The sequence below is a fragment of the Euleptes europaea genome, chromosome 1, assembly GCF_029931775.1.
Source record: "Euleptes europaea isolate rEulEur1 chromosome 1, rEulEur1.hap1, whole genome shotgun sequence".
Taxonomy (NCBI): domain Eukaryota; kingdom Metazoa; phylum Chordata; class Lepidosauria; order Squamata; family Sphaerodactylidae; genus Euleptes; species Euleptes europaea.
In genome coordinates, this window is record NC_079312.1 from 134019250 (window position 1) to 134285843 (window position 266594).

The window sequence follows — 266594 nt, forward strand, 5'->3', positions numbered from 1 at the left end:
CAGCCTGTCTGGGGAGAAGTGGCGGCTGCCCACTGCGCATCCTGGCCCTCTAATGAGAGTGCCGCCTGCATTAGGACTGCCAGAGGCTCTCTGATGTAGCAACCGCGGGGAACAAGGAGGCTGGCACGGAGGAAATTCAAACAGACACATTTTCTAATTTCCATGACAACTGTAATAGGGTATTTGCTGGGCTCAAGAGTGTGCGTGTGCACTCACGCACTTGTGCTCACGCGCACATGTGTGTAGGAATGTGATCATTTAGTGCAGAGTGAGCCTGCCGTCATTTGCAAACTCAGGCCAAGCTTCGGGCATATTATTCAAGGGAAGGAAATGGTGTGGGTATGTGTGCAAATACTTTTGGCTAGACCAGTGGTTCCCATACTTTTCGGGCCATCGCCCCCTTGGTTCCACAAACTCATCCCCAGTGCCCCCTACCCTATCTGATAAAAAGCATTATTCAAAATAGGGGTTTGCATGACTAACTAAAGAAGATAATAACAATAAAATTTCAAAACAGTAACAGTTAATTGCACATCTATTCAAAATCAAATTAAAACGTTCTAGTTGAAATTTATTCAACAAAACTTATGAACTTGATCCAGGGGTACCAGCTCTTTGAAGTTGGGGGGAAATTCTGATAGTTTCCACCAAATTTGCCAGCATGGTGCCATAGCTTGATCTATTGTAAATTAGTGAACAACACAGTTGAAGGGGCCCACCTCTAGTGCACCCTGCTGCCCCCTTGCCTCTTAGGGTCCCCTATGTAATCCCACCACCCCCAGGGGTGGTACTGCCCACATTGGGAACCACTGGAAGAGAGTATCAACCCATGTTCATGTAATTCTCTACTCCTGTGCAGAAATGGCTTGCAAATGGCTTGTTTCCCCTCTCTATTCTATAGTGCATGCACATACATGTTTACCCTCCTGAGAATATATGGCATTTTGTTGCATTGCAGACAGGAGGAAGAGGTTAGAAGGTCTTCCCTGCAAACACTACATTGAAATATAAGCTAGGGCATGATAATGTAGCAGATGTTAAATAGGATCAGCGGTGGATTCGGGATGGCAATGTTGGGTAACATGGACCAAATAGCCCACAAAATAACTGGTAAATAATCACATATGCAAAAAAAGGGAGGCTTAACATGAGTGATACAATATCATGCATTCTGTAGGCTCAATTAGAGCTGATGGGGAAATCCATCTACCTTGCCACTCATTGCTATTAAGTACATGTAAGCAACATTCAGTGATTGTCTTGAACACACATGAAGCTGCCTTACACTAAAGCAGACCCTTGGTCCATCACAGTCAGTATTGTCTACTCAGACTGGCAGCAGCTCTCCAGGGTCTCAGGCAGTGGTCTTTCACATCAACTACTTGTCTAATCTCTTCAACTGGAGATGCCAGGGATTGAACCTGGGGCCTTCTGCATGCCAAGCAGATGCTCTACCACTGAGCCACAGCCCCTACCACGCTAGACTCCGGGACATCTCCATCAAAACAGAACTGATGAGATTTTAAAAACCCACATATTCCAGCTCCCTGTACAAAGGCAGGACTATCCAGTCACCAGGACTACAGAAATCAACATAGACAAGATCCAGCCTACACTGTGTCACAAGCACAGAGCAGGTCTACCAGATGAAGGTGCTTGCAGGCTTAATGGCCTGTATCCAGCCACTCTGCTCAGCAAAATTTGACAGTTTCCTCCAGCCTCAGGAACATTCCTCCAGCTTGGAAGAGCTACTTAAAGAAATACTCCTTAGGCTGGAGGAAGCCATCAAACTTTACTGAGCAGAGTGGTTGGAAACCGGCCTTTCGTTCTAGATCACTCAAGCAGTCAAGCCATGGGACATGGAACAACAGAAAGCTGTTCTGAAACCCATGAAAGGCACGAATCAGCTTGCAGAAAATACAGTGATAACTCCTGTGAAGTTCAGGGGCCTACATGCCCCTGCCCTCAGTAGCTCCCTTATCAGTCATGCCCTTATTTGCCCTGCTTGGGCTTACAGAGCCTCAGAACTGGAGAGAAGAAGAGGAGTTGGTTTTTATACCCCGTTTTTCTCTACCAAAAGGAGACTTACAATCCCCTTCCCTTCCTCTCCCCACAACAGACACCTTGTGAGGTAGATGGGGCTGAGAGAGTTCTGAGAGAACTGTGACTAGCCCAAGGTCACCCGGCAGGCTTCGTGTGGAGAAGTGGGGAATCGAACCTGGTTCTCCAGATTATACTCTGCCACTCATGTGGAGGAGCAGGATATCAAACCCGGTTCTCCAGATTAGAGTCTATTGCTCTTAACCACTATACCACGCTAGCTCTCGGGGTAGGGGGTTTGCAGCACCTGGCTCTGGCCCCAGCTCCTTCAGTTTCTTTTACACAGCCTGGAGACAGAGCCCAGCCACTCTCCTCACTGGCCTACTTCTAAGCCCTTTATTGTCTTTTCTGCATAGGAATTTTACCTTGGGTTCAACACTCTCTTGACACACACTTTTCTGATCTGAATTCTCAAAATCCTATGCATGGTGGTTGTTTGCCCCAAAGAAAGTCCTGGAGACATTTTTGTACTACATAATCACCAGCAAAAATCCGGAGCATCTGTGTCCCTGCCCCTTGAAAATACTGCTTTGTAATGGGCTGTGGTGTTTATTGTTAGGAAAATGTCACCACCACCCCCAGCTCCCAGCGAGTGGGGTTTCACATGCGCGCGACAGACAGTCACATTAATTTCTCATCCGGCCCAGTGTCATGCGCGCACATGTGTGTTTCGGCACACTCACCCCCCTCTCCCCCGGCCTTAAATGGGTAATAGCTGTGGATGGGGAGAGAGAGAAGGAAGGTGAGGCAGCACTTCTGCCACTGCCTCATGAGCATGCTTCTTCTCACATGGCGCTTGCTCCCTTCAGCCATTGCAGGTGTGCTCTGGGTGGCCTTTCCCTCATTCCTTCACCCTCTTTAAATGGGCGACAGCTGCAGATAGAGGGAGTGCATGCAGACATGTGTCAACGGCCTCCCCCCTCCATACCCCTCACATTCCCACCAAAAGCTTCTCTTCCTCCCCATACAAAGTTAAGTCCTTTTAAATGCCTCCACAAAAGGGGGCAGCCCGCGCTGCAGCCCATGGCTCAGCTGCCCATCCCCTGTGTTTTCCTGGGAGTAAGCCCCATTACTAACAAGTAGACCAAGACGCTATGAGGAGGGGGTGGAGGAATCAGGCGGTTACGTTGGTTCCTGAGTATGCGAACACTCGTTTCCTCCCTGCCCCTTTCCTCCTTGCCCCATGGCTCCCAAGCACTGCGCTGTCTGGAGGAAGAGGGAAGACCTGGAATGCTTTATGCACACAAATGGCTATAATTTGAACCAAGTTGATCTCAGAGCAGACTTTAAATCCATGGCAAAACAGCATTGGGAAAAACCAAGAAAAGTGTGGGATGAGAGCAAAGTGAACTCTGAGGGATGAAAAAATCATGCATAACTCCAAGGAAGAACTGAGTCAGTCCAGGAGTGAACATAGAGTCAAAGTACCCGTACATAAATGACCTATGAAGCTATTGTGGTAGGCTGCGCATGATCAGTCAATTCCTGTGAAGTGTCACAAGAACTAGCAGTTTCATGAGATCTCAGTGGAATCTTGGGCTGCCCCTGCAGGCTTTTTCCTGCATCCATCACCCTACCTGAACTGCCAGCAGTTGTTGGCAGTGACTGAAGTAGGGCCTTTAAGGCCCATATTGCACTACTGCTGTTGCAGCATTCCTCCTTGCTGCTGTTGTCCTGGCTGGCTTGGCAGCTGGTGGGTGTGTTTCAGGTTTATTGAACCCATTTGGTGGGGGGACTGAAATAAGCCAAATACCATACCAGTAAATGGGTATTTTAGCTTTATGTCAGGGTTTCCCAAAAAAATTCTGGTTCATTGTAGTATCTATGGAATTTTTTTGAGGAGTTCTGGGGGGGGGGTTCAAGGTAGAGTCACCAAATTTTCAGAGTAGCTGCAAGAGACTCTCCTTGCATGAACCCCAAAGTTTGGTAAAGTTTGGGACAGGCATCCAATGTTATGATCCCCTGAAGTGGTTGCCACCCTGCTTTTCTAAGGAGGAGTTGAGTGACCCCTTTGGGGGGGCCTATAAAATTGTACTCCCGTCCCAAACTTTACCAAACTTTGGGGTTCTTGCAAGGAGTATCCCTTGCAGCTATGCTGCAAATTTGGTGACTCTACCTCGAAAAATGCCCTCCCCCCCAGAACTCATCAAAAGAATTCCCATAAGGAAAAGCCTGGGGGAAGTCAAAGCCCCAAAAAAGCTGAATACCTATTTGGCTTTTTCGGTAATTGGCTATTCGGCTTAGGCTTGATTCCCAGTTTTTTTTTTTTAATAAAATGTTTATTTTATTTTTCCAAATAATCATTATACATTCCATTGCGCATTTTAAAAAGTATAATTCTTTGACTTCCCCTCCCCCCTCCTCTGATCTTTTAGTTAACATTTTTCCCTCTTTGTATTGTTTTTCTAATTCAATTATAACAAAGCCATCCATGCCCAATACATCCTTTCTGAATTAGATCAAAATACATTTGTTAATATCACATTTAAGTTCATCTCTACAATAATTAATCCATGCCTCCCAATCTTTTGCAAATTCATTATCATCTTGATTCCCAGTTTTAATATTCGGCTGAAATTAAACCCAAAAGAAGACGAAAAGGTTCGGTAAACCCGATATGCACACCCCTAGTTAGTGTAATGGGCTGTTGCTTATTGGCAGGATATAAATTTAATCAGGAGTCCCCAATATTTTTTTTCCTTTTCTGGCACCCATCAAGTGCTTCTAAAAAGTGGTTGGGGCCAAGTGGGACTTCTGCCCAGCAGGGCTTCTGATGAGCCAGTGGAGAGCTGATTGGCTGTGCACATAAACATGTCCTCACTCCCTGACATTCTATGGTTGGCTCTGCCTCTTGTGGCAACCATTTTGTGTTTGGTTCTACTTATTTTTATTTTTTTATTTTTAGGAGTATACACAAAACAGAATAGAAAAACAAAGATTAATACAAAACAAGAGAAAAATTATATCATGATTTCATTTACAGTTGAGATAATTAAGACAGTTATACCAAAGCAAAAAAAATATACCAATGATAGTATAATGAACAAAATGTAATAAAAGTATAATGGTGGTTATAAGCAACATGTAATAAGATAATAGACACCATTAAGTAATAATTATCCTAATATATTTTATCATAAATCATAAAATTCTTTGTTTGATACTTAATAGCCAATATATTTGTATTCACCAGTATATTAAGATGAGTTATAAAATAATATTGATAAAATACATAATATTAATTATTGTATTATATTTTAATAACATTTAATTATTGTTTTATATTTCTAAAATTCTTCCCAAGCATTGAAAATTGAATTTTCCCACTATATTTGATATATATTCAATACAATATTTCAAGAAGATTTTTCAAAAATTTCATATCAACCAGCTCCTTTTCTGTTCCCCATTTTTAGGGATAAAATAGAAAATATGCTTTCTGTTTGTCTTGGAACTCTTTGATTGGTCTTTTATTCACATAATTTGTTAGTTTTGCTATTACTGCATATTCAGCTGGTTTGCTCATCCAGTCCTCTCTGCATGGGCACTCTTCTGCTTTCCTTTTTGCTGCAAGTATAACTCTGGCTGCTGTAATCATAGATCTGAACAATTCTTTTGAAGTTTTTGGAATATTTTTTGGCAAGATGCCCAATAGCATATTCTTTGCTTCCACTGAAAATTTTATTTTCAAAATCTTTTGAATTTCAGTGTGTATCTCTTTCCAGTTTTTCTTTGTCTTATTACCATCCACCATATAAGAGAAAAAGTGCTGTCCACCTCTTTACATTTCCAACATTTTGGTTCCACTTACTGTCACAGCCATTTTGTAGTTGCTCCCACCACCTTATGTCAGAATTCCAAAGTTGCCTGCAGGCTCAAAGTTTGGGGAACCCTGAATTAAATAAATATGTGCACAATAAATAAACTAGTCAGTTTGAAGTGGGATGGGGAAGTGGGAAATCCATTCTTGACTTTACCTGGGACAGCAAGGGGAATCTCCCCGTGAAACCTGTGATCTAAAACCATTTGCTCTCAGCCCAATCTTGTTGACTCCAGGCACCCTCATCTTTGGTTGAGACATATTCTGGTAGAAGAGGAATAAGAACCGAGCAAAAGCCCTACTGAATCAGACCAAAGGCCATCTAGTCTGAGTTGAGAGGCCCAGGTTCAATTCCCCATTCTACCATAAAGCTTTCTGGGTAATCTTGGGACGATCACACTTTCTCAACATAACCTACCCCACAGGGTTCTTGTGAGGATAAAATGGAGATGACAGAATGTTGCTCTGCCCTCCTTGGAGGAATGTGTGTGTGTAAAGTGCTGTCAAGTCGCAGCCGACTTATGGCGACCCCTTTTTGGGGTTTTCATGGCAAGAGACTAACAGAGGTGGTTTGCCAGTGCCTTCCTCTGCATAGCAACCCTGGTATTCCATCCTTGGTGGTCTCCCATCCAAATACTAACCAGGACTGACCCTGCTTAGCTTCCAAGATCTGACGAGATCGGGCTGTACCATGCTGCCTTCCCTCCTCCTTGGAGGAATAGTAGGCTAGAAAAGCATTTCTCAGCTGAGTCTGAGAAGCCCACATACAGGACCTGAAGTCAGCAGCCTTACCAGGCAGGTGCTTTCCCTCCCAGCAATTGCCACTTCAAGTCACATTGCCTTTGGTTGTGAAGCTTTCATTTAGCCATCATTAACAGCTGTTGAAAGACTAGCCCTCCATAAATGGGCCTAGTCCTCTTTTAAACGTATTTGTGTCAATAGCCTACATCTTGTGGCAATGAATTCCACCTAAGAAATCAAATAGGCCAGAAATAGTCCTTCAAATGAGAGAATCTGGACTCTCTCATGCAGTGTGGCTGTTTGTGGGTGATTTGTGAAACAAGACACTCACATGCCCTTATAAAAACACAGGATGTTCCTTTTACAGTCCAAGCCTATGAGACACTGTGCTGAACATGATTTCAACTTGCAACATGGTATTGGTGTTTCGAGCTTCTGCAAAATATTGTGTAATATCAGTGCAGGAAGCCGTGACCTGGATAGCCCCAGGCTAGCCTGATCTTGTCAGATCTCAGAGGCTAAGGAGGGTTAACCCTGGCAAGTGTTTGGATAGGCAACCTCCAAGGAACATCAGAAGCAGGCAATGGCAAGCCACATCTCTTGCCTTCAAAACTCTATGGGGTTGCCATGAGTCAGCGGTGACTTGATGGCACAAATAAAATTCAGTGTAGGAGACATGGCAGTCCAACAACCAATGGATATAGTTGAATCCATCATCATGTGTCCAGACACAATTGTACTAATAGGCAGGTCAAAAAGAGCATGGAAGATGCTCACATACTTTTTCTGACCTAGCAGACTGTAGCCTTCTTGAGAGTCCTCTGCAATGGTACAAAAGTTTTAGGGGCAGGCATCAATTTCCCTGCTGTTTGTACTGGGCCCAGAAAATTCCACTGGCATCCTTCTGGGTCAAAGATCATTATGCTGATATCAGCTGCCATTGCTCTGTTCATGCTGCACACTGGCAAAGAAAAGAAATTAATGGTAGGGGTATGCAGAACAGGATACAGTATAACAGTAGGCGGCAGCAGGAGGGAAGTGGTAAAGTGCCACTCTGCAAAGTCTGCAGATGGTTGGATACAAACCAATATCCTCTGGACTTTTTTTTTTTTTTTTTGCTGTCAAGTCACAGCTGACCTATGGTAACCCCAAAGGGTTTTCAAAGCAAGAGAAGTTCAGAGGTGGTTTGCCTGCCTCTGTGTAGCAACCCTGGGTTTCCTTGGTGGTCTCCCATCCAAATACTGACCAGGGCCAACCCTGCTAAGATTGCAAGATCTAACGAGATCAGGTTAGCCTGGGCTATCCTGGTTAGGGCATCCTCTGGCCCACACTAGTTTTTTTTTCTAAGTTATCTTTCATCTCCAAGTGTAACCTCAACTCTGCATGTATAAATTAAATCCTGTTTCTTCTTCTCTGTTCTTATGTCAGGGATCATTTAAAACAAATGATTCATAGAAAGGGGGGGAAAGTTACACAGAAGCTAAACCCCAGCCCATCCCCACCTGAACTCCTTGTCATCAAGAAAAATGATGCTGGCAAGAGAGAAATCCACTGGGGTTGCTTGGCTGGCAATTCACCAGACTCTGGTGGCCAACGAGCATTTATCAATAATTTCGAGATCTGCCAGTCACAGACACTGTCCCTGATTCTTTTCTCAAGCATAGAAAATTCTGGGTAGAATTAGCCCTGCCTGCTATCTGCTGCACCACACAAGGGAGCAATTGGAAGCTCAGGAGAAAGAAATAGCTTTGTGACTCTTGGAGGAAGAGAATTGTTCTCTTCATTGCACTGAGCAAAGGGTTGGACTAGATGGCCTATATGTCCCCTTCCAACTCTATGATTCTATAAGTGAAATTTTCTCAACACCTGATTAGAAAATAGCATGCATGGTGGTGATCAAGGAAGCTAGCTCATTGTTGTTCCCGTGGCCACCAGGTCCCTAAGCTACAGCAACACATCCCAAGCATTCTGGGCTCATGAAGTACTCATGGCGTGTTGCTGGGAAACCAATATGCTTCTGGTGATAGCTCAGCAGGAACTGCTTGCTGCATTGAGTGGCTGGGGGTTACAGTGGTGAAGCCCACACGTAAATGCAAGTGGTGCCACTGCCAATACAGCCTGGCAGAGGAACTTCATCCCCAATCCACCTAGGAAGGGAACAAGAAACACGGGAATACTAAGGGAAGCAATGGTCATCTGCAGGTCTGTTGGACTGGCTCTTTTTATACTGTCCCCAGCAACTGCGGATATGTATCAAAAAACTACTTTGCTCATAGTTGTGTCTATAATGAAAAATTTCAAAGGGGTGCAAACATAGGTATTCTACACTGTTACAACAAATTTGTCTGTAGGTTTTGTGTATAACACCCCAGCTATGCCTGAACCTATGTGAGAAGTTCTTACTAGTAAATTCTGGATACCAATGAAGGGGTTCAGGTTGTCCATTAAAGCAACTTCAGCTTCCAGGATGATTGGCTTGAGGAACGCTGTGTGGGAGGATTTGATGGTGGCCATTTAGTTGCTTTAAAAGGGGATTAAGCGAATTCATGGAGGACAGACCCATCAGTGACTGCTAGCCACAATGAGAATGTCGAATTTCTATGTTCAGAGGCAGTAAACATCCTGGGGAGAGGGTAGCAGTCAGGGGATACCTTGGCTTCTGTGCCTGGCTTGTAGGCCTTTCAGGAGCACCTGGTTGGTCACTGTATGAAACAGGATGCTGGACTAGATGGCCTATTGTTCTGAAGCAGAATAGTTGCTCATGTGCTTTATATGTTTGGATAATAGTTTAAACTGGGACTTTTAGGCAAAGCATCCCAGAAATTCTGGACTGAACCATCCAAGCTACATCCAGACATTACCTTATTTGATTAAATTCTGGTTTTTTGTGACATTTAAATGTCCCCCAGTCCAGTAACTCGAGTTAATGTGAGGGTCACAAACTGTCTGGGATTCTTCACCAGAGATATATCCCAGCCTGTGACTCCTGATTTGTAGTCACACTGGTTAGTCATTATGTCTGAATGCATGAATCCCAGCTTACTTTCAGCTTGTCCAATAGCACAGTCTCCTGGGCACATAGTCAGTTATGGAGAGGAAAATAAACCTTGCCAATCCTGCTGCAGTCAGCTCTTACTGGCAGGGAACCTGGGGTTTCCAAGCTGAGGCTGGTTATTTTCTGTTTTCTGATGCACTAACCTGCAGTTTAAATTACCTGTGCTTTATCATGATGTCTGAATGCAGTCCCAGAGATGTAATATGTCAAAGGGGTCCTTAATATTCAGACCTAAAGGTACCTGGAAAAGGTACTCGGACCCAAACATGAGCACATTCTACCTACTCAGACAAGCACATGGGAGGGTGCTGTGGCTCAGTGGTAGAGCATCTGCTTGGCATGCAGAAGGTCCCAGGTTCAATCCATGGCGTCTCCAGTTAAAGACTAGGCAAGCAGATGGTGTGAAAGACCTCTGCCTGAGATCCTGGAGAGCTGCTGCCAGTTTGAGTATACAATACTGACTTTGATAGACCTGATTCAGTATCAGGCAGCTTCATGTGTTCATGTGTCCACATACACAAAATGCTCAGGAACAGAGCGCAGATGTTAACTGAGATATTTTCTCCTTTGAATCTCTAGCTTTCTTTTTGCATTCTCCACTAGAGGATCCCTACTAGTAAAGTTTAACCAAGGGTAAGTGAGCCCTGCTGCCCTCCTTCCGCAGAGGGGGCTGAGGATTAGCAGAAGATTACGGCGACTGTGCATATATCGATAGAGAAGGTGAGATCGATGGGGAAGGACAGTGCAAGCCATTAAAGCACATTTAGCCTTCCCTGAAGGGTGCGGAGGAGCCAGAAGGGGCGGCGCAAGGCCAAGGAGCTGCCAGCCCGGATTGGAAAGGTCAGCTCTGCCGGCGTCTGCAGGACCTGGCTGTGGGGTTCAGCCTCAAATCGGGTGAAGCCTGCAGCTGTTTCATGCGAGCCTGAAGGCGGCTTGGCAGAGGCGGGATTGGCTCGGGGCGTTTCAGCACCGCGGACAGAGGGAAGCGGCTCGGAGTCTTCTTCGACTACACTGCAGACGCTGGGCGGGGGACAGTGGATCACTGATGCCTGCGATCAGTGCTGCGCGTTACCATTGCTGCGGAAACACAACGCCAAGGCTCCTGGACACTGCCCCACGGGCGTGCAGCTTTTGCTCTTCCGTTTCAGCTAGTTTGCTGCAGGTTTCCAACAGCAGGCTTCACGTATAATGCTGCCCTCAGGTATAAGGGCTAAACAGATGTATGGACATGCCCCCCAAAAAATTGGACTGGCGATGGTGCCAATACATGCAGGCAATGGTGAACACAAATGCACTCAGCAACTATCAGCAGGTACACACCGAATATATATGCATGTATTATGCCACTCATATGTGCAGGCATATGGCCCAGGCTAGCCTGATCTCGTCAGATCTCAGAAGCTAAGCAGGGTCAGCCCTGGTTAGTATTTGGATGGGAGACCACCAAGGAATACCAGGGTTGCTGTGCAGAGGAAGGCACTGGCAAACCACCTCTGTTAGTCTCTTGCCATGAAAACCCCAAAAAGGGGTCGCCATAAGTCGGCTGCAACTTGACGGCACTTTACACACACACACATGTGCAGGCATGTGGATTTTCTTCATGCCAGAGAGCCCCCCTCCATGAAAGTTACTGTGGGGGGAAACACATATATTGCCAATGGTGAAGTGCAGCGAAAGTGTTTGTTTTGCAATGAATGCATGGAGTAGGGACTCCAAAAGCACAGCAGTTTCCTATTCTGTGTGTGTTTTAATTAAAGCAGCCTACAGAATATAATCTATGTGTGCACATCCCAGAAAGAAATGTCTGTGAATGAGGTCAAGCATGAACATGGCTGGCATTGGGGAGGGGACACTGTGAATCTGTTTCTCCTCCTCCTTTCTTTCTCACAGATACACACCATGTATTTTACACACATTGCCTCATTCTTTGAAGCTTCCATCCTTCTGGACTGAATGGGTTTTTTTAAAAATGGAGTTAACATCAGCCTCAAAAAGCTTTACACCAATAGCACCTGAAACGCACCTGAAATGCAGGTCTTGTCTCCTCAAGTCGATCTAGAATCTTCCACAAGGCTGGGGATGCAGTGGCAGCCTGGAGCGGAACAAACAAAGTGGCCTGTTAGGAGCCTTCATAGTATGAGGCTTTCTTCCATCTGAGCCCTCCCCTGTTTCCTTGTCACCAGTAAGCCAAAGGTATCCTCAAAGGCAGAAAATGGGAATACCTCCTGCTGTCCCTCTTAGTTGACCTCTATGTGTTGTTTGCCACAATGAAGAAGTAGTAAAGAGCGACTTATTGGGGTGGGCCTATTGCTCAGGGAAAGCAACTGCTTTGTATGCGAAAGGTCCTAGGTTCAATCCCTGGAATCTCTGGTTAAATAAAACACTCAGGTCATAAGTGATGGGAAAGATCTCTGCCTGAGACCTTGGAGAGCCACTGCGAAGAAGAAGAAGAAGAAGAAGAAGAAGAAGAAGAAGAAGAAGAAGAAGAAGAAGAAGAAGAAGAAGAAGAGTTGGTTTTTATATGCTGACTTTCTCTCTCACTTAAGGAATAATCAAACCGGTTTACAATCACTTTCCCTTCCCTTCCCCACAACAGACACCCTGTGAGGTAGGTGGGGCTGAGAGAGCTCTGAGAGAACTGTGACTAGCCCAAGGTCGCCCAGCAGGCTTCATGTGGAGGAGTGGGGAAACCAACCCAGTTCACCAGATTAGTGTCCGCCGCTCTTGTGGAGGAGTGGGGAATCAAACCCGGTTCTCCAGATTAGAGTCCACCACTCTTGACTACTTCACCATGCTGGCTTTCTGAAGAAACTGCCTTCGGGACTGAAGAATGTCCAGTCCCCCACTCTAGCCTGTCTCTTGTATGCTTTAAACCCAAACAGCCCACAATCAAATACAAAGAGGGACACAAGCTTTGATTAAAGGATTGGTAGCATGTAAGCTATATGCTCTCTAAAGGTCTCTCATTTGGAAACCTTCTACAGCAACGCTATAATTATTTGTGAGGTAAATAGAAATTATTTTTTCCTAGAGATTGGACTAGATATACAAGACACAGATGGAAGTGAGCAACAGAAAATAAAAGTATTTAATAGGGCAAATGCTTTGTGTGGATGGCTTCAATATATAAAGTAAAACTGGCTTCCAGCTTCACCCCCCCTCCAAAGGTTTCGGACTTTCCCCCAATGAGAGTAACTACTTTGTAGCTGAGCCTGAAGTAAAGTAAATAAATCCCGAAGAGAGATATGATTCCGCTTTCTCCAGACAGGTTACCTCAGTAGGTTCAAGGCCGCTCTTTTACCACACAGAGCTCCTGTCCTCAGAACCTGTACACATAAATTAGGATGACAGGGCCCTTAACAGCATGCTTTCTTACCTAAGCTGACCCCAAACCCTAACTAAATGCCAAATAAATGCCTGGCTAAACTGACACTCTTATCCAGAGCCATGAAGTCCATACATCCCACTTCAGTTGAGGCCGGCTCACCCCTCCCCTTCAGTGGAGATCCATGGGCTCTGATTGGCTGACAATCCCTTGGATTTGAACGAGGCCTAAATCACAAGGAATGGTTCAAAGCCCTGGAGGACATGTAAGACTTTGGGGGATGATTGCCACAGCATTTTATCTCCCCAACAGCCCTTTCAGTTAAGGATGCCATGAAGGACCACTCCAAGCAATTCCTTCTCTGCCTACAGAGAAATGTAACCAAAATCTGGATTTACTGGAATACAATGCACGCTGCTGTGGACCCAGGAGATATCTCTGATGATGCATAAAATCTTAGACCCTAAGGAACTCTTGGTAACATGCCAGATTTCAGAAAAGTTTGCTAGTGAAACTAGGGAATGAGGGAAATCTAGAAAGGATTCCAGAAAGGGAAGGAACCTTTCACATATATTTGGATGGAAGTTCTGGGTCTGTTGAACAAGGGACAAAAGCAGGCAATTTCACATTGCCCTACCAGTTTGAAGATTGTTTTGCAAGAGGCAAGTACACCAAAAATAAACTTTGAAAATTAGGGGAATTGTTTTAAAATCCCTATAAGAATATAAAAATTGCCTTGCTGGAACAAACCAAGGGCCATCTCCTCCAGCATCCTGTTTCCAACAGTGGCTGGACATAAGCCTCTGGGCACTCACAGGGCATGACAAACCATGGCCTTTCTCTGTCATTTGTTCCCAGCATCTGATGTCAAAAGATGCACTGCCTTTGCACATGGAGGTTCATGTACAAATAAACCCAATGACTATATAGCAGTCACTTTTTCCAGGCTGAGCAGATTTCTATAAAGGTACAGAATCAAACACACAGCAGTGTTATTTCAGTACCAAGCTCTCTTAAATCCAGTTAGCCTGCAGCATAACACAATCTAGAGAGTTCCCCCCCCCCCCCGCCGCCAAGTTTTTAGCACTCTTAGGCCAAACTGACTTTTAACCCTGTTCCTTGGCAGGACTGCTGGTAACATAAGATGAAATGAAGTGAGGCAGCCAGCTTGGGTAGGAGATTTACAGTGCAATCCTAAACAGAGTGACACCTTCTAAACCCTCTGACACCAATTAGCTTAGAATGCTGTCACTCTGTTTAGGATTGCCCTATTGATGTTCTGTTGAAAGTCAGCTAACGGTTGATGGTTTTCTTTTTTTAAGGCTAAGAATAGGAGGTGAAGCCCCCTAGATAGGCTGATTTTGAGTGGTGTTCATGAAGAGGGAGGGCAAAGTCAACCACTTTAGTAAAGCTGTTTGTCACAATACTGCTCGGATTTGTACGCACCATCAGTTTCCAGAAAGATCAAGGGTATGTCCTTTAGGGAAGAGGGCCCTGTGTGGTTTTCTGGCTCAAAGGACTCTTTACACATTATGAAGTCCTCATGTTTGTTAAGCTGTGGAATGAGGTCTTTGAAGCATTCAATGAAATTTTGGGGGTTTCCCAGACTCACATGTGCCCTTTTCTCATAATGACCAGGGCTTCAGCCCTCTACACTTTTTTTTGTCCTTAAACCTTCCCCTGGTGCTGCCATTGGCTCTGTTTGCAAAATCATGCGACTTACATAGCTGCATGTATGTTTAGCAACACAGAAGTCCCATTGAATGTCTGCTTCAGGGTCCTCATGTCATGACTCAATAAATAGGAATACTTGGTAACATGCAGAGTGATAAGCTGCAGTACTGCAGTCAAAGCTCTACTCACGACCTGAGTTCGATCCCGACGGAAGTCCATTTCAGGTAGCTGGCTCAAGGTTTACTCAGCCTTCCATCCTTCCGAGGTCGGTAAAATGAGTACCCAGCTTGCTGGGGGTAAAGTGTAGATGACTGGGGACGGCAATGGCAAACCACCTCATAAACACAGTCTGCCTAGTAAATGTCGGGATGTGATGTCACCCCATGGGTCAGTAATGACCCGGTGCTTGCACAGGGGACTTTCTTTACTTTTTTTTTTTTAAGAGACCAGACTTCGTGCAAATGGTTTTCGCTTACCCTGGCCCTTGGAGATAGGTGTGCCTCTCCATGTGTCTCCTACAGAGGCTTAAAACAAAAATCAGCCAACCTGCTCATTAACTGAGCTTCGTATCTCCACCACCACCTGCTCGGCTAGATACCAAAACATAAAAAGAGGACCATCTCCCCACTGCGCGTTGACACAACAGCTCAGCTATAGCAGCAGGATATCTGTTCTCTTTACTGTAACGGAGAAAAGACACCCATTTGCTCACATTTTTCTAAGCCTGCAAGGGCAAGGAGATTTGGGGGGGGGGGGGTACTGAACACTGTTTAAAAATAGATCTGTTTTAGAATGTTTCTTATTTGGGGGGGGGGGTCATGCAGTATGGCACAGAAGGTGTGAAATTCCGGCACAAGTGAGACTTCATCTACAACATGCAAATGCTCAGATGGAGCTGATGACTTCACAGTATGGGCCTGCTTGAAACAGAGATGGGGAGCCAAAGTGGCAGAATTGGTCTGCCTGACATAGCAAGAGAATCAAGAACAAATGAATGTGCCTAAGAGTATTGGAGGGGTGGGGAGGTTTGCTGGGAGAAATAGCTATTCAGAGTACTGGAAGAAACAGCAGAGAAGGGAAGGGAGGGGAGGGGGCCAGGAAAAGATAAAAGGCCAGTGAAGGATCCAGTGGTGCATTTTGAGTGGGAGAGGATATTTGTAAGGTAGACCGCTGCTACTGTTAGGAGGCCATGTGCTCATTGCTGTCACTGTACCATGTGGGTGGAGGACAAGGAAGAACTCGGCTGTGCAGGCTGTTAAACTAACCCCTTGGCACCATGATTTTGTGCTAGCTTGCTGCTGCTCAGAAATGGGAAGGGCTCTGTTGCCTCAGGATGCCCATTCTGTTCTTTACCTTGACGATCACTGGGGGCATTAATCATTCCATGATTCCAGCCACCCAATGCTGCTGGGTGATATTCTGGGGCCACAGTGATGGGCTTGGAAGTGAGAAATCTAGAGTTATTATGTCTCCCCAGCTAGGATCGTTCATGGAGAGGCTTCTGTGCCTATCAGACTAAGCTGAGGCTGGCCAGGGAGGCTCACTACAACAAGAAAAGCTTCTTCAGATATGTGAAGAGCAAACACAAGGTAAAAGAGGCAATAGGCCCACTGTTGGGTGAAAATGGAGAAACTTTGACAGAGGACAGAGAGAAAACAGAAAGGCTGAATGTCTATTTTGCCTCAGGTTTTTTTTCCCCTGAAGAAGAGAACAGGCTTATCTAGAGATGGCAGTAGGCAAGGCACGGCATCTGGCCCGCTGGTTGACATGGACAGAGAAGTTGTTGAGAAGCACCTGCCTGCATTGGATGAGTACAAATCCCCTACGCCAGACGGTGTGCACCTGAGAGTGCACAAAGAACTCTCTGTAGAGCTTACAGAGCCTTTGTCCATCATCTTCCAGACCTCTTGGAGGATGGGGGATGTGCCACAAGATTGGAGAAGGGTGAATGTTATTCCCAATCTTCAAAAAAGGAAGGCGTGATGACCCAGGAAACTACAGGCCAATCAGTCTGACCTCTGCCTCAGGGAAGATACTGGAGGAGATTTTAAAGGGGTCAGCCCACAAGTATCTGAAGGACAACTTGGTGATTTGGGGAAGCCAGCACAGATTTGTCCCCAACATGTCCTGCCAGAACAACCTCATTTCCTTCTTTGATCGAATGATGAGTTTACAGGATTGTGGGATTGCTGTCAATGTTGTTTACCTGGATTTCAGTAAAACGTTTGACAGGGTTCCCCATGATGTTTTGATGGGTAAACTGGAGGACTGCAGACTGGACTCTAGGATAGTCAGAACCCAAAGAGCAGTTGTCAATAGCATTTTATCTGATAGGAGGGAGGTGTCCAGTGGGGGGCCACAGAGCTCTTTTCTGGGCCCAGTACTTTTCAATATTTTTGTAAATGATCCAGATGAGGGGTGGAGGGACTAGTCATTAATTTGCAGATGACACCAAATTGAGAGGAGTAGCAAACACACCGAGAGAAAGAGAGAATTCAACGAGATCTGAACATACTGGGAAAGTGGGTGGATGTGAACAAGATGCAATTCAACAAAGATAAATGAAGAGTTCTACATCTTGGTAACAAAAATGAGAAGCAGGCATACTGGGTGGGGACACACTTCTGGGTAGCAGTGTGCGTGAACAAGATCTTGGGGTACAGGTGGACTGTAAGCTGAATATGAGCAGTCAGTGTGTGATGCAGTGGCAAAAAAGGGCTAATGCAATCTTGGGGTGTATCAGCAGGGGCATAACATCCATATCGCAAGATGTCATAGTCCCACTGTACACTGTATTGGTCAGGCCACACCTGGAGTACCGTGTGTAGTTCTGGAGATTTCACTTCAAAAAGGATGGGGACAGAATGGAGCAGGTGCAGAGGAAAGCAACGAGGATGATCAGGGGCCTGGAGACCAAGCCCTATGAGGAAAGGCTGAGGGACTTGGGAATGTCTAGTCTCGAGAAGAAGGGGTTAAGGCTGTCACTTAGAGGAGGGCAGAGATCTGTTCCTGTTGGCAGCAGAGGATAGGACTTGCAATAATGGGTTTAAATTACAGTCAGAAAGGTACCAGCTGGATATTGGGGAGGGGAGAGTTTTCAGTGAGAGTAGTTCAGTAGTGGAATCAGCTCCCCCTCACTGGCAGTCTTCAAGCAGCAGCTGGATGATCACTTGTCAGGGATGCTCTAGGCTGATCCTGCATTGAGCAGGGGGGTGGACTAGATGGCCTGTACGGCCCCTTCCAACTCTGTGAATCTATGATCCTATCTCTTCACCTAGGCTGCCTCACAGGCCCGGGCATGATGCAAGAACACCACTCTTATCTCCTTCAAGGAAGGGCAGGATGTAAGTATCATAAATATTATAAATAGGAGAAAGGATGTCAAAAATATCTTTCTGAGTTACAAGGAAGCTGGTGGGGAGCAGAAGCAGAACTGTTGCTGAGTCAGGCCTTCCTGCTTGCTGGGGCTTAACCTTGAGCAAGAGACGCCCCTTGGCTGGCTGAGCACAGGGCCCAAGTGGTGCCAGCATTTGAGCTGAAAGATTCAATAACTGGCTGAAAACCTTACAAAGAGGAATTAAGCAAGGCTGGTGCTTAGTGAGGATATATGAAGCCAGTGAGGACTCCTTCTAAGGTTCATCTTGTCTCCAGCATGGTGGTGTGAACTGCACATACCTGCCTCCAGGTGAATGGTATCACCCATGAGCCAGGCATTCACACATCTGCTTCCCATTATCCCTTCTCCTTTCCAGAGAGGTGAAAGAACCACCGATATGTTATGTGCCACTGCCCAAGTTTGCCGTGTCCTTAGTGGTAATTCCTGAGGCTCATATCCCTGTTCCACCATATGTTGTCTCCAGGCTAGCTGCCTCAGTAAGGCCTCATACAGACTTTCTCATAGAATTCTACTTTTCTACTAATGCACCCATCAATCCTGACCCACATGCCCCTTTAGATCTCAGTTGTGGTTCAAAGTGTCCCTTCTGAAGTACCTTGAGTCATGGTGGTGATGGTGGTTGAATAGATGCCCGAGTTGCCCATTTGCAACGTGATTGCAATGCAAGGCCCCTCGGCCTGTTGTGCAGCAACCCATGGTCCAATATGTTACATCGACATTATTTTTCAATTGAAATAAATATCACTAGTCTTTCAGATGCCACTAGATTTTTGTTTTCTTCTACTATGACAGGCTAATACGGCTACCCCTTTGCAATCAAATCTTCACAGACATTGGATTCTGGGAATGGTTTTGGAAGCAAACAACTAATTCTGTGATGGTTTCAACAAAATGTTTATTGTGGGGTTCAGGGAATACAAACAAAGTGTAGGATGAGCACTTCACATCCGATACAAATGGGCAACACGAGGTATGCCGAGGGAGACTTCTTCTGCACCATGACCAGGTTGGTTCGAAGTGTCCCTTCTGAGTCGTGATGGTGATGGTGATTGAATAGATGCCCAAGTCACAATTGCAATGTGATTTTAAGAACAAACCTGCCAAGTGAGCCATGAGAATGTTCCAATGGCCCCAAGCAGTCTTTATGCCCACAGGGCCTGCATGTCCCTTGGGAAATCAAAGGAACATGGATTGGGTTCAAGCCCGACAATGGCTAAGTGTGACTGGTCCTTCTTGGCTCTACCCAGTCCCAGTCCACAGGCCCATTTAGCACCCAGCTTCATTACAGCTCTTCCAAGTTTTAATCCCGTCCTATTTTCTCCCTCCTGTTCCAGTTTGGCAGAGTCAAACAGCTCTTCTGAAGTCTGTCATTTGTTCCATGGCACCCCAGCCCAAAATCTCACTCCCAATAAGTCTTATCGTGTTTCTGAACCACATTTCTCAGATTCTGCTGTATCCTTAATGTGGAAACAAACAAAAACCACTGATTTCACAGTGCTGCTGCTGCTGGTGGCATTTTTAATGTTGATGCTGATACTTATACATCGTGTTGAGTACAAAATGCTTTGAGATGCAGGCAGGCATCTTACCATTTGCAAACAGAGTTTAATCTTCTGTTACATCCCATCCTTCAACCTTGGCTTCAGTGTGTGTGTGTGTGTGTGTGTGTGTGTGTGTAAACATATATTCACACATATTATATAGATATATAGCTATACACTACCACCTTGTGGTCAGGCTTTAGCATAGCAATTGCTAGAAAGATCGCAGATCATCACAGAAAACTTCCAAAACCAACAGTTGCATAAAAACTTTTTACTAAAACCAAAATTTCACAAAACAATGAGCAAGCTTTCACATTCCCATGAATTCATCAGGTTGGATGCTCTGTACTAAAAAGTTAGGATATTTTGGTTGATCCTAATAGTTATTGCTTTTGGAATTTCCTATGGACCAACACAACTTCCCCCAGTCTCTGTATTTTGGGGGAAATATGGGATTCAGTCTTCAAAGAGAGGGATCCTCAACTGGAGAAACATGATCTTCAAATGGTGCTTTGCTTATTAGAGTTTCTTGTCCCAGAAGTGCAAAAAATACTGCTGCATTCGGCTTCTGTTATCTCTTTAGATAGTTCATCACCTAAAATTAACCTCCATCTTTGTTCCTATGGCTACCATATTTTTCTTCTGTTTTGGAAGAAATTCTTCTAATTTCCAACAATTTATACTCATGAGGCAAAAGGCTTCTATAAGTAAAGCCTACAGGAAGGGCTTCTGCCCGTATCTATTCATGATATAGAAAACAGCATACAGGAGCACCCTCCAGAATGTAAATGGTAAAACTGGGCATTTATCCTTTTATGATAGGCAGAACAGTATCTTCATGGGCCAGGCCATCTACTCATTTTAACATATTATGCAATGCAATCATGTTTCTAGATCAGGAGCAGACAGCAACAGCCAATGATCACAAAGCTTCAGCATCTGGAACTAGGATTTGTCCCCTGCTAGAATAGCAGGCATTTGGAGCAAATTCAGACAAGTAGCCATATGGTTTGACCATAACAGTTGGGAAGCTATTTACACCTGCCTGCTTTGTTACAGACACTACATAGCAAGCTTTTAAGTAGCCATTGCATGGCTCCTAATTATTTCACTCCAGCCTTGCAGCCAGACCTTAACAAACAAGAGTATTATGGCACCAGAGCAAGTTATTATGCCAACAAATTCTAGTAGCCCAGTTCATCAGAGGGATATGGAAGAAATCCCAGATTCTTATTCAGGCCTTGGAAAATGTAGTCAAATTTCTTGATGAATTCCAGTTTAGCCATGTCAGACTGGACTCTCTCGCTGATATTCTTTTGCTAGGCATTTTGACTTTTTAGATCAGCAGCAGTGCATTCCTGGGAGACTGGAATGTTCTCCCACTGCTTCTTAATATTGCTATTTTCAATATTAGATGTGTCCATTTATTATTTTTGTGTAAAGACTGATGTGTTTACCTTCTCTAGAAAGCATAAGGGCATGGCATCCCCCACTCCCAACCCTGCCAGCCTCTCTAGAAGGATACTAAGGTAGAAGGCACTGAAAGTCACCAAAAGGTCCAGGAGAATCAACAGCGATGCGCCGTCCCTTTCACTGTTCAGTCCGAGTGACCAAACTGAAATGGGTCCAGATAATCTGTTTCCTCCAAGACCACCCAAAGTTGCATAGCCCCTACCTGCTCAAGCATCTGGCCCAAAAAAGGAATGTTGGCTACCAGGTTGCTGGTTTTTAAGTCATCAGGGTCTGATTCTGTCGAAATCCCTTTTAAAGCCATCCATGCTCATGGCCATCACTACACCCACTGGAGAGAATTCTAAGGAGTATTTCCTTTTGTCTTTCCTGAATCTATTGCCCATCAACTTCACTGGGTGCCCCCAAGTGCTAATATTGTGAGACAGGGAGAACAAGCTTTCTCTCACCACTTTCTCTACCATATGCATATTTTTATAAATCTCGATCATGCCCCCCTTAGCCATCTTTGTTTTTCTTAACTAAAAAATCCAAGACACTCCAGCCTTTCCTGATAGGAAAGGCACTCCAACCTCTTCTGTATTTTTTCCCAGCTCTACACTATCCCTTTTGAGATACGGTGACCAGAACTGCACACAGGGTTCCAAATCAGGGCACACCATAGTTCTATACATGGGCATTACAATACTAGCAATTTTAATTTCAATCCCTTTCCTAATAGGCATGGAGTTTGCCTTTTTCACCGCTGCCTCACATTGACACGACAATCCTAAACAGAGTTACTCCAGTCTAAACCCATTGATTTCAGTAGGTTTATACTGGAGTACATCTGTTTAGGATTGCACCGTAAGTCGATATTTTTATTGAGCTGTCCATTATAACCCCAAGATCTCTTTCCCTCTCCCAGTCTCAGCCAGCTTAAAACCCATAAAGATATATTTAAAGTTAGTTTCAGAAGATAGCAGTGTTGGTCTGCAGTAGAATAGCTAGATACAAGTCCAGTAGTACCTTAGGTCTCTAACAGTGCATTCCTGAAGGGGGGATGAATGGTCATAGGAGGCGGCATGACCCCTATGCCAGTGTCTGTACCACTTGTGTCATGCAAATTGGCACGGATGCTGGTATACGGGCACTTAAGATGGCCCCCCTGTACCGTGATGGCAGCACGGCCCTTGGACGCCAGCGCGGTCTCCTGCTGGCATCCTCCCAGCACAAGTCCACAAGCGGGCATCCTGGGAGGCGTTCCAGGGGCATTCCAGAGGGCGGAGCTGCCATTAGGCAGATTCCTAACCCTTTTTAGCTCGGGAAGCTCCCTTAAATAACAGTGTTGCTGTGCCACTGTTTTGTGGGTGCTGTTTTTTTTTTTTTTTTAACTTTTTTACCCCCTAGCAGCCATGAAACCTCTTTGGAGGCACCACAGTGGTGCCATGGCCACACTGTCCCCGGCAGCCGGCTGCTGCAACTTTGAGGAATGGGCTGTTAGATTTATTTCTAGCAATTTAAAGTTAGGATTTTTTTGTTCTAGTTTGCATCACCTTACATTTGCCTACACTGAACTTCATTTGCCACATTGTTAATCACTCACCCAATTTAGAGAGATTCTCCTGTAGCTCTTCACATCCCCCTTGGTTTTCACTATCCTGAATATTTTGGTATCATCCACAAACTTGGCCATTACTCTGCTCATCTCGAGTTCTAAGCAGCTTGTTCATTCAGTAGGCCTCACCAACTGAAGGTCAGCCATATACCTAGGGCTATACCGTGCTCCAGTGGAATCCTCAAACTGAACTAGGGCTGTTTCTGACATCACGTTTTCCTAAGATTCAGCCTTCACAAGGGTTCTTCAGCTTGAGGTAAGCCTTTTCTGATTATTATAAACGTAACATAAATTTACTTGGATTAGCAAACATAACAACAAAGCCTGTCCTTCACCCACAGATCTTTGAATTCTTGCCTGGGTAAGGTGGTCAAAGGTAGCATCTATTATCCAAGCACAAAGATCTTTCATGATAGTTTATCTCTGAATAAGCATTTTAAAAAATCTGATATCAGATGTTTTTTATCTCTAAGGCTTCCCTGCTGGAGGCCATCACCATGCAATATTATCAGGACTTCATCCCTCTGGTATCAACTAGCTCCAGGCCCCAGGCATCCCGTTGGGTTGACAGGTCAATAGCAGTGGGTGGCTGATAAGGACGATTGTGTTATTTCACGCAAACCTTGTTGAAATGTGGTTCTTTTACCTAACAGTTTATGATAACTGGAGCACTTTAAATGGAGGCCAGTGAAATACTGAGTTTAAGCAGGTTTAACAAAACTTGTTTTATTGGTGCAGTGATCCAAGTTCTAGAACAGAAGGGGGTCCCTCTTCCATTCCAGCTTGATTCTGCACTTCAGGTACTTTGGCCCAATGAGCAACATGCTGTAGCAGGCCAACCACAAGCCTGCTTTTGGGAACCTGTTCGGGGCCATGCCAGTAAACTCACCTTAGTTCCTCAACTATCTTATTATTATTGTGAGATTCTATGGCACTTTGCTATTTGTTCTTTGGGGCTAGGTATTCCTTACTCCATATATTCTTTCCCCTACTGCTGTCAAATAAGTGAGTTCTAGATCAAGTAAAGCCTGAATTCTCCCTAGAAGCTAAAATGACTAAACTGAGACTATCATACATTGGTCACATTATTAGAAGATAAGACTCACTGGAAAATCGAATAATGCTAGGAAACGTTGAAGACAGTAGGAAAAGGGGAAATGTGGCATAGTGGTTATGAGCAGTGGACTCTAATCTGGAGAATCGGGTTTGATTCCACACTCCTCCACATGAGCGTCGGACTCTAATCTGGTGAACCGGGTTTGTTTCCCCACTCCTTCACATGAAGCTTGCTGGGTGACCTTGGGTTAGTCACAGTTCTCTCAGAACTCTCTCAGCCTCACCTACCTCACGAGGTGTCTATTGTGAGGAGGGGAAGGGAAGGTGATTGTAAGCCGCTTTGAGACTCCTTAAATGTAGTGAAAAGTGGGGTATAAAAAAACCTCTTCTTTTTCATCTTCAATAAAGGAAGCCATGGCCTTCAGTTTGCAAGACCTGAGCAAGGCTGTTGATGATGGGACATTTTGGAGATCATTAATTCATTGGGTTTCTATAACTCAGAAGTGCTTTGACAACACATAACACACATTGCTGTCAGTCTGCTGAGAAACTGTTGAAGAAATCCAAATATGAGGCTGATTTTGCTCATTTCAAATTCATTCTTTATTTCTAGCATCTACCTGGCCAAGCAGAGGGAAGGTTTCCTTCAAGTTCAAAAATGAAGACTCCTTTGATCTATTTTCCTTCATTAACAACCAGCAGGTCTCGTTTCCTAGCTTTCCCCCCAACTTTCTGGAGGGGGCTATACGGTCCTGTTGCTCTGACTTCCTCTCTTTCAACTTCAGTCTTGATCCCCTCCTATCTGGCTTCAGCTCTCTGTGCTCCACTGAAATTGCCCTTACTAAAATCAGAGGCTATCATCTCCATTTCTTATCTAAAGGTCTCTGCTCTGCCTTGTTGACCTTTCTGCTGCTTTTTATCAGCTGACCATCCTTTCCTGTTTTACTCTAACCATGCCTTAGGTTCCTGTGATCCTCTTCTTAGTTAACTCAGCAAGGATCATGATGCTTTTGTAAGTGATGAGGCTGCAGACTCAGCATGCTAGAGATGCACAGTGTGTTGATCCCCACTCTAGTATACCAGTGGGATTATCAAGTTAAGGGACAGAGGAGGAGGAGAGGCAGAAGGAGCAATTGCACTTCTAAACAAGGAAAACTACTGTTGGACAAAGTGAGAAAGCAGCAGCTTAGAGTGGGAAACAAACATATTCAACCAATTGGTCACAATCCACTGGGAAGTTCCTCAACTCAGTGCCCAACTACACGATATTCATGTCCACCACCACCCCAATGTCTAACATGGGACCTGTCAACCAGTTCTGTACCAAATTTGCATGCATGTAGAGTCTAATTCTGTTCAGGATCACTGTGTATGGGGAGAGGGAGCTTAAGTCTTTCCTCTCCCAGATCATTTTCCTGACCTGAAACAGCCCTGGGGAGCCACTATTTGCTTTGCTCAGGAAATGTGCATGCAGTCCTTGAGTGCACATGTAAACTTGAACATGCAGGTTTATCCAGTAGGGCAAACACTACAGTAGCCTCCTGGGACAGTTTCAGGTCAGGAAAATGGCCTAGGAGAGGAAGGCTTAAGCCCCTCTCCCTGTATGTTGCATGTCTGGCTGGACATGACAGGGGGTGGGGTGAACACATGAGAACTATGTATGTGTAGTTAAGCACTTGAGCCCATTGAAATGAATGGATGTCCAATTCTCATTCATTTTAGAGGGGCTTGTGCAGAACAATTCCCAGCCATTTGTGACCCATATTAAATATTGTGAGTGTAGTCATTTGGATTTTCTACCTCACTCACCAAAAATGCCTTGGGCCAGCCCTATTACAGAACTTAATGGTTAATTTAGAAAATGTGCATGTAGCATCTTCATACCTGCTATAAGTTACTCAAAGGATGGAAGAAGGAGGAGGAGGAGGAGGTTTTTATATGCCGATGTTCTCTTACCACTTAAGGAAAAATCAAACTGGCTTACAATCACCTTCCCTTCCCCTTCCCATAACAGACACCCTGGGGATGAGAGAGCTCTAAGAGAGCTGTGACTGTCCCAAGGTCACCCAGCTGGCTTCATGTGCAGGAGTGGGGAAACCAATCCGGTCCACCAGATTAGCATCTGCCACTCAGGTGGAGGAGTGGGGAATCAAACCCAGTTCTCTAGATTAGAGACCACCGCTCCAAACCACTGCTCTTAACCACTATACCATGCTGGCTCTCTGCCTTTCTGTGAGGACCATGCTGGTTTGCTGTTGTCGTCACTACTGAAGCCAAAATATGGAAGCAAGAGATGCAAAATGCAGGAAGATGCCAACTTTAGAGTCACAAGATCTTTCAGCAGGCAGATTCTACAAAAGCTTACACATACTTAGACCAACAGATTTAGTGCACTGTAAGAGATCACTCTACCTGTTGTAGATATTAACAGCCAAGATACTTTTGTCTGTATGTTATGAATCCAGGAACTTTTTGTGCTAATAAGGAATGATCTAGGTAGGAGATAGGAAGAATTGCTTGATTCTTTTATTACCTTGTTTTGTCCTATGTTTACTTAAGTAAATGCTTGTTTTGTTTAAGAAATGTAGACTGTGGCCTACCTGATGCATTCAGGTGTACAGGCAGTAAAGCATAATTTCAATGCTAAATTCATTGATTAATTGGAATAAATTAAACTCATTCTCTCTCTGAGAGTCTTGAAGCTGACCTACAAAGCAAAGATATTAAAATCTGAACCATTATAGAGGTGAGATGAAGGAATGGCATTTGGTGGAGAGGGGAATTTTTAAACACAATGGTATGTATTCAGCCTTAGGCTGGAGGAAGTTGGTGCAGCCTAAAAAGTCATCTTCCAGATTAAGGGGAGGTTCAGTGAGAGAAAGAGTTAGTTAAATTGAAGGAGGTCTCCTTAGTAGGGTTGTCAGGTCCCCCTTCACCACTGGCGGGAGGTTTTTGGGGCACAGCCTGAGGAGGGGGGGTTGGGGAGGGGGAAACTTCAATTCCATAGAGTCCAATTGCCAAAGCGGCCATTTTCTCCAGGTGAACTGATCTCTATTGGCTGGAGATCAGTTGTAATAGCAGGAGATCTCCAACTAGTACCTGGAGATTGGCAACCCTACTCCTTATACTGGGGACAAGCTTCATACTTTGCTCAGTGAGGTTTTAAGATACAGGCCAACAAGTACCTGAAGGGCCATCCTAGCAAAATGCTAGCAGAAGCAGAGACCTGACCCGTCTGTGGCACAGGAACAAAAGCTTGAATTTGCAGACCTGAACCAGATGTGGAGAAGATCCAGGAAAGCGGATATCGTGCACTTTCCTCCCCTCAACTGGATTGGCAAAGCAGGCAAGGAGCAGAGCAGCAGAAGAAGGAACTTGAAACCCAACGAGCAAGTAGAGAGGGACATTGAGAAAGGCACGAAGGTCGATAAAACTGAGCCTCTGGGGAGCCACATGACATAATTCCCTTAAAATATTAATCCCCATTTTCACTGTGAGGTGAGTCAGCAGCAGTGATAAAATCCCAGAGAAGTCATAAAAAGCAAGAGCAATTGATAAAGCAGAGAGTCGACATAATAAAACTCTGCCACTCTGAAGGTCAGGTCGGGCCTGTCTCCGTCAGGGCTATGAGCAGGCAGATGGATGGCTAGATTGCTTCACAGCCCTCAGGGCCATGGAGGAGAGGCATCCGAGAGGGCTGTGCTGCTCAGCAAAAGCCACAAGGACAGGGATGTTCAGCCTGCAAAACACCATGCGACACACCCAAATAGTACACTTCACTATTCCAAAGTTTGCTCAGAATTATTTCTCATTTTATTCCTGGAAACACTTGGGGAAAATTGATACAAGTGGAGCTACAGCATTCTTCCTGTATAGGCTGAAAAATTCAGCCTATGTGTGACAGCAAGTCCTGGCAGGATTGGGGAGGAGGGTATGACACCTTGTCGGACTCCACCTGCAGTGGTTCAGAGCCTGGAGTTGGTTTACCCTTCAGCATCTTTTCAGGCCAAGTCATGGGCAAGCCTCAGACATATGAGAGGAGGGGTATTTGAACCTGCCCCCCCTCTCTCTAGCCTCACTCCCCTCTTCCAGTGCCACAGGAGACCTCTGGCTCTTCGTCCGTGGCACCCCTGCTTCCTTCCTTTAAAAGGATCTCCTGTGGGTGGGGCAGCCCCAGGCTCATTTAAAACCCCATGAAAGGGGGTATGGTCCTGCTGGATGTAACAGAGGAGGCTGGGTTCCTGGCCGAGGCCTTACCTTCCTGAACCTCTTCTTCCCCTGCTGTATTTGAGGGCCTCTTCTCTGGCCAATGCCCGCCTAAGAGGGGTAGGGATGCTGCCAGCCTCATCCATGGGAGTGCCTGCGGGTGCAGCGGCAGAGCCCTGCCTGCCTCCTCTCTGCGCTGCACGTCAGGTGTGGCTGACCTAGGGGGGGGGGGCTCCCATCCACATCTCCCTGTGTTACAGCTTAACCTGCCCTTCCTCGCCTGCTCTCGGGTGGGGCTTCCACAAGGGACTTGCCACAGTTGCTCCAACCATCAGCAGGGCTTGGGCCGCCTGCCCAGGAACCTCCACCAATCTAGACCAGTGGGTGTGGGACCTCGCACCTCTGGACACATTTAAGACTGCTTCACGTTCACATTTTTTCTCACTGATGCATGGGTAGTTTCCACTGGATATGCTGCTCTCTCAATGCACAGTATTTGAACTCGAATTCTCAAATCACTATGCGCAGGGGTTTTCCCCCAAAGAAATTCCTGGAATACTTGGTGTTAAATTTATGCATCACCAGGAAAAACACAGAACTAGTCACACACACAAAAAAACCCCTGTTTGATCAGGCTGAGGTCTGAAACTCACCAAATCAGCAGCCACATAGTATTCAAGCTTCGAGGGGAGGGGTTGGATGAGGGGAAAGATGTGGGGTAGAGAAGCAAGAATGGATGTGGGGAGAAAACCCCTAATTTACAAGTATGCACAGGATCAGCTTTCGATTTGGGATCGAGGCAAACATTAAACTCAGGGTAAAACATTATCCACAGAATGCGGGGAAAACACGAGGAGAGAGCGAGGTGACTTCTAAAGGTCAGAAAATACATGCATAATGAAAACAAAGCCCCAAATTACTCAGGGCTTGTCAGCAATAGAAACAACCTGTGCATAAAAGGCCTGAGAAGGCAGATTACACAGAGTGGGTCAATGGGACATTTGATAAACAGTGCAATAGGATTAGGGTTTTAGAACCAACCAGAAATCTAAAAACAGAACTGAAGCAAAACCTAAATATTAACATGACACATTAAATGATGCAAAATTACATAGTATGAGTCTACTTACAGCAAGCTATATACAGTAGTATAGACCACTTATCTAATCATGTTGTACAGTACAACCCTATTGCCTGGGTAGAAATGCCCTCTTGAATAATTGTTTTGCAGAGTTTGCAGGAAGGCAGGTGAATGGAAGCCTTCCTGGCCTCCGCGGGCGGGCCATTCCATAAGGTGATGGCCACAATAGGGAAAGCATGTGTCTGGGCAGCTGCTGATTTTGACCATTTGCAGGTTGGCAACCGCAGAAGCCCCGGCTGACTTGAGTGAAGCTGTCATGGCAGAGCACAGGGGGAGAGGCAGATATGAGAGTCCAAGCCCATGAAGGGCTTTGTATGTGATAGCCAATGCCTTTTTTTTCCTTTTTGGTATTTTAAGGCCACTTTTCCTGACTAGGCCAGGCTCAGAGCAGCTTACAACCATTTAAACAGTTTAAAATAATTGCAATGTTACAATAAAATTATCAGTAATAATCTGATAAAACTGGCACCATTTATCTTGACTCAATCCAAAGTTGGAATGGTCAAACTCCCACCTACCCTGGGGTCCGTCTATCCATAAAAGAAGGGCCCCCCAGGCCCAGCAAATTGTTCCTTTGGCCCAGATAGCTGCTGGTCAGAATTCTGGTTTCCTTCTGAGAGCCCCTGCTGCCCTCTGCAGACCTTTTCTTTTCGCTTTGCTGGCTCCTCACTCCTTGGATCTCCTCTGCATCCACACACACCCCAGACCTCACACACTGGATTTAAGGTTGTATGTCCCTTCCCTAAAACTTCCCAATTTCTTCCCTTCTCCCTTTTATAAATTGCACCCTCTTGTTGGTGTGTGTGCATGCATGTGAGATTGCCAGACAGACTGTGCTATTGAAGTGGTGGGGAATGAAAAACTGCCCAAAAGTAAGATTTACCCCATGAGCGCTACCAAACGTACCGTGTTACGTGAATTCTTGGACAAGAATTTAGCGAGGGTTTTCATTCAGCCGTCTACCGCCCCTTCTTCGGCCCCTGCCTTCTTTGTGTGCAAAAAGACGGGTGACTTGCGCTTATGCATCGACTTTCGAAAACTCAATGCAGTCATCCAATCCAATGCCTATCCCATCCCTCTGATCTCGGATCTCTTGGGACAATTAAAGGAAGGGCGCATTTTTACAAAACTTGACTTGGTAGAAGCCTACTACAGGATCAGGATTCGAGAGAGCGACGTGGCTCTCACTGCCTTTTCCAGTTGCTTTGGCATGTATGAATTCTTAGTGATGCCTTTTGGATTAAAAGGGGCCCCGGGGATCTTCATGCAATTCATTAATGAGATCCTACAAGACTTGTTATATAGGGGCATGGTGGTTTATTTGGATGATATTCTTATTTACTCTAAAACTATGGACGAACACGTTGCCTTGGTGAGAGAAGTATTGCAAAGCCTCGGAGACAATCAGCTCTAAACAAGTTCGCTGGGCGGGCTTCTTTGCTCAGTTCCGTTTCGTATTGAAACATGTCCCGGGGAAACAAAATGTCCTGGCTGATTCTCTATCCAGACTTCCCCAATATCCAACCAAGGTTGACCGCCCCACGGAATCCCTGTTCACTCCTGCTCAAAGGGGTTTGCTGCCCACTCTAGCAGTCCAAACCCGAGCGCAAACCCGGCTCCCACCACAACCCCCACAAAGGGGGGACACTTCAAGCCCAACCACACTGGTCAGTCTGACCGTGCCACCCCCTCGCCTCCTTCGCCAGCTCCATCAGCGCCCAGTCACTCAGCCGTCCAACCCCCCTCAGGGACGTCCCCTCCTTCCACCACAGAGCCTACACCGCCAGATGGGTTGGATCTCACAGACTCTTTTTTAACCTCACCGTTCCGCGTACCAAGCCGAACTCTCTAAGCAAACCTTCCCCTCCGCTCTAACTGAACGTAGAGGCTTATGGTACAAAGACTCTAAGCTGTACGTGCCTAAAGAGCTCCGAAAAGAAGTCCTACAGCTGGTCCATGGAGCCAAGACCGCAGGACACTTTGGGTTTCTAAAAACATTGCACTTGTTACGGAGGCAGTTTTGATGGGCGGGCATGCGAACTGACGTGGATTCCTTCATTCGCAGTTGCCCAGTCTGCGCTATGCTAAAAAGGGCCCAAGGGAAGCCTCCTGGATTGTTGCAGCCGCTGGAGACTCCCACTAGACCTTGGGAGGTTATTGCTATGGATTGTATGACTGACCTCCCCCTTAGCGAGGGGAAAACTGTAGTTTGGGTAATCACGGATCTGTTCTCTAAACAGGTGCATCTGGTCCCTTGCGCAGGTATCCCACCCGCCCCAAAACTGGCCCGCCTCTTTGTGTCACATGTCTTCCGTCTACATTCCTTTCCGTGCAAAGTGATCAGCGACCGCGGAAGTAGCTATGTGGCTAAATTCTGGAAAGCTTTCTTAAAATTAGTGGGGGTAGAACAAGGACTCTCAAGTGCTTTCCACCCCCAAACCGATGGCCAAACCGAACGAGTGAATGCTGTGTTGGAATGCTACTTGCGCTGTTATGTTAACTAACATCAGGATGATTGGGTTGAAATGTTACCCTTTGCTGAATATGCGTATAATAATGCTGTGCATCAGTCAACTGGATTTAGCCCCTTTCGGGCCGTTTATGGGCAAGACTTTGGTCCCATAAGCCATAACGATGTCTCCGGGGTGGAGGGGGGATGAAGTGTTGCTGACTGGGTGCACACGATTCAAACAACCTGGCCTTGGCTGGTACGTAATCTAGAGCGAGCTAAACGTAGATACAAAAGTCAAGCTGATAAGCATCGCTCACAGGGCAAGGACTACTCAGTGGGATACATGGTTTATTTGTCCACCAAAAATCTACGGTCCAATCGCACATGTAATAAACTCAGTGCCAAGTATGTGGGTCCCTTCCCCATTACTTGTATCATCAACCCAGTCACTGTGGAACTTTCACTCCCAAAGACACTCAGGAGAATCCATCCTGTCTTTCATATCAGTTTGCTAAAGCCACACGTACCTTCCTGAACCACTCCCTGATGTACCAATGATGGTTGGGGGGGAGGAACATTTTGAGGTTGCAAAAATCTTGGACTCTCACGTCCGTCATGGATCTCTCCACTACCTGGTCCATTGGAAACATTTTGGTCCCGCCCACGATGAATGGGTACGTGCACATGACGTGTCTGCATCCCGTTTGGTTCGCCAATTCCATACTGCCTACCCTGACAAGCTGTCAGATAGGGCTTCTGACAACTCCATCCTCAAACAAGATGGTTCCCCCAAAAACAAAATGGAGTTCTCCGTGCACTCCTTCCCCCCCGGTTTTGCACACAAGCTCTAGCCAGAGATTTACAATTGTATTGGGACCCGCCCGTGTAAATCTTCGATCTGATATCAGGTCCCACGCACAAAGCCGAGAGCTCGGCCATCTCCTCCACTGATTGCTCATGATTGTTTCTGTTTCAGTTTTACTTAAGTCGTTACCGGCAGGAAACGACTACATTGTCTCTTTGTTTCTGTAACCCTATTGTATCAGCCCTATAAATGTATCCCCACTCCCCCTGTCATGTATTCCAACCTCGCGTGTCTCTTACTGAAATAACTGACTTCTGAAATAAATCTTTGAATCGCTGCTCTGCCTGGATTGAAGGTCTATTGCTGAAATGCTGTGAATTTGCTGGAGCCAGACATTAGGTTGGAATCATCTTTTTTATTTTCTACTAGTTAGTTTGTGAGAAAGATGTTCCCCAGTTCAACCCGATCTGCCGAACTGATCCGGCAGTACGAACGCCTCTGCCTGTCGGAACAGCAGGGAGAGGCCCTGCCCCGGGAGGAGGCAGCCCCGAGAGGAACAGATCCAAGCCGGGAGGAAGTAACCCCGGGAAGGAGCCCCGCAGAACTTGCAGAGGGGGCACCGCGGATTGCTGGACAGTACGTCCACCAATCAACCATGGAGCCAAACTTCGATCTCCTATATCAAGGCCCGCTGGAGGACCTATACTCCAGGGAGGAGGAACCGCTCCAAGGCCGTGCTGCAGTCACCTCAACCCCGTGCCCCCGAGAAGAGGAACGCCGTCTTCTGCAGGAGCAGAACCACGACCTGACTCGACAGAACCGGGAGCTTCAGGACCAGCTGGAGATCCTAAGGAGGGAGATGACGGTGTTAGCAGGGATGGTGCGAGGACTCGGATCAGTCCATTGGCACTGCTACTACCCTCCCCGTTCATTCTCCACGCACAGTCGCCCGGGACCTGCAGATTTCCTTTGATGGGACCTGCGCCCAGTTACCCCACTTTCTACTGCAACTTTCTGGCTTCATGAACGATCAGGGTGAGACTTTTCCTTCCGAAGAAGCGGTACGGTACGCCATCGAGCTTCTAAAGAAGAAGGCAGTAGAGTGGGCAGTGGCAGCGACAGAAGTTAACCCTGGACTTTTGCGCTCCCTCAATGATTTCCTGGAAGCCCTGCACCTCCGGTTTGAGGACCCTCACCGGGCAGAGAGGGCCAAGATTGCTATGCGCAGATTGAGGCAGGCGTCCCGGTCTGTGCTAGAATATGCCCAGGAGTTCCAGTCCCTGGCGTGCAAGGTGCGAGAGTGGAGCGAAGCCACCAAGGTCCAACACTTCCGCGAGGGACTGCGCTGGGAAGGGTTGGATGGCTGCCTGACTCTGAGAGACCCTGACACCGTGGAGGGCTGGATCCAGCTGGCAGGGCAAGTAGAATACTGCAAGCTGACCCTGCAGTTCGCCAAGGATCGCCCGGGGAGGGAACCCCCCTCCAGAGGCCCGACCAAGGGGAACACTGCAACAGAGGTACACCGAGGCAAAGGGAATCGAGGCCGTTTTCCGGATGAGAGAGTGTGCCGTTTCAGAGAGGGTTCCTGTCTACGTTGCGGAAGAATGGGACACTTCGCCGCCAAGTGCACCAGCGGATCGCCCAGGCAAGCGGCAGACAAGAAAGCTCTGACCGGCTACCAAGTTCCGGACCTGAAGAGGACCGAGGGAACACCCACCCGGCATGGAACGGCGGCATTAAGCGCGGACCTGGAGCCTGTCCCGTGTGAACATCGCTGCTGTTCCAGAGATGTCTCACCGCCAAAAACCGAAGAAAGCTTCCTGTGAGTGAACCGGCATAGGAGGCTACTTTGCAAGAGAACGAGCTGGTTCCGACCTGGGTGAGTGACCAGGGAGAGACTCTACTGGTACCTGTGGTGTTAAAAAATCCCCAGGGAGGGGATCCAATTGCAGTAGTGGGCATTTGGGACTCTGGCTGTTCCAGGACTTTAATAGACCAGGGGGTGTTTGACCGATTGCAGTTGGGGGCGGTGGAATTGGATCAACCCTTGCGCTTCTGCCAGATGGATGGAAGCGACCTCCAGGGGGCCCCCGTTCATTTGCGCTCTGACCCAGTGTTGTTGGGGGTGGGAGATCACTGGGAGCAGATCAGCCTTACCATTGCTCCTGGGATCGCTTACCCAGTGGTTCTGGGAAGTAACTGGCTGGCGGGCCACAACCCCAGCATTCACTGGGCACAGCGTCAAGTGGTTTTTGAGTCTCCACAATGCCGGTGGCATTGCCGGGAGGACATGCCCGATGGGGGGAGGGTGACGGCCGCGACAGCAACCCCCATGATACTGCCCCCAGAATATCAGGACTTTGCGGATGTCTTTGAGGGGAAGGACTGTGACTTGCTACCCCCTCACTGCACTATGGACTGTGCCATTGAGCTCACTGCGGACATGAAGCCCTCCAAAGCCCGGGTTTACCCCATGAGCCCCCTGGAAAAGACTATGTTGCGGGAGTTTCTGGACAAGAATCTGGCTAGCGGGTTCATCCGCCCATCCAAGGCCGCATTCTCCTCACCCTGCTTCTTTGTAAAGAAGAAGGGGACTTTGGACCTCTGTTTGTGTGTGGACTATAGGGGTCTCAATGCAGTGACTGAAAAGAATGCATATCCCATCCCCCTTATCCCTGACCTTCTCAGTCAGTTGCAGGAAGGCAGGATATTTTCAAAACTGGACATGGCAGAAGCCTATTACCGGGTCCGGATTAAGGAGGGGGACGAGGCGAAGACAGCCTTCTCATGTTGCTTTGGTCTTTTTGAGTTTAGAGTGATGCCGTTCGGGTTGTCTGGAGCTCCGTCCTGCTTCATGCAACTCATCAATGAAATTTTACATGATTTACTGTTTTGGGGGGTTATTGTGTACCTAGATGACATTTTAATCTATTCTCGGGATCCGGAGGAACACCAGAAGTTGGTGCGGGAGGTACTGCGCTGACTGAGGGAGCACCACCTATACGCCAAACTGTCCAAGTGTGCCTTTAATCAGGACAAGCTTGCTTTCCTTGGGTTTGTAGTAGTATCTCCCAACGGGTTAATTATGGACCCTGAGAAGGTCCAAACGGTTTGAGACTGGGAACCACCCCCCCGAACCCGTAAGCAGGTTCAGCAATTTCTGGGTTTTGCAAATTTCTATCGGGGATTCATCCCGGATTTTGCTGAGATAGCCCTCCCGATCACGGACCTCCTTAAGACCAAGGGGAGGGGTCAGGCGGCCACGGCCGCTAACTATCAGGTGGCTTGGGACGACTGCTTCCAGGCAGCATTTGACTTACTAAAGAGCCGGTTCACGTCTAAGCCCGTTTTAGCTCACCCCGACTGTTCTCGGCCTTTCGTCCTGCAAGTAGACACTTCTGACAAAGCAATGGGAGGAGCGCTTCTGTAGAAGGACACTCAGGAGAAGCTCAGACCTTGCGCCTACTTTTCCAAAAAGTTCTTGGGGGCCGAGCTCAACTGGCCGATTGGGGAAAAGGAGGCCATGGCTATCAAACATGCCCTCACGGTTTGGCACCAGTTCTTAGAAGGGGCGACGGTGCCGTTTGAGGTTTGGACAGACCACCGAAACCTCAAGGCCATCTTGGGGCAGAGGAGGCTCTCAGCCAAACAGCTGAGGTGGGCAGACTTTTTCTCTAGATTCCGCTTCACCATTAAGCATGTTCCCAGGAGGGAGAATTGCCTGGCGGATGGTCTCTCCCGCATGCCGCAGTACGACTGCAGAGTTGAGCGGCCGACTGCAGAGTTGAGCGGAGGGAGCAAGCGCGGGAGTTCTGACCCAGGCCCAAACCTGAGCGGCGCCCCCCCCCCCTGCCCCGGTACTTCCGCAAGGCGGCACGAGTGATGCCACTCGACCCCCAGGGGTCCAGACCCGGGCCCAGACCCGGACGGCGGTTACCACGCCTGTACCGGACCTCCAGCAAGAGGGAGCACCCGATGCCCCCCCCCCGGGGAGTCTGGACCCGGGCCCAAGCCTGGGCGGCGCATTCTCCGCCTCCCCCGGCCCTCCTGCAGAGGGAGGCTCACAATTCCCCCCACTCCCAGGAGGTTCCTGGAGATCTGCCCTCTGCCGCAAAGACCAGGTGGGAGAAGGCTCTTCGCGAGGAACAAGGGGAGGGTCCCCTTGGGGTGGAGGAAACTGGGACCCCGGAAGGAAGGACTTATGTTCCCCAGAAGCTGCGCCGGGAAGCGCTAGAATGGAGCCACAGCTCCAAGACGGGGGGTCACTTTGGTTTCGTTAAGACCCTACACCTGGTACGGCGGCGCTTTTGGTGGCCAGGGATGCGCCAGGACATAGATGGTTTTGTAAGGTCCTGCCCAACGTGTGCTACCAATAAACGTCTCATGGGAAAGCCCCCTGGACTGCTGAAACCCCTGGAGACCCCGGAGGCTCCCTGGCAGGTGATTGGTATGGACTTTGTAACCAATCTCCCTCCTGGCCAGGGGAAAACCATGCTTTGGGTCATCATGGATCTGTTTTCTAAGCAGATTCCATGCGAGGGGTTGCCCTCAGCCCACAAGTTGGCCCGCCTGTTTGTTCAACAGATCTTCCGCCTGCATGGTTTTCCTCGGAAGATCGTGAGCGACAGAGGCTCGGTGTTCCTGTCTAAATTCTGGCAGGCATTTTTGGGAATTGTGGGGGTACAACAGGGTTTGTCATCAGCCTATCACCCCCAGACAGATGGGCAGACGGAGAGGGTGAATGCTGTTGTTGAATGCTACTTGCGCTGCTTCACCAACTATCACCAGGATAATTGGGTCGATCTGTTACCCCTGGCGGAGTACGCCTATAACAACTCTGTGCACTCTGCTACTGGACAGAGTCCCTTTAAGATTGTCTATGGGATAGAATTCGACCCTTTGAGGGCAGTTCCCCTCCTGCCGGGAGGCGATCCTCTGGAGGTATCTGCTTGGTCTAATACCGTCAGAAATACTTGGCCGGGACTTGTTAAACAGTTGGACCAGGCTAAGGAACGGTACAAGGCGCAGGCTGACAAACACAGAGCGCCTCAGTGGGATCTGGTAGTTGGGGAAAAGCTGTACCTTTCCACCAAGAACTTAAAGTCCCTGCGTCCTTGTAGAAAACTTTGCCAAAAGTACGTGGGTCCGTTCACTATATCCCGAGTAATCAACGAGGTCACTGCTGAACTGGATCTCCCCAAGACTTTACAGAGAGTACACCCCGTGTTTCATGTTAGCCTACTGAAACCCTTTTCTCCCGCCCCTGATTGGCACCCCGAACCACCAGAGGCAACACCTATCATGGTGCAGGGGGAACAGCATTTTGAAATTTCTAGGGTCCTGGACTCCAGGCTGCGGAGGGGTCTTCTGGAGTATCTGGTACACTGGAAACATTTAAACTTGAGTCACAATGAGTGGGTTGCGGCAGAACACGTGAACGCTCCCTCTCTGATCACCGTGTTCCATCGGAGTTGTCCCAACAAGCCTGGGAACCCGGGGAGGGGGCCTTTGGAGAGGCGGAATGTCAGATAGGGCTTCTGACAGCTCCGTCCTCAAACAAGATGGTTCCCCCGCAAACAAAATGGAGTTCTCCATGCACTCCTTCCTCCCCCGGTTTTGCACACGAGCTCCGGCCAGAGATTTACAATTGTATTGGGACCCGCCCGTGTAAATCTTCGATCTGATATCGGGTCCCGCACACAAAGCCGAGAGCTCAGCCATCTCCTTCACTGATTGCTCATGATTGTTTCTGTTTCAGTTTTACTTAAGTCGTTACTGGCAGGAAACGACTACATTGTCTCTTTGTTTCTGTAACCCTATTGTATCAGCCCTATAAATGTATCCCCACTCCCCCGTCATGTATTCCAACCTCGCGTGTCTCTTACTGAAATCACTGACTTCTGAAATAAATCTTTGAATCGCTGCTCTGCCTGGATTGAAGGTCTATTGCTGAAATGCTGTGAATTTGCTGGAGCCAGACACAAGCCTGGACAGGTGGCGGACGGTGAGGGGGGGGCTAAAGGAGGGCAGAATGTTAGGCCTGCTTTCCACAGCTCAGAGCAGCCTGTCAGACTCTGACCGTTTTAGTTTCGATTCTACCAGGTGTCTCCCAAGGCCAAACTACTAACTGCTGAATTCCTGTTCCAGTGCTATCTCCCGTGGGAACGACACCTCAGTAGAAGGGGGGGGGGGCGCCTTGACCTGTTGTGACTAATACTTTCCCTTATAGGTCTACCCCGTGCTCCCAATTGCCATTCGTGCCAATGTACCTGTAAACTCTGCATACCTGTGTGTTTTCCATTAAATCAGCTCTCTTTTGGACTCTTTGTCTCTGGATGCTGTTTGTGGGACTACCACGGGACAAGTGCTCACATTAGGGGATCAGTTCCCAGTGTAGGTTCTTTACATTTGTATTCTTATTTTATTTTGTATACAATAAAGTTTTTTGTGTTTACAATTATTCTCTCACACTTTTTCTTCATAATTGTACCCCTACTGAGATCCACCCTGGTATACAGAGGCTACAAAGTCTTGCGTTATTCCTTTTTGGAACCCTTTTAAAGCTAATTTCCCCTTTTCTGGGTCCAGTTCAAGTAGGTAGACAAAAAGAATGCCTCATCTGTCCTTAGTCCCTAATGTAAGGAGCATACAGTCAATGCCAGTGATAGTTTTGCACTGAAAGCCTGTGGAAATTGAAGGACTCACAGAGGATAATAGCCATACTTCCCCTTGGCCGGTTGTGCAGGGTTGGCAGAGGACCACACAACCAGGCTTGTTAATTGAGACAGACACTCCACATCATTTTCTGGCAGCCATGTTTCTGTTAAGCAAGGCAGGTCAATTTCTTTTTCCAGCAGTGTCTTATAGAGTTGTGTAGTTTTGCGCTTCACTAATCTGGTATTTCACAGTGTAAATGTGAGGAAATAGGGGCTTCCACAACAGCCAAGCCTAATTGACAGCTTAAAGATGCCCTTATCTTGCTGATGTAGCAGAGTCACCTGTTGCTAATTGGGCTGATCTGACATTCCAAGTCAGGTGGTGTAATTCCGTCTTGTTCTGCCTCATTACTGCTGTCAGGAAGGGCTCTACGCTGGGCTTGCAATCTCACACTCCAGAGTCTCTGTTGCATTTCCTGTCAAACCCATCTCCTCCTCTGATCCAGTTTGGCAAGCCCTCTGGGGACACTGCTTGTTGCGAGGTGTCAGGCCCAGCTAGAGTCCTTGAGCTGGAAGGCTACAGATATGGTGAGCCACCTTCTGGCTGTGGCTGTTCTGACTTCTGGCTGCAGCTGTTCCTCTGTTCTCAAACTGACTCCTATTTCCTCTTCGTCTGAGGTCTCAGCAGGCTGACTCATGACATAGGCCCAATATCAGCAATACTGCAGAATAATTGTGCAACACATAAGAACAACAAGAAGAAGCCTGCCTGGCTGAATTAGGGTGGAAAGAGTGCCCAAATGAAGGCGGATGGTGGGTACAGCCAATTCCACAACCTTGGGAATGTGATGCAAGAGGCCATCAGCACCTCTCACCCCACCCCACTCTGTGCTGCTTTGGAGTAGTACTGGAGCAGTGTGGATGGCATCAGGTCCCAGCATTGCACAAAAGAGTGGAGCTTGTCTTAGGTGAAAAAGCTAGTGGGGGGGGGGAATCATATTTATTTATGTTATATATAGTTTCACTGAGACTCAAGGTGGATTACACAGAGTAAGTCAATGCAGTCAATAGAATGGGATATCTAATAAGCAACGTAATAGGATTAGGAAAGCAGAAATTAAAACCAAGTGAAAATCTGGAACAAACTGAAACAATGCATAAGTACTAACATGTAATATTAAACAATGCAAAAATTACATAATAGGATAATACATACAGCAACAGCTCATACTATATACAGCAATATAAGCCATGGTCTCTTTCCCTTTATTAAAGCATTCTTCCTGAAACAGTCTGTTATAATAAAACCCTATTACCTTTGTAAAAATGCCCTCCTGAGTAATTCAGTTTGCATAGTTTGCGAAAAGTCAGGAGAGTGTAGAGTTGCCAGCTCTGAGTTGGGAAATACCTGGAGAATGTGGGGATGGAGCCTGAGGAGGGTGGGGTTTGGGGAGGGGGCTTACATGGAGTATAATGCCATAGAGTCTATCTTCAAAAGAGGCCATTTTCTCCAGGTGAACTGAACTCTGTTGCCTGGAGATCAGTTGTAATAGGGAGAGATTTCCAGCCATCACCTGGAGACCACATCAGAGAAAGCACGCGTATGGGTGGTTGTTGATATTTCTCATTTGCAGGGTGTCACCTGCAGAAGGCCCTGCTCAGTGAGGAAAGTAGTTGTAGCAGTGTATTGGGGGGACAGGCATTTCCACAGATATGAGGGTCCAAGGCCATAAAGAGCTTTGTACGTGATAGCCGCTACCTTGAGTTGAATCCAGTAACTGATGGAGTGACTGCAGAATGGATGTATTATGCATGCTCTGCCTAGCTCAAGTTGCGGTATTCTGTACCAACTGGAGTAGGGTTGCGCATATCGATATATCCAAACCGAAAATAAAATCGAAATTAGCCGTTTTGGCAATATTCGGGTTTTGGGTAGACCGAATACCAAAACCTGGGAATCTGCCCAAAGCTGAATAGGCTAATTATTCAGCTTTTTCAGGTTCGGATATTCACCTTTGCTCAGATGCATGGCTCTGTGCTTTCTCCCACCTTTCTGTCTTTTGACTGGTTTTGTTAGGGCCCCATAGTTGGCACCCTTTTGAGGTAGGGGGCGTGTAATCGGAGCCAACTTGGTCTGACCAACCATCACCATTCAGTGGGTTGATCTGGATCAAGCATAAGGGTTATTTAAAAGACAGGGCTCACCCAGTCCCGTCCGGAGGGATATACCCTCCAACTAAAAAGAATTGGCTTCAACAGCTGCTCACACCACAAGGCTTCCAAAGGAGGCTTCCTCACCCATGCGGATGAGCAATCTCCTTCAGAACAACCCCCATGGTTGAGACTTTCGTTGGCTCTGATACCACAAACCGCCCCCCCCCCTCCAATGACTAGCCTGCTTCCTAGCTTATCCCCAAGTAGTGGCTTCATTTCCCCGCACTGTGACCATCTCTTGAAATCAGATTTTTGATGACTATAATAAAGGACTGCTCACAGGATGACATTTGCCACCAAATTAATGTTTTCCATGCCTTATTTTTCTTGCATTTAAGCCCTTTTCCTCAGTTTGGAAGCTAATTTGCAGGGCATCATGCTATGCACCCCAGATATGAAGGAAGCCCAAGACTTTGAGGCACCAGCCTGAGAATTGGTTCTTTCTACCAGCCCTCGGCAACACTGAACTTCTGAACCTGAAAACTGATGGACAGCTCAGCTCACAAATGCCTGGAGATGGGGGGGGACCCCTTTCCTGGCCCATAAAATTGGATCCCATGTCCCACTGTTCACCAAACTTCAGTGACCATCTAAGGAGAGTCCCTTGCAGCCACACTGCAAATTTGGTGACTCTAAAATGCCCCCACAGGAGCTTCGAAACAATCCCCATAAACTATAACGGACCTGAATTTTTTTTTTTTTGTCAACCTGGAACTAAAGCTGAAATACCCCTTTACCAGTGTGGGTATTCGGCTTATTCTGGGTTTACCAAAAATCAGGCCCAATAAACCCAAACCTGAATTTACCAATTATATTTTTTTTGCACGACCCGAAACTGAAGTCTCTAAGTTGACTTCAGTGGCACACCCATGTGGGGCACATGGATCCAGGTGGTCAGAGCCAAGCTAGATGGATGTCTTGTCAGCTAAATTAAGCTTAAAGAAAACATTTTCTCCCCAGCTGCATTAACTTGCTTCTCCAGCAACAATGTCTCCAGCAGTTGGATATGATATAACCCTTAAGCTCTTGACTGAGTCAGTGAGCGTCAGCTGAATGCCATGGAAGGTGGGAAGCACAATGTCTTTCAAGAGCTCTGCCTTCCCAATCAGCATCAGTTCTGCCTTGTCAGGATTTAGTTTAGTTTCAATTTGTTCACTCTTAGCTATTCAGCTACAGCAGAGAGGCTGTAGCTAAGTAGACCTCTTCCTGAAAAGCTCCAAAGTAAAGAACACTAAGGGCGAAAACGCATGGTCGCTTTAGCCTCCTTTATTCCCTGTTTCAGCCAGGATTCAGCCAGGATCGAACGCATGCGTTTTGCCAAAACAGGGAATAAAGGAGGCTAAAGCAACCGTGTGTTTTCGCCCTAAAAGATAACAAGGAGACTTCTCCAAGGAATCTGGGATGGCCTTAATGGCTGAACAATCTTGCTTCAAATAGAGCTTTTTGAACTTTTGAACCAGGGCCACTCTAACTGACCCTTTAATAGCAGTTTGATCTGTGGCAATTAGCGGGTGATAACGTTTAGCTTTGTGCCATAAAAGGCTTTGCCTGCTGATTCCTACATAGCAAATCTCTGTGAAAGGGTAAGCTAGGAAGCAGGCTAGTCAGCGGCAGGGAGCGCCTGCTAGTTTGCAAAACATTTCATAGAACTGCCGCAGTTTCATGGAATTATATGATTCATTTATTATATTTATGCTTTATGCTTCTCCCAAAAAGCTCAGCAAGTCTCCTTTCTAAACATAGCTCAAGGCAAGATTCCCTCCCTCAGCAGCTGAACTCCATATGAGTCTGTTATACCATTTTGGCTTGGGGCCTCTAATCAATAGGCACAGCAAACTCAAGCCATGTGCAGGGGATTCAGGTGGCAGAGACCTGAGGTGGGCAAATGGACAACAAGCAGCCCACCAAGCAAATGGGGGGGGGATAATAACCTTGGTATAGTCTTGCCTTGAAAACCTACGGGGGTTGTAATAAGTTGGCTGTGACTTGACGGCACTTTACACACACACACACACACACACACACGATAACCTTGGTGGTGGTGGAGAGTGCCATCAAGTTGCAGCCGACTTCCGGTGACCCCGCAGGGGGGTTTCAAAGCAAGAGATGAAAAGAGGCGGTTTGTCATTGCCTGCCTCTGTTAAGCAACCCTGGACTATTTTTCTACTCTCGTGCCTCTAACCTCATAATGCCCTCTTGCTTTACTACCATGTGCCTCAAGGAACCCGCTCCTTCATTTCTAATGTGGGATATGGGGAAGGTTATACTGCTGTGTTTCAGACTTTTGTGCTCCTCAGGAAAGCCAAAGTTCCACCCACAGCTGATCCTCATGCAACATCCACTTCCCATTCAGCCACACCAGTGCTTAACTCTTTCAGGGTTGACAATGAAACAGTTGTGCACCATGCCATGAAGTAAATAGTGCTGGACTTTTTTAAGAGGGAGGAGATAGAAGAAAAAAATCCCTCCCCGCCCGGCAACCTGATTTGCAGGAAGACGTCCTTATTACGACAAGTGAACTTGAGACTCTGCCATATGTATTTTATCTTTGCCTCTGGGCCGATTACTCCTTTCTCTTCCCTGCCAGCATTAGAAATGTTTGCTTTCCTGGGGTTGATGGTTTCCCTGTTGACCCTTGGAGCTTGTGCCCCGTTGCAAGGACCAAGCTCCCGCAAGAAGCTCCTACTGGTTTCCTTTGATGGTTTCCGCTGGAACTACGACCAGGATGTGGACGTCCCCAACCTGGATGCCATGGCAAAAGACGGGGTGAAAGCACGTTACATGACTCCTCCCTTTGTTACCCAGACAAGCCCGTGTCACTTCACCCTTCTTACAGGTGAGTCCATGGCCTTCTAGAAAGAGAGGTGACGGGGGATGGCCGTGAGCTTCAGAAAAGATACCCTGGCTTATCATTCACTTCAGTGGTGCAAGATGTGGGGTGAGGGGAGATTCACCCCCTCTTCATCCTGATTCAAGTACTAGCCAGGTGTCCTGCAGCGCTCCATCCATCCATCAACAGCAGACTTTCCCCATTTCTAACTTAAGATGACATACAAAGATTTTAAGATGAGAGTGGTAATTTGCTAGAGCATATGTAGTAAGCAAGCTGGGGAAACATCTTGACCTAGAACAGGGCTCACCAACCTTTCCCTTTTCTGGAGAAGTTGATTTCTAAGCAATTAAAAATGTCTTGAACTCCTCCACCCAATATATTACTGTGCTCTGTCCTAAAAGCAGAACATGGACTGGGAAGAGCACCAGGAATGAAGCTATCAGTGAAACAACACAGAAAAAATCCTATGAAATAAAAGCTTTTTTTAAAAAATCTAGAGCAGATCTTTTCACTAGCTTTGCTTGGGCCTTCTAGGGAATGCACAAACTACTCTGCAGCAGCTGGCAAGGTACCATGTGGCTTATGAGTTACCTGTTGGAGAGCCCTGATCTAGAACATGAATAACCATGTGGGAGGCTAGAACTGATCCACGAAAGCCACTCTATCCAGCCTCCTGTGTCCTTAAACTGTAATCAAGAGATGCTGAATGTTTGGCTCCTGTTTTGTCAGAATCTGTGTGCTTTGTATAATTGTGTTGATATTTCATGCTCCTTCATGGAGGGCAAAAGAACAAGGCTGTGCTAGTGATCAGTCCTTGCTACATGGGACTGCTCCATATCCAAACAAGGCTTCAAGAAAAGCAAGGGAAAGTCGGTGATTTCTTCACATCTGGAAGAAGTTTCTGTAACTCCATCACTAAGTCCAACAATCTGTGTGTATTCTAGTATTCTAGTATTCATGAACTAGTATTCTAGTATTCATGAACTGTTAGCAGTTGAATAAGAACAGGGTATATTTGAAGGATCCAGAAGATTTGTAATTACTCATAAGGATCATCTAGGTTCCTTAAGTTATCCCATACCACTTTTAACATTTTCGTCAGTGATAGCAACTTTGAAAAATCCACCCTCTGCCAGGGACATTTTTGGGTTTGCAGAGTGGGCTTTCAAGAGTGGGAAGCAAGTGACACATGGGGATGAACTCTCCATATTCCACAGGTAAGATAAAGGAATGAGCATCCCCCATTCCCACTATCAAACAATTAATTCCAAGCTTATCTCTTGCAGGAAAGTACATTGAGAACCATGGGGTGATTCATAACATGTGGTTCAACACCAGCACTGGGCAGAAGCTTCCTTATTACAACACACAGGGGGTGTCTTCCTGGTGGGACAACGGAAGCCTCCCTATTTGGATCACAGCACAAAGGCAGGTAAGCGAGATAGAGGAGCTTCCCAGAACTCCGCAATCTTAAAAATGAGATGAACTTGCACTTTCCATTCAAAAAGACATTCATGCGCTCCTGGATGTAATGCTGCATCCTGCTCTATAATATTCCCTTTATACTGGAGGGGACAGAGTTACTAAGAAAGGGAAACATGGATACCACCAGGAACACAACCAGTTCCAAGCAGCCTGGCTTACAGTTAGTGCTAAGCGCCATCAACACACAGGAGATTACCAAACTTTTAAAAAAATACATAAAATAAAGTATGCAGAGAAGTGGCAGACACACTGATTAAAGATAAAGGTAAATGTTTATTAGAGAACTGCATTATAAATAGGAAAGCTAAGAGACAGAGATAGCCCCTAGCTACCTTGCTGGCTAAAGGAGAGAGCTTCCAAGAAGAAGCAGGAAATTAGACCTGAGATTATCAGTCTAAAGACAGACAAGAGGTGCCGTAAAAGGGTGGGTGGTCCCTAACCTTACGTTCCTATCTAGCTGACCACTTTCCTGCCCGCAGGGTCTTCTTCTCATTCCCCCCCCACCAGCTAGACATTGCTTATTCCAATGCCTCCAAGGGACTTGGGCTGGCATGCATCATGTAGCTCTAATAATCTCATCTTTTAAAAAAGTCACAGAATGTGGTTTCCTTAATGCAAAATGTCATTTATAGTAAGCACGAAGGACACACAGCCCTGGATGTGATAAAGAAAGCTATGGGATGCACTGAAGCCTTGCCCAGCTCAGCCCTTGTAGAGGTTTTTGGAGCTTTACCCACGATGTTTTCTCCAGTGACTTTTCTGCAATTATAAGACCTAGAAATCTGCACCTTTGTGTCCAAACCTGTGTTTGAACCACATACCCACAGATATGCAGTTGTATTTATAATGATAAGTCCCAAAACTATGATTTTGTCACCCTAGGGTTTGAAGACAGCCTCCCTTTTTTTTCCTGGGGGGAACGCCTCCTACCAAGGAGAACAGGTGAATGTCAAGAGAGTGGAAGGTCTCTTTTTCAAGTACAACAATGAGACTGAGTGGAGGCAGAACATCGATCTTGTCATGAAGTGGTTCACCAAAGACAATCTTGACTTCATTGCCCTTTATTTCGGAGAGCCCGACTCCACAGGACACAAATATGGCCCAGAGTCTCAGCAGAGGAAAGACATGGTTGCTCAAGTGGACCGGACAGTTGGTTACTTAAGACAGAGCATCAAGGAGCATGGCATGAACACAGAACTGAACTTGATCATCACATCTGACCATGGCATGGAAACAGTAATAAAAAAGGATGAAATTCACCTCCAAAAAGTGGCAAACTTCTCTTTTCGAGACATCCAGTTTGAGCTGGTAGATTATGGACCACAGGGGCTACTGCTGCCAAAACCAGGAAAACTAGAGCAAGTTTATGAGGCCCTGAAGTACGCTCACCCCAAACTCCATGTCTATAAGAAAGAAGAATTTCCAAAGAGATTCCATTATGCCAACAACACCCGGATCACACCTCTTGTGTTGTACAGTGACCCTGGCTATGTCATCCATGGGGTATGATGTGTTCTGTTACCTATATCAGCACTTCTGACTCCTCTCCTCTTGTTATGGCTTTGGTCATGTGTTGTATGCACCATCTCCCTTTGTTCATTCAGGTATAGCAACTGCATGTTCCTAACAACTTCTCCTGACTCTTTACCTCTCCTTGAATAGGCTCCTATTATGTGTGGCAGTGAAATGATCAGAACTGAGCAAATTCAAGCTAGGGGACTATGAGGAATCATGGGAGGGGAAAACAGTTTCAGAATCCAGTCTCTAAACTCCAAAATTCCATAATCTCTCTCAGGGGCTTGAGAAGGTTAATTTCACCTTTCCCTACACTTGGTCGCTTTGACATTCAACTGCCCTCAAAACCCCATACCTCCAGGAGCATCCCTGGGCCACTTTTAAAATTGGAGTTAATTTATAGATCTAGATTTTTCAGCATGCTTGAAGAGTCCCTTGAATGCATAGAAAACACTGCCCTGTCTATAGGTGGCCTGGATGTACTGATTTTGTGATCATAAAGTTGGGGGGGGGGCAGCCACTTTACTATAAATGCATGATCTTCCTTAAAACCCTGAATCTCTTACTGCCTTTGTATCTCAAAAACACACCAAGGGGTGGGACTGCATTTCCTTACCCATCACCAAATTCAGAATTCCCTAAACTGCCTTTGACTGCAACTCACCAATTGTAATCATACATTTCCACTTCTTGGTACAGACATCCCAAGTCCATTCTGTTGACTGAAAGATCTAAAGAGGAGGTAGTTTGGAAACCCTGGATCAGTAGAGTTGCCAACCTCCAGGTAGTAGCTGGAGATCTCCTGCTATTACAACTGATCTCCAGTTGATAGAGATCAGTTCACCTGGAGAAAATGGCCGCTTTGGCAATTGGACTCTATGGCATTGAAGTCCCTCCCCTCTCAAAACCCTGCTCTCCTCAGACTCCACTCCAAAAACCTCCCACCAGTGGCAAAGAGGGACCTGGCAACCCTATGGATCAGGCAGGATGTTCTCTCATGTTACTTTCATCCACACTGGCAATCCGAACTTGCAACAGGAGAGCATTTACATCAAATTTCTTACAGCCATGATTCTTGGATTCTGGAAAAGGTACCAGCACTTAATGGCCACTTAATGGTGATATACAATTAATATTTATCTCCATTAATTTTGCATGTAGTAGGAATAGGTAGATCTAAACAGGCAACCTGCCACTCACTGCACATATATACCATATGTCAGATCATTTTATCTTTAAGCAAAAATCGTATTTAAACGGAATTTGAAAATTTTAAATCAGATTTTTTAAAGAAAAAAAGCTTTAGTTATAAAGTCTCCTAACAAATTTGTATTAAATTCAGAATTCATTTTAAAGTAGGTTATTTATAAAGAGGTACCTATCTTTTAAACCTAAATCATTAGAGTTAATAGCTGCTTTTAACATAAAAACAGATAACGCCCAATTTCTGAGCTTCGGCATTATAAATGACATAATACTCAGCAATGTGTTATATTTATCATTGGGGCTCACCAAGTTATCACAAATGCTATCCTTTGCCTCATCAGGAAGACGATGAGTAACTTCTTTCCTTCCCTAGAGGTTTTTAAGCAGAGGTTAGATGGCCATCTGTCAGCAATGCCGATTCTATGACCTTAGGCAGATGAGAGGGAGGGCAACTTGGCCATCTTCTGGGCATGGAGTAGGGGTCACTGGGGGTGTGGGAGGGTGGCAGTTGTGAATTTCCTGCATTGTGCAGGGGGTTGGACTAGATGACCTTGGTGGTCCCTTCCAACTCTATGATTCTATGATCCTTCTCCGCATTTTATCCTCACAACCACCCTGTGAGGTAGGCTTGGCTGAGTGTGGATGACTGGTTCAAGGTCATCCAATGAGCTTCAGAGAGAGTAGGGATATGTTCCCAAGTCTCCCCAGGCTACTGAGATTTGGGGCTGATGGGTGGAAAGTATCTTTGCTTCATTGCCTGCTAGAGGGAAGAAACCACGTCCCAGAGTGCAGCGAGTCATGCCTTCTCCTGCCTTTTCAGAGAATCAAAGTGCAATTCAACAATGGGGAACACGGCTTTGACAATGAAGTGATGAATATGAAAACCATATTCCGGGCTGAAGGACCAGCCTTCAAGAAGGGCCTGGAGGTGGAGCCTTTTGACAGCGTGAATGTTTATGCCCTCCTTTGCGAACTCCTGGAGATCACAGCCGAGCCCAACGATGGATCCTTGAATGCCACATGGAACATGCTCCTCAAGTCTGAAGGTCTGGTTTTACTGTTTAGTACCCCCTTCACAGTGCTTTACACTAACTGGTCAGGCTGCATTAAGATGCTGGTGATCAGTTCACCTAGGTGAAGGATGAACTAATGGGAACCCTTGGGTGCCCTTTAAAGAGAAGCCACTGGAAACGTGGCTGACATTGATAAAAAAAATCCCCCCTGCCCTTCAGCTATAGATTGCTTCCAACATTATGGCAAATTTAACAGGATACCAAAATGATTTAAACTCATTGCTCCAATTAGTGAGCCAAATGTTTAGCTGTTGTTGCCATTCATTCTTCAAATCCAGTTCTGAAATTTAACAGCTGGTACTGAGATGCAAATTTTAAACAATCACAGTGCCTGCCAAGAGCCAGGGAAATACAATCAAGATTTGTAAAATTAAAAGCAGCAGGGAGAAGTCAGCCCAACAGCTGAACAGAAGAATGAACCTGGGCTTCCCTCTTCAAAATCCAACAGTTTCACCATTATACAATAATGTTCCAAATTTCTGAAGATATCCATATATTGGATACAATGAGGGTTGAGAATGTGGAAAGCCCATCTCTTCTGCCCTTTTAGAAGGTGGAAGAGTTCTCTTCCATGTCGTGGCATGTTTGATCTTCCTGACTGGCAGAGGCATTCCCTGTCAAAAGCTTGCCTTATAAAGAATAGGCACAAAGGGAGGCATGCCAGTGGGGAAAATTTGCAGCCCTGTTAACCATCTGTGTTGTGATCTTGCTAGCCTCCCCGCTGCCCAACTATCTCAAGTGCAAGTATCCCCAGACTCAACAGCCCTCTACTCCCCAGAGCAGGATGCTCTTGTCGTGGCCAGCTGGGGGATGCCTCCAACATCAGCTGCAGATCTTGCCCAGAGTGGAGCAGCATCAGCCCCATGATCCACACTCATTTCCTTGGCCCTACCACTACAGCACACACTTACCACTATGGTTGCTCATATATCCACCCATTCAGCTCATATCCTGTTCGCCAGTCACAATCAGTTAGCCAGTTTTTTAATGGTCTGCTTGTTCATTGACCCATTCATGGCTGTTTGGCAGGTTGATTCCACATATTCCTTTCTAAGCATAGAGAGCAATTGATTTTCCATGTATGCACAGTCTCACACAGCCCGATGGAGTTCTACCCCATGCCGGCATACCATTGCGGCACTCGGCAGGCAACTGTTTAAATATACAGTTAAATCTGTCATAAACTAATGCAGTGTTTTTTAAAAAGAAACCACCCTAACATTCAATGTTCAATTGTTTTACCAAGTCCTAGGTAATAAGAATATTCCCAACCCCTTGCCTCTATAAAGAGATCATGAAGAGTTCTGTGTACCCTTGCTTCAGTCTGCTCTAATGCATTGCAAAACTGCCAACGTGCATGCGCACATGCCTTGAGCATGAGAAGCCCTCCCAGACGCCTGTCCCTGGGCTACCATCAGCATTGCATATGACTCTTGCACACTGCCCTTTGAGTCCAAGGACTACTAGAAATATTAGGGATTTACTGGCTCCACAGAACTAAGGCACTAATAGGCAATTAGTTTTCGACCAACCAACATCCCACAAAACAAGAAGTACTTAGAAGTTAAATTATAGTTTTTAAGAATGAGGCTTATATTTACCTACTTGAAGTATTGAGGCTGGTATAAAATGGATGAGAGAAGGTACTACACATTGCATTTCTATTTCACCTATATTCAAACTATATTCATATCACCTTCTAGGACTAATATCTTACCCCACCCCCACCCCCCAAAAAAGTTTAGAGTTCACATAGTCAGCTACTCCTAGCAGAGTCCACCTTCAATTAACCTCGATTTCTGGCAGCTGGTATAAGCTAACATCTTCCTCCCCCATCTGGATAAAGTCAAACACTTTGATCAGTCTTGTGGAAAAACACCAAATTCCGGGCACAGCCTCTCTGTCTCGCACTTTTCAGCAGACATCACAGGGCATCTCTCTCTGTATAAACTCACAGCTGTTGTAACCTGGAGGCAGTAGAACAGACAAATCACATGCCTTGTCTGAGGCTCAGTACAATGGTGGGATGGACAGACTTACTATAGAAAGGATTGCACACACTGGCAGATTAGGTTGTCAATAGCCATTAGATATAGCGGGGTTGGTGCTCAGTGCGATCCTTCTCACTAATGCTGACAAACAAGGAACAAAGGGCACGGAATAGACCTCTCCCTTCTTGCCTTGTGCTCTTGTGTACTCTGCAGCACCTGACACCAAGCACTGTTTTAATTTCCTTGAAAAAGGAACACAAAACGATTGTGTGTTTTCACACTTCTTGGACTGATAGACTAAGGGCAAAATACATGTCATGGGTGCCCGACCTGACTCTGGTGAGGACTAATCTTTAAAAACATCTCCATGTGGCTCCAAACATGTGAGGAAGAAAGAAGGCCTCAGGCTTCCCTCCCATGTCATTTTAGTCATGGAAACAGCCAGCTGTGGAGCCTGAGGAAGGGGCAAGTAGGCTCCCTGAAGCCATCTGCACTGGATAAAATGTCACAGAAGGGAAGTCTGAAGACCCTTATTCTCTCTTGCAGTGCTTGAAGCTGTACAGGGTGATGGAGAGTGAACATGTGAGAGAGTCAGGTCAGGTACCCATGACCTGATGTGTCACATGTATTTTGGCCCTGAATCGAACTGAACCGCATCCTAGGAAACCACTCCTATGCTGCTCAGGTGATTAGATTCACAGCAAAAAGCCTCATGTACCTAGTATGGTTGCACGCTAGAGAGAGAGAAATTCCCCAGAGAATTTCATGACAGGACTTTCTGTCAATAGGTCAAAAGGCCTGGAGTACAAGCCAAGGCTTTGCCAATGGGCAGGGGGGGGGGGCAAAATCTCAGTTGACTGTTATATATGAAGCAGAGCTTGGAAGGCCAATCTAAGGAAACTGAGTGCACCAGATGTTAAGGGAGGGGGATGAGCTTGCCAGTGACAATCACAAAGGAGTCCCAGATAATTCTAATGAAGCAGCTCTGTCTTGCCTGCTTCTCCCTCACTCCTAAATTAGCTACTTGTTTCCACACACCTGACACCTGCTTTCACTGGACAGGTGATGCTTCCTCTAGAAGAAGTAGAGTTGGTTTTTATATGCCGACTTTCTCTACAACTTAAGGAAGAATCAAATCGGCTTACAATCACCTTCCCTTCCCCTCCCCACAACAGACACCCTGGGGCTGAGAGAGATCTAAGAGAGCTGTGACTCGCCCAAGGTCACCCAGCTGGCTTCATGTGTAGGAGTGGGGAAATCAACCCGGTTCGGCAGATTAGAGTCCACTGCTTCAAATCACCACTCTTAACCACTACACCATGCTGGCTCTAAGCTCTGATAGATATCTAATTCAAGAGTAGTGAATTATCTGGAGACCATCTTCCTACAGTTAACTCACTTCAAGAGCCGTCCACAGTTACTACAGGAAATTCATATTATTTTGTCAAAGGGCCCCTGACTCCTATTGGGCTTACTTTAGGACAATCATAATATATTGCTGTCAACTATACAGAGAACTGGAGAATTATCTTGTGAAACTTGATCCCAACTCTGTAATTCTGCCAGATGTCAGATTTCCTATCAATCTCAGGTGTGGCTCCTTCCATTAACCCCAGACTGTGTGGCATGAGAAGCAAAACCTCCAATGGGTAGAACTTAAATTGATAGCCCTCAGTGCAGGCTGCAGCATAACTGTGTGTGATCTGCGCTGGGCTGGTCTAGATGCTCAAATTTCATCTCATGTGGTACATTTATGATACCCAGGGATCTATTCACATGGAAAGCTTAACACATGGCTCAGTCCTTCCTCTGCATGCAGCTTTGGTCTTCCATAAGCAGTTTCACAGCAACCGAGAAATGCACCGCTTGATCACAGAATCTGGGCCCACAAGACCCTAGGGGAAAGACCACGTCTTACATTAAAGTTCTGTGTGAATACATCTCCAGGGACTGACAGCATGCCAGCTGCACAGTACCAGTGACAGTTGTAGGAACTCTAGTTATACAGGGCTATTAGTGTACATAGTGCCTTACAGAGAAGTTGTGTATAACTGCAAGATATGAAATAAAAAAATATCCACTGTGGGAGAATTCTGAACACTTCTCAAGGGCAGCCCCACAGAGAGCACATTGCAGTAATCTAAGCTAGATGTAACCAGGGCATGCACCGCAACAGCCAGATCCTTTCTGCCCAGGAAAGGTCTCAGCTAGATAACCAGTTGAAAATGGCAAAAGCCACTCCTGCTACAGCTGTCACCTGTTTGTCCAGCAGTAGACCTGGGTCCAACAGCACCCCCAGACCATGGATCTGTTGCTTCAAGGGGAGTGCAACCCCATCCAGAACAGGCATCACCTTAAATCCTGGGTCAGACCTTCTGCCCACCAGGAGCACTTCTATCTCATTGGGATTAAGCTTCAGTTTATTATCCTGTATCCAAAACTGCTTCTAGGCAGTTTCTAGTTCAGGGTTTCTACAGCCTCCCTGGGATCAGCTGGATGTGCGAGACAGAGCTGAATGTCATCCGCTTATTGGTGACAATCCAGCCCAAATCTCTGGATGACCTCATGCAACTGTTTCATATAGATGTTAAAGAGAGACAAGATGGAACCTTGTGGGCCCCCATAGACCAAGGGCCGAACAACAGCTCCCTGGCATATGGGGTTGCCAGGTTCCTCCTGGCCACCAGCAGGGGATGGGGAGGGAGGGTTTTAAGATCCAGGTTGGGAAACTCCTGTAAATTTGGGGAGGGAGCATGGGGCAGGGACCTCAGTGGGGTACAGTGCATCAGAGTTCACCCTACAAAGCATCCATTGTCTCCAGGGGTACTGATCCCTGTAGTCTGGAGATGAGCTGTAATTCCAGGGGATCCCCAGGTCCCACAAGGAAGGTGGCATCCCTACCCCAGCACCACTTTCTAAAACCTAGCCTCCCAGTAGAACCAGAACCACCGCAGAATGGTGCCTCCCAATCCCAGCTCAGATCGGTGATCCAGAAGAACACCTTGATTGATGGTGTCAAAAGCCACTGAGAAGTCCAAGAGAACCAGCAGAGTCATGCTCCCTCTGTCCATCTCCCAGCACAGGTGATCCACAACGGTGACCAAAGCTGATTTAGTCCCATAACCAGGCCTAAACCCAGATGAGAAGGGATCCAACCACAATACTGTACTCATTGATACAGCAAAAAGTTGATTTGAACAAGGGGGTACACAGTGATCCAGCGACCACTTTTATGGTCAAAGGCTACAGTTTTCCCAGGAGCCACACAGAGACTGTATACTACATCAGGCAGTGCAATTCAGCAGTATAAAGTGGCTCTTGGTTTTAAAGTAGCATGTGTGCAGTGGGGCAAGGAACTGCATGTAAACATCCCATATACAGGTCATTGTAGCATAATTCGTATACCGGTATGCAATACACTTGAATCCCTGACCATTCCAACCTTGTTAGCTGCATAGATCCACATACAGCATGAACGGGCCCAAAGACACCAACTATAAGACACTCTTGTTTAAATTCCGACATCTAGTGGCCACACCTATGTATCACTGCCTTGTTCAGCTTCCATTAGTGTAAATCCCTTGGATAAAAGGTTTGAGTTCACGAAATTGAAGTATTTCTCCACATTTTTTTCTTCCCACAATGTTAGCTTTTCCTCTGAGCAGGAAGGAGACAGGAGAAATTCAAGAACCAGCTGCTGGATCCCCAATTGCCTAATGCAGGAATGACTTGGGACGAGAGCAGATCGCTGTCTCACTTTGCTGCCTTTCCATTACAGGGTCCAGTACAGAGATTTCTTCTCATTCAACTTGGGAACTGGCATTGGTGCTGAGTTTAGTTGCATTCGTGGGATGTGCGGTGGGGATTGCTTGCTATGTGCTCCTGTAAGGGTGTCCTCCAATTTCCCAGGAAAAACATCAGCCAGGTATGAAGAACTAGATCTTGCCTTACTTGTTCTAATACACAGCCAGGCCCAGAAGCCTTTAATTACAACACAAGGCAGCCATCTTTAAAATAGATCCAGCTAACTCTAATTCCCATACACCACTAGGAAGCAAACAGCTCAGTCACACACAGAGGACCAGTTTTTTTGCATGTGCTTTACTGTAGAATTCTAGCCCTAACACAGCATGTATGAAGCAGCCAGTGGATTCCTTTTTAATATTATTATTTTAATGTTTAAAAAGCTAAAATCCTATCCATTTTTTTTGTCAGGGAAGGCAACTGAATCTAGCCCCCCCCCCCTTCCACCTTCCTTGGCAAGATTTCACCTTTTAAAAGAGAGCTATTTATACACAACCTCAGATCAGAGCCACCTTCTGAAAGGGCAAGATGTGAGGATGATCTGACTGCGACATCTGTCATCCCATTGATCGCCAGGATTGATTTGGCTGATCTGGCTGGCTAGGCGGGTGTCCCCTACCTCCCTCACCACTCCATGTGTATCCCTCCCAAAGCTGCATGCTCGGTGGAAAAGGACAACCATCCCAGATAGGAGTATACCGTTCTTCGGTCAGGGTATACGATAGCTGAGCTCCCTTGCTAGAACCTCCAAACAAGCACTAAGTGGTCATGCAGCTCCTCATCCATTCCACTTCCACATGCCTCTACCTGGATCAGAGTAGGTGATTCAAACACAGGTTTTCTTGCAGTATACACATGTACTTGGAAATGCATTTAAGCTATTTATATCCCACCTTTTCTTCTTAGAGTCCAGTAAGCATCCCACCAGCAAGCATCCACGCAACAAGAAGTATGCATGCATGTCCATCATGCATAGTGATCCGTTCCCACTTCTGGGCTGTCCCCTGTAGGGTTGCTAACCTGCAGGTCCTAGCTGGAGATTTCCTGCTATTACAACTGATCTCCAGCTGATAGAGATCAGTTCACCTGGAGAAAATGGCCGCTTTGGCAATTGGACTCTATGGCATTGAAGCCCCTCTCCTCCCCAAACCCCGCCCTCCTCAGGCTCTGCCCCAAAAACCTCCTGCCAGTGGCAAAGAGGGACCTGGCAACCCTCGTCCCCTGCCATGTAGAAACGTATGAAGCAGGCCTGAGATTGTCTTTGTGTTAGTGATACAAGCTGGAGTCAGAATTGTGGCTATTGGTGGAAGCCCTTTGAGGGCTTCCATACAGGCACCCCTCAAGGCACTTCCACTGTAGCTGAGCAATAGGGAAGATACCAAAAAAGCCTGCCACTTATGGGGAGAACCTCCTCTTCTTCTAACTATCATGGTTGTTGGGATATAATATGTGACAAATTCACTAAAACTATTGTACAGCATACAATCAAAATGTTGGGGAAGGCAGTTTCCCACCCTACACCTCCAGGTTGAAGCAGATGGAATGACTGTAATTAATGAAGGGGTTTCAAGGTGGGGAAGAAGCTGTATACTTGCAGCTCTATTCTTTATATTCTTGATTCTTGTATTCACTTGAATGCAAAGGAGAAACAGTTGGGAATGATCCAGAGGCTAAAAACATTGTTTTGTGAATATTAAAAAAAAAAAGCATACATGAATATGGTCACATGAACACATGAAGCTGCCTTATACTGAATCAGACCCTTGGTCCATCAAAGTCAGTATTGTCTGCTCAGACCAGCAGCGGCTCTCCAGGGTCTCAGGCAGAGAGGTCTTTCACATCACCAACTTGCCTAGTCCCTTTAACTGGAGATGCTGGGGATTGGTCCTGGGACCTTCTGTATGCCAAGCAGATGCTCTACCACCGAGCCACAGCCCCTCCAATCTAGTTTTGGACATCTCCAATACTAGTGAACTCCTTGTACAACTCCTTGCTGAGGCAGTCTTTAAGTGCCAGGGAAGAAGATAACATTTCTCAGCTGTGTTTTTATGCTTCACAGTGGAAAGCAGTGTTCCACCTAGTCCATAGAAGACGGTAACTCCACTGAATGATAGAAGCCGACAGCACTTCAAGAAGCACTCGTCAGGTTCTCAAGAAGCCTGCAATTGATTACTCTTCCACACAAGATAAATGCACCTGTATGCATGAACAGAAGGTGCTCCGAGGAGTGGTCCTGTGGGTGGGAAAACTATGGAAAGACTCTCAATCATTTCAAGTATTGACATGCTGTTGGTCAGAGTGTTTTACATGTGACAGAACTAAGAGGAAACGCCATCCTTGCTCTTTCTAACATATTACTAACAGAACCGTATCTGACAGAAATAAGAGTTTTATCTGCCTCAGTTCCCCCCTCACCCAAAACAGTGATGCTTGATTAACTTTTGGTGGATGACTGAAAGTCTCTTTTGTGAAGAAGAGTTGATATCACCAATATAGTTTTAGGCTAAAACAAAGTTTTCTTATATGGCTCACAAACCATTTAAGAGCACCCAACTGATTTTCCAACCCCTCTTACAGTCAGGGGTGAACCTGTTTGTTGTAGGAGTGTGATAAATGGCCTTGAGCCCCAAAAGCTAATCAGTCTGGAACAGTAACATCAGGCAAGTCTGGTTTGGCCTTTTTGCAGCCTAACAAATCTTGGAAGACACTTCCAGTTTCCCTCTGTAATTATGTAATTAAAGGATAACCTCTTCGTTTTGTCTTCTTTCTTGAAGTTTTTTTTTTTTACATATGAAAATTATATTCTCAACACGCAATCTATATACACATTTACTCTGAAATCATTCCCTTTGGGCTCCAAGGGGCTTATTCTTTGGTAAGTGTGCATAGGTAGGGTTGCCAACCTCCAGGTACTAACTGGAGATCTCCTGCTATTACAACTTATCTCCAGCCGATAGAGATCAGATCACCTGGAGAAAATGGCCCCTTGGGCAATTGGACTCTATGGCATTGAAGTCTCTTTCCTCCCCAAACACCCCCCTCTCAGGCTGCACCCCCAAAAACCTCCCACGGTTGGCAGAGAAGGACATGGCAACCCTAGGGCATAGGACTGTAGCCTTGTTTTCTAGTTTGGAAGCATTTATGATCAATCATATTTGAACATCATTTTCCAAGCTGCTGTCTGCTGCTTTCCGTGGGAATCTGGTGTATAAGACTGTAGGAGCTGAAGCTTGGGGGTGCGGGGTCCCCTGCTACTCTGCCGCCTCCCCCTGGCGAGCCAATGGAGCTTCATCGGCCTCAGACCATGCGGAGGGAGAATCTGAGTCACTTTCTCCCTCCGATACAGCCAGCGTCTCTCCACTGTCAGCCGCCAGTAAAGGAGACACCTGACTTTCCTCCTCCCCGGCCTCCGCTCTTCTGGCCTTTATAAAGGCCTGGCTGTGCTCCACCCCCCCAGGCTCCGCCCCCCGAGACCTTATTAGGGTTGAGGGGCCCTCCTCCGGAAGCAGGTCGCCATCCTGGCCCTGCTTCCGTGCCTGCCTCCCGGCCGGTGTCTTTCTTCCCCTCCCCCCCCCCCGTGAGGGCTGAGGGGAATCCGCCGGCGCGGGGTGCCACGGGACTGCCGCGGCCACGCCTGGGCCGCGCCCGCCCGCCCGTCAGCTGCTCTGCGGGAAGGTCCTCCCGGCGGCCTGCGGGGGCGGCAAGACCCCCGTGCACCCCGTGGCTGCCCGAGGTTCCAGCGCCGTCCTCCGTCTGTTGGCCCCACCCTCCCTCTCTAGGGTGTCGGCCGCCTCTTCCCTCCCGGCCCGCCCCCCGGGCCAGGTCTTCCTCACAGGTTGCTCCGTCTCCGGCCGTGGCGCCTGCAGGGATAAACATACGGACAGGTAAGGTGTCGACTCCCTGAGTGTCCCCCACCCCCTCCCGAGTCCTCCCCTCCTGCGGTGCCCTAGAGGCCCCGGTGCTCCGTAGTCCCGGACGGACCGGGCGGGGGTCCGTCCTGGGACAAAGACTTCCTGTAGAGCGTTTGGTCCGAGCGCCGTTGTTTCTTGGGGGCTCCCAGGAGACACCAAGAGTCGTTTAGATTTGGAGTGCAGAAAGCACCCCAACTCGGTCCTAAACAGTGGATCGAGAAGCAGGAAATTCCCCTGCAGCCTTCAAGAGCGGTTGGACTCCCATATTCTCTGAGAGAGCCTTTATTAAGCCTCTCGAAGTTTTAGAAGTTGTCCCCACCGGCACATAGGGGCTACCATTGCCACGGACGACTCTTTGGATTTAGGCTTTGACTTCCTCTATACATTAACATCAAAGAATAAATGAAAAGAACAAGAAGCCTCACCTTTGGAAGTCAGTGTGAAAAAGATACTTTTTGCCTTTATCTTGCTTGAGAAGACCTGAATGACGATAAAAACACCTACGAAAACCGGCGACTCCCTGCCCAGCGTAACGAGACTTTTTAAATAAACAAATGCCATTAAGTGAACCAACTAAGACCTTATCAACTTGATCAGTGAGTAGACGCAATAAAAGGGACTTTTGAATGACTTTACAACTACCAATTAAATGTTTTGAGGGGAGGGGGGGAGACGAAAACCTTCCCCCCCCCCACTTCCTGTTCTCTTTGATTCAATAATCCAGCCACGTCGCCTCTTAAGACCGGAAGATAACAAGAAGGGCTTTATTACCATCGAAAAGACAGGGCAGATTGGAAGACTTGAAGTGAATCTCCCCGGTGTAACCATCAGATCGTTCCTACCACTTAACCACCGAGAGGAGACGACGCAGGGTCTATGATACTGCAGTTTCCTGTCTACTTCCTTTTCTTTATCTGTGCCGCTTTGAAGCGTAATTGAGGATATCTTGAAAATTACAAAGCCTGCTTCTATATAAGAATACAAGCAGATATGTCAAACAAGAGGATGGAAGAGATGTTACTCAAACAAATGGACATGTTTGCAGTGCAACAAGATTTAGTCTTTGAAAAACAACAAGCGCTCTCACATCAAGTATTTCAACTAGCTGAGATGATGAATGTTCTATTTAAATCAATTAATGGAATTAATGGAAAACTGGATACAATTATTGAGGAGATCCACGATATGAAGACCCAAGATACGACAACAATTATGTCAATGGAAATAGAAGGTTCTACTAAGGTGATGACTATTAAATGCTATGTGGAAATGGTGATAAAATCTGGAAATAATGACAATGAATTAGAACAATTTATTCTTAAAGAGGTAGCTGCAAATGACCAGCTGGCAATGAGAGAGAGCAACATGAGAGAATTCAATACCTCTACAATCTACTTGTCTGAGTTACTGCTGACAGGAGGAACATTATTATCCCAAGAAAACACTTCCTGGCAGCCAACGATGGAGGGAGACATGATCTTACCAAGAAGCTGCTGGAAATTTTAACAAGAAGCCAATGGATACAATTACTGGGATCTTCTTTTACATTTTCAGAGGCCAGAATTGCAGCTACTATACTGAAAAATGGGGGTTGGAGATTGGGAAATAAAGAAGGACTGGTAGATCCCCTCCCAAAACAAGATAATGGCTAAGATGATGCTTATTTTTGGGGTGTAAGGGAGGCACGGTGGATTTACTTTGATGAATTTTTAAATGGAAAAATTTGTTTATGTATTGATCTAATCCCTTCATTATAGAATAATAGAATGTTATATAGAGACAATGATGATAATATTATAACTATGTAGGACTTGAAATTGCTTATAGAAGTAGTATAGATAGCTTAAAGCAAGTCTGTATGAGAGAAAATAAGGATTAGAAATCAATTTGAAATGCAAAAGTGTTAACCAGTAGAATTAGTGACTGAAGAAGATGCGGGGAAGTCATATATAGTAGATAGCACTGAATACTATAGATAACATATTCTCAGTAATAGCAATGAGCTTTTTTTGTTACAAGTAGTTACAACTGAATATATTGTTGAGATATGTTTATTTTTGTTGAATTGTAGAAAATAATAAAAATAATTTTAAAAAAAAGGAATCTGGTGTATAATACCCTCCCATTCTACAGGAACATCCAACATATCTAACAGCCAGCAGGCCTCTGTGTACAGTGCTGCTGTCATTCTCTGTCCTTTCCAGACCCCTTTTCCATAGTGAAAACAGCCCACCAAAAAACTGGACAAGAAGACAGCATTTCCTACTTTTCGTTTAGCCTGTTTTATGTATTGAATTGCTGGTAGGGATATTTGTTTTAATAAGGATTTTGTTGATTTACATGATTTTGATTTTGATTTGTTAGCCATGGGGAGGGTGTGTGTGAAATGGCCAAAAGGAAGCATATGAGCATCTTAAATAAATTAAAACAATCCTTGCCTCTTCCTCACCCTGATTTATATATTCACAAAACCTGCAGTGCTGGCTTTCTATAGGTTTATGGGGCTGCAGTTAGGGAAACAAGCTGGGAACAAAATTCCACAACAATGGAGTCATTATTACTTACCCCACTAGTACTTACCCCACAGTTTTGGCTCCTTCTTCTATAAAATGTAAATCACATTGACTTCTTTGGGATCTAGTGAAGGGGGCGTTCTTATGGACACAGCAAAGGTGAGGGCAAAAGGTGCTCTACACAATATGACAGCAGCGTCACAATTCTAGAGGTAAATTTAGTTAATAGTGAAACAGTAAATTTGAGGGCTTCTCCCCTCCTTACTTCAACCATGAACAACATCCCATTTCCTTTACCGTACATGCATCCCATTGATTCCCAGACTGATATCCTGAGAGTAGTCCTACATATATTATTATATGCACCCTCTCTTTGGGAAGCCTTTTTTTGTTTTTTTTTTGCGGAGTCAGTCCTGCAACTAATCCTGTTGTTAGGGTGCATTGCCTGTGGAATTGTTGCAAGCTGATGCATGTCTTGTCCATATATTCTACGCCTTCTGATAGCATACGTGAACTTCAAAGAGCTTTCAGAAGTTGAAAAGTCCCGGGAGGGAGAGATTATTTCCTAAAATATGAACGGTCTGCAAGGAAAGAGAAAAACTGCACCACTGCAGAGGACTGTAACATGCCAGTAAAGAAAAGAAGGTAGCTTCCTGTCCCCCATTATCCGGTCACAAAGTGAGTGTATTAACACACACTAGAAACCGGCTGGGTTCTCAACTCTCCATGGAACATTGCTATAATTTCATGACTATTCACGCCATTGACCTAAAGTGGGGAATGATGGGGGAGGTGTTGTTTTTTCGGAACAGAGATGTTGTTCTCTTGCATGACAGATGGAAATATGCATTGAACACATGAAGCTGCCACACTGAGCTATCAATTTCAGTATTGTCCACTCATACTGGCAGTGATTTCCAGGGTCTCAGCTCAAAGTCTTTCACATCACCTACTAGTACTACTTGACCCTTTCAAATGGAGATCCCAGGGATTGAACCTGCACCTTTCTCTATGCAACACAGGTGCTCCATCACTGAGCCATGGCCCCTCCCCATTGTTCTGTTTCACTACTTGGAAGGAATTTACCTGTTGAATCTCTGTTTCACAACAGCATATGACTTTTGTTTTTAAGAGGGTCAAAAACCCTACCTTACTTTTTGTGTATTCACATATACTGAAGTTCAAATCAAGGGTTTCCCTAACAATCTGGATAAGTAACAAGGAAGCCTGTGACATTTAACATTATGAAGGCCTTTCTGCATGCACATATCTGTTTGCTTTGTCCTATTCATTCTGCTTGCCTTGCAGAAAAGCTATGGGCTGTCCCCCAGCAACTATCCCTGCCTCACCCTGAGCTCTCCTCTCCCTTTGAATATTTCACCAGACATTGCCCACCCTTTCCAGTTCAGATCGTAACACTTCCAAGCTTACCTTCACAACCATAAAGACTAGAAACATGTTTTGTTTTTAGAAAGGAAAGTTATGAATTATAGATCCGAATCCAGAGCCTCTCAAATTGTGACTTTTTTCTGTGCTTGCATGGAAACACACAGTGCACCCGATCCCCTTCTGTTCGGACCATATGCCATTACACCGCATCTGACAGTTAAAGCATAGGTAGCCTAATCGATGATCCAGACCTGCTTAAACAATGCAGGAAGCCATATGCCCAAGCTATTCACTGAAGGTGAAAGGGGGCCTTTCCCTGGTCAGAGGGCAGGGAGCCAAGACTGACAAATCCCTTACCCCGACTCCCCTGTAGTGGCACAGGGTGACTCCGTAGGCAGCACAGCCCCCCCCCAACCTGCCCGCCCCCCTCATGCTTGAAAGTGCCTCTGCCCAGCCAAGTACCTCATATCTCAGGAGCTCAATAAACATGTGTTTCCATAGCAACCAGTTCCGGGCTGCGCTCACCGGTGGTGGACTTCTCCCACTAATGAGATGAAACAAGAGACGTTCTCTCCACTCCGCAAAGCAGGAAGGAAATGTTTGGCTTGGAAACCTGTTGAGGGGGGCGGGGAGACTGAGAAGAGAAACTGCCAGTTCTGCAACAGAGCATAGAATATCCCACTGTTTCCAAAAAGTCAGAGCAAAAATAAATAAATGGACTACAGCACAGTCAATACCATCGTGTGGTTCACTTTTGCAGGATCATAATGGACTGGCTGTTTATGCTGGACGGGAATTATCCCATCAGTGGCAAATGGTTATAAAGTTGAAGTCACAGGGCAGTCGCGTCGTCAACGCCTGAAAAGATTCTGGCCTTCCGGATTCCCAGTTTCGCATTCAGCATCCTGCTCTCGCCGGTCGTTGAACAATCATCGGGATGGATCCACATCTTGGGTGGGTGCTAATTTGGTCGATGGCTTGGGAAGGTAGAAGTACTTGCTCCAGGGGCTCCAAACAAATTATGGAAAGAAAATATATGATGGTGGGTTTTAAAAAGGTATAACCTTTAACATTATAAGGATCAATGACTTTCCAGAGCTGTGAGAAGATTTTTTTCATAATTGAAATTATATGTTGGTGCAGAATTCAAGTAGAAAATATTTATGAGCAAGGCCTCTAGGCATCTATCAACCCATGTGTGCGCAACACCCCTTGTTTATACAGACCACATTTTATTTACTTATTTATAGTGCACATATTGCAGCAGATGAAAGAAACTGGCAAGGCCAGTTCACTTACAGGAGTGCTCTATAAATGCAGTAAATCGCAGAAAATCACCAAGTGTCGCTTTGGTAATCCTTTGTCACTGGGGAAGCTCATTGACACAAACTCCATATCCATACCATTGGCTGAAACAGTCTTTTCCTTCAACATCCTATGCCCATTTCCCACCCAGCACCAACATCTGAACCAGAAATCCTGATTTTCAACCATTGTAAGTTTCACAGCTGTCTTTAGCTTTGCTGGCTTACATTTCTAAAACACAGAACAAGTGCCCACAGTACATTGTCCCAAACCAACAAGCAAGGCAACCTCATGCTTATTTATTTATTTCATTTGTATCAACATTTCTCTTTAACTGGGGACCAAAGAGGCATACAGTATTCTCCATCATTTCTCACTCCTCCTGAGGATTACTCTGAACAGTAACTAACATTACTTGAGAGATGCTCCTGAATGTGTCCTTTGGTGAATATGTGTGTGTGTAAAATGCCATCAAGTTGCACTCGAATTATGGCGACCCCTTTTTGCGGTTTTCATGGCAAGAGACTAACAGAGGTGGTTTGCCAGTGCCTTCCTCTGCACTGCACAGCAACCCTGGTATTCCTTTATGGTCTCCCATCCAAATACTAACCAGGGCTGACCCTGCTTAGCTTCTGAGATCTGATGAGATCAGGCTAGCCTGGGCCATCCAGGTAGGGCCCTTTGGTGAATATTCTAGGGTAAATTCATACCTTTTTCAAATAGTGGTCTCAACTGTTTACTGCCAGATGGTGGTATTTCAATATTTTTACAACAATACGTTGAGAATGTTAGCTGCTTAAATAATATCTAGTTTCATACAGTGGCTTTAACAAAATATAGAGGGTAAAGCAGAAGACAGCCTACATGTAAAGAAACAGACATTTATTTACATTTGAAAGTCCAGAATGAAATAAAAGTGTAGATCTGCAATTTAAGGATCCAGTTAGATTTAACATGATGTTTAAATCCAGTCCCTCTTACCTTACAGTTCAAACTACTGAAACCTTGGCGTGAATCCTACAGGATCACATACCCAAACAGCTGAAAGCATTAATCAATGCAATTAGTTGCCTTATCACAGATCAAAGCTGCCACTTACTAATCAGAACTATTCCCTATGGAAGGATTTTAGTGCTGATGACATCGTTGTAAACCATCTACAATAATCCCTTGATCAGAGAAATATATTTAAGCTGATCTTTCAAAATAAGGAGCTGTGCACTTCTACAGATCCCCCTGATTTCAGAGGGGCTTGTTTTAGAGAAGTTTCCCAGCAGACTGAGCCCTAAGGCATAACCTTGGCAATAAGGACAGCTTTTGTAGAGACTTTAGGAACTAGAAGCGGAAGAATCCAGGAATGTTAATTTAGATACCAACGTAGCTATTTATATTGTTAGTGGAAAGGAAACATTGTGCTATTTTTAAAATTCACACAGTTTCCTGCAAGCTGAGCCTCACAATGTTGCCTAGGCGGGAGAGTGACCTCTCTGATTGCCTTTAGACCGTGTCCCTCATGGGCTCACAGCCCTCCCGGCATTCTGCAATACCATCCGCAAGCAGGCGGTGGCTCCCAAGCTGTGCTGCTATTGAAATAGCCATGACGGTATCTCAACCCCCCTGGGTAAGCCTTTTGCAGCTGCGGGGTCAGAGCAGGCTAGGGAAAGGTTTACAATTTACAGTCTAATGAGCTCCCCCAGCAGATTGTTGAAATATTCATCACCTCATAGCTGGCACGGTTGCCATGGAAGTCCAAAAGTTATAGGGTTTGGATCCATTCCTTCTAGCTGGTAACCTTCTCCCCAAAAGTTAGCTGATCAATGTAATGAAAAATGAAATACTGTAATAACCCTTTGGTAAGTATTGAAAGGATGCCTCCCTCTTGTTCTCAATACTAGATGGTCTCTGCAAATCTCAATAATGCTCAGTTAAAAAGTTTTCTCAATGGAAAACTAAGATTGCTCCAGAACTAATGCAACAGCACATATGTGTGCCGCCCACGTCACTTGGCCTCTTTCCAAAACAACTCCCATCCATATGCATACACAGGGCCAGTTACTGATACTTATTACTGAGCAACATATATTGTTAAGTCACTTTGCAGCAGCATCGTAGCCAATCTGACTCTATAATAGCAAGTTTCTCAGCATTGTAAGAATTCCAGATAAATGAAATTGTCTCTCTGGAAAAAAAACAGATAAATATGTTTTGACCACCACAGCAGAAAACAGCTTACCTTGAAAACTGGATTCCTGTGTACATTATAAGCTCACTGCCAATCAAATTGGCCATCTAGATTAGCATCCTATATCAAGTGCTACAGAGGAAGCTACTACCAGGCAGTAAAGGATCAGTCACTCCCAAGTTCTGGCAAGCAGATATTTAGAATCCTCTGCTTGCATATATATTTTTAGCTAATATCAGAGGTGGGGAGAGAAGTCAGATTTGAACACCACTACTAGGAAAGAAGCTTTAGCCGGATTCCTTTGCACCATTGTTTGATGCAAAAAAAATAATAATCAGCATTTACCCCACCACCACCACAAGCTATTTGCCCTGCAAGGAAAGCAGACAGATCATTAGATGGGCAAACAATTCCAGTCACAGATCTACCACCACTTTGTTACACTCCAAGAGATGAGCCTGCATCAGCGGACCAGCCCTTTGTTCAGCATCAATAAAAAAAATAGTCCTCCATCAATACGTTTCTCATGCAGAGATCCTGTTGCAGTTTATAATACTGTGTGGCAGTGACCTCTAGTCTGTGAGGTTTGCATCTCGTACTGGGCCCAAAGAACCTAACAACTGGTGTTGTTTTGCAGACTCTTGCACAACTGGAAACGCATCCTTGGATTTAATTTCACTCTTCTCACACAACAAGAGGAGAACAGATACATTATCTTCAGATCACAGATAACAGGATTCTTGAACCTTAATATCTTTTCCTTGAGTGTTAGCCATTCATCTAGAGGTCTATGTTTGTACCCAGAAACTCTTAAACGTCATCTGGATTTCATTTCAAATCAATCTCAGTCAACTGGGAAGGTATGATCAGGGGAGGGAACAGGCCTGCATATCTTGACCAGTAAATCTCCCCTCCTTCTCCCAAATGGAATTCCTTCTGCCAGATTTCAGCAGGAAGTATGTTGGAAGCTTAGATGGGCTCACTCACGTTTAGGCTTTATACACAGAACCCTAGAAGTGATAGGCATTCTGTCACTTTAAAGTCCAGTTGTGTTCTAGTTCCCAGCTATATTGTTTATATAAATCGTGCACAAATCAATGGTGCATGATCATGTAAACACTTTCCAAATGCTGTTTAGGAGATGGAAAGGGATCTCATTGTCTTGGTGAGCAAAACAGATGTGAAGGAGGGGGGTATATATTTTCTGCTCCCCCCCCCCTTTGATCAGGCAAAGGGTATTGAGGCACCCGGGCTGTCTAGAGCAACTGGCAGTAATTGTCCAGAAAATTTGAACCCATGATATCTTCTCTCACCGGCAGTAGCTGATTATCTTCCCCTGGTTCCTCCTCCGACTCTTTGTCAGAAACAACTGAACCGTCTGCAGACTGTACATCAAGGTCCTCAGCGTCGTTGGCCTCTGTAGACATCCAAACCGCTCACAGCAGCAACTCACGGCAGTAGCTCACCAACTCCAATAGAACCTCCAGCTCTCAGCGCAGTCTATCTGGGCCCATAACCCTGTCGCGCACAGCTTGTCTGGACTTCAGGAGTTTACCTGGTAGCAACTTCACACCACGCAGTTCTGCTATGTACAGTTTATTTACAATATCTACACAGAGTCCTTTGGCTGTTAACATTCACAGCTCTGAGCATCAAAGTGCTTCGCCAGCATATATATTTCAGGCAATAGGTAACTCACATTCACTATACAGACTTATATACACATTCATGACCAATCACAGTTCACCTGAGATGAGTCATTCTGGAAATCCCCATTCCTGGCTGTACAAACTGGATCAGACCAGCATCATCACATGACTTAGCTGTCACTCTGATCAGTATGATCTGTTTAGCAAACTGCAGACTAGGCATAACTTTGACATATGTTGACACCCTCCATACACACACACTGATCAGTCAGGTATTGTGTTGCCATAAAACCTATTCAATGCCAGACTTACCCTGCCAAGTCAAAGATGCTCTTCCATCTTTTAGTCCACAGAAGGAGTATATGTGGGGGGGGGGGCAAGAACACCCTGAACACACAGCAAAAGTCCACTTTTAAGATTTCATTCAGCAATGCAGTTTTTAAAACAGTTGTCTTCTCCCAACAAAACTGTGCAGAACATGCCAGAGTTTGCAGAGAAATATAGAAACTATCATCAATATTACAAAACAAACATTAGCATGAATGTTTAGAATATGTTTTATCTTAAGAAAACATATTAGCCATGGGGAAATCCAAGATGGTGACTTCCCCCACAAGATAGCAGAAATTTTAACCAAAAGATGCTATAAATGACCACTCTGGTAGGTCTACTGATCACAACTTATGAAGTAGGGCTGTCGAAGGTTTAAAAAATAATTTAAACATTATTAAACTTGTTCATCTCAAATAGTGAAACAGTTTCTAATCCAGACACACTTTTTTGCTTTCAAGTCACAGCTGATTTATGACTACCCCAGTGGGGTTTTCAGGGCAAGAGATGTTCAGAGGTGGTTTGCCATTGCCAGCTCTTGCATCATGACCCTGGTATTCCTTGGTGGTCCCCCATCCAGCTACTGACCAAGGCTGACCCTCCATAGTTTCTGAGATCTGGCAAGACTGGGCTATCCAGACTGGGCTATGCAGGTCAGGGATCCAGATACATACACCTTCATAATGCCATGCGGGCAAGACCATTGTGGAAGCCCCTGCCTCTCCCCATGAAGTTGGCCTTGCAATCCATTCTGTAAATTTCTGCAGAAATTGTTTCTCCACATTTCATTTTGCTTTCTTCATTTCCATTCAGCTGAATTCGCTGTAGGTGCCTGGCGCACTGCTGACCAACCCTGTATTAAATTGCTTGGTACAAAGTGTACTTTGAGTATTGTAATGGAACATCCCATACCAATGGAGTGTGTGTGTGTGTGTGTGTGTGTGTGTGTGTGTGTGTGTGTGTGTGTGTGTGTGTGTGTGTGAAGTGCCGTCAAGTCACAGCCGACTTATGGCAACCCCTTTTGGGGTTTTCATGGCACGAGACTAACAGAGGTGGTTTGCCAGTGCCTTCCTCTGCACAGCAACCCTGGACTTCCTTGGTGGTCTCCCATCCAAATACTAACCAGGGTTGACCCTGCTTAGCTTCTGAGATCTGACGAGATCAGGCTAGCCTGGGCCATCTGACAATTTCTGCTTACATTCAAGCCACTCTAACCTCCCACTGTTAACCTGTATAGGACTCATCATAAGTCATTACTACAACTGCTCTGCAAAATGCCGAGGTCTTCATTTTTGTGGCTGTTTTCTGATTAAGTTTGCAAACTCGTTTGAAACTTCACCACTTATTTGGGATGAGTTTGCCACACTTTTTCTCTTTGCCATTAAATGAGGAGGCAATATTGCAATGATTGACAGCATGGAAGAAAGTAAGCCCTCTTCCTTTCTCATTTCCTACTATGGCCATGTTGTCATGCACTGGAATCCTTCTACATCTTTATTGAAGAAAACCCACATATCATGACGTCTATGGGTTGGATCCAAACAGTTTTTCTGCAAGCAAAAGAGGGAGAAATATGTCCCCTTCAACTAACAAAAAGGCTAGGCTGGGGATCATGGTCCTGCATAAACAAGAGCCATGCCATTTGGCAGCTGTAGTAAGGAGGGGAATCGGGTATGATTGAGTGAAAAAGCTGGCTAGATCCAACTCCACAGGCTTTCAAGAACATGATGGGTATAAAATGGAGAACTCTGTACATCACCCTAAGCTCCTTGCTGGAAGAATGGGCTAAAAGTTACACAGAGATAACAATGTATGTGTGGCAATGTGACTGACACTCCGCTTGCACTTTCCCCCCCACACTTTCCCCTGGGCTTTGCCTGAATGTTCAATGGCTTTCAGATGGACTTGCTGTCTTTTGTACAAGGTTGCCAAGCCAGCGGAATAGTCCTTCTCACTCTGTGCCACAACGTCTATGCAGAGGTTTTGATGGGAAGCTCCATCGCTATGAGCACACAGCTTTAACGTACCATTCAGTTTCACTTGCCTCAAAGCAGATGGGTGATCCTCTCTCACCCATGAAAAGAAAATATGGGTTTGGCTTTGGCTATTGACTACCACTTCTCATGGGAGATATTCATCCTGATATAACTAGTTCTGTTGCAAGATTTCTGGTGGAGGTGATGTCGCTTAAACGTCAAAATAAAATAAGCACGTAGGCTGCAAGATGAATGTTGGATTAAATTCTATGATTTGAATGATCCCAGTTCAATGAGGCTGGTTCAGGGGGAATACTATGATTGTTATCATATTAGTGATGCTATATTTAGTAATTACATTTCTACTGTGTTTTAACTTTAAGTATATGTTGGGTATTGTAAATTGATTATTTGGTGTGTGTTTTTATTTTATGTATTATGTATTATTGTTATGGTTAAGCTCAAGACCTTTGGCCAAAGGAGCTAGTAAATAAAAGGAAATGGATTACCACTTCTCTTATTCTTCCTTAGGTCCTTCTCTCCTGTGACTTTATAGCCTTGTTCACTTGGTATTGTTCAACAGGAGTCTATAGCTTTGACAATATTTTGCATTGTTTCTTCTCAATGTCACTCCTATGGTCAATACCTTCATCTGGCCTTCTTGGATCATCTTATGGGCAGTACATTGAAATAGGGTATGTGAAATAGGGTGATGCTTGCTGAAACTGGCTACAGCCATCTGCTTGTAAATTGTAGGATACTTGTGTGTCAAGAATTAATTTCTCTAATTGCCATATTAACATCGACAACATGTTCTTGTCAGTATGTCGTGTGAAGCTTCCAGGAGTGGACATTTTATACAGACTGGTTTACCTGATCAGTTGTTTAAGCCACAATGAAAAAAATACACAATGCATAAATACACTGCACAATCAACCAAGGCTGTTTTCATTGTTAGTGGCCAGGACATTTCTGTATATATAAAGTAAGACCTTTACCGGCATAATTATATATAAAGAATTAAAAAAAAAACACTATAAAATTATTATGATGGTTGCTGCGACTGGAAAATTAGGTATGGTAGTAAGGAGTTAAGATATAGACAGCACCTTGAATATTTTTAAGAGACTAACTTTATTTTTTTAAACACCCAATGATAATATCCAAGCCAAGTGTAACACCTTGTATCAGAATCCAAATGGTTCTCACAAGTTCTAGTATTTCTCTGCCCAACTCCCCATGTTATAAATGCCCTAAACCCTCAGGAGTGTTTAACTGGTGCTTCTTTCCAGAAGAAATGTTTGGCAAGACAATTATTGTCTTTCCTTTCCCAGAATGATTGGTTCCCCATCTGCCTGTCCTGCCTCCCAGGCTAAGAGGAATCACGCAGCACAGCAGGGAGAGGCCTGTGTTATACTGCATCCCAATTTGCTACGCATTTCCACACCATTTGCTTCCCTTTCTCTCCCCTATGCAGAAAAGACATTTGCTGCCCAGGGGGTCTTCACTGACCAAGAAGCTGGATGCTAAGTCCAGAAAAGCTGCCTGTCAGGGGACCAGCTTGAGGGTTTCTCCAGGTGTTCCTATGGTTACCCAAAGGCCACAGGAACGAAAGGAGACTCCAGCCATCTGATTCATGGATATTCCAAAGCCATACATCCATAGTTTTCTTACTGCATTGTGCATTCTGATAGGCTATTGTACCAGGGACTGAAGCTAGCATTTGCCATCAACAGGGACATGGCAGCCCTCTTTTCATACTTTGTGGCAACAGAGAAGATTACAAACACACATTAGGAATTATGCTACTCTCGGTTAAAATATTTACTTATTATCATTGGTTAATAAATCTTTGCAGTTTTTTATTATCAGCTTTCTCCTCTCTTCTGCAAGATATTGTCACTTTGCCTGTGCCCTAGAAACAAGCCTTTTTTGCTTCTACATTTCCTACTGTGCATTTCATCACCTGCACAGGCTAGGTAGGTTGAAAAGAAAAACTGAACCTTTCCTCTTATCCAGCATACCAACTAGCCCACTGTGTGTGTGTGTGTGTGTATGTATGTGTAAAGTGCCATCAAGTCACAACCACATTATAAGCAGAGGTGGTTTGCCATTGCCTTCCTCTGCAAAGTCTTCCTTGGTGATCATCCAGGTACCGACCCAGCTTAGCTTCCAAGATCAGGCTATACTAGACCATTCTACATCCCTGCTAGCCCATTATCCAGCCAAAACCTTGAAGAAAACAGAAAGGGCAATGGGGGAGTTGTCCCTACTTTCCTATTGCCCACTGTTTTCAGCAGCTGGGTAGGGGAGTATGAAGTACTCAGCTTCAGAGTCACCAAAAATTCTTCCTTTCCATCATTCACTGCTTTCTTCCAACCTACAAAGCCAATATAATCCACAAGCAAGACTGAGATCAATTGCCCACCCCCTAAAAGTACAGGAGTCTTAACAGCCAGAACATTGTAATGAACAGTTGAACTTGTACACAGTTCAAATTTCTACTCATCCAGAAAGCTTGCTAGGTGACCCTGAGCAATTCACAACCTTGGTTTAACTTATTTCATATGATTGTTGCAAGGATAAAAGGAGATAACCACGTGTATATCACCCTGAATTCCTTGAAGGAAGAACAATATAGATATATGATCATGATTGCCTTGTATTGCAATAGTTCCACTTAAGGGCCTACTCTGACGTCACCTTTAGGTGAACAGGAGCTGCTGAAATGTGATTCCTTCCAGTATCGCTTAATAATATAGGAAGACCTAAACCCAGTGGGACAAGCCTAGACTGCAGCTCTTCCCATTAATCTAACATTAATCTAGATCAGGGGTGTCGAACTCATTTGTTAGGAGGGCCGGATATAACATAAATGTCACTTGGTCGGGCTATGTGTACCAAATAAATAAATACTATAAAATGTAATGCCAGGTAATAGAGACACAAACTTTATAGAAGACACAGGCAAAGTCAATTAATGATATTATTTTAAGTAAAAAATACAGTTAAAAATAGCATTAATTGGCTTTGCATGGGTCTTCTATAAAGTTAGTATCTCTAGTCCCCCCCACAATACATTTTAAACTGGGGGAAAGGGGTTGCTGCCTTGGCTGGTGAGCTCGCAACGGGCTCACCAGCCCAGATCTGTACAGGGGGTGGGCTGACTTGTGTGGCGAACCTGTAGTCCTCCCCTGGTCCAGAAAGACGGAGAAAGAAAGACAGAAAGAACGAAACAGATAAGAGAGAAAGACAGAGAAAGAGAAAGAAACAGGGATAAAGAGAAGGAGAGAAAGACAAAAAAGGACAGGGAGGGTAGATGGCTGCACTTGCGGGGTGCTGTGGCCCAGCTCAGCCTGCATTGGGGCAGGGGGGGGGGAATGGGGAAGGAGAGTATGGCAGGAGTGGCCCGCTCAGCCTGCTATGGGGATAGAGGGGGGGAAATGGGAAGGCGAACGAGGCCAGAGCAGCCAGCTCAGCCTACTATGGGGGGGGGGGAATCGAGAAGGCGAGCGAGGTAACAGCCCCGCTTAGCCTAGAATGGGAACAGGGGTGCTGTGAAGGTGAGCGAGGTTGGAGTGGCCCCGCTCAGCCTAGGGGGGAGAGGGGCTGGCTGCATCGGCTCGCGGGCCGGAGAAAAGCCCTCCGGGGGCCGCATCTGGCCCGCGGGCCACATGTTTGACACCCCTGATCTAGATCTTGCTGGGAGCAGCAACTGACCATGGTGTTAACTACAGCAATACCTCCTTAAACACTGTGGTCATGTTCCTGAAAACAAAGCACTGAGTTACTGAGAGGCAGCATGGTGTAGTAGTTAAGAGTGGTGGAGTCTGATCTGGAGAAGCGGGTTTGATTCCCTACTCCTCCACATGAGTGGCGGACGCTAACCTGGTGAACTGGATTTGTTTACCCACTCCTACACATGAAACCAGCTGGGTGACCTTGGGCTAGTCACATTCTGTCTGCCCCACCAACCTCACAGGGTGTTTGTCGTGGGGAGGGGAAGAGAAGGTAATTGTAAGTTGGTTTGATTCTTCCTTAAGTGGTAAGAGAAAGTTGGCATATAAAAACCAATTCTCCTTCTTCGAGATATTGATAACACTGGTCCTAGGGATGCGCTCACAGTATTAACACTTCTTACATTATGAGTGCTATATGAGGTGGAGATGGCAACTACCAGCTGACTGCCTCTGTCAGACCCCTGTGCTGGAATGTCCAGGGAAACCTTTCTGAGTCACCTTCTGCGTTGTGGCTTTCTCCCAAGAGAATGGCAGCCAGCTTCTCCATCAGCCTTGATGTTTTTTATACATCTCCATCATAGTTGGGAGGTGGTCATTCTGCATACAGCGGTGCCACATTTCCTTCAGCACAGTCATATTTACTTCCAGCTAAGCCGATCATGCCACAGAGTCACTGCCCCCCTTTATTATTTTATTTTTAATTATATCCAGGGCAAACAGTGCTGGTGTGAAAAAGGAGGCATCACTTTATCTGCCTTGACATCAGATGTTACCATGCAGCAAAGGAGGAATCACACTGCAACAACTCCCTCCCCCTGCTGCCAATTTTGAAGCCTCTCCCTCTGCTCCACCCCCAAAAGGACAAGCTTGTGCATAGGAAGCAGATAGGCTTCCTTTGTATGAACTGTTACAGTTCTTCCATATTCCTCTTTGGAAAACATGGTAGAACAAGCATTGATTGAGAGCTGGCTGAAAAATAGGAAGCAGAGAGTAGGAATCAATGGTCAGTTCTCCCAATGGAGGGATGTGAGCAGTGGGGTGCCTCAGGGATCTGTGTTGGGACCGGTGCTTTTCAACATGTTCATCAATGACTTGGAGTTGGGGTTACACAGTGAAGTAGCCAAGTTTGCAGATGACACCAAATTATTTAGGGAGGTAAAAAACAAAAACGGACTGTGAAGAGCTCCAAAAGGGTCTCTCCAAACTGGAGGAATGGGCATTAACCTAGCAAATGAGAATCAATGTGAGCAAGTGTAAAGTAATCTATATTGGGGCAAAAAATCCTAACTTCACATATACACTGATGGGATCTGTGCTGGCAGTGACAGACCAAGAAAGGGATCTTGGGGTGCTAGTGGATAGCTCGTTGAAGATGTCAACCCAGTGTGCTGCTGCAGTGATTAAGGCAAATTCCATGCTGGCCATAATTAGACAAGGAATAGAGGATAAAACTGCTGCTATCATACTGCCCTTGTACAAAGCTATGGTGAGACCACACTTGGAATACTGTGTAGAGTTCTGGTCCCCACACCTAAAAAAGGTGCAGAAAAGAGCAACCAAAATTATCAGGGGACTAGAGCAACAGTCCTATGCGGAGCGATTGAAACGCTTACAGCTGTTTAGCTTAGAAAGAAGGCAGTTAAGGGGAGACATGATAGAGGTCTATAAAATTATGCATGGTATGGAGGAGTGGACAGGGAGAAGCTTTTCTCCCTCTCCCATAATACTAGACTGCGGGGTCATCTGCTGAAGCCAGACGGTGAGAGATTCAAAACAGATAAAAGGGAGTATTTCTTTACACAGCAACATAGTTAAATTGTGGAACTGCCTGCCCCAGGATGTGGTGATGGCTGCTAACTTGGAAGGCTTTAAGAGGGGAGTGGATATGTTCATGGAGGATAGGGCTATCTATGGCTACTAGTCAAAATGAATACTAGTCATGATGCATACTTATTCTCTCCAGGATCAGAGGAGCATGCTCATTAGATTAGGTGATTTGGAACACAGTCAGGAAAACGTTACTGCAGTTGTCTTGTTTGTGGGCTTCCTAGAGGCACTTGGTTGGCCACTGTGTGAACAGACTGCTGGACTTGATAGGCCTTGGTATGATCCAGCATGGCTTTTCTTATGCTTTTTATGATTAGAGATATATTCTCCAGAACCCCAAGCTGAAATTGTGTGGGAAAGAGAATCTCCACTCACTTCCTGGTCTTGCTTTGCCAGGAATGACAGATTTGCTGATCCTCGTCTTCTTAACTTCTGACAGCCTGCAAAAAATTTGTCGGGCTATAGGTAATACAACACAGCCTGTGTGGTGTAGTAGGTTAGAGTGTTGGATCAGCATCTGGGAGACTTGGGTTCAAATCCCTACTCTGTTGGGGAGCACCCTGGGTGACCTTGAGCCACTGTCTCAAAGAAGCAGACAGACCTACCTCACAGGGCTCTTGTGAGAAAGAAGGGGATTAAAATGTACTCAAAAGACTGAACTGAGGCAGCACACCCAGCATCTTCCCAGCCCCTTCCCTGTGAATTCAGTGGGATCCAGTGGGAAAAGCAAGGCCCTGGCAGAGTAACCAGAGAAGTGCTTGGCTCTGGTGGTCAACAGGCATAAAATGGCTTATACTCCTGTTGAAAAGCACAACTAATTCTCGGAAGTTTGAGACCTACCACCTGTCTAGAGGACCCTTGCCCATCCTGGCTTCTTAAATCTGCTGGGGGGGGGGGAGGCTGGCAGACTGGGTGTGAGAGATAGTAAATGTCTCCCTGAGAGACTGGTTGGTCACTCCCGCCTTGAAGCAGGCAGTGGTGTGCGCACACCCAAAAAAACCTGCTCTGGATCCAGAAGAGCTGAATAACTACCGTCCAGATTTAAATGTACCATTCTTGAACAAGGTGACTGAACGAGTGGTGGCTGGCCAACTTCAGAGATTCCTGAATGAAGCGGATTGTTTAGATCCATTCCAATGTGTTTTCAGGCCTGGTTTTGGGACTGAAATGGCCTTTGTCACCCTGGGTGGATAAAATGCACCAGGAGGTGGACAGAGGGAGCACGGCCCTGTTAATTCTCCTTGACCTCTTGGTGGCTTTTGATACCATCAATCATGATGTCCTTCTGGATAGCCTTTTGGGACTGGGAGGCAGTGGTCCTGTTGTGGTTCCGGTCCTACCTGGAGGGTAGGTTTCAGAGTGTGGTGCTGGGGGATTGCTGCTCTGCCCCTTGGCCTTTGGCCGACAAGGTTCCATCTTGTCCCCTATGCTCTTCAACATCTATGTAAAGCCACTGGGTGATTTGGGCTGAGTTGCCACCAATATGCAGATGACGCTCAGCTCTATCTCACTCTACAAGCAGATCCCAAGGAGGCTGTGTAGCTGTGAACAGGTGCCTGGAGGCAGTTTTGGAATGGATGAGGGCTAACAAGCTGAAACGTTTTGTTTCATCTGGCATGCACCCAGTCTTGGCCCTCCTTCTGGTGTTTATGTGTTTTTAATTTAATTTTATCATTTTAACTGAATGTTAATTGTTTTAATGTTTGCCACCATGTGGACTCTGATTGGGTAGAAAGGGGCATAAAAATCTTTTAAATAAATCATCTCATAACACATGCTCAAGTAACTCTCCATCCCACACAAAACACTCAGTGCCTGGCTACTGAAAAATATCATGTGCACCATGTTGTTTCTGTGACACACAACAAAACATCTCAAGGCTTTCGAGAATACCTGGGTAGGGAGTAAAAAATTATGCACCTCCAGATGAGTCAGGATCTCGTTTTTTAAAATGCCAAGGCTCTTTTGATGGTTGCCAAGCAAGAAAGTCAACCAGAATTCTCTCTGCAGTGCCCAGAGATTCCAAAAGAGTGCTCTCATTCTTCCCCAGCAGTGAAGGCCCAGTCATCAGAGGGCAATCTAGAAGTTCAAGTCCAAGCATCCGACTGCCTCTGCAAAAACCTCTGGCCAGCTCAGCAAAGCACAGCTGGCCAACTGCTGTTCACATGTAAAGGAAGAAGGTTGAATAAGGCCAACATGGTCAGGAGCAGCATCAGTCAACAGAGCACCTCATTGTCCTAGTCACAAGTCAGGAAGTTAGCACAAATTTGCATGCAGAGGCACTAACTCTGCCTAGACATAGGAGTTTTATGCATCTTTGAATCTGCTCATTATGTAGACCCTTCCACAACAATCTGCAGCAGCCTTTGCCATGCACCTGCTCTGTTTTTCAGCAATACCCAATACCTGACCACCTGTTTTGACTGATAGGCTAGCTGTAGTGTCTAAGCCTCTTTAAACACCCTTATTACCCAATTTACTATCCTTGGGCTTCATCCTTGCTATCCTAGAATCATAGAGTTGGAAGGGGGCCATACAGGCTATCTAGTCCAACCCACTGCTTAATGCAGGATCAGCCTAGAGCATCCTTGACAAGTGTTTGTCTAGCCCTGTTTAAAGACTGCCAGTAAGGGGGAGTTCACCCCCTCCCTAGGAAGCTATTTCCACTGCTGAACAATTATTTCTATAAAAATAATTCCTAATATCTAGCCAGTGCCTTTCTGCCCTTAATTTAAACCCATTATTGTGAGTTCTGTCCTCTGCTGCCAACAGGAGCAGCTTCCTGCCCTTCTCAAAGAGATAGCCCTTCAAATACTTAAAGAGAGCAATCATGTCCCCCTCAACCACCTCTTGTCCAGACCAAACATTCCCAAGTCCTTCAGCCTTTCATCATAGGGCTTGGTCTCCTTCAACATCCTGAGAGCTTGTGGCACCCGAACTCATCAGAATTCTCACTTATTGCAAACCTTGGTTCAAATTTGATAGTAATTTAAAGCCATTAGGCAGTACTTTTCATTTTCCTAGAAACATCACAGTCCATTGCAAATGTAACAGGTGGCATTTACGTTAATAAGAAACAATTCAAAATAATAGTTTGCAGGGAGAGGGGGTGTTTGAAAAAAATAGCAACATGGCTTAGACTTTTAACACCACAAGGAAAATTATAGTTGGAAGCTGTGACAAAGGTTGGCAACTTTCAAACACAATTTACCAAATGAATGTTTATTTGGAAATAAGCTTACACTGGCAGGGTCGATTAAAGGCCTCCAGAAATGCCCCACACATGCTACATTGCTGCTTGCAACGAACTTTTCAGCAGGAATTAGCAACCTGAAATGGAGCTTTAATTGTGCAGTCCTATGACTTCAGTGGGATTTACATCTGAGTAGGACTGCCTAGGATTAGGGCTGCAGGGACAATAACTAATTTATTTATGGATAAATCCTAACACTGTCAACTGCCTTAAGTAACACCCTTATCAACTGTGTGTGTAAAGTGCCGTCAAGTGGCAGCCGACTTATGGCGATCCCTTTTGGGGTTTTCATGGCAAGAGACTAACAGAGGTGATTTGCCAGTGCCTTCCTCTGCACAGCAACCCTGGTATTCCTTGGGGTCTCCCATCCAAATACTAACCAGGGCTGACCCTGCTTAGCTTCTGAGATCTGACGAGATCAGGCTAGCCTTGGTCATCCAGGTCAGGGCCCCTTATCAACTACTTACACATACAACCCAACTTTACACACACACCTTCCCTTCCTCACCTTTGGTACATAATGCCATGATCATGCCCTTCCCCAAACCCATGCCCTTCCCTGTATCACTGTGTTTTCAGACATAAAAACAATTCTTAGTACTTTTCTGGTTTGTTTAAGATATTCTTTTTTGCTTTAGGAACATTTAGGACTACTCTATTTAGATCATTATCTATTAAGATCATTTAGTACTACTCTATTTAGATTAGATCATTATTCATTGGGAGAACAAAAACCACATTTAAAAGCACCTGATGAGTAAGGAAGTGATGCTCAGAGACTTCATGTTATGGGTTCAGCAGACATCCATCCCTACTTTCCAAGGATATCTGGAATTCAATATTTGATAAGATGGTGTCAGAAAATCTGAACAAGGTTCCATTGTGCAAGCAAGTCTACTTATTTCTGTCCAACAATTCCAGATGGATAGCTGTGTTAGTCTGTAGCAGCAAAAAAAAAAAAACCACCAGGACTCCAGCATTAGGCTTAACCAGGTGGTGGGCTGCCAACATTTGAACTGGTCCTTCAGTTGTCCCTATAATATCAATTTAATCTGCACCAATTATCATCCAATTATATTTAGTTCCATGACATGAAAAGTTCCAGCTGGCCATTTCTGCATATTAAAACTTTATTAAAGGAACAGGACATGTGTTTCCTGGCCAGTTGGCCATGCTAGGCAGATGTGCTGACTCATGAAAACTGACTCAGACTCATAAAAATTTATGCTGGAATAAAGTCTTTCAGTCTTTAAGGTGCCGCAGGACTTCCACCTTATTTCTGTTTGAACATATCTCACGCCATCCCAGAATCAGGTCTGACTGAGAAGTGTGTTGACACAATTACATTGGCCTGAGTTTGTAACATATCACAAGCTTTTCTTAATTTAGAAATCATGGTCGATAATCTAAACCTAAATAATGGGACCAAGGAATTAGAATTATCCATGTCACCATATCTTTCCTTCTATTATGTAGTGTGGTAGTAACAATGTAGGACTAGGGAAGGTTTGGGGAACCTTTTTTCTGCCAAGGGCCATTTGGATATTTATAACATCATTCGCGGGCCATGCAAAATTAGCAACTTAAAAATTAGCCTGCTATATTTGATCAAACATTTAGCCAAGAGGCACAACAGGAGACAGCTCCGAGTGTCTGCCACGTAGAGCGACTCACTTTTGAGCTCTGCCATCCCCAGCTGGGCCCAAGAGATTCAGGCAGGGCAGCAAACACTAGACTGAGTGAGCAACAAGTCGCTTGGGGCTTGTAGGCGAAGGAGCCCAGTCCAGTAATGTCCCCATCCGGCACTTTCCTGCCCTTGCCGTCTTTTGCAGAACTTAGAGGGGAAAGAACCAGAAAGGAGAGGGGGTACCGACCAATCCCCAAGCAGGCAGCTGCCCAGATGACCCCCCTGGTGTGGGCAAGCAGGCAGGCATCCAACCGGTGATGCACTCACCCACTGGTGGCACAGGATGGTCTGTTGCATCAACCGGGCAGAGCCATCCAGCCGCACGCTGGAGTGGCTCCTGCTCCGCATGGTTGGGGCCGGATTCCACAGCCGGCTCCTGCTGCCTCTGCCTGCAGAGATGAAATGAGGACACACTGGCTAAGAACTCGCTCCCGCGCATTCTGGCCCTGCCCCCTTTAACCCCTCCATTGTCACCACTTCCGCCCCCAGCGTTCTTGTAGTACAGAGGGAATATGTTTCTCCACGGCCCAGGCGGGAAAGGGTTAACAGTTTCTTGGGCGGTCCTAGCAGCTCCATAGCTAATGACTCTTCTGAAAGGGGGAAAGAAGGTTCCTTTTCTCAGCAAAACAAACTCACATCCACCTTGAATAGAGGCTATTCCTGTCTGCGGGAGAGGGTGGGTCGCCAGTCTTAGATCCTTCTGAGCTAGAGATCTGCCAGGACCCATGAAGGGCCAGACCAAATGCTTTTGTGGGCCTTATGTGGCTCCTGGGCCTGATGTTTCCCACCCCTGGACTAGGATCTGGAATCCCCAAGTTACAATCCCCTCTCTTCTGTGTAAACTTGCTCCGTGACCTTAGGCGAGTCACATACTCTCAGCCTCACTTAACTCACAGGATTATTGTGAGGATAAAATGGAGGAAAGGAGAATGTTGTAAGCCTCCTTTGGGTTCCCGTTGGGGAGAAATGCAGGGTATATATCAAGTAAATAAAACAAAACAATAGTTAAGAATGTGCAGGTCTTCCAGGTAGTTGGGTCAGAAAAGAAAGGCTTAAACAATTTAAAAAGTAATAGAAAAGATGTCCATGATATCCATCACAAAGAATCTGATCTGACAAATCCATCATATCCTGTACTCAAACCCACATTACACTCTGAGCCAAAGCATGCACACACACACACATATAGGTTTGATCACATTAATTAGCACCCAGTGCCCTTGGTCAGCATGCAACACTGAATCCTCTATAATACTTGTGGCCCCCTTATGTTCCAACACCAACCCCATTGATGAATGTTAACAGAAGGCTCAAACAGTGACAGTGTGCCAGATGCTCTTCTCCACACGTTCTCAGATCAGAGCCAGCAATTGCAAGGGCAGTATTCGGAGGTGGGAAGAGTGATCTGAGAATCTCATGTGTCCACAAGTTTCTTTTCTCCTTCCTTAGCAGTACTGCAGTGTTAACCTGTTATCTTCTATTAAAAAGGTAAAGGTCCCCTGTGCAAGCACCGGGTCATTCCTGACCCATGGGGTGACATCACATCCCAATGTTTCCAAGGCAGACTTTGTTTGCGGGGTGGTTTGCCAGTGCCTTCCCCAGTCATCTTCCCTTTACCCCCAGCAAGCTGAGTACTCATTTCACCGACCTCGGAAGGATGGAAGGCTGAGTCAACCTCGAGCTGGCTACCCGAAACCGACTTCCGTCGGGATCGAACTCAGGTCATGAGCAGAGCTTTTGACTGCAGCACTGCAGCTTAACACTCTGCGCCACTGGGCTCCTCATCTTCTATTAACACGCTCATTTATTACAAACCTAAAAACTGCCTTGGTGAAACAGACCAAGTTCAATAGAATGTTAGACTAAGATAGGCCAGCCAGATAGCTCTGAGTTCACAACAGACAGGCGTTTTCCTCTCAATTGTCCTCAGCATTTGCTATTCAGAGGTATACCAGCTCTGTACATGGAGGTTCCATTAAGCCATCATAGCCAACAGTGATTGGTCAATCTACCCTCCATTAATTGAACTTCAGCTAAACTTCACTTATTAAGAAGCTAGCACTGCAGAAATACAACTTGCGCCTCTCATAGCTGTGGTCTCAAATGCCCCTCAAGACAACCAGACAAAAAAGCACTAAATGTATAAGCCTTAGAAAAGCTTCCTTGCTTGATTTCGCTCCTGAAATATATTTATTTCAATTATTTTTTCTCCCCACTGGGCTTACAGCATCCTCCCCCTGCTCCATTTTATCCTCACAAGAAGCCTGTGAGGTAGCAGAAAAGAGCAAGAGTCCAGTGGCACCTTAAAGACTAACAACATTTCTGGCAGGGGATGAGCTTTCGTGAGCCACAGCTATCTTCTTCAGATTTCACTTCACAAAAGCTCATACCCTGCCAGAAATATTGTTAGTCTTTAAGGTGCCACTGGACTCTTGTTCTTTTCTACTGCTAGTGACAGACTAACACGGCTACCCATCGTTATCTATCTCCTGTGAGGTAGATCAGAATGAGCGTGTGTGACTTACTCAAGATCTCCCAGCTAGCCTCCTAGAGAGCTGAAATCGACCTAGTCCAGCACTCTAGCCACTATATCTCTTACATAAGAGATAACTAGATATCCATACGGTGATTTTTTAAAGCATTTAAAGAACTTTTTACACATTATGGCTGCAATCTTAAGAATACTTTTTCTGGGAGCAAGCCCCATTGAACAAAATGACACTTTTTGAGTAGACCTGTTTAGTACTGCTTCCATTATCTTGGCAATCTCTTAAAAGGTATTATCCCATGTTGGAGGAATGCTAGGGTGGATAACAGTCTGTAAAGCCACAACTGAGCTCAAGGGGTGAGATTGCAGTCAGTGTTTTCTGGCTCATAGCTCACCCCTCACCACTATATTTATATATATCCCCTCCCAACTCTTCCCCCCCCCCACACACACACACTATTTAATCCACAAGCACCCCAATTTTTAAATTTGTTAATTTGTTTTTTTAGTGTATTTTTTATTTTTATAATATAAAACAAAACAAATACAGTAATAACAAAAAACATAAAAAGAAAATACAAGAGTATCAATTATAATTATACAAAGTTATAAAGTTCAACAAAGCAAAAATACCCTTTTGACCCTCCACCCACCTTAAAAAGTGACCCATCACCTGACTTCCGCAGAAGTGTGTATACAGTTTTGAAAGTTATTAATAGTAATAATAGAAAAGTAAATAAACTTGTTTCTATAACTCACTAACTAAAATAGTAACATCCATTTTTGCCAGTTTATCCCAATATGTGACGGCCTTTGCCCACGTTTTTTGGAATTCTTCCATATCATTTCCATGTAGGAATTCTGTTAATCTGGCCATCCTTCTGTTAATTTGACCATCCAGATTTTGTTAATTTGTGAACTGCTGCAAATACTGACCACCCCCTCCTTAACAGGTCAGTACTCTTTACCATCTTCCGATGTCTCTGTTCTAAGCAAAAAGGTTTTTCGCAGCGATCATGGCATCCGGCGACGCCCGGGCGGACGACAACCCCGCCCAAAGGCGCTGCTCCCGAGCTCCAACGCCCCGAATCAAAGCGGAACACGTTCCTTTGGAGCGGCCTGCGACGCTCACCCCATGCCGGAAAGGCAAACTTCGCCTTTAACGTCCCAAACCACGCACGCAGCCCAACTTCGTCCGAAATCACCAACAGCGGTACTTATTCGGGGGAGAGTTTCCGGTGGAGAATGCTTAGGAGCCGCGCAGGACGCCCGGGACGGAGATGCTACTGCGTTCCCGAGGATGACGCCCCGGGAACCAAGAACCTCCCTAACCCCCAACTCCCTGCAAGCGAGCAGCGTCCACCCCCGCAACCAATAGCCGCCGCTCTGCTCTCTCTCTCTCTCTCTCTCTCGCCCACCCCCCGGTCCCCGACCAGTCCCCGCCCTCTCGCTTCTCATTGGCCCGGCGGGAATTTGGGGCGCCCCTGAGCAGGGCGTGGGAAGGCGGAGCCGGCTGCGCGCGCGCCGCATTGTGTACGCCAGCCGCCCAGGGAAGGAGGGTCGGTGCGGGGGGCGCGCGCGCTGGCTCCTGGCTCGGGGGGCCCGGCCGCGGGCGAGGAGGGGCGCGCGCTCGCTCGCGCGCTCGCGGAGCCTCCTGCCCGGGCCGCGCTGCGGGCAAGGCGGCGGAGGAGGAGGAGGAGGCGGAGGGAGCCCCGCCGGCGCCATGGAGGAGCTGAGCAGCGTGGGGGAGCAGGTCTTCGCCGCCGAGTGCATCCTCAGCAAGCGGCTCCGCAAGGTGGGCAGGCGAGGCGAGGCGAGGCGGCCGGGGGGGGGGACGAGCCGGGCAGAGCCCCCTCGCTAACGCGCCCCTCCCTTTCTCTCCCCCCGCAGGGCAAGCTGGAGTATCTGGTGAAGTGGCGGGGCTGGTCTTCCAAGTGAGTCCGGACAATGAACCCAGCAGCTGAGCGCAGCGCCCGCCGGCCGTTGGGCTGCAGAAGCAAAGGAGGGGAGGGGAGGGTGTGTGTGCGTGCAGGGGCGTGGCTTTGGGACCCGGGCTGCTGGGCCCAGGCGAGCGGAGAGCTGGGGCAAGCCAGGCCGGGGCCGCTCGCTCCCAGGGCGCCGCGAGTTACTTTCGGGCTTGCGCGCGGTGGTTTTCGCGACGCTGCCTCCCTCCCGCAGCGCTGCCTTTTGTTGGCCGGCGATCGGTTGGTGCTCTCCTCGTCGCCGCGGCCGTTTCGCCGTGGGAGGTTTCGCCTTGGGGTTGCGGCTCTCTGGAGGCACGTTTTTCCCATCCGAATTCGCAAAACTCGGAAGGGAAAAAACAATCCCTCGGGCGGAGTTTTGAACATTCAAACGGGGGGCAATGGGCATCTAGGGAGCGGCCAATCCAGGGCAAAACGGCCCATGCATAAATGGCCCTGCCCTTCCCCACGAAAGTCCCCCCTCCGCAGTTTGTCTCTCCTTCCCATGTAGTAGAAAAGAGCAAGAGTCCAGTAGCACTTTAAAGACTAACACAAATATTTTCTGGCAGGGGATGAGCTTTCGTGAGCCACAGCGTGAGCTCTTGTCTGAAGAAGTGAGCTGTGGCTCACAAAAGCTCATCCCCTGCCAGAAAATATTTGTGTTAGTCTTTAAGGTGCTACTGGACTCTTGTCTGAAGAAGTGAGCTGTGGCTCACAAAAGCTCATCCCCTGCCAGAAAATATTTGTGTTAGTCTTTAAGGTGCTACTGGACTCTTGTCTGAAGAAGGGAGCTGTGGCTCGCAAAAGCTCATCCCCTGCCAGAAAATATTTGTGTTAGTCTTTAAGGTGCTACTGGACTCTTGTCTGAAGAAGTGAGCTGTGGCTCACAAAAGCTCATCCCCTGCCAGAAAATATTTGTGTTAGTCTTTAAGGTGCTACTGGACTCTTGTCTGAAAAAGTGAGCTGTGGCTCGCAAAAGCTCATCCCCTGCCAGAAAATATTTGTGTTAGTCTTTAAGGTGCTACTGGACTCTTGTCTGAAAAAGTGAGCTGTGGCTCGCAAAAGCTCATCCCCTGCCAGAAAATATTTGTGTTAGTCTTTAAGGTGCTACTGGACTCTTGTCTGAAGAAGGGAGCTGTGGCTCGCAAAAGCTCATCCCCTGCCAGAAAATATTTGTGTTAGTCTTTAAGGTGCTACTGGACTCTTGTCTGAAAAAGTGAGCTGTGGCTCGCAAAAGCTCATCCCCTGCCAGAAAATATTATTGTTAGTCTTTAAGATGCTACTGGACTCTCGCTCTTTTCTACTACTGCAGACAGACTAACACGGCTACCCACTGTGAATTATCTCAGTCCCATGTGTTGCATGCTTCTGTCTCGTTCCCGCTCCCCCGAATGCCCTGCCCTGGCCACTCTTGTGCCCCTTGGTAGCAGGGGCAGCAGCTAGGCGTGTGCTCCCCGGGCCCCAGCGCAGAAGTGCGAACGGGGCCCTGGTTGCCTATGGAGTCCCTTCTGAAACCTGAGATATCAATTGATGGGGGGGGGGGGGGTTAAGGCAAAGAGAGGAACCTTCTCCGTTTACTCCTTCCGCCAGCTGGCCTCGCAAACCCATTGTTTGCGCTTTCGTTCCTTGAGTTCTCACCTTAGTGCCCCAAACGCACTTTTGCAAGGTCTCTCCGTTTCCGTCACCTTTATTGGCACGATGATTGCAAGGTCTCCATCATCTAGCCAAAGCGTTCCTTCTGTCGAGCAAATACTCAGATTGCTTCCCCTGCCCATTAAGCAAATTGAACCTGCCCTGTCACAAGCCGTTAAACTCTCACTTGTTTCAAGGTCTGCATTCTGTTTTTTTAATCCACTCTAAGAATGAAGGTACTCGCTTGCCAGTATAACTGTTCTGTACTGCTGGGGCTGTAGTGCTCAAGATCTATCTAGGAAATGAAACTACTTCTAGCATATTTGGAGAAGGAGGCATGCATGGCCCCCAAAGTGAGGCATTTACAATAGTAACTATGTATTTCTTATTACAATTTAACTTGTGTGCATGTGCCGTCAAGTCACAGCTGATTTATGGCGACCCCGTAGGGTTTTCAAGGCAAGAGAAGCTTGGAGGTGTTGCCATTGCCTGCCTCCACATCACACCCCTGGTAGTCCTTGGAGGTCACCCATCCAAATTCTAACCAGGGCCTACCCTGCTTAACTTCTGAGATCTGACAAGATTGGGCTAGCTTGGGGCTATCTTACTTGCCAACTATTTATTTTATGAAATTAGTTCTTGCAGTTACTTGTTACTTTTTTTCCAGGCACAACAGCTGGGAACCTGAAGAGAACATTCTTGATCCCAGACTTCTGCTGGCCTTTCAGAAAAAGTGAGTAAGCTCTAATTGTTGATGGGAGTATGGAGACAGAATAGCTTATTGTATGTTCCTTGTTTTCCTCCTAAACTGAAACCTTTCCTTAGTTCTTAACCATGATGGGTTTTAAGGGGCTATAGTAAGCTTGAATGTGCATGGTGGTTGTTCACATGCTGCTTCTTTTTCGATTTTCCCAATTTGGTACCATTCATTTTGGCTATAATTAAAGTATCTTTGCCAGTTTCTTTCTTGTATTAGTAATATTCTCACAACTAAGCAAGTAAGAGGCTTAGTGTTATATGAAAAAATCCTTTAAAGGACTACTGATGCATAGTCAACTCCTGCCTGCTGCTAATGGGACACACAGAGCATACCTCAACCTTTACAAGGGAAATGAGAACTTTAGGGGAATGTACTGACTCATGTCATTGGCTATCACCAGGTGGATTGTAATAGCCACTTCTTCTGGCAGCCAGTGTATAACATAGCAAAGATACCACTCAAGGCTATTGAGATCTAGAGCAAATTGCAGAGATCTCCAAAAGGACCTCTCCGGACATGGATAATTAAGCAACAGAATTCTGGATATACACAAGAATGAAATACCTGATTACATATACACCAAGTTTTAAAAATTGTCAGAAAGCTGAGAAATGCAGGTTCTCTGGAACTTGGTGACCTGCAACAGAAGAAGCCACCACAATATTAGAAAAAACTCAAAACTAGCCGCACAAGTCTTTCCAGGCCTCACATCCTAGCTCGGGGAGGAGGGGGGTAAAGAAGAAGAAAGGTATATGTCTATATGTGCCCTCCCCCCCTTCCAATATAATCGGAACTGCATGCATAGCATTCTTCCAAAGCTTGGAGTTAAAGATGTAAGGAGATACATTCCTGCAAAGTGCCCTCTTGTAATGGGGTCCAGAAATGGCCTCTGCTGGTTCAGACAGCTTTCCATGCTTGTGAGATTTGCTGCCAGCTGTGGTGGCTCTTGTTTCGTGCCTGGTTTCTCATAGCCATCAAACTGCTTTCCTGCTTTGAAAGGAGGAGGGTAGTGAGAGCTTCCTCTGTAGCATCTATAAGTGGCCTCACCCCCTCCCCATCTGTGAGTCGTTACCACAGTTAAAGGTTCAGCTGGCTCCCTGGCTCCTCTTGAGGGTCTAATACTGCTTTTCATGTAGCCCCATCAGTTGGCTGTGTGCTTCGGACAGGTAACTTCCCCTCACCACTTGCATTCCTGTGAAATATTCAGATGATTGCATTTAAGAATACTATGTGCAGTTCTAATTATAGCACAAAATAAAGAAAATAAAGTAAAATTATTCAGAATGTAATCCTCGTGAAAGCTATGCTTTTCAGTGCCTTAATTCTTAGAAGAAAGATGACAACAGGATAATAGAGACTTAACAAGTCATGCTTGATATGAAAAGAGTGATTTGCAAGAAAATATTCTTTCTCAAAATTGTATTATTGAAATTGATAACTGCCTAGTGTCTGAAGACAGAATCCTGAGCTTAAGTTGCCTTGTTCTCCCTGCCTGGTGCAATTCATATGATTTTCTAGAGGTTGGTGGTGATGAACTTATGTATGAGAATTTACAGATGTTGGAAATGATAACAAAGGAAAACAGTAAAAAACAAAGATAGAAGACTGTGTAGAAGACTAATCAAAAGCAAGCTGCTTTGTTTAGAGTGGAAATGAATCTGTTGATGATGTGTTATTGTCTTTTCAGAGAACATGAGAAAGAAGTCCAAAATCGGAAAAGGGGCAAGAGGCCTAGAGGCAGGCCCAGGAAAAATGTTGTGAGTAAGGGGACTGTAGGGAAGTAGGTGGAGGTGCAATGCAGGCTTGAGGAGCAGGGAGGAGTGCTTGTTTGTACATTATACATAAACATCCTGCACATAGGCTCAGACCCCGTATTGAGGCAAACAGGTAGGTTAGAGGCAGGACTAGTGTAGTATGCTTGACCCTGCTCTCTATCTGCATATGTTACCTTGAACATGATGACATTAGGCATAGTTGGCTAATATTTGAGCCACGTGCTGCAGCCAGGTTTTTTTCTCACAGCACGACAAACTTGCTTGGTTACATGGAGTGATTTTTTTTCTTCGTAGGCAACCAGGGAAGTAAGTAATCATAAACCTGATTGCAGTTGGAAACTTTATTAAAGAAAGTGGAAATGGTTTGAGGTTTGAAAAGGAGGAGGCTGTCCAGATAGAACATACTCCTGCTATTCCCAGCTTAGTATAATGTGGCCTTGCATAAACCTTATCTTGGTTGTTTGCGTGCACAGAGAGAGAGAGCTCTTTAATAGCAAAAAGCTAATGTGCTATAAACCAATTCGGTTAACTGAGCTGTTTTAGTTTACTGCAGGTGAGAGCTGCTATAAACCAGTTCGGTTAACTGAGCTGTTTTAGTTTACTGCAGGTGAGAGCACTAACTGTGTAATCCTAAACAGTTATACCCTTCTAAGCCCTTTATTGAGTTTACTTATTTTATGTCCATCTTTCTTTCAGAAACTCAAGATGGTTTACAGAAATTCATTTAATTGGACTTAGAGGAGGTAACTCCGTTTAGGACTGCACTGTAACTGCTCTCCAAAATCCTTCACTACTAGTGATGAACCAGATCATGTTAGAGTTGTCTCACTCTTTGTTTTTTAACTTTGTTTTCAAAGGAACCTGAGGCGCCACCGAAGAGCAAATCCAGCAGCTCTTCTTCATCCTCCTCCTCTTCATCTTCCTCTTCTGAGGAAGAAGATGAGAGTGACATTGATACAAAGAGAGGGCAACGGAGTAGAGACAGTCACCCTGTGCCACAAAAGAAAGCTCAGATTCTGGTTGCCAAGCCTGACAACAAGGACCCTGTTAGGAAAAAGCGAGGGCGGAAGCCAATACCTCCAGAACAGAAGACAGCAAAGAGGACCATCAATATAACAAAAGTGCTGAAAACTAATCGGAAAGACATGGGAGGAGGAGGAGCCAAGCTGATGGGCAAGATGCAACCACAACACAATGCTCAGAGTTCTGGCATTGCCATGCTTAAATCCCACATGAAGGAAGCGCAGGGTGCATTTGGTGGGTTTTGTTCTGGAGCATCTTCTACTGACAACCTGTCTAGTATTGTGAAAGGTAACTCGCCTGGAAGCCCAAATTGTGGTATCAGTTGGCAGAGCTCCATCGTACATTATATGAGCAGGATGTCACAGAACCAGAGCTCAGCAGATACTTCAACTGTGGGAAGGCTGACACTCAAGTCAGCCATGTCTTGCAAGAGTGGCTTAGGACTGGATTTAAAACTGAAAAAACAGAAAAGTGTCGGGGATCTGGAGTTGACTGTACAAGGGTCCAAAGTGACAAAGAGACCTAGTGGCAATGCATTGGGGGAACAGAAAACAGGGTTTGGTGCTGGTGCTCAGAATTTGCACAATGGAAACAAGGTTCCTGCCAGCTCTCCCAGCAGTCAGCTAGCTTCTAATCAAGAGCTCAGTCTCCAAGCTTTAAATCTACAGAGTGTGAAAAATGGACCAAATTCCACTGGAGGGAGCATCCTTCCTCGGCACACTTGTGGGACAGTGGCCAAAAGTGCTAGCAGCACTGTAGCTATGAGCACAGGTTTGCTCAAAGGCAGTGGGCCAACCATTGGATCAAACACTGCAAACTCAGATACAGATGCTCACAAAAGTGAAAAGCCGGCACAAAGAACAGCCACTGGCGAAAAAGATTTGACAACAAAAAGCACTACCACAAGTGCACAGGAGGGATGTACCACAGCAGAAAATCACAAAACATCAGCCCTGTCAGAAATGAGTACCGGAGAAGAGGAAACAAGCTCTGATTCAGACAGAGATTCTGCGTCTTTCCCTGGAGCAGGCCAGAATATGTCTGTCTCCATTCAAACTAGCCAGGATTGGAAGCCCACTCGCAGTCTCATCGAACATGTCTTTGTCACAGATGTGACGGCTAACCTGATCACAGTGACAGTTAAGGAATCCCCAACTAGTGTTGGCTTTTTTAATCTTAGGCATTACTGAAACATATAGGGGGTCACATTTTTCTCCTTTCTCACTGACTGACTGACTATCACTTTGGATGTCAGAAGGGGAGACCTGACCTGGATGTTCTTACCCTTAATAAGCTGTGGTCTAGTAAGTGGTGAACCTGCATTGAGAGAGTGTCCAATTGTTGACTGGAGAGCTTGTGGCTTCTGCTAGTCTAATCTGTGGAAATTCCTTGAAGACTATAGAGAGTGCTTGTTATGCAGCTGCCAAAAAAGAGAGAGAGAGAGAGAGGCTGGGGTGAGGATTCTTTTTCACAAGGATTGGCTTTAGTTGAAATCACCCAATATAAAAGGAGGCTATTAACCCAGGTTTTACTGTACTTGGATTTCTTAGCTTTATGGTTTGAACTGGCAGAAAACTGTGTATCCAGCTGCCTGGTAAGTTTGTGGGGAAGGATTCTAAAGACAAACTTCTACTATTGCGTTGTGTTATCCAAGGAAACTTATTCCACCAAATAATATCTGAACCTTGTGAGCTTGGGACAGTGAAACCCAGCCTAAACTTGAATAAGAATTTTAACATTTAGGTGGCTACAAAAGGGCTGTGTGAAATGGGAATATTGTTTACATTTCCTTAAGTCTGCCTTGCTTTGGAAGCTGAAAGGGATGGTGCAGAAGAGGACATTGTCCTCAGAGCTTTGAGGTGCTGGGCCTAGGAACAGTAGGTGCTATTGACTATTAGGCCAAGCTGCCTGTTGGCTATTTCCCGGGACTCAGACTGAGCATTGGCCCCAGGTAACATCAGTGCCATCTATCAACCCTTGTACTGGAGCATGCAAGAAATTGTTTGAAAAAACATTCTTGACGTGCTCCCAGAACAAAATCCATCCATAACACAGCAACCTTTTCCACCTGCCAGGTGCCAGCGTACGTTTTCTCCCTTTTCCCCCATTATCACCTATGTGTGTATGTACACATGAACATATGCATGTAACTAAGAAACAACTAATAGAAAGTACTTCTACTTACGGTCACCACGTACAGAGGTTTTCCATGCACTGGGAAACTACGGCCCATGGTGCCTTCCCAGGATGCATACATGCAGCTAAAAACCTCACATGCATACTAATAGCTTATATGCCCCTCGATGCGCTGCTGGCATTACCCTTTGCTCCGAGTTTGGTCAAATGTCGCTCAAAGCTAGAGCATGGCTGGCTGCCTTTAAGTTATAACTTAAGCTGTGCTTTAGCACGGAGGGGCTCCTAGCTTCTTTGAAGCATGACTCTTAAATCCTCATGGCAAAAAATCTTGGATGAGAAATTGTTACTGTTGGGCTTCTTGCAGGATATGATATCAGATCTTGAGAAAACTGGAGCTTTCGCCAAAATTAAAAAGTGCATTAAAGAGCTTGATTATAACAGCACTACTTTTCATGCTCGCCACATTTGTTCATCTCAGTTTTTCGGAATACCACCACCATGCAGTTTGCCCGCTTATACTTATTATTTGACAACCCTTCATCAAGTGACAGGGATCCCAAGGCTATATTGTCAGTGGCAAGATTTATTTCAGTCCTTATATCCCTCAGTCATTAGATTTAAAATTTCCAAGTTGAAATTTTGTATGGGAAGTGGCCCTGAGGTTTTAATACAGAGGCTATACAAACATGTCTTCTCAGTACTGTGTGGAACTGCTGTAGCAGCCTGATCTGTAAAAAAAGATAGTAACCATCTTGGGAGCAGAGGTGGTCCTGATGGGAATCCAACTTAGAAGAGGCAAGTGAGGTAAGGGAATGATGTTGATGTATGCTGACCAAACTAAGTTAAAGACTCAGTATTTAGAAAACAGCCTCTCTCATACTGACTCTTTGCTGCACACCCTTACTTGCAACAACCACAAAACATTCCACTCTAATATTCTGAAAAACTCTGTTTTTTTTCTCCTTTATTGAAGTGTGCAACTGTATATAGGTATTGTATGCCTTGGTCTTATGTTGTTTGTTTAGTGTGACAGGAGCCTTGATGACAGGGCATAAAGCAAGAAAGAATCCAGCACCAAAGTCTGTGTTGGGCCTTGGCTTTCCTAAAGACAGGTTGTGACTCAGTTTCGGTTTATATTGTTTTTCCCATGTCAAATGTCTCATTGGGGCCAACCATTATATTCCAGGCTTGGACTAGCACTGAGCAATTTTTGACTGTATTTTATAGGACTCCAGATGGTTCTTCTCCTGCTAATTTACCAGGATTTCAGTATATTCCTTGCATGGGTTCCCAACCCACAATGTCCTCGCAGGGCAACTTGTGTGCTGCCACATAGGCACCTAGAAACATCCATCAGTGGGCTCTGAAATTAGTACCTCTGTTACACCAGCAACGTCCTCTGTAGCAGATTATTAGACAAATTAGTAGTGTAGGATTGGGAGTGATGCAAGTACTGGCATCAAAAGTCCTGAGGTCTGCAATAACACTGTTGAATATGTTTCCCTGAGCTCTGTTTTATCATTCCATCTTGCAGATGGCTTGTTCATTTACATTGGTACATGGCACTGTATTAGAAGCTGCAGCATTGCTTGGGAACAGGGAGTGTCTGTAGTATGCATAGGCAAAGGCCTCCAGACCTGAATTATCTAGGGGCACATGGCCAAGTTTCAGTATAGCTGTATGGCTTTTGCAATCTAGAGTGTATTGTCCTGGAGTGACTTCTACGGACAAATACTTGATTGCCAAGAGGTGTTGTGTGTTGGGTCTGTCTGTCCTGAATAGGTTTGATGCATGTCATGCTACCCAAAGGGGGTGGCTTGCTAGCTTTTGGACCATTCACTTTGGATCCTGTTTGAAATCCAGTGACTGAGCCTGTTGGTTTCCTGCTGTCGCTGTCTTGTCTGTGCATCCTATATCCGTTGGAGTTCATGTGGTGGTAGCATAAACAAAGATGAGAAAAGGGGACGCTGCAACCCATGGATAAGATACTGCTTCCATTTATATTGGTCAAGTATCTCTGCTACTTAAATACTCACCTCAGCCTGTGATCCTGAGTTTGCTTACTTAGAAGTAAATTTCATATAAACTAATAGGTTTTGGTTCTAAGTGGTTGTGTTTACATTTGGGGTGCAAGTTTCTAATAATGTACCGAGTATCTAAGAACAGTTTGGATACAGATTCTGGTGGTGGCTCCTCATAGTCCTTTTGCAATGCAGAGTGAGGGAAGCTGAGTATAGTTTTGGTTCCATGCAGAGTTGATACGTTGGCCCCTGTTTGCAAGACCTGAAAAGACGGACTCAGCATTGTTAAGAGAACTGGTTACAACACCTCCCCCAGGGAATCACTGCTTAGCACACTGCTGATGACATACCTCCTTTTGACAGCATAACAACTAGGTAGCATCAAGGAACCTTGGCCAGACCTCAGCAAACAGCTCTTTTGCTAGTATGCTAGAAGGCCGTGCCATTTGTTCTCATGTGCTCTGTAGATTTGAGAGTTATGCTCTCTTCTTAAAGGCATCTTTGTAAATAGACTTAAATTTTAACATTTAATTGTGAATGCATGTACACTTTACAGGGATCTGTATTCCCCTCCTTTTTTTTTCTCCAGTCAGGTGTCCTTGTTCTATGTCTGCCATCCCCTTTAGTTCTAGCTACACACCTACACTGTGGGGTAGAATGACTGCTTCAGGGGACGTGAATTTCTGTTGCAAAGTTTACATGGGATAAACTCTGGGGCCATGTGGTCTAGTATTTTTTTTAAGCCAAGGATCAGTCTGTCTCTTTCTCTCGGTGCCAAAAATACAATGTTACATTGATACTTCTTTCTGCATGTTAGTTTTAAGCTCAGGCAATTCTCCCTTTGTGATTCTGGGTAATGGACATACTTCAGTTCTAAAAAGCTCTTGGCAAAGCCTGGCCCGGTTCAGACATGAAGGTCAAGATGCAGTAAGAATGGCTTTTGTGGGGGGTGGGTAAATTTGGCAAGTCCTACTTTTGTAGTAAATACAGGAACTTTGATGGCTGCCATCTCACTGCCTTTGTGGTCCATCAGATGTTTATTATGTATTTGGCCTTTATGAATCTAAATCCCTTTTAACTCTTCAGTGTGCCTTTTGGAAACTGTGTTTGCTGGCAACAGTTTCATGTTTTTATCACAACTGAGTAAGTGTTAAAGGTCCTTATGAAGAGACAGGGTTTTGAAGCAGAGTAAGAGGAAAGACTTCATAATATGCTAGGGCTTACGGTAAATTGGTCTGTTTGGCTAATAGAGCTGACAGCTGTCTGTTAGAGACATGCGACCCTCCGGCTTTGTTGAGGCCAGCATCTTTTCACAAGGAAAGAAGGCCTTGTTCTGCTGGACTGGCTTCTAATGAATTAAAGGGATTTGTTGCTGGTTAGAGGTAAGAGGTCCATTCATGCAACTGAGAATGCAAGAGTGGGTACTAGCTTTTCCGCTGCCCAGAAACCCCACTGTCATGAATAAAATGTCTTGGGCCCTAACTTTATTTTGTGTGTATTTGTGGGTACCTTGTTATAATGAGCTTTGCAGTGTTTCACTAATATATTTCACTTTTGCCCTGGTACATTCTTTCTTTGTTACCTACCAGGCACCCGTGCAGCTGTTAAATTTCTTAATACATTATTTTTCCATCTGTAGTTTTAATGTACAGCAGTTTCCCATTATTCCAGGGTACTCCTTTTTCAAACCTCTGCACAAATTTCTTGGGATTCTCAACTGTGCTCTTTAGTCAAAGCCATTAGAAATAGGCTTCTTGATATTTCCCTGTTGTCTTGGAAAACCGAAGTCTGTTGCTCTTTCCCCTAGAAGTTCTAATTCTGTGCCTTTCTGTTTAACCAGCTATTTCTATTCCAAAGTCTGTAATCTTGAAAATAACTTACTAACCAGCAAGCTAAACCACTTTCTGACAATTGAGTTGACATTGGTGCTTGGGGTATAAAACTGAGTGGAAGATTAAAAGAAGGGGGGGACATTGAAGCTGGCAACTCATATCCTAACTGTGCATTTGAATTCACAGTTGAAATTTAAAAATCTGTTCTGGCAGATGGTTCAAATTGATGCTAACCATATTTACCAATTAATAAAATTAGTATTCAAAGCGTACCTTATATATTTTTCTTCAGTTTGCTGCTATGTATCTGAGTGTTCTAGTTGTGTGGCAAACAACTGTCTAAAGTTCTGTTGCTACTCTCAATTTTTGAAGAGTTTTTTTAGGGGGTTGTTTTGTAACTAAATAGTGCTGCAGTATTTGTATATCAAATGGATATTTTTTTGTCTTGGAATAATTTAGTGGCTCTCTTACATTGACTGGAAGAAATGCTAAATATAGTCCACTTCCATAGAATTAATATGTACAGTATCAAAAAACACAAACTAGATTTACTTTATATTGTGTTTTTTTCTGATACTCTATATTCCATGTGCTCAGTTTTGAGCAAGAGAAATGACTTTCACAAGACAGAAACTTGTGCAAATTGGTTCAGTGCTTCTTGTAATATGTGTCAATCACTGTGTGTTTAATTTTTAAAAAGCCAAATAGTTCCTGTATGACATTTTCTAATTGCTTTAACTAGAGCTGTTTCTTTGCTTTTATGCTAAGAGAACAAAAGTTGGAGATGTTATTACCCTGGGAAAGCTTAGGTTCTTTGTTAGAGTGGGACAGCCTTTCCAGCCAGAATATTAAATAAGGCTGAAAGCAATGTCTGCCCATTGATCTCGCTGTGGGTTCACTGCTGCGTTTGGGGTTTGTTTGTTTGACCCTGGCTGGCTGGCTGGCTTGCTTCTCTTGTATGATGTCTATCTTCTAGTGTTTCTTGGCCATTAACACTAGTTTAAACTTAAGCTTTCTAGGCTGTTTAATTTATTTTGCAGGTTTAAAAAGAAAATCTAGACGATGGTATGCTGGACAATTTTTGTATAACTTTCAATTCATGGTTTTAGTATTCAATAAATATTTTTTTAAATTTTCACTTCACTGTGCGATTTGTGCTGTTGCGCTCTCGTAGTTCTTCACACTGTACTTCACTGGCAAATTCATCTACAGCATTAGAACAGAGGCCAATAACAAAACACAACAAAATAGTTCAGCTAACCCAGTGGCCAATTTCAGAAAGCATTTAGTATTCTTTGCATCAGCTTGAAGGAAAAAGAAATGTGGGAGTCCTTCCACCTACCAGCAAACATCTTGAGCATAAAGATCATCCATTTGGACATTGTTTTGTCCATGGTGGCCCACTGCTGTTAATGGGTTTATCCATTAATTTGTTTAATACTACTTTCTGCTGGCATGGGATTTTTTTCCCGCAGTTCATTCTAGCAGTTAACTTGCACAGGTAATAAAACCGGGGTGAGCTGTGTGCACTCTCCCACTCTTGAACAGAGGTGAGAGGCATTAAACACCCTCAGGGCATGAGACAAAAAAATGTCTTCAGGGCATTACTTAGATGGGTAATAGTTTAATAAATACTGGCAGGCTTTAACACCAATATAAAGCCTTATTGGAGTTAGTATTTTTTAAAGAAGGGGTGGGAAGAGGAGATAGGCTGCTGCATTGGTTTAAATAAATTGCTGCAACTTGGTCAATAAACAAGCTGACAGGGCATCTAGAAGGCCTTCCAGATGATTTAAAACAAAAATTGATTACAACCTTGAACTATTGTGATTATTTAATTTTTAAAATCTAGGTGCCACCTTTCTGCCCAATGAGAACTACCTCAGTGGCTAATAGTTTAAAAAAAATCATAAACATATAAAAACAATTCATAAGAACCAAATTAAAATATAATAAAAAGCACATACAACAGTAATTAAAACACATGGCAGGGATGAGGCATCATCAAGGGAATGGCCAGATGAAACAAAAAAAAAAAGACCTTCCCCCACTGTCAGAGGACGGCAACAGTAGACAATATTCCTGGAGAGAACCTTCCAGTTTTGGTGTCACAGGTTTTTTTTTAAAAAGCCTTTTTCTGGGTTGCTATCTGCCCAATATCAAAAGGTGGGGGCACCCAAAACAGGAAAATGACCTTAAGAGATTGGTTAGGTTCAAACAGGAGAAGGTAGCCATTCAAGTATGCTGGCCCCAAGCCATGTGAGCGTTCAGCTTTGTGCCTAGCATGTGGATTTGTGCATTTAGGATAAGCGGTGGAGGGGTTGGGGGAAGGAATGACTAGCAGGGTAGGATTAAGGCACAGCCACCAGCTAATTTTAAAAAGTTTTCTGTTTTTTCCTCCAAATTTTAAACTCTAGCAAGATCATACATGTATTCTGTGTAACACTCTTAAATGGCTGTGTGCTCACCAAGGGCAGTAAGGCAGTAGCAGTCAAAGTATTGGTCTAGATCTGTGGAGACTTGAGTTCAAATTCTGATTAGCCATAAAACCCATTTAGTTGCACAGGGCCAGTCAATCTGCTCAGACTAACACATCTCGCAGGATCATAGTTGTGAGAAGCCAGCCATGTAAGCCACTCTGAGCTTCTTGGAGAAATGTTAGGAATGTACTAAACAATTCTTCAAATTGTAAAGTTTACGCAATGCTGCAAGCATTGAAGTTATTTCATTCATACTACCGGAGCCAGCAGGTGCCTTGCATAACTGCATCCCATGTAATGACAAATGCTGGCTTGAGCAAGACTTTTTCCCTGTGACAAAACTGCAGTTTGAGTGCTGGGAAATGCTTCCACTTGAAAGAAAGTTGTAAGGAGCCAGGGTAACAATTAAGCAACAAACTGTGCAATTGCTATACTAGGTGATCATGAGCATGGGCCAGAGGCAGAATGACTTCACCATTCAAAGATTTCCCAGAAGCTGTATACACTGGTACCTGAAGACAGCTATTGACAAGTCCAGGTTAGTGCACCTTGTTTGAGGAGGAGAGGAGCAGCAGAAGAAGAGTTGGTTTTTATATGCCACCTTTCTCTACCTCTTAAGGAAGAATCAAACCGGCTTACAATCACCTTCCCTTCCCCACAACAGACACCCTGTGAGGTAGGTGGAGGGGTGAGAGCTGTGACTAGTCCAAGGTCACCCAGCTGGCTTCAGGTGTAGGAGTGGGGAAACGAATCCATTTCACCAGATTAGCCTCTGCCGCTCATGTGGAGGAGTGGGGAATCAAACCCCATTCTCCAGATCAGAGCACCACTCCAAACCACTGCTCTTAACCACTACACCACACTAGCATTCATACAGGCAGGGCTAACAAAAGCAGTTGCACACTGTCTCTCCCATAGGTTGTCTGCCCACTCCCCAGTGACACTCTGGTAAGCACATAGTGTGGCTACTGCCTCTTCTAAAACCATGTATAACAATTATATCACAGCAAAAGCATGAGATGGGAGGGAGGGGCACATGATGGCTATGGGGACAGCTGCAGTCACAAGAAAACAAAATTCTATTAAAGAAGAACTAGTGAAACTAGAGAACACGGACTGCCTTGCGCTGCTACGGTTATTATATGGCTGCGTAAGAGCTGAAGTGCCCTGACCTGGATGGCCCAGGCTAGCCTGATCTCGTCAGATCTCAGAAGCTAAGCAGGGTCAGCCCTGGTTAGTACTTGGATGGGAGACCACCAAGGAATACCAGGGTTGCTGTGCAGAGGAAGGCACTGGCAAACCACCTCTGTAAGTCTCTTGCCATGAAAACCCCAAAAGGGGTTGCCATAAGACAGCTGCATCTTGACGGCACTTTACACACACAGAGAGTCCTGTGGAATATGATTAAAGGTGTTTGGGCCAGTAAGGGCCACAGGTTTTTCATCAGCTCTGTAGCAACAGAATTCCATAGGAAGTGCACACACACATTTACAGGCTTGGGGAAATACTTTTAACTACTATGTCTGAATTAAATTCTGTACATTTTAGAACAATACTGTTGCTGTTCTTTATAGATTTAATTGTTCCAATTAACAATAGTAAATGGGTTTTTTTTCATGCTCAGGGCAAAGCTCCCTTCATTTGGCAAGAGAGAAAGCATTATGCTGTGCTGAGGTAGAACAGCCCAGCAGGAAAAGGACATAGTAAAGGCCTACCTCTAAAGCCGCCATGTTGTGTGAATGGACAAAGCAAAAGTCTCTAGATTCTCAAAAGAATTTTAAGCTAAAGATGCTTATAGAATTGGAGACGGGGAAACTGGGGAGAGGGTGCTGAATCCAGTCTTTGATTAATTGAAATGCTTTGGGCTGTAGCAACTTCCATGCAATATTGGGATCCAGAAGCGCTGCTTGAAACCATGGTCACCTCCCAAATCCGGGTGGCTGCGGTGGGATTGGAGTGCTTTTGCCCCGCTTCAGCTAGTACACCAGCTGTGCCCATTCTTGTCTCAGTCTGATGTAGCCACAGTGATCCATACCTTGGTTATATCGAGACTGGACGATTGCAATGCAGTCTGCTTGGGGCTACCCTTGAAAAGTGTTCGGAAGCAGCAGCTAGTGCAGACCGCTGCAGCTAGACTGCTAGTTGGGGGCTGCTACTGGGAGCATACGCCCCTAATTCTACAGCAATTACACTGGCTGCTCCCAAGCCCAATTCAAGGTGTTGGTTTTTATTTTTAAAGTCCTACATGGTAGACCAGGGTATCTGAAGGACTGTCTTCTCCCATGCCTTCCTCCCCTGGAGTTAAGTTGCAGGGGGAGGCCCTCCTGACTGTCCCACCAATCAAAGAACCTTGACTGGTGGGCACATGAGAGAAGGTGTTTTTGGTGGCAACCCCACAATTATGAAACAATGTCCCCAAGGAGGTGCACCTGGCCCCCACCCTATTGATCCAAAGGCAGTTGAAGACAGTTTTATTTAGGGCTACATTAAACTGATTTAGTTTTTCTTTATTGGCAGTCCATTGGTGTTTTTAAATTGTGACCTTTTATGTGTTTTTATAAGTGTTGTTTTTATTCATATTTGTTGATGTTTTTTAATTGGTTTATTTTATATTGTAAGCTGTGCCGGATTTACGTATAAGCTAAACAAGCTATAGCTTAGGGCCCCACTTCCTTGGGGGCCCCCAAAAAATTTAAAGGAAAAAAACACCTGGATGTACATTTCCAAAATATAAGATAAAAAGCAAATAAAATAAAACCTACATACAGCAACAGTGTTTTGTGTTGTGTAGGCTCCTGTGATGTAAGTAATGGGCCCCGCCTGCTAGCCTGCTCCCTAAAATATTTATTTCACTATTAATATACTTCTTAATTGTATTTCAGTTCAACAATTACTTTGATAAAATACATATTTTGTTATGTGCAAATGGCTTTAGATACCTATTAGGGCCATAAATTACCATATAGCATATATTCAACACAAAAAACAGAGACAATTTGTTGTTGACAAAGGACAGCTGGACATATAAAGGGCCCCATGACCTTCAAGAGCTTAGGGCCTCATCAAACCTAAATCCGGCCCTGATTGTAAGTTGCCTTGAGTTCCACAAGGGAGAAAGGTGGCCAATACATTTTTAAATAAGTAAATTTGAAAAGCAGCTGGAGAAGCAATTTTGCCCTTTCATCTAATCCTGAGCCGTTACAGTGCAACTCCTCCACCTTTACACAGAGGCTAGTATCCTGGGAGTTCAGGCTTCCCCTTGGCCCTCTGGAGAGCATAAACCGTAGGCTGGAAGAAAATGTCCGGTAAAGCGCCCCTGGTGGCCACAGGGAGTCCTGTTCCTAAAGACCAACGCATGTACCGTCTTGGGAAAGCCTCCGCATGAAGCCATTCTACCTCTGTCCCACACCCTGCCAAAGTTATCAAGGAACTAGTTACTCTTGTTAACAGGTATGAACCTTCTTTATAAAGACTCTCTTCAGCTGGACGATGGGTTGGAAACCATTAATCGGTTATTATGGGGAATATAGTTTGGGGATGTTTTTGTTTCCTTCGGTGAAAAGGAAACACACCTGGGAAAAGGTATATTTTAGAAGTGGGTGGGTCACAGTTCCCCCCCCCGCCTCCATCATCTCCCTGGGTATACTAACAAGTCAGTGTTTGAGGAGCCGAGGTTATCCCCTTTGTTTGGAGACCAAAGAAGGGCTGGGGCACAGTATCTGCAGAATCTCTGTCTACAGAGAAAACGGAAAGACTTGAAGCTTTGTTTCTTCCCCTCTTAGGCATTAACATTTTAGCAGTCGCCTAACGAGGAAGGGGGGGTAGGAGGTAGAGATTGCAAGGAGACTTCTTCCCCAAATCTGCCTCGTGGCAGGTCGTGGTTTCATGACCTGGGTTTGACTCTTAAGTGTCCCGAGGGAGCGTGCAACTGCCCCAAAAAAAGTCCCAACTGAAATGCTGGCCAAGAGCCAGTGAGCGCGAATGGGCCCAGGGTTCGAGCCCAGGTTCTGATCACCCTGAAATGCAAGCAAGGCCATATCGAGAAAAGCAGTTTGGGTTTCTGGTGTTCTGTGGAAAGTTGGAGAAGTGCGCGGTCAGACAACTAACTGAGCTTCAGAGATGCTTTTGGGAGGGGCCGTGGCTCAGGGGAAAGACTTGCGCTTTCATGCAGAAGGTCGCAGGTTCAATCGCTGCTTCTCTGGCATCTCCAGCTAGAAGGACCGGGCAGTAGGTGATCTGAAAGTCTTCAGCCTCGGACTCTGGAGAGCCGTACGGGCCTTGATGGACTAATGGTCTGATTCTGTACAAGGCAGTTTCACGTATTCGTGAGAACGAGGGAGCTCTGGTTAGGTCCAGATGGCACAGCGTTGCGCCTTATAAAAGAAGACTGGGAAAATAAAAGTACCCGTCTTCATATAATTTATTCTGGTCTCATTGGCGCCGATTGTACAACTCCAAGGATGATCTGAAATGGGGGGGGGGCGCTTCTCCACAACAGAGGGATCTGGGGTTGCAGATGACCGTTTGCATTTTTTATACTTCCACCTGAGTCAATTTCGCTGCAGTCAACAAAAGTTGTTCATGTCACTGTGCCTATATAGATAAGCTCAGGTCTAAACTTTCACTCTGAAAAAACACCTACTGTGCTTTGCAAGAATTTCCAGCTGGGACCGGCTGCCTAATCCGAAGTAGACTGTCCCTCCCGAATACGGAGTAAGGCGTCTCCGTGGGGTCTTAACTGAAACTCAGATCTGCCGCTAGAAGTTTCGCTACTTGGTTAAATGTGAGCAAACTTTCCTCTGCTTAATTAAAGGAGCTCATGTCCTCCTGGCACAGTCACTTTCGACATTTCCTTTGTTTCATGCGGTGGGGAGGGCACCTTTACTCGGGGACATGGATGGAAAGGAACGTGGGTATTTCACCTCCAACTGCTTCCTTTGTCTGGGGAAAGGTCTGAGTCCCGTCAATGTTTTATTCCACCTATGCGCTCTACCTGCTGCCATCCCTCTCAAAAGTTTTTAACACGGACAAAACTTCCCCTCCTCCTTTCTCACTTCCGTGTCCCGACGTTACTTGCCCTCTTTGTAAACTGCAGAGCAAACACGTCTGGAAGGACAAGTCTGCTCCGGCCAACGCGGAAGAACCCAAGAGCCTTGATATATCTGTGCCTCCTGATGTTTATTTTCGATGTAGGAAGATGTTTAAATCCCAAACATACCATTTGAAGGGACTTGGTTTGGATTTGTGTTGGGGTTTTCACCCAGCAGTAAAGGAAATCTGGAATGAGAGGTGTGTGCAGTAATACCGTTGTCTGGGAGATAATACAAATTAAGACACTGAAGATTGGTTCCTGCTTTACCTCCTCCCTCCTCCCTCTTCATCCTGTGCCCGAACTGAAGACAAGACGGCTAAAAGTCTAGACAAGCAAAGAAGGGGTTGATCCTGACCCCCGTTTTCACCCTTTCGGGAGCTTTGAACATGGGAACTTCGAAGCTCACAAGGGAAAGTTGAAGCTCAGCTCCGCCCTCTACAGCATTTATTTATTTACAACGCGCTTTCCCAAATGCTCAAGGCGGTCTACAAAAAGATTTTAGAAATACAATGCACGAAACCAACTTAAGCCACTGCAACTAAACTCATCAGGTTAAAGTCTCACCAATTAAAACACAAACTCACCACACTAGCACAGCAAATGCTATAGCCAGAAACCATGGAAGTCAAGAAGGGCTGCAGCCCTTCCCTCTCTAGATTCCGGGGAAAGATCATTCCAGAGACTCCAAGCGAAGAAGCCCCCGCTGCCCCAACTCTGCTTCGAGGGGCAGTGGATCTACCTCCCGCAATGAAGGAATAGGAAGCAAGGGACTGTTTGCAGAATGCAACAGGAGCCGCTCAGAGAGATCCCTTGCGTGTGCGAATGTAATCGGAGACAGACCTTCATATTACTCTACTCACTGGGTCCCCCTTCCTCGGTGGAGACGTTTCGGATCGTCACTGGGCTTTAAGAGATGAAAGACTATAAATGCAAGTCTAATCAGAGTTTCTAAACCCATTGGCTGCAGTGAAATCCTAACCCCATTGTATGTAGGTCACTAGTGGTACAATCTTAAAGAGAGTGGTCTTAGAAGGGCGTAACTCTGTTTAGGATTGCACTGCCAGCGATGCACATACAATTAACACGTTTACCGTGGTCTCTGGCATCCACTCAGAAGCAAGTCTGCAGAGACCTCTGAATCTAGAAGCTTCAGTTTACTCCTCCAGGCACAAGGGTACCGTCCCTGCTCCAGGGTGCTCACATCCCTCTCCAAGTTCAAGACAATCCAGCGGAAGTTGTCTAGGGCGGGCCCTGGAATCTGTTCCTTTTTTGCTTACCCTCTCACTCATTGTCCAAAAGAGATAACTGCGGGAAGGCTTTCAGGCAGCCCTGTGGTCCGGGACACTCATTAGATGCTGGAGACTATGGCCCGTCTGACCAAAGGGGAGGGGAGTCTGAGGAACTCGGATGGGAAGGCAGCCAGAAACTGCCTGACACACCCCTCTCCTTCCCCATCAATTTCAACAGCTCTTCCAGAGCAAGGAGGCGATTTGGAAAGAAGGGAGAGGCGCTCAGTACTTTTCTGTGCCGAGGCTTAAACCCCGGAACTGGCTCCCTGTGTGGCGACTCATCCCTGAGTGGCCGATCCAGGACAGGATGGGGTGCCGCTTGAGAGGAGTGACGTCCACCACGGAGAAGTAAAAGGCAGCCGGCCCTGCTCCGCCGCTTAAAAACCAAAAGCCTTGAGCTCCCAGGGCTCGGTTTGGAGGCTGGCTTTGGGTCTCTCCCCCCCTCCCCGCCCCCTTAGAAAACGACCACCTGGCTTGCTCCTTGAGACAGACAGGGCAGAGCATTTCCAACCCATCCTTTCAGCCCTAATCCCAGGAGCCCAGCAAACATCCCCTTTCCTCCGGCTCTCTGCGCCTCCCATAAGCCTCAGCCGCTGGTCTGGCCAAGGGTGGGCCTGGTGGGTGAGCCGGTTTCAAAGCGGGAGGCGTAAAGGCAGGCGTGGGCTTGTTTCTCCGATGCTTCCACGCAAGTCCACGCAGCCCAACCCGTGTTTCTGGCCGCGCTAATTGCTCGGCTGATGACACGCAACCGAAGCAAAACACGCCATCACAACAGTAATTATGCGGGCACAGTGGCTGGCCAAGGGAGACGCTCCCAGACAAAACGGCCTCTTTTCTCACTTCCTTCGCCGGCCACATCCAGAAAGTCGCAGGTGGGGGGGGGGGGTTTAGCCGCGTGGATCTGGCCGGACACGCGTCCAGAAGCGCCTCCGAGACCAACACGAATCCCAGAGTGGGAGCTTTCCAGAGCCACGGCTCCCTTAGGGAGCTTGTTGGTCTCTGCGGCGCTGATTGACTCGTATCTCACATCAAGTGAGCTGTGGCTCACGAAAGCTCATCCCCTACCAGAAAATATTTTTGTTAGTCTTTAAGGTGCTACTGGACTCTTGCCCTTTTTGACTACTGTGTGTTAAGTGCCATCAAGTCGCTTCCGACTCATGGCGACCCTATGAATGAAAGTCCTCCAAAATGTCCTATTTTTGACAGCCTTGCTCAGATCTTGCAAATTGAAGGCTGTGGCTTCCTTTATTGAGTCAATCCATCTCTTGTTGGGTCTTCCTCTTTTCCTGCTGCCCTCAACTTTTCCTATCATGACGGTCTTTTCCAGTGACTCCTTGTCGTCTCATGACGTGACCAAAATACGACAGCCTCAGTTTAGTCATTTTAGCTTCTAGGGTCAGTTCAGGCTTGATTTGATCCATAACCCACTGATTTGTTTGTTTGACTACTGCAAACAGACTAACACGGCTACCCACTGAGAATTATCATCAAAGGGAATGTGTGTGTGTGTGTGTGTGTGTGTGTGTGTGTGTTAAGTGCCGTCAAGTCGCTTCCGACTCATGGCGACCCTATGAATGAAAGTCCTCCAAAATGACCTGTCTTGGACAGCCTTGCTCAGATCTTGCAAACTGAAGGCTGTGGCTTCCCTTATTGAGTCAAGCCATCAAGGGGAATGCAGAGGTCTAATCTGTCAAGCGACCTATGAGAACTGGGAGACGTCCCTGGCTGGGGAAGGAGAGGGAGAGAAAACCGCGGGATAAACGGGAAAGAGAGTTCATAGTTGTTGGGCCGACCGCCCCCGCCCCTCCCCCCAGACACACACACTATTCCTTTCTTTTAAAAAGGAAAGGAGAAGAAAACAAGGTCAGTTGCTGAAGGTGCCCCCTGGCTTTCCAAGGCGACGTTGTCTTCCACGCAGCCGCTGTTCACAACCACGAGCTTCTTCCTGAAATGCGACCTCACGTAGTGCAGCGGCTACAGAGGCTGCCGTGTTAGAGGTTTTCCGTCCAGTTTGGTGACCAGAGGTTAGCTGCATCCAACTTTACCCATAGTATACCAGTAGTAGAAAAGGGCAAGAGTCCAGTAGCCCTTTTCTTGCCCTTTTCTACTACTGCAGACTAACACGGCTACCAACTGTGAATTATCACTGCGGACAGACTAACACGGCTACCAACTGTGAATTATCTCCATAGTATACCAGATCGTAGTTGAATGCGCTTTGTTCCAGATGACTTCACCCCGGAGTAAGAGAGGATTAATACGATGAAGCTTCTTCTCAGAGCGTCCTGCACGATTTGACACTGCCGAGCCACCCCCCAGCTTTATGGTTTCCGATAGTCACATTCGGAGGACCAAGAGATTTTTTAGAGAGGCCCTTTCCTTTCCCCCCCATCCCCAATAGATTTAACAGGTTCCTGAAAACTCTTTGTTGATAGGGCCTGGGCTGCTTCCTAGTCTCGCTGGTTTCCATTTGCTCTGCCCAGGAATTAAAAGCGAGAGGTAAGAGCAGAGAAGAGGCTAGAACAGAGCAGAACACATTTTCAACAAAATACTTTTCTTTCACCTGAGATGCTAGAAATTCAAGCTTGTATATAGGCTAGCAGAGAGGTAGGGTTTTGGGAGGGGTTTCTTGGAAGGGAAAATGAATGCGCCTTACCTTGGCCTACTATAGTAGAAAAGGGCAAGAGTCCAGTAGCACCTTAAAGACTAACAAAAATATATTCTGATAGGGTATGAGCTCAGCTCAGCTGTGGCTCACGAAAGCTCCTACCCTGCCAGAAAATATTTTTGTGAGTCTTTAAAGTGCTCCTGGACTCTTGCCCTTTTCTACTACTGCAGACAGACTAACACGGCTACCCACTGTGAATTATCTTCTTCACCTTCTAGTCTTTGTGGCTTTCAATCAGGGACAAACTGCAGCCAGACATTAGGGGGAAGCTCTATTACAGGGGAGGGCCCAAGGGGACAACCTAATGTACTTTGGTTTGGTTTGAGCAAAAGGTCATTGGCAGGTTGCTTCGGTAGTGGTCGTTTTGCTTTTTCTGTGCTTTTGTTACTTTCACCGCAGCTGCAGCTTTTTCTAGGGAGGACAAGACCGTGACCGGAGCCAGTCAACTCCATTTCAAGGCAGCTAACTCCAGCCTTTGCATGCCACGCCCATTTCATCTCCATTCAGGTCAATGGAATCCATTCTGCTGCATTTCCGCTTAACTGCACGGTTGGATGGGCCGGAGTTCTCCCCCCAGCCCCGCCCCCCCAGTAGAAGCTGCTTTAATTTACCAAAAAAAAAAAAAAAATCAGAAGTCCTAGATTGATTCCTGCAGTTTAATGTTCACTGGCAAATCTAGGGTTAACTTCCGGTTTACCCAGGCCTTTATTCATCCCAGGCCCTTATATGTGGGAGGGACTCTGAAAAATGTGGCAAATGGAAAATAGGCCAGGAATGATGGAAATTGCAAATATATATATTTTAAAAATCTGTAGGCTAGATGCCAGTTTAACTAGAGGTTTGGGAAGACACACAGGACTCCAGAAGGGGCTACCTATATTTGAGCCATTTTTAGTTCCCTTCATTTCAATGAGGCCTAAAATGGCCTTGAGATCAGTAATTCCTCTGAACTGATCAGGGTTGCACTGGAAGAGGGATTTCTTCCAGCCAGGTAGCCACAGCAACCCTATTCCTCAATGGAAACACCTCAGACAATGCACCCCATACAGCCCCCTCTAATACACCAGGAGGAGCTGCTCTGCTAGTAAAGGGGAATCCGGAGTGACCTTTTCCTTCTTTGCCCTCCTGATAGCAACAAACACAAAACAAAAGCCAAATCTCTATTTACAAAGGAATATATATATATTTCAATTCACATAAAAAGCAGGTATTGCAATAGACATTCAACATTGGCAGAAGACACCTACTTAAGCTTCACTTTTGAGACTGTTAGGCCAAATGATTATAGGCTTGTTTTCTTTACAAATCTTAAAGAGAATTAAATAACTCGCACACACACATACATTCAATATATGTAGCTATGTACATACACATATACACCCACATGTATGTCTAGGATTTATATACCCATCGGTGTGTCTAGAAACACACATCATAGGTGGCATATACCACTCTGGACACCTGAGGAGGGATGGACACCATTTAGGATTTGTTTCAACCAACGAAGTGCTTCTCTTGGCCTACAGCTCTTCTCCGCCCCCATCCTCTGTAAAGGGCTATGGAACCTTTGCGAACATACATATGCTGACATACATCCCCCCACCCTTGTAGGTTTAATATGAAAGGAACTGAGCACATTTGCAGTTTATTTACTTAATTATCTGAACTGACTGAAGTTTAAAACCTTGACATTATATTTAGATGGGAAGAACCTAACTTCATATAGTCTAAACAAACAAAAAACATATTTAGTTAGTTGGATAAGGGGAGAAGGGAGCCTCAAAAGAATATATGGGAGAAAGGAAGGTGGGTTTCTGTTTGATCCCAGGAAGAGCAAAAGCTCCTTTCTATACCCACCTACTTATCTCCCCCCCTGCCCCCGCTTGCTAATGCCACATGTGCTTCCATCCCCTGTGCAGTCCCCAAATGAGAAAATGCTATAAAAAGCTCCAGTGAATGAGTAGGCCATTCATAGGAAGATGGAGAAGGCTACTCATCCCCCTGCCAGGCCCTTAGGGGCTGCTAGGCAGATTTGTGCTTTTTGAACCAACAAGAGATGCTTAAATCAATATCTGTTGGGACACCACAGCACCTGCTATACAGAAATGAAAACAGCCCCAACCCCCCATTCTGTATGTCCCCTCCTAATGCAGGGGGTTAAATGCAAGTCTAGAAAAGAAAGGCGTATTTTCCTTAAGTGGAACAGAGACAAATAAGAGGCTCTAAAATAATTCGGATGTCATTGCTTTCTTAAAGGAAGAAGGAAAGGGGGGTTATATTTTAGATAGCACTGGTGGAAAAGAACTGCTTCACTTTTAACTGGCTGCAGAATCCTTTGGGGTGGGAAGTAGATACTTGTTCCAAGAAAAAGTACAAGGGAAAAAAAAAGAAAGCCACAGTTTGCTTTGATACTGCTCTTGCCTCGCTGATTAGGGCCTTTTTAAAAGGAGTTGTTTGTTTTCCCTGCATCTCTGACTGAAGACTTCCATTTATAAGGAAGATATATTATGCAACACTTTTTAAGGATTTGTCCAGAGACCCGGAAAAGAACTATAATAACTAGGGGGGCGGGGGCGCTCTACTTTCAGTATAACAGCAGGAGCACCTAAAATATGAGCAGTGAAACATTCTCCTCCCCAACTTTCCTGGCATGTAAGGAATGTAAACAGATTATCTTTTTGGAGTGAGCAGGGATGGACTTAAGGAGGAAAAAAACTCAGACAAAGTTAAACTAAATGATCAGTTCAGTTATCTCCCCCACCCCCAACAACTGTATTAAAGTGCATGACAGCAGCTACTCCTTTTCGGAATCTTAAAACGTACAATTTCCCTTCTCCCTTGCAAGAAAAGGTCATTCAAGTTAATACTTCTTTGCTAAAACATCTTTCATCTGTTTTTAATGGACATTTTAAGCCAACAACTTTTTTTTCTTGAACTGGAGCAACACAAAAAGAAAGACAATACTGTAAAGTCAAGTGCTTATGTCAGCTGTCCAGCTAGAACAGTTGGGTATACAGCACACTTGATTGTACAAAGCAATACCTTATAATATAACAATCAAGAAACTGGAGACATTTTTTGGTCCCCAGATGAATACAATATCCCCTATTTGCCATCTTCATCATCTTTGGGGGAAGGGAAGAGAAATAGCTGAATAAAAGAATTAAATCAAAATGTTATAATTAGCTAATAAGGTCATTTGCTATCTACACCTGCTCTAGCCATTGAGGCAAGAGATACATCAGTTCTTTGTTTGTCTGTCCTTCTCCAAGAGCCTTAAATTAAAAAAACCCAACAACTTAGAGTTGAAATATATATATATGTATATAGATATATATATATATATGTATTTTTCTTTAAATAACATATTTACATCTAATAGAAAATATAACTCTAGAGATAATCTTTTCAACCAAAACTGAAATTGGTGGTGAAGGGGAAGGAATAAAAGAATAATTAAGGACAGATTTTTGTCAATCCTGTCCAAGAAAAAAAAAATCCAAAAACCAGCCAAGCTCTACTAAAGCCTTAAATGCTTCCTCTTCTCCAAGGGGACTCATCGCTTTTCCTTAAAGAACCCTTGGTCTGTGCTGCTCTCCTTAATGGTAACTGTCAAGAAATTGGATGTCACATCAGTCACGACCACTTTCTCCAAGTTGTTGAGAGATGGGCTCCAAGCTTCTTCTTCAGGGTCCCCGAGGATCCTGGAGACAGGGATGCGAGCGATGAGGGAAGGCCGGCCAGCCTGGGTCCCTAGGCCATCTCGGTATAAACCGCCTTGGTCTGCAGAGCTGTGTAAGATCTTAGGAGTACCCAAGTCCAAACCACTCTGCCCCTTTGGATCCAGGAAATCAGCCCTGTGCTTGGTCAGCCTGGGAGGGTAAGCCTCCGGCGCTCCCAGCTTCATGCCAGCTTCGGCTCTGGGGCTGGAAACAGTACTAGGTAATTCAGGCTCCCGTCTCCGGGCTAACTGGATCACGCTATGTCCCGAGCTGAACTTGGCGGCGCCAGGGTTTGCAGCCTCTTCCAACTTCCGGGCTTTTAGGTAATCCACCACCACCTTGTCTCCTGGTTCCATTGATTTCCTCTTGGAGGCCGCATCAGGAGGCTCAGGCAGGTCTTTGTAAAGCTCTTTCCTGGGTTTTGGGCCTCGCTTTTTCAAGGCTCCTTCAGATCGGTCCTCCTCAGCCCCAACCCTGTTTTCCTGGATTGTTTCCACTCTGGAGGTGTTGGTGGTCACGGTGGTGGAGCTGCTTTGAGGGGGCAGGGGGATTTGTCTCAGTCCTTCTCTAGCCCGGGAAGTAGAACCCAATTCCTGGGGGGACCTTCCTGGGTAGGGCACCCGGATTCCCCTAGAAGAGTCACTACGGAATTCATAGGTTTTAGCTTTGGCTTTTGCCTGGGCCTGAAAAACAGATAAGGTTACCAGAGGTGTGTAATAACTTGCCATAAGCATTCCATAATTGCAGTTTACAAGCCAGTCCTGGTGTCTGTCCCTTAGGCACATATAGTCACCACATGGGAAAATATTTCACCTTTATCAATGTTTGGTACCACCACCACCACCCCACACACACACCACCACACTCTTCTCCTTCCCTTACCTTTAACAAGAAGGTTTTCGGTTTGGGACCTCGCTTTTTGGGGCCATAAAGTTCCATTTCTCTTTCCCTATATGTGTGTGTTTTTTAAGGGGGAAAATTTAAAAGGAACATCAGTTTAGTATTGCTCCAAGACAGAGTGATATGGCACTGCTAAAAATGCTGGCTGTGTTTCCCAGTAACATACCTTTCCTCAAAAGCTGCAAGCAGGCGAGCATCTAGAATGTTTTCCTCAGGTTCCCAGGTGCTGTACCTAATAAATGGAGGGGGGAAAAGCTGTATAATTTTATACTTATTTTCTTATTTTCCTAGAACATGGTGACGGCAAGATACCTTAAAAGGTCATCTAGTCTATCCCTCCACCCAAGGAAAGCAGGATGCCTAATTATACTGCAAAATCAAACAAGACCACAATATTTGTTGGACTGCAAGGGAAGCATCGACAGTTACTTACTTCTGGGACCAGCCCTTCCATTTCACCAGATAAAAGTCATCTAGTCTATCCCTCCACCCAAGGAAAGCAGGATGCCTAATTATACTGCAAAATCACACAAGACCACGATTTTTGTTGGACTGCAAGGGAAGCATCGACAGTTACTTACTTCTGGGACCAGCCCTTCCATTTCACCAGATAAAGGTCATCTAGTCTATCCCTCCACCCAAGGAAAGCAGGATGCCTAATTATACTGCAAAATCACACAAGACCACGATTTTTGTTGGACTGCAAGGGAAGCATCGACAGTTACTTACTTCTGGGACCAGCCCTTCCATTTCACCAGATATTCCATACGACCCTACAGAGGCAAAGCAAAGAGCAGTGAGCCTGCTTTTTCGGGAGGGGGTGAACGCAGGCAAACAATTTATTTGCCCGCTACAACATGCATCCGAACCAAAACAAAGGTGTCCCCCAAGCCGCGTCGAAAAACCACGCCGCACCAACGCAGGCGTAAGGTGCAAGGGAGGAGGAGGAGGAAAAGCCATGCACGAAAAAAGGGGGGCGGTGCTGCAAAACAGGCTGAAATGTGCATGCGGAGGGAGGCCAATGCGCGCGGCGAGGACAGGCGCGCAGCCCCCGACGGGCATGCCTCGTCCCCCAGGCGGGCGGCCGCCTGCGATGGTGGCGAGCGGCGCGGCGCGAGAGAAAGGGGGGAGCGGCCGGCTGGCTCGGCGGGGCTGCGGCAGGAAGGGGGGAGCCAGGCGGGAGCCCCGTCTGCGGCCCTGGCGGCGGGGAGCACAAAGCCCGGCGGCGGAGGCGAAACCTACTTTGCGGATGCGCCTCTTGAGCAAGGCCTCGGCGGCGAAGACCCTCTCTCCCACGGCCGACAGCTCCATGTTTACTCGGCCGCTGGCAGCAGAGAAGCAGCGGCGGCGGCAGCCAGCGCAGCCCAGACCATAATACTCCGCTCGCTGACGTCAGCCCCAGCCAGCCCTCCCCTGCTCCCTCCCTCCCTCTCTCGCTCCCTGCCTGCCTCCCTCCCTCCGCACTTGTTGCAGCCCGAGCCGGGCGGCTCGCTGGCTCGCAGGAGCAGGGGAGGGAGGCGGCGGGCTGCGGAGGCTGGGGCTCCGGCTGGGCCCGGCTCTTCCCCAGCTGCACCCGCCTCCTTGCGACGTGAGCCGCGTTTCAAGCACCAAGAGGCGGAGCCGAGCAGGGGGACCGGAGGGGGAGGGGGAGGAGGAGGGGGGGGAGGGGGAGGAGGAGGGGGGGGAGGGGAGGAGGGAGCCCAGAAACGGGGGGTGGGGGTCGGATCCTCAGCTGTCTGGTTGAGCAAGGGGGGGGGATGGAGGGAAGGGACGGCCCTCCCCAGGCAGCCCTCCCCTTCCTCCTTGCGCCTCTCCAATCCGCTGCCACCAGCCCCTCACCCCCCTCCCGCCCCCGCCCCATCTGCACCTAAGAAATAAAATGAAAATAAAGAAAGGGACGGCGTTTCGGGGAGTCGGAGGGGCCCGGCGCTTTCGCGGATCGCTTTCCCGCCCCCCCCTCCTGCCTCGCCCCCCACATTCTAGTTCTTCGCTCCAGCAAAAAAAAAAAAAAATCCTACATCTCTGCCTCCCCCCCCCCCGCGCAACACACACACACAGAAATCCTCCAGAAATGATGCGCGGGGGGAGGGGATGGGGATGGCTTTGGGGAGGGACGCGTCCCACTCAACGGATGCGGCCTCCAAGTTTTCTTGGGGGCAGATCGCGGCTGGGGTGGCGGGAGGGTTGGGAGGCAGCCGCTATTGCATCGGTTGCCCGGGCTGGAAGGGCTCCTTGCAAGCCGGCGCGCGTGCTGCAGCGAGAGAAGCCCTCGTCCGCGCTCACGCGCCCCCTCGCCCCCCGGAAAGTGCCTTTGAATAGCGAGGGGGGGCGGGACCGGCGCGGGTTCTGCACCCCCGGGCCCCCGCGCGCTGCCTTCACGCGCCCGCCTGCAGCAGACCCCGCATTTCCTGAAAAGCTGCCGCGACGTTTGTGCAGAGAAACGGGCTTGTTTGGGGTGTTTTTTCTTTCTTTCTTTTTTTTTTTTAAGCCCTCGGATACACAATGGGCTGAAAAAGTCCAAGTCAGTCCGGGCCTCGGCGGCGCCGGAGAAAGGGGTCTCCCTCTCCTCCTAGGACTGGGCGATCCCGCAGATCCAAAGATAGCCGGACCTTTCGAGACCGCGCTGGGTCTGCGCAAAAATGCCCGCGGAAGAGCCGCGTGGTAGCCTCGGCTGCCCCGGGTCTTCCCATGCACCGGGAAGCCCGTGTACTCGCCAACAGCAAGCCCTGCCAGAAAAGTTCAAGCGCGGCACCCTTTCAGTTTTATTACAACTCATTGAGCGAAACTCGGTGAACTTTGACTTCGGCATATTTTCTGCATGAGACACGCGCGCGCGCACTCAGACCGCGCATTTATTATGAATGACTATATAGTCGCCCATAACAAACGTTCAATTTGCAGGGGAAGAAAAAGTAAACGTTTCTGTTACTTATTACTGATCTTTATTGACCTTCCTGCCTGTAAGGAGAGAGATGTCTGAACAATAATAAAACTACTAGTGGGATGCTAGCCTTGAAGTCCCGCCACGTAGGAGTAACTTCCGTGGCCACCAGTGATTGAAAATAAATGCCGGCGGGATCCCAGCGGTGTGGGTACCAAGCTGCGTTTCCAAGGACACTTCGTGGGAAGCACGCTCCTTTGAAATCACTGGGGACTGGGGTGTATGTGTGTGTGTTGGACTAAGCTATAAGGCATGGAAATGCTAGAAGTGGTGAAAGGGTTTCTTATTGGTATGATGAGGTTGATGGTCCCTGTACGATCCACAACACGCTTAAGCCCAAAGTATGTTAGTCACTAAAACAGTCGTTTCTGATCAAGTGGAGCAAAACATCTCTTTCTAGGAAGACAGATAGACCGACAGGCTGATCGACTGACTTTTCTTCAGTCTGACTTGCACTGTCTTCCTGTCGATTGGTGATTGTCCTGTTGTGATAACTTGTGATAAAGAGTTACCTATAAACGCATCAGTGAGTCCATCAATAGACTAGCTAGTCGAAGTTTTATTTATTTTTTTAAAGATATTTCAAAGTATGCTTCCTTCTTGGAAGATAGATGGATAGACAGACCCACCCACCAGAGAATCCTGTCACGGGTCAATAAAATGTATGAGACTGTGGGGGCAGGGGGATGTTATCTATAGATCAAGTGAAAAACTGCGTGGTCGGACAAGAGCTGTCAATTATTTGCTCCCTTTCGGAAGCTGCTTAGTTCTATACTACAAAGTCATTCTCTGCAGCAACAGAGACCAGTGCCAGCAATACAGCTGTTTCTGCTTAAGTTTAAATACTTTCCAACAGTTTGGGTAGTGAAAATAAAGTCGACCTCCAGAGCCTATAATACCAGGCTCCGGTTTCCTAGCTCCAAGTACCTCTGGGGCTTAACTTTTCGCAACTTTGCTCAAGCTCGGCAAGGTGGGGCTTGGCATATCCCCAGGGCTTCAAGGGACTCTGAGATCTGGTGATCTAGCAAGGCGACCCGTAAACAAGGCGACCGTGTGATTGTGGCCGTCTGTGCGTGCGTGCCTTTGTCGTGACAAGCAGCAAGCGAGGGGTGTTCAGAGAGCTATAATGAGTCACATCCCCCGCCGCGCATTTTGATATCCCGTTACTGAATCCTCTTGCAGGTTCTCTCTGACGCCACCCACCCACCCCCTTTAAATCACTGGTGGCTCTTTAAGGGTTCAGCTATTTGCTTTAAGGTAGTATTTCTCTGTATTTCATCCCTCAGTGATTTTACTGCCTCTTTACTCCAGTTAACTATGTTTACTTTTTAGACGCTGAAAGGACTCCGAGGTTCAGACGCTGTGGGAAGAGGGGATGGAGAGAGAAAGAAACTTTCTTTTCTGCTTCACGAATTTAAACACGTACATGCACACACACGACCCGTCAATCCGGCGAAATCTGGGGGGAAAGGACGGGCGTCGAAATGAACATTCGAATTAATTCGGAATGACTCATTGAGGTCAGGATCAAGGGCAGATTTATTAAACCAATAAAGTTAGCTACAGCCCCTAGCACAGTCCTGGGTTTAAATGTAATGCTGCTACCAGCAGTGAATGGAAGAACCGGTGCTGTCACTTGATAGATGCCACAGCAACAATGGCGGGAGGGGTATCCCTTTATCTCAGGTGGGGACGGTGCTGAAGAAAGCCATGTCTTTCCCGCAGCTTAAAATGTCCATAGTGCAGCCTCAGCAAAGAAACCCCTATGAATCTTAGCAGTTCCCGTCTGAATGCAACAACTGAGAGGCGGGTATAAATAAAGTAAGTAAATAAGTAAGTACATCTTACAGAAGTGGGTTCTAGTCCTCGAAAGCTGATGCTGGAACAAAATGTTGCCTTTAAGCTGCTACAAGACTCCTGTAGGTGCGAAGACCAATCATAAAGTGCTCCCAAACAATATGGGGATTCGATTGGCTTCCTATATTTTTCCTTCCCCGTAAAGAAACATGACTGTTAAGATCGGCTCTCTAGTACAAAAACCTGAAGCTACACAGTCCAGAATTATTTTTTCTCCGGAACTTTGCCTCTCATACGTCTCTAACCCCCCCTCCATTATTAGCAGCGGGGCACACTGCCTCTTGGGGAACTCCGAAGCAATTCCATGTGCCTCGGAGTCTATAGCCCCCCTCCCATTAGGACAGAGTCTAGAACGCCTTGTAACCTGGTCAATTTCCAATCCTTTAGACAGAAGGGCAGCCAAAACTGCAGTATTCCAATGTAACTGCGCCTCCGCTTGGATAAATAAGGTAACGGCATTCTCTTTCCATCTACGTTGTCTCCATCTGGCTGCAATTTCGGCTGTCTCGGAGTGCGTGCGCCTGTGTGAAAGTGGAAATAAAACGGGCTAGTATTGCCATTTTATGAAGAGAGAAAAATGCCAGCAGTTCCATTTAGGATCGTTAGCAGCGTGATAAATGAGCTTTCTGGCTGGCTCGCCTTCTCCCTCTTGCCTCGGCCCATTTGTGTGCGTGTGTTTATTTAATGAAATACGGGCTGAGAAACACCTGTTTCTTCCCAAGGCTCGGCTTTTTCTCCCCCGTCTCTCCGAGTCTGGAGTTCAAATCAAGAACTACGAGGGCTCCCTTTCGGGAGCTCCCAGCGGTGGAACTTCGTGTAGGGAGGAGGCGGCCCTGGCCACGCTGTCCTCGTTCAATGCGGGGGGGGGGGCGATCATTGCCTAGGGACGCCCCAACCAAACACTAGCAGGGCCGAAGAAGAGAAGCGGCTCTGGGTCTCTATTCCGAACGGGAATCGCCCTCCTCTCGCCGGCTCCTGGCCTCCCTTCCAACCACCGGTGCGCCCCTGCGCCTGGGGGCATCGCAATATCAGGGCCAGTCCTGCGAGGGGCGGGAGGGGATCGCCTCGGGCCAGGCTCCGGGGCGGGGCGGGGCGCCGGTGGTGCGGAGCCGGCTCGCGATCCCGGCCTGCTTTCCTGCTCTGGTTTCTTTCTTTGGCGGCAGGAGCTGGGCTGTGCCTGCCCTGTGCGCCTGCGCCTGCCGAGCGGACGGAGGGAAGGCGCATCCGCTAGCTGCCTTGTGCCGCGTGGGCCCGGTGGCCGCGGCCGCCCAGGGGGCGTTTCGGTGCCGGGCTGCGCGAGGACGGCGAGCCGGCCTGATCCGCGGCTTCGCGCGGTCCGACTGAGCGCCACCGATCTGCAGCACAGAGCCGTGTGTGACGGAAGAAAAGCTCAAGCGAGGTCTTTTTTGAAGCAACGCCGCCACGTGCCGCGAGAAAACGAACGAGGCACCCAATAATTGCGAGCGGACAGTACTGTGCCACCCGAAAATCTACCCCCCATCACGGCAGCAGAAATCGGTTTAAGGCAAAACCAACAAAACCCCCCACAGTTCATTTGAATTTAGGATCTGGAGGAGGAGGGTTGAACCCTGCGCATGGTACATGGCTGCTTGTTTCGAGGTCTTACTGGACAGACTGGACAATTAAAAAAAAACTGATGTTGGGAGATTCACCCATGAGATCTGGACTAGCCATTGAGGCAGAGAGACTTGCCTTCTTTCCAGACTCACGTCGTCCCCACGTTCTTGACCCCCCCCCCGCCCCGGTCCCTCATTATGCCAGTAAAGTCGTTTGGAATGGCACCGAAATTCCGTGGTGATAAGTTGTTGCAACGGATGTGTATTTCTCTGCTACGGGTTAATGAGTCTGAGGGCGGCAAGCGTGGAAAGGATCCCTACAAAAGCCACTTGGCAGAGGCTCTTGTATGCACAGGGTCGAGCTTCCATGGCAGAGCGCAGCTGTGGTTAGAATGCACAGAGTGGTTCATGTACAGAATACACCGTCAGCGTGCATTCATTAGCTAGGAAAGGTGCCATCAATACGATCATTGGTCGGAGCGCCCGCTCTAGGAGGCCACGGAGCTGTTGAGTTTAGAGGTTTCAGACTGAAAATATCGGGAGCTTTTCAGTGTAGAGACAAAGGCGATTGACGGGGTGACACGAGAGAGATCTATAAACTTATGCATGGTGTAGATAAAGAGAGATTTTTCTCTGACTGTCCCTAATAGTGGAACTCTGGGTCAGCCTATGAACTGGTTGGCAACTGGTTCAAGACAGCCACAAGACGGTACTACTTCACACAGTGGGTGGCTGACCTGTGGAACTCACTGCCACACGAAAGGTGATGGCCGCCAGTGGGTTTCAAAGAGGGCTGGATACACTCACCGAGGATAGATCTATCCTTCGCTGCCAGCCATGACAGCCGAATGTGGGTTCTGGCGCGTTCAGCTTCTGGCAATCAGGTGCTGGGGAGTTATCAGGTGAGCTTTCCTAGGGCATATGACGCTCAAGTAGATGGATCATCGGTCCGATCCAGCACGGATATTCAGGTTCTTTTGCGACCTGGAGCTCTGGAATGAATTGAGCCCCCGACCCTAAACACATTAACGCCGAAGTAAACCTCACCGATCTTAGCGGGGCTTGTTCCCAACCAGGCGTGCATAGGATTGCAGGGGTAGGCATGCTAGTCAGCATACAGGCGCGGGTGTCCGACCGTGTGGCTGGCTTCTGGGTAAGGTCGAATGTGTTGGTGAAATCCTGAACCCGCCAAGCATAAAAGCTCCAGTTCGGGGCTGGTTATCCCCGTCCATCCTCTCGCTAAGGCGGCTCACGCACTCCTTTCTCTCTCGCCTGCTGCTGGTAGGAGCCAGACCATCAAAGCTGTGATGGATGGGGGGCGGGAGCCGAGGAGCGAGAGGGACTCCGGCAGAATCCTCTCCCCACCTAGCTGATGTGCTTTTGAGCTGGATCTGCTCTCCTGGGCGTGTCTTCTTGGGAGGCAACGCTGCAGAGCGAGGGGCTAGCGAGGGGGCTCTGGGCGCCTCCGGTGAGGGCGGTCGCGGCTCCACCGAGAAATACGGCGGGTGTCTCCGAGACTGTCTCAGCCAGCGCGCCCGGGGGGACGGGACGGGACGAGGGGGGGGGCGTTGCGCAAGGGACGGGGCAGGCGGCACGTGGACAGGCAGCTGCGGCTCCCTGCCTGGGGCAAAGGTGGCCCGCACACGTCACCTTGGCCTGTGCCCCCCTTCCAGCGCTAGCAGAAGGCGACGGGCTAGAGCCGGGGTTCCCCGGAGATGTTGCCGCGCTTTCTTGTTCCTGGAATCCCTCTTGTCATGATAATGCACAAATATTCCAGCAGCCCCCTCCCAACCAGACATTCCTGATCTGGGTGAGGGCATGGCCTCCTCCAGCGCCAATCCAGAGGCAAGGTGGTCGCGGAGGAAAGGACCGGGAGAGCCAGGTTCGAGTCTCCGCACAACCATAGAAGGTGGCTGGGACCTTCGTGGTGTAGAGGCTAAGAGCAGTGGTTTGGAGAGGTGGACTCTAATCTGGAGAACCGGGTTTGATTCCCCACTCCTGCACATGAGCGGCGGACTCGAATCTGGTGAACTGGGTTGGTTTCCCCACTCCTCCACATGACGCCAGCTGGGTGACATTGGGATAGTCACAGTTCTCTTAGCGCTCTCTCAGCCCCACCTGCCTCACCGGGTGTCTGTTGTGGGGAGAGGAAGGTGAATTTAAGCCGGTTTGATTCTTCCTTAAGTGGTAGAGAAAGTCGGCATATAAAAACCACCTCCTCCGACTCCTCTCCTTCTCGCCCCCGCCCCGCGCCTGAATGTGTCCGCCTTTTCCGATCGCGGAAATGTATCTGCGTCCCAGTGCTAAGGGCCCGGGGAGGGGAGGGGGTTCCCGCTGAATCTGGAACAAAGAGGGCGAAGGTTCTGATCGCCAGTCAGCACAGCGAGCCCTTTGCTGGGATGAGAAGTACTTGGGGGACCAGCAAATTCCTGGCTGCTGTAGAAATAGGATATAACAGACCAAAGTCTCCCTTCCCCCTTCAGTTTCTGAATCCGACCCCGAATATTAGGCTTCCCTCCACTCTTAAACTGGAGGAAATGTATCTTTACATTTAATAAAATATTAGCTCCATGAAACACTCTTCAGGACGCTCTAAATCGTCTTGTATTATTATTTGCACTCATTTGAGATCTAAATATTCTCCGAAGGGGGGGGGGGTTGCTGAGTCGGTCTTCATGGCTCGGAGAGACTATGGCGGCGTTCCTGTCCCAGTGCCTGCCTACCAGTTCCAGGGCCTTTACGTGGCAGCGGTCAGCCCTGGGCTCTTCATTCGAACACGCCTTCCCACCCAAGGGACCGTCCTGAGCTTCTGGGGAGAAGCCAGCCCTGTAGCACCGCCTCTCTTCCCCCACCACCCCCGCCCCCTGGAGCTCCGGGCCAAGCCGAAAGCCCCCAAGGCCTCCCGGCTGGACGCTGGGTCCTGTCCTTAACCCCGGAGGGCGGCGCACTCTGGCTGCCCCGACAGCCTCCAAGGCTTTTTTTCCTGGATGCGAAACTTCATTGCCAAGGCGCTTAAGAATTGTCCGTAGCAAGCAAGCAAGGCCATTTATGCATGCACGGGACGTTTTGCCTTGGGTTTGCCGCTGTCTAGGTGCACATTTTCCCCACCCGACTTCTCAGACCTCTCCACGGGGGTCTGTTTTTGAGTTCTGAGTATTGGGATGGGGGAAACGTGCGCCTACAGAGCCGCCAACCCGAGGCAGAACCTCGCATGCAGTCCCCAGCCATTGCAGAGACCATCCGGACCTTGGCCCCTGCGGGTTCTGGGCGGCGGGTCCTTCCGCGGGGCTTCGGCTGGCCGGTCCTTGCAATGGCAGCAGGCTTTAGCAGGTGGTGCCTTCATGCCTGGTTTGTCGCGCTGCCGCCGCTGCCCAGGCTGGGCGTAGAGCCGGGCGGAGCGATCCCTCGCCTGGCGGCCGGTCCAGGCCAAGCCCAGCGGGGGCTGCTCAATCCCATCATCGCGCTTGGCTGCCCCGGAGGGGGAGAGAATGAAGCGGGGAGGAGGGGAGGGAGGGAGACCCGGGCAGGCAACGGGGACCTGGAAGGGGGGACTGGATGGAGAGGGGGCGGAGGTCAGCCGGGGCTGACCCGGGAGGGGGCGCGGCCAATCTGAGCCTCCTGCACCTCCGGGGGGTCAAGGGGACCACCCCACCCCAGAGGCAGAGCGCCCAGCAGCAGGAGGTCAGCCTTCTAAAATCGAGCCCTCTCGGTGGGGCAGCAGGCAGGGATTTGGGAGGAGGTCTGGGCAGGGCGAGGGAGCTTTCCGAAGAGATCACACTGAGAGAGCCGTGATCCCGGGATCTGGGGGAGGAAAGCGGAGAGAAATCGTCTTATGCTAGGATCCACTGCTGCAGTTACTCATCATTGCTTATCACGGGTTCGTTATCACAGCAACCTGACTTCGGAGGTTTGGGAGTGAAGGAAAGGCTGCATTCATTTATTATTTGGGACTATAATCCACATTATAGGAATGAGAAGATAGAAAGCCAGGGTGAGGTAGTGGTTAAAATGTCCGACCGGGATCTGGGAGGCAACAGTTCAGAGCCCTATTCTGTCATGAAGTTCGCTGGATGACCATGGGCCAGTCTGTCTCTCTGACCTACCTGACAGGGTGTTGTAGTGGCAAAATGGGAGGGGAGAACCATTTAGGCTGCGGTGAGCTCCCTGAGGGAAGCCAGCATATAAATGTATTGATAGTTAGACAGATATGTTTCAGCTGTTGCATTGAATGCGGGATTTAGATTGCGATGCTGTGCATACTGATCTGGGAGTAAAACCCCGCTGAATGCAGCGGGAGCTTGTATAGTATCGGGCTCCAAGTAAATATTTATCCTCCGGGTTCGGTCGCTTGTGGTCTGTGTGCCTTTACAGTGCAATCCAGTCCGCCGTCTCAGCTCTACTGACCAGCAAAAGAGCGGCCATAAATTGCCTAGCACATTAGCCGGTGTGCTGTCTCCCCGCCTCATCTATTAAATGGAAATACCCATGCCACATCACATCCACGTGACAGGAGGAACCAGCAAAGGATTAGCAAGCGACTGGCCTCCTGAACTTGCCACGAAAATGCAAAACTAGCACTATATTACAGAGCCGAGTCGCACACATATATATCTCACCAGACGCCTCTCCGACCAATACATAATCGCCCCCATTTAAAACACACACACACACACACACACACACACACACACAGAGTGATGGAGTGGATGTGAAATGATGTGAACACCGATCCATGATGGCTGACTGTCAGTCCCCCCCTCGACTGTGCGCGCTGTGGAGGCGTCCTTCCGTATTCTGCACCCCGAGCCTAAACCCATTGAGGAAGAAGCGAATTTCAATGGGATTTCCTTCCAAGCGAGTCGCTCGGGATCTCCGCTGTATGGCACAGAAGCGAGGTCTGGTGCAGGCAGCCATCGCAAGGATACCGACCTGCAATTTCAGATTGGGAGAGGGTGGGTCCTCCCAATGGCCTCCATCTCAGCAGAGAGCGAGAGAGAGAAGCCCAAAGGACGGCAGTTGGGAGGTGACCGACATATTGGTTATGAACTGCTTTCTTTGGGCGAAAACGCGCGGCCGCTTGAGCCTCCTTTCTTCCCTGTTCCAGCCAGGATCCAGCCAGGATCGAACGCACGGACGTGCGTTCGATCCCGGCTGGATCCTGGCTGGAACAGGGAAGAAAGGAGGCTCAAGCGGCCGCGCGTTTTCGCCCTTTGTCTCGCCATCCTTTCGAGCAGACTGGGGAGGCTGAGAGCGAAATAACAGCTCCAAAGCGCAGGCCGAGCGCGTTGCTTCGGTTTCGCCTCGTTCCTGGTTGCAGTCGCACACCCACGCACACCCCGGCTCTTCCCAAGAAGCTGCTGAGCCCTCGCTATTATTGTTGCCCTCCGATCGAGGGGCCGCAGCTAAGTTGCACACACACACGCACCCCCCACGCCCACCCTCGCCAGCGCAATGGCCGAGAGGGGTAGGACGCGGGCAGAAGGAGGCGAAGGGCAAGGAGACGGCAGCGAGGACTGATTCTGCGCATTAGGCTGGGCCAATAGGCAGGAGCTGGCTGGCCATTGGTTGGCTGAGGACAGGAGACCCGGGCTGTTGCTACTGCCTCTCTCTCTCTCTCTCTCTCTCTCTCTCTCTCTCTCTCTCTCTCTCTCTCTCTCAAACGGGTCTAGCAGGATCGTGCTCTTCTATTCTGCATCGGTGATCGGGTTATAATACCCAGTGGGTCGCCGTGTTAGTCTGCCTGCAGTAGCAGAAAAGGGCAAGAGTCCAGGAGCCCCTTAAAGACTAACACAAATGTTTTTGGAAATCTTTCCCATTCATTCATAGATCAACTCACACCCGCTAAATTAATTCCCAGTGGGTCGCCGTGTTAGTCTGTCTGCAGTAGTGGAAAAGGGCAAGAGTCCAGGAGCACCTGAAAGACTAACAAGAATATTTTGTTATTGCAGTGGGTAGCCGTGTTAGTCTGCCTGCAGCAGTAGAAAAGGGCAGGAGTCCAGTAGCACCTTAAAGACTCACAAAAATATTTTCTGGCAGGGGATGAGCTTTCGTGAGCCACAGCTCACTTCCTCAGGTCATAAGAAGCACTGTCCCTCGATCAGTTTCCATAGCCGTATGAATGCAATGGTGCAATCCGCCCCCTCCAGCCGCAGCAGCGTGTTGGGGACATGAGCACGTTGGGGGGCAGGGGTCTGTTTGCTACCCCGAATAGGCCGGAGCCGCTCCTCCGTGTCATGTCGGATGAGAAAACGTGGCGTGTTTCGGCCCCTGTTGCAATGAGCTGGCTCTGGTTTGTGGGGGGTTTGGCTCTGGGGGAACGGGTAGCGATTTCCCACCTTGACGCGCATGCGAGTCTGCGCTCCAGCCGAGGCAACCCACCAGCTTTCGAGGGGATCCGGGCGCCGCTACGTTTTGACCTGGATACTGGTTCCTTCCGAGCCCAGCTCCAGGTTCAGCGAGGCTCTCTGTCACGAGGAGAGGCGAGGGCTAGAGCACCTGCCCCATGAGGAGGGGTTGAAACGCTTAAGGCTGTTTAGCTTGGAAAGAAGGCGGCTAAGGGGAGACATGATAGAGGTCTAAAAAATTATGCATGGTAGGAAGAGAGTGGACAGGGAGAAGCTTTTCTCCCTCTCTAATACTGAAGCTGGAGGGTGACAGGTTCTAATACTGAACCTGGAGGGTGACAGGTTCAAAACAGATAAAAGGAAGTATTTCTTCACACAATGCATAGTTAAATTGTGGAACTCCCTGCCCCAGGATGTGGTGATGGCTGCCAACTTGGAAGGCTTGAAGAGGGGAGTGGACATGTTCATGGAGGAAAGGGGTATTCATGGCTACTAGTTTAAATGGTTACTAGTCATGATGCAGACCTCTTCTCTCCAGGATCAGAGGAGCATGCCTATTAGGTGCTTTGGAACACAGGCAGGACAATGCTGCTGCAGTTGCCTTGTTTGTGGGCTTCCTAGAGACACCTGGTTGGCCGCTGTGTGAACAGACTGCTGGACTTGATGGATCCAGCACGGCCTTTCTTTCTGGCACATGGGAATGGGGCGGGCTGGGGGGAGAAGAGCCTTGGAACTGGAAAGAAGTTACAGGCAGGCGATCTCAGTCGTAGTCAGCACACCTCACTCCACCTAAGTGAAGGCGACCCCACAGGTACACATACAGGCCAAGAGCAAAGGGTTGCCGGTTTAGACATACTGAAATGGAAGCATTTAACGCGCACACACACCCTTAAAGACTCCGAGATCGTCCACCTGATCTGGCACAATGTGACGCATCCCGCGGAGTTGGATTGCACCTGGCCGTACCTGGCCTTCCCTGTTTGGCAAGGGACATGGGGGAAACCCTGAGGGAGAGGAATCAATTGAGTCGCTCTCGGAAAGAACCGATCCCAATTTTTCTTTTACAACGGGGACCGTTTCCAACCTTGGCTTAATCCGTAGGCCTTGAATTTCCAGTTTTATTGCAGGTCATTTGAAATGTGTGCATTTTGTTACAAAGACATGTTTAAACAATACAAAGTGCACCGAATACACTTTAGTGCCAGGAAAGAGTATATTCATGAGTGCTTGGAATGATCGCACAATGACATTATCTGTTGTATTTCTCACGCAAGAATCTGAGGTTACAAACTCAAAAATCCTTATAAAAAGCACCATAGGCGCAAACGCGCACAAATTCTTGGTCCACGAAGCCAGTTAACCCGGAGCACTGTCCCTGCTAACTACACGGACTTCAGTGGATTCCGATTTCCAAATTTCGAAGGTACCGATGGCTGGCCCTAGCTTTATCTGATTTCCTCGAGCTGCCATTTGCTTCTATCCCATAATAATATTGATATAAGCCTTGGCTGTGTATGCCCTGGTATCCTGATTAGCAAACGTCTAAGATATCCTATTGGGTCAGTCTTGAAAGGAGGAGAGGAGGGCAATTTCCGATCAAGGATCCCAGGCAGGGGAGCCAAACAACCTTCCCGAGAGAAGTCGGTGGCTACTTTTAATAACTCAGTCACAAGACTTGACACGGATTCCTAGCGTCACGTGTGAGAGATCTACAGGCTCAAGCGGGCCTCTGTCATTCGAGATCTTGCCAGGTATGCAGCTGTGGCCAATTTCCTCTCTCAAGCTTGCATAAGATTTGTCCCACCCGTCAGCTTTTTAGGTGCAACCTTCCTTACTTAGACTGTTGCATCTTCTCCCTGGTCTTCGGTTGCAGAGGAAACCTCCAACGGTTCTGTGGTTGGGGTCTTTGTCTTGCTCGGAAAGCGGAAGGAAGGGCCGAGGGAAATCGGTGGAGAGGAGAGAACCCTCCCACACCGAAAGGGGAGACTGAAGATCACTTCATGAAGCCTAGTGACTCCCCGACATTTTTTAATCCGCCTGCCTCAAATAGAAATCAGAATGTTGGCGTGGAGAGTAATTTTTACCACACTTTCAATGCAGGTTTAAGTATACTGTGGATTTTTTTAAATAGCTGTGGATGAATACTCCTCTGAGAGCCAGTGTAGCGGTTAGGGTCAGTCGTTAGACTCCATTAGTTAGACTCGGTTAGTATGTGGAAGACCCAGGTTCTAATGCCCTACTCTGCCATGGAGGCTTGCTGGTTTCAGCCTAACCTACCTTACAGGGTTGTCGTGAGGATAAAATGGAGGGGGGAGGAGATGAAAGCCTCTTTAGGGTCCCATTGGGGAGAAAGGTGTGGGGTATACATTAACTAAATAAATACATTCTTTAACATAGAGTAGAAAGATCATAGAAAGGAGCCCCGTGGCGCAGAGTGGTAAAGCTGCAGTACTGCAGTCCAAGCTCTGCTCACGACCTGAGTTCGATCCCAACGGAAGTCGGTTTCAGGTAGCCGGCTCATGGTTGACTCAGCCTTCCATCCTTCCGAGGTCGGTCAAATGAGTACCCAGCTTGCTGGGGGTAAAGGGAAGATGACTGGGGAAGGCACTGGCAAACCACCCCGTAAACAAAAGTCTGCCTAGGAAACGTCCAGATGTGACGTCACCCCATGGGTCAGGAATGACCCGGTGCTTGCACAGGGGACCTTTACCCTTTACCTTTTTTAGAAAGATCAGATCCTGTGTATATTGTGTCAAAACAGCCCCACTATGTAATTTCTACACAGAAAGGCACAGATGGTCAAACCGGTTGGGAATCGTATATTCTCTTCCAGTGGTGGTTTTCATATCCACCTCCCCCCCACACGCACACACAAACTATTAGCCTCTGCATATGTGGGAGCTTTTGACTTTGTTAAATGTGGGAGGTGCCAGGCGAAAAGAAAGGGCAAGTCTAGAACTGGAAGACCTGCTCTTCAATCCCAGGTGCGCCAGAATTCGTCGTGGTCCACAAACATCAAAGCATGGCACCCCTGAACACGATCGGGAGCACTCTTCCCCACGGACACCTTGGGAAAAGAGCACAGGCTGAGTTTGGCTCCCCGGCACTTGCCGGCCCCGACTTTCAGGAGGCATTTGATCAGCCTGCCGGATCTTCGAGATCAGTTATGATCAGTTATGAACTTGGTGTAGTGGTTAAGAGTGGTGGTTTGGAGCGGTGGACTCTGACTTGGAGAACCTCGTTTGATTCCCCACTCCTCCACGTTAGCGGTGGAGGCTGATCTGGTGAACTGGATTTGTTTCCCCACTCCTACACATGAAGCCAGCTGGGTGACCTTGGGCTAGTCACCGCTCTCTCAGCCCCACCTACCTCACAGGGTGTCTTATGTGGGGAAGGGAAGGTGATTGTAAGCCGGTTTGATTCTTCCTTAAGTGGGAGAGATCTCCTTCTCCTTCTCAAATGTCCATAGAAAGAGGCTGACTGTTAAGCCCCCCCTCCCAGCTGCTACATCCTGTTGGTGCTGCTAGTTCTGATACAGACAGCAGGTTCAGGGTCTAAGTAAGTCCTGGATCAAGGGTCGGCCAAGTGGAGAAACAGCATCTGCACACTTCCTCTACCTGTCCCTTCATCCTTACCTCGAGCATGGTTGCTCCACCCATTCCTGGTTTCGGTTTGCGACCAACACCTTGTTTCTCATATATCGTTGTTGCTGCAGCTGAACTGGGTCAGTCGCTCTTAGAGCTGTTTACAGTTCAATCCTATCCAGAGCTGCTCCAGTCTGTACACATTGGTATCACTGGTTTCGACTGGAGTAACAGAACAAGTGGTCCATCAGAGCAGTGGGCCATTTAGTCCAGCAGCACCCTGTTTAACACAGCAGCCAACCAGTTGCCCTGGAGGGCCAACAAAGAGGGCAAAGAAGCCAAGCTTCCCCTGATGTTGCCACCTGGCACTGGTGTTCAGAGATTTGCTGCCTCTGTCGAAGGAAATTCCTTTAAGTCATCGTGGGTAGTAGCCATCCATGGACCCACTCTTATTACCTTTTGTACCACCCAGGTTGATGAAGGGTTTTGGTGGGCTGGAAAGCCTGGGCCATATTTGATGTCACTTTGGTGTTACTTTATTTTATTTATTTCATTTATAACCTGCCTTCCTCCCCACTGGGGACCCAAAGCTGCTTCATCATTCTCAGCTCCTCCATTCTATCCTCACAACAACCCTGTAAGGTAAGATCTGAAGAAGGGAGCTGTGGCTCACGAAAGCTCATATCCTGCCAGAAAATATTTTTGTTAGTCTTTAAGGTGCTACTGGACTCTTGCTCTTTTCTACTTCTGTAAGGTAGGTTAGACAGATGGCATGAGAATGGCCTACAGTCACTTAAGAAGCTTCCATGGCAGGTTGGGGATTTTAACCTGGGTCTCCCAGATCCTGTTCTGACCTAGGTGGGCAGGCTAGCTCGATCTGGTCCGCTTTCGGAAGCTAAGCAGGGTCAGCCCTGGTTAGTCTTTGTATGGGACACCACCAAGGAAGTCTGGCCTGGCTATGCAGAGGAATGCACTGGCAAACCTCTTGCCTTGAAAACCCCATAAGAGGTCGCAATAAGACGGCTGCGACTTGAGGGCACTTTACACGCACGCACTCCCAGATCCTAGCCTGACCCTCTAACTAGCCCTGGCTCTCATAATATTAAGAGACTCACAAGACACCACCGCATAACAGGGCCATCCAGTGTTGCCTAGGCAGGCGAGCGGCGGGTTTTGTGGGTCTGTTTTTGCGGTAAGGGGACTGACCTTCAGAGAGGCCCTGGAAAAACATCAGACCTCCCCGCGCTGTCTTGGCAGTGCCTCATGCGGAACTCACTGGGTCCTGACTGCCGAGCGGGGCTGCCGGCCTGCTTCCCCAGAGGCGCCGTGTCCCTTCTTGCCGTCCCGCAGGGTCCGGGCGAGGAAGGCCGAGACTGGGGCCGCTGCAGTGGAAAGGCGGCTAATTCTGCCGCAGGAGAAAGCTGGCGTGGAAGAAGCCGCCGCTCTTCGGGAGTGGCTCCAGCGGCCCTGCCTCTCGGGCCTGCGGCCGGCGGATCGCTTTGTGCCAGGCTGCGTGCGACCCAACCGCGGATGCCCTTGGCCCAAAGGCCAAGCGCCAGGAAAAAAGAGAGCCAGAAGCTCTTTCTCCCCTCTTCTTCCATGGCTGGGAGAATCGACCGATAAGAACGTAAGGGAGGCCATGCTGGATCAGACCAAGGTCCATCAAGTCCAGCAGTCCGTTCACACAGTGGCCAACCAGGTGCCTCTAGGAAGCCCCCAAAGAAGAAGACTGCAGCAGCACCGTCCTGCCTGTGCTCCGCAGCACCTAGGATAACAGGCTGATCCTGGAGATAATAGGAAGGCATCATGACTAGTATCCGTTTTGACTAGCAGCCACGAATAGCCCTCTCCTCCATGAACATGTCCATTCTCCTCTTAAAGCCTTTAGTCTAGTCTTGTTAGTCTAGTGTAGCCAAATAAAAAAAGGAGCCCAGCAACAGCTTTGCCTAATCAGAGCTGGCCTTTTCAAGTGCTTCTGGGAAGGAAATCTCCAAACTGATGTCCTTTCCATAAGCATCCGAAGAAATCAAATCCGACCCAGGAAAGCTCATGGTAGAATAAATTTTGTTAATCTTTCTAGTGACTACTATGGTATCTACCCAGCCAGCGCAATCCAGCAACCGGACTTTGCCTCAAAATGGATAGTACCATTGCAGCTGTGGGGGGGGGGGGGAGTTAGCATGGTTAGAATTATTTATCCCCATTAAAATCTCTTTTAGTACAAAGCCAGCATGTCAGAGAAAAGGATTCGGGCTAAACCTCTCCCTATCATCCCCCCCCCTTAAGTTACCCTTTTGCTTTCTAGGGTAGCGCTCAAAAATGCCACCCCAGAAGTGGTCCTGATCAGGTAAAGTTTCACCTGGTCACTCTGCTGATGGTACAAATCGGCACTCAGTTTCTCAAGGGATAGGAAATGATCGATCACCTCTTCCCCTCCACACACAGAGAGCAAGCGTTGAGTTGTAAATGTATTCACATTCTTAGCAAGTGTCCTACTATTATCTTCCTTGCATACTCTTTTGACACGTTCAAATTGTGATAGCCACACTTCTGAGAAGGGGAAATGCTACTATCCCACCCCCACCCCCATGATCTGGACGCCGCGCATAGGACAAAAGAAACCAGTGTGACTATTTATACGACGCTTCCCCCTCCATGGGCCCCCAAAGCGTTCTTCCCTCCGTTTCATCTTCACAAGGACAGTCCTGAGAGGCATGGCAAGTTGAAATAGAGTAATTGGCCCACTCCAAGCTTCCATGGCGGAGTGGGGATTCGAACCTGGGTCTCTCAGATTCTAGTCCGGCATTCCCAGGCGCTGCATTATAGAAGCTGAGAGAAGTGGAGAATAGCTTCGATCCTGTTCAGTGACCTGGAAATAAATCCTGCTGAAGTTTACTTACTTCTGAGTGATCTCCTCACAATTGGGCGTCACCGGAGCAGGCAATATGTCTCGTAGCCCCATCCTAAACAAAGTTACCTAGAAGTAAGTCCTATTGAGTTCAGTGGTAAAGATGTGTGCATGACCTCGTCATGTGTTCCATAATAGCCTATTGGTTTGGAGTTTTCAATCGTGCTCCGGAATTAAGGGAACGCGCAGAGTGGTAAGCTGCAGTACTGCAGTCAAAGCTCTGCTCTCCACATGAGCTCGATCCCGACGGAAGTCGGTTTCAGGTAGCCGGCTCAAGGTGGATTCAACCTTCCATCCTTCCGAGGTCGGTAAAATGAGTACCCAGCTTGCTGGGGGTAAAGTGTAGATGGCTGGGGGAAAGCAATGGCAAACCACCCTTTAAACATAGTCCCCCTAGTAAACATCGTCACCCCATGGGTCAGGAATGGCCTGGTGCTAGCACCTTTGTGTGTGTGTGTAAAGTGCCTTCAAGTCGCAGCCCACGACCCCTTTTGAGGTTTTCAAGGCAAGAGACTAACAGAGGTGGTTTGCATGTGCCTTCCACTGCACAGCAACCCTGGACTTCCTTGGTGGTCTCCCATCCAACTACTAACCAGGGCTGACCCTGCTTAGCTTCTGAGATCTCACGAGATCAGGCTTGCTTAGGCCATCCAGGTCAGGGTGCTTGCACCTTTACCTTTTTCCGGCCTTCCAGGTGTGTTTAGCATTGTGCTGCCCGTTCACTCTTTGAGTTAACTGAGGCTTACCTCTCAATAAACACACTCAGTGTAGTCCTAAACACAGCTATGCCCTCCTAAACCACCTGATCTGTAAATCTGTAACTCGGTCGAGGATTGCATTTAGGCTTGGAGTGTTGACATTCTTGCTTTGACCACATCAGAGCATGCAAGAGGAGCGCAGCCAACTGAAATTATTCCCTTTTAGGCACAGAAAGCCAGACTTCCAAAAGGCGACTGCCGGCGCTTTCGCTATCACCACCAGGGGGTCGAAAAGGTGGAAAGAGAAAATCCTGCTAGAGGAGATACCCGCTTGTTAAACTGCCTGGCTGACTTCTCTTCTGCTCCCCTCCCCTTTGGAGTCTCCTTTTAAGGGCCAGTTCACACAGGGACGGTTGCTGAGCTCTTGATACCTGGCGGCTGATCCTGTGAACAGCGCCCACTGACCAGCGCTGACTTTTGGAGCTGATGGCTGGAGGAGACCCGAAACCAGTGTCTGGCTGGAGATGCAACACGCGTTCTTGGTAAACTGTCTCCTTTGAGCAGCGTCGGAATTCTCCGCAGCAGTCCAGCTCTGTATACTGAATTACCACCTTAAATCAATTATTGTACTCAAAGCTGAATGCTTCCAGGACTATCTAGCCAGTTACTGGGTCAGCCCAGTCCTCTCCAGTTACTCCGAGGCAGGTCTTACTGTGCTTCATTAGACCTGTTCCTAAGTATTTTCCCGGAAGGTTCAACCGAGGTGTGTTGAGGACAGCAATCTTATCTGGCCATCTGCGGGTCTTACTTCCACATAAAGTGTTTAGAGTTGGGGTGCTGGATTCACCGGGGTACTTTGGTTGCACGGATTGGAAATAGGTTTCATTGAAAGAAATTTATTATTGAAAAGGGGTCATAAGTGAGCGCTGCCACCGCATTTGAAACACCTTGTATTCCTCTGGTCCCCCCAACCTGGAAACGGATAGCACTGGAAAGGGTCTATATTGTCCTTCCCCCAGGATCAAGGGTGAGAAGCGCTGTTCTCATCAGAGGAAAGGCTAAAGTGTTCCTGGCAGGTGGGGCGAGGCTGCTACGTTTTCCTGGGAGTAAGCCCCATTTAAAATAATCGGATTTACTTCCGAGTAGTCTTGCTTAAGACTGCTTTCTAAAAGCTGGAGGGCAGGGCATAGTAGATTTTTATAAAATTATATATGATGTATAGCCAAGTGGACGTTAGGCCTTGGAGCACCCCCGAAGACGATTGGTGGCAGATTCAGGACAGACAAAAGGAAAGAATTCGTCAAAGAATGCATCATGAAGGTAGAGTTTGTCTCTTTAATTATGGGATGTCCTGCCACAAGATGTAGTGATGGCTTGGGTGATTTTACAAGGGGATTAGACACATTCATGGAAGAGAGGCCCATCAATGGCTATTAGCCAAGATGGCTAAATGTTTTAGGGACCCGTGAAGGCCAGAAGCTGGCAGGGAGGGCTTTGTGCCCCTCATGGGAGCTTCTAGGGCACCACGGGAACGGGGAGGATGTTCGACTAGGTGGGCCATGCCTCTGATCCAGCAGAGAGAGCTCTTCTTATGTTCTTGTCACTCTTTCCCAGGCTGTGCATGGACAAGTTATTCGCATTACCGAAATACTGCTACTTACTTAGCCTGCATAGGACTTCTCAAGTGTTCAAAGCGCTTTACAAATCCCAGAAATCAAAACTGGCCCCCAGGATTACTGACAGCTCAGAGAGAATGACGATTTACCGCTGCTGTCGGATGTTTACTCGGCAATACCGGCAAAGAAGCTCAAGGGGGCTTATTTTGGTCCAACTGCGCAGGACCGCTGTGCCTCCTGCTCACGGCTGAGGCAAGATCCCTCGTAGTTTCTCGGCGGGCAGCTCTCACGCTGCGCCAAGCTACCTCCTCCCCCACCACCACGGAATAAGTTCCACTGAAGCAATGGGAGCTTACTTCCAATCATATGGGCACAATAAGCAGTTTTAGGCATCACATCTCCGTCGGTTGTACCAAAAGGTTCATAACCAACCCCTTTCTCTAGCTGCCCGACATCCCGAGCCAGCCTGTTCCGGTACCTCGGCGGAGACGTTCTCCACCCACTCGGAGCAGCTGAACTGGTGAGCTTCGTCTGCAGGACCTTGAAGCCCGCAGAAAGGTGCCCCGGGCAGTTCCTGCTTTGTGCCCCGTGGTGTGAATGGAGGTGCCAGCAAGAGAACCGAGTGCTGGTTGGGAAGGATGCTCTCCTGACATGCCCGTTTGAGCGATGCTACCTTTGAGAGACCCTCTGTAACGCTACCAGAAGGAGGAAGAAGAATTCTAGTTGTTGTTTTTTGTATACCGACTTTCTCTACCACTTAAGGAAGAATCAAACCGGCTTACAATCACCTTCCCTTCCCCTCCCCACAACAGACACCCCCTGAGGTAGGCAGGGCTGAGAGCTCTAAGAGAGCTGTGACTAGCCCAAGGGCACCGAGCTGGCTTCATGCGTAGGAGTGGGGAAACCAATCCGGTTCACTAGTAGCCTCTGCCGCTCGTGTGGAGGAGTGGGGGATCCAACCTGGTCCACCGCTCTTAACCACTACACCACGCTGGCTGTAAACAGTTTACAAAGGCATTGAAGAAAGAGGACAAAGAGTGTATGTATTTTTAAAAACAGTCTTCCTACTCTGAAAGTCCGATTTCTCCTCCAATAAGAACGTGTTCTGCATTTCGGGCGACATTTTTCAAGTTAAAAGTTACAATTAGGGGATTCGTCTGTTGGAACGCTTATTTTAACCGGGCTGTTCCGGGCGTTCACCTCCCACAAAGGGAAGAACTTCTTGAAATGCCAGGGATTCTTTCTGACGTCGATCAAAGAGGGCGTTCCCTGGATCCTTTCGAACTTCTGCAGAAATTCTGGGGTTTGGTCGCTAGCAGGCTTGAGCTTTGCTTATGACCCCCTCCCCACCCCCTTCGGCGCCACAGCAAAGCCGAGCGCGTAGAACTAACTGAGTGTGCAATTGTCCCAGGGAGGTCAGCATATTAAATTTTAATATTCATAAAGTCCTTTAAAAATCCCGACCAGGGGAGAAGAAAAATATTAAGTTTGCCTGGAGCGTTTGGGTGGGGGTGGGGTGGTCTCCAGCCCCAGTGCCTGTGGAAGGCGGGGGTGGGGGAGAAGCGACTTTCCAGCAAACGTAGGAAGCGATTTCCGGTGAAGTGACAAAGAACTCAGCCGTTCCCCCAGGACACTAGAGCTGCCGTCCGAGGCACACTTAGTTGCGACGAAATACATCTCTGTCCTGTGAGCTCTGCTTTCCGCTGTATAGACTTGAGGCCCCAGCAGCAAGGCACATAGATAATAAAACTGATGAATTGCCACCAGGTCCCGTCCCCCCCGTCCATACATTTTCAACAGTTGCTCGAGCAAACCTCTGGTTTTCCAGCGAGAAGTACAGGGGAGCGCTCCCTTTCAGTCGTCTTGGATGGGAGCCTGGGCTGTGAGCCTAATACTGGGGCTCGCCCTTCGGGAGAGGGTTCCTGCCACTCCATTCCTCCTGGAGCCCCGACTCTCTTAACTGAAGAAGGCAATCGTGCAGTGCCGCTGCACACCCTCCAGCTACTGCCATCCTAAGAACACTTCCCTGGAAGAAAACCCCACTAGATTGACCTGAGCAGGCATCTGTATAAACCTGCTGAGGCTGGGAGCGTGCTTCCACTTAGGTTTGGAATGAAGTTACTCGGGTGACAGGGTCGGGGACGGTCTAGCTTATTTCCGAGGTAATTAATTCGAGGTGGCTATTGCAAAGCTTTAGGAGCCCCGTGGGGCAGAGTGTTAAGCTGCAGTACTGCAGTCCAAGCTCTGCTCACGACCTGAGTTCGATCCGACAGAAGTCGGTTTCAGGTAGCCGGCTCAAGGTTGACTCAGCCTTCCATCCTTCCGAGGTCTGTGAAATGAGTACCCAGCTTGCAGGGGGTAAAGGGAAGATGACTGGGGAAGGCAATGGCAAACCACACCGCAAACAAAGTCTGCCTTGGAAACGTCGGGATGTGACCTCACCCCATGGGTCAGGAATGGCCCGGTGCTTGCACAGGGGACTTCTACCTTTATCGCGAAGCTTGGGTCTTCGGATTAGTTACTCCTTACACCTCTTTGCTCAGTCATGCAGGCTCGGGCTCCCTAAAAATGCAATGAGCCAAAACTCATGTGCAGAGAATGAGTTTCGGAACTAGGCAAAGTTTCCGTAGTTTAAATCTTTCTGCCACGAACTCACCCCGGGTCCTCAGACAAGGCAGCGTCTCTCAGCTCTTCCTTTGCATTATGGGGGGAATAATACCGTCCTGTCCTACAGGGCTGTCGTAAGAATTATTAAAAAAAAATGTGTGTGAAGCACTTTGAACTGTGAAAGCGTTATACAAATGCTAGATTTACGATAAAAGCATCTCTGACCACCTTAACTCCTTTCTGAGTGTCTGCTAGTTTGATGGGCAGCAGGAAGTGACACCCCCCCAAGATACATGGAAAGTAAGGCTAAAGCCGTGTTAGCCGCTTTGGAAACCCTGCTCTTTAATCCTACACCGATAGAGACTTGCTCAGATACTTCAGTGGTAAGGAAATGGCAATCTGTATAGCCTCAGAGGCTTGCTTTTCTACATTTTTTATATTTCAGAACTTCAGAACCTGCTTTGAGTTCAGTACCAACTGTGGTACTTGAAAACGGACTCTGCATACCTCATCTTCTTTTAAGAACTGCTAAGGTGATAGACTTCGAGGCCAAAAGGAGGAGGAGGAGGAAGAGGAGGAGGAAGAGTTTGTTTTTATATGCCGACTTTCTCTGCTACTTAAGGAAGAATCAAACCGGCTTACAATCACCTTCTCCTCCCCACAACAGACACCCTGGGGCTGAGAGAGCTCTAAGAGAGCTGTGACTAGCCCAAGGTCTTCCAGGTGGTTTCATGTGGAGGAGTGGGGAAATCAACCTGGTTCTCCAGATTAGAGTCCACCGCTCCAAACCACGGCTCTTAACCACTACACCACGCTGGAGCCTATGATGCCCTGCCCCAAGCTCGGCTGGGCGTTCGTTTCATTTGGCAACAGTTTTTGGTCAAGAGTTTGTAAATTTCCTAGGGTATGAACAAGATTATTTATTCCCCCCGCCCCTCTTTTTCAGGAGACAGTCTCTGATTCCGAAAACACACACATACACCCCTTCTCCCTTCCGAGTACAGAGACTTCCGAAGTGGGGCAAGAGGCGCTGAGTCATTTTTGTGCGCGGCTGGCAAGGAATAATTCCAGGTACATTCCATAGGTGGCACCGTGCTACTGGAAATGGCCCTTGTGTGAGAGGCAAGCAAGCAGAGCTGCCTCGGTCTGTGCGGCTGAAACTTCGCTGCTTGCCTTGACGCACGGATTGCACCCAGCCGCGTACCACTTCGAGCTACCCACCGTCTGAGGTGCTTCTCAGAGGCGGAAAATTCACCAGCCGGTCCAAAGGAAGCTTTAGTCGCATCCGCCTTTGCATCAAACCATGAACAGACCAGAATGAGATCTGACAGCCCCGGCACATCGGCTGGGGCTCACCGCGTGCCAGGAGGAGCCCCGCGACGGATTGGAGCCTTTGAAGTCAATCCCTTGCTTTGAAGAGGCACTTCCTCCGAAGGAGATACGAATCCCACTGATGCTGGAGGGCTGCAGAGAAAGCGCTTTAGGATTTCAACCCTTGGACTGAACCAGAACCAAACGGACTACACCCCGCCCCTTCACATCTGCGATTCTATACACTTTTCTTTGGAAGCCATAGGTATCTGTTGGGTCCTGCCCCCTCCGCCAACTGTTTCTTTAGGACTGGGACATAAATGCACTTTCTCCTCAATTACTTTGGTTTAACCAGCCGCTTGTGTGACTTGCTTGACATCTATACTGCCCCTTTTTTCCAACTCCTAGAGAATTCAGTTTGCAGAAATATTTTTGGTTGTGTATTTACACATTTGGAGTCTGCGTAGTCCAGAGGTCTGGGGAGGGGGTGGCAATACTTTTAAAAAATCGTACTGGTAACCTTGACCTGTTGTTGCAAGGGATGGAGGTCGAATTCTTGGGGGCGCTGAGCCGCAGGAATCTGTAGCTAAAAAGGGTGGCGTTAAGGAATCGATGTTGCCCGTGGCCAGAGACCTTTCCTCCTGGAAGCGGGCACTCAGTAGTCCCACCTTGAGCAGGCAGAAGACAGCGACGGGACGCCTAAGCCTCTCTTTCCTAACACCAACCAACCAGCGGAAGGCAGGTTAGGCAGAACAGGTTGGGTTGCTCCAAGTTCCAAGAGGCTTGTAGCTGAACCAGCCACTCCCTGGACAGAAATACGTTGGGGATTAAGGAAGGAGATTTGGGCGAGTCCTACATTTTGGGAAGGGGGGGGATCGGGGATTTGGGAGTGAATGGAGGTAACTGCATTGCCGATGAGGCTAGAAACAGACGCCGAAGTAGGGGGGACGGGACGGACAAAGACGCCCATCCTGAGTCGGATGCAGAGATTTCCGGAGGGGTGCACATCCTTTAGCCCAAACCTGCCGCCTTCTGCAGCTCTCAAGCCTTTAAAGTTCGTAATCTCCCGGTCACGTATGAAGACACGAACTCGATGGCTTGAGCGTGTCAGGAGCGGCACAGAAGCTGAACGCTGCCCTCCCAAGAGGAAATCACTCGGACATCAATGCCGCAGAAAACTCTAACCCCCCCTTCTTTGGTAGTGCTGGGGTTTAAACTAAAATACTTCCCCCAGGTCAATGAAAGGCTCCTTTGGGACACTTCTTTGACAGGAACCCTGAACCCTCCCTCCCTCCCTCCCACCTCCTTTATCGTGCGCGCTCGCGCGCGCACAGGCACGCGCATACATGTACGACAGCCTGCCAGTTATCATCTCCCTCCTGCCAGGAAGGGGACGCTGCTATTTCAGCCAAAGGACCCGTAAATCCGCACAGGAAAACCCTTGCGAGATAAAATTGCTTCACTGGGAGGAGGCGGTGCGGGAGGAGGCCGAGTGGGGTGGGGGGGAGCGGCTTGATCTGACACTCTCCGCGCAGCAAGGACGTCGCACACAGAACGCCTTTTGTTCCCGGCGAGGGCAGCCTCCCCCCCCCCCGCCCCGTTTGCTGATTATGCCTCGAAATACAAATGCGTGTGTTTGCGAACCGGGGCGAACCCCCCCCTCCGTCCCCGCCGGAGCCAATGAAAGGTCGCCGACGGGGACGATCGCCCTCCAGCCCACCTCCCCGGTTCGGATCCATTTTGTCTCGGGGACCCAGCCATGGTCTTCGGCGGATTGTTTCTCTTCCCAGCCAGGCTCTGGAAAGAGCCAGCAAAATCCAGTTGCGGATTAAGTGTGCTAGTGTGTGTGTGTGTGTGTGTGTGTGTGTGTGTGCGGGGGGGGGCTCCTGGGTGGGATCAGAATTATTGCCCCCCACACCCGCAGTCTCCCTCGGCTGGGGCGAAATGCCCCCCCCCGCTGCGAAGAGGGAGGGGTCCCGTCCTGTCTTGCAGCGAAAGCACACGCGCACCCCCCCCCTTCCCTGGCACATCAGCTCGCTGACGTCAGCACAAGGGGAGGGGGAGGGGTATAAATCGGAGCCTGACAGCTGCAAGGGGGCGTGGCCGCCCCTCCTCGCCCCTCCACCGCGGCCTATGAGTCTTGCTGAGGCCGTTTTACCATGGAGCCAGGCTGACCCCCCCCCCAAAAAAAAAATCATCTGTGGTTTAATCTGAGCCAAGCAGGACCCAGAGCGCCAGGGATTCGCCCCCAGGCCTGTTTCCACTGACAGTGGCTCAAGCATAGAACATGGCGCCAAATAGAAGAGCCTCTGAGCGTGTGCGGAGTACTTTTCCCGCTCCGCAAGGATCGCGACGGAAGGGCCTGCTGGCAGGCGACAACCCCTGGCCCGTCTCCTCGAGAAATGCCCCCTCCTTCTCTTGATCTGACAACCTGGCGTGCGGGGGAGGGGGGGAAACGGGAACACGCTCAGACCCGGAAGGCGAGAGCCGCTAGCAACCTCCCCCCCCCCGGCATTTGGAACAAGGAGGGTTCCCTCCTCCTCCTCCTCCTCCTCCTCCCGGATCTCCAAGGGGTGCCCAGGTGACTGCGGCAGAAAGGCGCCCTCCGCTGCAGCCCCTCCGCCCCGCCCCGCTTGCATTGCCGGAAGGCGAGCCCAGGACGGCGCTTTAACAAAAGCCCTGATGCCTGCCTGCAGAGAGACTCGCCCCCGTTAAACAAGCGGAGGGTTCCGCAGCAGCCTGCGCGGGGGGGGGGGGGAATGGCAGCAACATCTGTGTCTGGCTGCGTCTTCTCGGCCTTACAGAGGCGGCGGCTGCCACAGCAGCCCCGCCTGCCCCTCCCTCCGTCTCTCGCTCGCTCGGCTCTGTGCCTGGGCCCCGGGCTGCACCCAGCCCCTGGCGGCTTGTGCCGCCGCTGCTGCTGCTGCTGCTGCTCCCCACTCTGGCATCGATCGCCTTTAACTCGTCTTGCAGGGAGGGAGGGAGGGAGGGAGCGGGCGCGAGGGAGAGCGAGAACAAGGTAGATACTGTATTTAGGTTCATGCCCTTATATGGTGATGAACGCGGCGCCCTGCAGACTAGCTGCACCATATAAGGAAGCGGCGCGGGAGCCTCGGGTGAGCTGTTGAGAGCGGATTGGTCGGCGCGTCTCTCGGCAACCGGGCTTCAGTGGTGGAAACGGGCCGGCGAGTCCCCCCCTCCCCCCCAAAGTCAGGGAAGGCACAAATGGTGGCGCCCCGTGGAAAAAGCCGGGGGGGGGGCTGGGTAGGCCGAGGCCCCTCCCCTCCACAACCCCACGGGCTGCCCGCCTGCCTGCAGCGGAGGCTTCCGCACCAGGGGCCAATTTGGCCCCCAGGGGCTAATGGCTCCTTCCCCCTCCCCACCCCGCGCACCCGCCGCAGCCCCCGTCTCTCCCCTCTCCTTGCCCGCCCCTCCCCCTCTTTCTCTCGCAGCTCCCTGGCTTGGAAATCAGAAGCAGCGTAATCCTAATTGCAATTAGCTCCGGGAAAAGGAGAGAGAGAGAGAGAGAGAGAGAGAGAGAGAGAGATGGAGAGGGGTGGGGGAGGGGGTCCGGTGGGGCGGCGGGGCTGGGGGCCAGGGCAGACGGGGAAAGCAGAAGCTGTCTTGGGGAGGGGAGGGGATGCGTAGGTGTGCATGATTGATGGAGATCTCCGGGTGAGTGATGGATGGCTGTATGGATACCCTGAGTTGATGGATGGGTAGGACAGAAAAGGGAGCGGGGGCAGAGGCAGGCGAGGGCAAGGGAGGGACGGAGAGGTCAGGGGCGGATGGGCAGCTTGCAGCGGGAGAGGCGGAGGGGGGAGCGGGTGGGGGAGGGGCCCCCGGTGGGCTGGCATCGACTTATGGCGCAGCGAGGAAACTTGCGCCTTCTCGCCGCTCAGAATGCAAAGAAGAGCCCTGTCACTCAACGTCAAACCCGTTTCCCGCTTTCCTGCAGCCTGTGGGTCCTTCTGTGTATAATGCAGGTGTTTTCAAACACCTGCTTGCCGCATCCACACGTGTCGGGTGTACACTTCGAAAACCTGGGGCTTACAGCTAGGTTTGGAACGCCGGATGGCGATGAGGCCTTGGCACGCAGATGCTACTTTTGGGCTTTAGGGTTTTAAAACGAGTCAAAATCCTCCATCTGGTCTAAATCCTCCATCTAATGGTAACGCACAACAGGCCGTATTTTATAGGGTATTGTCTGTGGGAGTTCGGGGTATTCATCGGAATCTGTTCTTTGGAACGGCTTGAGTTCAGGATATCCGTTATGCGGAATGTAATGAAATAAGGGCAATTCTGAATCAACTTCCCTGGAAACCACCGAGTAGCTGGAGGCATCTGAAGGCATTTTCACTGTTCACTTGGCAGGCACCGCCGTCGTCTCCTGCGATCGTTATAGGCATCCTGGCAGGCGAGTCAATCCAGTAGCTCGGGAAAGCCAGGCACTTGGCAAGGGGAAGGCGGGACAGCTCTAAGAATTAGGTCGAAGTCCCGGGGGACCCTGACGATCCCGGGCTGTGAAGGAGGAGCGGGCCACCACTCTTTAAACCCCTGTGGCATGAAGATGTCGGTGGACAGATGTTATTGGAGGAAAAGAGGGAGAATCAGAGGAGCTTTAAAGTGAGCCTGGAGACGAAGCCCTATGGGGAAAGGCTGAAGGAGTTGGGAATGTTCAGTCTGGAGAAGAGGAGGTTGAGGGGGGACATGACTGCTCTCTTTAAGTATTTGAAGGTCTGTCACTTAGAGGAGGGCAGGGAGTTGTTCCTGTTGGCAGCAGAGGACAGGACTCACAATAATGGGTTTAAACAGGGTGGAAAGGTACTGGCTGGATATTAGGGATTTCTTTTTTTACAGTAAGAGTTGTTTGACAGTTGAATCAGCTACCTGGGGAGGTGGTAGCTCCCCCTCACTGGCAGTCTTTAAGCAGAGGCTGGACAAGCACTTGTCAGGGATGCTCTAGGCCGATCCTGCATTAAGCAGGAGGTTGGACTAGATGGTCTGTATGACCCCTTCCAACTCTATGTTTCTATGGGCAAAGGAAAAACGGGTGAAAGGGGAAGTGGTGGGCACAGCTAACCAAATTACTAAACTACTGTAGTGTGAACTTTCGAAGGCCTACATCAGAGGTTTCATGGACGCAGAAGGAGCTGATCGTAGATATCACAAAGGCACACACATACACACACGATTATGGGCGGAGGTGCAGCGGAGGACAAACCAGTTATGCAAGGTGAAACAGGAAGACTAGGGGATACATCTCGATCCATTAATTAAAGACGTTTTTGCGGGACCACGGCGGGTTTTGTTTTTTTCTTTTGAGGGCAGTGACAATCTCGAGCTTCTCTTCTGGAACCTTTGCCTAAAGAACAGGGCGTGGAAATGGCTGCGGCAGCCTATGGAGCTTTAGGGGGGCTCGTGGCTGGCCAAAGAGCGCCTCGAAAGCTCCAGTCCGCGTCCTGCACCACCTCATCTCAGTTCGGCCGTCCCCAGGGAGACACTCGGCCCACTTCGCTTCTTGCGTTGCAACCAGAGATTTTGAGGGTAGAAACCGCCTTAAATCCCAGTCTTTCCCTCCACTCCCGGAGGGATCGAGCTGAGCCGTACCAACCCCGTTGCCGATTGCCCACCCCTCAATCTCTTCGGATGGGGAACGGCCGGGATATCTGAAATGCCAGCAGCAAGAGTCCTTTGCTGAGAGATTCCCAACTGGGCCTCCTCCTGGCTGGGCTTAACTGCCTCCCGTTGCAGCTCCCAATGTAGGTCACTGCATGAGATTTGCAGGCTGAGATCGAAGCGGCTCGCTTCACGGCGCCGCAACCGCCTGTTCGCCTCTCGGTGGAGCCTACCCGGACCTTGCGTGAGGGATCGCCGCTGCCCCGACGCCTGGCAGGTGTGCGGGGGCCGAAGTCCTGGCCGGCGGCCAGCCGGAGCTTCCAGCCCCCCGGGTGCGCCAGCGGTCCGGGCCACCTAGGTAGCCAGCCGCAGCGGAGGCCTTCAGCTGGGTAGCAGGTGCAGCGGGGCAGAGCAGAAGGGCATCTGCTTGGAGCCCCGCGGTCAGGCGGTGTCTGGTGGCCCATTAAGAGGAACCCAAGAGACTGCCCGCAGCGCCTTGGCATGGGGGTGGCAGGGCGAGGGAAAGGCTTTGCGACCAGAGGAGAAGGCTTCCTGGCGTCCCTTCTCGTCCAGCCTCTGGCCAGGAGCCCCTCCAGAGATTTCGGGATCACTTTCCATTCGGAACATCCCTGCTGGGTGGAAACCACTGATTCCATTCATCTCAGACCGACTGAGGCAGCCTTTTCACACGGTCGGGATATGCTTCTGGTTTTACAACCTGTCCCTCGCGTCACATCGCCCTCGCAATGTTCCCGGTTTTCAGCCGGCGCAAGAGTTGAGAGCAACCGAGTCTCATGTAGGTCATAGACAATTGCCCCAGGCGCTTCATGAATGATTAAAAATACCCAAAGGTCCGTGATGGAACACGAATTCCTGTAAACGCCCAGGTCCTTTCAAAGGTGAATCCCATCTGACATAAATAACCACATTGGCCGGAATGGATTGTGGTCTTCTCATTTCTTTGCACGCTGGACATTGCTAATTCCAACAAAGATAGCATCAGAGAAGGCATTCCTCGTAGAAATCTTGAGAAGGGGAGGCGGGGAGAGAGAGAGAGAGTACGAAGTTCAGCTGCAACGTGAAGATATCACTTACACTATCATCCCAAACTAAAATTATAGGTTCCTGCGTGAAGGAAGTAGACACAGGAAGAGGACTGTGCCAAAATATACAGCGAGACCGGTTGCACCCTTCTGGCAATACTCTCTCGCTTCCTTTCCCCCTCTTCTGTCTACCTACCCCGACACACCTCTGTTGTATCACTCAGAACCAACTCCGGATTCTTTAAAAGTCCCAGCGCAGGACAGGCTTTAGGAAGAGGAGTAAACTATTTCGATCCGTGCACTACTTTGCTTGCTTCCCAGATCAGCGATGGAGTTGCCAAAGCTGCCCTTCGCGCTGGAGTTGTACGTTTCAGGAGGGGGCCCAGGAGACTGTCCCAGTGGTCTCCAGACTGCCGCCTGAACACGAGTCCTGTTCAGACGGAAGCCCGATGCCCACGTGGCGGGGGTGGAAAATGCTGTCAAGTCGCAGCAGACTTACCGCAACCCCGTAGGGGTCAAGGCAAGAGGCGAGCAGAGGTGGTTTGCCATTGCCTGCCTCCGATTAGCGACCCTGGACTTCCTTGGTTCTGTCCCATCCAAAGACTAACCAGGATCAACCCTGCTTAGCATCCGAGATCTGATGCCCACGCAGGACGGAATCAATGCCCTTGAACTCAGCGAGGCTGTCCTTCTACGGGCACGTGCTTAAGACCGCGGTGCATCTGCGTCAATATATGGCTAAATGTTTGGACGGATACCTCTTTAGCAGGCCCGGAGATCTGGAACTGCTTGCGTGAGAGGGAGAGGGGCGGAAAACAGGTCCACGTCTCTCGGAAGGATTTAAGATGAATGGATGCCTTCTAAACGGTCTCCTCCCGCTTTTGTGCGCGCGTGTGTACATCGATACCCGTGTACCTATGCTTACACGTGTGATCGGCCCTTCCAGCTCCGAGGCGCTCTACCCGGGCTGCAAGTCACGCGTGCCAAGCTCTTGCCAGCCCCCCCCCCCGGTCCCCGCGCCACTCTGGCAGTATCCTTTCGCTCGCACCCGCCATTGCGGCAGCATTTAGCAGCCTCCCGGCGCTTCCTTATACGGTTGGCGATCCGGCGCCCGCATCTTTTTATACCCTTGACATCAGCGCGTATAGTCTAAACGGGATGCGACTCCGGAGGACGCCCCCCACCCCGCCCCACCCCCCGGCGTCGCCCCCCTCCTCTTGACCTGTTTAATCCAGGGTGAAATACCAGTCCCTAAAAAGGCTTTCGAGGGGTTTATTTGGTTTCTGCTGAGACAGTTTGAGCCGCCCCCCCCCGCGCTGGAACGGAAAGGGGCACCGAGCTTCGAGTCCGTGTTCTCGATCTGATTCTGCGCCACTAGCCGCCTCGACTGTCCCGTCTGTTTCAGGGGATTTACTCGCAAGTAAGGGAGTACGAGGTGGCAGCCTCCTGAAAGCATTTCACACCCGTCGCTTCAATGGTGGGATTTCTTTCCAAGCAAGCATGTTTAGGAATGAGATGTCACCCGGGGTTCCTCAGGGCACCCCGAAGAGGACCACTCCTGTCCCCATTTTAGAAAGAAGCGCAAATGGAAGCGATTTCTTCCTAGAGACGGGGGTTTGTTTGAACTGATGTTCAAATCTAGGATCCGGCTCCCAAGACCACACTAGTTCTGGTTGGGTGTTTCATAGTCGGATTGTCGGGTCGGATCCCTACAGAAAAGTGGGCAAGAGAGCAGAACTGCAGGACCTTTCCCCCGCCTATGAGCAAAGGTCTTGTTTTGTAGAACCGGGTTCTCGGTAACCTCTGCGCTGTCAACTGTCCCTGCTGGGGCACCCACGGCTAGCCCCAGCCCGTGTTCCCCGACCCCTGCCCTCGCACGCCGGATCGAATTAACCGGTTACGGGTCACCACCGCTTCGGAGTTCGCGATGGCCAACCCGGATCGAAAACATGCCTGCTCCAGCTAGAGGCGTGCATCTTCTGGGTTGTGTGCGCGTGGGGGGTGGTGGTGGGGTGAGCGGGGGAACCGGCCGCTTGAATCGGGCGCAGGACAGGTGATCCAGAACAGCGACCCGCAGGCTCCCCGGAATGCCAGCCCCAAGAGAAAGGGAGGGTGGCGACCCCCCCTGGCCCCGACTTTCCCCCATCGTCTCTCGAACCCGAAGCAGACTCAGACCCGTGCCAAGGGAGGGGGCCCTCCCCTGCCGCCCAGGGCGCCTTAACCCGGGCTACTGGGCAGAGGAGCCCTGCGCGCTTGGTGGCGGATCGGGCCGCCGCTTGATGGCCAGGGCTGGCTCGGGGTGGGGGGAGAGGGGTGTCTCCGTGTTGGGGCCGACGCTGCCCCGCGTGGAGGCGGTGCGGGGCCAGGGGTTGGGGGATGCCTTCCGCCAGCCGCGGCAGCCAGGTGTCGGGCCCGATCCTGGCGGCAGCCGCGCGGCTCCCCAGTCCCCGCTGGCTGCCCGTCTCCCCCGCCCCCCGGGGCAGCAGAGGCCGAAGGGACGGGCTGCGTCCCGCCTCGCTGCAGCGCCTCCCGCTGCAATGGGGCGGGGGGCGAGGCGGGCGAGGCGCGGGGATCCGGCCCCGCTGCAGCGGCGAGGCAGCCATTTTCTGCGCCTTCTCCGCCTGGAGGCTGGGCTGGCCCCAGACCGCCGCGGCGGGGGGCAGAGGGGCGATCCGGCGGCAGGGAGGGCAGGGCAGGGCGGCGGGGGGGCTGCTGCCAGGGGCGGGGGGGCCCCCGAGGCGGGGGTCTTCTGCCTGGCGGGCGGCCCCCCTCGCCCCGCCATTTTGTCCGCCTCCAAAGCAGGGCAAGCCGGCTGGGGGCCGCCGGGCCCCGGGGAAGAAGAGACCCCCAACCCCTCTGACGCCGCCCCTCCCCATCTGCGGCGAGGGGGCGGAAAAAGCGAGCGTCTCCCACCCCTCGGGCTCTTCTGCCTCCATTGGGGGGTGACTCTCTTGGCCTCTCTCCGGATTGGGGACTCCGGGGTGATCTCGGAGTCGCCCCCCTCCCCTTCGAACTAGGGGGCTGCAGGGTTGCCAATGGGGGCACGAGGAGCTCTGGCTTCGAACTCGGGTTAATTCCTGCGGACACTGCAGCTGCAGCTCCCGGGTTCGAGCCTCACGAGCGTGAATGCCGGGCAGGAACATCTGGCCACCCGGAACTGTGTCGTGAGAGCGAAACAGGCCCCTCGCTTTAACCCACCGGCGGATTCCGGAGGTGGCTCAAGCCCGCTAAGCAAACCAGCGTTTCGTGACCCAAAGGAGGGTCCTGTCGGAAACCGGGTCCCGGGAGTAACAGGGTGTTTCCTTTGGGAAACAGGCAGGAGGGTGCTGCTGCAGTCGTCTTGTTTGTGGCTTCCTAGAGGCACCTGGTTGGCCGCTGTGTGAACAGACTGCTGGACTTGATGGGCCTTGGTCTCATCCAGCAGGCCCTTTCTTATGTTCTTATGGGACCCTGGCTGGGAGAATCTGCCCCCCACCCCCGTCCGATTTTCCCAGCCAGAGTCCCAAAGAGACCAGCCACAGCCAGCCTGCCATTCCCGCGAGCCTCTGGCCTGCTCCTGGGAGCCCATCTCCTCCCTGCCTGGAGCCCTTCGGGAGGACCTGCTGGGTCTCCTCGAGCAAGCCCCCCTCAACTCCAGCGAAGGCGCGGGAGCCTTTAGCGTCGCGGCAGGGGTGCCTTCGGCAAGAGGGTGCAGCCTCGCCCCCCTTGGCCAATAGATCTGTAGCTGCAAGCCGAACTCCAGCTTCAAGCGAGTCCGTTCGGGCCTCATCCTTCCCATTTAAGGTTGCGATCTTGCTCTGGGGGACATCAGTGGGAGTGCAGTAGGAACAGAATTGCACGCAAAGAATACCATTTTCAAAGCACATATAATTGGGGAGGGGCTGTGGCTCGGTTTGTAGAGCATCCGCTTGGCATGCAGAAGGCCCCAGGTTCAATCCCCAGCATCTCCATTTAAAGGAACCATCCCCAAGATATGCAAATACAAATATTTCAAAATCCTCCAAAACCCAAAACACTTCTGGTCCCAAGTATTTTGGATAAGGGATACTCAACCTGTAAAGAACGATATAGCGTGATATTATAGCACTACAGCATGGTAGGACTGTGCCTCACTTTTCATACAGAAGGTCCCAGGTTCAATCCCTGGCATCTCCACTTGAAACAATCAAGAAGTAGTAGGCCCCTGTGAAAGACTTCTACCTGCAGTCTTAGAGAGCCACTGTCCGTCAGAGTACATAACATAAGGCGAGGGGCTGTGGCTCAGTGGTAAAGCCTCTGCTTGGCATGCAGAAGATCCCAGGCTGAATCCCCGGCATCTCCAGTTAAAGGGACCAGGCAAGCAGGTGATGTCAAAGACCTCTGCCTGAGACCCTGGAGAACCGCTGTCGGTCTGAGTAGACAATATGGACTTTGATGGACCAAGGGTCTGGTTCAGTATAAGGCAGCTCCATGTGTTCATGTGCCGCTTTTGGTGTCTATAGTCTACTTGTTCTCCCAGTGAGGAGATCGGTTCCACACATCCGGGCCCATATCCTTCCTCCTTCTAATGACTCTGTAAGGGTGGTTATGGTGGCGGCGGTGGTGGTGTGAACTGGGGAGAAAGGTGCCGACCTGAGATCTTCGCAGCGAGGACACACAGACACTCCTGGCTTGAAAATCGAGCTCTTGGGGGAGGGGGTGGTGGCAGCGCTGGGGTGGGCGACCTCGGGACAGGAGGAGGCACACGCAGCCTTGGCTTCCCGAGGAGGAGAAGGCGGATGTCTGGCACCAATATGGCACCCCACGCCGCTTTTGTTCTTGCCTCTCCGAACCAGTCCAGTAGCTTCTCCCCCGCGGCCACACCAGTGCTGTGGATTACTTGTTTAATGTCTATATGTATTAGATGACGGGGCACGTTTGTGCCCCCCCCCCAAAAAAAAACCTCTGCAGAAATTTCATGAAACCTCCCAAGCACGGGGCAGGCGGTGGTGCAGGAGGGTGTGGAAATCCAGGCTGGGATCTCCACCGCACTTCCAAAGCTGCGCCCATCAGTCGCGGGGGTGGGTTCGGAGGGGGGGGGCTCCGGCGATGAAATGCGCAACAGATTCAAGGAACTCCGCTGCAGAAGATGGAGATCTTGCGGAGGAGGGCTGGGGGGGGGGGGTTAGTGAAATTCGGGGGGGGGGCAGCCCAGATTGCGCAGGGAAGGGAGCCCGCCGGGCGTCTGCGTGCTTCCCGCTTCGAAGGGAGCGGGGCGTTTGCAGTGCTGCATTGCAGGGGGACCGCGCAGCACAGGCGGGGAAGCGGGAAGCAGATCAGTAGTGTTGCAATGCAGGTATGGGGAGCGCGGGTCTGGCTGCAAGGCAGGACTGCGGGCGCAGCAGAACCGGCCACGCTCGATGGAGCAGGACCCCGCAGGCTTTCTGGGGCCTCCTCGCCCCAGATTCTCTCCCCCCTCCCCTCCATTTTATTCTCCCTCCCGTCTCCTCCTGCCGAGTGCCCCCCCCCCGGTCCAGGTGTACCGCAGAGGAAGGGCTGAAAAGGACGCCTCCCTCCCCCATCTAAACACAGTGGTTGGAAATACTTGCGCTGAAGTCCAAAAACACAAGATCAGAAAGGGGATCCGGGTGGGAAACTGCTCCAGTCGCAAGGTTCTAGAATAACAGAGGAGGGGTTGGAAATGGAGCCCCCATACCCACTTATGCACCCCCACCCCACCCCCGCCGCTGCAGCAGCTTCTGGAAACGAGGCCAAGAGAATGGAGGAGGGAACAATGGGATATTAGTTCTCTCCCCCATTCATTTTGTAGAGTTCAGGATTTCCCTTAGATCCCAGTGGTGTGGGTGGTGGGGATGGGGTGAATTTCAAGATAATTAACAATGAAGCACAACCCACTTACACTGCAATCCTAAAAACACTTTCCTGGGAGTAAGCCCCATTGGACAGACCCGAGTGGTATTCTGAGTAGACCTTTTTTTAGGGTTGCTCTCTCAATCTCCTACCGTCGCAATCAACGAAGGGAACGCAAGCACGACCCACAAGCGACAGAAACCGGTTGGCTGAAGCCCAAAGAATGTTGCTGGGAAGATTTCAGCATCGCCTCTTTTGTTTCAAGAGGTTGGATTATTTGAGTGTCATAAATTATAGCAGAGGATGTGCTCAAACACGAACTCCCGGGCCGGCCTGGGCCTTCCTCCTCCTTGGCATGACTAGGGTGAAGAGAACGCCCTTCTCCATCCTACCCATGCCATGTCCCAGCCACTAGATCTCATCCATCGCAACCGGGCTTTCTATTTACTGTGCCAAGGAGCGCTCCTTCAATTTACCCAGCCCTAACTACGCTTTCTCATGAGTAAATTTATTGATTCCACTGTTCTTAACTAAACGTGTCTGGCTAGGAGTTCTCGTATTGGGCAACTGGGATTCCTTCCAAGGAAATAAACCACACGGCTTAAACCCTGGGAGCCGGAACCCGCAGGGTTTAGCTAGGATCGGGCTGGCCAAACTGTTTAAGATATACCTTGTAAATGCAATTGACAGAACCCTGTCTCGAAAATAGTGATCCATGGAGACTACTGGATTGTAGGCTACTAGGGTTGTTGGGTTTTTTAAAGTGTTCTTTCTGAGCATAAGACGTTTGAAGACCCTTGTACCAGGACGCTTGAAGTGACATTAGACTGTGCTGAAAGGGAATTGCATTGTGGTGTTGTGTGTGTGTGAGATCCGGGCTGCGAAGCCGGAGGAGCCTGGGTTTAATCGATCAAAGCCGCCGCCACCCCTGCAATCCTGTGCTCATTCGCGTGTCTTTTCCCCCCTTCCCGGAACCCCACCATTTCTTTGTAAAACAAAACGGCGAGGTCTTCTTCTCCCCCGCCCGGCTCGAGCTGTCGCTGCTGATCGCAGAGGCGGTGCGGTGGGCGCGGGCGCATCCGGCAGGCGCTGCCTGCTCCTCGCAACCATCCACGAAGCCAGCACGAACCACATCAAGCTGCCTCCCACGGAGTCGTTGCCCGAGCAATGTCTGCCCTGACTGGCCGAGCTCCGCTCTCCACATCACCCACTACCCGAGCCTTTTAGCTGGCTGTGCTGGGGACTGAACTTGGGACCTTCTGCACGTACCGCAGGGGCCCTGTCACCGATGGCCATTGCAACCTACAAAAACATATCTGCGGAACCACCGCTTGACTTGCTCCGGACTCGTTCACCAGGCGTAGTAATCTCTCTGTCACCTGTCCTGGCCAAGGACAACCGTGTTCTATGTTCATGCGCAAGGATCACATGATGCTGGGGAAACCACCTGCCGAGGGATCTCTAGTGACTGGTCCTACCCTGCATGGGTTGGGTTTTCTTTTCCTTTGAGCGAGGGCTAAGCTCTAGAACCTTTCTGGGGAACTCAGGCCTAAGCAATGGAAGGTGTGCCCTTAAAATGGAGACTATCTGCGCGGGCAGAGAATGCATCCCTCCTTACAATGGGCAGCCAGTGTTCCCGGGTAACAGGGGAAGGGACTCTCGCTGACCTAGCAAACCCGGCTGAGACACCAAGCGCTGTTTTTGAGAGGCGGCCGAGTAGCTTAACAAAGCTGTGTGATAATAATACAACCCGAAATATATTGCTGGCATTTAAAGGCCTGCCCCCATCGATTCCAATCAACCATCCAAAGAAACCTGCTTAGTATGTTATGAACGTCCAGCCTTTCTTCCTTCCCGGAGCTCGAGGCGGTCTAAGTGGGATTCCCAGGAGGTCCCCCTCCAAGGGCTGATGATCACGCCCAGCCCTGCTTGGTTTCAGCGAGACTGTTGAATCTTATGCTTTCTAACCACATCCCGGGACCCCAGTATCGCCTGGGGTGCCTCTGGACTCTAATACGGGCGACGATCGTCACCTTTAAGGCAGCTCAACAGCTATTTCAGTGAGTTCTCCACTCTTGCTGACTTTTTTTCCCCCTATTTACAACAATTAAACCAGTCCTGTTCAAGAATCAAATGACAACCAGTGGCACGCAGGAGGTTGTTAGCCTGGAAAGGTGCCACGCCCAGTGTCCCCTTCTCTCTCTGGGACCATGGAGAGCGAACCCCGGGCTTGGTTTCTCCCTGTCCTGGTAGTCAGTTACCTCATGATCAATAGGAAAGTCAGGAAAGTCGGCGTCTTTGTTCCATCCCCTGGTTTAAACCGAAATACTTCGGATCCATTCTGGAACTGGTTAAAATAATTCATATCGTCACGTGGGATCTCCCTGTGAATGGGATCAGTCCTTCTGAGGTGTAACATCGCTGTGGATTCAGATGCATACAGGAGACGTCGCCCAACCATAGATGCACAGCCCGAAGAACCCTTGTGCGGGGGACGCCTAAATTTCACCGGGGGGTTGCATCGATCAGACAGCGACAAAGAAGGCGATGTTTAGGAAGGGTGTGGGGAGGGAAAGCGCGTTTTAAATAGACCCGGAGGCGTCTGGCCCTGTGAAACAGACGGGTTGGGGAGAGCTGGGATTCTAGTAAGACTCTTAACGGAGAGGGCAGGGGAAGTATACATTTAGCAACAAATACGAACCAGAGGGGCTAATGTGGGGAGGGGGCGTTGCAGAAATACTGCAGTATCTTTTAATGGGACTGTACCAGTTGAGAAAGGGTCAAGACCTGAGGACTTTTATTTCTTTGTTTTCAAACAAAGGGGCTCTAAGGGCACTTGAGGAGACCAGAGTCTGTTAGAAGGGCCTTTGTTTATAGGTGGGAGACAAGTGGAGGTAGCTGGCAGAGGGAATCCAGGCTGAGATGGCTTCTGCTTTCTGAGATCTATTCCTTTAGCTGGACCAATAGGCAACCTAAGCAAAAGGATGGGAGTGGTAGGGGTTTCTGGGTGCCATTAGCCATGCCTGCAGGCCAAACTAATAGACTTGTCTGGTCTCAAGGGAAGAAAAGGGTATAACTGTTTAGGCTCTTTAGGATATACTCTAATACTCCAGGACAATACTGGGAAATAAACAAGTGATGTCACCTTTGCAGGCAAGAAAGTTTAAAACCATCTGGAGAAAGATGGGCTTTTTGCATCTTTCTCTTTCTGATGAAAAGGTAGATTCTACATAAAGAACACTGAGCAGCTGAAAACCATATTTTATTTTGATAAATAATTTTATTTGACTCATCCAATGCTGGAAGCAAACAATTTGAGTCATACTGAATTTTCCACTCAGGCTGGATGCTCGGCAAAAAGCCATTTTGCTGGTGTGGTGTTCATCTAGCCTTCCTGCAATCTTGGTTATGGTACTGAAAGACTGCACATCAGATCCTCAAAACAATATCTAAACCCCTCCCCATACCAGCCTCCAGTGGTACTCCAGGTGGTGTGAAAATTTGCTTCCAGGATTAGACTCATACAAGCGGGATCATGCAAGGACTTGTGGGGGGGATCTCATTTCCCTCTCCCCCACTATTTCCTCTCTCCCTTCCCTGAAAGTCCCAATAGCTGCTCCCCTTTTCCTGCTTCCTTCTCTCCTTCCCACCCAACAGCCAACCTACTTTTATTTGCCCCTCTGTCTTCAGCTGCCCCCTGCAGCCTCTACATAGGAAAACTATGGCTCAGTTATGTGGTGCTGGCCACTGGCCAGGCCCACTTGCATGGTAGGGAACCCTGAAGGACTTGTTGGGCACCTCACTTTCCCATGTATCCCCCTCCTCACACTATTTCTTCTTTCCCTCCTCTTGACAGCACGGTATTCTCTCCCCTTTCCCTGCCTCATTCTCTCCTCCTCAGCCATTCACCATATCTGCTACCCATCTTCAGCTACATGTATTATTTATCAACTTCTTTTACACCCCACCTTTCTCCATAGTGGGAACCAAAGAAGTTTACATCATTCCCTGCTCCTCCTTTTTATCATCACAACAACCCTGTATGGTAGGTTAGGCTGAAAGTATGGGACTAGCCCTACATCACCTAGTGAGCTTCCATGGCAGACTGGTGATTTAAACCCAGGTCTCCCAGACCCTACTCTGAAGCTCTAACCACTACACCACACTGGCTTTCAAAGGGTGGCTGCTGTTGAACTGTAGCAAGCAGCTGGGCCTAGGTGAGCCATACAGTAAAGTGCTATCAGGTCACCCAGTGGTTGCTGCCTGACATTGGCCTGAATGAGTCCTCCCTCAAAGGCCAAAGCAGCACTGGAAGGGGCTCTGCCCCCCCCCCCACCTCACCCTGCCTTTTACTGACACAAGTCAAGTCTAGAAGGCTGCGGCTGCCTAGCAACTGCTACTGAGGGCTTCTGGGTTTTTTAAAGCTACGGGTGTTCCTCTTAGCATTCTGGTTTTTTTAACCAACCTTTTTTTTTTTTTTAAGGTTTCAGATTTTTCTGCAAACCTGGGGTGTTCTTCAGGTTTGTTGACAGATCTGTCTTGTCCATTCATAGTTCCAGTAAATGGATTTAAGTATCCTCAGAATTGGCTGACTTTGCTATTGGAATATACAAAGGAGAACCCATAAGGACTTGCAGGGGACATCTAATTTCCCCTCCCCCACTATTTCCTCTTTATCTTCCCTGAAAGCCTGGATAGCCTCTCCCCTTCTCTAGCTTCCTTTTCTACTTCCCATTCAACAGAGAACCTACATTTATCTGCCCCCTTTCTTCAGATTCCCGCCCCCCCTCCCCCAGCAGCCTCTATCTAGGAAAACTGTGGTCCAGTTGTACAGTGCTGGCCGAGACCCACTTGCATGCTAGGAAACCCTTTAAGGACTTGTGGGAGCACCTCACTTTCCCATGTATCCACCTCCCCACACTATTTCCTCTTTCCTTCCTCTTGGCAACACCGTATCCTCTCCCCTTTCCCTGCCTCATTCTCTCCTTCTCAGCCATTCACCAACCTACCTTTTATCTGCCTCCCATCTTCACCTATATTTATTATTTATTTCCTTCATTTATACCCCACCTTTCTCCACAGTGGGGACCAAATCAGCTTACATTATTCTCCCCTCCTCCTTTTTATCTGCACAACTATGTGAAGTAGGTTAGGCTGAAAGTATGGCTGTGTGAAGTAGGTTCGGCTGAAAGTTAGGCTGACTGGTCCAAAATTACCCAGTGAGGTTCCACAGCAAGCTGGGGGTTCAAACCTGGGTCTCCCAGACCCTACTCTGAAGCTCTAACTCCTATAACCCCATTGGCTTTCATTGGGTGGCGGCTGTTGAACAGTAGCAAGCAGCCAGGCCTAGTTGAGTCCTGCAAGTTGGGTGATAACAAGTCACCCAGAGATTGTTTCCAGGCCTAGTGTTGCCAACCTCCAGGTGGGACCAGAATTACAACTGAACTTTAGATGACAGAGATCGGTCCCCCTGGAGAAAATGACTGTTTGGAGGGTGGACTCTATGGCATTATATTGTTTGAGGCCTCTCCCCTCTCCAAACCCTGCCCTCCTGAGACTCTACCACAAAATCTCCAAGAATTTCCCAACCTGGAGCTGCCAATCCTAGTCAGGCCTGGCCCCAATGAGACCTCCCTCAAAGGCCAAAAATAATCCTGGAAAGGACCCTGCTTTCTCCCCCTACCTTTTTACTCACAGAAACCCTGCCTGGAATACTGTGGTTGCCTAGCAACAGCCACTGATGGAATCCATTGCTTATAACTACAGGCACTCCTTTTACCATTTTCGGGTGTTTTAAACCCCCAATGTATTTTTGGTAAGATTTCCCATTTTTCTGCAAACCCAGAGCCTTTTTCTGGTTTGTAGAAAGATTTGTCTTGCCCTTTCACAGCTCCAGTCACCTGATTTAGTATCCTCCAATTTGGCCAACTTTGCTCTTAGTATATAGATGATCATTGGCCTATAAAAAGATACTCTCTCAAATGTTAGTTCACCTATTAGATTAAGAACGTTCATTTAAAAGGGTTACACACACCTATGCCACTGTGGTTATTCACAGTCAAGTACCCACATACCACATGTACTCACAATGAAGTAGTCATGTAGCTGCTTGAGTGCACACTCTTAATCCTTAACCCTCAGGTGTCATATTTCTTGGTTTCTGGGCAATCAATATAGTTAGATATTTGGACTGAACACCAGATACTCTCAAAGTGCTTCAGAATCCTTCCACCATCTAAAAATAACATGAAATCAATGACATTAATGAAGTTGTTCTGGAAAGTGAAGGCAATTTCTAACCTGTAGTGCAGCCATTTTGTAATTACTTTCCAGAAAACCTCCTGCAAACTAAGATGGGGGATTGACCCTTTATAGTATAGCAAGGTGAATATCCAAGAATAAAGTTCCTGACTTGAAGCAAATTGCTATGAAATGAGTGATTGTTGGGTTAGATATCCTCAATGTGGTAGTCTGCACATTATTATCACATATATGGACCTGAGCTCAAAGTCATGCCTCTCTCAGTATGGACATTGCTATTTCTTGGTCTCATTTCTTGGTATAACGACATACAATACCCTATACCATAAAGCATAAAAACAATGTAAACATATGTGTTTCAGAAATAAGCATGAAAAATAATAAAGTACATCATCTACCCTGGAGGGATAGATGATGCTACCTGCTATGATAACTGCTACCTACTGTGTATCCCTCCTTTTCTCTAAAGACATCAGGAAGGGATCTATGACTTTCCCCTTATTTATTCAAATGAGAATTACACAGAGAAAAAATAATAGGTCTTGTTACACTAAACTTCATGGGATCTCTGAACCCCGATCTCCCCAACACATGCCCAACATTCTTGCCACTACAACACAGTGGCTTCCTGCTGACTGCAAGGGGCCATTCCTCTGTGCTGCTCTCACTCTCCAGGGCTGAAAATACTGGGTAAGAATTCTTCCTCCAAATGCAGAACCCCTCAGATTCTACCAGTATGAATGGCAAAGCAGGGTCATATGGAAAGAGGCCAAACCCTTGCTTTCTCATAACAATGAGTCAGTCACTTCTAGCTATACATGCCCAACCCAGCCATAGCTTTGCTTCATATTGCCAAGTGGGACAAGGAATGGGCTTGGCCTATTACAATTAAGCCCTTTGCATCATCCGCAATCATATGTTTTACTCTGAAAGATCGGGTCCCCTGGCTTTAAAAGGTGGCTGTGGACTTACTCATATACATAAAATGCATGACAGTTCTGCTGTGCAATTTTTAATGAAGCATTTTTATTTCGTTTTCTCATGGGTTGAGTTTTAATTGCAGGTGCCTGGTGAGGGTTTCTGCGTATCTATTAAAAAGCCTCTTTGAAAGTAAATGTGTTTGGATTGATTATGGCATCCTGGCTCTCCAGAGAAGCCCAAAATTATGGGTTACTACTTGCTAGATAAATGCCCAGCAAGGTGGGTGGGGGTGGGGGGGCAAAGAGAGAAAGTGGGTGAGATGGAATGTTCAATTTCTGCAGCATATCTGTTTTCAATTATGAATCCCAGCAGCCTGCTCCTATGCATGTTTCCTCTGAAGGGACTTTGTCCCATTTAATTGTCAATAGGATTGTGGCAATAAACAGTTTAAATCAATGGGAGCATTGTGTAGAAGTTAGTGCTGCAGGTGAGTCCTCAGCAGCATACATTGTGCTGAATCCACTGGAGTCAACGCATTTAGAAGAGAGTGTCTTTGCTTAGGATCGCACTATTGGACTAGGTTCTAGGAAACCCAGGTTCAAATCCCTACTCCGCCATAAAGCTCACTACGTGACCTTGGGCTAATCAATCTGTCTCAGCCTAACTCACTACACATAACACTTGTTAGGGTGAAATGGAGGAGGAAACCAGTGTACATCACCCTGAGCTTGAAGGAAGGTTGGGAGTAAATGGTAAGGGATTTGTCGGTTCCTGTTGTCAGTCTCTATTCTCATGCATCACAATTCAAGATCATCTGAATACCAGTCTAAGATCATGAAACAAGAGTCTTGGGCTGCATTCTGCATTTGATTATATAGTAGCAAGCTCCACTGAAAATGCCCTGTCTCTAGTCACCACCTGCCTCACCTCTGAAGGAAGGGGTACAGAGACCAAGGCTTGGGAGGGGCAGATCTTAACTAGCCCGGCAGTCCAGGAGGAGGATGGCCCTTCAGTGAAACAATATAATACATGTAATATAAAAGCAAAAAGTAGTCCACTTTCCTTTTGTTTCTCTAGCGTCTCTCACCTGACACTGACTTTAGTGTCTTATGCAGTAGGCCCAAACAATTATTTTTACCCAGGCTTTTAACAAATGAGGTTTTAACCCTTTTCAGCCACTTTATGGTGGTCTTTTAGCCAGCCAGATGTTTTAAGGATATTCCTTTGGCTGAATAATTATCAACAATTAATTTCATAGAGGACAGTAATTTTTGTTATCACAGAAGCTTGGAAATGTGTCTATGGGATCATTGAAATCTGGTGACATTCAGGATATTCTTATTCGCCCATGATGGTTGCGTTTGTGAGTGTATACCAGGACAAGTCAGGAATGCTTGCATGGATTTTAAAAAGTGTATGGTGAACACGAAGCTAATGTGTTGGTACCTGAAGCAGAAAGGACTCCTCTTCCCACACATTTTTAAAAATAGCACCTAGAGATGGAGGCAGGAAATGGTACTGCTTCCAGAATCTGTTGCCCAAAGGAACAGCTGCACCTCCCTTTACATACAGTAAGGCACCCTTCTAATCTGCACCATGAGGTTGTTGAGAAGATAAAGAAAAAAGGTGAAGGAAGAGTTTTAAAAGCACTACAAATGAAAAACCACAAGATAGGACTGAACCTGCTCCTCCCCTTCTGTTACTGCCTGCTCCAGGGCAGCTCATTAAAGTCTACTGTCTTAGCCTGGCACTAGACTTCACAGATCAGCTTGTCAGATCAACCAAGGAGGAACTGGAGATGCTAGTTCAAGGCCATTCCTGACATTATAAGAAAACAAGGTAAACACACAATATGCAAACTAGTTGCTAAACAAAATTCATAAGAAGAAATGCTCAGGGAGGGGCTGTGACTTATCATCGGAGCATCTGCCTGGCATGCAAAAAACAACAACCCAGGTTCAATCCCCTGCTTGTCCAGTTAAAACGTTCAATCATAGGTGATGCAAAATGCCTCTCGCTAGAGAGCCATGGCCAGTCAGAGTAGACAACACTGTCCTTAACTGATCAATAGTCTGACTCAGCAGCTTCGTGGGTTTATGTGTAAACCTTAAGGTAAGCAAAAGGTCAAGCATGTAAAGTGTGTGTAGGGGTGAGAAACAGTGGTGAAAGGAAGCACTGATAAGAAAGTAGCTGAAGTGGTACCTGCCATTGTCTGCTTCTTTTGAGTTTCTGTCCAATGTGTAACCATTAAAGGCACAGCGCCTCTTCTGTGTATATAACGGAACAACCCAAAGGGCCACCTCCTCCTGGACTGCCGGGCTAGTTAAGATCTGCCCCTCCCAAGCCTTGGTCTCTGTACCCCTTCCTTCAGAGGTGAGGCAGGTGGTGACTAGAGACAGGGCATTTTCAGTGGTGGCACCTTGCCTTTGGAATGCCCTCCCCCTTGAGGATTGCCTGTCACCCACCATACTGATTTTCAGGCACCAACTCCAATGCATCACATCTTTTTACTGAGACTTTTAACTAAGTGGCTTTTTAGCTGTTTTGTGTCCTGCTTTTGGGCTGAGGGCTGTTTTGTGGATATTTTAAAGTTGTTTTTATACCCTGGCTTGTTTTTAATAGCTTGTGTTGTTTTTATATTGATAATTTGTGCTGATTTTATGGTAAGTGTTTTTACTTGTAAGCCAGCTTGAGCAAGACCTTGGAAAGGCGGCACAACAAAATCTTAAAAACAAACCCCAGGCCCAGAATATTTCCTGACACTCCCCAGCACACAAGGATGTCTGACCCAGTCAGCATACGTAAAAGATTAGCATTTTCCCAAAAGCCCTTTTAATATTACAGCACTTTATAGCACCAAAGGAAGCTGTCAACCACCAAGGTGCTTTAAATCCCCTGAAAGCACTTTGAAAACAGTTAGTAGGCTTAAGCGCTTGCCAGCGATAGAATAAACAATTCCAGTCAGTGCCTGTGTGTTGCTGTGCCTTTGGTCACCACTCTGTATACAGGAAAAGGAAAATAAATTTGTTTGCAGCTTTATGAATGATGGGATGGGAGTAGAGCTGCCAGATCTGGGTTGGGTAATTCCTCAAGATTTGGGGGGTGGATCCAGGGAAGGTGGGGTTTGGGAAGGGGAGAAACCAGATCAGGGTAACATGCCATAAAGTCCATCCTCTAAAACAACCATTTTTTCCATGAAAACTGATCTCTGTGGTCAGGAGATCAGTTATAATTTCTGGACATCTCCAGGCCCCACCTGGACTTTGGCAGCCCTTGATAGGAGGCCTCCAAATATCTGCCAAGATGCCATTATTTTGTTCAAACTCTGCTTAAGACTAGTTTTTGAGATACACCCTTTCACAAAACCCAGAACCCATGAAACACGGAGAAGCTCTTCAAAACTAATAGGAATCCCAGGAAGGGCCATGGTTACACCTGGCAATGGTTACAGAAAGAATTCCAAGGGATTGGTTTATTGAGAAAGACATTATAGCACCTTGGGTGGCAGGGATTTTCTAGGTACCCCTAGGATTGTGCTACCATATCACCATACAGTTACACAGGCCAAAGTCAGCTTACTTGTTTTAGGCAGGGCAGGCAGCCCTAGGAAGGGAAAGCCTAGCTACCTCTACATACTAAATAAGAAATAGCAGCAGCATTAACAAACCAGTTTCTTTGCATTCGTGCACACAGCTTGCTTTGCTGTCTGGGACAGATGTGCTTTCTGCAGCCTTTGGGAAACAGTTTGACCCATGTGATAGATTGCATGCATTTTGCACCTTTGGCTGCTTTCTCATCTGTCTCCAGCCTCCCAACTTCTAAGCAGCTTTCTAATGGCTGCCATTAGGTTTTAATTAAAAGAACCTGCCCCCTGGGTATTGCAGCCTTTCTTTTCATGTCCATCTAATGCACATACATTCACAAAACGACATCCATTCTGCCTTTTGACTGCTTCTAAGTAATATATGCTTAAAAATGCAAAAAGTGAAATGTTGCACTTTATTAGATCAGTGCTTTCTAGAGACACTGAATGTAGAGACACTGTAGCTTTACATATCCCCTCTTTGTTTCTGGCCAAGGAAGAGTTTTGCAGTGCTCCAAAGCTGACATTTTAGTTTAGCTTGAAACCAGGCTTTTCGTTTCTCACTTCCATGCTCTGGTGTCAATATGGCACTGACTGTCTGCAATAACTGAAGAAATGCGGTGGGAGTTCTGGTGGACTGCTTTCTGGTTTGTGACAGATGAGAGCTATATCACATGCAGCACAGGGGTGGGTGGATGGGCTGCCCGCTTACAAGCTGCCATCCTGTGAAATGACTGATCCAGCTCACACACAGAGCAAGAAGGACAAATCGGGGTGGGGGGAATGGAATGTCTTTTCAGGCAGGATAGGTGATCAGTGATTGATCCTAGGTATGGGTGCTAAGCTAGAAAGCTTACATGGATTCAATAATAATTACATTCGTACCGGATTGTTGTGTGCACATCTCTCTTTTTTTAGAATCATAGAATTGGAAGGGACCACCAGGGTCATCTAGTCCAACCCCTGCACAATGCAGGAATTTCACAACTACCTCCCCCCCACACTCCCAGCGACCCCTACTCCATGCCCAGAAGAAGGCCAAGGTGCCCTCCCTCTCATGAACTGCCTAAGGTCATAGAATCAGCATTGCTGACAGATGGCCATCTAGCCTCTGCTTAAAATCCTCCAGGGAAGGAGCACTTACCACCTCCTGAGGAAGCCTGTTCCACTGAGGAACCGCTCTGTTAGAAAATTCTTCCTAATGTCTAGATGGAAATTCTTTTGATTTAATTTTAACCCGTTGGTTCTGGTCCGACCTTCTGGCGCAACAGAAAACAACTCGGCACCATTGTCTATATTACAGCCCTTCAAGTACTTGAAGATGGTTATCATACCCCCTCTCAGTCTTCGCCTCTTCAGGCTTAAAATACCCAGCTCCTTCAACCTTTCCTCATAGGACTTGGTTTTCAGACCCCTCACCATCTTTGTTGCCCTCCTTTGGACATGTTCAAGCTTTTTTAAAAAAAGAAGTTGCTCAGCAGTTAGTGTATGGGCATCTAACATCTAAATCAGTGACTAAAAAAGAGAGAAAAGTATTCTCTGGTAAATCAGTGACTAAAAAAGAGAGAAAAGTATTCTCTGGATATTGAATTTTAGAAGAAGAAGAGTTGATTTTTATATGCTGACTTTCTCTACCACTTAAGAATCAAAGCAGCTTAAAATCACCTTCCCTTCCTTTCCCCACAACAGACACCCTGTGAGGCAGGTGGGGCTGGGAGAGCTGTGACTAGCCCAAGGTCACCCAGCTGGCTTCATGTGGAGGAGTGGGGAAACCAGTCCAGTTCACCAGGTTAGTGTCCGCTGCTCATGTGGAATAGTGGGGAATCATACCCAGTTCTTCAGATCAGAGTCCACTGCTCCAAACCACCGCTCTTAACCACTAAACCATGTTGGCTAGATCGTTATAATTGTTATTAAACTATTACCTCATTTATACCCTACCTTTTCATCCACTGGGGAGCTAAAGTGGTTTACATTATTCTGTTCACCTCTATTTTATCCCCACAGCAACACCGTAACCTAGTTCACACTAAGAGTGTGTGACTAGCCCAAGGTCACCCAGTGAGTTTCCAGGGCAGAGGGAGGATCTGAACCTGGTTATCCCACACTCAGAGTATTTACTTGCCTCATCTTCCCTTGCTATTATGGTGAATTAAAGAGTTGCTTTTCTTGCCCCCAAGAAAATGCAAAGCATGTGCAAGAGGTTATGCCTGTGGGTACATTAGCCAGATTTTGATCTTCAAGCAAAAGTGATTGTTTTATGCCAATCTTAATAAAGGCTTTTAAAAATGTATTAGTGAGTTATTGGTCATTTTGTGACCGCTTCTAAATAAAATCCATACGGTACTTGAAGACATCTCATAAAAATGATACAAAATAGACCTAGAAGCATCTTTTATTGACTTTTACTGGTAACATGCAAGCTTTTGAGTTATGCAGAATGCTACAGCACACAGAATAGAGGTAGCTAAAGAATGTCATTTTCTACCTGCACTTTCTAAATAATTGTGATTCAGTACCCAAACAAATATTACATTAATTCTCACACAAAGAAAAGCAAACTGCCTCCTAGTTGGGGGTATAATCAGAACATACTTGGGTGTTTTATTATTTTCCACCTTGATCCTTTGATTTATACTTTAGTGCCCCTCATCTCTGTTAAAAACACTCTGTTGCCCACATCTAGCTGCCAAAGGCAATGCCACAGCACTTCTTGCCTTTTTGTGACAGCAAAGTAACAGGACCGTTCTTTTGGAACGTGCCTCCAAATATGTACATTAAAAAGTCAACTTGCTTTCTGTAAAATAATTGAGAAATAACTACTGTCCATTGTACCTGATAAAGGGGTCATGCATCTCAAAAGTATGCATATTCATAGAGCTCTAGGATGGCCCAGTCAAAGCCAAGCTCTAAGGTTTTGGTAAGGAGACACACCTGTGCCTTTGGTCAGTTCTGCCTATAGGGAAATTCAGGCCCTAGACACTGGTGGCATTGCCATTTCACATAATGGCCATGCCAATGCCAACATGTGATCCAGTACTAAGTCCAGAACCAAATCAACAATTGGAAACACTGCATTAAAGGCTAACATCTAAACCACTTGCCATTCATCAATATTCTAGCTAGATACAGAGTTTGGGCATAGTCTGCTATGATAACCTTGGGGGGGGGGACTCTTTGACAGGAGCTCCCTGAATGCAGAATTAAGCAGAGTAAGGACAGACCTGAAACCCCCACTTGAGACCCACCCTGCTCAGGCTACAAGAAATCAAACTAGCCTTCCTATTCTACTCTGGTTTTCCTAATTCTTCCCACAGGGATTTTTTTCCACATTCTTGCACATTGCAAAAGATTCTGGGGCACATTTCAAGAAGGGCATGCATGTAGTTCACATGGGACAATCAGTGAGCTCTTAGGCCCCTCTCTTGTCCAGTGGAACTGAGTGCGCAGCCAACCGTGGCCCCAGGGTGCATGTGATCAAAAACTCAGTTATCGTGGACAAGCTGTCTAGTAGGAAAGCTTGATCTTCTTTTGATCTAGGATACCACCAATAATGCCAAAGCTCCTCGGAGAACTTTGTGAAAAGCATTTTCCCAACCAGATAGGGTTAGTTACATTATGTTCAGTCCCTGTGGAAAAATATATCCTAACATGCCTCGTCATAGGATGGAAACAATAGCAATATTAGTGAGAGCAGAGAAAATAAAACCTTGAAGTGGAATTCCCAGTTATTCCATACTGTGCCTATTCAAAAGGTAGAGAAGGGAGACAAAAAAGAGGACATCCTGATGCTAAAGTTGTTACAAGGTTTAAGTACAATTCGAACACAAACACTGGAGATTTACTTTACTGTAATAACAAAGGCAGAACACAAATGCTCCTCATCAGTCTCCCCATACAGCATCCCTTTTCTTGAGGAACAATAACACACTCTGCTTTTTAAGGACTAATAGTGGTGCAACCTTGAACAGCCACATTACTGGGCTTCCGCAATTGACAAATGTGCTGCTGCATGGGAGCAGACCAATGATCCAGCTACTTCTGTGCACTTCAAAAGAAGTATACAAAAGCAGAACAATTATACAACAATGCCTCCAAACATTCCTTCTGAGCTTCCAGGAGCCAAGGACACTTTGAATATAAAGACTTTGCATGACCTTGCACATCTAGATAGTGATGGATCCATTCTCCACGAATTGGCCTCATTAGTTTGAGAATACTCACCATAACTAACAGTAAAGAGTCTAAGCCCCTTGAGGATGATGAAAGGGAAACTGGGCCAGCGATAGACAAGGTCTCTATATATTCAGAGGATTTCCCAGATATGCAGGAAAGATATGACTATATGAATGAGTATGAAAGGGGGAGGGGAGCGGGAGATGAGGGAATGTCCAAATTGGACACATCTCTCTCACTGGGGGTTGACAATCTCCAGGTGCTGGCAAACAAACGTTAGCGTGCTGTAAAGTTAATTAAGCAAACCAAACCAGCAACTGTTGTAGAATACAATTAAATATATATATATATATATATATATATATATATATATATATTTCCTTTCAATACTGTTATTCAAATATCATATACACTATATACAATAAGTCTAGGTTAGTAATCTTAACCATAAGAACACAAAAATATAGGTACAATGTCCTTTTTTCAGTCTTTTTTAGCTGTATAAAGTATCTTGTCGTTCAAGAGGTAGGATGGTCAATTCTCCATTCATACAGAAGTCCGGTAGTCTTTCTGTTTCGGCTTAACAAGAGCCTTCCTCAGCGACCACTAAACAAAAATAACAGCAATACATACAACACAATTTGTCATATATATATAACAGGAATCAAAATGTAGGAACCAGCAGAAACAAGAAAATTATACTCACACGCGAGCTGTTAGTAACTGGCTTTCACGTTGGCAATGTAGCCCTGAATGTGTAAAGTATTTAAAGGTTCTAGTCACATGATGCAAGAGAGTCATGTGATCAGAGTATTTAAAGTCATAGAACCCTTTACTGTGAAAAATATTTCTAATTATAAATAACTTGCTAAGTCTAGCGATGAATTAAGTCCTTTAGGATGTAAGGAGTCAAACATGTGTATGTATTTTGACTCCTGACGTCTAAGTACCAGTTCAATGTCAGTTTTCTCATGCTTGTTTGTGTTAGTGTAACACCATAATACAAAAAAGGAAAGTTCCTCATCCGTATGATTTTTTTCTAAAAAAATGTGAAGTTAAAGGAGCTTCCAGGACGATTCCTGACCCTGGATCTATGCTCACTGATCCGATATTTTATGGGTCTTTGGGTCTGTCCAATATACCAAAGAGGACATGCGCATCTGACCACATAGATCACGACACCTGATCATAGATCAGGGCATAGATCCAGGGTCAGGAATCGTATATTTAATTGTATTCTACAACAGTTGCTGGTTTGGTTTGCTTAATCTCCAGGTGCTAGCTGGAGATCTCTTGCTATTACAACTGATCTCCGCCGACAGAGATCAGTTCACCTGGAGAAAATGGCTGCTTTGGCAATTGGACTCTATGGCATTGAAGTCCCTCCCCTCCCCAAACCTCACCCACCTCAGGCTCTGCCCCAAAAACCTCCCGCCGGAGGTGAAGAGGGACCTGGCAACCCTACCACAATTCTTCACAGGCCCCTATGTTGCTTTTGTATGAGAAGGAGCATATTAGTTCGGTGGTGGTACATGAAACTACACACACATTTCAAATCTAGCATCCCTTCAATTCCCCCAACTTACTAAAGACCACGATTCATCGAGTCTTGGACTTTGAGAAACCAATATTCAAACTCATCCAGCTCCAGATCTTGCTCAGATGCTTCACTGCTCATTGTACTGAAGCTATTATTTCGTCAACCTATTTACAACCATTTCCTTTGTGATGGTGGACCAGAGCAGTGTCCTGCAACATGGGTTTATAGAACTACACTGATCTCTCTTCCTTCCTTTTTTTCTAGTGCCATTTTTTTACAGTATAGAATGGTCATCAGGAAAATAATTTAGCTGCACATGCATTAGGCCTTGATAGACGAGGGACAGAAAAATTGCTCTGTTCTGCAGTACAAAGAACCAAGAGCATTGCACTGGGACACAGGGCCGGTTTAAGACATACTGAGGGCCTAAAACATGGCAAGTTCAAGAGGCCCCATACACTTAACCAAAATGGCAATGTTTAGTGCTTGTGTATGTGTGTGTATTGTAAGAGCCCCGTGGTGCAGAGTGTTAAGCTGCAGTACTGCAGTCAAAAGTTCTGCTCACGACCTGAGTTCGATCCCAACAGAAGTTGGTTTCAGGTAGCCGGCTCAAGGTTGACTCAGCCTTCCATCCTTCCGAGGTCGGTCAAATGAGTACCCAGCTTGCTGGGGGTAAAGGGAAGATGACTGGGGAAGGCACTGGCAAATCACTCCATATACAAAGTCTGCCTAGAAAACGTCAGGATGTGACGTCACCCATGGGTCAGGAATGACCCAGTGCTTGCACAGGGGACCTTTACCTTACCTATGTGCATGTATTAGTATTTAGAGACCTTTCATAATCAGAGGCTTTAAACCAGGAGTCCCCAATATGGTGCCTGCTGACACCTTTTGTGGCATCCATCAAGTGTATTTGGAAATGGGCAGGTCCGGGAAGGGGTTTTGCCCAGCAAGGATTCTGACTATGCAGATTTTTAAAAATGTTGCATTAGCTGCAGGTGCCACCACAGCACACGGGTCTGTACTGTGTTACTGAAGTAAAGCTATCGTGATCATCCTGTGGCTGGCTCAGCCTCCTCAGGCAGCCATTTTGTTGCTGCACTCACCATGCTGTGCCAGAATTCCAAATTTGCCCTCAGGCTCAAATAGGTTGGGGACCCCTGCGCTAAACTATATCTTGACTATCATGTGCTTATATCTGGCTGTGAATTGTTGTATTCCAAGATCCACGTCAAGCTATAGGGAAGCTATTTGAAGAAGGGGGCTTTTCACTGATTCATCAGACCAGAAATGTAAGAGAGCAGTAATACACTATAAGATGCATTCTAGCATAGGTTCTCATGAGTCAGTGCTCACTCTGTTAAATGCATAAATGGTGTAGTGGGATCTGACTCTCAAAAGCTTATGTTGAAATTTCTCTTTGGGGGGGGGGGTCTTTAAGGTGCCATTGGACCCATTTTAGTTTTCTGCTAATGACTAACATAGCTGCCCATCTCTAAAACCGCAGTGTTCAAAAAATTCTGTTGAGTGTAGGCTTGGCTGTGCAAACCCTTATCATGTGCCAGGGCTGACACAGTTATGGATCCAAAATATGAATAATAGATGGCTTATCAACACGATGCAGTCTTGAAATGACCAAGATTGTCCAAAGTTGAGCAGTAGGGTAAAGGAGCATCTTAATACTCTGGACAGGAGTCTAGGTGTGTAATGGCTAAGAGAATGAGCACTGGAATAAATAAGTCCCTGCTTCAGGTGTCTTTGATCGTGAACGTATTAGGCAGCCTAAGGCCAGCTGCTTTCCCACAGCCTCAGCCCTCCCACTACCATATGTCATTTGCAATTCTGGTTGACAGGATTGTTGGAAGGGTTACAACAAAAAAATGATCTGCTGGTGGGAAGTGCTTTGAACTCTTGGAAGTGACTTTTAAGGCCAGCAGCTTGGAAGGGCCAGTATCTCTGCTTTCTTGAGATTTCACTATCTGTTAGCGCAAGCTGTCACTGCCTCTAAACTGCAGTCCTGCTAGGATAAAGGTCATCACTTGAATCTCTGCTGGTTAGTTAGTTTGTCATCAAAATATTTCAGTTATCGAACTGTTTGTAGTAAACACTCTTTTTTTCTGCCCAGGAATCACAGTTTACTTGTTCCTCTTGCTACAGGGCCAGTTGATCTCAGCACCTCTTCCTCTCAACATTTTGGTCCTGGATTCAAGTTATACATTATTTTCTCCACCACCCATTTGTCAAGTATGGGCTGCTGTATTTACTGTGTTTTTTGGTGGGTTTAGTGGTCTTTTCCACCTAGATATAGGGGCTGGGCATCAAATTGCTTGTGGATCAGCTGGTACCAATCAGTTTGTGGTCTGAGGCTTTTAACCCATGTTGCAACAAACAGGTTCAAGATTACCAGGATGTCTGAATTCTCAGAGTTGTCAGCTAATGAAGATATAGCGTTGGATCCTCTAACTTTCGTCAGCTCAATTGGATCCTATGACTAAGTTTTCCTTCAAGGGAAAAGACTTCCTCTAACAGGGAATTACTTTTTCTGATGGAGAAAGGCTTCATGTGATGAAGGAAAGTCTTCCTTTATTGAAGGAAGTCTTGCTCTTGTGGAAGAAAACTTGATGGAAGGGAGTCAAGCCTAAGTCCCATATTACCAATTAAGTCCCACTAAACTGAAGGGGATTTGCCTCCTAGAGTTTAGGATCAGGCTACAATAATCATTGAGAGAACCAAAACACACAGACTGCTCCTGCTTAAGACTTCTAATGAATATGCCCAACAGTTAAATTAATGAAACTGGTTTTAGAATAGCTTGGAACTCTGAAAGAAGAAGGTGGCAGAAGTGTCTTCTGCTTTACATGCATATCATGCATGTTCATATCAGCACTGATGATATACTTATTTCATAGTGATAACTAGTCCACAAGTGGAGAGCAAGGAAGTGAAAATATCTATATCAACCATTGACATAGATTGAGAGGAAGAATCTCTAGCAGAGATGAGTCAATCCAACTGACTTTTGCTTTGAGGTTCTAGACCTTCCTCAAGGTCATAGGTTAAATCCCATGATCCACATTTACAATGTTGGCTTCCCCATCTCATTCCCTCCTTCTGGAACCTGCATACACAACAACCAAGTGCAGGACAAAAAGGCTGGGGGACCACATGGAATATGGCACGGGGTCTTGCATAGGAGAGGGGAAACTGGAAAAATCCCTTCCCCTCCCATTATGTGAGAGAAAAAGGCACTTCTGCTTGTGCATAAGGGCAATTTTGTCCCGTATCAACACTCACTAGTCAGGCTCCAGAAAGAAAACTTGTTCTGTGAGCCCAAGGAGGCTGAGGGCTTGCAACTTCTTGAATAACAGCTTGGCATGCCGCGTGGCAACAAGCAGATATTGGAACGAGATGTCCAAAGAGGAAAGCAAAGTCACCAAATAGTCAACTGGGCAAACACAAGCTCCTTACAGGAGCCCGAGGCGCTCTTGAGCCCACTTAGTATGTCTGTGAACATTTCCCCTATTTATGAAAGTATAAGAGAGCATTTAAAATGTCTGCCACTGGGCTCCCCAGATTGAAGCTCAATTTTTTAAAAAGAATTTGGCTAGAAGAAAAGAACCAAGATGAGAAATCTGGGATGTTATCCAGCACCAGTTTAACTTTTAGCCTTGGTGGAGTTATATAGGAACACCTTAGCCATGATGGTACATATTTCTTTGTAAATATTTTCCCATTTGCTATACAAATGCCATTTATGTCATTGTGTCATTCCCATCATTCTATATAAATCTGATAAACTCTGTTCCTGTTTCCTTATTCCTATTCTCTTTTGCTGGATTAGGGTCAATAATTTAAAAGACAGCATTGAGTTTGCTAATATATTGTGAATAGAATCTTGGTTTTAATGTGGGAGGTAGGTAGTTGTGAATTTCCTGCATTGTGCCGGGAGTTGGACTAGATGACCCTGGTGGTCCCTTCCAACTCTATGATTCTGTGACATATTTCACAAAACTAGAACTCCAAAACAAGGGGCATTTTCCACGCCTACCACGCTTCCTTAGGCTAAAACTCCCAGGTCATTTTCCAGACTATAATATAGAGCAGCTGTGCACTTGGCTAAAATGATTATCCCATTTATTCTCAAAACAACCAAGCAAAATGGATGAAGAAGATGAAAAAGAAGAAGAGTTGGTTTCTATATGCCGACTTTCTCTACCACTTACGAGAGACTCAAATCGGCTTACAATCACCTTCTTTTCCCTTCCCCATAACAGACACCCTGTGATGTAGGTGGGGCTGAGAGAGCTTTAAGAGAACTGTGACTAGCCCAAGTTCACACAGCTGGCTTCATGTGGAGGAGTGGGGAAACCAATCCAGTTCACCAGATTAGAGTCCACCGCTCCTAACCACTACATCAGTACAGTTCTCATTTTATATACACAGAACTGTCACCCACCTGGGAGCCAGGACTGGCTCTTAAGAACAAGTAAAAATAGGGTAATCTAAGGACCATTGACAAGTATCATAGCCATGGATGCCATATGTATCCATCAAGGTCAAACTGTTGCCCTTGAATGCTTTCAAACCAATACTACCTTTATTCCCCCCCAATCACACCTTGCTGCTGTGCGCAGGGTGGCTTAAGAATCCCAAAAAGGACAACATGATGCATTCTTGCTGCAGAAAGGCCAGGTCTCTTGTAGTGTGGGGCGGGGGGAGGTCAGATGGCCCACTGCAGATCTCTCCTTTTTTTTTTTTTAAGGCTTGAGCCATTCTGAAATATACTCATGAGGTGCACTCAAGAAAGTTTTTAGACATGCCTACGGTGCATTGAAATCAACAGACGAAACCTAGCTATATGTTTTCATAACATCTAGAAGCACATTAAAATACCCTTCTTTCAAAGAAAAAAAGATACTCTAGTAGAAAACAATAGTCTCCAGTTTGCAGTGACCTATGTTGACTTACCTGTGAAACAAAAAGAATGCTACCCCCCCACACACACACTCCTTCGTGTCCCTTCTGTTCTTCCCCTTTGGCATACGGATGTGCAATTGTTTATTGGCACTCACCTGTGACAACCAGCGTTCGACAGGAAGAGGTTTCTCTTGGCCGAAATCAAGCCAGACTGGAAATTTGATGCAGATTTATAGCCCCGCCTTTCTCTTCTGCTCGCCGTAACCTTTAAGAATATTTGCTTGGCTTTGATGTTTTCTTGGCCCTGCTTCTGCCAAAAGGCAACTGTTGCTGTCTCAGACAATGACACAACTCTGTTCATTTATGCCCACATTTGCGAATATAATCTTTTCTCCCCCTTGCCGGTGTCTCCTTTATTCTTGATTGGCCAGGAACCCTCTAGCAAAGCAGTTGAGCCCATCCTTAGAATGAAAGGTTCTGCAGGTAGCAGACTCTGCTTGTGGCAGCAGGTTATAGAAAAATAGAACTTAGCTAAATTTTTGTGTAACACTGAAACCACATCATAAAGAGAACGTCTACTGCAATTGTTTTTGCTCTGTTTTCAGTTTCAGATCTCCATCATCAGTGCAGCTTGGCTGCTGACCTTCCCAGCAGTCAGTTCTAAAGGAGAAAACAGGCCCTGTACCCCTAACATAAAGATGAAGAGATTGGGGCAAGTGCAGTTGGCCATGGAGGGGTACCAACAGCAGCACCAACTGAAAGTGTTGTAAGAACATTCTCTCCTATGGTTTTTGTTTGGCACCTTTTGGAAAAAAGCTAAATAAAAGAGCGAAGAAGGACTGGAATACAAACCTAGAATTGTGCAAACATTACACACACTCATATTTAAGTTATCTGAATGCAGCCAATTCCTCTCACCCTCCCATCCCAGGTAATGTATTTAGGCCCCTTCATTTGGCTTTATTAGGGCCCAGCACTTCTCTTGATTCAGAAAGATTGTTCTTAAACAGCTGTTTTGCTCAATCCTGTTGAGCCATGGAAGGGAGCACAGAATAACTGAGTCCATGGTCAACGACACATTACAGTGACTTCCATATTTATTTCAAACAACTTATTTTCACCTTTGGCAAATACAGCCTCTGGAAGTAGGAGAATGGGAGGGGGGCAGTGAAATGTTCTCTGTTTTCCCTTAACCCCCATTTTCTCACAGGGAAAAGCCAGCTGCTTTTAAGCCCCTGCTGCAGAAAGCTTAGAGGTACTGTGTGTCCCCCCCCCCCCAGTAGGGCTAAGAGCAGCTCAGTAATGGCTTTTACTGGTGAGAAAATGGCAGGGACGTTATGGCTTAAAGCTTCCCCCCACACACAGACACCATTTTAATCTTTTTGAGAAAGCAGTCCCAGAGGCAGTATTTTGGAAAACAAACCCATCTCTTAAAATAACCACAGATGAAAATGTAATGTGTAGTTGGGCCACATTTTATGGACACATTTGCAAAGTGATAGACTGAATCTGAGTCACACAGTCTGGCAAACTGGCCAGGGTACCTTGAGTTCACAAATGAGGTGAAAGTTTGTATATCACAGTTGTGCATTTTGTGTTGAAATCTGCTAATACAAGTTTAATGCAAGGAAAACAAAATTTGTGACTTACCCAAGTGACTCAGATTAGAAATGGTGGCCCAGGTGCTTTTGTATTGCCAGGTCTCTAAGACACACAAGGTTGCCAACTGCCTGGAGACATGTCCTGTCCCTTTAACAGTGGGATGTGATTTACCTCCATGCCATGGAAAGCTTCAATTGCTGATTTCCACACATTAAACCTCTATTAAAGGCACAAGACATTTTTCTCCAGGCATGCTGGTGACCCTAAAGACATGAAGCTCAAATTTCCAAGCCAGTGCCAACCAACAAGTTAACACCAGCTCCAATACTGTTAATATTGAAAGGCAATTGGCAGAGGTAGCCACATATGAAAAATCAAGGAATGACAAAAGGATCGCCTGCTATTCTACAGCCCTGCTGCTCCTGCACCTTTAACACCAACAGGTGATGCACTGCCTATTACCTCTATGCTAGGAAAAGTTTTCCCTACTGAAGTTCCACCATTCAAATGCTGTTAAAGGAACAGGAGCAAAACCAAAGGTAGATGGCGAACCTGGAAAAACAGTGTTGCACTTACCTGTAACTGTTGTTAGTCGAGTGGTCTTCTGTGCAGGCACACATGGGTACTGCGCTTGTGCAGGCCAGCCACAAAGACGACTAGTCAGCTCCATACGTGACCAAGCCTAACGGCTTCCCCCCTAATTGTCACATGATAGGAGGGGCAGGGAGCACTCTTTCCTCAGTTCTCCAATCGCCGCCAGTCAATACATTCATTATGACCGTTGATAATTTTAAGACATTTGTCAGAGGGGGGTAATTATTAAAAAAACACAGCTTATATTTTGGATATTAAAAGGTTGATAATGAACCACCCCCCAACATTCTAACCTTCTGTCATAGGTGTTGTGCAAACATTTGTACCGGAAATGCATTTGGACAGATCATCCACTATTTTCCTTTGGGAAGAAGAGAGGAAATACCAGGAAAGAGAGCCAGAAACCAAGAAGGAATGCTCTTGGCATCTAGTTCTATTTACATCACACAACTGGGGAGGGGTGTAATGGGGAGAAGATCCCACACCCATATGAGGCAATGCCACATGTCGTAGAAACCCAACATAAGCATCGTGGGTTGATTTGTACGATACATGAAAAACATGTTTATCCTTTAAGCACATGGCAGCCTGGCTGCTAAGTTTGGGCATGGCTAGGCAATTGAGAGGCAACGGTTACATGTTCACTTATTTCTTTGAATGTATGTGCTATACATTGGCTTTGAGCTATTTAGATAAAGCAGCCTATGCATTTCATCAAGCCAAACTGCTTGCCCAAAGCAAGCTCTGAGGGTTTGCAGTTCTTTACCCATCTACACACAGTACACACAAGTTAACACACAGTACTGCATGCCATCCAAGGAACTGAATTATGCCTGTCTGCCTGATCCCTGTGAGAAACTTTCCCACCCAATAAGGGTGTGGGCAGAAGGGGTTCCCTGCACTGGTCTTGTGACATGTGTCAGCTGCCATGGGAGGAAAAGTGACCGATCTCATCTCTAAGACCTTCCATGAGCCGTTTCTGCATGTGTGAAAAAGCACACTGAGGACTCTTGATCACTGCTCGCATGCTAATTTCAACATCAGAACACTTTCCTTGTGAAAAGCTATTTAAGAAATCAAAACTCAACCTCCCTTTTAGCAGAGTGAACACGTACAAATTAAGGCTGTGTCCACAATGGGACTGCATGATGCATCACAACATTGCCACATGAACACTTACAAAATTGCCTCCTGGTTGCAAGAACTGATCAAATGACATGATTTCACATTGGGGTGTGTGTGAAAGAGTGGTGAAACTGAGCAGGCCTCAGGTTGGTTGGTCCCTGGATTAGAAGACCATCTACAAATCCCAGTCAACTGCTCTGAGCTTATTAAAAGAAGAGTGAAATCAAACGTGCCACTCAAGTTCTCACTGCCTATCCAGATGACACCAGCTTCACCTCTAAGTGACCCTGCTGTTCTCAATCCATTCTATGTTCTAGATGAGATCCAACAAGGCCTACCATTGACCATCTGATCTGCCACATCCATTGCATAGACAGTACACGGGAAATGAATGTTGGTCTTATATGGTTTTGATGTGGCCCAATGTAGCTACCGGCTTTTTGGGGTCTACACATTAAGAATTGAATTATATAAGCTGTTTGCTAGACATACTGCATGACACTCCTGGGGGGGGGGGTGTCACTAAACTCCAACTACTACTCAGAAAAGTTCTGTGGCAAACATTATGCACTAAAAGTACCGCTGCTTTCCTCACTATTTGAAGAATGGATGAGCCCCATCCGTTTAGCCTAAGGCTAGATCAGCCGCTCACTAAATCTGCTGCACCTGATCAAGCTGCCAGTTACTTGCATAGATTTTCAGAGCAAGATCTAGCTGGCAGGAAATGGCTTTCCTCAAAACACCCACAGATGCTCTGCCAAAAAGCCTAATGCTTCAGCTGCTTCTGTTTTCAGGGTAGTGGTTAGAGAAGAGTAGAGAGGAAGAAGAGCGGCGGGGGGAGGGGAGTCCAACAGAAGCAATGGGCTTGGCAAGAGCAAGAAACAAGTTGCAATTAAGTTGTTTTTTAATATAGTGGTGATAATGCAAACTGCAAGCCACCAATGATTAAAGTTATTAAATATAATTAAGGTTACTAGAGAAACAGGAAGATTCATCTCATAACCACTGACATGTTTGTGATACAGGAAGTGTGGCTCAGTGCCTGAGCATTTGTATAGTTTTTACTGGTCTGATTGACTGCACCAATAAATATTATTATTTAGTGCCTGAGCTATGAGGACCCAGGCTGTAACAACTGGGCAGGCTTACTTAGAAAGAAGTAAGCCCCACTGAACTCAATGGCGCTTACTTCAGAGTAAACGCATACACAGTTGGTCTCCAAGTTGCGGTGTATTATTTCTTGGTAAGTTGTTGTTCTTTGATCCGACACAAAAGATTTTTAAAAGCACAACCACGTTGCAACGGTCCCAGACTCGTTCGTTTGTTACCCAGAACACTTTTGGCTTAATGCCATAAGGCAGTACAGTCTGCTTAAACCCACAGTATACGTTCTCCTCACACCTTGTTTTGTTGGGGGGTAAGGGCAGTTGAAAGGAGCCCCGTGGCACAGAGTGGTAAGCTGCTGTACCGCAGTCAAACGTTCTGCTCAAGACCTGAGTTTGATCCTGATGGAAATTGGTTTCAGGTAGCCTGCTGAAGGTCGACTCAGCCTTCCATCCTTCTGAGGTCAGTAAAATGAGTACCCAGCTTGCTGGAGATAAAGTGTAGACAACTGGGGAAGGCAAACCACCCCGTAAACATAATCTGCCTAGTAAGCATTGGGATGTGACGTCACGCCATGGTGCTTGCACAGGGGACTACCTTTACCTTTAAGGGCAGTTGACAAAAATCCTCTTTGCTTACTGAAGGGGAAGAGACTGCATGTTTTTAAAACAAAACTTGGGGGGCGGGGGACCCTACATTCTGCTAGAGATTCAAAAGCTGAACCAATCTTTTTCCTGCCATTAACAAAGGCATCAATGTACAGATTCATGTGGATGAGGGCAGGGACAGCATTTTCATTCAAAGAATAAAATTTCTCAAACTTGTTCTTTCTAAAAAGCTTTACAGTTTTTCATGGGAAGAAACTAAACTGTAACCTAAAATGCAAAGACACATTTATTGCAGCAGCCCCAATGCAACATTGTATTTCCAACAGTATAATTGGTTCATATTTGGTAAGAAGTCTGATAGAAGAAGAAACCAGATTTTAAAAGGAAGAGTTAACATAAGTTTATTTGGGGGAAAATATAGCTATCAGGGCTGGGGTTTTTTTGGGAGGTGGGGAAAGAGATGTGATGCATTCCATAAACCAGACTAAGCCACTGATTGCATCTGTATTGCCATCCTGTTGATTTTAGATTCTATCCTCCAACATCTGTATTCTTTATAATAGATGCTGACTTCGCACAGCTTTAACTCCACTATAGTTCAATTCTGTGACATCACTTCAGCTCTCAGTTCCTTCTTCAAAAAGGTTCTGGCAAGAGTAAAAACATGCAGCCCAATCCTATGTCAGTTTATGAAGAACCAAGTACATGAGTTCAGTGAGGCTTACTCTGAAATAAGTGTGCTAGGATTCGGCTGTTATTAAACTATCTGTGTTTTTGACTAAATAAAAGGGGAAATTTGCACACGTAGCAGAGAAAGCCCGCCAAAACCATCTAGTAACTCAAGATACAAGAACAATGAACTAGAATCTTGAAAGGACCAGCAATTCCCACTTCTGAGCAGAACTATAAACTATAACTACACTCCAAGTGTCCATGGATTCGTCATTCATTCAACGGTACCGAGGCCTCAGAAGGTGCCTTTTTCCTTATAGCACAAGGATGGGCAACATTAGTCCAGTGGCTGCAAAACTTCACCAGGACAGCCTGAGCACAGTTCCGATTTGTATGTATTTTGTGTGTATCCATCACTTTTTAAAGCTCAGAGCAACAGCCGTGGGGCACCTGGGACCTCACAACCCAAACACCGATTCTACTCAAGACATTTCCCAGCAGAGCCAGCATAGTTTCTAAGGGACATCCTTTATTTCTAGGAATATCACAGCTTCTTAGAATTCACAGTGCCACAAAACAGTACGGTCAATTGACATCCATGGCTACAGCTCTACAGTGTTTTCCTTTGGGAATACTGACCTGGCAGCGACCTCACTTCCTGGTAGTTTCCTCAGCAAGTAGACACAGACCACTGACTTTGCAACATTCTCTACCACACTTCAGAGTAGGATTCCTTAAGTCATGCCTCTCCTCTTTAAAACAAAGGATTTAAAGATTGGATGTGGAATCTAGCGATTGGGTGCTGAAGCCTCTGTAAAATTTATTTTCCATTCTGTTACATATGAAACAATTCGGTGACCAAGCTTGTGAAGTGGTTGGAGGAATAAGAGATGCCTGGATTTGAATCCTGCCTCAGCCATGAAACACAGTGGATGACCTTTGGCTGGTCATTTTGGCTTAGCCTAACTTACTTCCCATGGCTACTGGGAGAATGGCACAGAAGGGGAGAATACATACTGCCCTGACCTCCTTGGAGGAAGGACTAAAAATATAAATAAATAAAGTGTGGAATCGCCTACTCCACTCCATTTAAGTATTAGAAACTGCAGTGCTTCCTTTTGGGGGGGGGACCTTAGAGATGATCGAGCTCTCAGCACCAGAGAAGAATGACATTGAAATAACCCTACTAATGAAGACAGGAGAGTCAGAACAACAACATGCTTAGACCACACGGCACAACAGCAGGATCCAAGAGACACCAAAGTTGCAACAAAGGCACTCAAAACTTCCTGTTGTTTTTGGAAAGGTTTATAGTCCTTTGCAATGATTGCATGACACACTTTTCCTTCCTCAGCGATACAACCCTCAAAAGACCAACAGGTGGGCCGTCAGCCCCCACCACTTTACAGCAGGTCTTCATAACCCAGACCTAGGCTAGCTGCAGAACATCAAATGCACTTTTAACATCTCCATTTAATATTTACATTCAAGCAATTAATAATAATGGAAGCTTATAGTTTAGACACTTCTAGTAGCAGCAGTTTCTATAATAGCTTGTTTAGCTTTAGATAATGATTTTTTTTTTTTGCACATTGAAAAAAACATGTGTTGACAGTATCAAAAAATATATACCAGAGGAAGGGACGGTCCTGCAGTTTTGTGAAAAGAAAGGGCAAGGAAAACAAAACCACAAGTAGCTTTTTTTTCAAAAAAGGAAGAACAGAAAATATTCGATATAGTTTATATATATATAATATATGTATTTTATATAATTATATATATATATAATATGGCGATCTAGGAAACTCCATAAATCTAGGATTTATTTTTTATATTTCATTATATAAATACCTACAAATAAATATATTAGCATGGCCCGCCCAGGGAGGCCCGCTTTCAGCTCAAACAATACATTTTCAGCAACACCACATACAAACGGGAGCAAGAACCACTTGACAAGTTAGCACTGTTAAAATATAATACTATGTAACTCTCCCGTGTGTTAACTGGGAAGCCACCACCGTCACCACCCCCCAATGCCCAAGAACACCCCCCCAGGGCAGAGATGGCACCGCAGGAACCAACCAGTCGAGAAGGCCACACTGTAGCGTAGCCGAAACTCTGTGCCCACCTGCTCTTCTTCCGGGTCAGGAGGCGTCTGATCTCACTAGGACCAGCCCTATACACCGTACCATATAGTTACTCTGCGCAGAACAATACCTTAGAAGAGGGGTCATGTGCCAGGCTGCCAAGGGAGAGTGCCAAGCGCCTGTGCCAGAGCCTCCTCACACTGTTACATATTCTTTGAAGGTCACAGTCAGGCAGTTTGCTGTCACATCTGTAATTATTATATTCCCAAAGAAAGGTTTGAACTCGGGCACGGGCTCCTCGTCTTCTTCCTCTGCCTCAGCCTCAAACTGTTCCACCTGCTTCTGAGGCTCTGGCACAGGCTTGTCTGCTGGGGGCAACACGGTTTCTGGCTTCACCTGCACCAGGCCGGTCTCACTGTCCCCCCGAGCCTTGACACACCGCAAGTCTATGGGCTCGTCTAAGTCCGAGTCCAGCAGGATGACCTCTGGCTGGGAGGCAGGCAAGGCAGGGGGTTCGGGTCTCTCAGGGACAGAAGGGCTTAAGCAGGTGGGAGTACTGATGCTCCGGGAAGTGAGGCGTTTCTTTCCAGTCTCCTTGTCCCCGTGGGGCTCCGAAAGGCAGCGTTTCCGGGATCCACTGCAGCTGGAGGAGAGGTTCACTCCCATCGTGGCAGGGCTGTGCTCTTGCTGACTAGATTCCAAGGACCACGGGACTACGTTTGGCTTGGTGGTAAGCTGTAGGGGCTGTGGCTCAGCAACAGGAGGTTCTTTGCCTGGTGAAGCAGTCATTTGGGGACTGTTTCCACCCTCGGTAGGGACCTGGCTTGCCTTAGTCCCAGATTTCCCCTTGGGATCACAGGTCAGCCATCTCTCCTCCCCATGCTTTTTCCAGGACTCCTGCCTGTCCTCGGTCCCTTTCTTAGTAATCCTGTCCTCAGCCACTCGCTTCTTGGGTGGCTCTCCGGACTTGATCTTCACGGCCTGCATGCCATTCTCCATGTACTTGCTCATGACAATCACAATACGGCCATTCTTGTTCTTATTCTTGACAATCTTCATTTTGCCCCCAATGCCATTGCTGGCCCCGCCATCCCGGGGTGGTGGAAGCGGCGGCCCTGTGCCGCTAGACAGGTTCTTCTCTGCCCCGTTCTTTCCTTCTGTACTGCTCAGGTTCTTCACTGGGTTCAGCAAGCTTTTGGCTGCACCGTGGGACCACTTGTCTGAATGAGACATCAAGGAGCTTTTGCTGTGATCAAAGCAGGCTTGCCCTTGCTGTAGCTCCTTTCCGCCTGGCTGGTAATGAGGCTCGTACATCTTGGGATCGGGCTGGTAGTGGTGGTGCTTCTTGCTATTCAGCTGGTAGTAGTACTTCCCTTTGCTGTGTGACTGATGCTTTATGGAGCTGTCTTTGCCATTGGGCTGGTACTGGTGGTGCTTCTTGCTGTTCAGCTCATACTGATGCTGCTGGCTTTTCCCAGAACTGCTGAGGTCCAGCTTAGACCTGTTCTCCATAGCAGGGTCCTGAAGGCCATTGAGGACATTAGAGCGGCGTGCGAAGGAGGGCAACTACAAAGGGAGAGGGGAAAGGAAAGGCATCCATTAAGGACCAGCAAGAGGGGAAAAAGGTTGGTATCTCTTATTGGGACTATTAAAAAAAATGGAACCACATGCTATAAAACCCCCAAAATTTTATGTCATGCAGGGATGCTCTGAATGCCAAGTCCTTGCCTAATCTCTCCCCTAAGCGACTAAGCTATACATGAATACATTAAGTGGCCTTATACATAGTCAGACCATTGGTCTATCAAGGTCAGCATTGTCTACTCTCGCTGACAGCATCTCAGCTCCCCAGGATCAGAGGTCTTTCACATCATCTACTACCTGATGCTTTTAACTGGAGATGCTGGGGATTGAATCTGGGACTTTTGTCATGCAAAGCAGATGCTCTGCCTCTGAGCTATGGGCCCTCACACACTGGCTGAAATTAAAGGAGATGACAAATCCTTTCACTCTACTCAAATTTTGAACACACACAAAACTGGAAGAATTTAAAAAAAGAAATACATGGGGACAACTAAAGAAGCAAGCCATTTATTTAATTGGTTTAAAATATTCATATTCCAGTTTTCTCCCCATCAATGAGATTCCGACCAGTGCACGCATAGCTAATCTGCAACCAAAAATGCTAAAAAAAACATTGTTTGTCTCTGGTTACCTACTTCTTGACAAGCCACAAGCATCATAGATTGTTAATCTCCACAACAGAGCCAAGAACTGGTAGCCAGAGGAAGAGATGATGAATTAAAGTCAGCTATCTTATGCTCCTGTAAAGCATCCAAGAAGCCGTCTCCTTTGGATAAAGTGGTTTGAATCATGGAAATCCAAGGTGCCATCCCCATCCCCTGTGCAGTTATCAAAGTAAACTGCACGTTTTTTCTGTGTTGGCAAGAAGCCCTAGGAAGCCACAGCTGGTTGGTTGCAGGAGAGAAGGTGGGCGGGGCTTCCTCTGGCATTCAGAATTAACAATGGATTTGTGTATGCGGTGTACACATTCTCTCCCCGAGCATGATGAAACCAAGATGAAACTCTCCTCCCCAGGGAAAGGCACTTAACAAGGAAGGGGATACTTATAAATTAACTCACATGCACAAAACACCACCAATAATACAGCTTTTGTTATCAGCCTGTTCAGCAGTTACTGTTTATTGTTTCAGCTTCATTAAACGAAAGGAACAACAGAAGGACTGAGAAGATTCACCTGAACAACCAGAGGCTTCGGCTTTGGTCCTCGCTTGCGGTATCCCATCAGTTGCTCCTGCCTTTCCCTGAAGAAATATGAACATTTTTTTAAAAAAAATCAATATTGATATAATTAGGAAGCCTTCTGTTTCAACAGCACACTAGAGATTGGGGCAGGGGAGAGAGATGGCCTTCATCATTCTAGTTCAGGATGAACATATGGTCGAGAGGCTGTAGTTACAGAGGAGGAGTAAGCCCACTGAAAGTAGCGGGAACCACTTCTCAGCAACCATGCCAAGGATCAGGCTGCACAACTACTAGAAGAGGGGGAGAGACCTGCAGCATTAAAGGCAAAAGAAGAAAAAACATGAGGCTGCAGGAAATCATGCAAGTCAGCAAGTATCATTTCCCTACACCTCTGCCAGACTTATTCATATATAGCAGCCTGAAATCCATGGATACTCAACTGCAATCACGAACATTCTCACACCACCACCAAAAGCAACTCTGGACCTCCCATGCTTTACGTGCATGAATGTTAAGACAAGATAGAGGAGCATGGCTTTTGAACTAAGTGTACATACCAGTGAGTATAAACATAGCAATAGCAGACACATGACCCCCCCCCACACACACAGATGTTTTCAGCATTGTACATGAAAGTGCCCTCTGCAAGAAATCATCAAGATCCCTATGAAGATCTAAAAGTTCATAGTCAAATTGGAAGAAAAAAAGTACTTCAAGTTCCTGGGAATTAAGAGTTTTTCTAGCTGCAAAGCAGTAGCTTTTCAGACCATCTGGTGTTTCTAACTTTTGCAACAGCACAAGACATTAAAATGCTCAGTGCAAGCTACCCTGAAACCTATTACTTCAGACTGGTTTGAGAAAATTCAGTTTCACTTTGATGCGCAAACTGACAAGGACTGAATATTTACCCATTGTACCCCACACAAGCTGTTCCAGTTACTTGGAAGTAAAACCTATCAAGTTCAACAGGACACACTTCCTAATATGCCCTCTAAAACTTCACTGGTCATGTTTCCATGCTTAGGGTCTCTCTGTGAAGCGTCTGCCCTAAAATCAGTGGGAGGGATGCACTTTCAGGTAAGAAACTGGGATACAAATAACCTGGGCTAAACTGTCATGCTAGCACTCAACCTCACACTCCCCTCGAGGCATTCCTTCTAAGCCAGGGCTTTCCCACTTCTCTCCAAAGGGCTACTAGGAGTACAGAATCAAACAACTGCAAACAAAGGAGTCAACTGGCAGGACAGAAACAAACAGTCGCCCCGAGACCTTGAGAAATAGCCAGCAAACACATTTGGTGTGTGCCAGCCTATCTGAGATCCCAGAGAACCCTGGGCATGCTCCTCCCCACCCTACACACCCCATGCTGGAGTGTTTTGGTAACCAGCAGCAGCAGGCAGGCCATACAGTACAAGGGAGGTGGGAGCCACAAGGCCTGAAGGAAAGCAGGAGCAGCACTGGATGCTAATCACCTCATTAGGATTCACAGAAGGGGAGCCTCGCCTCCCCTCCCCTCCCCAGCCACTTCAAAGGCCGTTCACCCAAGACAAGGGGAGACCGGCTTGCACAGCAGCCCAGGAATGACGTTCTGGATCTCATCCAAGGTGCCCGGCCAGGCGCAGTTTCCCTCCTGGAGAGCTGGCCAGATGTGCCCTGCCACGGCATTCTGATTCAAGCCCTCAGAGGTCTCTGGAAGGGTCCTCCTCTCCTCTACCCCCACCCACAGCATGAGGCACTTTGCAAGGCCAGAACCCAAGGGGCTGCAGTGGGATCGACAACGCAGCCGGTTGGGAAGAGGCCCCACCAGGATGCCAGCGTCAGGCCGGGCAGAGAGCATCTCTCCCACCTGGTCTCCCCACAGCCCGAGGTGCGCGGCCTGATTTGAGCCACGACGCTGCAGGCAGCAGGGCCGGGGGGGGGGGGGAAGCTGGGTTTGCAACGGCGAAGGCTGGCGGCAGCCACCTTGCAACGCAGCAGGCCGCTGGGCGCCGGAGAGGAAGTCCCTGCGCTGCAGCGGCGAAGGGGTTAAAGCGGAGTTCCGCACGGCGGCGGGCCGGCTGCGCCAGCCTCCCCGCCGGGGCCGGGGGCTGCAGCGGCGCGGCCAAAGGGCTCCCGCCGGGCCGGCCGGGGCTGGGTCCGGGAGCCCCCGCCCCGCGCCAGGCTCTCACCGGTTTTGGAAGGCGATCAGCAGCCGGGGGTCCAGGATGTTCTCCTCCGGTTCCCACGTGTTGTACCTTGCAAAAGAAAAGAAGGGGGCATTGCTCGCTTGCAGGGGTTGTCCCCCCCCCGCCGCCCCGCCACACACACGCGCACGCACGCACACACGTGCACCGAGCTGTTCCGAGAGCCTTCCGCCCCTGAACGGACGGGGGGCCGTCGGAGCCCGAGCAGGGCGAGCAGAGGCGCCCGGCCGCTTTGGCGCGGGGAGGATTCCGGAGGAATGCCAGGCTCGCCGCGGGGGGAGGGCGGCAGGGTCGCCCCCCCACCCCATCGGGGAGCCGGACCCCCCCTCCTCCGCGTCCAGCCCGCCCCGCCTCCCTCCCCCTCGCCGCCAGGGCTCTGTCATCCCGCCCCCCCCTGCCCCCCCGCCACCAGCGCACGCCCGGCCCCTTCGAGCCCGCCGGAGGACGGAGGGGCCGTCGGGGGGACCCCCACGGCCGCCTCCCCGCCTGCAGGGCAGCCGGCCGGGTGACAGCGCCGCCCCGGCCCCGCTCTCTTCGTGCCAGACCCGGGCGGGCGGGGCGGGGGGGGCGGGGGGGGGCGATGGGCCCTCGGCTTCCCTCCCCCTCCCGCGCTGCTCTCTGGGTTGCTGCTGGCTTCTGCAACATGGAGCCCGCTTTCCGAGGGGAAGGAGCCATTTTCTGCAGCGGCGGCACATCCGCGCCCCGCCGCCCGGCCTCCCCCCCTCCCCCCCCGCCGCCACCTCCCCCTTCGCCGCCTATTCCGCAGCCCCCTCCCCAAGTCAGGCGCCCGCCCCAACCATCAAGGGAGCCGCGGCGCTGCCGGAGCCAGCAGCGAGAGGGTCGGCGGGGGGGAGCGAGCGGAGTTGCAGACCAGCTGGGGGGGGCTCCCTCCCTCCCCCCCCCTCCGCCCCTGCCCCCTTCCCCGGGACTTACTTGGAGGACCACCCTCTCCATTTGACGAGGTACTCCACTCGGCCCTGCGAAAGAGACGAGATGGGGGGAAGAAAGCGTCCGTCTCCAGGCAGATCTGCCTGCCCCCCCCTGCCCCCGCCAGCAGCCCCCCCTCTCCTGCCCCCCTCACCTTCCGGATGCGCTTCTTCTCGATGCTCTCCACGGCGAAGACGTGCTCGCCCACGGCAGGCAGCTCCATGGTGGGGGGTGGCTGGGTGGGGGTCCGGGGGGGCTCCGTCGCCTGTCAGGCAGTCCGCGCTGCCCGCCCTCGCCTCGCCTCGCCAGCCGACTGCGCTCCAGCCCCCTGCAGCAGCGCAGCTCATGCAAATCCTGCCCGGGACGTCAGCGGGGGCGGGGCCTGTCCGCCTGTCAACGAGAGGATTGGCTGAGCTCGGGCGGGGGCGGGGAACGGGGGAGGGGGGCAGGTTGGGGGGGGCGGGGGAGCTTGGACGACGGAGACGGCTTGGCCCCCCTTGCAGGCGGTAGAGGGGGGTGGGGTGGGGGCAATGGCCGGCCGGCCCCGCTGCTCCGCCGGCGACCCTCTGCGAGGGGTGGGCAGCGCCCCGCCCAAAGGGCCGCCCTCCGGGACGGCAACGCCGCGCCCGATGCCGACACGGGCCGGGCAGGTTCGAGCCCGGCCCGCGGCCCTCCCTCCCGCCCACCCCCCCAGCCCAGGAGCCCGAGTTGGCCATCGCGGGTCGCGGCCCGGCGTCTCCCCAAGAAGGGGCGGTGGGGTGGGCTGGCAAAGAAGAGGACGCGGACAGACCTCGTCTCCTATGGCAATGGATGCGCGGCCCGGGACCTCCCCAAACCCGGAGGAGGGGTTGGGATCCAAAGGGAGGCGGCGGCCGGAGGGGGGCCGGCGGGGTCGAGGTTGGGAGGAAGGGGGAAAGGTCCGGTGGGGCGTGGGAAGAAGAAGCAGCCCGTTTCTGCTCTGCGAATGCCTGGAAGCTGGCGGGATTTGCACTTGGATCCCCTTTTGCAAAGTCCGCCCCGAGATCCTCGAAAATTATTGCTGCTAAATTGTCACGAAACCGACTCAGGCTTTTCTTTTCGCAGGGCTTCCCTGCTGTGTGTGCGCGCGTGTGTGTTTTTGCGGGGGGTGGGGGTTCTGCCCCTGCAGTTAATCCTATACCCATAACGCCAGAAGCTGAAAAGGATGGGGCAATGGGAAGCCGGAGCTACTCTGGGTGGCATCCGCTATGGCAGTCGAGTGGCAGGGGAGAGCAAGATGGAGAACGGCGCTGATGCCAGCCTGGCGGGGGCAAGCGCCTGAAGAGCCTCGACCCTCCGGGCGACATGTAATCCAAGTCGTCTGGGGAGAAAGGGGAACGGAAGGCGACGAGCGCGACGAGCGCCCGAGACGGGCGGGGTGGAGACTGTGGATCCCGACTAGCGGTTGATCAGCGCAGGAATCGGGACCTCCCGGGAAAGGAAACGGAGCTCAGGGGAGACCGGGGGGCAGGGAGCTGCTGCCGCCCCTTCCAGTGTGCAAGGTAGCCCAAGCAACGACGCCAGAGGAGATGATCCCCGTGGCAAGGGCAGCTGACGCCTTTGCCCTGGGGGGGAAGCAAGTGGCGGGCGGAGAAGGGAAAGTCCTGCGGGAGCGGGACACAGCCTCGTTATTCCGGGGCAATCCGAGCCAAACCATCGGGAAGAGGCTGGACAGTTCCCTGCTCTCCGTGGGGAGCACAACTGAATGACACCTCTGGGGATTTCTAGTGGGTTCTGTGTGAAGGGAACCTCCGGCCTGGAGAAGACAAGGGGCAGCTGTGCCCAGCCACACACACCCCATGGCCTGGCTGGTACCTCGCAGCATCTTTGCTTAGGCAAGAACCTGCTCCTCAACCGGATGGTCCATTTGAGCGCTAACGGTCAGGGCTGGAAGGACTCTTCGACGCCCATTCGGAGTCGGAGCAGCGCTCATTTGGGAGCCGTCTTTCCGGAGTGGGATCGGAAAGGGCCAAGTGAAGCAAGGGTGGGATGCTGAGTCATTGGTCCACGCATTACAGTTCTAGGCACCCAGTGCGGAGACGGACCTACGCGGATTTGCCAAAGGGATCCTCCTTACCTCGTAGTAGTAACCAATTGCGGGAGATTTTGCTGAAATCTCGAGCGCGGATGACGCGCTGGCACTAAAGTGATGGGCGGGGGTGGGGGTAGCCAAGGAGGTGCAGCTTCTCGCGATCCTAAATCTGCATTGGCAAAAGGAATCCTCTAGAAAGGCGGCTGCTCTTCAGAGGCGTTTGGATAGAGGGCGAGGGCGCATTTTCTGCAAAAAGAGATCTTACCGGCATTCAGCACCGTGGAAAGGCTACTGAGCCTAGATCGTTCTTCGTTATTTGTCATCAACACCCTTTGGTTCAAAGGAAGGCGGGCCTTTAGAACTGTGGTTTATAACCCTAATTTTCTCTCCCTCCCCCGCCTTCTGAATGAGGCTACCTTGGGTTTTAGAAGCAGCCTGATCTTTGCCCAGCTGCCCAGAAGCGCGCCGCCTACCGACGTTTGCTGGAAATTAATGCGGCTGGCTTCAAACCAAGAAACCTTCAACCTGGCCGGGGCGGGGGGCAGCTGGGGGGGGGGGAGCGGGGGCGGCTGGCCGGCAGCAGGGCTGGTGCCCTAAACCAACAAATGAACGTTTAGATCCCTGAGAATGCAACCCCCGGCCTACTCGAACCAGTGCGCTTCACTGGTCCAAACCTACTCGGGATGGGGGTTTGGTCCATGTGAGTGAACAGCGCTCCGATTATCTGGACGGGTTGCCCGGGTCGCATAGACCAAATTACCCCCGTGTGTTCGACTTTAATCCGAAACAACCAACATTTCTTGCTTCGGTGAGCATAAATATGGCAGATTAAAATTGACCCTTCCCCGTTCAAGAAACCAACCATCTTAACACTCTTTAAGCCTCTTGACTGTGGCGACTACATGGGTGTGTGTGTGGGGGGGGAGGGGGGTTGGAAGTAAATAATCCGGATTAGGTGCTCTTTAATATGCATACGTGGCATCGCCTGTGTTGCGTCGCTATCGGATCTGCTCTTGGGAGAAGAACACGAAGCGGGGCCCTTTCGGAGGGAGTTTGGGGCCGTTTAGAGCCCTCGGCTCCCCGCTGCCCTTCCTTTGCCCTCGCCCCAGTTGCCTTCTCGCCGCCGGGCGGCGTTGGAATCGGATCCGCCCCGGGCAAGCGACGGGAGGCGGCCGCGCCCCGAGGGAGTCTCCCTCCTGCTCGGGGCGGGAGGCCCGGTGGGCGCGGGCTTCCCGCCCTCCCCATCGCGTCCCAAAGGTGCGTGGGAGGCAGGGAGAGCCGCGCTCCGGGCGCCCACCCCCGTCATCCGGAGCGGGGTCGCCACGTGGAGAGGCAGGGAGGGCTGGGCGCTTTTCGGAGCCGGCTGGCAGGGAGGAGGCCCGAGCGCTGCGGGGACCGGGAAAGTCACGGCGCCTTCCGTGCCGCTCCGAGAGGGGCAGACGCCAGCTCCGGCCCCGGGGGTCTCTGAGCCAACATGGGCCATTTCTGCCCGGGAGGATTTGGATCTGCCGCTCTCGAGATGCACGTTTCCCCCAGCCAGATTCTCCAAACTCTGCACGGGGGCTTATTGTTGAGTTCTGCGGATTCGGATGGGGAAAATGCGCATCTAGAGAGGGGCAAACCCAAGGCAAAACCTCCCGTGGGTAAAGGGCCTGGGACACGGACTGCCCAACGGGGAAGGCACTTGGCCGGCGTCCCTTCCAGCTTTCTTCCACTGGCATACACGACGTCTCCTAATCCAAAACGTGCCTCTTCCCGGCAACCCCCCCACCCCCACCCCCACCCCTCTCACTGGGAAACCCCCTTCTTCCCTCCTAGCCGCATCAGCCTGCCTGTCCTGGGGCGGGGCGGGCTCCGTAACCAAGCGGCTAATTAGCATTTAGGGAAACAAAAGACCAGGAGAGGCAGCCGCGTTCCGACAGATCGCCGCCCCAGGTGAAGGGGGCAACCCTGCGCTCAAGCAAGCGGCCTGGGGGGATGAGCATTGCCAACAGCTGTTCGACCCCCAGCCCCCCATTTACCTACTTATGTCCAGGTCAGCAAATAGTAGCCTGGCCCGATGTCCTTAAAAGGGCATCGTGACGTCACAAAGGGACGGACACACACATACCCACACACCCTCGCCGACCGTTCGACGGGGACCGGAAAGCTCCATTCATTTCATTCGAATTACTCCGGGGTAAGCAGTCCGAGGCATCTTTCCGAGCTGTGACCCGGGAGTAGGGAACATTCGCTTTTTACCGGTTCCTACGCCGCGTTGAGTCGCTTTGCAAGGCGATAATCCCCGTGGCATCTTCCCGAATGCGAGTCCCACTGATTTCAGTGGCTCTTACTTCCAAGTACCCCGCAGAGTATTGCAGGCGCCGGCTTCGATGGTCCCAGGCGAGCCAGAGACTTCGAGGGTCCCACAGATGCCTTCATCCGAAATCCTCCATAGGGGGACGTTATCAGGATAAGTGCTTTTAAGGCGCCTGGGCGAGCGATCCGCTTCTCTGGGCACCCCGTCGGCCGTCAGGCTCCACGACTGATTTCGGAATCACTACTCCGCTGAAATCAACGGGCTTACTTTGGAGGAAGTGACACCGGACGAGCGGGAACTTGAAATCGGAATGAGGCTGGGTATTCAGCTGGAATGAAAAATTAGAGTTTCGACGATTGGTTTATATGTTCCGTTTTCTTACGGGAGGGGAGAGGGGAAAGCCCGCCAGCCCTCCAGGTGGGAGCTGCGGTCTGCGACCGCTTGGCCCCCGTGCAGTCCCACCGAACTTCTTTGGGACCAGTCCTTGGTGGGCTGCAGGCTGGGATGACCAGCTGCCCTCCCAGACGGCGAGCGGGCGGAGCGTCCGGTGCCTTAACGGCACCGGACGCTCCGCCCGCTCGCCGTCTGGGAGGGCAGCTGGTCATCCCAGCCTGCAGCCCACCAAGGACTGGTCCCAAAGAAGCCCTACCCCGCGCAAACTCCAGGAGAGAAGTCGGGAGCTGCTGGCCAACGAGCCTCCGGTCCATTCCAACCGCGGGACTGCGCCTCGCCCTCCGAAATCTCCCCCTGCGCTCCCTGCTGGGGTTCAGGAGCGATCCCGGGCTGCCGGCTCTCGGAGCTGGGCCTGGGATGACCGCCTCCAAAATGCCTTCAAGAGGCCAAGGATAGGGGAAACCCCCCCCGCCATCCCCCGCGGTGTCGCTCGGAACGGAGCCTCCCTCCGGAGCGCAAAGGGTTCCGCGATCCCCTGGGCGGCAGCCCGCGGGGCGCGATCCAGCGGAAGGGCTGCCAATCGATGCCCTGGCCGATCCCGTCTGGAAGCCGCGCCTGGCCCGGGAACAACGAGGCCTCTCCCCGGGAGGCGGGAGGGAACCGCCCGACGGCACAGCGGAAAGCGGCTCCCCCATGGCCCTGGGGCTGCAATATCAAGGGGGCCCCGGGTCCGGCTGCATGTCTGAAAGGACCAGAGCCAAGCGAGCCCCGAGGACAGCTTTACGCCGGGCGTCTCCTCCAAGGGGACGCGATTCCGTGAAGGGGATTCGCGCACATCCTCGCAGCCATGGTGCCAGGAGGGATTCAGGCCCGAAACTTCCCCAGCAAAGGTTCAGAAGCCCCAAATGGATTCTCTTTCGGGCAATGCCGACACTTATTTGGAAGGTCACCCAAGTCTCCAAAAGAGGTCATCTCCCCAGGAGATACCATTACTGATCCCCTACAATCTGTGTGGGGGAAACAAAAGGGATTGCCTTTCCCCTTTGCTTATTGCCGAAATGCTTTGCAAATGCTCAAATCCACCTTCCTGCCCCAAATTCTCCCTGATCTGGGAACACCTCTCTTTGCTTTAGCTGTAGGTCATAGCTTTGAATTCTCAAGGCTATTCAAACAGTGGTATTTTCAGGTATCCCAGAATCACTTCAAGTCCGTAGCTTCCGCTGTGCTCTGGCCTGGGGGTTACATTAGATGTCTGAAAGCATTTGTGAATACAGAGCAGTTATTGAATTGGCCTTAGGCAACCTTTCAGCTTATCCAGAGCAAATCCAGTAGTTCTGCACCTATGCATTTAATTTTATTAATTAATTTTCTGAATCACTTATCACAAGGTAGGGAAACCCAACTGCAGGTGGTAGAAAAGGCTATGAAGATGATTATATAGGTGTGCGTGTTAATTAATACAACTTTGCCGGGTTTTTCTAACTGTCTTGCTAATTACCCCAGAAAGTTAACATATATAATTAATATAATTAAAATAGAATTAATTGATATAATTAAAATAGAATTGTTGACATCCTCTAAATAATCTTCCTTCAACTAAGTCATCTATAAGTGTGATAGAATTATAAATGTGGGAATATATGGGAAAAGCAAACCATTGATATTGAACATGTGAAAATAATGGAGCAGACACATAATGGAAGGACCTGAGCAGCATAAATGTGCTTCTATGTGAAGCCCTGAGTAAAAAACAACAATGGGTTTGTCCCAAATTGCTCTTATAGAGCGCTATTGCCATTTGGTACATTCCTAGCAGAGCACAAACTGGAAAAGATACTCTGACAATCTATATCCATGTTTAAAAGCACAGTCTTAAGCATGTCTACTCACAAGTAAGCCCCACTATGTTCAGTGGCGCTTATATAGGATTGCAGTCTAATAATCTCTTTTGGGGGGGGGCGGGAAATTGAAGTAGGAATCAAAGAAAGCAAACTCCTGGCACAAATGACATTCACATTAAAGTGGCTTTTTTTAATTAAAAAGTAGCAAGTAAAATAAAACAGATGACACCAACAAGAAAACATTCATGGAAGAAAAAGAACTCCTTTGTGCTATAAAAGGCCCCCACACTGATTTGTAAGCAGTTGGACAAAGGAGCACAGTTATCAAGGTCTTTGAGATTGCTTTGAAGACGGTGGAGTCTGGGTTGAGTGAAACAGAAAGGATCTTGTATTCAGGGGGAAGTTTTCAAGTTGCCTCAAGACAGTACAAGGGGAGAGCTAAAGCTGGTATCATCTCACCACAGCAGCCACATAGGTGACTGAAGTACGAATCTGGGGGTCCTTTGCAGTCTGCTAACATCATTCCTTTGACTGAGGTAGTTTAGCAAATTACTTGTACAGTTAAAAAAAGTACCACAAGTTCTTCAAAGCTATTGAAGGTTCTCAGAATGCCACAAAAACCACGGTGTGTACCACAACACACTTGCTGCCCAAAGGAATTTCCAGAGTTTGTGGGGCCTCAGAATATAGTTGGTTTATTTGGGTCTGTAGGATGGCAGCAGTTCTGCCACTGAGACACAGCCATGTCTCTGTGGCAAACACCACCCATCTTCAGTCTTTCAAAGAGACATACTCTGGAAGTTCCAAGCAAGAGTGGATAGGATAGCAAGGATGAAGAAAAGAAACGTTTCTAAGCAAATAGACACTAACTGGTCTTGGACAGATCTAGAGAAACAGATTAATAGAGAAGGATTCTGTCTAGAACTGGAAAGATTTTGGGGCACTAAGATGGAGGGGGCCTGACCTGGACGGCCCAGGCTAGCCTGGTCTCATCAGAGCTCAGAAGCTAAGCAGGATCAGCCCTGGTTAGTACTTGGATGGGAGACCACCAAGGAATTCCAGGGTTGTGACATGGAGGCAGACAATGGCAGACCACTTCTGAACATAATTTGCCATGAAAACCCTACAGGGTTGTCATAAGTCGACTTGACAGCACTTTACACACACACACAGCATGGAGGGAATGTGGATATAAGGACTTGTGCAGATTAGGAGTAACTGAATGTCCACCCTTGTTCTTATAGCATGCTGTGCTTGAATCTGCCCCAGGGCGACCATATCTGTCAACTCATTCTGATGATAAGCACAAAAGCTGAGTAGACCCTGGTATATACATGCTGCTTAGCCCTCTGTGCATTTGTTGAGAGCATCTTTCTCAATTAATTGTGCGTGATTCTGGGCTCTTGATGGGCCTTCTCCAAGTTTTCTATGATGCCTAAGCTTTCTATGTAGCTGAGAAAACATGCATGTCTCTCAGTTTTAAGCAGTGATAAGGGGGGGGGGCTGCATCTTTTGCCAGAGCTTCTACAACATTATAACAGTAATTCAAATTTAGTGGAAACATTTAGGCATGTTCCAGGTACTCCATAATGTTTTAATATGACTATGTGTCTGTCCATTCCTGTTCATATTTTAACTTATTTTGAACCTCATAGATAACACTGGTGGCAGAGCAGAGATCTTTTCCCCCATTGGTTCGGCGTTCACTCCATCCATGGCCTATCAAGATGGTGCATTGGGCATCACTAAAGGACCAGGACAGTTATGTCTTTGAATTCATCCAATTTCTGCTGAATGTATGTCCTTATGCTCTGTTCTGAGAAACACAACAATTTTGTGTTATGTTTAATGTGCTGTTTAGTGTGTTTAGGTGGTGGAGAGGGAGCACAACATCAACATATTAATTTAATGGCTCACTTTGTCTCAGCAAGAGCAACATATGGGGCTGTGCACACTGCTGGTTTTGTGGAGGACCAGATGTGTCCTGTTGGGGGGCACCATTTGGATTTTTTTTGCCTTGGGCAACATTTCTTGGATTAGGCCTGACTCTACCCCAGTGTTTCCAAAATATGCTACCTTCTGTAAAGGGTTGGTGAGTTGCAAAATAAATGACAAGAAAGGACATCTCCCCATCCCATAGTGCATGGATACTGTCAGACAGAGAAATCTTGCTCTTGATTTTGAATGAAGAGGCAGGGCGTGTCTGGGTTTTTTTGGTTTTTTTTGGGGGGGGACTATTACTAAATCACCAAGTCAAATTGAGTCAAGAAGACTTAAGCAGGAAAGAGATAGTAGCCCAAGGTTTGTCAATATCAGAGAGGACAATCTTTTTGGCTGGGAGTGAAGAAGAAACAGCAGTAGTAGATGAGGTGCAGTGAAACGGCTTGCCGGGTATCACCATTTGTACCCTCCTCTGGCTAAGAGCTGAACAAAGACTCTGCCTCTGCACTATCACTGAGCTGAGCCAATAAAAAGCAAACTGATATTACAATTTTGATTTCCCTGGGGACCTGAAGGGGCTTAATGTAAGAATTATTATCCATTGTGAATAGCAGCTGATATAGAGCGCACGGAGGAAACGGTTTTTTTTAAAATAATAATAATAAAACAAACACTGCTTTCCCTAAGAAATGCTAACATCTTTATTGAAATGCATACTCTAAGAGTTCGTTAAACTTCTCCTGACATTTTGAACTGATCAAACATCCCCTCCCTCCCCCTGTAACATGGCTTAAGTAATGAATGTTTGCAAGAAAACTAGAGAAGATCTAAGTGCAAAAATCATCTCTGATCAGAGCACGTTTGCTGAGGGAGTGTGTGTGTGTAGATTACATTCAGCCCCCTGTATCAGAGTGTTTCTGCTGGCACATCCCACATTTATTGCCCTGAACTTTAAATAGATGCCTGCATCTCGGAAACCTCAATATTTCCTCTTGAGAGGCAGCCAAGCATAAAAGTGGTCAGTCAGTGAGCTGCCTTTCTTCCTTTTTAAACACACAATTTCCCCCAGTTCTTTGTTAAAAAAAAAAAAAAGATGTGCCTCAGGTGAAAACAAAAGAGGCCACCAGTAAAGCATATAATGATGAGAGCTTCATCTTAGAATCCAGCTCTGACTGTTATCGTCATTCAATTGCGAAGGAGTTCCGATTGCTAAAAAGCCACATCTGACATTATGGATTTTAGCAGGATATTCATCCGCCTTCACTTCCCAGACTGATTGCACATGATTTGACAGTAATGATTCTAATGGGCCTTATAATGTTGCCTTTGTCTTCCTTCTACCTGGGAGGTTCAGTTATATATCTTCCCCGCTTATAGTGTTTTCTTTAAGGTCCTATACTAGGGCTTGTGTAACAAGCTTGCCTCATAAATGAGAGGCACAGGCCTTCTGTTGTCGAATACTTTCCCTTTTTGGAACCAGGCAATGAAAATGCCGTATTACAAACATGTAGGCCTGAAAGCACGAGTCAAACAGAAGGTGTGATAAATATTTTTAAAAAACTTAATTCATTAAGTGCAGATGTTTGTGTCAGGGTGGTTGAATGGTTATGGTGTTGTTGTAAACCGTACACAACCTTGAGGTGTTCTGAGAATCCTCCAAATATTTCTGGTTTTGAGATCCCAGAGTAGCTGTGTGAATAGTGAATGAATCGATAATAGAAAAAACCTTGAATCTGTTGACAGCCCTTCCTATTTGTACTAGGCAAAAAAAAAAGGTTTTCACAAGGTTTCTTCTGAAAGGTTTCTAAAGAGCTTTAATGATCCTTGCTGATGGGTAAGACCAATGGTAATGGTATTCTAATCACATCCTGATTATGGATATTGCTTTATTGTTCATGAGAAGGCTCGACAACAGCCAGCATGCATTCGTTGGCATTCTGTTATTTCACACATATCTACAGTGTGCAAACAGAAGCATTTATACAGCACTTTTAATAATCCACAGAGCATTATACATTCTCAGTCCTGTATACCCTCACAACAATCCTGTGAGACAGGGCCCCCAAAAACTCCCATTTTACAGATAGGGGACTGATTCTATCCCATAAAGCCATGTGGTGATAAACAGAGATATGAACCAAATTTCTAAGATTAAAGTCTATCTGTTATAGCACATTTTCTCAGTACATTACGTAGTTATCTTTCTGAGTAGTATATGAATTGGGAACATGGTTATTCACAGGAAGAGACTATAAATTCCTGTTCAGAGTTCAGGTTGTTTCTGGAAATAGATTGTGTTTTACTTTTGCCCAAAACTCCTCAACAAAACTGAACCCAAACATGCCATGATGGCTGACTGGTTTTGCAGCCTAGTTTATACCTCTGATAACTTTGATCTAATTCCCTCACCAGTCAAACAGGCCCTAAGGAAAAATGGTTTTTACATGCCTTATTCCTAGGGTTGTGCATATCAATAAACCTGAACTGAAAATAAACCTGAAATTAGCCATTTTGGTAAATTTCGGGCTTCAGGTTTACCTAACGTAAAAACCTAGGGATAAAGCCGAAGCCAAATAGGTGATTCCTGAAAAATCGAGTTTTCGGGTTCAGCTATCTGCCTTTGCTCAGAGACATGACTCTGTACTTTCTCCCCTTTTTCTTTCTTTTTTTTACTGGTTTTGTTAGGGCCCCATAGTTGGGGCCCTTTTGAAATAGGGTTATTTAAAAGACAGGGCTTACCCAGACCCGTCCGGAGGGATATATCCTCCAGCTAAAAGAGCCGGCTTCAACAGCCACCCACTAGGCTTCCAAAGGAGATTTCTTCATCCACTTGGATGAGCAATCTCCTTCAGACATCCTCCATGGTCATGACTTCATTCAGCTCCGATATCACGCCCCCCCCCCCCCATGAAAACCTGCTTTCCAAAAGAAGGTTGCCCTGAGTAGAGGCTTTGTTTCCCTTCACTGTGACCATCTCTTGGAATCAGATTTTTCATGACCATAATAAAAGGACTACTCACAGAATGTCATTTCCCACCAAAAGAAAAGTTTTCTGTGCCCTATTTCTCTTGCATTTAAGCCTTTTCCCTGTTTGGAAGCTCATTTGCATGAACATCATGCAAAGTGACCCAGAAATGAAGGCAGACCCCAGACTCTGAGGCGCCAGCCTGGAATCGGTTCTTTCCACCAGTCCCTCAGCAATGCTGAACTTTTGAATGTGAAAACTGATGGACAATGCCTGGGGGATGGGGGTGACCCCTTTGCTGCCCCATAAAATTGGACCCCCTGTCCCAAAGTTCACCAAATTTTGGTGACCATCGAAGGATAGTCCCTTGCAGCCATGCTGCAAATTTGGGGACCCTACCTCCAAAAATGCCCCCCCCCCGAGCTTTGAAAAAATCCCCATTGACTATAATGGGCCCACATTTTTCGGGAAACGCGGAAATAAAAAAAATACTGATATTTACTGGTATGGGTATTATTATTTCAGGTTTCCTGAAAAAATTGGGCCCAATAAACCCAAACCTGAAATTTACCCCCCTCCCAAAAAGTTTTTTGCACAACCCTACTTATTCCCATTGCCTTTGAAAGTTCAGTAATACAACTCACACTCCACTTGAATTGTCATATTTATACTTTAAAGACCTGACCTGGATAGCCTAGGCTAGCCAGATCTCGTCAGATCTTGGAAGCTAAGCAGGGCCAGGCCTGGCTAGGATTTGGATGGGAAAACACCAAGGAAGTCCAGGGTTGCAATGCAGAGGCAGGAAATGGCAACCCACCTGTGAATGACTCTTGCCTTGCAAACCTTACAGTTGAAGAAAATGTGCTGATTGAGTTGATTGTGTGAGTGGGCAGATGATTAATTGATGTGTGTGTGTGTGTGTGTAAAGTGCTGTCAAGTTGCAGCCTTATGGCAACCCCGTAGGGTTTTCAAGGCACAGGACTACCAGAGGTGGTTTGCCATTACCTTCCTCTGTCTGCACAACAACCCCGGTATTCCTTGGTGGTCTCCCATCCGATTACTAACCAGGGCTGATCCTGCTTAGCTTCTGAGATCTGATGAGATCAGGCTAGCCTGGGCCACCCAGGCAGGGCCAACTATTTTTACCTAACATCAAACACAAAGCATCCTAAAATCGAACACATGAGGCTACAGTTCGGTTTGACAGTGAGATCATGTTACTGCCTCCTCCTACTAACACAACATGATATCCTTCACATTTTTATTAGGATAGCAGTTAGGAAACAGCCTCTGTGAATAGATGCATCTAGTCCAAAACAGGTAAATGTTTCAACTTGTTGTTGGGTTGGATGGTAGAAAGCTGCTACCACCAGAAACATTTTGGAGGTCAAAGATCAGGCTTTGGGAGAATCTGATATGGCCTATCTAGTCCATTTCAGCATAGATTTTTTAGGCTTTCAGCTGTATGACTGAGCACGAAACTCATCCTAAAATATGACTAAAGTAGTAAGGCAATTTCTTTCGATTAGAACAGTGTCTTGAATCTTCCGTGGCAGAACACACACAGTTTAATTAAAAAGTCTACTTAAGGAGAAGCATGCAAATAATGAAAATATGGGAAACAGTTATGTTAGTACTAGTCTAGCAGATGTAGAACATGAGTCATTCCAAGCCAAAGCAACCACATTTGACATGTGACAGCAGCAATGGATTTGGTTGAGATTTTGCAGAGTCATTATACATGCTGAAATATATCTACATACTTTTAAAAAATCCTATCACTGTCCATACCCTTCCAAAAATTTGTTCAAGATCACACTTCCCATAAATTGTGTGCTCATTCTTGTTGTCATAGCATGAGATGTACACTACCTGCAATAGTCCAGTAATTATAGCCATTTTTCTTGAAACTGCTAAACATGCCCTAAATGACCAGAGAGGTGGGGTTTAGACATTATAGTACCTTGAACACATGCTGTTTTGAGGGGCCAAAAGGGGAGTTTTTGCATTTTTCAGAAATTCAGCTGCCCAAAATATCAGGTGCACATGACCACCAGAATTTTTTAAATAAAAGTTGGCTGTGGATACATTTCAACATGTATAACTACTCTGCACAATTTCAACATAACCTATGACTGTGAAGCAAGCTCCATTTGTTGATTTGGCATTGAATGCCCTACTCTGGATGAAGGATAGGAATGCCAGCTAGGGCTTTGAGAACTTATAGTTACCAAAGTCCAAGGTAACTTTGAGGGTCGGCTCATTGCTCCTCTTTAATCCTTAACTACCCAGGCCTGGCATAGCTGCAATAAACATGACCCAGCTACAATCCAGGCCAGGCCAACTTAATACAAAGGATTAATTGTGACAGTACCTCCTGTAGAAAGGAGAACCTAATAGTACCTGTGATTGGGATCAATCAGCCTGATTTCATAGCCACTTCATGATAGGGAAAAGGCAGGCCCCACCTACCAGATGTGACAGCAGCATAATTAACATAATACAGAATAAGCAGAAAGATAAAGAGATTTGGACTCATCATCAACAACAATATATCTGATTCTCAACATGGCCAAACCTATTGATACTTAAATCCGGAGGCTGAGGACATGAACGGAAAGGCAGATCTTTCTACAAACCTGAAAAATGGGCCAAGTTTGCAGAAAAATCTAAACTCTAACAAGAATATTGAGGTGTTAATGCCCCCAAATAACAGAAGTACCATCTGTAACTTTAAGAAACGAATGCCCTCCATAGCCATTGCTAGGAAACAACACTGTATCGCCAGCCTTCAGGTCTTGGTTTCTGTCAGTAAAAGGGATGGGCCCTTTCTGGAGATGTTTTGGCCTTTGAGAGAGGACTGATCAGGGCCAGGCATGGCAGCAACCACTGGGTGAATTACTAGCATGCAACTTGCTTGACTCACCTAGGCCTAGATGCTTACTACGGTTAAACAGCAGCCACCCCACAAAAGCCAGGATCTGGGGATACCAGGTTCAAAACACCACTCTGGTATGGAAGTTTACTTGTTCACCTTGGGCCAGTTACACATTTTCAGCCTAACTTACCTTACAGGGTTGTTGTGAGGATAAAATGGAGGAGAGGAGAATGAGGTAAGCTGCTTTGAGTCCCTATTGAGTAAGGTGGGGTATAAATGAAATAATAAATATAGTTGAAGATGGGGGGCAGGTAAAATGTTGGTTTGTTTGGTGGGCTGGAAGGATAGAAGGAAGCAAGGAAAGGTAAGGATGTGGGGTTGCCAGAAGGAGGGAAAGAGGAAATAGTGTGGAGAAAGGAATACAGGAGAAAATGAGGTGCCCCCCTACAGATGTTTGCACAACTGGGCCAAGCCTGATGCCCAGCACTGATCAACTGAGCCATAGTTTTCCTGGGTAAACGCTGCCAGGGGGAGGGAAAGAAGGAAGGAAGGAAGGAAAGCTGAAGATGCAGGTCAGATAAAGGTAGCTTGGTTGATGAGTAGGAAGGAGGAAAATGGGAGAGGCTATGGGAAGAACTCCCTCTCAATTAAAGTTTCTGAGTATTGTCGAAGGCTTTCACGGTCAGAGTTCATTGGTTCTTGTAGGTTATCCGGGCTGTGTAACCGTGGTCTTGGAATTTTCTTTCCTGACGTTTCGCCAGCAACTGTGGCAGGCATCTTCCGAGTAGTAACACTGAAGGACAGTTTCTGAGGTTGGCTGTGCTTCTAGATCCAGCCTTGTGTTTGAATGTTATGGCTTGTATCGTTCCAAGCACCTTCTACATACTTTGGCTGGAATGCCAGCTTGCACTTTCCTGGAAAGATATGACCTGGCAACAATTTTCCATCTGCTGTTAAATTAATCAAGGCTTGATTAATTTAACAAGCTCTATGTAGAGTTGCCTTTGACAACTTCTCAGAAACTGCATCTAGTACAAATTACTGCAGCCAGAATTTTAGCAGAGGCATGTGAACATATGAATCTGCCTTATACCAAGACAGACCATTGGTCTATCAAGGTCTGTGTTGAACACATTAACATCTAGGACCTTCTGTATGAAAAGTGAGGCACAGTCCTACCATGCTGTAGTGCTATATTATCATGCTATATCGTTCTTTACAGGTTGAGTATCCCTTATCCAAAATGCTTGGGACCAGAAGTGTTTTGGGTTTTGGATTTTTTCGGATTTTGAAATATATGGGGCCCAAGTCTAAATACAAACTTCATTTATGCTTTATAAACACCTTATACACATAGCTTGAAGGTAATTTTATACAATATTTTTAGCAATTTTGTGCATGTGGGGCATCGTAGGGAACCTGCTGTTGGCGCGACTGGCCTGCACACATGCCATTTTATTACACTTTGTGGGTGCTCAAAAAGTTTGGGATTTTGGGTCATTTTGGATATCGGATTTTTGGATAAGGGATACTCAATCTGTATTAAATTATCTACATTACTTTCCAATTTGTTTCTAGGCATAATGAGAAGTTCTGGTGTTGACCTTAAAAAATATCTAAATGGTCTGGGACCAGGTTTCTCATAGTATAATCTCCTCCCATATAAGCCTGCCCATGCAAGGTGGACTCAGCCTTCCATCCTTCCGAGGTCGGTAAAATGAGTACCCAGCTTGCTGGGGGTAAAGGGAAGATGACTGGGGAAGGCACTGGCAAACCACCCCATAAACAAAGTCTGCCTAGGAAACGTCGGGATGTGACGTCATCCCATGGGTCAGGAATGACCCAGTGCTTGCACAGGGGATCTTTACCTTGTATGCACTAAAATATTATACTGGGTACCACTCCCATCAACACAAATTAGGCAGTTGGTGACCAGTGGCAGGGGTGGCACCATGCTCCTGAACACCCTTCCCTAGAAGACTTCCTGGCATTTTTGCTGTTGTCATTCAAATCCAGCCAAAGACACTTCATTGTGTCTTTGGCTGAGTTTGCTTTGTTTCATTTTTGATTTCAGTTACAGTTTTACTGAAAATTTTGGCTGGTTTGCTCTTCAGCTGAGTTTTGTTTGTTCTGGCATGATAGTGAGATTTGTGTGTGTGTATGTGCTGCTGTCTTATTGGTGTCATGATTTATTAACTATTTTTGAAACTGCTGCTGTTCATATTATACTGCCATTAGTGCAATTTAGTGCAATACAGTTTTGGCTGTATATCTTTAATTGTAAGTCATTTTTTGGCAGTGAAAAAACTGGAAAACACAACATAAAAATTTTAAATAAGCAAATCAATAAATAATTGGCAGCCTGTGAGAGAAACACATAAGGTTTAGAGTTAGGATTCCAGACTTGTTACGTTAAGAGCAATCCTAGAATTTTGTTGTGACAGCCAAAGGCTGAGAAGGGGCTTCATGTGACGATTCCCCAGCTGGATTATGATCCATCAGGCCCATTCCCATTTTGTGAGGGACCAACTCCACACACTGCTAACTGAGGCTGGATGTTTTTTGTGCTCACTTGAAATGATAGCAACACAACAACAATCTTGTAACTACAGAAGGTGAAGCCATGATGAAAGCTGGAACTGGATATGAAATGTATATCAGAGAGTACAGAAAGAGGTCACCAAGTATTTGAGGAAAATGTGAAATTATAGCAATGCAGATTTTGATGTTTTAGTATCATAGTTGTAATATAGAAAGAACGTATGCATAGGATTATTTAGTTATTCAAATTACAGAGATAGGAGAGGCATTATAGGCCATATAACCTAACCCTCTGCTCAATGCAGGAGATCCAAATCTAGCTCATACTAAAGAGATGGCTGTCCAGGCTGTGCTTTAAGGCCTCCAGTGAGGGGGAACCCCACCCAAACCCCACCCACTCAAACCCACCCCAGAGAATTAACTCTATTCTCAAACTACTCTTAATTGTGGCTCAGAGTGACTATATATATTTATTTTCTGCCAAATAACTACTAGGTGTGGAAGTCCACAGGATTCAATGAAAATCAGTCAGTGATGCCAGTCACCAAATCTGTAAGTTGTAGGTGAGCCTGAACCGTCTATAGGAATTTCTCACAAATAAGTATATGCATAAGAAAAGCAATAACAATCTCGCAGTTTCTTAATGCTGGTAATGGCATCAACTTTTCAGCTAGGCAAAACCCAAACATCCATAGTTTAAGAAGTCTTGCAAACATGTATCCACAATGCAGTCTTCAAACATCAAAAGAACCCTGCAGTAGAAAAGCTTTTTGCAAACCCAAGAGCACCATTACACAACAGTTTCTTCAAGGAGCCAGAAAATCACCTGATAGATTGTTGCTGTGACTTAGGAAAATTCCTTAGTTGTCACTGAAGCATCAGAGATTGTTCAGGAAACACACCCACACAACTTCCAGATAACCTTTTCAGAACTGTTATTCCTTCAAATTAACATATTGTTTCTGAACACACCAAGCTTTAAAAAATATTTTCTTAAATTTTGATATTTGAATCAAAGGACAAAAATGTAGTTCAACATTTGAAAAGTGAGACTGTTCTTGGTTTACAAAAAATGCTTCTGGTGAAGAATGCCTGGATATATGCTGTGTAATACAAGACACTGCTCATTAAAGGAGGAAAAAAGATGGGTTTATTATAAAAGTATTTTTAAAAAAATTCTTTACCACCAAGTATCTATTTTAAAAACTGTGAGTTTATTAGTTTCCCTAGGAAGTTATGGGGTTACAAATAAAATATGAAAAAAGGAAAATAATTTACAAGAGATGGTAGCTAATCTACAAAACTAAAAATAGAATCAGGTCCAGATATGTTTCTTTACCCCCTTCATTCATTCCTAGATTCAGGTGAGAAGCCCCCCCACCCCATTCTGTTTATACATCCTCCTGCCTTTGTCTGGCCTGTGTTCTATTGAACTACAAATATGTCAGAAATGTAATAATAAACCAGTTCCTGAGAAGTGTTGTGGAGGGGGAGCAAAAGAAGAGCATGTGACAGCTTTTTTAACAGGGCGAAAAAGCATGAAAGTGAAAATCAATTGGATGCCAGAAAGTAAGAGGCACACAAAGAATCCTTGCTCTGGGTTGCCAAGGCAAATCTGTCAATAGAGTATTGAACAAGCCCATCTGATTTGCAATTATTGTCCCTTTCGAAAGGCAACTTGCTCCTCCATCTCACAGATCAAACCCAATGCTTGATGGCTTTGGATATTCACAGTGAAAGGCAGATGCCTTGAAGGGGGAGGGGGCCTAAAGAGTGCCTGCTACAAAGACAGGGAACAGTTGCACAAGGAGCTGACCAGCCACTGATACAAGGATATGGAATCCAAAGCCACCCACCCTCAAAGAAACAGCAAAAATATAATACATTTAAAAATCAGGAATGTCTGGCCCTTTAATAGCACTTCAAATGTGCCATATTAGGTGGTCAGCTCACAGTAGTAGAGAAATGCCCTCCACTCTAACATCCACCTTGATATTTCATTAATTGGGGCTACACTCTACGCATGCTCCCGAGACTGCAACACTGATAATAGACTGGCAACAGGAAAATTGCAAAAGATGAGTCTTTTCTCTCCCAAGCACAGAGCACTCCAGCTGGTGGCTCTGACTGAAGCATGAAAAAAGGTTTAACATCTCACACCTTGATGGGATGGTGTACCAAAAAGGAACAGAGACTGGGACAGCTAAAAGCAATTTCTTCCACTCAAGGCAGGATGACCATAACTACCCCAGAGGGGGATGGACTCTCAGATGGAAGATTATAAATTCTCATTACAAAAGCAGGAAGCTCTCTTCTCTTCAGTTAGATTTCTTGGATGGGCACAAGCCATGAAGGACTAAGCCCTTGACATGCGCAGCCAAGCTGGAATGCAGGAGTATACCTAGCAGCAATTCAGTCCACACCAGGACAGCTTTATACAATTTATTTACAATATTTACACAGTCAGGATACAGTTCTCTCCAACAAACTGCTCCGCCAAACATCTATTTTCTCTCCACCACACTTCTGTACATATATCATGGACTTATATACATTTACATCCATACAATTGACCAATCATATACAATTGCTGTGTCATGGTGAGTCATTCTGGAAATTCCCTTCTCAGGCTGCTCATGGTAGCAGAGGATGGTTTCAATCCATAGATTAGACTGATCTAAAGTGACAGCTAGTGTCATGTGACTAAGCCAGCCAGAACCGGTTTAGGTGATGAGCGCAGCCGCGCTGGAATGCAGGAGTATACCTGGCAGCAATTCAGTCCACACCAGGACAGCTTTATACAATTTTCAGGCTGCTCACGCCACCTAAACCGGTTCTGGCTGGCTTAGTCACATGACACTAGCTGTCACTTTAGATCAGTCTAATCTATGCCCAAACTGCTGACTAGTTACACATTACATATGTTGTCAGCCCTGAACTTCCGCTAGGGTGCTGAACTGAATGCCACGTTTCTTGAGGCTCTCAAGAGAACAAAGATTCGTTCAAATCTGGGGTGTAATCCTGCATCCCTACCCAATCCTAAACAGTGGATTGGGAAACAGGACTTCTCCTGCTGCCCACGAAGTATGGTTTGACCCCCAGTTTTGCCGAGAGAGCCATTGCACGACTCTTGGAATCCTGGACGAGGTCCTGTCTGGCTGAGGGGGAACCATTGCTGTGAATGTTTTCTTTGGAATTTAGGCTCAGCTCTCCCCTATCTATTACCATCTAAGCAACAATATTTAAGCAAGAATACCTGCTCTTCTAAAATCTGAGTAAGTAACAAGAACTCTTTTGTTTTACCTGGAATTGGAATCTTTGAAGGAGTGGAAAAAAATATCTATAGAATCCGAATCCTCCCATCTGAGATTTGGTTGACTCTTTGACATTTAAAAACATTCGATAAGCCGACAGGATCTTAATCAAATTGATCGGTGGATAGACACAACAATCAGGACTATTTGAATGACGGTATAGCCACCAATCAGAAATCCTGACGTGCAAGGAGGAGGGATGAGCAGATTCCCCCCTATTTCCAGGAGGAGGCTTTTCTGAGTAAACAAATTCCTTTGCCACGTCTTACCCGGAAGTATCAGCTATCGTCTGCCATCGTGAGAACATTATGGGATTTGAGACCGGATGTGTGGCATTGTGTAACTGGCAAATACTTCCCCAGTTCCTAGGCAAAAGGAAAGAGGCAACATCATTCTGCAACTCAACATATCCCTGTCTGGATTTTACAAATTAAACTTCAATTAACCACCAGAAGTGGCAACCATGGAAAGTGAGATCAAATATATGAATTGTCTCTTCTCTCTGACAAACACCTATGAACTTGCTATTCAGAAAATGGATGAAATTTTGGGAGATCTTAAGGACATTAAAGTCCGGATTATGACAATGAGATCTGAGATGAGAGAAGGAAGCTCCCCAAATGATAAACCATTAAATGAAGAATTAAATACTGCAAAGGAGATGGAGAGCTACGAAGGATTTCTGAAGGATATATATCTGCAAGAAGAAACCGAATCAACCCGACTGATAACCATGGAGATGAATGTAAGCGACTTGGATTTTTTGTTGTATGTACTACCTGATGAACTTTTCAAAGTTAACTGGGAGAACTTAAAAGGGCAAATAGCTGGAAATACCAGGATTTTTCTCTTCGCCTTGGGGATGGAAGAAAATCTGTTGCAGATTCACTATCTTACATCAATTTTCACAGAGGGAACTACATTAACAACTTCCATGGATGCCCTTCAACGCTTAAAGCTTCTGGGAAAGAGAGGAAGATGTTGGAAATTTAAGATAAAGAGACTGGGTCATAAGGGCTTAGTTTTTGGGGGGATTTAACTAAAAAGGTCTGATTAAACGGTTTGGCTTTGATAAAAACAGAATAATTAATGACATTAATATAATTGACAGTCCCACAGTCATGTGGGAGAAACGGAGAAATTAGGATATTTATTTCTAAAGGAAGTTAAAAATGTTACATATTATCTAATCCATTTTTATATCTATTTTTATATATCTGTTCTTTTTTCCTTTCTGATTTTTATTTTGTCTTTCTTTTCTCTTTATTTCAAAATAGGTAAATGAAATAGTAAATGTTTATAAATGTTTGTAATAATATTAGGATTAGAATCTTAAACAAAGGAGATAACAAATAAATGATAAGATTGAGGGAGGTGTAGGGGAAGTTTTTATATTTTATTTTTTATTATTTATATATGGATGTATTTTCAACAATTATTAATTAGAATCTATATTTTGACATTTACTTATATTGATTGTTGAATACTCTGTCTGATTACTATAGAAAAATAATAAAAAATTTATTTAAAAAAACATACGTTGTCAGCCCTTACCTAGGGATTCCATCTTGTCCACAAGATGAGGGACAATGAGGCAAAGTCCCAACTCTGAGAACAAAGGTAATGAAGGACTTATAAATGCTGCAACTTCCAGATATACTATCATATCCTAATAAAAAAAATTAGGATAAGTATAGAGTTTATAATATTGTCGAAGGCTTTCACGGTCAGAGTTCATTGGTTCTTGTAGGTTATCCGGGCTGTGTAACCGTGGTCTTGGAATTTTCTTTCCTGACGTTTCGCCAGCAACTGTGGCAGGCATCTTCAGAGTAATAACACTGAAGGACAGTGTCTCTAGAGTTTATGTTTAGAGGATTTCGTGCCTTCAGGTTTTCTTTGTATCCTTGCTCAGCCTGATGCTTGAACAGACCATAAGTAATCCTTTTATTTTTGTTTATTAAGCTTTCTTACAACTTGATTCCTCTGAGCCTGATCTTTGTAAACATACCACATTTAATTCATTCTTGCTACCCAAAGAGCAGTGAAGAGCAGTGGGTGACTTCTCCAACCCGTGAGCACGATAGCTCAAAATTGCAAAGGTGTGATCCCCATACTAGTTACTATGAGTGAAATGGGATGTGCAGTAAGTGGGAAGAGCCTCTTAACAGCAGTGCAGATACAGAGTGCTAGATGTGTATATCTGTCTAGCAAAAGATGCTAGAGCCGACAGGTCCTACTTGGCCATCAGCGGGGGATGGGGAGGTAAAGTTGCTAGATCCAGGTTGGGGAACTCCTGGAGATTTGGGGCTGGTGCTAGGGAGGACAGGGACCTCAGTGGGGTACAATGCCATAGAGTCCACCCTCCAAAGCATCCATTTTATCCAGGGGAACTGATGTCTGTAGTTTGGAGATGAGCTGTAATTCCAGCGGATCCCCAGGTCCCACCTGGAGGCTGGCATCCCTAGATGTGCTTCTCTGTAGGTAGCAACTAGGTAGTTACTACCTAGAGAGACGTTTGATACCCCCTTGGGAGAATGGAAAGAGGTGCCAGCATTGGGTGGAGACCTGGGACCGATATGGGGGTTTCTGACCTCCTGGAGCCAAGGGGGAATGGGGCTTGTGAGTCCATTCCTTCACAATAGTCTGGGTTTGCATGTTGTTTTTCTTGTTGTGGGTGGGAAAGGGGCAGAAGGACAGTACTGGATGCATGCATTAAGCAGCCTCAGATCTAGTAAGCCACATGGCACCTGTGCAAATTCCATATTGTTTCCTTGCTTGTACCCACCCCAGGGCATGCAGGACATTATGGGCTGTGTGAAGGCCTCCCATTCCACAAGGGGCGAAAGAGCAATATTGACATGAAAACCCTTGTGCTGGTTTTGTATCTTCCTTTCTGCAGCATCTGGATGAATGCTAGAATACTGCACCAGGTTGCTTAATGTCAGGGGTGGATTAGGCCTTTAAATTATTGGGAAAGTTCCCACTGGAGTGTTGTCCTGGAAGGCCATTATGGGCCTGGCAACTTTATCCAAGTGGTCCCCACAGTGCTGGCTGCCTGTCGGGTGAGCTTACACCCATCATTGCTGCCTCCCCCCCCATTCCAAGCTGAATGGACCTGGCCATGTTGCCTGCTCTACCTTCTCCTGGGTGGTTTGGATGTCCTGGTCCACTCCTGCTTGAGGGAATCCAATCTGGTCTGTAAAAGCTTGTGCAACAAGTATTAGACCTCCCCACACACCTGAGAATCAAATTCTGAGCACAGAATTCACAGTCTGTCTGTTGACCAGACCGAGGGATATATCCAGCCAAAGTATAATGTGTTATTAGCCCACAAGAGCACCTGGAGCCAGCACAAGGAAATATGGGTATCTATCTAGACCTGTTTGATCATTCAAAATGCATACAACTTCATATGCATAGGGGGAAGCAGGATCAGGCCCACTGACCTCAACCTCGAATGTCTGAAGGGCGTTCTACACATGTAGGCTTTGTATATGCAGTCTAGAATAATGTAAAAAGCAGGGTCAAAAGCACGTGTCCAAAACCTAAACATGTGCACATGTATGTTAGAGAAGTCTCCATGTAGAGGTACGTTTAAACATGCAGCCCAGGACTGGTGGGCACAGTGCCGCTGCCCTCTATGCACACAGAGTATACCTGCTTGGAATGACTGAACGGGGCTTCTGTGTTCCAGATGTACAGCCATTTTCTAACCACAGGCCTAAAGAGTTAAATATACGTGTGTTGCATCTCCCATGTAGTCTGACACCACCATCTCATGTAGTGGAGGGAACAAAGTATAGTGCTGGTGATAATATGATTACTCTCCCTGATGTGACTCTGGAGGATGAACCTCTTAATTCATGGCTTCATTGGTTAAAAACCTGGAAGGCAGAATTTACAGGGCCAAATGAAATGTTTGAGGGGCACATAACCTGACCTGGGAGATCCCTGATTAGGATTAGGATCTCCCACATTGATTAAAGTCTAAAAGCAGCCCCAGGGAGTACCATTCTGTTTCCTCCATAGGCAAGGGTATCCCCAGAAATAATGCAGAGAGGGGGAAGGTCTCATAATTGTAAGTGCAGATCACCTGGTATGACTCAGTAACTTTAGGATTTGTGGGGCAAGCGCACCCCATTGCTTCCCCACAGACACCCATGCAGCCCCAAATCCAAATCTCCCCTCCAAATACATACATGGCTGCCTCTCAGTAGGAGATCCTAATCCCAGATCTCCCAAATCACGTCAAGTCTGGCCCTTGTTTCCTCCCCAGAGTGTGGTCTAAAGGTGCCTTTTAATCTCTGAGCAGGTCTGGCTAGTTTCTAAATGACAGAGGACGGAAGCTCCCTGAGTGCTGTGCCAAAGTCCTTGGGGAAATGACCAAAATGTAATTGATTATTATGCAAAATGTGACACAGAGTCCAGCATGGTTGCTCCTCTGGTCTTCTGCATTGTCTGCTGTGACTCTGTACTGGGTGATACAAGTTTATGCACTTTGTCATTTCCACTCTGATCCCAGTTTGCCTAAAAGAGCCTGCAGCGTGTCTGCCTTCTTTCCCCTTCCCCTGCCAATGGAAGGGATGCCCCAGGGCCCTAGAGGAGGAGGAGAAAGTAGGGCCACATCTAACTACAAGAAGATGGCATTATAATTTACCATTTACACAACATTCTAATTCCCAAAGCTCTATTTATCTCTGCGACACTCCTGGGAGGCAGGAGATATTATTCCCATTGTACAGATCGGGAATTGAGGCTGAGAAATACCTTAATCAAAGCCAGCTACTATAAGTCTGTGGGCAAGCAAATCGTTTTCATTTCTACACCTTCCAAGTCAAAATTCAACACACTTCAATGTTTCCTGCTATCAAAAGTACTGCATTGGTATGGATTTCCCTGGTTGTTGTGTAATGTGGGAAGAGACATTACTCTGTCCTTCGCGGCCTCATGGACCCCTCAAGACATTCTTGCCATGACTGTTTCTTTGATTTCTTCAGACCTCCCCTGCCCATATTCTGTTTTTTTCTGAAATATTTATTTTATTTTCAATACAAACCAGAATAAGCATTACAAAATAACACATGAATTATAATATCCAAATCTTTTCACTCCAGTTTAACAAACCAAACAACACACCACGCATACATAACACCAAAACAATTCTAATGTTGTTGCATACCAAAATTTACCTTACTAATAAAAACATTTGAATTCTTAATTATTCTACATATAAAATTAATGTGTGTGTGTGTTAAGTGCCGTCAAGTCGCTTCCGACTCATGGTGACCCTATGAATCAATGTCCTCCAAAAGACCTTGCTCAGGTCTTGCAAATTAAGGGCTGTGGCTTCCTAAAATTAATACCAACCGCTTAAATCTGACAAACATATCCTGATATTTATGCTTCATTCTTACCATGCCACTGTAAACCTTTTGTAACTCCTTATCACACTGTATATAATCAAATGGGTTATAAAGAACTTAACATTATAATTATCCAAGCAAAACAACTCTAAACATATTATACTTTTACCTAATTGTTCTAGTCTGGATTATATACTATCTCTTTTATAATTCATTACTAATGGAATTTTCATTTAATAACTATTCCCAGTAAGATTTTCCCCCCTTAACAGCCCCACCCATATTCTTGTGATCACCCAGTTTTACAAGGTGGAGCTAAATCCCCTTCCTTACCTATCACTCCTTTCTATTTAATGGAATGCCCCTTCTTCCAATGAATCTTCACGACAGTAGGACAGCACACTTGCCTGCCGGCCTTCTAGACAGCTAGCATAATGCCTGAAGTGTTGGACCTGTTTTTATTCAGTATGTCTGACAGGACATGATAGGGGAGAAAGGTCTCACACAAAACACATTGCATTGAGGAGTTTGGGATCAGGCCTGAACACCATTTCGCAAAGGAAATAGCTTCCCAATCCATGAAGCAAACTGGCAGTTTAAATTGCCTGGACAATGTGGATTCAAATTAAGAAGATTAATGAAGGAAATTCTGTTTCCTTGTGCAGATTCTGAAGGAGCCAGGAGAAGTAAGTTTTCGCTCCATCTGCTTTGTAAGAATGAGACACTTGTGGGACATGCACACATTGTGTTTCCCCGGTCAAGGCGTTCAGTTTCACATGGAACAGTCTGACAAAGCACACAGGGCTGCATGAGAAACAGGGATCGATCTAAAGCTGCAGTTGGAGATGGAGCATTGTTTTTAATGAAAGAAGGTCTATAGGAAGGCTAGAGAAATCATCTAGCCAATCTAAACTCTTCTAGTTATTGTAGAAAATACTTGATTCGGATTTATTTTTAAATAGTGTTACCCTGCTCTTCTCCTGCATAGCATGACATGTCCTGCCATTCATGCAGTCGATTTCAGATAATGCCTCTCCCCCAAGATACTGAAGATATCACAGGTCACATTGTAAATGTTCTGGTGAAAAGTAAGGGAAGGAATAGACACTAAATTCTGCACTGTGAAATTCTAAAAGATTGCAAACTAGGGTTGCCAGGTCCCTCTTTGCTACCAGCGGGAGGTTTTAGGGGTGGAGCCTGAGGAGGCAGGGTTTGGGGAAGGGAGGGACTTCAATGCTATAGAGTCCAATTGCCAAAGTGGCCATTTTCTCCAGGTGAACTGATCTCTATCGGGTGGAGATCAGTTGTAATAGCAGGAGATCTCCAGACACCACCTGGAGGTTGGCAACCCTACTGCAAACATAAGACATACATTTCGCAACTAGACAATGCAAGCATGCCACATAGACAGTGCTCTTGCTCCTAGGATGGCACAATATGATTGACACCAAAATTATTTATTAGATTTTTATCCCACCTTTCTCCTAAGGAGCTCAGGGTTGCATACATGGCCTCCTCCCCCACTGTGTCCTCACAACAACCCATTGTAGTGTGTTATGCAAGGGTAGAATAACTGGCACAAGGTTGATCAGTGACCTTCACGATGAGGGAGGGATTTGCACCTGGCTCTGTTGGGTCATGCCAACATTTGTACAACATTGGCTGTCACATATACTTCCCTGTTGTCTTACTGGTCGTTCTGGAATTTATTGGCTTAGATCCAACAGGATGTTTCTTTGGACGGAAGGATTTTTGCCCACAGGGTGTGGCTTTCTGGCCTCTCTATTCCACTGCGGTCCCAAATGCCCCCCAAATGCTGCTCCTGGGAGGGGGGCTGTGCACCAGGAATAGCATTTGGGGCTGTAGAAGAAGGGGGAGGTGAGCAAATCATGCTCTGTGGGGAGAAATCCTTCCAGTCCCAGAAACACTCAGTTGGATCCAGGCCAATACTTTTAGGATTACAGCTGCATTGTGGATTATGCCCAGCATGGTGACTAAAGTATGTAGACTGGAGTCTGCTTTGTGGAAATTATGGCAGTATGATTCTATACTTGATCTTATCCAAAAGGCTGAGAAGTTATGTGAAAATTATGAGGAAAAGACAATTTTACAGCAAATGCTGTAGAAATAAGTAGCAATATCCCAGACAGGAGATTTTGGGAACATTTATTTATTTACAGAATTTATACCCTGCCTTTCTGCCCTCATCAGGGCCACCAAGGCAACTAACAAATTAAAAACATACATAATCAAATGTGTCTTAAAATTATTAATGCCAAACAAAAACACATAATTAAAACCAAGCCAAAATATGCATACAAAAACCATAAAAATCACAATTAATGTAAGGCAAGAAGGAGCGATCACTGAGGGAATGCCACATGAGGGCAACAGAAGGAACAGACAATACTTTCTGAGGAGAGGATTCCAGAATTTTGGTTCCACAACCGAGAAGGCCTTCTCCTAGGTTGCCACCAACCTGATCTCAGAAGGCAAGGGCAGCCAACAGAAATTATTCATAGCGATTGAGTAGGTTTGTAAGGGAGTAGTATGTCCTTCAGGGAATGTTGGTCTCAAGCCACCTAGATCTTTAAAGGCCAACATCACCACCTTGAATGTACCCAGAAACAGAATGGAAGCCATTGCAGAAGGGCTAAGACTGGAGTGATATAGTCCCCACAACCCACTCCAGAGAAGGAGAAGGAGAAGAAGAGTTGGTTTTTATATGCCGACTTCCTCTATCACTTAAGTATCAAACCGTCTTATAATCGCCTTCCCTTCCTCTCCCCACAACAGACACCCTGTGGGGTAGGTGAGGCCGAGAAAACTCTTAATAGAACTGTGACTAGCCCAAGGTCACCCAGCTGGCTTCATGTGTAGGAGTGGGGAAACCAACCCAGTTCACCAGATTAGCATCCATCACTCATGTGGAGGAGTTGGGAATCAAACCCTGTTCTCCAGATCAGAGTTCACCACTCCAAACCACCACTCTTAACCACTACAGCATGCTGGCTACAACATTCTGTACTAATTGAACTTTCTGAAGACTTTTCAAGGACAGCCCCATGTAGACCATATAGCTGTAATCTAGATGTAACCAGGGCATGCACCACAGCAGCCAGATCTTTTCTGCCCAGGAAAGACCACAGCTGGCTAACCAGTCAAAGCTGGTAAAAAACACTCCTGGCCACAACTGCCTCTGATTATCCAGCAGTGGACCTTGGTCCAAGAGCACCTCCAGGCTACAGACCTGTTCCTTCAAGGGGAGTGCCAACCCCATTCAGAATGGGTGACACCTTGTCCTGGGTCAAGCTTTCCGCTCTACATTAGATAAAGTTGCCAACCTCCTGGTGGGGCTTGGAAATCTCCCAGAAATGCAACAGATCTCCAGAGTCAAGAATCAGTTAACCTGAAGAAAGTGGACACTTTGGAGGGTGGACTCTATGAAATCATGCCTCACTGAGGTCCTCCCTTCCCCAGGCTCCAGGCCACAATCTCCAGTAATTTCCCAAACCAGAGTTGACAGCCCTACCAGTGGCACTTCTATCTTGTCAGGATGAAGGCCAAATTACACAAACATTTTTTAAAGAGCTAAAGGTTTCCCTGGATTCAGCTGGGTTCCTGCAGCCACTCAGCAGCTGTGAGCCACAGCTTTTAAAAAATAAAGGAGAGGCCATTTGGGCTCAGAACACAGCCCACATACTCCATGAGCAGCAGCAAAAATTAGGAAGCAACCCCCCAGTGCAAGAAATTGGCTGGGGGGCGGGATGGAGCCCTTCTGCTTTTTGTGGCAACATTCCAAACCCAAACTCTTTCCTTTAGTTTTTAAAAGCCATTCGCTGCAGCTGCAATGTGGCTGTGGGGAAGCTGAACTGGGGTCCAGGGAACTTGGACCCAACTCTTTAAAAACAAGCACATCTAGTTTTGCCCTTAGCTTCAGTGTATTACCTTGCATCCACTCCAGAGCTGCCTCCAGGCACCAGTTCAGTTTCTACAGCCTCCCTGGAATTGGCTGGAAGCACGAAATAGAACTGTGCGTCATCTGCATGTGGGTGACAATCCAGCCCTCCAGATGACCTCACCCAGTGGTTTCATGTAGATGTTGCATAGCAGAGGGACAAGTTAGAGCCTCATGGAACCCCACAGGCCGAAGGCCAAGGGGCTCAGCAGCAGTCCCCCAGCATCACCTTCTGACACCTACTTTCCAGGTAGAACCAGAACCACCAATGAGTGGTGCCTCTCAGTCCCAGCCTAGAAAGGCGGTCTAGAAGTACCATGATTGATGGTATCAAAAGCCACGAAGAGGTCCAGGAGAATCAAAAGGCTGGGGTGACCACCCCATCTCTCAAGGAAGCATTAACTACCTCTCAGACCCAGCCAGCCAGGCCCCCCCCCCCAGGAAGGGCAAAGGTCATACAGGTTGCCAAATCCAGGTTGGGAGTTCCTGGAGATGTGGGAGCGAAGGGGACCTCAACAGAGTATGATGCCATCAAGTCTACCCTCCAAAGCAGCCAGTTTCTTCAGGGGAAGTGCACTGTTGAATCTGTAGATCAGTTGCAATCTTGGCAGATCTCCAGATCCCACCTAGAAGTTAGCAGCCCTGCACACAAGCAGGGGGTTGGCCTCAAACCTCCAAGAACCCTGACCACACCTCAGACTGAACAAGCTAATAAGGGCATCCAAACAGCAGGACAAGTTGGCACTCTGGCACTATCTGACCCTGCCTCAAGGAAGCATCCATACAAAATTGGATACTGTGCTATAGCAATTGACTGAAACTGGGTTTTCCTCAAATGTTTGCCACAGCTCAGGGATAGCGCCATATCCAGCACTGTATGGATGCAGCACAAGTCAGTGTGGATGCAAGAGATTTTATATGCAAAGTGTTGAGCAAAGCTGTCACGGTGGGCCACTGGGCAGTCCACCTCTTCCTGAGGGTGAGATCCCAACAGGCCTCTGACCTATTTAGGAAGGATGAAGATGCAAAGAGAATACTGTGGTGCTGGATGCATTCAAGGGTTAGGGGGTGAAGAGAAGGCTAGGCTCTGCATACTGATACTTAAAGTAGATGCAGCAGTTTGTTGACAGCTGAGTACAGTTATAAGATATTCTCCATAAGGAACAGAACTAAGCAAGAGTATTCTGACAATACACAGAGGAGGCAGCAGCAGTGAGAAAGGGGCCCATCATCTCCTTAATATATTGTGATAGAGTTGGGATGTTTGACACAATCTTCACAGCTATACACTCTCCCACCCCAGATACATACTTCCTGTCTTGGAACCACAAACTGACATTTTGTTAACATATAATTTACCAAATTCCAGAAAAATAGATGTTCTAGCCCACAAAGCTCTAAAGACTCAGATTTTTGAATTGAAATTATTCAACTGATCAAAAATATGCAGCACAGGTCCATTTATCCAAGTGTGCAGGGACCATGTTGGTTGATCATGGGTGCAATTTATGTAGGACCGCATGAGTCTGGGGGAAAACCCCAATTAATTCTGAATTCCAGATGGGTGGCTGTACTTGTCTGTTGTAGAAAAATTAAACAGGTGTCCAACAGCACCTTAAAGACTAACGACATTAACTGGATTCAAAAGATGTTGGAACTGATGGAGATGGCGAAACTTAAGGCTTTAATTAATCAAAAAGACAATGCACAATTTTTGGAGGAATGGGGGGCATGGAAAACTTACTGTGAAAATGAATTTCAAATGAGTATGTTTAAAAGGTTACTCGTTGATCTAATCCTTTTGTTTATTGTATCATTTTATATAGACAAATATATTTATAATAATGACTTATTTGTTTTAAAGGACCACATATATAACCTAAGTGATGTCTATTTGATTGTATAAGGTGTTTATGAATTGATAGTATTTTACTAATAATATGAAATTGGGGTTAGTACTGATATGCAAAAGAGTGTTAAATTTATTAACAAGATGGAAGGGGCGAGGGGAGGTCAGTTGTTGTTTAATTTAAAGATACAATGTATCATCAACAATACCACTTATCTTTTTTAACAAATGTTAATAGAAACTTTTTAAATTGTTGAAAAGCTGGATTAAGATATTAGAGGAAAATAATATTTTAAAAAATTCACACACAAAAAGACTAACGACATTTATGCCAACCTAAATTGTGGTCAGTCAGAGCTCCCTTTACCAGATGGAATGTTCCCTGGGCCCTTCAAATGCATCCACTCAATCTGGATGAGTCAAAGCTTTGTGCGATTTACAGAACATCCCTGGAATCCCATGAATGTAATCTAATGCCACCCAACGATTCTAAGCAGGATCCTCCCTAAGCCTCGAAGGGTTTCCCAATTCATTCAGAACCAAATAGTTCCCCTCTGTACCATGCCAGATGTGTCTGCCAGCATGGCGTGAGGAGACAAGTCCAGATGGCACAAGCATATGAACTGTGCCACTCAATTACAGAGTAAACAAAAACATTGTAATGGGTCAGCTTGCTCCAGATTATGGCAGCAGGGCTTCTTGAAAATAAACTGTCCTGTGGCAGATGCAATGAACATCTATGATATCTAACTGATGTGTTGCGTATACATTATTTTCTATGGCCATAGGATGGCCCTCCAGGGAGCATCTGAGAGTCTGATTTGTAAGGTAGGACTGAGGGGGAGGAAAGACCAGTTTACATACCACAGCCACAGCATGAAGGCCACTGATATTGACCCAAGGACCACTTTGTATGTTATGACAAACCCACAGAAGCTACTCAGAAAAGCTTCTCGTAATTGGGGCCGTAGCATTTGAAAGCCACTCTCCACATGGGTTTATTCTTAGTGTGGAGAGTTTTCCCACTAGTGCTAGCTGCCGCAAGGAATATGTGGCACGGTCACAGATACTTTCTGCATGATTGAGATGATCTGTGCAGTGAGCTGCTTAGAAGTTGTACATTTGGTGAAGACACCACCTTGCAAATGCCTTTCCTAGCAGACTCTGCATGGCTGCCGTAACATCTAGAAACAGACTTTGAGCTAAGGCTGCCAGGTCCCCCTTGGCCAATGATGAGTGATGGGGGGGGGGTAGGGTTGCCAGATCCACGTTGGGAAATTCCTGGAGATTTGGGGATGGAGCCTAGGGAGGACCAGTATCTCAATGGGGTCTAATGTCATACAGTCCACACTCCAAACCATCCATTTTCTCCACGGGATCTCTGTAGTCTGGAGATGAACTCTAATTCTGGGGGAGCTGCAGTCCCACCTGGAAGCTGGCATCCCTGCTTTGAGCTAATGTTAGTAGAACAAACTGCCTGATCTTAGAGTGGTAAGTTGCAGTACTGCAGTCCAAGCTCTGCTCACGATCTGAGTTGGATCCCAACGAAAATTGGTTTCAGGTAGCCGACTCAAGGTTGACTCAGCCTTCCATCCTTCCAAGGTCGGTAAAATGAGTACCCAGCTTGCTGAGGGTAAAGGGAAGATGACTGGGGAAGGCACTGGCAAACCACCCCATAAAAAAAGTCTGTCTAGAAAACGCTGGGATGTGACATCACCCCATGGGTCAGGAATTACTTGGTGCTTGCACAGCAGACCTTTACTTACTTACTTACCCTACTCAAGCAATCTTGCAATCCTTAATGGATTTAGAAGGGTATAACTCTGCTTTGGATTGCACTGTTTGTCACTTAATTGTATGTGTTTTGGTTGAGTGATCACATTTGCATATATTTGCTTATGAGGGAAAGTATATTAAAGGAAAAAATGCTCCTTTTATACTCAGATAATTAAAGGATGTGACCAGATATCTTCTTAGAAGAGGCAATCCTTACTCTCCCTCAGGCAGGAGACGCCATGCTCTGTTCTGCAGTTTTTATATGAAATTGTAGAAGAAATAATAATAATTTTTAAAAAAACTCTGCTGGCCAATTAATCAGGAGCACTGTTTTATTGATCAAAATGTTTTAATAAATCAATCTCACCAATTAATCAACCAAATGTTACAGCCCCAATAATGAATTCTTTTAATATTTATATAGTGCATTCCCTGAGTACTCAAAGGGCTTCAGACATTTTATCGGTTAACCCCATGAGATAGTGACCAGAACTATTATCCCCATATTACAGACTGAAGGGATGAGGCTAAGAAATAATACTTGGCTCAGACCACACAGTGAGTTCATGACTGAGTTGAGCTCATAGCACAGATTCTTGTGGTACAGCTCTAAGCAAAGGTACACCCTTCTAGTTTGATCGACTTCAGTGGCCTTAGAAGGGTGTTCACTCTGCTTAGGACGGTGAGACCCTGGTCGTTTCTACACTAGCTGAGCTGGAAGACCCCCTCCACTGTGGAAGTGTGCTGCCTCTGTGACCTTCAAGTAGGGTTGCCAACCACCAGGTACTAGCTGAAGATCTCCTGCTATTACAACTGATCTCCAGCCGATAGAGATCAGTTCACCTGGAGAAAATGGTCGCTTTGGCAATTGGACTCTATGGCATCCCTTCCCTCCCCAAACCCTGCCCTCCTCAGGCTCCAGCCCCCAAAATATCCTGCCGGTGGCAAAGAGGGACCTGGCAACCCTACTTTCAAGGGGCTTTTAGCACAGGGAGAGGTGGAGGTCACTGGCTCATCCTTGTGCCACACTTCAAGGGGCTTTGGGGCAGCTCTGTGGCCCTGGTGCCCTTTGCCACAGCAAAACCGAGCCAGGATGGCACTTTAGGGCCTTGTGAGAGCAGAAGTGGCAAGTTTGGACAGCTCAGCCCTGCTCACCTTGGATGAGATGGCATGCTGGCAACAAGGGTACATACACCCTTGTTTGCACTGCTGCGGTCTAACTGCCAGTGTGACACCTTGCTGTCAGTCAGCTCCAGGCCGAGGGTTTCTGCATAACTGGTTTGTGGCTTTGGTACATTGTGTGTTTTGGGGCAGGTGCCTCCTTACCTGCTTTGCTGTCAGAGGAAGGAGGCCGGCTGCTGGCTGCTCTGCAGGTAGGCCTGGTCTCTTTCCTCTCTGCACCTGACCAGAGATGCCAGAGCAGCCACCCTCCCCAATCTCCAGCGTTTGCCTCCAGCAGCCCACCCAGCCGGCTCCCCCACCCACCCCCCGAGTAGAGTTTGCACTCACCAGCCCCGCATTGGCAGGCTCAAAGAAGTGCCAGCGCACAGGCCATTTGTGAAAGGATGTCACCAGCCCAGCGACCACCCCGCAGCCTTTATCCTCTCAGCAGATTACAGAGGGCCCTTTATGTTTGGGAAAGATTTAGTTGACAAGCCAGGGAGCCCCGGCCTGCTGCTGTTGCTGTGGTCGCTCTCCGCTAGAAAGCTGCTTAGCCTGGGCCTCTAGTGCCACAGAGCTAAACCTATTACCAGATGATTTGTATTGAAGGGAGGGGCTCAGTTCCAGCAGGAAGTCATGGCTGTGATTGTGGTGGCTTAACGCCTTATACCTGAACTGGCCAAGGAGGCCATAGTCACAGAGCAGCAGGAAATGTACAGCAAGGAAAGGCAGAGGGAAAAGAGCAGACAGACGAACTCGCTGCTTGCCATTCACAAATACGCTGCATCCCTTCCCCCCACATCCAGAACCAGTTCTCCCATTGTCTGCAATCCCTTATCATGGGGCAGTGTGTCCCCACCACCACCACTATCCTCATCCCACTGTTAGGAGCGGGTGGTTTGAAAAGGGAAATCCAGCAATGATTGGGTTAATCACTGCTGAGCTTACTGTACCTCATCCAATTAAATAGCACAACCCACTTTGATCTATTTGCTTGCAGTGACTGCAAAGCGGCAGTAAGTGCTTTGGAAAAGAAGGACAGAACTGTAGCATCTGTAATCCATAATCCTAGCTGGCACATCTGGAACAAGAACTGTAAAACGTCAGAATGAAAAGCACCTAGCAAGAAATTTTAACCCAGTGCCCCATTTGCTGTCATTCTTGGTAGCATCTGTCTCTAAGAACTGCAACACTGTGCATTTGTTGATGAAATAGGGTGAGGCTGTGCAATGATTCTTCCGTCCTACTTCACTATATGCTAGAAAACATTAAGTAGGATGCCTCCCATAGCCCATAGAAGCATCTTAAGCTGTGCAAAGGGCATCTGTGGGGAAAGGGGGGGGGACATCTAACATGGCAAAATTCCATAGCGAAGCACCTGACTCCTTCTCATCAATCCTGACCTGCATTTTATTCATGGAGGCAGAGGATTGCCCTTACTGAGCCCACCCGACTTCCCCCAGAGAATCCAGAAATCTTTTTATGTTACATCACATTTGGTTGCTATGGAGACAACAATGATGTCAGAGACAAAGGTGGAGATAAGCTGCTGGGTTCTTACTGAATAAATCTTCTTATCACTATTGCAAAGATGAAGCAGGAGTAGGGCTCTAGCTCAGAAAAGGCAGGGAGTGAGGGGAAGTTTCCCCTCCTGTTAGAAATATGCTTCAGGTTTCTCACACAGTTTCCTAGAGCACATCTGCAGCAGCACAACGTTTTTAAGACTAATAAGAAGCCTTATCATATTATCCAGAATTCAAATGAAACAAACCGAAAGATTAAGATGACATTTTGCCAAGCTGTGGAGACTATTCTATGGAGACCGACAAAGGTCTCTCTCTCTCTCTCCATTTCCTATTTTGTTGTTATTGTGAGTGTGTGGCACACACAGCTTGGCCCATCTATTTTTAGGCTGTTCTAGTCTCCCCTGAGCAGGTTGTAGAAACTCCAGCTGTCTCCGGCTGGGCACTAAGAGATACATGTCATTTCCTGGGGGGGGGGGTCTCCCCTTCTGCTAATTTTATACATGCCACTTCTGCCTGCGGTTTCATGTCGCTGAGCTAAAGGAGGGAAGGACACCCAGCACTTCCAGCCACATGGAGGAGAGCCAAATGTCACCCCAGGATTGTCACAGCTCGTTCGGGGCCTTTGCAGACGATGCTTTCTTTTGTGCGCGCTAAATGCACAGCTGTGGTGCAGGCGTCTTTCCTCAAGGGCAATTCATTTCACGGGGATATCCTTGAGCAATTTCTATTGCAAAACTGAGACTTAAAAAAAAAAATCTCCCAGGCTTTAAATCTTTGATTTTATTAGAGAGAGGCTCTTGTTGGTATTCTGGTGATTGGGTTGTTTGTGTTTATGTCTATTTTGACCATTAAAAAAAAAGGTCATATCACGATGGGCAGCCATGTTAGTCTGTCACTAGAAGTAGAAAAGAGTAGGAGTCCAGTAGCACCTTAAAGACTAACAACATTTCTGGCAGGGTATGAGCTTTCATGAGCCACAGCTCACTTCTTCAGGTATCTGAAGAAGTGAGCTGTGGCTCACGAAAGCTCATACCCTGCCAGAAATGTTGTTAGTCTTTAAGGTGCTACTGGACTCCTACTCTTTTCTTTTAAAAAAAGGTATGAAACTGCCTTGAATTGAATAAGACCATTGGTCCATTTAAGCCAGCTGGGGTTTAATTCGCAGCATTACAGGAAGTATGTACATTCTTAAATGTGTCTGTGTATCCATTTCTAAGGGGAAAGGTTGCATGTTAAGACTAAATGCGCGTGGGCTAAGACAAGCCTAGATTTGCCCTGCCATATACCATACAGCCATTCCTCAAGACATTTATACTATGTGTCAAACTCAGGCACAAGACGCTGATAAGTAACCACCCTAATCTTTTGTTGAAAGAGTTTTTACCTTGTAGCTGGTGGCAGCAGGAAGCTGTCATGAAGAAATTAGGTGCCATGGAGCAGGTTTAAAAGCCAGCACGTAAACTCAGGCCTTGCCTGTTTTATACAGTGGAACAGACTTTGTACCACTTTAACATTCCTCCCCCCACCCCCGAGGCTAATATCTGTTTCATGGCTGTAACAACTGTACTTTATATAGTTCAAAATATTAACATGTTAAGGTGATACTGGGTGGGATTCAAAGGTCATTTCCTGCCCCCCTGCAGCCTGCTGAGCTCTCTAGCGGATGGGAGACCCTCAGGAACAGAGTGGGGGGGCATAAATGGAAGGGGGAATTGGCAGACATTATCCCTGATTTCTGCTGGTGCAAAGGGACCTTTGTATTCAATGGATTGTTCACGTATTTAGAAATATTAATCGGGGCATAAGGATGAAGCTAAGGAGGGATGACTCCAGTACCTGGAGGGAGATCAATGGGAGCCCCATGTGAGGGGCTTGGAGCTTTCAGAAGGAAAACCGGGGTGTATTGATAAGAATAAAAGATGACTGGACACTGTAGCTTTTAATTTTCAGTTTCTATAAATCTGCAAAAAACGGAAACATTTCCTTCTGCCTATGTGATGTATACTGTAATAGAAGTACTAATTTCACTCATCCAGCTACCTTGTGTCTGTTCTGATCATTATTTAACATATGATAGCCAGTATGGAATAGAGGTTGGAGCATCAGACTAGGGTCGTTTATGCATGGGAGTTTTACCTGAGGTTCATTGCTGGCTGGACCCACACTTTCCTGTTGGGAATCTCTGCACCAGCAGTCTCCAAGCTCAAATCAAGCCCACCCCTTTAAATGTTGCTTTGTAATTGGCTTACTTTGTAGAGCTTACTATGAGAGAAAAGCCCCCCCAAACCCAATTGCTGCATAAAAAAGCATTTTAAGAACAAAAAAACGGTGCAATCTGAAGGGGTGGAGGAAATCCAAGCCTCAGTTTTAAGAAGAAGAAGAGTTGGTTTTTATATGCCTACTTTCTCACCCACTTAAGGCAGAATCAAACCGGCTTACAATCACCTTCCCTTCCCCTCCCCACAACAGACACCCTGTGAGGTAGTTGAGGCTGAGAGAGCATGACTTGCCCAAAGTCACCCAGCTGGCTTCGTGTGTAGGAGTGGGGAAACGAATCCAGTTCACCAGATTAGCCTCTGTCGCTCATGTGGAGGAGTGGGGAATCAAACCCGGTTCTCCAGACTCCACCTCTCCAAACCACCGCTCTTAACCACTACACCACGCTGGTTTGACCTTGGGTCAAACACTTCTCTTGTAGGGAGGATAAAATGGACAAGGAGGAGGAGTGATATGTGCTAACTTCAGCTTGAGGAAGGGGTGGATAAAAATATGATAGTTTTTCCATGGGTCTTCTATAGCCATGTACAATATGACCTCTCTGCTTATGCTATTGGCTGGGGCAAGTATTAGATGCTAGAATCAACATTTACTCTTTTTATTTCTGATTGCAATTCTGTTGTATGACTCGTATGAATAAATGTACCTTGTTTTTAAAGAAAATCTGTGTAATTGTTTGAATCTGGGGTGAGTAGGATTCCACCTAATCTTATCTCTAAAGTTAATACCTTAGTACTTTGAGCCAAGTTACTGAAAACATGCATAATAATCCTTTAGGAGATATCTGGTTAGATAGTGAAAGCTAGGAGGCTTATAACTCAGAACCATAACTGGATTCATACTACACAAGAAACTGATCTAGGAAGTGGTGCTGGCTGTTGAGTTTGAGGTATTTTAAGGTGCATTTAATATATTGTCAGTGGTAAAGATACAGTTAAAAACACTTTTTGAATCTGATTTCACAGGTAACCCCCCCCCCCAGGGTTTGCCAGAGGAAGAGAGCTAGAAGGACTCTTCAAGGACCACAGTGATGTCACAGTTTGTTAGTAGAATGTGATAGATTTTTGTGATACAGAATCCCAGAATCTGATGAAATAGAATCATGCTTATTTGCTTACTTTTTTCCCCAGTCTGCTTTTTTTGTTGAGACTCCAACCGAATTGTGTGAGATTAAGCACTGAATTGCCTACAAATGTTGGATCAGAATTTGTTGTTGTTTTTTAAATCAGAGAACATATTGCAGTCACAAGTGTTGTTTAAATTGGTTTAGTTTGAAAAGCATGAGGTTAGGCATCATGCCTCCTAAGAAGCCACACAGAACTGATGCCCATTCAAGCATAAATCCAGGTTTTCTAGAGATCTGGCAAATGAAAACAGAGCTTGAGTTAGTTGGGTGGAGCAAAAAGCACACATTATGTGGTCTGGAGGAAGGAAGAGGCCAAGAGGAAATACATAATGATCCTGCAAAAAATAGAAGCAAAACAAGTGACCAGAGAACAAGAATACGGCACATGTACAGAGAGACCCACACGACCTTTATGCAGAAAGCACAGGAGCCAAAGTTATCCAGCTGAGAGAAGGCAGCCTTCCCTGAGAGCCAGGTCTCAGCAGAAATGCATCTCAGTAATTCTGATTCATATCTGGAGGAAAATGAGCTCTTGCAGAATGTTCACCATGAGAGACTTCCAAGAGCTAGTTCAAATGATGTGAGAAGTTAGTTCCAACTGTAGCAGAGGCACAAACAAGGTGGTGTAGTAGGATGACCAGCTCCTAGTTGGGAAATTCTTGGAGATTTGTGGGTGGATCTTGGGGAGGCTGGGGATTAGGGAGGGGAGGGACCTCAACAGAGTATAATGCCCTAAGAGTCTACCATCCAAAGCAGACATTTTCTCCAGGGGAACTGATTTCTGTTATCGGGAGATCAGTTGTATCCCAGGAGATATCCAGGCCCCACCAGGAGTTTGGCATCCTAGTGTGTAGTAAGGGGTTAGGAAAGAGTTAACTAACTAGATAACTATGGGATGCACACTCTAGCATCCACAGCTTGTTAATTTTCCCCCCATTTCCTGTTGAGTCATACTATTTGGATGCTGCCTGCTTGTGGTCTGAATACGCAGAATTCCTGTTACAGTGATGATACTGGTGGGTATAGCCATGTGGAATTCCCATGCCTCCATTACTGCCTTTATTGTAACCCAGAATGTAGAGGAGAAAGATAAGGATTCCCCAGAGGCCCCAAGGAAAGTTACACTAATATTCACACTTTTCAGAGTCTACATATTGGGTATGGGGACCCCACAGATGCAACCGTCAGAAGTGAGCTGCAAGTTCTCCTCAATTCCCACAAGTCCTGTGCTGATTCAGGACCATGGAGAAGGAGCCTCAGCCTTCCTCCCTGTACCATTTTCTTAAACTGAAACAGTCAGGATGAGGCACCATTTGGAAACACACACACCCTTGTTCCCTGGGCTACATGTGGATTTCCACAACAGCCCAAATACTGCATCCCCAGGACCGTTACAGACTGGAGGGGGAAGGAGGAAGCCCTATTTTCACTGTAGTGCTGATCTGAACCAGGCACCACACAGGCATGAATTGAGGAAGACCTACAGCTAGCATCTAGCTGTTATGTTTGACACAGAGAAGAGGTCCCCGACCCAACCTGTACACTCAGGCAGCTCTCCAGCATCCCAAGCAGAAATGTTTGACAGCCTGCTACCTGACATCCTTTGTTGCTGGAGGTATTGCAGGATCTTATGCATGTAAGCATATGGTCCGTCATTGAGATCTGACCCCTTGATGAAATATTGGACACCACTTTGAACTTTCCAAAGAAATAGTGGTGAATGTATTTAATATACATAACAATATAATTTTGAACAGACTGTGCAATATCGTATGGCCATAATGTGCTATTCATTGCTAAGTTAGCATGTTATTTGATCGATCAGTCAGCTACAATAATAACAATAGACATAAACACTGTAGTTTCAGATGAGCCTTCACTGTGTAGCAGTCAGATTGTCAGACTACGATCTGAGAGACCTAGATTCAAATCCCCATTCTTCAGTGGAAACTCACTGGGTGATCTTGGGCCAGTCTCTCTTAGCATAACATACCTCACAGGGATGCTGTTGTTGTGTGGATATAATGGAGAAGAGGAGAACAGAGTTGCACACTTCCCTGGGTCCCCACTGGGGAGAAAAGTGGGGTATAGATATCTAAATAAGTGTGAGTATAACCATGAAGAACACTGTTCACATGTAACTGTTACAAAATGTAAAGAAATTTTTGTTCACAAATTTGTTGTGAAGGAGACAGGAGTTACAGGACACAGTTAAGGGGAGACATGATAGAGGTCTATAAAATTATGCATGGTATGGAGAGAGTGGACAGGGAGAAGCTTTTCTCCCTCTCTCATGATACTAGGACCTGGGGTCATCTGCTGAAGCTGGAGGGTGAGAGATTCAAAACAGATAAAAGGAAGTATTTTTTCACACAACACATAATTAGTGTGTGGAACTTCCTGCCCTAGGATGTGATGATGGCTGCCAACTTGGAAGGCTTTAAGAGGGAAGTAGACATGTTCATGGAGGAGAGGGCTATTCATGGCTACTAGTAAAAATGGATACTAGTCATTATGCATACCTATTCTCTCCAGGATCAGAGGAGCATGCCCATTATATTAGTTGCTTTGGAACACAGGCAGGATGGTGTTGCTGCAGGTGTCTTGTTAGTGGGCTTCCTAGAGGCACCTGGTTGGCCACTGTGTGAACAGACTGCTGGACTTCACAAAATCACACAAGGTTGGAAGAGACCACAAGGGCCATCCAGTCCAACCCCCTGCCATGCAGGATCCCACAATCAAAGCGCTCACGACAGATGGCCGTCCAACCTCCAAAGACAGGGACTCCACCCCACCCCACCCCCGAGGCAGGGCATTCCATCGTCGAACCTTGACGGTCCTTTGTCTGATCCAGCATGGCCTTCCTTATGTTCTTATGTAATTGCACCCTTTCTAAACCCAGTGACTTCAGTTGACTTAGATGGATGTAACTGCTTAGGATTGCACTGCCAAAAGTCAAAATAAAATCATTGTAACAGCCATTCTGAAGGACTGGTGGAACAAGCCCTCTCCTATCTGCCCAGGAATTACTAAAAGGGGTGATCCAACTACTTCTAAATATTGTTGATTTCAATAGGAAAGTTGGAAGAAAATGCTTCACTGGGCTAGTGAAATCAGTGGGACTGAAACACTTTACTGTAGCTAGTTTGTGCGGTGTGATTTTATAAGCAGGCAGAAAACAACATAACAAAACTCTTTCCTTGTTTGCTTATCACAGTTTAAAGGGCTGTCTGGAATGTGATTGTGTGTTTGGCTCTAGTGTTTCATGAGTGTGTTTTTGTGGCATTGTTTGTGATGATGGGCATCTTTCCCTCTCATTCAGACTGCTTCCACAGTGTAATGCAATGCCAGCTCTCCTCGTAGCCTGTCCCACGGGGAACTGGGGTTTCAAGCTGAGCTGCTGGGCTTGAAGCCTTACCTCTTCCACAGCTCTTGCATCCCATCATGAAGGAAGCTGTGGGCAGCTCCTCATTCCAGCATGTCAAAGAACTCTTTTGAGTCTGAACTTGGCTTGAGCTTGGGTAACTTCCTGAGAAACTGCTGCTGGACTTCCCTTCCATGATTCCATGGGCAGTCTGCTGGAATGGAGTGGTCATACTTGGCCAAGAATGTGAGGAGAATAGGTAGTAGCTTACATATACAGGGCCACTCAGTGAAGCATTCTGTAGTTCAAAACCACATGGCAAGTGCAAAGAAATTAAGGAAACAAGTCAGCCTAGCAAAGACTGGTCCATCAATGGGTATTAATTGATCTGTTTTTCAATCATACCATCATATGTAGAAAAACCTCTCATAAGATTCAACTGGTTTAGAACTATTTCTCTCCACTTCAAGAACGTAACTTGTTTTCTACCTTGTGTGTATTAAGTGCCATCAAGTCACTTCCAACTCATGGCGACCCTATGAATTAATGACTTCCAAAATGTTCTTTCCTTAACAGCCTTGCTCAGGTCTTGCAAACTGAGGGCCATGGCTTCCTTTATAGAGTCAATGCATCTCATGCCTGGGTCTGCCTCTTTTCCTGCTGCCTTCAACTTTTCCTGGCATTATTGGTAGGAAGGTGTTTCCCAGCACCTGCCACCTAAGATCCTTTTAACAGGAGAAGCCAGGGTTCTTCTGCATGCAAAGAGATACTCTACTACTGAGCTGTAACCTCTGCATTTCAGTCCGCCTTCAAGAGGACTCACATTTAAAGTAATCAAATATACAACCCAAAATCAACATGTTATGGACGGTATAATCAATCAGCACTTTGATCAACAAGCTAAACATACATTTATAAAACAAGTAAGTTGCATTTGATGCAGTCTGCTGTTAAGCCATGTCATTATTAGAGATGTGGATTTCATGTTTGGGAGGAATGGATATGATATGAAATGAAATGGCTTTCATTTCTTTATTACAAATATAAGAATGATCTGTTTGTATCACACATGAACATGGGGGGGGGGGGACTCTAGCTTCTCTGCATACCGGAAGTCCCCCAAACAGCTTCTGTCAGTTTCAGCCTCTGCTTGTGCTGCTCTGTACAACTGGCAAGGTACTTGTCCTTACATTTGTAGCAAAATCTCATATTTGACCTACGACCATCATGTCATGAAGCATTAATCTTCTCCCTGTGTCTAGGCTGCACCTGCACCTCCCCACTAAGGCATGCTTGCATTTAGCAGGAAGCAAGCGGACTGCACTCCTGACCTATCACCAACACTTGCTCTTGATCTAGAGCAGACCTGGAGAGTCTAATCATGTTAATTTTTGCCTCAGTGTATATCTAGATCCCCTTGCTCAGTTACGTATTTGTGCACAGGCAGCACTCTATCAGCTTGCACTGTGGCACATTTCCCATGGGTCTGCTGAACACTGGCATGCATCCAAATTTGCAACCGTCCCATTGACTTAAGCGGGTCCAAGAAAACTCAGGCAGTTTCCACAGATTTATTAGAATGGCAATAATTTGCAAGGCTACAATATCACTGAGCGCCTGCTAATTTGCAAGCAATTACTATTTTTCAATGGAATAGGCCTATGATGTCAAAAATGCTTCAGTGCCATTTCCAAGTTCCTATAAACATATACTTTTCATGCCTTTATAAGGGTCACAGCTTATGCCTTGGGTGTGGGTGGTAGAGGAATATTTCATCACATTGTATAAGGTCATTCTTTTAGTACAATGTGAATGAAACAAAGAGGAAATCAGAACTATTTTGGGGCTCCTGTCTTGTTTGGGGGTGAGAGGTAAAGCATTTTCCTAAGCATTGAGTGGTAGTAGAATACAATGGAACTACAACCAGTATTCCTAGAAACGTAACACAACATCTCATGGATGCTGTAAAGACTAACGTATTTTTGAGCTATTTATTAGCTTTTGTGAGCCAGAGCCCACTTCGTCAATTGGAAAGATAGATTTTAAAGGGCCAAATCAATATTTATTATCTGGCTGAAGTCAAAATCTATACACCATTGTAAGTTTGGAAGTTTTGTTCAGAAAAGGCTTCCATTACCCCATGTTGTGCATCTGCCTACTTGAGGGACCTCCTCCCACTCAATACAAGCCTATGTTGCCACCTCATTCTGTTCAGCTTTCAGAGCCTATGGCTGGCCCTCCTCTAGGAATGTTCCTTTTATGGACTGACCCTGGTTCTTCGGGACAGAGGGAATGAGGAGGAGTCCTACTCTGGCTCAGTATTGCAAACAGTGTTAGGCAGAATCTTCTTTGGACAGACTTTCGAAGGAAATGAAGATACCTTACAACTCAAGCCTGTGGATGATGTGAGGGCTTGGAGGCACACCTGGTTCTCATTGTACCTTTGAAAGTGTTTGAATGAAAAGTGTATTTGTACTGGGCTCTTTGGTGGTGGTGGTGGTGGGGAGAGCCAGCGTGGTGAAGTGGTTAAGAGCAGTGGTTTGGAGCGGTGGAATCTGATCTGGAGAACCGGGTTTGATTCCCCACTCCTCCACATGAGCGGCGGAGGCTAATCTGGTGAAATGGATTTGTTTCCCCACTCCTACATACGAAGCCAGCTGGGTGACCTTGGGCTAGTCACATCTCTCTTAGAGCACTCTCAGCCCCACCTACCTCACAGGGTGTCTGTTGTGGGGAGGGGAAGGGAAGGTGATTGTAAACTGGTTTGATTCTCCCTTAAGTGGTAGAGAAAGTCAGCATATAAAAACCTACTCTTCTTCGTTTTTCTGTCTGTTACGAATAATTCCAGAAGGGTAGCCAATAGTCATATTAGTCCTGTTGCAGCAGGAGCTTTGTGGCACCAGAGGTGAACAAAATTTTATTCCAGCATAAGCTTTTGTGGCCTAGAGTTCTCTTCCTCAGATAAAATGAGCGGATCCTCGCTCTGCAGTCATTTTATATATATAAAAAGAAACAAAGGCCAGGGTCAAGGGGCTATGAAGTGTAGGAAGCACAGTGAAATGTGGTTATGTAAAATTCAAAACTGGAGGTGGAAAGCGCCATCCCATCACATATGACTTATGGTGACCCCCTAGGTTTTCAAAACAAGAGATGTTCAAAGGTGGTTTGCCATTGCCTGCCTTTGTGTAGCAACCTTGGACTTCCTTGGTGGTCTCCCATCCAAGTACTAACCAGGGCTGACCCTGCTTCGCTTCCGAGATCTGATGAGTTCCGGCTAGCCTGGGCCATCCAAAAGAAATGCAGAAACAATTCACTAGGTAGGCTAAGCAATTAACACTTGTACAGTGCAGTGCTAAGAAGAGTTATATCTAGAGATGTGCACCTGGGTGGGGAGGTATTATACTCTGGTTTCTCTTTCACCTTTAACCAAATTACACCGAAACCACAGGGGACGTACTGCTGCCCATCCACTAGAGACCTCTCCATGTTTTATGCAAATTGGACCAAGGGGTCCAATTCTATGAGCCTCTGAACAAAATGCCTCCAACCATCCTACTTACAGGGTGCAGAATGGGAAGAAAAAAGGGCCCTGGTAAAGGGCCCCACCCCCACAATGGAGGGAGGAAAGGAGGGGAGGAGGAGGAGCCAGACAGAGCAGCAGCTGGGGTTGCCAGCCTACAGGTACCAGCTGGAGATCTCCTGCTATTACAACTGATCTCCAGCCAATAGAGATCAGTTCACCTGGAGAAAATGGCCACTTTGGCAATTGGATTCTATGGCATTGAAGTCCCTCCCCTCCCCCAAACCCTGCCCTCCTCAGGCTCCGCCCCCCAAACCTCCTGCCGGCGGCGAAGGACTTGGCAACCCTACCAGCAGCTCCGCCTGTCCCTGTGCCTGGCTTACACCAACCAGGAGCTGCCTTTCTTGGAGCCAAGCAAGACTCATGCTGGCCAGAAGCCATTGCCCAAGGAAAATCTGTTAGCGGGTGGGGCGACAGTTCTAGGATCTTTAAAATGGCAGCTCCAGGTATTCCCAAATATTTTCAGAAATACGTGGCACCTGGTCACTGATGCTCCCGAGAATCCCGAATACTACCCGAATATACCTGAAAATGCAGACAGGGTTTTTTTCAGGTATCTATTTGAAGTCAGTGGGTTTAGAAGGGTGTAACTCTGCTTAGGGTGTCCCTGGTAATGAGTAAATCGGTAATCTCAAACCTTTGTTCGAGCCAGGGGGTAGCAGGAAGGTAATGTAAAACCTCTTAATGAATCCCAACTCAGCAGTTGCATGCTGGAGACTTCCCTTGGAAGTTCTTTTGTTGAAGAATTGTGGCTTTTAGAAAGAGAGTGTCTAGGGAGATTGAAATGTTCTTCCCCTAGTTGAATATTGCATTTTTAATGTCAGATTTTTACTCTGGCATGAAACTGCTGAACAGGGATTTGTTAAAAGGTTTTCCCCAAGGCTTGAATAAAGCTTAGGATTTGTTACTCATTACAGGTGTTAACTATCTTAGCAAAACCTTGGACTCCCTACCCATTAGGTGTTAACTGGGCTTAGTATAACTAGTGAATGGCTTTTGTATTTTTCTTAATTTTACATAATTACATTTCACCTTGTACTTTTTGTGTTTCAATGCCCCTTGACTTTGTTTTTTTTTTTTTATTACCATCTACATAAAATGACTACATAGTTAAGATCTGCTTAGGCCTTCATTTATGGTAAGAAAGCTAGGGCAACAATGTTTTAATTAATTAATTATCACAGAGAAACCTGAGGGCAATTTGACCTAGCCATGTATTCATGTAGCCTTCGCAAGATTGACTTTTTATTTTGGCAGAAAAGACTCGTAAAACTTTTCATCTTGTGCAGCCGTGCCTTACCACTTTATGAATCTCACAGGGGACGGGGTTTTGCTTTCCAGTTTCATTCATTTATCTGTTTTCTTCTTTTTATTTCTTTCCTTGAATGCCGAATGCTCCCCCCCAACCACATTTCAGGGCTGTGTTGCGCATCTCCTGTTTCTCATTTGAAAGCAAGATAGACAAGTACAGGATTCCTGCATAGAAAGGCTGCCTCCCTTCCCAGCTGGGATGGGATATCATGCTCATAGGGATCAATCGTGGCTATTTTACATGTTACACTCATGCTAAGGAGGAAAAGCTGGTCTTTTTGTATGTGAGGCTAGGCTTCATGTTTACGACAAAACACATCTAGAGGACATCTAGTGTTAATGGATGGTAACTACACCTGTATGTCCCTAAGGTTAGGACAGAGCCATTTCCATGCTAATATTGGTCTTGTGGGTTGCTGATGAGGTTTGAATGGTCTGAACTCAGACCCGTAGACTTCCATGACCAGGCAAACGGCCCAGTCCTTAATCAGCAGGATTAATATCTCAGGATGCAGCAAGTCTGTCCCCAGTGAAAGCAGCTAGTTGCTTGACTTTGGGGTAAAGGAAGCCAAATTGAGGAAAGCCACCACCATAGAGGCACGCCTGATTCTCATTTTACCTTTTGAAAGTGTTTGAATGAAAAGTGCATCTGTGCTGGGCTCTTTGTTGGGCGGGGGGAATGTAAAAGATTGAGTGCACTTTTCCAGCATCTTCATTCCCTTTACCCTGTCTTCAGTGGTGCTCATCCCCGTTCCCTCTCTGGGTACTTGACAGAGATCTGGCACCCAATGTTTGGTACCAGCACAAACGCTGCGGCCTGCACCACCCTTGCAGCAGAAAGTGCTCAGAGGGTCTTCCTTTATCTAGGTGCTCTTCCTTTCATGTTTCTGGTTTAATGTTTAATGTTAGGAACTAGCGCAGCCCATTTTCCTCCTCGTATCACAGGCTGCATGTAATATTACTAACAAATGAACAAGATTAAATATGTAATGCAATCCTCAAAGAATGAGAATGGCTCCATATATACGTTCCAGAACAGCCACCATGCTGCCTCTAGTCTACCACAAACTATTCAGCATTAGTCCTATCAAAGGCCATGTGATGAAAAGACAGAAAACTCCCATCAATTCATCTCCACTGGCTGGTCCCATCAGTAAACAAAAAGACACGGAGAAGTGGAAGGGATAGAATACTGGATCTGGACTGATCAAGTTAAGAACACTACTCAACCACAAAGATCACTTGATGCCTGTTAGCCAGTCAGGTGTTCAGTTGCCTCTACTTCTCAATGTTGCTGTTATAATAAAATGGTTATCAACCCACATATATTACTCTGACCTTCATAGAGGGAGAGATACAACTGTGATACATATCAATCTTTGCATGTATCTCTTCACTTTTGTGTCCCTATGTATCCCTGCCAATGACTTTCACCCCTCCAGCACTGCCACCCTTGCCTGCTTGAAGGACTCCTGCTCCGGCTATGCTGCTCTTATGCCTGGAATGAGTTCCCAGAACACCTGGATACCACCCCTCTCTTTTTCTACAACTCCCTCCTGAAACGCCACCTTTTCTTTGGGGCCATCGGCACAACATCTCTGTCATCCCTTATGAAGCTAAGCCTAAGCCTACGGGATGGGGATGAACTCATATTCTCTCCTTCTTTCTCCCTGCGTGCACCTCCCCACCACCACCCTTTGTCTCCCTCATGGCAAAGTTTGAATTGTAAGATCCTCAGGGCAATGTCTTGTCTTATTACATTATGAAATGCATAATGGTGGTACCAGATAAGGGAAGACATACATAAAAATAGACCACTTACGTGAGAGAAATCTGCATGTTATATATGGAATAGGGAGACAATGAAACCTTTCACAAGCTGATTTCCACTTCACCAGGGAAGAAAGCATGTAAAGGAGTGATGCTCTCCAACCATCTTTTGATTTTTCCACTCAGTGAAATGCATTAGTATTATTTACCCCACTCTTCTTCCCGATGGGGACCTAAAGCTGTTTACAATTGTGCTCTCCCCTCCTTCATTTTATTGTCACCGCAACAGTTTCGTTTGGTAGATTAGTCTGAAAGAGTATAACTGGCATAGGATCACCCAGCAAACTTCATAGGAGAGCAGGGATTTGAACCAGGTTCTCTCAGATCCTAGTCCGACACAATGACCGACTGGATACAATGGCAGTGGCTGTTCCTTGTGAAATTTATGGCATACCCTCAAGTATGCTTATTTTGAAACAAGAAAGAGAAATGAGATGAGACGTGATGGCAGGTGATCGAATCTCCCACAGTTTTTAAATAAGTTAACCATAGGGAAGGCAATGGGGGAGGGGGCCTTAATTACATTAAAACTGCCTTGCTGAGGGGCGACTAACTCATTTCTGCACACCATTTCCCTGATTTACTTCCCCCTTCCAGCAGCTATTTTCCTCATACATGTGTACCACCACAACAATCCTCTGAGCAAACAGCAGGTCTAGGGAGGCAATTTAAATTGGCAAGGAAGGGCAGCCCTTCCCCCAACCCCAGCATACCTGCTCTGATTCCATTTTCATCTACCTGCAGCTGTTGCCAACACTTTTTTAAATGTGGGAGATCTAGTCAGGGATCTCCCACCATCTTGTCTACCTGCATGCTGAGTTCCTGCAATCCTGGAAAGTCCACCTAGGAACGCACTGCAGCCATCAACCCAACTGCCCTTGGGAAAGTTAGTCAAGAGCCCTAACCATACGGTGGGGGGGGGGGAGCCATTGAACTGAAACGGCTTTCGTGTGAAAGGGCGTTCATTGCTGATGTTATTTTTGCACAAAATGTACGTCACTGGATTCAAAAATGTCTTTAATGATTAAAGCAAAAGGTAATCTGCTTAAAAAAAAAAAGCACGAGGTTGACGGTTCTAGCCTCAATACAAATTCTGGCTTGTCTCAGTTAATTCCAGAGAAGTCTTGGCTAATTGCTCCCTCCTGGCATACAATAGATAGTTTTCTGATCCATTTGTTCATGTGTGAACAAATTCCAAGCTGGCGTACCTGCCTTTGCCAGCTCAGCCTTTCCGGCGGCTTCTGCTGAGGCCTAATGTGGCTGATTCATCCTGTTCTGCAGCCTCTGCTTACGCACCACGGGGCACTGTTTACTTCCGTGCCTGAATGGCTAGCTTGCTAAATTAAGCCTTTCAACAATAGTTTGTTGATTCTCCCCTTAGATTTCCATAGGCCCTGACTGCACAAAAGGGCTGTTTTAAAGGGCAGGAGTAACGGCTGTGCAAGTGATTCAGCAAAGAAATGGTCCTTTGCTATTCTCCAAGGGGGGCCAGAGTCAGATACTCTAGGCACATCTGGAAGCATGAGCTTCCTCTGACGTGCATATGGATGTGTGTGGATACATATGAGGGTAATGCATTAGTTGCCATCAGCAGTGGCACAATGATAGTCTACATTAGGACTGGCTTCCCATGCTAGTTCCTAGCCCAGTGTCAGAGATTGACAGGGCTGGGCATATGCAAGGACCCATGCCCCAGCAACCAGACAGGGTTACAGGATGAAGCCATGCTGGGCTTTAAGAAGCGCAAATGTGGCTGTACACTTCAGCATGGATTCTGTGATGAGTTTCAGATGCACTTGGAAGCGGTGAGCTCTCTTGTGGCTTTTATGTGCTTCTAAAGATCAGGGCAAAGTCAAGGATGAGACTCCTCTCCAGTTCACCAGATGCTTTACAGAGGGCCCACAAACATTTTGTGCTTTGACTGGCTCTGGCAAGCTTAGGCTGTGTTCATATATGTAGAAAGATGAAGTGATCAAATGAGGTGTTTGAGTGGAATACACTCCTCCAGGCTGCTGTTGGGGGTATTTTGGAATATCCAGCTGATGTGGAAACAGATGTATGGCATTGTTCAAGATAGGGGTGGCAGAACTCACTAACAACATCTTTTTTTCAGCTTTAGCAGGTTCACCATCTCTGGCCATTCCTGCCAAAACCTGACCTTGCTATAGTTATGCAAGCCTTGATAACATCTAGATTAGACTATTGCAATACATTCAGTGTTGGTATGCCCTTGAAGAGGGTTTGGAAGCTTCAACTAATATACAGCAGGTAGCGTCCTTACTGGAGTCCATTAAAATGAATACACAACACTGGTTCATCTACAACTACGCTGGCTTCCATTTTGCTTCCAGGCTCTTTTTAAGGCACTAACTCTCATCTTTAATGCTCCAAACAGCTCAAGTTCATCATACATGAAGGACCACCTCCTATATCAACCTGCCTGGCCCCTGAGATCAATGGGTGAGGCTTTCCTGCAGGAACTTATGCTGTCTAAAATGGGAATGGCAGAGGCCCACGAGGCCAGATCTCCCTCTTGTAGAAGGTGCAGCTGACACCATTATGGCAAAACATAAAAACATTTCTATTTTGGAAGGCCTTCGTTCTGACTGAATGATGATTGGGTGGTGCACAGAAAGTTGGGGGCGAGTGTAGAATCAGAAAAGAAATGGCCTTTCACTTACTGTGGTAGTCACTGGTGGACTGCTGCCCTGGAAGGCTTCTTGGCAGCTCCACAGGGGTTGCTTGGGTCAGATCCAGCCACAGCCACATGGGAGGAGACGGCAAGCAAGGCTTACACACCTGTTGTTGCCACTACCACTGGCTTGGTCTGGGGTTGCTGAGTCTGGGTTAACAAATTCCTGGAGATGTGGGGGTGGAGCCAGGGGAAGGTGGGGCTTGGGAAGGGACCTCAGCGAGGTATAATGCCGTAGAGTTCATTCTGCAAAGCAGCCATTTTCTCCAGGGGAACTCAAGTCTGTAGTTTGGTTGTAATTCCAGGGGGTCTCCAGGTTAGGGTTGCTAACCTTCAGGTAGTGGCTGGAGATTTCCTTTTACAACTGATCTCCAGATGATAGAAATCAGTTCCCCTGGAGAAAATGGCTGCTTTGGCAATTGGATTCTGTGGCATTGAAGTCCCTCCCCTCTCCAAACCCCGCCCTCCTCAGGCTCCACCCCCAAAATCTCCAGGTATTTCCCAAACTGGAGCTGGCAGTCCTACTCCAGGTCTCAACTGGAGGTTGGCCACCCTAAAGTTTGGCTTCCTCCTGGGTCATTTTAACAGCCCAGTCTACCCCTGGCAGTGCCTCTCTTCCTGCTAAAGTCAACTTGCATGGAGGTTTTTAAAAAAAATAAATACAAAAGATCATTCAAAGCTGGAATCCACCCCCTGTAGTCTCATGTGGTCTAGTCCATTCTACCACCTCATTGCTTCCTCATTCTTCTGCATACATGGAACAGGCCTTAGGTACAAGTACAAGAAAGCAACCACCTACTTTTCTCTAGAGGTGTGAGGTTATGTGTGAATGGTTCCGGAATCTTTAGCTTCTGTCATTCCTTTAAAACCTGAAAGTGCAAGTATCCGCACCATATTACCACTGTACCAGTTTGGAGCCACAGGAAATTTCTGTAGATGAAGGGATTTCCATCTATGGAGTGTGACTTTCTCCACTCCTGTTGCAGCCCAAAATGCCCCCTGAAATGCTTCTGCTGCTGAACAAGGACCCTTCCAGGAAGAGCATCAGGGAGGTGTGTGAGGTCTGCATCAGGAGGAGGGAATTGGTGAAAACCATCCCTCCTTCTGACAGCAGAATTCTTCTATGGGATCAAAGCCAACATCTCCATTCCACACTGGTCAATACAGTTTCTTGCTGATTGCCAGTTGGAGACGGCTGAGTCGCTTTCTCCTTGCTCCCCAGCATTCTGCTTTCTCCATCTTATACCTTTACAAGGCGACGTCCTTCACCTACATCCTTTGCCTAGGGGCCTGTATGGTGGCAGCAATACAGGTTTACAGCTGACAGGTTCATCCTACATCTCTCTCTCTCTCCCCCTCTTGCAGCACAAATTTCATCCCTGTTTTGTTCTGAATCAATTTAATTTTATTGCCCAAATCACTCAAGAGCCATTTTTCAAGTACAAAAAGGTCAGCACATCCAGGTCTAATCAATTTTCTTCCCCCACGGCAGGAGGCTGGGCGACATGCACTTCTCGCCACACTTTTATTATCTTCATGATGCTTGTCATTAGTAGCAGGTATGATGTGCCCCAGAGTGTCCTTATGACAGCAAAGAGGCGGGGGAGGCTATGTAGCAGGAGGACCCATCAGAGGACATTTACAGCCGTTCAGGACAAGTTTGATTACAATAACTGTGACTCCAGCTGAGGAACTGGCCAATTAAATGGCAGGAATGATCAAGGAGCTGAATGACTCCCAGGGCAGTTTGATGTGAAAGAAGTGGAGCAAGAGGGAAGGGGCTCTACTGGGGGCTGAGAATCAAAAGCAATGGACCAAGATTTTCAGCTCACAAGCATCCACATCCTGCAAACACAGGCTGCTGAAGTACTACTAACAACAATCTATTCAGTCCCATTCAGATCGTAAAATTTCACTCACCTTCTGATAAACATGGTTTTGCTTTTGATTAAACAGCCCCCTCCATAATATTTTCCCCCTGCAGAAAACTTTGAATGAGTTCCAAATTTCCGCTCATTCCAAGAATGAATTCTTAGTACATTTTGCAGTGCTTAGAAAAACAGTTCAACTGTGTAGCAAAAACTGTGCTTGCTCCTTGACCTCACAGCCCATATTCCCACTTTCTGGGAACAGAGAGTCACCTTGCCTTTGTGAAAGGCTATCACCTTTGACCCCATTATGACATGGGGCATTAATCTTCCCAAGGGCCAGGTACTATTTCAATATATCTGGGAAAGATGTTCTAGACTGATAATGATTTGCAAGAAATAGGTCACTGGCACTTCATTATGCCATGCATAGATTCTTAATCCAAGCCCAAACCATGGCTTTTATGAGGAAATTGGATAAACTTCCAGGATTCCCTTTTGTTTAGCTGAACATTTCTCTTGAAAACTTTCATCTCCTCTCATTTTCTGTCATTCACCATTAACATTCCCCCCTCTTTGGAGTGATTAAACCTCAGCTACACAAACTGTTCCCAGTGGCACCCTTACTGGTTTCAGAGGTTTCATGAAGCTGCTGCAGGTCAACTCTATCAGTCTGAGCTGAACATTCATCCAAATTAAGCGCTTTTTAAAAACATATATCATACTTCAATCCCACCCATTCCCCAAGAAGCGAGGTAGCTTATGCAGCTACCTCTCTACCATTTGATCCTCACAACAAAAGCGTAAGGTAGGTTTTCCAGCTCAAAATTTGAGCGTCTGTAATATTCTATTTGGTCAGGTTCTAGAAGTAATGTATGAACTAGTGGAGAAAGGGAAGGAATATCTACAGGCAAAGAAGGGTGTTGAAACCCTGTTCTCTCTAGTGTCTCCAGGTCCCTCTTTGCCACCGGTGGGAGGTTTTTGGGGTGGAGCCTGAGGAAGGCAGGGTTTGGGGAAGGGAGGGACTTCAATGCCGTAGAGTTCAATTGCCAAAGCAGCCATTTTCTCCAGGTGAACTGATCTCTATCGGCTGAAGATCAGTTGTAATAACAGGAAATCTCCAACTAGTACCTTGTGGTTGGCAACCCTAGTTCTCTCACCAGGCCTTAATTTGTTTGAGCAACAGCTTAGCCCCAGAATGTATTGTTACACTCTCCCCACAACAGTATTTTGAATGCCATAGCTCCCGTCTGCCACTTGTAAATCAATAATAATTGGTGCCTCAAACTCTGAGTTTATTTTCTCTCTTATGTTTGCTCCAACAAGACAAACAACAGCAGGTTCATAGCTTGATAGTACTGCTAGATTCTGGCCTCTGGTTGATGGCTTAGGTCTCCTTTGTGGCACATAGTGCCACTTATCAGCTTCAGCTGATACTCTAGCTATGGCTGCCCCTGAAAAAGCATGATCTGGCCATGGTGACCCGTGCTCTGATCACAGTCAGGATGGATTACTGTAATGCACTCTCATTGTGGGGCTGCCTTTGATAACTCTGGAAATATCAACAGATCCAAATGTGGTTGCCAGGCTCCTGCAGATGTTGATTAAAGAGATGGTATCACCCCTGTGCTAAAAGATCTGCACTGATCATCAGTCTGTTTGAGGGCACAATTCAAAATACTTGTGGAGTACTGGTGTAGCCAGCATGGGGTAGTGGTTAAGAATGGTGGAATGTAATCTGGAGAATCAAGTTTGATTCCCCACACCTCCACATGAGCGGGGGACTCTAATCTGGTGAACAGGGTTTATTCCCCCACTCCTACACATGAAGCCTGCTGGGTGACCTTGGGTTACTCACAGCTTTCTCCAAACTCTCTTAGCCCCACTTACCTCACAAGGTGTCTGTTGTGCAGAGGGGAGGGGAAGGCAATTGTAAGCTGCTTTGAGACTCTTTAAAGGTAGAGAAAAAGCGGGGTATAAAAACCAACACTACTTCTTCTAACCTGTAAAGCTTGGAGCAAGTGTACCTGAAGGACCATCTCCTCCTATACAGTCCAGCCTGCTGGTTAAGATCTGCCTCCCAATCTCTGCTGCCTGCGCAAGAGATGAGGTGAATGACAACTAGAAGGATACTTTCATTTTTATTTCTTTTTAAAATTTATTAGAAACATTTAATCTTACAATAAAAGAAAAAGAGAAAAAAACCCTAGATATAACATTACTTAAAAAAAATCAAATACTGGTGAGACAAATTATTTTTAAAAAACTAAACTAAACCAGCGCTAATATAACTAAAATACCCATAGCACTTAATCAAATAATTATTTGTATATTTAACTAAAATCTGCATTATTATTACATCACTCCCTCTCTTCAATTTACACATTAGAATGCTTTCTCCATCCTTAAAATTGTTGAATTCCAGTGAGCATCAAGTTCTTTGGTATTTTTATCATTATTATAGTACGTCAGCTTAATTAAAGAATAGGTTTCGTTAACCTTGTCGAGCCAATTATTTAAGTCAGGGCATTTATTGCTTTTGCAGTTTCTCGAAAAATTTGTTCTAGCAGCTGTTAACATATGGAGAAACATAACTTGAATATCCTTTGGTTTGTCTGGAAAATAATTTAATAAAATTGTTTCTGGTCTTACTGGAATAACAATTTCAGGACCATTGGATATTATTTCAATCACTTTCCTCCAATATGTTTGGGTTCTACTGCAGCTCCACCACATGTGTAGAAAATCTGCGCCAGCTGAATCACAATACCAACATTTACTAGCATTTTTATCCAAGTTACACATTTTTTGAACTCTGCTTGGGGAGAAATGCCACATATGTGTCATCTTAAATAAATTTTCTCTAAATGCAAGACTTATTGTAAAATTTAAACCCTTTGTCAGTATAAAGTTCCATTTCTTTTCAACTCATAACCTAATTTTTTATTCCACAGGTTAATTAACCTATTTTTTGTACTAATATTCTATATAACTTACTTACAAAGATTTTAATAATTGTTCAAATTTGTTAAGAATTCTGGGTATCAGCTTGCCCTTCTTGATCAATTGTGCTAAATAATTTCTTATTTGAAGATACTTAAAGTGGGTCAATACTTTTTTTACTTCCTCTGGGGAAACAGGATACTTTCAGAGGTGGCACCTTGTCTTCTCTGAGGCTCACCTGTTGCCTTCTACGCTGTGTTTTAAGCACCAGGTCAAAAACATTTTTTTTTCTTTTTTAACCCAGGCTTTAAACTAAGTGACTTTATCTGTTTTATGGTCTGCTTATGGTCAGGTCTGTTTTATGGATATTTTATGCTGTTTTTATATCCCTGATTGGTTTGTAATGGCATGATTTGTTTTTATTCTAATGATTGATGATGACTGCGTGGTATTGTTTTTCTTGTAGCAACCTCAAGCAGCACTGTGGAAAAGTGGCATAAAATCATTTCCTTAATAAATAATAAATTTCAGGTCAGGAAAATGGTATGTGGGGTGAGTTGAAACGCCCTCCCTTTGTGCTGCAGTCCCAATTGATTTTTACTCACCAAACCAGGCATTCAGGGGCCAAATTCCCAACAAACAAAACACCGGGGCCTCCCCGTCATGTAGTTGATCTCTCAGAGTGACCACATTGTGGACTACCATGCCTAGGTTAATAAGGCAGCCAGCCAGTTGGTATGATTTTCACTCCGGTTTTATCCCCAGTCCCTCCCATAAACAGACACTGTTTTTTAGTCCACTGGCAGATGTTACTCAGACGCATTCAGGTTTTCCTAACTGGGAAGGACAGAAACAAACCTCAAACAATATATTAATCTAAGCGAACAGACATAATCACGTTCTCCTGACTGGAAAACCCCCACAAGCATGTGTCCAGATTCCACTGCCCTTTTCTTATGGGTTGTTAAAACCACTTCCACCTGCTCTTTACCTTTACACAAGAACTCACCTTTCCGGATGGGTTGGCATTGGCACTAAAATGAAAACACAATGGCCACAATCCTACAGAGATTTTAAGCATATTAAAATCGACTGAAATTATAGGGCTGAGCCATACTTATTTCTGGGTTGGATTGCAGCCAATATTCTTTAACTAAACAGTCCACCCCTCCCCCAGTATTTAATGAATTCATTATTTAATTGAAAACTTCAGCAGATCGTCTCTTGCACCCATACGGGTTTGTGATGTCACTGTACTATTGCTCTTCATGCCTTGCGAAAGGAGGGGCTTTCTCTCAAGGTCATTAAATCTTTTTCTGCTTGATGCAGTAGGTTTCCATGGACACATACAGCTGATTGGCTTTCCCAGCTGAGAGTTGCTTCACACTTGACAAATTTCCTACATGAATATTTCTTCCATGCATTTAAATTTAAGCAAGCGTGCCTCTAAAATTAACACAAACAGGTGCTTATTTCCAATGTCTCTCTGTGTGCTTTTATGGACTATGTTTGTAGTATGATTCTTAATAACTTTTAACTTTTTTTTTTTTGCTATGCGTGTTCATAGATCTTTCTGACCACAAGGCCTGACGCCTTGTTGAAATCACTGTTGAAATAACACAATGAAGAGAAATGAAATGGGTTGGGAAGGGACCTGAATTAATGAAAATAGAAGGAAGTAAACCTGCCTTAGGCCAACTCTTGACTGCTTGTCCTCCCTACATGTAAATAAATGTGTAGTGGCATATGTTATGTCACAGGGGTCCTTTCACACTTGCTGAATAATATGCTTAATTCTACTGTCAATGCACTTTAGCAATAATTCGCAAGTGGATTTTGCCATTTCACACAATAAAATCCAGTTGCAAAGTCGATTAAAAATGCATTATTCAGCATATGTGAAAGTGCCTTGTGTCCCCCATGTGTCAGCCTTGGCTAGGGATGCCGACCTCCAGGTACTAGCTGGAGATCTCCCGCTATTACAACTCCAGCCGATAGAGATCAGTTCACTCGGAGAAAATGCTGCTTTGGCAATTGGACTCTATGGCATTGAAGTTCCTCCACAAACCCTGCCCTTGTCAGGCTCCGCCCCCAAAATCTCCAGGTATTTTTCAACCTGGAACTGACAACCCTAGCCCTGGTCCTTCCTATCAGACGCATGCTGGGAGATCTATGCTCAGAAGTGGAATTCCTGACATTAATGCCGGGGAGCAGTTTGTCCTGCCCGATGGATTCAAAGGAAGTACGAAGTCTCATTGGGCTGTAAGAATATTGGCAGCCAATTAGGAGGCGAGGCTAAGAGGCATACGGGCAAGAGTGAAGGTGAATAAGGCTATTCATAAGGCTGATCTGGATGGAGGAGGAGTGTGTACAGCACATGAGTCCATCAAATATGATATGCCACGCCTGTATACAGACAACGATGTAACCTTTCTATGTGGCGATGTGATGCCTGTTTAAATGATCTGTGTCAGTGCCTGCATGATGTCACAATCAGCAGGTGGGACAAAGAGTGTTAAGCTAGGCTAACCCCCTTGTGTGGCAGGGATCGGGCAGGCTGATCACGAGAGTCAGGGATTATCGGCAAGCACTCCAAGACATCCATGTGATGGAGGGAGTGTCCGGAACAGCACATCGCTGGCTGGGAAGGAGGGGTCCTTGGAACTGAGTGACATCTTTCTGAGCCTGGTAGTGGCTGTGTGGTGTATCAGGTGAGGGGGCTGGGAACCTCTCGGCATACTGTGTGCAAGCGATGATAAACAAAGCTGGTAGAGGATCTGTTTAATTAATTCAATAATCAGTTAAACCCAAACTGTTGTTTTGTGCCTTCTTTGAATGGGTGCCTGGAGAAAGATAATTCCCAGGTGCAAGTAGCTCCCATTGAAATTGGAATTGGGGTGTGCAGAGAGGGTGGGGGCTTGAGTGTCCTTCCTTCATCAATTTCTAACTACATTGTCCCTGGGAGCTGCTATTTGCCTAGGGTTGCCAGCTCCGGATTGGGAAATACCTGGAGATTTTTGGGGTGGAGCCTGAGGAGGGCGGGGTTTGGGGAGGGACTTCAATGCCCAAAGCGGCCATTTTCTCCAGGTGAACTGATCTCTATCAGTTGGAGATCAGTTGTAATAGCAGGAGATCTGCAGCTGCTACCTGGAGGATGGCGACCCTATATTTGCCCCACTAGTGTAAAACTGTGTGGCCTCTCTCATGACACTGAGATGCTCAGGATTTTACTTCCTCTAAACAGACATTTAGGAGTCTGTCCTCCACAGCTAGCTTCTCAACTGTGCTATGCAGCCACAGGTTCTGTGTTAATTTTTCATACTACCAAAGGAGCCATAAAGCTTAGGCTCTGTCCCTGGTCTCCAAAGCTTAGCGGCATTTTGTTGGAATTGAGATATTTTGAAACAAAGGATGTTCACACAAGGGCCACCTCGCAAAGCTCACTTTCAGAACGATTCCAAGATCTTATGGCACAGTTGTCTCGCCCGGACATACAGCCTGTTGGCTACCAGGCCTGCAGAGCAGCAAAGCAGGCCTCTGTAGCACAAGGGAAGCAACTAGAAATGAGGCAGATTTATTAACTTTGGCATGTGGCCAAGAGCCCAGGCAAGCTTGTAGGTAGTTGCCAAGGTTTCCAGATACTGCTGGGACTCTTTAAAAAAAAAGAGTCCAAATCCTGGGAACTCAGGCAACACCAGCCCAGTCTGTGAGAGTGGCAGAGTCACATTAAGAATCTCCCAACGAGGGTTGCCATTCTCCAGGTGGTGGCTGGAGATCTCCCATAATTACAATTGGTCTCCAGTTTACAGAGAAAAGTTCCTGCGGAGAAAATGGCTGCTTTGAAAGGCGGAGTAAATGGCATTATATCCCACTGAGGTCCTTCCCCTCCCCAAACCCTCCCCTCCACTGGTAAGGTTGCCAGGTGGGCGGTATTGGCAGCAATTGCCCGCCAATCCACCCAGCCTCTCCGGGGCCACGGCCACGTGCGCGCCCACGCGATGACGGCACTTCCAATTTTACTTCTGAAAGCACTGCATTGCCACAGCTGTTGAGTGTTAAATTGGCCGTGGCGATGGGGCACTTCCAGAAGTAAAACCGAAAGTGTCGTCATCGCGTGTGCGCACGCACACACACGCATGCAGCCGCCCCAGCCCTGCCCCTAAAACCTCTTGACAATCGGTAGCGGGGATCTGGCAACCCTATCCCCAGGCTGCACCCCCCAAATCTCCAGCAATTTCCCCACCCAGAGCTGGCAACTCCACTAGGGTTGTCAGGTCCCTTTTCGCCACTGGTGGGAGGTTTTGGGGGTGGAGCCTGGGGAGGGCAGGGTCTGGGGAGGGACTTCAATGCCATAGAGTCCAATTGCCAAAGCGGCCATTTTCTCGGCTGGAGATTAGTTGTAATAGCAGGAGATCTCCAGCTGGTACCTGGAGGTTGGCAACCCTACTTGAAGGGGGCAACAAATGCCTGACTTTGCAATCCCATGGAGTCAGCCACGCACAGAGGTGCAGTGTGGGGGTTTGCAACGTGAACGAACTGCCTCACTCAGAGGAAACATCTTCACAATAAGGCTTGTTTAAAGGCAGGGTTGCCAGGTCCAGAAATTCCTGGATATTTGTGGGTGGAGCCTAGAGAGGGCAGACTGTTGGGAGGGGAGGGATCTCAGCAGAGTATAATGCCATACAGCTCACACTCCAAAGCTGCCATTTTTCCCCAGGGGAACTTGCCTCTGTAGGCTGGAGATTAGCTGTAAATTTGGGAGACACCCCCCCAGGCCCCACCTGGAGGTTGGCAACCCTGTTTAAAGGGCAGATCCACATTTCAATACACACTGGTTTTACACCAATTTAATTGAACTGCTGGAGTTAATACAAGAATAATAGCTGTTATTTTTATAAGATAGGGGTATACACACAGCTTTTATACAGGAAAAAACATGGTAAAATCTATGTTGGGGCTTCAGTGAGGATTGCCTTACTCCTAATACCACTGTCTAGACAAAATGCCAAGTCTCTGCTTTTCAGCATGTACTTTAGGAGCAAGCAGCATTTAATTCCAGCCTTTTCCAGACATTACATCCATGTGTACCAGGAGCCCTACAACCATGGGTATTGAGAGCATATACCACCTATGATGGTATACACGTGACTGCCAGTTCATGTGAAAAGGGCAACACATGGATTTTCTATGTGCATACAGCACATACATGCTACATAAAACCCAAATAAATCCAGTGGCCAGATGCAAACTACATGCATGAAAAATACATATGTAGTTTGTACATACAGACAACATGGTGACCACATGTATCAGGAGGATCTATGCTAGGGTTGCCAGGTCTCTCTTTGCCACCGGTGGGAGGTTTTTAGGGAAGAACCTGATGAGGGCAGGGTTTGGAAAGGGGAAGGACTTCAATGCCATAGAGTCCAATTGCCAAGGCAGCCATTTTCTCCAGGTGAACTGATCTCTATTGGCTGGAGGATCAGTTGTAATGGCAGGAGATCATTAGCTAGTACCTGGAGGTTGGCAACCCTAATCTATGCAATGTTGGGATGCTCCTGGTATGCCTGAACGTAACATCTGAAAAGGGCTTTTGTCTAATCTACAATTTGCCAAACGCACATTTTATACCAGCGCTAGACAAAGAAGAGATGCGTGAAGTGCGCCTTGATTTTTTATATCTGTAAAGAGTGTGTGCATGTGTACATCCCTTTCTGACATGGGCGAAGCGCAAGCCACACTTCCCCTTCCCAGCACGTCACTGATGACTGTGAGTACCTACTAATGCAACACCTGTAATCCGGAGCTGGCCGTTGCGTCATTGTGCAGAACACCTGAGAGTCCCAGCGCAGACACCTCCACCTTGGCTTTCTGCCAGCTAGGCCTGCCTCCTTTCTGTTCTCTGCTAGGCAATTAGTCAAAAAGCAGGCTTGAGACAGACTCTGAAACACGCATCTACCCTTCCTGCCACCTCCAGTAAACTGCTGCCTCAGGACTCCCATAGCAACCAAAGGTCTCCCAGGGCTGTGTACTGCCCCCCCCCCCAGCGCAACCTATTCAAGGGAGGAGGGGCAATTACAAGGAGAGGCAGTTGCTGAAGCAAAGAGAAGTCTGGATTGCCTCATCCGCTCAGTTTTGCAGGGTTCTGAGGAAGTACGACTCTTCCTTTCTCTTAAAACCATTCTGATCGTTTGAAAACAATTACATAAAAATTTACCCAAAGATCAAAGAATAGCACAACTCAAAAAGAAAAATATACAGTGTCATGTTAGTCCCATTACATAAATTGCTTTTGATGCCTACTCAAAACATCTGTATAACAAAATAAAATCTCTTCTCTAACATTTTCTTTAGGTTTAATCTTGTTCCAGAATATTATGAAAGGTTGCTAATACCGTTTCTAATACATTTTTCATGGGTGGACACTTTCCCTTCCCATATGTCATTTTGATTTTAAGCAGGATAACCAGGCTGTATTATGGAGCCACAGACCGTCAATTATCCATGTAGCATTATTGCTAAATCCTATATTGAGCTTCCACAGCTGTCTTTTAGGAGAATATTCTAGGCATCAATTGACAGGGCCGTTATAAAAGTTTGGTTAATAAAAAAAACAAAACACCAGGAATTTAAGCAAATAGATGCACACTTTCAGCAAAAGAAAAGGAACATGAATCTATTAGCTAGCAGCCACTTAATGTTGCTAGCTGAGGAGCTGATGAAATGGCAGCTGATAGGTAGTGTGGGGAATATGAGGATTTAGTGTACAATGAGCCTGTACAATTTGCATCCTACCAAACTTAATGCAGCTGAACAGTCATGTATTTTGGCTTGTCAGTGGCCTGACAATCCCCTTCTTTTTGCAGTTCAAGACAAACAGGGGGGGGAACCCTTTGCTGAGCCAGTGGTGGGTTTTCATGCATGACAGGTGAATTGAGTTTATTGGCACATGAATTCTACTATACTAATAGCATACGTATTGCATTAAGCTGGGGAGCAAGCTGCATGTGGAGTAAATCAGAAGACCGGCGCAGTTGCAGGTCTGGGGATCTCCCGGAATTACAACTGATCTCCAAATGACAGAGATCAGCTCCCCTGGAGAAAATGGATGCTTTGGAGGGTGGGCTCTATGGTATTGTACCCCACTGAGGTCCCTGTCCTCCTCAGGCTCCATCCTCAAATCTCTATGAATTTCCCAACCTAGAGCTAGCAACCAAGGGTGACTAACCAAGGGTGACTAACAGCAGTGTATTAAAATAGGTGGAACTAAATAAGGGAGTTAGGAAAGTGGGCAGCCAGGAAGAACTGAGTTTGGCAGGCTGTGTTGCAAAAGGCGCTGCTACCATTAAAGAGTCAGTCAGGCCTCATCAACATAAAACAAAGGCCTTTGTGAAACAAGCGTGCTAAAGCTCATCTACCACATGACCCTCCTGATCTTTGTACTTGTGCTAGGTTATTTCATGATGGTGGTTCCTTCAATAAGTGTCTGCCCTCTGTGTCATTCAATTATTCAGCCCGTCCACATTCCTAGCTCACTTACTTAGTTCCACCTACATCGATACAGCAGGAATCACTTAAGTCAGGTTTGGGTGGGCACAGATATTTCTTGTTCACAGAACTAACTGCTTTGGATTTAGGATCTCAGGGTTTATAAGCGGGAAATTCTAAATTTCATTTGTATAATCCTATGAAACTCTTTAAAAAAAGACAACCAACTTAAAGCCCTTCTCGACTTTTTACAGGAACTACTGCTGTGTTTTTTACAGGAACTTTTTACAGGAACTACTCAACTACTTTTGGGGCCATACTACTTTAGGATTATTTTCAATTGTTGCATTCAGTTCTAAAAAATCAAACAAAAAAACCCCTGACCAATAGTCATCTCTCTATATTAATTAGGGTTACCAGGTCCCTCTTCACCACCAGCAGGTTTTTGGGGTGGAGCCTGAGGAGGGCAGGGTTTCGGGAGGGACTTCAATACCATAGAGTCCAATTGCCAAAGCGGCCATTTTCTCCAGGTGAACTGATCTCTATTGGCTGGAGATCATTGTTATAGCAGATCTCCAGCGACTACCTAGAGGTTGGCAACACTAATATCAATTCATATACTTTTTTTTTAATTCCCTAAAGAGGAGCATTGAAACAAAAGCAAAGCCAACCATGCCAGTTTAAACCTGTGGCGGTTCTAGATCTTTGCCAACACAGCTCTGTTTGCCAGTGTACGAATAACCATTACAGTAAAGCACCAGCTTCTGTGATAAATTCTCCTCACTCTGAAGTGCCCTGGTTGTCTTATAGTCCAATGAAGACAACTAGGAGGAGGTTAAAAAGAGCAACAGTTCTTTCTTTAGCTAAACACAGACCTGGGGGTGAAATAACCCACAAATAAGATGTGCAGAGTTACTCACCAGAGAAACAAAGGAAAGTCAGTATCCTTTATGCATTCGTATGGGGCAGGCCCATGGCTGCTGACAAGCAGATTGATACACAAAAGCACCAATGCACATTAGGTGACTACTTTACTCTAATTAGCATAATCTATATTGGCCGAAGGCCGTCTCTAAGCAAGTTCTAGGTCTTGTGATCTTAGTAACTAGAAACCACATACCTAAAGATGAAGGTAATTCAGAGCTCTCTACTGGTGAAAGGCCATACCAAGCACAGAGAGCATGATTTCTTGGTTCATGGCTCCTGGATGCCAACTTCCCAAAGCTTCCATGTGTGTGCGTATGAATACATAGTGTTCTAAACCAGCCCTTATATCTGGGCATTACAACGCTAGATTGTCCAGGGGATAATTCATGTATGCTTGTTGCTTTCCAAACGTTTCATTTAATGGAATGAGACACACATTCTGCTTTTGAATAACAACTCCATGATGCACTAAAATAGTGCATGTTACATTACATAAGCAAGCAAAATGGCAGCCGGGGCAGAAAGTCCTACAGGCTTCTTTTTTTGGGGGGGGGGGAGGGAATAGTAGCCCAAGAAGATGTGAAAAGTTAATGTACACATATACTATTTCCACTGATGTAAGGAAATGTTTTTATATTTGATGCTATCCACACAAAGCCATTAATGAAAAACCTATAAACTCTACAAAGTAGCAGATTCCAGAGGAAAAATAACATCCATGCTGATACCTCAAACTTGAGTGTCTAGAGACACAGACAAATCAGTAGCAGGGGTTTGTCTGACTTTCAGTCCATGTACTCTGTTTCAGCAAGAGGCATCCCTGGGAGAAAAATGGATATTGTACTCAGTAATTTATTGTTTACATTTTAAAATCTTTTTGTCCATTAATGGCTTTTTACTGAAGACTATGCCAAAGTTCCCAGGCCTGCTAAGACTAATATTGGAGGCAAAGCTGTCCGAGGGATTATCTGTGCCAGAATAGGACCTATTGGGCATCTGTGTTCACTGATGCTTAAAGGGAGGGCTATGTGTGTTCCATATTGTAAAATATTAAATCCATACTCTATACCAAAGTAACACCAAGAAAATATGAACTCTTCAAGTTAAATGCATTATGGAAATACAGCAAATTTTCTGGCTTTTGCTTATTTTGCATAATTGGTTCAGCTTCTCGTAGAGCTAGTGCAAAGATGCTGATCAGGCATTTCAAGCTATAAGGGCAAGAAACTTTAACAACAATAACAACCAAACCAGAAAATTGAGATTGTTGTGATGCTGAATTCTGCACTCACTATTGATTTTTGCACTTGCATGGTGTAATTACAAAGCCACGGAACACACAAAGCCCTTATTAAAAAAAAGGGAACCAAAATAACTCTAAAATGTGAGCAATGAAGAGCTGATCTTGCATCAGCTGAGCTAGCTCTGCGCACTGCTGCAGCACGTAATCCTATCAGCATTCAGACTAGAAGTCTGGGATATATTGTGAGTGCTTGTGTCACTTGCTGACAGCCCGGACTCTCAGAGGCTGCCCTTGCGCGCTGTGATTAGTATGCAATGATCATGAAGTCCCAGTGGGAGCCATTAGTTACCTCTCCACAAGAACAGAGATGTTTCTCTATTAACGTCAAAACATGGCTCCTTGGCTTCTCACATCGCTAGCAGGACCTGAAAGATATTGCAGCAGCAACTGTAAGGGGAATTAAATCAACGTTCCCAAGGAACAGGAGAGCCACTGGGCCATTGCCTGTGGCAGTTCAGGAGGCTCGCTCAAAGCCCTTCTCCATAAAAATGGAGAAAATGGTTTCAGCTTCTTGTTGAGGGGATCAAGGGTCACAAACCATGACAGTCTGACAAACAAGAAAAGATTGAAGATCTGGTTATGCTCAGCTTAGAGTAAAGACAATTAAGGGGAAGAACAAGATGACAATCTTCACATATTTAGGGGTTTGTCATAATCATGGTGGAATTATTTCTTTCCTCACTGCTGAGGATGGGACAGGGCACAAGGAGAAGTTGAATGCTGCGGCGATATTTCAAGCTGCTGCCACTTCAGCACATAGGGTTGCCAACCTCCAGGTACTAGCTGGAGATCTCCTACTATTACAACTGCTCTTCAGTCGATAGAGATCAGTTCCCCTGGAGAAAATGACCACTTTGGCAATTGGACTCTATGGCATTGAAGTCCCTCCCCTCTTCAAACCCCACCCTCCTTAGGCTCCGCCCCAAAAATCCCCTGGTATTTCCCAACCCAGAGCTGGTAACCCTATCAACCCAGCAGAAGTCAGAAGGTGGGGCCCGTATGTGACATAAAAGAGTAATTGCACGCCCTAGAAGAGCTCCATGCCAATGCCACTCTGGACCCCACTATAGAAAGCAGCTGTGTTGGTCTGCAATGGGGATCCATCTGTATCTCACCATTCTTCCATTATAGAATTCTCGGTGGCATTATATAGACAGTTCACAAGAGGTCTCCCATTTAGGTACTAATCCATAAAAGTTATTAGTGGCTCACACAAAATTGTATTAAGCCTTCCTGCCTAGTCATACAATTCCCGTCAATTTTGGCATCCTGGAAGGGGGAAAAAGGTAGCAACCATCTTCCAGTTTAGAAAACTGCCCGTCTGGTTACCTGAAGGATTTTTTAAAACTGTCTGGTATCTAGAAGGCAAGTGATTATTTGCAAGTTTAATTTTGGGGGGTTTTAATACTACATATCAGTCACCATTCTCCATTATAATGTTAGCTGTAAAAGGTCCACATTTGTACCACATGAGTGCCCTGTGGACTTGAATTATCCCCTGTGATCCCACCTAGATCCAGGATTCCAAGGAGAAAGTAGAAAGGTCGTGAGAAAGGTTGCAAGGATTTGGGACAAAATATCTGTACTGAGTTTGAGAATGATGTGAGGAAACACCTTCCAGCTGAGTAATGTAAATCCTCTGGCAAATAGGGAGATAAAAGGGGCTATGAGAACAGCCAGAAGGCCTTCATGTTCTCTCTGATCCACCTAACAAAATATGTTTACTAAAACATGCATAGAAGAATGAGCAACAGTTAATAACTTCACATGTGGTTTCACCTCAGAGCTGTTGCTTGAGAGAAAATGCTGAAGTTAGAATAAGCCGTGAAGTCACTAACAGATGGAATAAACACATTTATCTTGATTAGAAAGGAGAAAAGGAAGCACCATGATCAGCTTGGGAGAAAAACCTTTTGGGGGGAGTTGAGATTTTTTTTTTTTAATCCCTTTGTATTCACATGTTTTGGTGTTGCAAATGGGAACTATGATACTGAGGAACTATGATACTCTAGTATCAGAGGAGCATGCCTATTATTTTGGGTACGGTGAAACACAGGCAGGATGGTGCTGCTGCACTCATCTTCTTAGTGGCTTCCTGGAGGCACCTGGTTGGCCACTGTGTGAACAGACTGCTGGACTTGATGGGCCTTGGTCTGATCCAGCAGGGCCTTTCTTATGTTCTTATGAGGAAAGGAAGAACAGAGAAGAGAGGGAGGACAGACACTGAAGGCCTTGTGAAGCATGTTTCTTCAGGAAATACAGAATTAAAAAAAACAAAGTATTAAATGTTTGCAATGTCTACAATAGACCTTGGAGTGGCCAAGAGTAGAAATTAATTGTTTATCACCGATGGGTTGATCATGAGACACATTGTCATTAATTATTTTCTAGTGCACCGTCAGTGCACATAGTTTTTAACTTATACTTAAGGATACTCTGGTTTATCTTCAGATTGTACAACTCTTATTTAAGGAGAGGCATTTAAACTTTTCAGTTTTTTAAAAGGCACCGGAGATGCAATTTGAAGACAGTCTCTTCCAGTGTACGTTCACTGGCTAACCCAAGTCAGCTAATAAATCTCTCCTGATGATTCAGTTTACCTGTTTTAGTGAGAGCTTGGTGCATCACTACAATGGCCCCTATGCTTTGGAAGGGTTTAAAAGGGAAGTGGACATGTTTATGGAGGACAGGGCTATTCGTGGCTACTAGTCAAAATGGATACTAGTCATGATGCATACCTATTCTCTCCAGTATCAGAGGAGCATGCCTATTATATTAGGTGCTGTGGAACACAGGCAGGAAAATGCTGCTGCACTGCAGTCATCTTGTTTGTGGGCTTCCTAGAGGCACCTGGTTGGCCACTGGGTGAACAGACTGCTGGACTTGATGGACCTTGGCCTGATCCAGCATGACTTTTCTTACGTTCTTATGAATAGCCTTCCAGGGTAAGTCCAGAATGGTCCTTCGCTCATCTTTTTGACAACCATGCAAGATTGCTTTGTTTTGAAAGACATTGGATTGAAATCACTTGATGAGGTAATTTTTATACTTATTTGGCTGTTTTCTTGTTTGTTTTAATGAGGTGTTATTCTTGTGATTTATCTTTGGTTTTTATAAGTGTATGTTGCGTCAGACCATCGGGAGAAGTGGAGTATACATTTTTAAAAAATAAGTGCATACAAGTATGCTGCATTACACAGGATAATATTGTCCAAAATATTATCAGATTATCTATTTCCAGGGTGAATTAATCTCAGCTAAGAATATGTGCATGGGATAAGCAATATTTCAGAAACAACAGCCAGCACTGAGGGGATCTGTACAACACCCACCTACAGATTATTTCTGTTCTGGGGAGCCAGCTTGGTGTAGTGGTTAAGAGCGGTGGTCTGGAGCAGAGGACTCTTAGAGCTCTCTCGGCCCCACCTACCTCACAGGGAGTGTGGAGGGGAAGGTGATTGTAAGCTGGTTTGGTTCTTCCTTAAGTGGGAAAGTCGGCATATAAAAACCAACTCTTCTCCTTCTTAAACATGGGCACTGTCAACCCAGTGTGTGGCATCCTTTTGATTTTAAGACAAAATATGCAGTTCTCCCTTAAATTTTGTAGAAAATAATCAACTACATTGAATAACAATCGTATGGGTCTGGATGCATTTCATTCAAGAGAGATATAGGATTTTGTGTATTGCAGCCCTTACTCCAATACTGTTATGGATGCTGGGCTAATAGCTTGATGGTTCAGCTAATGACAGGAAGTGTTCTCACTGAGAATACCTCTGTAGCTTTTGGAATGCCATACCCAACACTGCTTTGAGAAGTGGCACCCCTCCAGCTAAGGGGAAAGGGCAGAGAAACCATTTGAAGCAGTTTTGCAGCTTGGGTTAAATCCAACTTACTGTCAAAGGAGCAATCTCACTCTGCATTCCCTTAAAACTAGTTCCAGAAAGTCAGAGGACCCTCAGAAATAATGTGGGATGTGAAACCGTGGCTGCAGCGGGAAGGGGAATTGACAGGAATCTTCCTCCCCTTTGCATGATTTCTTGCTCCATTTGCAGAAGTGTTCACACAACAGGGGAGAAGGGCAATTTTTGCCCTTTCAGCCCTCCCATTCCTCATTATTCCTAAGAATCCCTAAGCCCCAGAGTTTTGGGTGAAAATAGAAACTTACAATGGTAAACGGAAAGCAGCAAAGATTCCTTTTGCAAATTCCATTTATGGTTGGTTGGATCCAGTCCTTTCATTTAGAAAGAATTGATACAGAGGGAAACAGAGAGATGTGAATTGCTTAAAGCATTCTTGCTTTCTTTGGGGAACTGATGCAGAGTTAGCAGCTATACTATCTGCTTATAGGAATACATTTGACTCCACTATATCCCCCATAACATACCCCATCATGATGGGATGTAGTTTTACCTTCAGAGCACTGGGACATACTTAGTATCTGAAAGGAGGTTTGAGTAATGAGCTCTTCTGTTGATCATAGTTTCCAATAACCACAAATAAGGGAATTGGTTCTCTCCATGCCAACCCTAATTTGTCTGGGTCCAACTGTTTCCTACACAACTACCAGGAGCAAGCTTGGTACTCTGCCCATATTCTTCAACCAGGCCCGTCTCAAGGTTTTTTGTTTTTGTACCCAGTCCAGGGGAAGGCATCCCCATGTGAAGAGAATCCTCAGCAATGTTAGGGTACCCTTATTTTGCATAATGAGTCAAGCATGCTAAAAATAATACGCAAACCAAGACCTTTATCTTCAGTATGTCTCCAGGTCCCCTTGAACTGTCTTACATGCCAGTATGAGAGAACTGGCCCGATGTCAGGCTGCTATCTCGGTTTCAGTATTGTTTCTGTGTCGGTACTGTACTGTCTAGCCTCAAGGCCGACCACACATACCAAGGCCTGGGAATACTGCTCCTGGGAAAGTTGACTCTGTCTGTGTGTGCTGATGTTGTATAATCTCCCGCCATTTACTGCCTTATATTATCGTTCGGCTAGTAAGACTCTCATAGCTGCCATAGTCCCCTGTATGCACTGTATTGCCTTTTTGACCAGTAAAAGCCATCTGCTTGGATTCTATACGACTCTGTGGTGATTTCTGGTTCGAAGGGTCAGGAGCTTACATTATGGCAGCTATCTCTCATCTTCTTTATTATACTACTAGTCAGGCTGGAGCCCAGGGGGGTTCGCCTGCCGCTTGGATGGGAGCTGAGAAGCTCTCCGAGTGACCTACTATCCTGGATTCCTCTCGGAAGGATCCCACCCTGTTACAGGACATAGTCGCTGAACTCTTCAGAACTACCCTAGAGGTTTGCCGCTTGAGGGAACTGGTACAGGAGCAGTGGCAATCTCTTAAAGGGACTCTCTGGATGTTGACGTCGGAGGATACTGATACTCGTTTAGATCTTCAGGTCTTGGATCAATTACTGGACGATGCCCGGTTGGCAACTGAAGATTTACAAGTACTAACTGGACTTTTGGATAATCTTATTTCTCGAGAGACTCTTTCCTCTAGTTCTATCATGGCAGGAGCCCCGCCGGAGGGTTTTTCCCTGATCCCGGATGCGGCCAGCTGTCAGGCTGAAGCCAAGCGAATCGCTATTCACACCGCTCTTCTCCTTGTGGAATGTACAAAGGACACCCCGGTCGCCACCTTGGCGCAGGCTTTGACCTCGACTTTTGGAGCCGATGCACCTGCACTGGCGGTTCGAATACAACCCTTGCTGGGCGGGGAATCCGACCCCATACTCTCACTCCTGGAAACAGAACTTTTACCGCGCATTACGGTGGAGGCTGCCCTAAGACTTGAGAACGCCAAAGTTCTTGCGGATAAGGATGCCGCCGAAGCGGCTAAGGTCGCCAGAGAGAGAGAGGCTGCTGACGCAGCCAAGGCGGCAGCAGCAAGGGTTAGAGATCAGGCGAGAACGGATACGCGCCCCAAGGGCACTGTACAAGGACTATCAGGTCTGTCTTTTTCCCCGGCGTTTGTCCCGTCGCGCGCGACCCAACGCGCACGCCGTTTGGCTGACCGACGTCTAGACTCAGGAGAGTCTGAAGACGAGGATCTTTATGGAGATAGCTCTCAATGGGCCACGAGCTTCCGGACCAGTAAGCCTCACCTCACTGGTGGTCCAAGTGAGGAGGTTCACCTCTTACGAGCCCAGAATCGGGAGCTCTCCGACCGTGTTGATCAACTCCAAGAACTAATGGAACGTATGCTTCAGGATAACAGGCAATTACAACAAACCCTGATAGCCCAAGCACAGCCTGTTTCGATACCGGGTCAGGGGGTGCCCATCCAGCCACCCCAACCACCCGCTAATGTGCCTGCTCCACCCTTGCCTCCCGGAGCTCCCATTGTTCCTCCGCCCGGACCACCCGTGCAACCGGCCCAACCTGCGCCCGGCCCTTGGAAGCAACTTAAATTGAGGACTACGTACGACGGATCTCTCGAGACTTTGCCTTGTTTCTTGCATCAAGTGGACAGTTATATGCGAGAACAAGGACAACTTTTCCCCACGGAAGATAGCCGGGTGCGTTATGTAGCTTCCCTTCTGACAGGTAAAGCAGCTGACTGGATGGTCCTCCAGTTTGACACCCGCTCTCGAGCTATTCGTTCCCTCAACAACTTCATGACTGCTCTAAGAAGGAGGTTTGAAGACCCCTTCCTGGGGGAAAGAGCCAAAACGGAACTCTTACAACTCAAACAAGGCTCTGCTACAGTTCGAGAATTTGCCGATGAATTTCAACGACTGGCAAGCAAAATTGTAGGCTGGCCCGAAACCACTCTAATTCATCATTTCAGGGAAGCCTTGCACCCTGACGTTCTGAACTGGTCATACATGCGGGGCGATCCCGATACCCTTGAGGACTGGATTCTATTGGCCGAGGAAGTGGAAAGCCGCCGACGCTTTATTTCCCTAGTCCGTCAAAAGCACAAGGAAAAAGGCACCCAAAAGCCGCAATCCAAGGCACCACCGCCCGTCCCACGAAATCCTCCACGTCCGCCCCAGGAACGTGAAGTCCGATTTCAGAGGGGTGCCTGTCTTACTTGCGGAGAAATGGGCCACTTTGCAGCTGTTTGCCCGCACCGCCATGAATTATTTCGTCCCAGCACGACGACCCGCGCCAGAGGTCGTCCACCACGCAGAGGCACCGCGGCCACCCGCAGCGCAGCTCCGGGAAGACCCACACCCTCTGCACTCCATGCCGGAGACCCAGCCTCCCTGCCTACTACCAACGACCCCGCCGGGTCTCGGATTACAAGTGCCCCATTGGGGGACAACTTTCCCTCTTCGGATGAGGAAAATCCTTGGAATTCTCTAGCCTTAAACCTGGAATCTCCCCTCGACTTATCAAAAAACGGCTCCGGTCTGTGGTGAATGGAGCGTCTCCACAGACCCCTCAGGATCCTCCTGTTAAACCGAATGCTCCTACCAAAATCAAAGAAGTGGACTCCACCGTCTACGTAGATGCAGTTTTACAACACATTAACGGTGGCCCACAACTACCCGTCAAAGCACTAATCGACTCCGGTTGCTGTCGCACTCTCATAAGCGAAGCCACTTTTGCTGCACTCAGAGCCGAATCTGAGGCTCTACCCGCCCCCGTCCAATTTGCCCAAATGGACGGGAGCCATTTCCAGGGGGGTCCAGTTGATCACCGCACCGTAGGGGTAGCAATGGGAATTGGCTCCCACTGGGAGCAAATAGACTTCACTATAGCCCCTATCCGTTTTGAAGTGGTCTTGGGTATTAATTGGATTAAAGGACATAGTCCCAGTATTGACTGGGAAACAAACACTATCTCCTTCGCCAGCCCCATGTGCAATCAGCACCGGCAAAACTTTGCACTGTTATATCCGCCCGTACCAGCACTGGCCTCCGATGTCCCAGCACTTCCAGTCCTACCTAATGTGTATCGAGACTTTGCGGATGTCTTCGACCTTAAAGAATGTGATACCTTACCCCCCCACCGGGCCTCCGACTGTACAATTGAGGTGGTCAAGGACTGCACCTTAACCAAAAGTAAGATTTACCCTATGAGCGCTTCCGAGCGCACTGTTCTCCGGGACTTCCTTGACAAAAACCTCGCCAGAGGGTTCATTCGCCCATCGAATGCCCCAAACTCGGCCCCCGCGTTTTTTGTCCGGAAAAAAGAGGGCGACCTTCGTTTATGCATTGACTTCAGAAAACTCAATGCGGTTACCCAAACCAACGCCTATCCTATCCCATTAATATCGGATATTTTGGGACAGTTACAGGAGGGCCGGGTGTTCTCCAAGTTGGACTTGGTGGAAGCCTACTACCGAGTCCGCATCCGCGAAGGAGATGAGCACCTCACTGCCTTCTCTAGCTGTTTCGGTATGTATGAATTCCTCGTGATGCCATTCGGATTAAAAGGGGCCCCGGGGGTCTTTATGCAACTCATCAACGAAATCCTTCATGACTTGCTGTATCGCGGGGTGGTGGTTTACTTAGACGACATTCTTATTTATTCAAAAACCATGGAAGAGCATGTAACTCTAGTCCGAGAAGTTCTGCAGCGCCTGCGCAACCACCAACTCTTTGCAAAACTGGCTAAATGTGAGTTTCATCAAAGCCAGCTCACATTTTTAGGATACATAATCTCCCACCAAGGTCTTCGCATGGACCCTGTCAAAGTCCAAGCCGTTCTCGATTGGATTCCTCCCACCAACCGCAAGCAAGTGCAACAGTTTTTGGGATTTGCAAACTTTTATCGAGGATTCATTCCTAACTTCGCACAAGTGGCCCTACCCATTACTGATCTACTAAAAACCAAAGGGAAAGCAAACACAGCTACCTTACCCTCCGCAAAAATCCTGTGGACTGATCAATGCCAAGCCGCGTTTGTGGCTCTCAAACGCCTCTTCACATCCGAACCCGTACTACAGCACCCGGACCCAAACCAAATATTTATTGTGCAAGTCGATGCCTCCGATGTAGCTATGGGAGGGGCCCTCCTCCAAAAGGTCCGGATGGCCTCCTTCACCCGTGCGCTTACTTTTCGAGAAAATTTGCGCACGCATAATTGAACTGGCCCATTTGGGAAAAAGAGGCAGCGGCCGTTCACCATGCCCTGACTCTATGGAGACAATTCTTAGAGGGGTCCAATATCCCCTTCGAGGTTTGGACCGATCACAAGAATCTAGCTGCCCTCACGGGGTCCCATAAACTATCAGCAAAACAACAACGTTGGGCTGAATTCTTCGCTCAGTTTCGTTTCGTCCTAAAACATGTTCCTGGGAAACAAAACGTTCTCGCAGATGCCCTCTCCCGGTTGCCACAATACCCGGTAAAACTCGAGAGACCAACTGACTCTCTGTTCACCCCTACGCAAAGGGGAACCCTTCCTGTACTGGCCGTGCAAACCTGATCTCAGCAACAGCACCCCAGATCCAGTTCTCCAGCACCTCCAACCCGAGCGGCTACCCAACCGCCCTCGCAACAACAACGAACCGACGGTTCCACTCCTCCAACCCCACCGGCTGCCCTACCGCCTACAATCTGCGCACCACCGCACGTAAGCACTACCCCCATAGCGGGTCCTCAGACTACTATAGCCGGGGGGGGGGGTTCCCGCCAAGGTTCCCATCTCCGAATCCTTTTTAAATACCCTTCGGAACCACTGCCTCTCTGAACGCTCCACTCACACCCTACCCCCTAGGGTAATAGAACAAGGAGGCTCATGGTACAAAGACTCTAAATTGTATGTACCCAAGGCACTTCGAAAAGAAGTCTTACACTTAGCTCATGGAGTAAAAACAGCTGGACACTTTGGATTCCTAAAAACTCTCCACTTATTGCGCAGACAATTTTGGTGGGGGGGAATGCGTTCCGACGTTGACTCTTTTATTCGCAGCTGCCCTGTTTGCACCACAGTGAAGCGATCACAAGGCAAACCCCCGGGGCTACTGCAACCTCTAGAAACACCCACCAGACCATGGGAAGTGATTGCTATGGACTTTATGACTGATCTCCCTCTCAGCCGGGGAAAAACTGTGTTATGGGTTGTTACTGATTTGTTTTCCAAGCAAATCCATTTAGTTCCATGCGCAGGGATCCCCTCTGCTCAAAAAATGGCCCGCCTCTTCGTTACACATATCTTCAAATTACATTCGTTTCCGCGCAAAATAATCTGTGACCGCGGCAGTGGCTTTGTTTCCAAGTTTTGGAAAGCATTCCTCAAGTTGGTGGGGGTTGAACAAGGATTGTCTACTGCATACCATCCTCAAACCGATGGTCAAACTGAACGTGTAAATGCTGTCCTTGAATGTTATTTACGCTGTTATGTAAACGACCACCAAGATAATTGGGTAGAACTGTTACCTTTTGCAGAATATGCCTACAATAATGCTGTACATCAATCTACAGGTTTTAGCCCATTCTATGCAGTGTATGGACAGGATTTCGGTCCTGTTACGCCCAACAATAATGTGGAGGGGGAGGGAGATCCTGACGTTGCTTCCTGGGCACACACCCTCCGTACCACTTGGCCTTGGCTCGTTAGCAATCTCGACCGAGCCAAGCGCAAATACAAAGCACAAGCTGATAAGCATCGTTCCCCCGGGGGCGAACTGCGAGTGGGTAAATTGGTCTATCTTTCCACCAAAAACCTACGTTCCACCCGTCCGTGCCTTAAACTCAATGCTAAATTCATTGGCCCTTTCCCAATCACACGGATCATAAATCCTGTCACGGTGGAATTAGCTCTCCCGAAAACTCTGAGGCGTGTGCATCCCGTTTTCCACATTAGCCTCCTGAAGCCCCATACGGCCTCTCCACAATGGCATCCCGATCCGCCCCCCGAACAGCCCATTATGGTGGGGGGGGGAAGAGCACTTCGAAGTCTCCAAAATCCTTGACTCCCGTGTTCACCATGGCAACCTACAGTACTTGGTCCGTTGGAAACACTTCCCCCCTGCCTACGACGAGTGGGTTCGTGCACGAGATGTCTCCGCCCCCAAACTAATCGATGCCTTTCACACTGCCTACCCGGACAGACCATCCCCCTTGCCGACTGGGAGGGGGCCTTAAGGGGAGCAGGATGTCAGGCTGCTATCTCGGTTTCAGTATTGTTTCTGTGTCGGTACTGTACTGTCTAGCCTCAAGGCCGACCACACATACCAAGGCCTGGGAATACTGCTCCTGGGAAAGTTGACTCTGTCTGTGTGTGCTGATGTTGTATAATCTCCCGCCATTTACTGCCTTATATTATCGTTCGGCTAGTAAGACTCTCATAGCTGCCATAGTTCCCTGTATGCACTGTATTGCCTTTTTGACCAGTAAAAGCCATCTGCTTGGATTCTATACGACTCTGTGGTGATTTCTGGTTCGAAGGGTCAGGAGCTTACACCCAGTTCATGTCTATACCCAGCCATTCCCTTGTTGCTATAGAAACTTGCGTTTGAGCTCTCGCTGGCTTCACTCTATGCAAACTTCTGTCAGTGGAGATGTATCAGCTTCAAAGGGGAATGGATCTTTCCTCATTGTCAAACTTGAATGTCCACTCACTGGGTTACTCTGGTTCTGAATTCTGTGAGGTTTGCTTAGCCAACTGTCACTAGTGTTTTCAACTAGCATCCATTATAATTCATAGAATCATAGAGTTGGAAGGGGCCATACAGGACATCTAGTCCAACCCACTGCTTAATGCAAGATCAGCCTAGAGCATCCCTGACAAGTGCTTGTCCAGCCTCTGCTTAAAGACTGCCAGTGAGGGGGAGCTACCACCTCCCCAGGTAGCTGATTCAACTGTCAAACAACTCTTACTGTAAAAAAAGAAATCCCTAATATCCAGCCAGTACCTTTCCGCCCTCAGTTTAAACCCATTATTGTGAGTCCTGTCCTCTGCTGCCAACAGGAACAGCTCCCTGCCCTCCTCTAAGTGACAGACCTTCAAATACTTAAAGAAAGCAGTCATGTCCCCCCTCAACCTCCTCTTCTCTAGACTAAACATTCCCAACTCCCTCAGCCTTTCCTCATAAGGCTTGGTCTCCAGGCCCCTGATCATCGTCATCCCTCTGCACCCATCTATCTAGTACATTTTTCTCCCATCCTTCCTTCTAGAAGTTCAGGGTGGTATATTTATTTAAAATATTTCTAGGCCTGCCTTTCTCCAAATAAAGTTAACATAAAATTAAACAATAAATCAAAACTAATATTTAACACTAAGCTGAGAGAAACAGCCAGCGAACACCCAAAACCACTCCATTTCAGTATCCTCTAACTGCACCACATCCATGGTTATGATGTGCCCATAACTCAAAACCATTAGCCTGCCTCAAACGTCCTCCTCGATAACTCTGTTACAACTCCTCTGGAAGACCTGCTTTTCTTGACTCTTCCCAAAGGCAAGGGGTGTGGCAATTGTCTGGGCAGCAGCTAATTTCACCTTGGCAAGGGGAGGGCCTGACGAGAAGGCTCTGGTGTGGTCGAACGAAGTTGCCAGACAAGGACATGTAAAGAGAAATGTACGTGGCTTGCCCTTTCCCATTTTATCCTAGGAATAACCCAGTGAGGTTGGTTAGGATGGATGTAACTAAACCAGGATTGCAACCCCATTACCTATGCAGAAAAGCACTCTTGAGTAGTTCAGTTTTGCATAGCTTGTGGAAGGCTAGGAGAGCAGGAGCTTTCCTGACCCCTTCAGGGAGGCCATTCCACAAGGCAGAAGCCACAATGGACAAAGCAAGTGTACGGGCAGTTGTTGGTTGCGCCCATTTGCAGGTTGGCACCTACAGATGCCCCTGCTGACATGAGTGATGTGGTCTTAAATCATCCTCCTCTGCCCACAGTTACTGATAAAAAAATATTCTTATTCAGAAAAGGGGCTCTACTGCAAGTGGAAACATCCTGAGTTTTTAAAATGACATCATAGCCAAAGCCTGGACATCCGCATGGGGGAGGGCAACCTAAATGTGCACATGCAAAGTCACCTTCTTTTAGTATCTCCGCCCATAAAGCAGAAAGAGGTAACACCTAGATTCCAGGGCGTTGGCTTATGTATGTACAGTGCTTAAGCACTTTATTAATAGCACCTAATAAACATGTTAAGTGGGAGGGACACTCACTCTGCTGGGAAGGTGCCCACAAGTTAGAAATGGCTGCCTTTGAAGACATGCAACAATGATGATTACAGAGAAGTAATTTATGGGATCATTTCAACCATAAAGGCCCTCCTCCCCCAGTTCAGTGCGGGCTCGGGGATGAAGAAATATGCTCGAGTACAGGAACTTTCCGACTAGATTTGGGTTTTTTCCTCACTCCATCTTCATCTCTAAGGCCAGGCTGTCAGTTCAGAAAACGGCTTGAAAAAATGGGCCTTTTTTTTTTTTAAACTGGAGGAGCGGCGTCAACATGCAGCTGATAGTAATAAATAATAATACTCGTTGCCCTGTTGTGCTGTTAACAGTCTATAGACTAAACATCGTCTCACCCAAGCTTACAAGCATTTGCCTGCTGGCTATGGTTGTCACAGAACAAGCGCTTGGGTTCAGTCAGGATAAATTGCTCATAAATGTTTCCATCTTGGCCCGTGTCCTTTTCATTAAATTGCCTTTTTCGCTGCGGTGATTAATATTTATTTAAAGCACACCTGATGCTATTAGATTAGTAACAAGGGCGGCGGTTGGGGGGGACACTCCGCTTCTTTTATTTTAGCCTCAAACAGACGTCAAATTTAAATGCCTGAATTGTCTCTATGTAGAGACAGTCTCCTACAAAAGGGCAGGTTCTCCGTTCTTTTGCATTAAAAGAGCACACTTCCTTAGAGTCCAGCCCCGCAATCACTTGAGCCTGTGACAGCCGTTGTTTTTCCGTCCACCTTTGCTGTTTTCTAGACAGCCCGCCATGGGCTGAATGACCGGATCCTAAATCGAAGAGGGGCTGGTTTCCGAAAGAGCAACCGAGGCTTTCTTAGAAGCACAGCCTAGTCTAGTCGTCAAGCAAGGAAACATAGCAACCATCCAATTCCGCCAACGACAAGAGGAGACGCAGCTTGACAGGGTGTGTTTGCTGCTCGCATTTTAAAGCAAAGAGAGCCGCCATTGCTTCAGCCAGAGGATAATGATTTTAATAAAACTCATTAGCAGAAATGCCTCCCACAGAGGCAGCCCGCTAGGAACAAAACGCAGCCATTTGTCAAAGAAAAACAAAAACTGTCCTCGCTTGATCCTACATATCCTTCCCCCTTGGACTGATCGTGTAAAAAGGGAGATCCTGGGGCACAGACAGGCATGAGAGTTTGGCCTCTGACCGAAACCCAGATATTTATGGGTTTATATATATAGCAGCTCCTTAGTGAGGAC

General features: G+C 47.0%; 4 protein-coding genes across 4 annotated transcripts; 2 read left to right on the forward strand and 2 right to left on the reverse strand.

The window, feature by feature from the left end:
• The first annotated feature begins 43848 nt into the window (after window positions 1–43848).
• ENPP7 (ectonucleotide pyrophosphatase/phosphodiesterase 7) lies at window positions 43849–55244 on the forward strand. The gene is made up of 6 exons (XM_056864552.1): window positions 43849–44089; window positions 45373–45518; window positions 46454–47074; window positions 49113–49351; window positions 53626–53645; window positions 55147–55244. The coding sequence occupies exons 1-6, from the start codon at window positions 43849–43851 to the stop codon at window positions 55242–55244; spliced, it is 1365 nt and encodes a 454-aa protein (XP_056720530.1).
• A 29850-nt stretch (window positions 55245–85094) lies between these two features.
• On the forward strand, window positions 85095–207500 carry LOC130490731 (chromobox protein homolog 2-like). Its single transcript, XM_056864542.1, has 6 exons — window positions 85095–85205; window positions 85301–85344; window positions 87671–87736; window positions 89451–89520; window positions 90396–91763; window positions 207485–207500. The coding sequence occupies exons 1-5, from the start codon at window positions 85134–85136 to the stop codon at window positions 91749–91751; spliced, it is 1608 nt and encodes a 535-aa protein (XP_056720520.1). The 5' UTR covers window positions 85095–85133; the 3' UTR covers window positions 91752–91763; window positions 207485–207500.
• Window positions 111589–114029, reverse strand: CBX8 (chromobox 8). The gene is made up of 5 exons (XM_056864628.1): window positions 113944–114029; window positions 113431–113474; window positions 112868–112933; window positions 112684–112750; window positions 111589–112484 (listed from the first exon to the last, which is right to left on the reverse strand). Exons 1-5 carry the CDS (start codon window positions 114010–114012, stop codon window positions 111636–111638), a joined length of 1095 nt encoding a protein of 364 aa, XP_056720606.1. The 5' UTR covers window positions 114013–114029; the 3' UTR covers window positions 111589–111635.
• CBX4 (chromobox 4) lies at window positions 179893–185927 on the reverse strand. The gene is made up of 5 exons (XM_056864532.1): window positions 185859–185927; window positions 185711–185754; window positions 184763–184828; window positions 182587–182653; window positions 179893–181394 (listed from the first exon to the last, which is right to left on the reverse strand). The coding sequence occupies exons 1-5, from the start codon at window positions 185925–185927 to the stop codon at window positions 180024–180026; spliced, it is 1617 nt and encodes a 538-aa protein (XP_056720510.1). The 3' UTR covers window positions 179893–180023.
• Window positions 207501–266594: the final 59094 nt, after the last annotated feature.

Bases quoted from the DNA above. Each gene is read 5' to 3' on its own strand.
- ENPP7 (XM_056864552.1), top strand. From the start codon at position 43,849: ATGTTTGCTTTCCTGGGGTTGATGGTTTCCCTGTTGACCCTTGGAGCT. The intron at 47,075-49,112 runs GTATGATGTGTT...CTGCCTTTTCAG, and splicing joins CTGGCTATGTCATCCATGGG to AGAATCAAAGTGCAATTCAA. The intron at 53,646-55,146 runs GCACCCCCAGAC...GGTCCAGTACAG, and splicing joins CAGTAGACCTGGGTCCAACA to AGATTTCTTCTCATTCAACT.
- LOC130490731 (XM_056864542.1), top strand. From the start codon at position 85,134: ATGGAGGAGCTGAGCAGCGTGGGGGAGCAGGTCTTCGCCGCCGAGTGC. The intron at 85,206-85,300 runs GTGGGCAGGCGA...CTCCCCCCGCAG, and splicing joins TCAGCAAGCGGCTCCGCAAG to GGCAAGCTGGAGTATCTGGT. The intron at 89,521-90,395 runs GTGAGTAAGGGG...TTGTTTTCAAAG, and splicing joins GCAGGCCCAGGAAAAATGTT to GAACCTGAGGCGCCACCGAA.
- CBX8 (XM_056864628.1), bottom strand. From the start codon at position 114,012: ATGGAGCTGTCGGCCGTGGGAGAGAGGGTCTTCGCCGCCGAGGCCTTG. The intron at 113,475-113,943 runs GTAGGTTTCGCC...TTGCCTCTGTAG, and splicing joins TCAAGAGGCGCATCCGCAAA to GGTCGTATGGAATATCTGGT. The intron at 112,934-113,430 runs GTAAGTAACTGT...TCCATTTATTAG, and splicing joins TGGAAGGGCTGGTCCCAGAA to GTACAGCACCTGGGAACCTG.
- CBX4 (XM_056864532.1), bottom strand. From the start codon at position 185,927: ATGGAGCTGCCTGCCGTGGGCGAGCACGTCTTCGCCGTGGAGAGCATC. The intron at 184,829-185,710 runs GTAAGTCCCGGG...TTCTTTTGCAAG, and splicing joins TGGAGAGGGTGGTCCTCCAA to GTACAACACGTGGGAACCGG. The intron at 182,654-184,762 runs GTGAGAGCCTGG...ATATTTCTTCAG, and splicing joins CTGATCGCCTTCCAAAACCG to GGAAAGGCAGGAGCAACTGA.